Below are 255,597 nucleotides of genomic sequence, written 5' to 3' on the forward strand. Positions count from 1 at the left end.
AGAATATTTGGTACGTAACATTGTGAAAAAAAATAGAAGAATTGAATAAAAAATAATTCGAAAATTACTGTTATATTTATGAAATAATGATTCTTAAACCAAAAATATCATTTAACTGTTAACAGAGTTTCGTCCCTTAGCGTACTGTTAACAGGTGGGGGCATTTTTACCTTTTTCACAGGTAGTAGAAGTACGTATTTTTAATAGAGAATGGCACATTAAGCGCTTAGTGTATTTCGCGACATCGTGGAAACAAGAACGCCTTTTTGAAAACGAAGTGTAGAAGTGTAGACAAGTGGGAAGTATAGAGTGTACTGATAGTAGAGCAGTACGAATCCTTAACAAATAAGGAAATAATTTTATTGCATTAACTTTTTTTCGAGTGTGCAGTAGAAGTGTAGAGCGTAGTGACAGTGGAGTAGAAAATAATTTCATTTCATTATTTAAAATTGACAGGAAAATGACGATGAAATTGACTCATAGCTCGACCTGTATTTATAAAAATTGTGGTATGAGAAGTAGGGACAATATATTAAATGTCAAATTTTATCGTTTACCTGTCACTAAGAGAGATAAATTAATAACGTGGTTAGTAAATAGTGGTTGCGATCATCTGGCAAAGGAATCAGATGCAGAATTAAAGAAATTCCGAATATGTAGCCGACATTTTTCGGAAACTGCAATTTGTCCAAGTGGTAGATTAAAAGCGAGTGCGGAACCAATAATATATGATGTGAAATCCAACGATGATACCCTGGATTCCGTCGGTCAGGAAATATATATTTTAACACAAAAGTTAGGACGTCATGATGTTGCAATTCCAGCTTTGACAAACGAAAATAAGATACTAAAGCGGGCGAATAAAATAAAGAATAAGACGATTGTACGTTTACAAAATAAGCTAAAAATAATGACGGGAGGTTGTTTATCTGATAAAACTCTTCTAAATGCCATACAACGTCGAGTACAAGGCTTTCTACTTACATTTATAACGATGCAATTATTTCACTCGCCGCGATCTTCTTATACCGAAGAAGCGCAGCAATTAGTTAAAAAAATGCATTATACTTCACCAAGTTTGTACGCAAAAATGCGTGAAGAATTTAATTTTATATTACCTAGTAGGTGCATTATTAGCAGCTGGTTTAGCAGTGTAGATTTATGGCCGGGAATTTGTAATATTTTGTTTCGGAAATTGTAAACAAAAGTTGATTGCATGGATAATAATGAACGCAACTGTGTTTTGCATGGATAATAGTGAGCGCCCGGCGGAGGAATCCCCGGTGGAGGCGTGCCCGGCGGAAGAACCCCCGGCGGAGGAACCCCCGGCGGTGGCAAGACCGGCTGTGGCCGATATTAAGGTACCATTATTGTTAAATATGTACAACTGTTAGTGACAAGTGTATAGTGTATGTATGTACTATGTACTTTTCCACATATTCCTTGAAATAGATTTCGTGTGTATGTGTGTTTATGTGTGCAAATTACGAATGTTATAAATGTATTTCATAATAAACCTTTTTATGAATTTTAGAAAACTAAAGAGCAGCAACGGAGGAAGAAAATTCAGAGCTTGAAAAAAATGAAAAAACGATTGAGAAAAATGCCGTCATCAGCCTCAGAATATTCAGGGGGGTATGTATCCCCCCCTCCCACGCAACACTACGCATCACCACCGCGGCCCGCGATATACGCAGTTCCCCCGCCAATGATGCATGTCCCTCAAACGCCAGCAATGTACCACGGCCGGCCAGCCGTAATATATGTCCTCCCGCCAGCCGCAATGTATGCCCTCCCGCCCCAACCAACAATCTATGTCCGCCAACCGGCGCCTTATCAATATTATTAAATGACAAATTTTATTACAATACATTTCTTTTCTTTTCGACACCTGTTACTGATTATATTATTATTATTATTATGACTATATCCTACAGAACCTATGTAATATTTTTTTTATTCATCATTTTTTCTAAATGAGTATTCTTTTACCTTAAAAACACATACCCTAAACTTAGAACTAGAGTTCGTCATTTATTAAAAAAATAATTTCCAATGAACTAAAGAGGGTTATTAAGTTACCTCCTTTAAAATATTTTACGTCTTAAAAAGTATCTCCGAAAGGTTTGTAAAACGAACTTAACTCGAATCACCGAAGAAATAATAATAGCATCGACCAGATAAAATATCATCTCATGTCTCATGATACAGTTCAGCACCGAACCTCGTCGTTGGTAAACTCACTGATTCTGGTTCTGTTTCTTACTGCGGCCGCAATATATTCTAGAGGGCGTAAGAAAACGTCAACTTGTAGGAATAAGTGATTCCTTAGGAGTTAGGATTCCTACTTTATCAATTGATGGAAAACAAGCTCACTACCGCTTTTCATATAGAGTTTTATTAATTGTCAATTATTATAAATTTGTAACTACGCTGTACATTTAACTGGTCCTAATGCACTTGACACGGCTTAGAACGCTCAACAACGCATTTAAATTCTCTGATGAGAACACCCACGAACGGAATACAAAGTTTCTCAAAACACAAAGCTACCGCTTCAAACGTCCCCACGAGAATGGAAAAACTTCCATCCGGAACGGGAAAACGACGCTTTTCCCGGAAGTAGATGTCGCGGTAAATTTATCGGAAGTGTACGCTTCGGCGAGACGGTCGACCATCAGCAGAGGTCGCCACACTACCCCCTTCCGAGTCTCTCGACCCGTTAGGGAGAGCAGACGACACCCTCGAATAGGTCCTTAAGGGTTGCGTTGACTCTTCTAATATTTCTATAAATGCCGGTTTCAACCGTTCCACCGAAACGACCTGGTCCTTTCCTCGTAACTCGATAAGGAAGGTGCGATCGGATATTCTCCGCAATACGCGACATGGGCCCTCGTATGGCTGTTCCAGGGGCCTTCTAACAGCGTCAACGCGCACAAATACATGACTGCACGAATATAAATCTTTAGATACAAAGTGCGATTTGCGTGCGTGATGCACCGTGGGTTTTGGTCGTACTTGTCTCATGGCGTCACGGAATTTACTAATATTAAAACTGTCAAGAGGTTGAACGTCCATAAAAAATTCGCCAAGTAATCTAAGGGGTGCACCATACAATAATTCAGCTGCCGATGCACCTATGTCCTCTTTAAAACTACATCGCAGTCCCAATAACACCGTGGGAAGCACCGCGACCCAGTCCTGTGACTCGTGACACATTATTGCCGCTTTTAGGGACCTATGCCACCGCTCTACCATGCCATTCGACGCTGGATGGTAAGCAGTGGTGCGGATTCTTTTACACCCTACAAGAACCGTTAACGCAGAAAATAGTTGAGCTTCAAATTGAGCTCCCCTGTCGGTTGTGATAGTGGCCGGGGCTCCAAACCTCGCCACCCATGCGGCGTAGAATTCTGAGGCGACGATTTCCGCAGAAATATCTTTGACTGGCACAGCCTTAGGCCACCGGGAAAACCTGTCTATCATCGTTACACAGTATTTATAACCCTTCGCTATGGGCAGAGGTCCTATAATGTCTAAATGTACATGGTCGAATCTACCCTCTGGAACAACCATCTTTTGAGGAACATTGACAGTATGTCTGGCAACCTTACTTCTTTGGCAATTAATACAAGTTCTGGCCCACCGAACTACATCTCTATTCATTTTTGGCCAAACAAATCTACTGCCAATCATCCTCTTCGTAGCTCTACCACTCGGATGCACAAGATTGTGGACGGTATCAAAGATGCGCCTTCTTAACACTGCTGGTATATAAGGCCTGATATTGTCGGTGGATATATCACAATAAACTATAGTTTCGGAACCATCTAATTTAAGCTGTTTCAGGTCTAATGAAGAACCACCCTGCAGAATACGTGTAAGCTCTGTATCTAATTCCTGCTGTTGGGCTATTTCTTGTGTACTCACCACGACTGGCATACTGACAACGTCCAGCCGTGATAGAGCATCAGCCACTGAATTATTTACTCCCGAAATGTGAACTATCCTAGTAGTGAACTGTCCTATATAATCAAGTTGACGTAATTGTCTAGGTGAGGCTTTATCAGATTTCTGTGCAAAAACGTAAGTCAGTGGTTTATGGTCCGTCTGTATGGTAAAGTCACGTCCTTCTAACATGTGTCTAAAATATTTGGTTTCTTTAAAAATTGCTGTTAATTCTCTGTCATACGTACTGTACCTTGACTCTTGGGGTGTAAACTTCTTTGAAAAAAAAACCTAGTGGTTCCCACATTCCTTTAACTTCTTGTTGCAAAACCGCTCCCATAGCAATATCGGAAGCGTCTGTAGCTAACATTAAAGATGCGTTATCGCGTGGATGTACCAGCAGTGCTGCATCCGCCAATGAGCCTTTACACTTATCGAAGGCTTCCTCAGCCTCAGGCGTCCATTGAATAACTCGCTTATCGCGTTTCCTTGCTCCTTCTAAGTATTTATGAAGTGGAGCCTGTATCGCAGCTGCATCCTTAATGAACCTTCGATAAAAATTTAGAATACCCAAAAATCTGCGCAAATCGGCTATTGTCTTTGGCTTATTATAATTTTTAATGGCTTCAACTTTTTCCGGTACAGGCCTGGCTCCCATGGAGTCTATCAGGTACCCCAGGTACTGTACGGAATGTGCCCCAAAAACGCATTTCGACAAATTAATCGATAACCCGTAAGCCTTTAATCTTTCAAAAACACACCTCAGATGCTCCTCGTGTTCAAGCTCATTGGCAGAGGCGATCAAAATATCGTCCACAAAACAGAAAACGAAGTTCAAACCTCTGAGTACATCGTTCATGAATCTTTGAAAACTCTGTGCTGCGTTCTTTAACCCAAACGTCATCACATTAAACTCGTATGGCCCGAATGGCGTGATGATGGCGGTTTTCGCTCGATCCTCTGGATTGATTGGTATCTGGTGATAAGCCCACGTTAAATCTAAAGTAGTAAAAACTGTCGTTCCGTCAAGTCTATGTGCGAAATCCTGCACGTGAGGAATTGGATATTTGTCAGGGACTGTAATGCTGTTTAGACGCCGGTAGTCATCACATAGTCTCCAGCCACCATTCTTTTTTTGGACCATATGTAATGGACTTGCCCACTGACTACTAGAAGGCTGGCAAATCCCTGCTGCAATAAGGTGATCAACTTCGGCTTTTGCTGCCTTTAATTTTTCCGGGGGCAACCTTCGCGCCCTTTCCGCGACCGGTGAGCCCCTGGTTACTATGTGGTGACGTACCTGATGGGCGGGAACTTCCTGTTTTTGTACTGTCCGAGTAATAGCAATAAATTCCTGTAACAGTCGTCTGTACGGGTTGTTTATGTCAACAGTCGTCAGTGAAGTTTGAGTCGCCGTCTGTAAAAAACCAGTAGTTTGTATTTTAGTTAATTCGTCGATCAGTCTCTTATTTCGTAAATCAACCAGAAGACCGAAACGCTTGAGAAAATCAGCACCGATAATAGGCTGTTGAACCTTCGCGACAATGAACTCCCACGTGTACGGACGACGCAATCCGAGGTTCAGAGTCAACCTCCGCGATCCGAATGTACTTATCGGAGTGCCATTCGCCGCATAAATCTTGGAGTCAGTAATGGCGGGTTCTCCTCTTACCGATCTGTGCGGCAATACGGAGATATCCGCCCCTGTATCAATTAAAAAATATAAATTACTATTCCTATCCTTAATAGTGAGACGGCAGTTCTCGTCGCGACCATCCGACGCCATCTCGATCCGGGGTTGCGCAATCAGTTTCCCTGCGTGGCAGGGTTAGCCGAAGCTCCAGTAGGTGGTGGACCTGGCCATCCACAAGGAATGACGCATCGATGGGCCCTCTCAGCGAACCTCCGGTGGTAGAAACAGTAGTTGTTCCCTTCGCGTGAAGTTGACCGACTTCCAGATCGCCCCCTTCCAGGGCTACCGCGTGGCCGCCATCTTGGCTGGGACCTATAGGGTTGGCGGGACTGTCGCGTAGTGAGCGTCTCCACCATCGAGACTAGCTTCTCCACCTTAGTCTCCAGCGCCTCTATCCTGGTGGACGGTGGTGGAATCACAGGGGTTGATGCTTCAATGGCCGCCACCCTCGGCACAGACATCTCTGCAATCTTATCAGCTAGGAGCGCTAGCCGTTGCAGATCCGCCGTATCGCTAATAGCGAGAACAGTTCTCATGCTCTCCGGTAATTGCTCCAAAAAGAGCGTACGCAGAACGTTTTCTCCGACTTGCCCACCAGCCAGATTTCTAAGTCTCTGCAAACAATGCGAGGGTTTCTCGTCCACCACTTCACTTCCTCGCAGCAGCTTCCTCAATTTGGTTTCGTGGGACTCATCAAATGCTTCGATGATCCGTTTCTTTATCTCCTCGTATTTACCACGCGCCGGTGGAGAGGCCAATACGTCCATGACGAAGGGCAGTACGGTGTGGTCCAAATTCGTCACCACGTAACGGTACTTCGTATCGTCGCTGGTTATTCGCGCCAGATCAAAGGTCATCTCCACTGTGATGAACCATGCAGCCGGATTCTCCTTCCAAAACGGCGGTAGCCGTCGTAAGGTAGCTGAGTTGATGGATGCCTCAGGAGCGGGCTCATTTACTGTTTCCTTTCGGTCCGCCATCTTGTCTTGCTGTCCGTCCTCTCGCGTGGGTGAATGTTCTAGCGGCATTCACTGTTTTTTTTTTTTTGCTTTGATTTCACGCGCTTAATAGCGGTTGCACTACGACGATCACGTCGGGGTCACCAATTGTAGGAATAAGTGATTCCTTAGGAGTTAGGATTCCTACTTTATCAATTGATGGAAAACAAGCTCACTACCGCTTTTCATATAGAGTTTTATTAATTGTCAATTATTATAAATTTGTAACTACGCTGTACATTTAACTGGTCCTAATGCACTTGACACGGCTTAGAACGCTCAACAACGCATTTAAATTCTCTGATGAGAACACCCACGAACGGAATACAAAGTTTCTCAAAACACAAAGCTACCGCTTCAAACGTCCCCACGAGAATGGAAAAACTTCCATCCGGAACGGGAAAACGACGCTTTTCCCGGAAGTAGATGTCGCGGTAAATTTATCGGAAGTGTACGCTTCGGCGAGACGGTCGACCATCAGCAGAGGTCGCCACAAACTTTTTTCGCCGCCGCGAACTCCCATAAGGCTGGCAGTCTTTAACAGTATCTCGTCGATGTCTATAGTCACTGCTATACTGCAGTTCACGAGAGAAATGCGAGCGTCGAGGCCGAACTTCGAATTCCGCGTCGGTAAAACAGTCAACGTTTCATCGAAAATTAGGCCGAACAGAAACTGATTTCAGCGCCACCTCAGTTATTGCATCCAACTAACGGCATGCTATTCTACGTCACTTTTCGCATACACCTAAATGACACACGGATGCTACGATAGCTATATTATGTATGTCGCCGCCAAAGTATAAAATACGATATTGCATACATCACCTAGGAAATGTATGAATGACATAACTCCTTCACCCAATATGTTATATATACATTTCTTGTAATATAACATAACCAAGGGAAGAATATTCCTACAAATCGAACGCCTAAAGTTAGTTTTTTTTTAAATAATATGTTCCGATATTGTACTCCGAATTTCTACAAATCTTGCCCTTTCCGACAGAATAGGAGAATACTAATGTATGCACTATTGGAGCATAGGTTTATTAGCGAGGGCGTCAAGGCAATTAGTCCAAATTGTATCATGTTTGGTATCATTTTAATCAAAAAAACGTCACAAATATCTTGGTAAAAGTTTTATAAAAAAAAAATGAAAAATAACAAACTTCAGTCGTTGCATTAGTATTGCCTCACTGATATATCCGATCCCAGATGTGTCCAGATCATATTAAGCCGGGTATTCACCGGTATCAAACGCCCGTATCGTATCACCGTTCCGAACCCTTTTGGATAGGCAGGCGTTGCCTCGTTGCATGCCACGGCGTGATACGGCTCGGACAATAGTTCTTCGTTTCTTGAAATAAACTCCTATAGGCGAGAAGTTTCGATTTGCTGCATGCTGTTTCTTTAGTGTAATTATCCAAACCATATCGTGTTTGGTATCATTTTAATCAGAAAAACGTCACAAATATCTTGGTAGCAGTTTTTACGGAAAAATCTCTGGAAAATTAACATTGTCGTTTTTCAATAATCATACAGGTGATTATTAACATTGCTCTTTTATGTACAGCATATCACCGAAGATAATTGATCTGTTTAAATATATTTAGACGATAAAATTTATCTAAATTAAATTAGATTAAGTTCATAAATAATTTCATCGATTTTGAAATGAATCCAATAATATTGCAAGGTTTCAAATAAATTGAAACCCAAGTGACGGCACGAAACGCTATGTCAAGTGCAAACGCATGAACCTTTCCTTCGATGGAACGGCAAAGAATCGACAAATTTTTCGGATGGGTCCGTTGCCTCCGTTCCTTTGGAACGGCACGCAGCAAAACGAAACTCCTCGCCTGTAGTGGCCCAGTCCTATTGCCTAACCGTTCCTATCAAGAAACGAAGAAATGTTGTCCGAGCCGCAGCACGCCGTTGCATGCAACGAGGCAACGCCTGCCCATTCAAAAGGGTTCGGAACGGTGATACGATACGGGCGTTTGATACCGGTGGATACCCGGCTTTACACTACTCGGCGAGCGAACTTCCTGGCATCTCAAGGAGTATACCCCCCAGTAGTGGGGATGAGTTTTTCGTTTTCATTGAATCTTTACTATTCACTAAAATGCCGGGGCCTATTGATTTTTGAATATATTATAGAAATCGATATTTTAAACAACTTTTTCCTGTACATATAAATGATAGTCCAAAAATCATCGAAATCGGGGAGGACGTATTTGTTCTGCAGTTTTACCAAAAAAAACAATAATAATAGCAACAAAAAATAATGATAGAAATACATAATGATCTCATGACATATGGATTGAAAATCGCTATCGTAGTCGATAGAACGACGCGTGAAAAAGAAATTCACGCGTCAAAGTTCACTAGCCCGACCATGAAATCAGCTGTTCTGCACACGTGTTTCTTCGTCGAGTGACGAAGACCGACACAATAACCCAGGATTGACCCAGGTACGAATTATCTGCTTTCAACATAGCAGGTAAATTTACGAACGAATGGGTAAGTTTCATTGAAATTGTTTTAAAATTTTTATTCATTATTTCATTTCAAACATTTTTATTTGTTATTTAGAATGTTTAAAAATTCCTTTTTTACACAATGACAGGCGACAAGAGATTAGATTCCGTTTTTATTTTAAACAACAACTAAAAATGTTCAACCATTGCAATTATTTTATTGTGCTATGCTAACGAGGTGCCGAGCCGTTCGTTCGCGACCTACGTCAAGCCCCGCTTCGTAGCCGACGCTGCCGTCCCTGAGCCCGCGCGTTATACGCGCTCGGATTGGTCAGTGTTTTTGCTTAATAATTCAAAAAGGAAGCTTCGGACCACTTTTTTGCAAAGGAAAAAGTTGTTCAGAATCACCCCACCTACCACCATCTCAGACCGTGAAAAAGCTTTATGGAACACCCTGTAGTTCTCCAGGTATAAATGGGGTCATTACGAGGTCTGCTGGTATTGCTTTCAGACTAGCGGTATAGATAACCGACCATATTAGTGGAGCGCACGACTCCCCTACCTGAAACAGGGGTACACCGCGTCCTTTTCCAGCTCATTGTGACGCCAAATTTCATTTCTCGTCACTGATGGTAACGTCAAAAAGTGATCGATTTAGCATGTAATGACTGAAAATCGATTTTTTCAACAACTTTTTCGTATACATATAAAGAGCGGTCTCATTTAGTTTCCGAGATATTCGCAGAAAGCTGCCGATACAGATGCATTGAATTCTATCTATAGTTGTTCATTTGTGACAGCATACATACTCGTCAGATTGGTTGCCACTTACCTTCCCTTTAGAAACAAGGGTCGAGCAGGAGTAAAGGTTCCGTTCACAACTACATATACCAGACTCCAAGAAATGTCTATTCAAATTCAATTACAAGTGAATGTTATTGATGTAATAAGTTAGGTTAGGGTATATATCTATATACATCCGGCCGCCGTAAGGCGGTCGGCAACGCTTTTATTTAAATAATATATAATACGCATTTTTAATAGCTTTTGTTCATTTCTTAGAATTTATTTTTATACTTCTTTTGATAATTAATTTATTATTATTTCAGAAAAACATTGCCGGCCGCTATACGGCAGCCGAATTTAAATATACAGCCTTTCCTAACCCATCACATCAATGATATTCATTTCTAATTGAATTGGAATATACATTTCTTGAAGTATGGTGTTGCGTACTTCGCGTGGTCTGAAGGGACTGAAATAACACGCCTGCGTAACGATCACACTTAAAGTTATATTTAACACAGAAAAAGAGTATTTACAATGGTCACAACACGTGATGCGTGGTCAGCGTCTGTACAACTATTTACACTTATTGAACTAATCTTAATCACAATGAAATACACGCGTGGACTGAAACGATCGAAATCGCGTGGGCTGAAAAACTATGAAACTTGTTCGAAATGCGTAGACTGAGATGCACGTGCTTTCGTGTCAAACGATCGAACAAGAAGGACAAGAATCGATCATGGCGTCGATCGTGCCGGTTCAGCGTAGAGAGGGGACCGCGTGGACAAAGTGGGCCCGAGAGGTGCTGCCGCTATCGGTAACGACGCACCAACGAAGTATTTTCGTTGCCAATTTCGCCGTTCGGCGTAGAATTGGGGAATTTCGCCAACATTTCCCCCCGGCCATCAGCGACTGGTCGATGATGTGGTCTGCGTGTCCGAGCTGTCTTGCGAGGGTTAACGAAGAATGGCCAGCTTGGCGATGGGCCGTGTGAGCGTCGTGGTGGCCGTCTTGAGCTCGACGACTCTGGTCAATCCGTCCTTGCCTGGTAGGAGTTTGAGAACCCGTGCCATGGGCCATTTCCCTGGGGGCAAGCGTTCATCAGTGATAAGAACAAGAGTGCCTACCTTGATCTCATTTGATGGATGGTGCCACTTCGAGATTGCCTGGAGTCGTTGAAGGTACTGCGAGGACCAGAGTCTCCAAAATTGGTGGAGGCGCTGTTGTAAAAATTGCCATCTTGACAAGCGATTGACTGCGACTTCTAGAAGCGTGGGCTCTGGCACTGCGTTGATCTGCGTTCCAATCAGGAAATGTCCTGGTGAGAGGGCTGCGATGTCGTCTGGATCGTCGCTGAGTGGTTCCAGTGGCCGCGAGTTGAGGATCGCTTCTATCTGCGTGAGCAATGTTACTGATTCCTCGTACGTCAGTAGAGCGTCCCCAACCGTCCTCATGAGATGAAATTTGAGTGACTTTACAACCGCTTCCCATTTTCCACCCATGTGAGGGGCGGCAGGAGGGTTGAAATGCCACTGAGTTCTGTCCTCAGCGAGCAGTGCTGCGATGTTCTGATTTTCCTGCGTGCTCTGCGTGAACTGCTTCTTTAATTGCGTGTATGCTCCTTGGAAGTTGGTGCCGCAGTCTGAATAGAGAGCGGCTGCGATGCCTCGTCTTGAGGTAAATCTGCGATATGCTGCGATGAAAGCGTCTGTCGAGTAGTCCGAAACAACTTCCAAGTGCACGGCGGAGGTTGCGAAGCACACGAAGACGCAAATCCACCCTTTCTGCGTCTTGGCTCCTCTTCCCTTCCAAGTTTTCAGCGTGAGCGATCCTGCGTAGTCCACCCCTGTGTGGGTGAACGGGCGTGATGGAGTGACCCGACAAAGAGGTAGTTGGCCTATCAGTTGATGGGCACGGATCCCCCTCTGCCGAGCACACTTCACACACCGCAGGATAAGCGTTTTCACTGGAGCTCGTCCACCGATGATCCAGTAGCGTTGTCTGAGAAAGGCAAGAGTGGATTGCGTACCTCCGTGCATGGTCTGACGATGAGCGTGGTCGATGAGAAGCGTTGAGAGTCTCGAATCACGAGGCAAAATTACCGGGAGTTTGCCATCGTGCGAGAGTTCTGAATGTTGGAGGTGTCCGCCTACCCTGGCGATTCCCTGATGGTCGAGGTAAGCGGTGAGCCTCGTGAAAGGATGCGTAGACGGAAGTGTTGTTCCGTTTGCGAGTGCAGCGAGTTCGTCCTTGAAGAAAGTAGACTGCGTGGCCTGAATCCAGTACATGCATCTTGTCATTTGAACAGCTTGTCCACGAATTTAAGGCAGAGGGCGCTGATTCTGAGTAATCTGTTAAAAGAAGAATATTTATAGATTAACTCCCATGAATATTCTTTTACTGCGTTTGCCATGTGGAGTGAGACGACAGCACGAGCTTCTGGGGCGCCCAACTCGTCTGCGTCGACACTGGTCTGCGTAGGCCATGCGTTCTGCGTTTGCGTGAGCCACGGTGGTCCCGTCCACCAAAGCGAGTGCTGCTGTAGCTGGTCTGTCGTCATGCCTCTTGACGCGCAGTCAGCTGGATTCGATGATCCTGGTACATGCCTCCAGTGAAAGTTCTGCGTGATCTCCTGGATTTGGATTACCCTGTTGCGTACGTAATCCTTCCATTTGGAGGGGTGCGTTTTGATCTATGCCAACGTAACTTCTGAGTCCGTCCACATAAATGTCTGAGAAACGGGCATGTTCAAAGTAGCGTGAACATGCCGCATCAGTTTTGAAAGTAGCAGCGCTGCTGTGAGTTCCAACCTCGGGATGGTCAGACGTTTGAGTGGTGTCACTCGCGTTTTCGAGCAGATCAGAGAAGTGTGGGCACCCGTGGACGGTGCGTGGACAACGAGATAGACGACGGCTGCCATTGCGAGGACAGAAGCATCAGAGAAACCATGTAGCTCAACTGTTGACGTGGTCAGTGTGTTGAACCATCGTGGAATGGATAGCCTGGCCAGGCGCGTTAAATCTTCTCTGATGCTAAGCCAGCGATTTGTGATTGTAAGAGGCAGCAGGTCGTCCCAGCCGAGTTCCTGTAACCAGAGCTCTTGTATTAGAATTTTGACTCTAATAACTACAGGCGCAACAAAACCGAGAGGATCAAATAGTTGTGCTACTTCTGAGAGGACGAGGCGTTTCGTGAACTGCGTGCGTTGAGTAGCTGATATGGTTGCGAAATTGAATGCGTCTTCATGCGGTGTCCATTTGATTTCGAGAACTTGCTGGTAGAGTGCCATTTTGCCAACGGAAATCCACCCGCTTGGCAAAGTTGCGTCAGCTGATTTGCAACGTCCTGTAGATGGTCTGCGGTATCTGCGCCACCAAAAATGTCATCGACGTACCTGCCATTTTTGATGGGTTCCACGGTAAGGGGATATTTCGACCCTTCGTCGTCAGTGAGTTGCAAGAGTGTTCTCACGGCCAGATACGGTGCAGCTTTCGTTCCGTACGTGACCGTGGTCAGCTGGTACTGCGTTTCCTGTTGCGTTTCATCAAGCCAGAGTATCTGCTGCAAGCTCCAGTCCTCCGGATGCACCTTGATTTGGCGGTACATCTTCGTGATGTCGGTTGCAAACAGATGTTTGAATCTGCGTATCCAGATGAGCAGATTTGCGATGTTCAGCATAAGGTTCGGACCGGTGTGAAGAAGATCATTTAATGCATGTCCTGAAAAAGTTGGGCTGGAGCCATTGAACACTACTCGCAAAGCGGTGGTCGTGCTGCCCAACTTGAGAACGCCATGGTGCGGAAGAAAGTACTGAAACGGACTGATTATTGAGTCATTGTTCAGTCTTACCATGTAACCAAGCTGCTCATATTCGAGTATGAACTTGGTGTACAGCTGTTTGTACTGAGCATCCTTGCTGAATCGTCTGAGTGTCCTCTGAAGACAGTTGTGCGCCGTCTGGTATGAATTGCCAAGTGCTCGTGGATGGATTTTGAGCGGTAATCGCACGATGTACCTTCCTGAGGAGTCTCGCGAATGCGTGGTCTGGAAATGATCTTCGCACTCTTGCTCTTCTGATGTGAGCAAGGGTGCCGTGTCCTGCGGTGGCTCTTCCTGCGTCCAGAATCGGCTGAGTAACTTACCCAACTGGCGATCGGTGTTACTGACCGTCACCTGATGAGAGGTCCTGCGAATGGTCTGAATGCCCTCGAGGGGCCCGATTACGAGCCAACCGAAGATCGAAAGTTGTGCGATCAATGGTGTTGAAGCGTTCCGCATAATGTTTGGCTTGATGACTTGTCCGTATGCATCGACTCCGAGAATGATGTCCACCGGTCTGGAGACGAGAAATTGAGGATCTGCTAGATTCAATTTCTCCAGATGCGATGGCAGCGTTGAACGAGCTGGCGGTTCAGATGGTAAGCAAGTGGTCACCTTCGTCAGCACATGTGCTTGAATGGTGACTGAGAGTGGTCTGTAATTGGAATGGAGGGTAATATTGAACACTCCATTCGTCTACGAGGTCCTTGCTCCACCAACTCCGTGGACATCCAATGAGGAGCGTTGTCTTCTGAGTCTGAGCTGCGTTACTAATGACTCTGAAATCAACGAGACTTTAGAGCCTGAATCAATCAGAATTCTTACTTGCTGCACTGCGAGGTCAGTGTGCACTCTTGCGAGTGCCGTTGTTAGAAGCGTTGTCCGTGGTCTGCGTGTACTGGTTACGTGGGCTGCGATGGCTGCGGGTGCGTTGACGACTGCACCTTCACTTCAATAAGTGGTCGTTGAAGTGGTTGGCGTGGTCTGCGTAGCGGCTGCTGGAGCCGGTGTGGGCGTGGTCTGCGCTGCTGCTGCTGGAGCAAGGCCAGGTACTAATACCTTGCTAATATCAGCACCATGAAGCATGGTGTGATGTATTTCGTCACAAATCTTGCACCTTTGTGACGTGCGACAACTGCGTAAATTGTGGTGGCCAAGGCAATTCACGCAGAGTGCGTGTGCCTTGACCACGTTGGCGCGGTCGTGCGGGGTCAGCGCCCTGAAGACCAGGCATGCGGATAGAAAATGGTCCTTTTGGCAGAACGCACATGGATACAGTGCGAACTGCGTGGTTCTTGCGTGGCCTGCGGATGCTGCGTGGGCTGGAGCAGCTGGTCGAGCGGCTCCTGCATGGACGGCTGCTCTTGCTGGAGCGGAGCGTTGCTGTGAAGGCTGCGTGGTCCTTGCGGGTGTTGTCGGCGTGGGCTGAGTAGCGCGTGCGGTGCTGAGCTGCTCTAATTGCTCGAGTGTTCTTGCGCGGGCGAGTAGGAACGTGGTCAGTTCCTCCAGCGTAGGATAGTCCTTCTTCGTGGCCAGCGAGGACTCCCAGTGCTCGCGCGTGTCTGCGTCGAGCAGTCTCACGAGGATGGTGAGGAGAAAGCAGTTATGGGCGTCCTCTAAACCAAACGAGCGTAGCGCCTGCTGCGTCTCCTGAATGATATTTACCATCTTCAGGAGAGAGGCCGCTTTCCGCAGCTTCATCGGCTTAAGGTTGGCGAGCCGATCCATGTGAGACTGCACATTTAGCCGCTTGTTGTCGTAGCGGCCATCAAACAGCTGCCACGCCTGATCGAGAGCGCCATCTGTGGTCGGAAGGTGGCTGATTAAATTCGCCGCGTTGCCCGTAACTGCGCCCTTCAAGTACAGGAACTTGTCGTGTGCCGAGAGGTCCGCGCGTTCACTAATTACAGACGCGAAATGGGTCTTGAACTCAGCCCATTTGCTGTAATCTCCCTCGAATTTCGGGAGAGCGATCTCGGGGAGACGTGATCGCCTTGCCGAGGACTGCGTGGGCGCGTCGGTCGTCGAGACCGTCGTGGTCTGCGAGGGCTGAGTGTGCTGCTTGATTTTTTGTTCAAGCTGCGCCAACAGCTTGCGAGCTGACAGCACGACTCCAGCTTCGTTGGAGGAAACCTTTTCCTTGAAGTAGGCGTGGTCGAGTTGCGTGGGCGGCCAGACCTTTGAGAGGGCTGCGTGTTCGTGCTGGAAATCGGCATGAATTTCCAGAATCGTGCTGCGCATGAGCTCCGGTTCTTCGGGCGCGACTTCTGCGGGCGCTTTGCTGAGGGTGATCTGAAGGTCCTCCACCATGGCCAGGAGGGTGTCTAATCGCTCCTATATGCAGTTATGAACGGAGCCTTTACGTTCGCCGACCCTCGTTTCTAAACAGAAGACAAATGACCAGCGGATGACAACCAACACTTATACATGTGCTGTCGTAGGCCCACATCTATAGGCAGAATTCAATATGTTATATCGAAAGTTTTTCGTAAATATCTCGGAAAGTAAGCGAGACCGTCGCTTATATGTTCCGGAAAAAATGGTTCAAAGTATTGGTTGCTATAAAATATATCTAAAAATATTTTGCATTCAAACCGTTATATAATTTTTTATCTGAAAGCATATATTTCATATACAGTAAAAGGTGGTATATGCAAGAGGGATTGTATCTTCGAAATACGTGGTTTCCAAATATTGCTTTGGTTCTTCAATGATAAGTGATAGAACCTCATATGCATAATTACAGCAAAGTACACTTTTATATCTCTGGTATTTTTTGAGCTATAACTAATTGAATATGTTCAGTTTTGTTGTAATTGACGTTCCAACAACCTATTACACTATGGCTTTACATTTTAAAATAATGCTAAAATATTTTTGACCAGCTTTACGAGGCCAATGAAATAATAAAACTGTTGTACTTTTACCAATGTGTTAGCGACGGCTTATTTTTAAGGGTCGTCGAGGGCAATTAACCCGACTCTAGTTTGCTTTCGTACGCTTTATGATGGACACTTGGACTGCGTGAGGTTTTGAAAGAGGGTGAGTGAGACTAAACAGGCCTGGTGATCGAGGATGGCTGATGACCACGTTGGGTCTCTCAGCTATTAGGAATCGAAGGATTGCTTGTTTGAATGGAAACTGTTTACAACAGACAAGCGGCCCAAAGGAAAGTTCTTTCAGAATCGCTTGCAAAAACTGCTCAAGGCCGCAGGGTGAAATTACGATAGGTCTGGGCGTTGTGCTTTCGGAGTTAGAAAAATTGAAGTAGGCAAACGGTTGAGGGAGGCCATATGTATTTTGTCAACGCGTTTCCCCTTCAAGGGAAAGTACCCAATCGAGCGGAGTGTCGTAAACAAAAGAGTATACATACTGCCGAAGACGTCCTCTTTTGGGACAGCAGGATATCATTGTGTACGGTCGTCGTGTACGATTGTGCGAATAAAAGTTGAACATTTTATACGCCCACTATTATTTAGTCACCCGCTCGGTTAGTCTTACAATAATGTACTTTATTATTGTTTGTAGAATACAATAATGTACTTCATATAGTTTGAATTATATTTATTTATTTATTTATTCAGAATATGCTGCGAAACTATTGACTAGAAATTGGGTGCTTTATGATGTTAGGAAAAGCGCGTGATTTACATGAAACCGAATAGTTTCTTCCTATTGAAAATTAAAGTTGTAGCCATAGTTAAATTGAAGTACAAGGAAATCTGTTGAAAGACAGGATTTATTCGAGTAGATGTAGGATACAGTTTTCTTGTTCATTTATTCGTACAAAACATTCTATGACGAGCGCCATGTTTATACTCTTCCCGTTCGATAGGCGTCCAGGTATTATCGCCGAACTCTCCATATCGAACGGGCGTTTAGAAGACTAACTTTACTAGGGCGTCCAGGAGATTCTCTGTACTCTCTCGACCGACAGGCGTCCGGGTATTATTGCCGTACTCTCCGTGCCGGTCGAGCGTCCAGGAACAGGTCTCTCGTACTCTCCCTTCTTCCGGTAGGCGTCCAGGTATTGTCGCCGAACTCTCCTACCGGGATCTCTCTCTCTCTCTCTTCTCCGGCAGGCGTCCAAGTATTGTCGCCGTACTCTCCTGCCGGAGTACCTAACCTGCTGACCAAGAGCGGCCGATGGTCTTACCTCGTCCTTTCTCTCTGTTTAACAGCAGGCGAAATAGACCGAGGCAGTCGCGAGCCCTTAATTTACGTATATCCGCTCGTTGCTATCCGCGGTCGCCGAAATCAACGATCTCGTCGTCAGGAATGAATTTGGCGTTTTCCGCGCTCGCGTTCCGCGTCTCCGCTCGCGCTTCGCGACTTTGCTCGCGCCTCACGTCTTTGCCTCCCCCGATGCTCTATCATCGACTTTCTCGAAATTGTCTGGACGTTTCCAGACTGCGTCGCTTTCGCGAAGCTTCTTTTTACTGGTGTTACAAAGTGATTTACAAACTAACAATAATAATAGAATAAACAACATAGAATCGACTCCTCGGCTGCATGTAAATGATGTGTACGGACGCAGAATCGACACCTCGGCTGGATAAATGTAACCTTTGAAAACACAGAGCCGACACCTCGGTTGCTTTTGATTTCGATCTCTTTGGCTTTTCGCCAACTTGTAACATCAATTTTAGCAAGTAATGAAAATTCAAACTATATTGTAAGAGTCAGGTTAGAATAAAAAGTGAGCGTTTAAAACTAAAACTTAGTCTGCTTTATTCGACTGCTCAAGGCGATGGTCGCTACAAGAATGTCTTTGCTTTTTGCCTGAGGAAGTTGCCTTCGCCAGGATGACCGTTTGTTTATGACACCCCTGCCCTCAAGGAACTTTCCCTTGAGGGGGTAGCGCATTGACGAAACGCATATGGCCTGTCTCGGCCGCTCGTTTACTGTGATTTCCTTACATTCGGCCATACTGACTATGGTCTGTCCTCAGACTTTACATTTAATTTGTCGTTGAATCTAAACCTTAATTGCCAACGTAACACAATACCGTTGTACTGTTTACGATCAACTGTGGACACCGTCGTATCCCTTATCGACTCGGAGCGCACTTTGCACCCTTTTACTCAACATCACCCTACCTGAGATACACGTTGTGCCCGTCTGGTTCGATGTTAACTTTATTAAAGGTACCGTTGCACCTGTACTTGTGTCTGAAGACACGTCGTGTCGTGACGCACGTTGCGTCCTTTCCCTTTTGGGTTGAAGAAAACCCGTTGGTTTCCCATCCTTGTGAAATGAGGGCCTTCACCCTCACGTCAGAGCCGTTGCTCCGATTCGGTGGTGGTCGGACTTTACCTGGTCGCCGGGTAAACTGTCCCCTTTTCACCTCGTTCCCTCGCGTTCGAGGCCGTGCAAACCTAGGCCTTACGCCTTGGGCTTTTCCTTTCCTTTTTCTTTACTTTTCCACGGGTCATCAGACGTCATGGTCGTCCCCTTGAATCGTAATCCACGGTTTGATTCTGTCCGCTGCAACGACTGTTCGTAGTCGTTTTACCCCTTCTCTTAGGTCTTCCACCTCGTAGCGGTCGTTTGGCAGTACCGCTCGAATACGGAACGGCCCCTTGAATTTCGGTAGTAGCTTTCTACTACTTCCTGTTGATGGGTCACTGGTAATCTGTACCAGCACCAACTCGTCCACAGTATACCTGCGAGCCTCCTTCCTCGTCCGGTCATACCGCTCTTTCTGTGCCTTTTGTTCCTTGGAGATATGTTTACTTATATCCCTCCTTAAGGCAGTCAAATCTAACCGGTCCATTTCTTCTTGTACTGCGCTCAATATTACTCCTTCCGCTATTGTCCTTGTGTCACAGCCGATCAGTGCCTTCATCGGTGTGGTGTTAATACTTTTATTGTGCATAGTGTTTATGGCACTCTGCACTTTCTTGACCTGCGTGTCCCAGTCCTGGGGGTCTTGGCCTGCTGCACTTGTTGCGAGAGCGTTAACAATCGTTTTGTTATATCGCTCGCATTGTCCATTTGCTCTTGGCGTTGCCACTGCATTTAATACGTGCTTAATGCCGTATACCTGGCACAATGTGGCGAATCTGCACGATGTGAAGCTCGTTCCACGATCGCTAATTATTCTCGTCGGCACACCGAATAAATACATAAGGTTCAGTAAGACCTTTTCGGTGTGACGCGTCTTCGTATCCTTTACTGGCTCCACGATAGTGAATTTTGTAAAGGCGTCTACCATTACCAGCAAGTATTTATTGCCCCTTCGGCTCGTCTCAGACGGTCCCACGTGATCAATATGTAACGTGTGGAACGGAGTCGGTATTTTTTCTATCGGATTCAACTTGCATTGTTTCTTACCCGCGGTGTGCTTATAATACGCACAGCTCAAACACGCCTTTACGTACTTGTCAACGAAGCGCCGCATACCTGCGAACCAGTAGTTTCGTTGAATCCGTTCTAAGGTCTTTTCTGCACTTAGGTGTCCGGCATCGTCGTGACACAGTCTGCATACCTGTAGCCTCGCGTTCTTCGGAACAACCCAAGCCGTTTTATTGTCTGGCAGGCGACGGTATAACTTATCTTTCTTCAATACATATTCCGTGAAGTAATGTTTTGTCCCCGCCGATCTGTCTTTGTTGGCGAGGACCGTCCGGATGCGTGCTAATTGTTCGTCTTGAATTTGTGCCGCCGTAATCCAATCGGCCTCCGTGACGTCAATGTACGCAACCTCGAGGGTGGTCGGCTGAGAGTTTCGGCTGAGTGCGTCCACATGTGCCATTCTCGACCCTGGCCGATACAGAATTTCAAAAGTAAATTCCTGAACCTCTAACCACCACCGACCTATGCGTGGCAATAAATCTTTTTTTGAGAAGGTCGTCCTTAGCGCGTTGCAGTCCGTTACGACCTTAAATTCTATCCCAAGCAAGTAAACCCTGAAATGGCGTAACGCGAAAACAACTGCCATTGTCTCCAATTCGTATGAATGATAGCATCGCTGATCCGCTGTCGTCTGTTTACTGAAGTATGCAATTACTGCCATATTTCCATCTTCTTGGTGCTGCAGAATCATCGCTCCAACACCTAATGAACTAGCGTCCGTGTGCAGTTCAGTTGGTCTCGTCGGATCAAAAATGCGTAGTACCGGTCGCGTAATTAACTTTTCCTTTACTTGTTGAAAAGCTTCTTCTTGTGACTCTTCCCATTGCCACGGTACATTTTTCCGCGTTAAACGTGTCAACGGCTCCACAAGCGTTGCGAAATTCTTTATGAATTTTCGGAAATAGCTAGCCAGTCCCAGAAATTGGCGTACCTGTTTTACATTTCCGGGCTGTGGCATTTCTTTTACGGCGTCTATCTTCCGTTGACCCGGCCTCACTCCTTTCTCACTTATTTCCCGTCCCAGATAGTCAATGGTCTCCTTGAAAAAAGAACATTTCTCCAACTTAAGCATTAAGCCATGTGTTCGAAAAGCTGTCAAGACTTCCCGAAGCCTAACGATACCCTCTTCAATGGTCTTCGACGGAATTATCACGTCGTCCAGGTAAGGAAATGCCGTCCTTCCTTTCAAAGGGCCAAGGACTTTGTTGATTAACCGTTGGAAAACTGCTGGCGCGTTCGTTAACCCAAAGGGCATCCTTAAGAACTCGTAGTGTCCCTCCGGTGTAATAAACGCAGTCTTTGCTATTGAATTTCGGCGACTGGAACTTGATAATAGCCCGATGCTAAATCCAGGCCCGTGAAATAGCGATTTCCTCCTAACCTATCTATCTGGTCATCGATAAGTGGTAACGGGTACCTGTCTTTTATGGTTATCGCGTTTAATCTACGATAATCTACGCACATTCTGACGTCTTTTCTTCTTCACTAACGTAATCGGACTTGCATACGGTGACTCCGATTCCCTAATTATCTCGTTTTCTAGCAGGTCTGTAATCATGTCGCGAACGATTTTCTTCTCCGGTTCTGCAAGACGGTATGGATGATATGCAATCGGTTCTTCCGTAAAGCATTTGATCTCTATCGCCGTCGTATTCGTTTTTCCGAGATCCCTCATCGACGACGATACGCAATCGCGGAATTCTTCAATTAACGCGACGCATAATTTTCGTCCTTTTTTCCCGATGTTACCCAAATTTAAATTAAAACTCGTTTCCATAACAAAAATATCCATCGCTGAAATTATCTGGGGTTTCTTGCAATTTCTCACATTGTTAAACGTCAAATGCTTTCCCCGTTTTAACATTATGACATGATCTTGTTGAAGAAAGTCTCTTCCAAGTATTACCTCATGCGCTGTATACTCGTCGGGAATAACAAATGAATTTACATTCGCAATTACATTTTGGACCTTCACCGTAATTGGAGCAATTTGATCAATTACTACTGATTGTCCGGCAAATCCTCTAAATACTGTTTCTGGTGTCGGTTCTGATTTTATCAGAAACTTCTTGATAACGGACGAATGGACTACAGTGCATGCACTTCCCGTGTCCACTAAACTTTCTACTTTATGCCCATTAATGCGAACATAAATTTGATAAATATTAGGAGTACTTGCGATATTTTGTACAATATTTACCTCTTTCTGCCGACACTCTTCCTTTTTATGACCCAACCGTTTACAAAGGCTGCACTCCACCTTTGGTTTTCGGCAATCCTTTGCTACGTGGCCCATTTTCCCACAATTAAAGCAGGTAACTGCCCTCGTTTTTGCAGGAACGCTTTCCGTCGCCTTCTGCGACGCCTGTCGATTTGTTGCTCGATCCTGCTTCGCTTTCTTCTCCTCTTTTCCTGGCATATCGCCCATTGCGCGCATAGCCGCGTACAGCTCCTTTGGATCGGCGTGCTTTGCTGATCTTATGGTTCGGGCTATGATTTCGTCTGGTATCCCATAAATTACCATGTCGACAATCTTCTCGTCATTCAGCGCGACATCCAGGCGTCGAATGAGATTAATTTTCTGGAAGCAGTAGTCTCCCAGCGATTGCCCCGGTTTTGCCTCGTACAAGTCGGCTTCGCGCAACAGCTTTGAGAAAGGCATGGCCCTTCGAAATTGTGCCACCAAATGCACTTTAATCGCGGCCCAGGTGGTAACCACTCGCATGCGGGTATCGTACCACTGTCGAGCGTGCCCTCGCAGCCTGGTTGCGATCAACCGCATTACACTTCGATCGTCCCAGTCGAAGCGGTGCGCCAGATCATCAACATGCCTCACCCAGTTTTCAATTGATAAATCTTCCTTCAAGGGATCGTAAACTGGGATGAGGTTCTCGTCACCGGGACGCGCGTGTATCGGCGACCTCCTGCTCGACGCAGTGCTTCTCGTCACCAGACTTTCCTCCGTTCGTTCCTGGCGGGTTGTTTCACGTACACTTCGTGGCCTTGACTCCACTGCTCGCGGACTGCGCGACCTCGTTTCGCGGCTTCGCGGGCTTCGCGATTTCGATTCGTGTCTTCGCGAACTTCGCGATCGTCGACGGCTGTCCCGAGACGTCCTCCGTTTCGCGCTTCGCGACCGTGCACGTGATTCCCGCCGTCGCGACGCGTATGATGGCGCGCGTGATTTCGATCGGCGTAGAAATTCCGTCATTAAATTTTCTAGCCCTTCGAGGCGCTCCTCCAACGATCTCTTCTCAGTGCCGTCGGCTCCGTCACGCTCGCGACTTTGAGATGCACAACTCATTTTCGCTAATGTTTTTACCCTAGAATTGAATGAATATTCAATGTTATTTAAACTACACTTATAAAATACACTTATTCACTATTTGCACAATTTAGTGTTTGTTTCACTCGTTTAGTTTGTACACTGCACTGTCCTTGCACTACACGGTGTACGCGAGTGTCGCAAATTGTGCAACAAACACCGCCAAATCTATACTGATTCGACCACGGTAGATCGCGATAGATCCGATAGATCGCGGTAAATCACGGTAATCCCACTTCTGATATGTAAGAGTCAGGTTAGAATAAAAAGTGAGCGTTTAAAACTAAAACTTATTGTTAGTCTGCTTTATTCGACTGCTCAAGGCGATGGTCGCTACAAGAATGTCTTTGCCTGAGAAAGTTGCCTTCGCCAGGATGACCGTTTGTTTATGACACCCCTGCCCTCAAGGAACTTTCCCTTGAGGGGGTAGCGCATTGACGAAACGCATATGGCCTGTCTCGGCCGCTCGTTTACTGTGATTTCCTTACAATATCGTGTTCGCTATAATTTTAATCAGAAAAATCTCTCTAATGCGCTAGTAAAAGTTTCAATAAGAAAAAGTCAAAAATAAAAAAGTTTTATAATTGAATTCGTATTATATTAGTAACACCGATACGTTTCCGCCCCTCGCTTTGAATCCTTGGACCTCTCGCTCCCTCACTATCTGTCCCTTTCTACGTTCACGCTTGGCTTGTGCCGCATGTAAACACAGAATCGACACCTAGGCTGGAATGCAACCACTGTGTCCCAATCTCGGTTGCATTTATTCAGTCGTGATATCGATTCTGTGTTTACATGCGGAGAGAGCCAAGCGTGAACGTAGAAAGGGACAGATAGTGGAGTAGAGAGAGGTCCAGGGATTCAAAGCGAGGAGCCGAAACGTATCGGTGTTACTAATACGAATTCAATTATAAAACTTTTTTATTTTTGACTTTTTCTCATTGAAACTTTTACTAGCGCATTGGAGAGATTTTTCTAATTAAAATGATACCAAACGTGATACAAGTTGGACTGTATTTACTTGTTACATTGACGATAAAAAGTTTCGGACTAACAAGGGAACATCGGGGACTGATACACTCCGATTTTGATAAAACTTTGCATAAATATTTATTAGACCTGTTTATGAAAATAACTGTAATTCGTTGGTGCCCGTTTTTCACTTTGAGGGAGATATCAACCCTTTTATCCGAACCGCCCTTTCTATATACGTGCTTATAAATCGTAAACAATAGAAGATATCAAAAAATAGTTGAAATAAAAGTTATACCGTTTCTTGAGGTCTATAAAGCTGCGTGTAAAATTTTTTTTTTAAATCATCCTATTTGCAAAATTGAATTCCCCCTCCCCCTCCGTTTTGAAAAACTTTACTTTTTTTTCTATCAATAAAAGCGCCTATTTATTATGAATTCAACAATGTATTATAGTGTATAGTTGTTTTAATTATTCCGATGGAATTTTTGATTTAAGTTTTTTGATTTGTCTGTACTGACCACTAACTCAACTTATACTTGCAACGTTGATAAGATCTTTGATAAGAACCATTTTTCCATTCGTTTTACATGTCATTTTCATAATTGCAAGATTAATTTCATCTTCATATGATGAAGTACATTTATTTTGTAGACTTTCTACAATATAAAGAGTACTTCCGATGTAGTAGTACAATTGAAAAGACGGTTAATCTACATATAAAAATAAGCTGAAAATGTAAAGAGTTTTTGATACAGTAACACTCTCATTCCATACTGTGTTCGTTAAATCCGCTTCTATACATACTCGTATTTCGCTTATTCTGACTTTAATTTTTATTATAATATAATATTATTGTACATGTATATAACAACCAATATTATTCGACATAGCTTTTACAGTAGTAAAATTTTTCAAAAAAGTGTTTGAAACAAATATTTTTTACACCAAGCACAAGGAAGTATAGCTAATTCTCCGCATATATCGCACCGATGAATGTTGTCAACCTGTTTTGTATAACAATAATCGACTGGATTTTCATAGCGTGCCGGACGTTCTTCTATATATTCACTTTTGTACCACGAATGCTTAAACAAATTTTGGAATCTAGGTGAAGACAACTGATATGTACAAGAGATTGGAGTTTTATGATATTATTTGGTTGATGTAAAATAACGTCATGATTCAATAAAATGACCTGATCGGAAAAAGTTTTTATAAAATTTTTCCATATTCGAAAACCAAGAACATCAAGAGGCTGTAGTCTTCCTGTCGTCTTTTTCGGTATCGTCAGAAAAAGTACTTCTTTTCCTTCAGGAACAAGGTCTTGCAAAACATTTGCACAGTGTCCACTCCATGAATCTAGTAGGAGAACGCTTCGGGATCCCACGTTTGTTAAAAATATTTCAGTAAACCAAGTTTTAAAGTGCTCTGAAGTTAATTTGCCAGATTTTGAAACAGAAACATGAACATTTGGAGCATTGAATAAACTTTCTTTTACTCTTGGTCCGAACTGTCCGCTTGATTCCTTTAAAATTATGTAAAGCGGTGAAAGCAATTTTCCATTTGCAGATACAGTAGGTTGTATGGTGTAACTATGAGTGGTTGATGACATGGACTGTACGACAGCTTCAATGGTTTTTGATCTCTTGGCAGCTAGCGTTCGACCAAAATGAAGTTCTAAATTAAAACCACTTTCGTCCGAATTAAATACATTTTCTACACTATAACTATTAATATTCGGTTGCACAACTTGAATAAAATTATCGATAACTGTATGTATTTCTAGAGAATTTTCACGTTCCCGGTAAGATACAAATTTTGTTATTTTACGCGAAACTACTCCATGCAGTTTTTTAAATTTAAATATCTACCACTTTTCTGCTTTAAATGTTGGCAAATCAATGTTTTCTTTTGTTTCTAATGCCCATTTTCGAATATCAATATCATGGACTATGGATCCTCTTTCAAGAGCATCACGAAACATCGAAAGAGTAAAATCCGAATTTTTGAACGTATTTTGGGAATAACATGTTTATCTTTTTAAAAAATATCATACGCCTACAATAAATGGCTTATTATTGCGATTTTATATAAACGCAAATATCTTGTAAAACGTATACAGGTTCTATCAACGTCGCAAGTACCTACTATAAGTCGAGTTAGCGGTCAATACACACAAATCAAACAACTTAAATCAAAAATTCCATCGGAATAATTAAAACAACTATACACTATAATACATTGTTGAATTCATAATAAATAGGCGCTTTTATTGATTGAAAAAAAAGTAAAGTTTTTCAAAACGGAGGGGGAGGGGGAATTCAATTTTGCAAAAAGGATGATTTAAAAAAAAAATTTTACACGCAGCTTTATAGACCTCAAGAAACGGTATAACTTTTATTTCAACTATTTTTTGATATATTTTGTTGTTTACGATTTATAAGCACGTATATAGAAAGGGCGGTTCGGATAAAAGGGTTGATATCTCCCTCAAAGTGAAAAACGGGCACCAACGAATTACAGTTATCTTCATAAACAGGTCTAATAAATATTTATGCAAAGTTTCATTAAAATCGAAGTGTATCAGTCCCCGATGTTCCCTTGTAAGAGAAGAGTAACGAATGAAAAAGACAGAAACTACGATCGTGATAATCAATCGGCAGTCCCTCTTTCACTTGTTGTCCTTTTCTACGTTTGAAACTGTCAGCAAACTTCAAACAAGATAGGAACTGTGATCACCCGATCGGTGAGCGCCAACGGAGGAAATGCCTGCAATGTGTACAATGCTTTTATTGCAGTCAACTTTTAAAAACGTAGGCGAAACATCGATCGTTTGCTAGACGGTCAAGAGGATTACAACGTCAGGGCTAATCGCTTCCAAATGTTGGGAAAAGTCAAGGCCTGAGGGAAATACAGTGGGTCACAAAATTATTCGCTCACCAACCGAATACCTCATTGGATCAAATGACTTGAGGCTTTTTGAAAAGCTATAAAAATTAATTTATTAAGATATGTACTTGTGCTGTTTTAAAAAATTATAGTTTGTCGAAATCGCGGGAAAAAATAACGAAGGGTAATTTTTCAACTTTTTTATATGAATCTATAATGAAAATTTAAAATATGTCTTTCGTACATTCAAATAATTCACATTGACTTGACGACCTCGCTAATAAGCCTCATTTTTTTTTTTTTTTATAGAAGAGGAAATACGTTTACGTACGCCCAAGACATTCCCTTTCGCACTCGGCTAAGGGAAAGCTCGGGCAGTGTGGGACTCATACCACCCGGAAGGGGTGATATACTACCCACTAAAACCTTTTCCCCTGCACTATCTTATTACTACCTTATTCTATCGGGAAGGGCGACAGTCTATTATTTTCAATAATATTCACGAAGTGACATCTCAGCCGCTGTATGTCATGGGAATAGTTTTCTAAGCAAGGGTTTCCACCCAAAACTATAGTAGTGATGTATGCTGCCGCGTATACACTACAACTGTAACAATCCGGTTGCGCCTGAACTCTTTCAAAAAGTATATCCTTTTTGCGAATATAAGGAAATCGTAACGCAATATATTTTTTTTCTTCCTCTACGAGCTTCTCATATGCACTGCCAGGTAAACTATCGTATACATGGAGTTTGCGGCCGTTGAAATAGATACTTCGCCAGTGATCAGAACAGTTACCTCCAATTATTTGTACGCTTTTGTCACTGCGGCAGGGATTGATACATTTTGTAAACTGTAAGTATAGGACACTTTGCGTTTCAAAGGGAGTAGTTTCTCTGACCACACGTAAAAATCGATCTAACGATTCATCGTTTAATTTACTTTGCACAGGTAGTACATTTTTCTTTACGTCAGTTACGGAACAAACAGCACTCTCTAGTATATAGTATCGTACAGCATCATCTATGCAGCTTTCTTCCTGGACTGAATGACTGACAATGACACAGTCGCTAGTTACTGCTTCCACGGTCATATTTGATGCTTCAACACTGTTCTGTATCATGTTTTCATATGTACGCTTTTTTGCGGTTTTTCTACTAGATTTTTGAATAGATGCGTCTTCTTTTGCCCGTAGGATGTATTCTGGATTTCTAATAGGCATGTGTCTATTGTGGCGGCTGTCTAGTATTTCCGGAAGCATGCATTCTTCGTAGAAACGCGTTAGGAAAGGTTCCATATGATTTGTCCAAAACGCGTCGTCTCTATTTACGTGGATTATATGTATGCTTTTAGGTGTCCAGATAGCGAAAATACAGTACTTCCGTTGCGTTATATGCAACTGACCTTGTACTTGGTAGAAATACTGGTGCTTGCTATTCATTTCTTGTATATCTCTCTTATCGAAGATGTTTCGTAAGTGACGTATTGTTTCTATTGCGTCTATCGCTGTCAAATTCTCAGCAGATTGTGGGCATTTCAGTTCCAGTAAACCGTCATCTTCGATAAGTCCATCAGGAGATGCACCCAAGTATGGAATGTCGCGATCAATGAACAATCCACAAGTTCGAATTCTTGTTTTCATTGCGTTCGCTACGTCTTTTTTTGCAATGTGTTCTTTATCGCGGCCGTATTTCATAGCAGCGGTATCGACAGATGGAGGATATAAAATGTTTTTTACCATTGCTGCGTAGGACGTTGTTTGTCTCATGCGACACACTGCTCCAAAATTCGAAGCAGTTAGCATTTCCTCCTTCAAAGTTCTCCATAAATCTGAATCGTTTTGCTCTCTTGTGTTCGTTTCTATTATTGTACGATTTTTTGCATTGTCACCAAGCTTTTCAAAATGTTCCTTGCGAAGTTGAAGCAGCATATCACTCGGAAGATCTGGTCTTTGCGAGTTTGGACCATAATATTTATCCGTTCCTTGCACTGGCTTCAATTTCCTTCTCTTGCCATGGGTCATTCGCAATTCTTTCGTTTTCGCAACTTTTCTCTGTCGCCGTTTCTCCAATCTCTTTACTAGTGGTGGAACGGTTTTACACATGTTCTTATGCATTTCTGTAAGTACTTGTTGCGTATTGTATTGCGTAACAGCTCCTGGAACTCGAGCATTGTAGGAACCTCTTGCACCAAAATTAATACATTTTCCACCAATCTCTTTGCAGATAATTGAATTAAATGTTTCTGCGGGATTGTTTGTCACATTCATTAACAAACTATCCGAATAGCAGCTGAGGAATCGTATGGCTTTCTCGACTTCGATATACAGATCGTACAATTTCAAAGATGGAACGTAATTTTTCTCAGCTATGTTTTCGTCTCGCATACACGTATGGCTGCGGCTATTGCACTCTTTGTGCTCACCAAATATATGGCTAGGAATACTTAAAATGTCCTTCTGAAGTTCTCTAGCTTTGATATGCTGAGGCCCTGTTTCTTGTTTTCGCGCATTGATTGTTAAAACGACAGCTCTACGTATATTTAAGCTATTTTTTTTAATTATATTTCGGTACGCAACAAAGCCACGATCTCTGTGACCCTTCGTTTGCGTTTTTTCAGCAACGTGTCTCAACTTTTTACATAAATTACGAAGTAAGTGATTGGTACACTCAATTTTTTTACAATAGTATGATAGACGTTACTATCACCGTCGGCAGCAACCGTTCTATATATCAAGCCATGCATTTCAATGCTGCATTTGAAACCTTCACCAATAGCATCACTTTCCATGCTACTAGAACTAGCATAACGATCATAGTTTTTATAACATTTGTGATGTTTTGGGGATGTAGCTTTTCGTTCCGCTATATCACATATAGTGCAATATTTATTTCGTATGCCGATAAACAGAACTTTTCCTGTGCGGAAACCTACAATGGCACCAACACCGGAAAGTGAATTATAATTCGTACCATACGATCTCTTCATCTAGCTACCATCCGCTATGACAGTTATGTATGGGATACCGTTGACGACTTCATTGTTTTCAAAAGCTAATCGTCTTTCTTCTTCACCTGCTGCCTGCATGGTATGCATTGCGCTTTTCATAAACTGATCTACAAGTTTTTCACGGTACCTCCGGTACGTCGTTTCAGCCACGCAGGGCATGTTCAGGGCGGCGCATAATTCTTCTAATTGTGCATCGCCTATTCCGACTGTAACAGTCGCGGTTGTCGTGGCCTCATTTACATTCATTATATCTGAATTCATAGGTTCCGATCAAACAGTATCTTCGTAATTGCACATTTGGCACTTGAAGAAAAACTGTGTCAGACACCCTAGCTGGCGGCTACCGATCATTTTCCAATCGCGAAAATGACATTCAATACCTCGCGCATGATTGTCGAACGTTCTATGTATTTCATTCCAAAAGAACTGAACGTCAACAATGCGGCGGCCATCTGGCACATTTTCCGAAATACGTCCCATATCTTCGTGTCCGACGTCTACGACGAGATTGTCGTCGCTGTCGTCCAGGACGTTTTGTACTACAACAGTGGGTCTCACTCTTGTAGAATCGCATTGTACAACGACAGTTTCGTCGTTTTCGCGAAGGACGTTTTGTGATATGCGCCCACAATCTTTATTTGCGAAAAGGACATTTTTCGATTTTGAGATGCGCCCTGCATCATCTTTATTTTCATTTGCGAATAGGACGTTTTTCGATTTTGAGATGCACCCCGCATCTTTATTTTCGAAATATTTGTCTTCGAAAACTGCATCAGCTTGAATCATTGTTGTCGACGATTCCCATTCTTTCCGTCGCGTCGCCTGCAAAGTAAAACGAATGTAGGACAATTCACACAAGTTACTGAAATGTACATATAAATTGTTAGCACTTACAGTTTTCTATAAGCTTTTTTGAGGGAGAGTCTTCTCCTGGTATTTTTTTATTTCCCATTTTTGGTTGTTTATATCACAAATGCTTGGAAATTTTATTAATAATATATATGTATGGCTTCTATGCGAAGACGTCTTATATATGTATATGTATGTCTTCTATGCGAAGATGTCTTATATATATATGTATGTTTTCTATGCGAAGATGCCTTATTGTTAGAAAGAAATAAATAACAACGACAGCCATGGCAACGCTCTAAAAAGAAACGAAACGCCAACACGCTCTCGTTTTCCAATTTCACTGGCGTCGTTGAACTTGCAGCGTGCAGAAGGTTTGGGAGAAAAATGGAAAAAGGCGACAGTAAGTGTTTCTTGTTTTCTTTACTACGCGAGTGTCATTGACAATTATAATAAGGTGACCATTTGTAACAAAAATATTTTTTGCTTTGTCTCATATACAGTGGGTTTATGTGAGCCTATAATGAAAATTTAAAATATGTCTTTCGTAGATTAAAATGAGTTATATGACGATTATTCCAACAATTATTGCAAGAATTCTTGCAGAAACCGTTGCAATAGTCGTCTGTTTCATTGTCTCTTGGACACGCGTCTAGAAAAGGTAATTTTCTAACTTTTTCATTTCAGCCTGTGATGAAAATTTAAAATATGACACTTGTAAAAAATATGTTATGAGGATGCTAAAAATTTAATCGAGATCGGTCAATTTCAGAGAATTGCGACTTCTTACATGAAAAGTCAGGATTTTCAGAAATAAATTACTTGTAACTTCTCAGTGCATTGACCGATCTTGATGAAATTTTTAGCATACACATGACATATTTTTTACAAATGTCATATTTTAAACTTTCATTACAGGCTGAAATAAAAAAGATAGAAAATTGCCTTTTCTAGACGCGTGTCCAAGGGACAATGAAACAGACAACTATTGCAAGGGTTTCTGAAATAATTCTTGTATTAGAATAATCGTCTGTTATATTTGTTGCAGTGAAGTTGGCCACACATACATTCACTAACAAATTCACGCTTTTGTCTTTCGGAGTATCACCCATGTTTAGTTTCTATTTTTATATTATTATATATGTATCCATTTCTATTTCATTATATATTTTTTTTTAGATACTACAGAGTACAAAGAGGAAGATGAGCAACCTCAGCCGGAAATGCTGCTGCAGCAAGTACAACAACTGCGGTTGCGGACGCAGCTGCAGGAACCGCGGCAACCGCAGCCGCAGTCGCAGGAACTGCGGCAACCGCAGCCGGACCTGTTGCTGCAGTTGCAGCAGCAAATACTGGATATAAAAAATAAAATCGAAATGTTGAAACATGATGGATATATCGTAAGTCGTTTTTTTTACGTTCATGTTTGTACCATTTTTGATATTCTTTATTTATATATAATAACATAATTTTTTTTCCACAACAGACGGCACAGGCACAGCGGTCGCCGCTCGTTAACTTGTACGAGCCTGATGAGCCACAGGAACATATAGTAAGTCGTTTTTTTACGTTCCTGTTTCTACGTTACTTCCTTCTTCTATCCACTGCTTATGAATAATAACATAATATTTATTTTTCCAGTCAATCAGGTCCATAGAGCGACTACGAATTCGCCACAGGCGCAGAAGATTAAACAGGCTGCGGCGCCAGAATATACAAGTAGAAGCTCGCGGTCGCGGTCGCCGTCGAGGTCGCGGTCGCCGTCGAGGTCGCGGTCGCAATAGCACAGGACCGACAATTAATTTTAATTATTATTAATTTGTTTCATTTTTTATTTTTTTAAATATATAATATTTAACAAAAATTACGTTATTATCATTTATTCCCATATTCCTTTTCCTGTAGGAAATAAACGGGATTTGTGCCCAAAATACTATAATTTTTATTATTCGCCTTTTCACGTATACCCACCCACAATCGCTCTAGTTCTCTTTCTGCCTATCATTATCTCACATCAATCACTCTCCTCTCGTTCACACTCTTTCTTGGGACATATTATTTTGTAGGAATTCGGGGTACAATATCGGGACATATAAAAAAAATAACTTTAGACATAAGATTTGTACGAATATTCTTCCCTTGGTTATGTTATATTACAAGAAATGTATATATAACATTTGACTGAAGGAGTTAGGTCATTCATATATTTCATAGGTCATGTGTACAGTATCGTATTTTATATTTTAATATAGTTATCGTAGCATCCGTGTCATTTCGGTGTATGCGAAAAGTAACGTAGCATTGCATGCCGTTAGTTGGATGCGATAACTGAGGTGGCGCTGAAATCAGTTTCTGTTCGGCCTAATTTTCGATGAAACGTTGACTGTTTTACCAACGCGGAATTCGGAGCTCGGCCTCGACGCTCGCATCACCTTAAAAATTATTTTATTTCACACTTTTTAGTGAAACGAGCAGTATTTGTAGGATGCAGTAAGATGGTTTACCGTTCATATTGGATAATTACAACAACAATTGTCGGAGCGTCCACTACTAAATATTTATAAAACGTGCCGTCTAAAACTTTCATTAGTCAATGTTTATAAAACGTGCCCGATATGGGCCAACCGAAATTTCGTTCTGAGAAAAAGATAACGTCGAAACGTTTGAGAATAAGGGGCGTCGTTCTCCCTCAATAAAACAGTCGTCAACGGATCACGGTCGCGATCGGTCGAACAGTTTTTTCATTTTTCTACCACGTAGTCGGATTTTAGTAGTGCTTTGCCGCGATTAGTTTTCTACCATGCAATCGGTGTTCAGAGTGCTTTTCCGCAATTACGTTAGTTTTCTACCAAAACCACCAACGCGCCCAGGGCCTTGCCAGTCCCTGAACACAAACCCAAGGTCCTGCCAGCCACAATCAATCACAACAAACGCCCGGGGCCTTGCCGGGTCCACTGATTACAAATCCAAGGCCCCGCCGGCAACCAAAAATCGTCTCCCTGCGCAGGGGATCCAACGGAACCTGGTTACATCTCTTCATACACGGACGTCTCCTCGCGCGGAAGTCTCCAACGGTGTCCTTGCGACTGGATGATCTATCCGCGCAGGAGACTCCTATGGGAGCTGCTTCCCGAAACACCACAACACGCGATTAACTAATTGCTAGAGAACGTCGAACGTTCGTATACACGATATCATCCATATCACACGCGACACACTCACACACACAAATCAAACTTCAAGGGTTTTTTACGCCTTCAGGCTTTTTTCCTTTATTCAAACAACTTCAAGGGTTTTTTACGCCTTCGGGCTTTTTCCCTTGCATTCACAAAATAAACTTTTATTTTAACTCCATACTAATCTCGATTGATTATTTATCAAACTGGCGTCGACAGATCCTAAACATCCTTTCGAAACGTTCGGTAATTACAGTCCTCTCTCAAATCATCACCCTTACCGTTCTCGAGTGTTTAGTAAACTCAAGATCTAAAATCAAAGGGGGAAACGGATTTATAAGAGCTAACATCGAGAGGACGAGCTTTTGTTCGAACCTTGGACGAAGCAAGATCTAATTTCTAACTTCTAAAGATTATACTTAACGAAAAGATTGGAACTGTTCATGTTGAAGAGTTTCGATCGTACAACAATAGTTATTAACAATAATGTTAGAATTCCATAAATGTTTGCAAGTGGGATCATCGTAGAAATATCTCCTATTAGATGTGAAAGGTGTTACGGACAATGTGTTCAACGTGGGCATTTTGTGAAATAACCGGACATTGTGAAGATTGCACATTTTTTTGAGCAATGTATATAATGGGCAGGTATTTCACAAATGGCCCGGACATTTTATATAATACTCACGGTTCGTTGACATTAAACTTATTATTACTATTATTCTTATTAAAACCATACATATACTTGATGTCACGAGAGTCCATAACTGCAAAAACACCAGTTTTCGTTCTTTTCTGCGCATTGTCGCTCTGATTGGCGATACTTTCAGAGGAAGTGGAAAGCGATTGGCGGAGAGCTCGCTGCGTTCCCCCACCATCTTCCAACCTTCGCGTCTTATTGTTAGTTATGGACTCTCGTGACATCAAGTATAGATGTTGTAACCATACATTACGTTACATATTGATACAGTCGGGTCAGTAGGGGCATACCCCTTAAATGACAAAGATTCCCACTCGCCCGAGATGCGTGCGCATCGATCCCCGCGCGGTATCGATCCCTACCTAGGATCGATCGAAGGAGGTCGATGCGGGATCGATGATCAGGCACTCTACGTTCGAACGCGCTAGCGTTAACACGCGAAATACGAGGGTCCGTTGGGCGAGAAACGATACACGAAGAAGAGTCAAACCGACTTAGTACAATCGTCAAACTGCCGATCTACTAACTTCGTGTATGCGCCTCAAACCGAGGAGTCGCGTGCACAAGCTGAGCCGCGGCACTGCTTCAAGGGATACCCGTTCGCGAATAACCAAGGTTTCGTCGTAGTAGTCAATTTACAGAATTAATTCCATCTAAATTCTCAGTTACAGTTATTTTCGTTCACATCAACACCAGTGAAATAAATTCCGTGAAGCGGTGCCGCGACTCAGTTTGTGACTCCTGGGTTTGTGGCGCACAAGATTCATACTCCGCGTTTTGTAAATCCAAAATAGTTTCTTTTCAATATTAATATATTATTAAAGTAACGGCTACTATCCATTAGTGACGGAGATAACGTCAAGATCACAATACCCAGATAGCACCGTACATCCCAGGGACGTCCGTTTCATGTCCAGATTATGTCCGAACGTCCAACGTCCATTTTGAACATCCTTGGGATGTCCACAAAACGTATATTTCGTATGTCCTAGGAACGTCCGTCTTGAAAGTCCTACGGACATAGATGTGACGTATGTCCAAAATAGGGTAGAATGACCCGTACGTCGCCCGCGCGGCGAGAACGACCGAAGTTTGGGGCCTGCTGTTTTATGACAAGGCCTAAACAGAAAACAGATCCCGGGCGCTGACAAACGATTGGCGGAATTTCCAACTTGGGAATATGACGAGCCACCATCGACACTTTTTCGTGAAACGTTGTTGCGACAAGACGTATAGCGAGTCTCCGTACACTTTGAGTGTGAATTTCAAGCGTTGACGATCGTCATATTACGAGTGAATATTAGTATTTCTTACTGGTGTTTATAGTGTGTTGACGAGTTTTTCTGCCATCTCAGGTAAGTGTCACTTTTTTCTTAATTAACTTAATTCCTTAATTTTTCTTAATAATAGGTAATTATGCCTTTTTTGAGACGACAACACATATGTTATTCGTATATGATGCATACCGATTTTTTATTTTTCTTTTGATTTTATTTTTAGAATTGTGCGTACAATTCTATGTATATATATATGAAAAACATGTAGTCGGTATCCATCATATGTTATTTTTTATATTTATTTGTTTCGAATTGAATATATTATTCAACTGAATTTCTGTTGTTTAGACGCAGCACAAACATCAAAAGTCCATACAGTCTTGGCTAAGGAGAGCTGCGGAACGCAACAAGATCATTGTAAAAGATTTGTAGTAGAAATAATAAAATAAATAATAGATATGTAATAAAAATAAAGATTATAAAACAAAGTACAGAAAACGTTTTGTAATTTTAAATGCTCGGAAAACATTCCTTATATGGCTTTCAAGACGTTAATATAGCGTTCTGCAACGTTTTGTAAACGTTCACACAACGTACAGAGAATGTTACTTTCGGACGTTCCGAATACGTTCCTTGTACGCTTTTCAAGACGTTAGTATAGCATTCTGCAACGTTTTGTAAACGTTCACACAACGTACAGAGAATGTTACTTTAGGACGTTCAGAAAACATCCTGAGAATGTACGCACAGGACGTCCCCTGGACGTTCCACTTTTTAACAAGCACCTTCCTAGGATCTTTAAAAGACATAACCAGGACTTATAAGGGACATATGGATGTTAACAGGACATTCTCCGTACGTCCGAAACGTCCAGCATGGACGTTCGATGGACATACATGAAATGTTTTTGTGCTATCTGGGTACTGTGCTCTGCCGAACCCTCCTAGTCGTTCTAAGGGATAGTGCCCAGTTAATTCAATTTGTAACATTTCTCGCCTAACGAAACAAGTCATCTAGTTGATTCTTTCAACTCCTACGTTACAAAATTGTTCAGGATTTGGTTGTGTGGGAGGCGAACACGGCCCCACACGAATGACTGATTCCGGAAACTTCTAAGAGACCACTAACGTGCCTCTGGACGTTTCCTGGACATCACTGCTCGTATGGCGCTTAGTGTGGGTCAGCGATATGGGACTCTATCCCGCAAGGGCAAGACCTCCTATCGTTTTGACAACGACTCTAGCAGACAATGTATATATAACATCTAATAGGAGCTGGAAGAATTATTAAGATCAACGAGCCAGGAGTGGCGTACCGCGTTTTGTAAAGTTAAAATCATCGCGTCTATGGGAAGTAGATAGCGAGCCAGGAGTGGCGTACCGCGTTTTGTAAAGTTAAAATCATCGCGTCTATGGGAAGTAGATAGCGAGCCAGGAGTGGCGTACCGCGTTTTGTAAAGTTAAAATCACCGCGTCTATGCGAAGTAGATAGCGAGCCAGGAGTGGCATACCGCGGTTTGTAAATCGAAAGAATATCGCAGTTATAACAGCGTACTTATTACCTGAGTTGTATCACTGATAATCAGAATATATAAGTAGATTTTACCAGCAAATCATCTCCGTTTCTTATCAGACAACCTCCAAATTCTCCGCAACCCAAAACCAACCTGTGAAGTAGAAAAAGTAAAAAGGAAACAGTTACAATGTGATAGGTTAGGATGAGCCACACACTTAAATCCGGCCGCCGCGGCCGCGGCGCGCCGTAAGGCGGCTGGATTTATATATGTAGCCTAATCTAATCTATTACATCTATGTAACAAGAGCGTTTCGATACATTGACTACCACCCTCTAGGTATTCTGTATAATGATCGCACATTTTATAGATTGACCGAAATTTGTTACGGACATTTTGCACAATGTCATTTCGAACGGGCATTCTGCACAATGCCCGGTCATTTTACAAAATGCCCACGTTAAACACATTGCCCGTTACAAACAGTTTCATCGCGATGTGTTCATTCCTTGCAGAGTAATACCAAGAAATAAGCTTTTTGCTATAACAATAGTTATTAACAATAATAAATTCCATACATTTTTGGAAGCGAGCTCATCGCGGAAATATCTCCTATTAGATTGGAAAGCTTTCATCGCGATCGGTACATTCCTTGAAGGGTAGCGCTAAAAAATAGGAGTTTGCAATAACAATAGTTATTATATATGTACAGATAGGTCTCGATTAGTGCGAATAATAAATCCCAGAAATTGTTCGCATTATTTGAATTCGTACTATTTGAATATTTGAAATATAGGAATTGGTTCTTAGTTAAAGAAAATATACGATTAAAATTTTGAAATATATCTTTCATACGTATATTATGAAATTATAATAGCTTAACATGTTCATTATTTTTTTAAATATTTTAACAGTGTTGATTGCACTTTCTTCTGCTTTTTCATATCTCCGTATATGTGATGATAAACCCGCAGTATTTTATCCAAGTCTCTGTTAACTTGCATGCTTCGATGCATGTCTGGATCGAAAAAAGCCTCACAAACCTTGCATTAACTGAATTTTTGTTCGCATTAAATGCGACCTGGTATCATTTTAAAATTCGCACTAAACCGAATATCGCACTATGTGAACTAGCATTAATCGAGACTTACCTGTATACTGGTTTTTGGTCGACGCGATATGTGTATAGAAACAGAAGAGACAGGCGATTGCATTCTGACCCATACACCGCCAGAGTAGGTGGTAGAATACACGTAGGTATACGTAGAATTCAATGTAGTAGTAACAATAGTTTTTCACGAATATCTCAGAAACTAAAGCTTTCAGTTGATTATGCATAATAAAAAAATTCTTCAGCATCATGCCCTCGACAACATATTAAATGGTCATTGAAATCAACCTATGTTGAAATTAAAAACTTCATGTATTTTGCAATAACAATGAAAAAATGAAAAATGTTTTTTTAACGGGACCAATCGGAAGACATGCTCTACAAGATGCAAAAGGTTTCGTTCCGATTGGTCCATCCATCTCGGAGTAATCGGCGAACAAAGCCAGAAAAAAAAAGTGAACAGTCATGGGGACTGTTGACAGAAGTGAAAACTTAAAACTATGAAATAACAGTGGCTTTTTTTGAAGAAACAAAAATGTTTGATTGGAATTTATATAAATATCGTGTAAATTTTGAACAACCTTTTTCCTATGCATATAACCGCCGCTCGACCTTAGTTTTTGAGATATTTTCGAAAAACTGTCGAAACTAATACATTGAATTCTGCCTGTTTATGTGCGTTCGTGTTACATTTTACGCAATAGTGTGTGATCGTCGCTTTTCTACTGTTTCTGCAGGCAACAGCATGACGACTGATGATCAACATATACCTTGTGTACTTCTGCACTTCAACGTGTCGTAGCTAGATAATACAAAATGAAATTATACGAATATTTAAACATTTTGTATTTGGACTTGTGTGTGCTGGCTGCCCAACGACAGCCGGGAATTTAATATAGCCTAAACTCACCTAATCTAATGTACCTAATTAGTGAATTAGGTTAGGTTAAACTAAAGCGATATTCTGGTCGCCTAATGGCGACCAGACGCACATAGTGCGATTTAAAATCATCAAAATTAGTTAAATTTAATTTTTAAGCCCACCCGTTATATATGAATATATATATTGGTGTCGGTCACCGTGCTGCTGCCTGCAAAAACAATAGAACAGCGGCGATCGCACAGTGACGCGTAAGAAGTACACGGACGCACACGAACAGGCAGAATTCAATGTATTAGTTTCGACAATTTTTGAAAATATCTCGAAAACTAAGGCTGAGCAGCGGTTATGTGTATAGGAAAAAGTTGTTGGAAGTGTTGATTTCTACAACATTTTTAAAAATCATCGAAATCGGAGTTACTGTGCGTAATCTAAATAATTACCGGTTAAATATTAAAAAACTAAAAAATAAATAATATTAAATTTTTAAACACAAATATTGATACTTTCCACGTAGTCAATTTAACTTTACTTAACACAACACATTACCCTTATAGCCCGTGCGCCAGTCTGGTACATACCACTGCAGTAGATCGTCATTTCGAGCATGTCGGTGACGCGAACCCATAAGATTTTCCCCTACCGAAAATCGCTCAACGCGCCTAAAGAAGTTTTCACTTCAAAAATATCTATTAAATCACACAAAAAAAACTATATACACAGTCACTTAGTTTTTTTTTTTTATTATTTAAGCTTACCTAAACCTCTACGTGAGGTTTATACAGCTGTACATAGAATACTTAATTACTAAACCGATTACGATTAACATTTCTTAAGTGGCTAATTGGTACAATAATTGAGAACAGTAGAATCCATGCTTAAATTTTAAGTCCGCATTTTTGAAAAAAGTCGCATACAAACAATAGAGCTTTAATATCAAGAGTAGCGAGTATGCTTTTGATGTCCAATGGGGGATAATGTTTGCATTTCTTAAGCTTATCTAACAATATTTGCCTTTCTGAGTTGTACATAGCGCACTGCCACAAAATATGGTTGAGATGTTGTGTTTCGTAGCCGCAGTCGCAACTAATTCTGTCAGTTATCCCCAAACGTCCTAGAGACGCTACAAGGTTGTAATGATTCGATCTGCAGCGGTTGATTGTAGTTATTACCCTTCTGGATACGTTTAGACTGTAAAACCAAGGTTTCCTTTTATTAGTATGATACAATAGGAAGTACTCCCTACCCTTCTCTAGGCCTTGTTCTTCGTTGATTTTGTTAGTATTAAAGATGGCAGTACTTTTATACTGTTCACTGAAGTCTGTGAAAGGTAGATACATATTACTGTTTGGTTCAAAAAGAGTAGCATTTTTAGCAAGAGAATCAACTTTTTCGTTGCCTCGTATACCCCTATGAGACGGCACTCAAATGAACCTGACATCATAGTTATTATTTTCGTTTAATACATAATATTGTTTCTTTATGTCCGCGATATGTGGACTCATTCTGGAGTAAAATCTATTACTATTGAGAGACATTAGGGCGCTGAGAGAATCGGTCAAAATAAAGTAGTTAAAGGAAGGGTTGCTTGTAACGATATTTAATGCCTCCTTAATTGCAACACATTCTGCCGTAAAAATTGAAGACTCTATAGGAAGGCTTTTTTGAATGGAAATACCTAGTTCTTCAGAGATACAAGCACACCCTACTGACTGGGCTCCCGAAATTTTGCTTGCATCTGTATAGATTGAAATATCTCCCCGCTGTTCTACCATTTCATTTAATTTTACGTTTGGATTTTTAGTCTCACGGAGTACGTTGCCCAGTTCGGTATTAATATCGATAGGATTGGTTAGTATATTATAGTCCATGCTGTAGATATCATAATGAGTACTTGTACGCAGTTTGTTTTCAATTTGTTCCAAGATAGCATATATACAATGTTGAAAAAGCCTCTTTCACTTTCGTATTTTTCTTCTTGTTTTATGGTAAAATTGGTGTAAAAAAGTGCGGGTTACCAAATTGGAATTAGAGAGAACTTTTGTTAGAAATTTGAAGCCTAAGAATTGTGCGCGGTCTCTAATTGTTTGTAGTTTAGACTCTGCTAATATAACATTATTTGGGGTGCTATTTCTGTATCCGAGAGAAAGTCTAATAGCTGATAATTGTATTCTTTCTAATTTCAAGTGTATGTTTTTTTGAGTCGGAAAATAAACAAATGAACCATAATCTATATGTGAACGCACAAAGCTTTTGTATAACGTGAGGAGTGTTTCAGGGTTTGAACCCCACCACGTCCCACATAAAAATTTTATTATGTTAAGGGCTTTAAAGCATTTACTTTGGACATACCTAACATGAGGAATGAAGGTCAATTGGTGGTCAAAAATGATTCCTAGAAACTTAACCGAATGACTAGATCTGATTGTGACGTCGTCAATCCGGATGTCGGTCTCACGTGGGGAGTGTTTATTCCGGTTAAAGTAAATAATAACTGTTTTCTGCGCACAGAGTTCCAGGCCCAAAAATCTGAGACCACTTCTACCCGTATCTATCGATTTTTCAATTAGTTTCTTACACCGACGTAACGGGGAGATTTTTGAGAATATCACTATGTCGTCTGCGAACTGTAACAGAACTAGGCTTTTAGGGAGGTTGTTTGAAATTTCGGAGACATAAAGAATAAATAGCAGGGGACTAATCACCCCGCCCTGAGGTACACCTTTAAAAACAAGCCTAATTTTATCCCCCGTAAGGTCAGTAGAGATGATTCTTTCATATACAAGAAACTTAATAAACGAAATAAGTTTAATTAAGCATCCACTTAAAGCAAGCTTTGATAACAAAATTTCGCAGATTACGTTATCAAATGCTCCCTGAACATCAAGAAATGCGGCAAGGGTACTTTTATTATTTTGAAAACCCTCTTCGACAAATAGAGCTAAGTTGCAGACGTTATCCATGCAAGACTGTCCTTTATGGAAGCCAGTTTGATTTTTCAGGATAAGATTATTATGCTCACACCACCATTGTAAACGGTTTTTGATAAGACTTTCGAAAAGCTTACAGGTACACAGTGAGAGGGTACGACTGCTTCCAGCCAGGTGGATATTTTTTATCTCTATACAGTTCGTTAAAAATATCTAATAAAATTAATCTATACTTTATCGGGAGTTTACTTAACACGAAATAATCAATCCCATCCTGCCCAGGCGCTGATTTAATGTTTCGGACGTCGAGAGCGAGGTTAAATTCGACTAGATCGAAAGGCGCATCAAAAAACTCATTATTTGCACATACGGGGTAGGAAATTTGGGTCAGCAGGCACCCATGGAGGACTGATTTTGTTAAGAGCTATAGTAGCCTGTTTTTCAATTTGTATGTTGCTATCAGATACAGTTGCAGGCTGAGTGTTAATCCATTTATTTTTTAAGATTTTACATTTATTCCAAGTATACGTACTATTGGTCCGGACATTAATTGTTTTAGCAAACGCCCTAAAGCTTGCCTTTTTCTTTAATTTGAAAGTTTTTTTTAATCTAGCTACTGCCCTATTATATGCTATAAGATCCTCCAATTGGTACGTGCGTTCCCATTTTTGGTATGCTTCCTTCCTTTGTTTTTTTAATTGCTCGCATTCCGAGTCCCACCAGGGGACTGGATTTCTGTGATGCACGGGCCGTACAATCTTCTTAACTGGCGTATTAACTTTTAAGGCCTGTGTAATACATTCGATGAACTTATTATATTTTAAAGGTGCTGACAGACTAGTAAAGTCTTGAGACAGAAACTCTGAGTATGAACCTTCAAGAGAACTGAAGACTCCATCCCAATTTGTTTTTGTTGAATAGATTTTAAATGACTTTTTGTGGTATAGGGTTTTCTCTGAATTAACGGTAATAAAGATTGGATAATGATCTGACCCCCAGGTTTCATCATTTACTTCGACTTGTATTTTGTCGGCAAGTGAATTTGAGGATAGTATAAGATCTATATGGGATTTTTTGGCCCTATAAAAATCTATGTGAGACAATGTATCTGTATTATGCATGACAAGGTCAGAACCTTCGAGAGCCCTCAGCAATCTTTCATCATTCGCATCGGTTTGTGAGCAATTCCACGTGGTATGATGTGCGTTAAAATCACCCACAACCAAACGATCAGCACCAGACTGCGAAGCACATCTGACAATCTGATCCCATTTATCTTGCGAGAGGTTACACCCAGGAGTTCTGTAACAAGCTATCAAATTAAAGGCCGGATATACATTAGTTATTTTTAGGCCGTCCATTTCCACACTCTCATCTGGCACGTCCAAATTAGTAATTTCAGTGAAGGATAAATTTTTACGCAATAAGATTAGAATACCACCCCCGCGGGAATGGCTTCTGTCCTTACGAAAACAGTTAAATCCAGCGAAATCTATACCAGTTTCTTTTTTAAGCCATGATTCGACACATACAAATATATCGATATTGTCCAAAATGGGAATTAACTCTTCTTTATGTTTGTTAATACTTCTGGCGTTCCAAAATAATATTCTCAATTTGTTGCGAGAGTTTCCTTGATAAGATGTGGAGGAATTTTGTGTTTGCATAGGAGCAGATTGAAGAAAAAGGTTCATTCTTCCGTTGAGGAGAGCTCTTCGCTGGTAACGCTTATATCGACTGGGTTATCAAGCTTTTTAACGATACGTGTAATACGACTTTTAAGAGATCTTCCCTCGAGATGCTCGTAAACCCCTTTTAACAAGTTAGTGATCGATGATAGCTCCTCTGAATATTTTAGTGCTATTTGGGCAGTATCTGGATTCCCATATGTTTCTGTAAGAAACTGAGCGAGGCTAGCAAACTCACTTGCAGGGGTTATTGCTTTACTTTCAAAATAGCGTTGTGCTTGCTGTAGTTTTTGACCTATATCTATCGGAGCTTCTTGCGTTTTGATTCTTTTCTTCTTTGGTTCTTTATTTCCCACTTTATTAGCTGTGGCTGACATAATTTTATCACCTTTCCTTTCATTCATGGATGAACTGCCTGCTGTGTCGGTAATGTCGTCCGAAACAGTTGAGGTGGATAAAGGACGTTTTGCGTAGCAAGTTTTCGGAATTACGAAACTGTTCTCTTCTGTCGTTACTTGGGAAGGTTGATTATCCCCGATAATTAATTGATCCCTGTCTTTTGTTGAGAGATCATTGATTACTGATGGTGGTGCCGGCTTGTCACTGGATTGCGTATTGTTGATCACTGTCGGTTGGTTATTAACTTCCACATTTTTGCAATGTTTGGCTAAGTGACCTTCCTCTATGCATAGAAAGCAGGTAAGCTTCTCAGCGGAAATGTAGATCCAGTAAACGGTTTTTTCATGCTCAATTTCTATTGAGTTAGGTAGTTTACAAACTTCGTCATTTTCCACATATAACTGTCTTCTAAACCTGAGGACGTGTGTGAAGCCAGCATCATTCCATCCTGCTCTGATGTAAGAGATTTGAGATTTAGGAAAGACGTTATATTCGGCTAATTTACTTTCAATGACATTATTTGGAATAACAGGGTGTACATTAGAAAGTATAATCCGTTTCGCTTTAGAAATTAGCGGCCGCAATTCTAGTCTGTGAGTGTTTATAACGACGTATTTCTGTGATTCTACAAGGTTATCGGCTATTTCTTGGGAACTTAGATATAAACATACTCTGCGATGAGATATTCTCGATATGTACAGTATATTTTGTAGTCCAATTAGTTGAGCAATAGCGACTGCATATTCTTTAACAGTGATACCTTCTACCGAATCAGTGACGATAGCTTGTTCCTTTTTCGGGCAAACTGATTGCTGAGCAACTTTGGCGTACGAAGCTCTGTGGTTACTTGCCGTTGGTTGAGACATTACTGGAATACTTTGAGACTGAATGTTCCTGATACCAGAAACATTCATGTTTGGAAAACGCAATTATCACTTATGAGATACAGTACACTGTATCTCTCTTTTGAGGCTCCACTTATTCACACACGATATCTATATAACTCTGTACGTTTCGAAAACTACGCAAAGTAATACTCGAGCTCCCGTGTTGATAAACACGTCTTACCGTGACGACGGCTCGAAGCAGACCAGCAGTCACTTAGTTTATAACGTAACTGGGCCCATAACCTTTTGGATTATGGAATTAGTTTAATAAAACTCAGCAATTCTATTAAACACAATATTTATTTTAAAAGCTTGGAAGAACGTTTTTACTGTGCTGTGAACGAGCAAAGAATGAAACCTTCTGAAAATGCACGCAGAAAACTAGCGCCCACTTTCAGAAAGAAAAATAACGGCCCCGGGCCTTCAATGTGTTTATTGCCCCAGACCCTTAGGTCTGGTACGGCTTGAAATCTATCGACTCTGGTGACAGAGCTAGGCCTTTGTCTGATGGTCAGTGTCCCTCAACATAGAGATTCGTTTTTGTATACACATTATAATATTATTCCAACAATATGTTAATCATGGAATACGCTCTCTTAACGAAAGTAACTGATTTTCAGGAATTCGAAAATACCATTAGATCCGCAATAAAAAGATGAAATATATCTCTACCTACAAGAGTAACGAGCTTTTTATATGTTTGTTCTGGTAAACCTGAGAGTTGTTCCAAGTTGTTCTTGTCATTTGCAGCTCAAATATGTAATTTAATGATCAGGTAACAATAAATGATAGCTACAAAGATAAAAAAATGATTTTAGCACTTTTTGATATTTTTTACTGTATCTTTGTAAAAACATATTTTAGAACAATTAGAACAATCCAGAACAGCAACAGAAATTGGATTTTTAAAAAAATGGGGAGCCGCTAAAAAAACTGTTTTTGCGTGTTTCGTCTTGTTTTTTGGTTTTTGGTCTCATAACTCTGGAACAATATAGACCAAACATAGAACAACCTGGACCAACTAAAAAAACATTTAAAATTAAAAAATGGGGGGCTAACTTTATACACATCTGAGAATAACAGATTTATGACCACGAACATGAAATCCATATCAAACAACGAATAAAAGTGTTTGGTCAATTCGATTTGTTCATTTTACATGAACAACGATTCATTACTATATTCGTTGTTTATGAGCAACCAATAATTCGATACTATTATTTTTGAAGTGAAAACTTCTTTAGGCGCGTTGAGCGATTTTCGGTAGGGGAAAATCTTATGGGTTCGCGTCACCGACATGCTCGAAATGACGATCTACTGCAGTGGTATGTACCAGACTGGCGCACGGGCTATAAGGGTAAGGTGTTGTGTTAAGTAAAGTTAAATTGACTACGTGGAAAGTATCAATATTTGTGTTTAAAAATTTAATATTATTTATTTTTTAGTTTTTTAATATTTAACCGGTAATTATTTAGATTACGCACAGTAACTCCGATTTCGATGATTTTTAAAAATGTTGTAGAAATCAACACTTCCAACAACTTTTTCCTATACATATAACCGCCGCTCAGCCTTAGTTTTCGAGATATTTTCAAAAAATTGTCGAAACTAATACATTGAATTCTGCCTGTTCGTGTGCGTCCGTGTACTTCTTACGCGTCACTGTGCGATCGCCGCTGTTCTATTGTTTTTGCAGGCAGCAGCACGGTGACCGACACCAATATATATATTCATATATAACGGATGGGCTTAAAAATTAAATTTAACTAATTTTGATGATTTTAAATGGCACTATGTGCGTCTGGTCGCCATTAGGCGACCAGAATATCGCTTTAGTTTAACCTAACCGAATTCACTAATTAGGTACATTAGATTAGGTGAGTTTAGGCTATATTAAATTCCCGGCTGTCGTTGGGCAGCCAGCACACACAAGTCCAAATATAAAATGTTTAAATATTCGTATAATTTCATTTTGTATTATCTAACTACGACACGTTGAAATGCAGAAGTACACAAGGTATATGTTGATCATCAGTAGTCATGCTGTTGCCTGCAGAAACAGTAGAAAAGCGACGATCACACACTATTGCGTAAAATGTAACACGAACGCACATAAACAGGCAGAATTCAATGTATTAGTTTCGACAGTTTTTCGAAAATATCTCAAAAACTAAGGTCGAGCAGCGGTTATATGTATAGGAAAAAGTTGTTCAAAATTTACACGATATTTATATAAATTCCAATCAAACATTTTTGTTTCTTATTTTAGTTACCATAAGCCTATTGTATCCTTTTTAGAATAAAAATGTATATAATTGTTGCTCGTAGTGCCGATAGATGTGAGAACCAGACTAATGTTAATAATCGTAATTTACAAATTATGAAATTTTAATTTTTGATACTACAATTAATTTGAAAATTCAAAAAAAGCCACTGTTATTTCATAGTTTTAAGTTTTCACTTCTGTCGACAATCCCCATGACTGTTCACTTTTTTTTTTTCTTTTTTTAATTCATTATTGGATACAATCACGATACCGACGTGGTGCCGATGTACTTGATCACGACCACGGTTCGAACGTAGAGCTTACCCAACACTTCAGTTGTTCAGCCCTTGCTCTACGCGCGCTCTGATTGGCCAGTTTTGGTAAAGGGAAAAGTTGTTCAGGATCACCCCAGCAACCCCTCATTTCCCGGTGTTACAGGAGTTAAGAGACATCCTGTAAAAGTAACTCGAAGTGGTTTGCTACCTGTAATTTTTTCTCAGCTGTTGGATCTACTTTTTCTCATAGACAGCTGTACTATTTGTTATACGCTTCCTCAATTTTAACAGAGAAAACTTACATAATATTTTATACATTTAAAGAATTACAAAACATAAATATTAATACGATATTTTGCAACGTATGTTATGATTATCAACAATTAATATTTATGCTAAAAAAAGATATTTTCTTTTGTTAAAGTAGGGGAGACCGGGGACAAAAGTAACATTTTTCATTTTTGGCTTTATTACCAGTGAGTGTTAAGAGTGAATTTGAAAACAGTTATACCTACATGTAGTCCATATACAGGGTGATCCTCTCGCCAGGGGACACAAACGAACTGGCGACAATGAATCCCTTAACCACACCATGAAGACACACAGAGTCGTCTCACACCGGGTAGGTCCTTGCTGGCACGTGACAATACGGACCTTTTTATGGTGCGGTCAAGGGGTCCATTATCGCCAGTGTTCCTTTGTGTCCCCTAGTGAGAGGATCACCCTGTATTCCTCTATAAATGCACACTGGTTCAAGTTCCATGTAGCAATGTATTAGACAGCAATAAACGTTGTCCATTGACATGAAAAGTATTACTTTCGTCCTGGATACCAGATATCAATATAGCCTCTAAATAAATTATACATATAACATTATAGGAACTTTGTTAATTTGTTATCAAAACTTATCCCAAAGACAAGTTTTAACTTCTAACAGCTTACATAAAACACGGTTATAAAGTCTACAAACAACTTATGAAATACAATTATGGCACAAATAAGTCTGCTCACCTTCAGTACAGTCTTCATGAGACCAACCCTTACATTTCATGCACTAAAACGTGTTACTTTCGTCCCCGAGACAACGTGTTACTTTTGTCCCCAACCACGTTTTTTAAGTTTGAAAATTAATAATTTGGAACGTATATCGACAGTATCTAAATCAAAGGTCTGGTTAGCTTAATGCACTATTTAAGAATACATAGACACCTGTTTGCCTCAGAATCTCGGCATTGCCTATCGTTTATTACAAAAAACTTGAAAGGAGAAAAACTTACTTGGTAGCTATCAAATCACAAAGATTAGGTTAACAAAAGCAGTTCAGGCGGTAACTCGGCGTCAACTGACTATAAAGGGAGGGGGTATGACTGTGCCTCCCGCTATAGTGATAAATCTTCCTAAGGACATTACATGTAGACTGAGGGGGGGTTGTTACTTTCATAACGTGTTACTTTTGTCCCCGGTCTTCCCTACTTACTTAAGCCTGGGGTCTTGGCAATTCAATGTTCTTTCAATTCGAGGATCACTTTTAAATTCCGTCTGTCGACCTCTATGTAAATTAAAGTTCTCAACGAGTTCTAATAAATGCAAATTGTAGTATGGGAATTTGGAACGGTAGCTATCTTGAGAGGAAAGAGGGTGTCATGTAAAATTTATCTTTCGACAATTTAACTATTACATTCTATTATCTATTTTACTAGATACACGATGAACCGGTTTCGAACATTTCTCACCTTGATACAGTTCCTTTTATCTTAACCTGTTAACCGGGTATGACGAGTTAACTCGTCATTCGTCTGATCAACTTGCAGTAGATAATAATTTTTCAAAAGATCTTCGTTTTTAAATGTGTTGGTGTATGTAAATGTATTTGCATCTATTTTGAGCAAGACAAAAAATTATTCAATTAATACGTAATACAGTTTTCCATGCAATTAGCATACAATCAGGTGTTGTTCCATTCGACATCATTTAATTTTTTCTACCTAACACTACTTTAGAGCTATATTTTAGCTCATTGTGTGGGGCACCCTGTATAAATAATAACTATTACAGAGTGCCGGATTAGGGGAAGGTCTAGGAACGGGCTGTAGTTCCCAGCTCTACTTTGCAGGGGCCCCCTTACAAGTTTTCCATTTATTATGGAGGAGATTGCTCCTTTTGCACCTTCTCTGGATCCGTCACTGTCACAATGTCGTCGTAGCAATCATTGACTCTGTATGCGGAGATTATTACAAACCCTCTTTCAATATACAGTCTTGATCCGTAATAAGCAACAGTTTTCCGGCTCGAAATAAGCAAATCTCTATCCTCACCTTTTCATTTAAAGTCGCCCGCAAAGTGAGAGGTCCGAAAAATGAGTGAGAGGTCAGTGAAAGCGAGAAACTGATATTTTGGGCAATAAATTGTCACGCTTGACTGAACAGTGACATCGGTTAATAGAAGAAGGATGAAATATATATATACAGTGTGTCCAAGCTTAAATGTGATAATTCAATTACGCCGTAACTATTAATGATACAAAAAATTGTTGATATGGAAATTACAGGGTAAAATGCGGCCTATGTTTTGGCGGAAGTAAAAAATGTTTTGCATTATTAGTTTAAGAGATATGATGGTCAAGTTTCGTTTTTTAAATGGAACCATGTATTTTTTTTTAGATCGTGTTATAGTGCTTCTCAAGACGAATTCATTAAGCTTTAATGTATACACCCGATTTTAATTAGTTTTCAAGATATAACGTTTACAAATTTCCTGATTTTCAGTAGATACGTCTCGATTTGAGTGGCAAGTCGTAACAGTGGCCCTATTGTTGCGGTAAGTGTCACAACGGTTATTCTTTGGGTCTGCCGTTCCTAGCGTAGATCCCCGCTGTGAGACTTACCGCAACAATAGGGCCGATTTTACGACTTGCCACTCAAATCGAGACGAATCTACTGAAAATTGGGAAATTTGTAAACTATATCCTGAAAACTAATTAAAATCGGGTGTATACATTAAAGCTTAATGAATTCGTCTTGAGAAGCACTATAACACGATCTAAAAAAAAATACATGGTTCCATTTAAAAAACGAAACGACCATCATATCTCTTAAACTAATAATGCAAAACATTTTTTACTTCCGCCAAAACGTAAGCCCCATTTTACCCTGTAATTTCCATATCAACAATTTTTTGTATCATTAATAGTTACGGCGTAATTGAATTATCACATTTAAGCTGGGACACACTGTATAATGCTTTCTCAGTCTGGTATATTTGCCTCGAAATAAGCGAAATATTGCGAGAATGAGAGAGCATGCTATATTCTATTCTTGTTTAAAAAATAACACTGCTGCTCGGCCGATCACTTTATGATTTACCGCTACCTCGAATCTCTCACTCGTTTCTCGTGTTCTCTATCGTCCCGTTTCGAGAACAAAGTCAAGCCGAATAGCATACCATAATAATCAACTGGCCAGACCCAAACGTGTTGCTTATTTCGAGGTGAAACTGTACATATGCATATATCATACGATTGTGTTAAAAGTGGACATAACGATATCTTTAAAATTTTAAATATTTATTTTTCAATATTAGAAGATATTTAATGAAAACATAAACTACGGATTTAATTTTACACGTTTTAAAATCAATTTTATTTATTTAATTAAATTTTATAATTTTAATTACAATTAAAAGCAAAGCCTGAAATTTTTCCAAAAAACTTCGACGCTACACGAACGAATTAAAATATCCTTTTTACGAAATATTAATTATGAATTATGCACGACACGATCGTGCTTGTAATTTATTAGTGACAATTAAAAGTTCGACTGAAGGAGGAAACATGACAGATATTATAAATGATCATCGTCACGTATAAATAAACGATGGTGTAAATTTCCCAACAAGTGAGAAAAAAAGAAACATCATAATTCTAATATATGAAGACTTTATTACTGACCTTGGAGGTTCATCGTCACCGCAGTGAAGGAACCGACAAGGTCCTTAAGAAATACCGAGTATCGCTGATAGAGGTTAGGTCCACTGGGATTTGCATGTGAATAAAAGTGCGAAGAAGGATATTAATTTTGAACGGTGTGAAAGATCGTCTAGAACGACGTACAAATAATACATACTTTGATTCTTCAACAAGCAATGCCAACCACCGATATTTTTAATATAACTATACTTCCGTGTATGCAAACAATTCTGATCTTTTATTTCAATCAAATCCTTTAGGCTGCTTACGAACTGGTATCACATGCAACTTGGTGTAGCGAATAAATGAACAAATAAAACCTTATATAGGAGTTTTTATCATACTATAGCGTATAAAATAAAAGGAGAGTAATTTAACATTAAAAAATTATAAAATACATAAGAGAAGTATATAGTTTTGTTTTTATTTTAATAAATAAATTAAAATAAATAGAAGAAAAAGGACCAGTCAATGATTACAAGGTTCAGATGTGGGAATGAAGAAAGAGGCAACAGATACTGCAAAAAGAAAGAGGACAACGTCTGTAGAATGTGTGGATTAGGAGAGGAGACAATAGAACACTTGTTAGAAGAATGTAGGGAAGTAGAAAGGGATAATGATTTAACAAGGTGGAATATTTTGCAGGGTCAAGAGCAGGGGAAAAAGTGGATGAGGAAAATAATTCGAAGAAGGAAGGAGATAGGCCAGGGACAGAAGACCTGAAACTCACGGATATTATTGTATTAAACTTAATGTACATCTTTATATGTATATATAATTCTACTGTGCGTGTGTATGTGACTGAACTCCTCCTAAACGGCTGGACCGATTTTGATGACATTTTTTGTGTGTGTTCAAGTGGATTCGAGAATGGTTTAGATTCACAATTCGGTCCACTACAAAATGTTTTTTTAATTAATTTTTTATTTATAAGTTGTTGTTGATCTTGGAATGTTTTACATTGGATTCGGCAGACAGCGCTGCAATCGCGGTGTCGAATATTCAAAAATATTTTATTTTACTTCCAGTTCATCAAAACGGTACAGATTGTTACAACTTATTCAAAAAAGTTTGAAATTTTCGGATTTAAGACGTGTGTACAGGATAACGTCTGTCGGGTCCGCTAGTATCTTATAAAATATTGTAGGCGCACTCACGTGCCAAACCCCCTTTCAAAGCCGAAAGGCAAGAAATAAAGCTATCTATCTACCTAAATAGAAGAAAAGAAATTGTAAATATAAAAATATGGAGAATATTCTAAAAATAATAATTGAGAATGCTGTGAGAATATGATAATTTTCGTATGTAAATAGAGAATATTTGATAAAGTATTAACTTCTTTTTTAAGTAGTATAAGTCTATTTTTCATTATTTCAGAATATTTAATATTTAAGTTTGTTTCTTGCTTTTAAGATGCTAAATATAAATAATTTTATCATGTGATCATTTTTATAAATATTTCCTAAATAAAACAGTATTGCATATGGACTTATATGACTCTTAAAACTAAAAAATTGTAAAAATATGATAGATAGCAAAGTTTGAATTTATAAAAGATTTTCCTAAAATGTAGTTCTAAAATAATGATAGGAACAATAAAGATATGTACTATTCACTATAAAAAGATGTTCATATGATACACGTTTTTTTATAACTTTAATAAAAAAGCAGTTTAAACAAAATAAGGGTACTGCCATAAAGATAGATAATATTGATAATTTTTTTAGGCTACCTACTTTTTGCATTAAAGGACAAAAATAAATTTAAATGAACAGTTTTTTTAATTTATAGTATATTCAATTATAATATCTTATATACCTTTTTAAGATAGGGTGAAGATTAAAATATGTCATCGCTACTTAAAAAGATTTATTTATTTATTTATTTATCTAAATTTTTCTCGTTCATGAGGATATTTTATTAAAAATAAAATGATTATAAATATATAAGAATAATCTGTAGCTAAAACTATACGTAGCTTTACCTCATCTTTTTTTTTTTAATTAGACATATGTCATTTTCAAAATAAAAGATTTTTGTAAAATAACGTGTATCGTCAATGTTCGTTTTATTATATTATTTTTAAAATTTATTATTCCGATTGAAGTATGCGTAAATCAGTAGATCAAAGGCTTACTTGTAACATCCACGATGTCTCTTTCATGATATAATTCCGAATGTCATTTCATACAATATTTATTTTATTTTTATTCGATCTTATGAATGAATCCGTTGAATGTAGGAAATAAATTCAATTATTCATTTCCATATAACGTTTCAACTAATATGTTGGTTCTCTTCAGGTACTTCTATAATATTAATAATTAGTAGATTACATTATTGCATTGTATAAAGTATTATGTTTGTATGTGTGTCTTTTCAATAATATAATATAAAGGAAAGAGTTGTCATATAACATACAATGATCATGGTAACTACAAAATTAAAATGACTTCACAGTTAACAAATGTATCGGAAATTTAATTTTAATTAATATAAATACTGTACATTATGTGGAAATTTTGTTTATGTTATAATGTTAAAAAACACACCTGCGGACGTAATACTTCATTCGACGTAATAATATAATTCAATAATTAGCAAGTGCCATCAAAGTCTGAAAAGGACCAGCATGTATGGTTCTGTGAAAATGAATAATTTAATTTACATATATAATAAAAATTAAATAATTACTAAATGTAATAGTAACCTCTAAAATTCAAAATTATTGAGATTAGTTAAGTTTAATTTTTAAGTTTACCAACAATTATTTAGAGGTTTTAAAGTAGAATATTTTATTCTGTAGATAGTAAAAGAAAAAAGACTAATATTTACATCCGTGTGTAGGGATTAGAGATAAAGCTGTATTAGACTATAAACTTAAAAAAATAAAAACATAAAAAACAAACCATAGTACTCACAGAAGCTTACGCATCATGAATAATCCTCTTTTAATTACTTTGTCTATAACAGATACAACATATCGAACTACAATTCTTTTCTCGTCGCTGAAAAGGAAAATACGTACATAATTATTTACTAAAGTACTAAATAATCATTAATCACATCGTTCTATGTTATTATTTAATAAGGATCTTTTTAACCGTTATTCAATGTCGGTGATGTCTGAATTTCCATGGAAACACTCGTATTAGATACTTGAAATTATTAAAAAAGTAAATAAGTTTTATTGTTAACCCTTGAACAGGATCCTGGGAGCATCGTGACCCAAACTTATAAAATATATGCAAGGATATTAATCTAAAGTTAAATGTATAATTTTTAAACGAAAGAGTTTCATGTATTGAAACAATAATTTTTAAAGGAGCAACGTAAAATTTAGAAAATGATAATAATATGAAGTACAAAATTATATACAAATTAGAACTTTCTCCATGGTCCGCCGTCCGAGGGTTAAAAATAAAAATACTAAATTGACGTAAGAATCCATCACCCCTATTATTTGAAATCCTTAATTAATTTTAATTAGAAATAATCATATTCGAAATTTTGCAATGATGGATAATAAATATCATGAAATATAAAAATAAAGGTATGTACTATCTAATGAAACCTTCAACAGCTTCAGTACGACAATCCACACGTGAAACTTTTCTATGCCATAAAGAATATTCGAAAGGACTTTCGATTATGAATCAATGAACGTCATTTATTACCATCATTCAAACATTCTCTCTATTCGATGACCGTCCAGCAATACGTGACAATTGTCCAGTGTATCGTGGGAGCCTTCTAGGAATCGAACTGGCAAATCTCGACTTCCTGTTACCCAAAGTCCACGGTTATCAGTGACCGTCCCCGATCGCTTCCGCATCGAGCGGAAACATCGAACGGGTGGGGTTCTTCAGGTGTGTATAAAGCCAGGAAGAACTGGCTGATTTTCGTCAGTGGAATCGCTTCGGACCCTAGCGTGAATTTCCTTTTCTTTCCTGAAAATTTATCCACCATGAACAGTCTGATCATTCTCTCGTTTGCATTCGTCTTTTTGTTATCTTCAACGTCTGCATGGCCGTTTCGTCGAAGAGACGTGTTAGACAATTCGGTGAACAGTCCTGACGGTGTGATCGCTCATCTTCAGCATTTTGGACCGATGCTTTATCGGTTTCCCGATAACGAAACTGGGACGATCGTAGCGAGCTGGCACGAGGGCTGGGACAGAAATCCGGAGGAATTGGGAAACTATGCGGAGGGTGATATCCTTTTTCCGCCGCAGCTCGAAAAAAATGGCCTGAAAGCGGAGTCCGCTAGATGGCCTGGCGGTGTTGTGCCTTATATGATTAGTCCTTATTTCGGTAAGTGATTTTTATACGCTCACTTTTATTGATATTGTTTGTCTTAAGAAAACCAAGTCTTATATGTAACAATTCATTTTTAATTGTTATTTTTTTTAATAACATGTTTATCAAATCAAAATCACTTCTTTAATATTAATCTTAAAGGCATAAGTGAAAACACATAATTTTTTGAAAACTTTTAGATGAGAAAAGTAATACATACATTTTTATTATTTTCTAATTGGTAAACTCGTTAAGCTCTTCCTTGGTCTTTCTACGGTTTTGTGTTAAATATTGATGAACAATCAACGGCTCAGAAAAAGAATAGTATTAGTATTATGCTGTTCTGCTAAGGCTAATAATTGATGTACCTGCAATTTTTACAAATTTCGTGTTGTGAGCAATTCAGATACTAAATTGTATTTTTTTATTTATCTCTAAAGCAGAAAGCTGTATCTATTGTGTACATTCATATAATTGCGTACAAAAGTTTTATGGATCTGTGTTGGTTAGTTGCTGTGATTAGGCAAATAAAAGTATCTTACATATGCGTATGTGAGCCAATCCGTGTCAATCTATGCTGATCTATACCGATCTATGCCGATCCGTGCCGATCAGTTAGGTTACGAGGGCAGTATATGTAACAATATTATAAGGTAGAAAATTTAGAGTTAAAATTTGAAAATGTATATCATCAATAATTAGAGTTTAAATGCTTCTTACTATATGTCCATTTTTATTGTGACGATCTACGTACAATATCAATAGTACATATATTGCCAACTTTAACGGTAATGATAATAATAAATTGGCGGCTTTAATAGCGGGTGTTCAATTATTTTCTTTGACAAATTTTGAAGCAACTTAACCACTATAGAACTTCAAGTCAGTTTGATAGTTTCAGAAATATTATTGATTTTTGAAAATGAAGAGTATTCTTTTTTTTATTTATATATAAAGTGTATAAATTAATTTGATGCCTTTAGTATTACGCCTTTTTTATCACTATTTCAAATTTGAATATTTCCCCGCGCTTCTGTGTATTTGAAAAGTGACACAAGGATATGACAACGATAATGATTACTGCAATAACTGGAAAAACCATGACTTTTTACGAATAAATTTTCAGTTAAAAAAAAAATAAACAGAAATAGAATTAATTTGTACATGAAATACTTTACTTATACGACGAACGATCAAAGACAATGTGCAATTTTTCATGGTCGAATGGAATTACAGATACTCAAAAGCGAAACTTGATTTTCGACGCCATGAATGACTATCACAAATATACTTGCATCAAGTTCAAACCCTATACTGGTGAGGAGAACGATTATATTAGAATCACTGCTGGAAATAGCGGCTGCTGGAGCAGCGTAGGAAGAATCGGTGGACAGCAGGACGTAAATCTTCAAGTTCCAGGCTGTTTGGTGAAAAAGGGTACAGTGATACACGAATTGATGCATGCAATAGGGTTTTTGCACGAGCAGAGTAGATTCGAGAGGGACGAATACGTGACGATCCAGTGGCAAAATATTTTGAATGGTAAGTACACTTGATAGAGTTTTTAAATACAGTATTAGTTGAAAATTTAAGATCATTTTTGATTATTTTAATAATTATGTTGTCATCTTGAAGATATGCGTATGACATATTTTTTGGTACCTATCTATAACTTTTGAAATTTTACATTCTTTTTTATATTAATAGAAGGATATTAATAAAATTATTGTTAATTACTAATGACTAATTTAATTATTAATTTTCAAATTGTAATTAGCATCTGATAGATTAAATAAACATAAAGTAAAGAATAATGGCGTAAAAAGCTAAAAATTAAAGTGCCAATTAATACTAATTAAGCATAAATAATGATAACATTACTTTTCCAATCTTACGTCTTTTTCTACGACTAATAGAAGTCTATTTGTACAATTGTATTTGAGAGGTCCATTCAAAGTTTATTGCAAAATTACTAAATTTCAATCAGTATCTGATAAAATGAATGAAAGTAGGCTCAAGAGAAATGCTTTAAATATTTAAACATCATAATCCTGAATATGTAACAGAGGTCAAAATGTTGATATTAATATTAACAAAGTGCAAGTACCAATAATATTATTAATTATATTTCTATCACTATTAATACAATTATTATAATTAATAATATAATCTATCCATGGTTCGCCGTTCGAGGGTTAAAGACGTCAGTCATTCGTAATCCTCATCTATGTCCTAGATTATTCTATGTTCTCATTTCATATATTTCTTTTTTTTCTATTTAGGACATACTGGAAATTTTGAAAAAGCCTCAAAACAGACCACTGACGCGTTCGGTGTTGGCTATGATTATGGCAGCGTGATGCATTATTCTGCAAACGCGTTTTCCAAGAACGGTCAACCCACCATAATGCCCAAAGTAAGTAAATATGTAATATATCAAGTTAATATTATCAAGGTCTATGTCCTTTCATATGATAATTTTTATAGATGGTTTTGCAATTTAAAAAGATCTCGTAAATTTCAAGAATTATTAATGAGCATGTGACGCGATCAGTATCATGTTACCTACTGTTATTCCTTTTACCATTTTAAAGGAAATTTACCTTCGAAATCATGTTTTTAATAAGCTAACATTTTTATCAAAACAACTCATTGATTTTCTTCAAGTTTATTAGAATATACAGGGTGTGTTATAATATGTAGTCATAACTTCAGTAGTTAATTTAATAGGTACAAACAAAATAAAATTTATACAATCATTTGCCTTTTCTGAACTTGCTTACGAATTATAACAGTTCCAGTCTTATATTATTTTTTTATGACAAAAAAAGAATGGAAAGAATGGGAAACAATTCTTCTAAAAACTTGGTTATTATTATTAGTGTAACTAGGCAGGGGCGAGAGTGGATTTGGCCATCTCAACATTCTAAGATTCTAAGGTTTTAAAATTATTTAATTTTCTCTTAAACTTTTGTAAAACGCAAGATGTCAAACACTTGACATTGTTAATAAAGTTAAAGGATCTGGCCCACTCCAGAAAAATTTTGTCATTCTGGAATGTTGGAATTCTGAAATTTGGAAATTATGGAATTGTGAAATTTTATAATTTTATAATTATGGAATGATGAGTGAGCCAGTTCACATTTTTGGAAGCCCACGCCTAATCTGCCCTGTACCTAATTACATCAGTGATCAGATCAATTCATAAATTCGTTCGCAGCTAATAGATTAAGGAACATTATAAAATTCAATAAATACACATTTATTCAAACAATTGTATATTAATTAATAATGTTTTGCTATCTGGTAAGTAATTCTTGTTAAGTAATGGGATCTGTATGTAACCCTTGAAGAGCGGAGCTTGGGTTAATCATGACCCAAATTTACAAAATAAATACAAGGATATGAACTTAAAGTTAGTTCTCTCCATAGCTCTCTCCATGATCCGCCGTTCGAGGGTTAAGAATGAATTAATAAGATATGCACGAATTTATGGACTGACCTGATAAAACCAAAGTGGGTCACTTGTCAGTACAATACTTACAGTAAAGGATATTTTATGAGATTGCGTTCTACACCCACGTTAGCATGTCCAATGGTTGTCCGTAGGAAACTGGCGGCCTTCTAAGTTTTATTGGCGAAATATTCCAGGGTGCGAACAAAGGTCAGCTGGGACAAAGAGAAGGCTTCAGCAAGAGGGACATTCAAAAGATCCGGAAGATGTACAAATGTGGCAAACGTAGAAGAAACAGTTACTGATTTTTGGAAAGTTGAACGATTACTTGATGGAAACTTTGACGTCCTCTAGCTTCTACAGGAAAGATGAAAGTGGAGAATCTAGTCCTTTAATTAAGCTTTACCTCGTCTTTAAACTCTGTATTCATGAAAGTGGTACGAATTTAGAAACGGTCATGGCAAATCAATATCGACAAGGAGAGGAATGTAAATTTAGAGAAACGTGGGTGCTTGTAACATTGGTGAATGTATATAAATAATTGTAGTATTAAATATTACTTGTATTTAATGGTTTAATATTGTAATAAATGCATACCATGAAATTCCATTGCATACCATTATTTATGTCCATAGATTTAACTACTTGAAATTTGTAAGAAATGTTTAGTAGATGTTATTCTTGCCATTGACGTAACTAAGGAGGGACGAGGATGGGCCTGGTCCCCCTAAAAGTCTGGACTGACCTCTCCCCAGAAGTGTGGATCTTTAATACTTGAAAATTTTTAGATTCCAAAATTCCAGAACTTATAAACTTCAAAATTCCAAAATTTTAGATTTTCTACATATAAGAATTCCAAAATTACAATTCTCCAAAATTTCAAAATTCTGAAATTTCAAAATATCAGAATTCCAAAATTACAGATCTTCAAAAATTTAACGATTCCAAAATTCCAAATTTCTAAAGTTCAAAAATTTCAAAATATCGGAACACTAGAATTTCAAAATTTCAGATTTCCAAAATTCCAGGGAAATTTTTAAGGGACAAATTTTTAAGGGACCTGTCCCACTCCAGAAGAAAGCCAATGACTTTTGCCCAAATTAAGATTTTTTTCGGTACATATACGTAAAATTCAAAAATTGCTAATTAAACACTCGATCATTTTTCATGCAAAAAATTAAACTTTTTCTAAGCAACTCTACCATTTCTTTCTTTCTCAATATTTTTTAGTTCGTAGGTATAGCCTTCCTCATATAGATTCAGAAACTTTATGATTTTTCTATTTCATACAATTGCAACGACTAGTTTCATAGGAATCATGGGCAAGAAATTATTTTATAAAACATGTTACACATGTTTTAGGCTAAACATCTGCTCGAATATATTCGAGTAGTTCGAATTTTTCATGTAGCTCGCTTTTATATCAAACAGTTCGACGATTTCGAGTAGCTCGGCAAATTCAAGCGATCGACTCGGCTCGAACAATCGAAGCGAGTTCAGCTCGGCTTGTAAATTACGAGTACTCGCACACCTCTACCTGTGACAATCCTAGCGTATCATCAACAACCGTCTGCAATTTTACATACACTAAACCAGATTATATGTACATCAGATTATACTAATCTGATAACTTGCACTTGCATAAAACCTTAGGCAGACTAATGATTGTGTAGCTGCAGCAATGGGTAACCCATAATTATTATGTTTCCTCAGGTACCGTTCAATTTTGGGTAATATACCGTGTAAAACAGATGTGTTAGAGAATCTGAACCGTCTCTTGAATTCCGATTCCTCATAAAATTCAAACGGATTATTTGCATCGCGAATATACTGTTTCGGCATTCGCGATGCTTCTGAACTTTCAAAATCAATATCTTCGATATCTTCAATTTCATAGATATCAATTGAATCCATTTATTTTATTCTGAAACACACAATTAACCCTGGAGTGGTCGCGTTCCTAAATGTTTCTTGATTGGTCGCGTGGTTGACAGGTGTCACCCACCCTTGTTTCTTTCTCTTTTTTAATTATCCATGTATTTTTTTTACCTAAGGAAGTTTAATATAAAATAATTTTTAACAAAAAATACAACCGACTTCGAAATGTACTAAAAAGTATGAAATAATTTCTACTTCATTTATACAAATACCCAACAGCTATTAATAAAACCTATTTACTCCTTAAATCGTATACTAAATACATTTCAACCTTTTCGGAGGCGGCGCAAAATTAAAAACTTTCTTCTACTAGGAAGATCGTAGTTCAGGCGTCAGCAACCTATCAAATCGTTATTAGCATCATCGTATATTCGGGTATTATTAATTTTGCGCCGCCTCCAAAAAGGTTGAAATGTATTTAGTATACGATTTAACGAGTAAATAGGTTTTATTAATAGCTGTTGGGTATTTGTATAAATGAAGTAGAAATTATTTCATAATTTTTAGTGCATTTCGAAGTCGGTTGTATTTTTTATTAAAAATTATTTTATTTCACACTTTTTAGTGGAACAAGCAGTATTTGTAGGATGCTTATTGGTTAATTGATTTCTTATTGGTTAATTGCAATAACGATAGTTTTCAACGCTAACAAGTTCCATACATTTTTGCAAGTGGGATCATCGCGGAAATATCTCTTATTAAATGCGAAAGGTTTCATCGCGATCGGTACATGCCTTGCAGACTATACATATGTAATATAGAAACAGTAGAAAATCGGCGACTGCATGCTCACTCATACACCGGTAGAGACACGTAGGCATACGTAGAATTCAATGTAGTAGTAACAATAGTTTTCCACGAATATCTCGGAAACTAAAGCTTTCCGTTAATTAAGCATAAGGAAAAAGTTGTTTAGAATCATGCCTCCGACAACATATTAAAAGATCATTGAAATCGTCCTATCTTGAGATTAAAAACTTCATGTATTTTGCAATAACAATGAAAAAATGAAACATTTTTTCTTAATGGGACCAATCGGAAGACATACCCTACAAGATGCAAAAGGTTTCGTTCCGATTGGTCCAACCATGTCGGTGAACACACACAGAAAAAAAAAAAAACATATTGATCGAATTGAGTAACCTCCTCCTTTTTGAAGTCGGTTAAAAAATAATATATGGGTTAATAAAAGGAAACAATTAATAAATATAATTTTATTAAAAAACATTACACTAAAAAATATAAAATAAAAAAATTGGAAACAATTATGACAAACACTTTTTAAGTGCTCAGTGCATATCCACTTATTGCATTTAGCACACCATTTCCCAATGGTTTTATCTCTTTGGCGTCCACAACCATAGCAACGACCGCGGGGGCCTTCTTGTCCAGTTGTTGATGGTGCATCTGTTTGCTGAATGCCTAATAGTACCCTAGCCCTTCGCCTCAGTTCAATCGGGATTTGTGCTATGGTTTCACGGTATTGAATTTGAGGTTCTACCATATGACAAGCCAAATCAAGTAAAGCTTCATTTCTTGGTATTTTATTGTTAGTATTGCATCTTAAAATTATTGCTGCATTTAAAGGCGTAGACACGGGTAATGCAGCGAGGTGATAGTACCGGCAAAAATGGGCCTAAAAAGGGGCTCTGATGAACTAGGATTCAAGTTCAGACACTCATGGAAAGGTACTGACATGCTCAGCGTGTAGCTTAGGGGTGGGAGGGAGTTCTAAGAAAATGACTGCAGGTGGGTGACATATGTCAACCACGCGCCCACTCCAGGGTTAAACACCTCTTAACCTTAAAATATCCGCTTTTACTAAAAGACAACCCGATGCGACATACCTTTTTCACCAAATAAGATCTTTTTAAGTCCACGTTCGACTCGACTTGACGAAAACGGCCTTTCTGACGTCATATAAAATCTTATTTGAGCAAGATCTTTATTAAGCAAATGCTTAAGATTCGACTCCCAAGTTTGTCTTAAATCGCGACTATGCATCTAGAGGGTGTCTTAAGCATTTGCTTAAGATATAAGTCTCGACTATGAATACCACCCTAGGTGACTCTAGGGGCTTTATTTCCCCACCCGCTTATTACTACTACTACTACTATTACTATACCAATACTCCACAGCTATTAATAAAACCTATTTAATCGTTAAATAGTATACTAAATACATTTCAATCTTTTCGGAGGCGGCGCAAAATTAAAAATACCCGAATAAACAATGCTGCGAATAACGATTTGATTGCGATATGGCGAACTTGGTAATTAATAAATCGTAAGAAAAAATACAGAACCTTATAGATACGGCTGAAAACATTTGTAATTGTAACGACTGTATCAGAAGTTGGCAGCACTTCTGATGTGCATACATGTAGCTAATGCACAATGGGTATGTTGATTCCCGTTGAATATTGTTTACTTGAAATTATCAAATGGGTCATTTGTCATAGGTCGCCGAAGCGACGCCTGAACTAGGATCTTCCTAATAGAAGAAAAGCTTTTAATTTTGTCTCGCCTCCGAAAAGGTTGAAATGTATTTAGTATACTATTTAACGATTAAATAGGTTTTATTAATAGGTGTGGAGTATTGCTATAAATGAAATAGAAATTATTTTATACCTCTTAGCGCATTTTGTTAATGCAGCAAGAGGTTTTATTAATAATTGTCGTAGTTGTATAAACAAAATATAAATTATTTTACACTTTCTAGAGCATCTCGAAGTCGGTTGTATTTTTTCTTCTAAATTTTTTTCATTTTCTATAGATTCAATTGATTTAAAACTTATTCTTCTAATATATGACATCTTTTTATTTAAAAATTATACATGTTAATTTTAGATTAATAGCCTTGTGTATGTTTTATAATTTTTGATCTCGATTGACCCAGGCTCCTTTGTTCAAGAGTTAATGAAACTCAGAATCATTTTTTATCGTTCTTTTGTTAATTATTCAATTTAATTTTAATTAAACTCATAATATTGGAGAGCAGCTTGACAAGCAACGTGTTAATAAAGTAACAATTCGATTTATTTTGAAATAAAAGAAAGAAAAACGACAAGTAACAAGTGTACAAATAAAATGTTACTTACGTGTCGTTCGTATAAAAGTTCTGTAATCGTCCAGATGGCCTTCTGGCTTAACATTTCAGGGCTGAACCGCATTCCAACTGGGTCAGACCAATCGATTCAATGAATGAAAATAACTGAAAGATATTTATATTAAATGCAATGAATACAAGCAAAAGTAGCTACGGATATTCTGAAAGAATGTTAAGTATGTACAAATGTGATTAATAATTTAAACTTTAAACAACCCAATATTAATGTTTCTAATACTTTTGGTATGCAACTCATCTTAGACTCTTCAAAGTCTATTTTTCAAGATTTTTCAAGTCGTCAATCACTGTCCAACGTACTTCATACCTTTCTTTATTTTAGTCCGGGATCTCGCACTAGAACTGACTAACGTAAGGGTGTTATCGTGACGAATCGAGTGCAAAGTGGTGTTTTACATTAATTGCAAGTGTGCACGGCTGCATTGGTGGATGTATTGTATATGGTTTTTCTTGAGAGTACTGTGTATGAAAGTATGGGAAGTGCTTGTCTTGAGACTGGAACTGTCGGGGTATCTGCAGTTTTTAGGTATTACGAGGTGAGAATACAGGACTAAGCAGGAGCTTGTAACATTTGAAACATCTTTGTCCCTTATGATTCCAAACCGTTTACACTACATGAGATCATCATGCGTCAGCCGCCACGATGACAAACATACTCCGATAACACACCGATACTTTGTACTGTCGTCGAATCAACGGAGACGGTTTGGTAGTTTAGTAAATACTTTATTTGTTGAGACAAAGTTTGATACAACTGTTATATCGACGTTACGACCGGTAGAAAGACAGTGAACTACTGACCACGAGACCTGCGGAGAGTCCCATTTTATAGTGGGATTTCAAAGGAAAAATGAGGGTAGGGGTATTCTGTGGGATGGATTTGGTGATGCAGCATTTGGGAAGGATTCGGAAACATAAATATACGTAACAGGGACAACTGGTCACGTACACGCCCGGAAAATGGAAAAGGGTTGGATACATAAATATTGGGAAGACCCATGCGAAAAGGGCCAGCTGCCAGTCAGAGATATGATTGGGAAAGGATAATGGTAAAGGTCTGAAAACATAAATAGTGACCACATCTGTTTGTCTTGGGACCGCAGATTGGATCAGCATCAAGAGGGAGACAGTACGATAGTACCCCGATGACACGCCCATACATTGTACCTAGCTGATACACCGATGCTTGTACCCCTCAAAGTTGACGAAACCGAAGATATAAAAAGGAATCAGTAGGACTCAATAAAGGAGAATATTGTCGACCATTAAAGTGTGCACGTCTTTTCATTTACCTTCTTACTAACGAGTATCTACGGATACCGTTTGTCAGGGATTCATCAAGTTTAGTTACATTTTTCCCGTAACGAGCTTATCTTGCGTTAAGTAAGCAGTCTGCGCGTGGGAATGGCTGATAATTAAGTTTGCTACAGATAATTATAAAATATGAAAGTTCTCATTCAACATTCTTATATGAAATATGATGTTGTAATATTACTTTGAAATTTATTAATTTATTGCTAACAGAAAATGTAACTTACGTAACGTTCACAATTATTGTAGTATGTATTGGGTTTTTATTGTTTCAATCAAATAATAATTTCACGAAATTTCAAATTTATTTAACCAGTCATAATTATGTAGCGAGAAATTTCTTTTTTTTGGGAATAAAGTATCTTGGAAAAGAAATATTTTAAGATTTTTCTATTAAAATTAATAATCATTTATAAATTAATCTAGTAAAGATTTAAATATTATACTGTAACATTTATTTATTGGAAAATTTAGTAAGACTTCGGAATAGTACCACACTTGGATTTCGTTCAAACTGTAGGTAAAGAGTGTTTAGGGTAACTAACTACAATATGAAGTCTCAACGTGTGGAAATGCCAATGTGTGAAGTTGTGGTATATCGAGTTTTCTAGCTTCCTTAAGCGAATTTATAGTTTAAATTGAAAAAAAAACCTAACCCAACCCTTTTCTCTCACGTGGAGGAAATCTTCGAAAAGACACCTCCAGCCCCCCTGGGGAGGAGCCGAGGGTAGTGCTGGATTTTTACCGGCTAAAACCCCCACGGTGACCTACATTGGGCGTTAGGAAGGGCCCCGGGACCCAACCACCCATGGCGCGTTGGCGCCCCTTACTCGGGGGAGGGTCTAGCTTTGGCCCTCCCTCTACGTGCCAAACTCCGCCGCCATCAGGAGCCACACTCGATGACGGCACTCCTCGGGCCGCGTGCAATAGGGACCGAGGCCCCAGCCCCGGCCCCCTGCGGCCTGCGGCCCCGCATAAGCTTCGCGGGGCCGCGCGATCGGTGTTGGGGAAGGAGCGGCCGCCCCTCCCCGGTAGCCCCGGCCACCCGACCTAACCTAACCTTATTTTTCTTTTATTAGTTGGGTTAGGTTAAGTTAGTTTTTTCTTTTGAAGAGAATTCCCAGAAAAGGTGAGAAAGATCGGTTTTCGCGATTTTCTATATCTCGGCACGTTAAAGTTTCCGCACGTTGACACTTTATATTTACGTTACCACTAACCTAACACATAAATGTATGAAGTTTGAACACAATTGAAGTGTGGTACTATTCCCGAGATAAGCCGAAAATTTAAATTGCAATTGAGAAATTAGTATTGTTTAAACTAATATTGCAATTATTCTAAGCTTTTCGCATTTTGATTGAACATTTTTATACTTTATTATATTTTCTCATTTATTCATTTTTTTATTTTTTATAGAAAATTACATTTTGCTTATGAATTGTTAAACTGGATTGATAATGATTAGATTAATTAATAATTAAAAATGTTTGGGAATAAGCTATATATGTGTAAATTAGTTCTCTTCAAGTTTAATATACGTTACAATCCCAATTTATAAACCCTTTGTTACATTAATTCTTAACAGAAATTAAGTTATTGCTATGTATAAAAAGTTCTATAGAAGGCTATATACAAAAATTTGGATCTAGCACCCTAAACATAAGAAGCAGGAATTCCTTTATTAATATGAAGCATGATTTAGAAACAAAATGATATAATTTTTGGCTGTGTTTCCGAATGGCCCCACCAAAATTAAGAACTCAGGTTCGGTATATAACCTAAATTGACTACAAGAACCCGATTAAAGGTGGTTTCAGAGCTGGATGTCTTACCGTTTTCGAGATACCGTGGTAAGGTTACGTTAGGTTAGATTAGGTTAGGTTCTGTGTGTGAGGAGGTAATCACCCTGAAGGAGGAGACGCCGTCGGGGGAGGTCCCTCGACGGCACCGTTAGCTGAGGAGGACGGGGCGGTGGGCCCTGATAACTCTGCCCATCGGTCCCAGCAGGATGAGGGGGGAGCTTTGAGGGAAGATGCAGTGGGGGGATAGGACGGGGGGAATGGGCTTGCCCCTCTCCCCCATCGCAGATAGGCGGCTCCAAGGTGGAGTCGCTGGGCCGCAGGTGGGCGGAGCTGGGGCCACGGTCGCTATTACACGCGACCCGAGGAGTGGCCGGCGTCGGCGGAGTTGGCACGCAGGGGGAGGGTCAAAGGCTGGACCCTCCCCTGGGATGGGGCGTGGAAACGCCATGGGTAGGGGGGTTCCCGTTCCTGTTCGTCAATGGTCCTGGGGCTCTGCTTCAAGCCCAGTGTAGGTCACCGTTTGGGTTTTAGCAGGTGAGAATCCTGCATTACCCCCGGCCCCTCTCCAGGGGGGCTGGGAGTGTCTTGTAGAAGATTTCTCCCATGAAGATTTCTTCATGAAAAAAAAAGGTTAGGTTCTGTGTATGCGCAGTATCGAATAGCATATGTTCAGTATCGAATAGCGCATACCTAGTCCCAAAATTGTACAAAAATTGCTTACCATGTTATCTAAAAAACGGTATGACATCCAGCTCTGAAACCAATTTCAATCGGTGGTGACCGACCGAGCGATGTCTGTCACTGCGTCGCGAATGAATGCCGACAGATTTCACGCGTCCTTCCGAGGTTGTAAGTCTTGGAAAAGCCTGATGACTAGCAGTCCGTCACGACGCGTTGTTTTGCCAAATTAATTTTGAAACAATAGTTGAAAATTACGATTACAATGGTCCGATATTTCTTGGTCATGAACGTTGACCGAATGAAACGTATGACTCCGAAAAAAGAGCATAAGTGTCCGTCGCGTTCGAATGTCGCCGTTTTTAACGTCTCGATTTTTTCTCGTTTAGCGGGGAGCCTGCGTTGATTGGCTTTTTCCGAAAAGCTGACTTTCCAATCAGCATGTCCCCTGAGTACCGAGTTCGCCCTTCCTTACGCCTATAGCGCAATTTCGTTCAGGAGAGGGTGGAATGATACCTGAAGTATCGAAGGACCTCGAAAGTTCGACAACGCCGGGGTTTTTCCATCCAGGTTGGACTTCGAAGGCTCCGTATCGTTAGACGACCGCTGTCGAATTACCCTTTGGAAAGATTCAATTTATGACGAGATTTAGTCATTGGGACCGAAACGAAAATAAAACTAACTCCATTGTTAAAAAAAAAGGAAACTACTATTGCCGGCAATATTACAAAGTTTACTCAAAAATAGCTGTACCGTCGCGAAACCGTCATAAACTAACTTTCGAAATCCTCGTACCGCGTGTTCCTCGGAACGGAACAATCGATTTCTGGTAGTCAATTTAGGTTATATACCGAAGCTGAATTCTCACTTTTGGTGGGGTCCTTCGGAAACTTATCCTGTTTTTTAATTATTAAGTTTCATAGAATTTACTATATAATTAAGAAATATGAATAATAACATAAATATGAATTCAAATTTTCCTGCATAAACGTTTATACGTAAGTGGTGGGCAGCTACAGACTTATACATACATATATGCGGGGCCTTTTCCCTACATTGTCACTCTCTTCGCGAGCGCCTATGGCTTACGGAGAAAGATGGAAGCCTGAGAGGGGTAACCTACGAATAGAGCTAGGAAACTAAGAAAGCCTACGGGTGGCGGTTAGGAATGCCCTTCTTTTCAGTCATCAGAAAGGAAATACAAATGTACTGTTATGTACTGTGCAACCCCCCCCCCCCCCCCCCCTCCCTCCAAGGATTGCCTGGCCGTGTGGGACTCGTATGCTCACCAAAAAATCGTAGCAATACCATACTCATTAAAACCCTGTTCCTCGGGATACCTACTATGCTCTATACTGTACATACATTAAATAAAGCAAAAAAATATAGTTTTATGAAATATTATTTTACATAAAATTTACTGTATTTAGTATTCTTAATTTAGTATTTTCATTTATTCTTTAAAAATACTGAGAATGAAATTAACAAAATATTACTTATAAGAAAATTTCTACACAAGCACATTCACCTTATCTATCTTTTTATATAATGAGATCTCAGTACATACTAAAATTAGTATGTGTCGTCTATGACTTTCAATTGTAACAGCTCATTTATTCAGTTTTTTTAAATTTTCTTTTTTGAAGCGTGACACGTTTGCGAAAGTGTGACCATGCAAATGTAATAAGCAATAAATTCGTTACACAATTTTACAGGAGAACGCGTCACGGTCGATTTAGCCGCATCACTATTAGTCATGAGAAACACTGTCATAGTTTCATCAAAGTGTTATTAACAATGAAGCAACTACAGACTTTGCTTTTTGTTCATTTTTTATGCTGCTTCATGTAAATTTTTGTAAATTCTCACTTGTAAATTTTGAAGCAATTCAATCATTGTAGAGTTTATAAAATAATTTTTAACAAAAACTACAACCGACTTCGAAATGCACTAAAAAGTATGAAATAATTTCTACTTCATTTATACAAATACCCAACAGCTATTAATAAAACCTATTTACTCGTTAAATAATATACTAAATACATTTCAACCTTTTCGGAGGCGGCGCAAAATTAAAAACTTTTCTTCTACTAGGAAGATTCAGGCGTCGACAACCTATCTAATCATTAGTGGCAGCATCGTATATTCGGGTATTTTTAATTTTGCGCTGCCTCCGAAAAGGTTGAAATGTATTTAGTATACTATTTAACGAGTAAATAGGTTTTATTAATAGCTGTTGGGTATTTGTATAAATGAAGTAGAAATTATTTCATACTTTTTAGTGCATTTCGAAGTCGATTGTAGTTTTTGTTAAAAATTATTTTATTTCACACTTTTTAGTGGAACGAGCAGTATTTGTAGGATGCCGTAAGGTCGTTTACCGTTCTTATTGGTTAACTGCAATAACCATAGTTTTTAACAATAACAAGTTCCATACAAGTTATCACAATAGTTATTAACAATAACAAATTGCATAAATTTTTGCAAGTGAGATATCGCGGAAATATCTCCTATTAGATGTGAAAGGTTTCTTCGCAATCGGTACATGCCTTGCAGAGTACACATGTATATAAGAAACAGTAGAGAATCGGCGACTGCATGCTGACTCATACACCGCACAGTGGTCCAGGAACCCGCTTTCCGTGGCCAAAATTAAAACGTCTCTAAATCGACTTTTGACCAAATATAATCAATATAAATATACCAAATATAATTAAGAGAACTAAAATACAACTAAACAAATACAAAAATATAATTTAAAAAAAATTTTTTTATTGTAATTCAGGACTCATAACGATATTCGAATATTTTTTAATAATGAGATATTTTCCCAACCATTCATGATTCTTTTCTTTAAACTTTTGTAGTATACTATACGAATTTGCCCACTTTGTATATAAATTGCAACTAAATTTACGCACTGTTTCCTGAATAGATTTTCTGTACCCTTCAGGAAAATTAGTTTCCTCCATTTTATTAAAAATATATGCAGAAACAGCACCTACTCTTTTTTTTATTAAGTTCACTTCTCCAACCATTAAAAAACTCTTCATATTTGAACGAATATTCGTCTACAAAAATAAGAATATTTAACTCTTTCTGAACGAAACTGTTAAGTGCGAGAAAGAAATAAAACATACTTAAGGACATTTCGGACACTACTGCATATAGTCTTACAAATACTTATAACAAATTAAAATTAAAACTAAAAAATCCGTTTAATATGCATAACTATAATAAAGTTATACTAAATTTACACTTTTTATCACCGATGTTTCGCCTAGCACGTTGACTAAAAGACTATGGCGATGAAGCTGAAACACGTCTCCAAATGATTATTATCTCGTGTTTATAAGAATAAATACTAACAAGAGATAAGAGTCTCGCAAAGAAAACGTTTCGTATTATGTACTCTAGACAGAAGTCACTTCGACCCGAGCGATACGTATGCTGCCGCGGTGGCCGCAACGTCATTTATTGAAATTCGTATAACTTTAAAAGTTGAGGAAGGTTGAACCTAAAATTTATATAATTCTTTAAAGAAATGTTTAAGCTTTCTTATAAAACAAATCTGGTAGCTAGCACTTTTAAGCATTTTTTTAAAACCATCCGCAAAGTTTCAATTGTTGAAAACATTGCACTATTTATACATAAGTTAAAGAACACTTCCGACGCAATTGAATAATCAAAATAGAACTACTAATATGCATAAAGTTGTTCTCAAAAACTATTATTTGATGATCTATAATAAATACTTACAAAAATTAGTTTCACTTCGAATTTCGGAATTTTGACTTCAGCGTGTTGTACACGGTTACACAATCGTCCAAAATGAAAATGATTTTGGGTTTCCTAGTTTTAAAGTGTTCTTAGTTAGTAGGAAAAAAAATTTTTTCAAAACTTTAAACTTGAAAAATTGAATTTTGGCCACGAAAAACAGGTTTCTGGACCACTGTGCACCGGTAGAGACACGTAGGCATACGTAGAATTCAATGTAGTAGTAACAATAGTTTTTCACGAATATCTCGGAAACTATAAAACTTTCCGTAAAAAGTTTTTTAGAATCATGTCCGCGACAACATATTAAAAGGTCATTGAAATCGTCCAATCTTGACATTAAAAACTTCCTGTATTTTGCAATAACAATGAAAAAATGACAATTTTTTTTCAATGGGACCAACTGGAAGACATACCCTACAAGATGCAAAAGGTCTCGTTCCGATTGGTCCATCCATCTCGGAGTAATCGGTGAACACACATAAAAAAAAAAAATATACGTACTGATCGAATTGGGTAACCTCCTCCTTTTCGAAGTCGGTTAAAAATCTGTCTGATATTTATTTGAAGCGGAGAACTTCTAAAATTTTTGGAAAATTATAAAAATTGCATATTATGAACGAAATACAGGTTTGAAGGTGTTGAAAGTTTCAAAATATTATCAGCTCCCAAAAATGAAGACTACACTAAATCCAGATTCTAAAAAAAAGAAGGGTGACTATTATCTGTCTGTCCGCCTGTTTTTTTCTTTTTCTTGTAGGCTTTTCATGTTGGGCTACAATGTCATTCAAATAGTTCAAAATTATTTATACACATAATCATATAAAATATTGACAGATTATGATAGATATTGATAATATAATTCATGTCTGTTCTATAACTTATGAAAATAGAGTCCTTTTTGATACGCAACATTTCTAATAAAAATTTTTTGTATAAATTTGTCCGAATGCTTAAAATTCTTATTAGGTATACAAATTAATTCGGTACCTTTAGCATTACGCTTTTTTAATTACTATATTCGATTTGAAAATTTTCCGCGCTTCTGTGTATTTGAAAAGTAGCTCAAGAATATAATAACAATAACAATTTCTTCAATAATCAAAGTTACTGCGACTTCTTAAAAATAAATCTTCAATGAAAAAAAAAAGAAAAGATACAGAATTAATTTGTACACTTAATATATAATCTGATATTTTAAAATATATTAAACATATATGGTAATACCTAGATGAATATATTCTTTGAAGGTTAATAAAGTTTAATAATTTGAAGATAAATACACAAATATAAAATAGATATTTTCATGTAAGTACTCAAAATATAAATTTTATAATATTTTGAAATGATACAATTTTATTAATCATCAAGATGTCAAGGATACATGCACTCTAAGGTAATATGATGTCACCTTGTCAACCATACCTCCAACCATCAATAGTTCTCGATAAATATCGTCTTTTTGTTACCTTAAATCGAAAGACTCTTATCATAGAGTGTCCCTGATTGCTTCCGCACGGAAGCGTCAATTCAATGGACACATCTGTCACACCCATTTTCGCAACTTATATAGACAAGAACCTCGATGATTTTTTTGCCAGTCTTATAACATTCGTTCTAAGAATAAAATTACGATTTATTATTCGTCACGTAGTACACGGTATTAAATTTAACTCGCTTCGAAACTATTCTTGAGGACATGTATAAAACGTCACTCAGCGTATTATTGATATTTCCTTTCATAAGTTTGACGTCCACGCGTCTGTTTCGACAACCAGAAGCTATAAATAGCGAGATCCATGACATTAATAACTCGAACGGTCATCTCGGACACCTTGAAGATTTTTTGTACGGTCTACCTGATAGCAAGACTGGAAGAAGAGTGGCAGAATGGCACGAGAATATGGCTAGCAACCCGGAAGAGTTGGGCTCCTATGTAGAAGGTGACATTTTGTTCCCGATGGGAACCGGAAGGAATGGCTTAAGAGCGAGCTCCGCCACATGGCCCAATGGTGTTGTTCCTTATATTATTAGTCCATATTTTGGTGAGTTGTCAAGATAAATCGCCATATTAATTTCAAAAATTGTATTAATTTGAAAACGTTTCTCGATTCAAAGTTTAGTACTTTTAAACTCCGTGCCCTATAATATCGAGTCACCGTCGTGACGCAACTTACACTTCAAATGTGTGAAAGGCTGGTATTTTTAATACAGTCGAATTTTAAGTTTAATTCTAATTCTAATTTGCCCAGTCAAAGATCGTTGAACGCCATGCATGCATGATATTCAAATTTTCTTTATTTGTTTGAAAATACAAGCAATAACTAGGTAGAAAAAATCATAGGAAAATGAGTTAATTTCGAAAGACAAATTTATTAATTTATTAGTTTCACAAAATAAAACGGAGAGAAAAGCGAGGACGTCACAAACATTATATTCTGAAATTTATCTTGGGATTTAAAGCTAGGAATAAATAAAGGTTATACATTGAGTTATTTAAGACACGTATTATATTATAAAATATGATTCCACACACCTCTCCATATTTTCTTTCAACTAGAGTCGTTCATCGATTTAAAAACTAAAAATATGAATAAATAAGATAGTATTATGTATTATATAATTTTTAGACAAAAATTGACATAATAATTGTTATTACATCATCATCATAGATAATGACTTCATTATCAGATTCCATCTTTGATATTACCATTCCAACAACTAGAACAACTGAACACTAACTTGAATAAGTGAATATTAATCAATTACAATTGAGAAATGTACTAAAAATGAAGTTGATTAATTTTACTTCAAAACAGTTTAGCTAACTTCTTGCAATATAATGTACGTACAGGGCCAGTCCAAGGAATTTTGTCACCCTGTGCAATAATATACAGTAAAACCTCTATAAGTCGTCACCCGGATAAGTCGTCACTCCGGATAAATCGTCATTTTAAAATTTACATGGTTTTTACCCCGCTTAGGTCGTCAAAATTTCTCGGTCCCTTGAGTGACGACTTTTACTGTATTTTACCCGAAAGAAAATTCTTACAATGACATTTTAATGAATTTTAAATAGTCGTATTTATTAATAAAAAGTTAATGAAAAGTAATCATAAACTACATATTTTGTAGAAACAGGGAAAGAGAGAGATGATTAAAAGGAAGAAAGAAAATAATTGTGATCCAGTAATCCACTAAATATTTTCAAAAAATATATTTAGATTGATAATATTATCAACAAAAATAATATATTGGAGGAAAATACTTTGAAGAAACAATTCCAAAAAAATTTAGATTTATTTCATACTTTTTAAAATAATTTATTACATTTGAATTTTGTATAGCTTATACCAATTATACAGGCACAAAAAACTTGTCACCCCGTGCAAATGAACGTGTTGCACCATCGATTGTACCGGCCGTGTGGACATGTTATGGTATAAAAGAGTAAAAATAAGTAAAATTTGTTGAATGGTCAAATTTTAATTCTCTAGACTCTAAAGTTTAGGTTCTCTATCATCCCTTCTGGGTTATTTTATTATTCGTATATTTAAAAAAGGAAGGTTTATCAGTTTTCTGTTGAGTACATCCAAAAGAAATCTAATGTGTTCTATAATTTAAAAAATGATGTTTCAAAAGTATTTTTTATCTTAGTTAACCAATTAATTATTGTGTATATGCATATTTATATCCCAAATAGAAATTTTAAGATTCATAAAAGTTACCCAGCAAGAGTAATCATCGATTAATATGATAAAAGAAATACTCGTTTCAAATGGTTAAAAATTTTGTATAAAAACTTTTCTTTCATTAAAAGAGCCAGAAAGACCGCATCGCTATTTTTTAAAATGAAATGGTACATAAATAAAATCTTATTACAGAATTTTTAACATATATCCTCTTCTCACACACTCTTATCAATATTTCAGTCAAGACTCACCTTTATCAGTTTCTTATCAGTTTTTACTCGTACAAGGTTGTCTTAATAAACTCTTAGGAGGCCAAGGTTGTTTCGATTGAAATGTTTAAGGTTATTTCAATGCTATTTGAAGAATTCAGGGTAACATGTATTATACTTTATACATTGTTTTCAGTGAATAATCTTATCATATAGGTTATTTTACGCCAAATTGTTCGCATTGGAGTATCTACTTAAGTGAGGGCCAGGGTGGGGCTCTCCTCACAAAATTTGGACTGGTCTCGTTCCAAAAATGTGGACCTTCACCATTCTAAAATTTTAAGATTCCAAAATTCCAACATTTTAAAATTTCATTATTTTAGATTTCCCACATTTCAAAATTTCAAAATTTCAGAATTTTAAAATTACATATCTTCAAAATTTCATAATACGCAAGTTCCAAAATTTCAACCTTTCTAAATTCCAGAATTCCAAATTCTAAAATCTTCAAAATTAAAAAATTTAAGATTTTCAGGACACGAAAATTAAAAATTTTCTGAGGTATCTGGTCTACCCTAGAGGAAAGTCGAAGTTACACTAATCCTTTTAACATCGATCTCACACTAAATATAGACCTTAGGAGATTGCAATTTTTCTTTATTTTGATAACCACAGGCTACGCTCATAAATATCTATATAACCAACTATTTATTCACTTGAGTTCATCTTCATTTGACTTTAACTTAGAAAGATTGATCTATTGTAATATACATATAATCTTTTTTAGTTCCAGAAATTGATTTTAAAATGTTGAAACTTAAAACAAATTTTTCTTTTAAAACTAGAAAGAATCTAGCCATGTACTATATATTCCTTGAACTTTTGCCTACAAGAAAGTCCTTGAGAAATTGTTTATAATTCCAAGAATTGCAAAATCAATTTTTCAATTAAAAAGTATCAGTATAATAGGTCAAAATATCTAAATTAAACTAAAATGAAAAGATGAACTGCGTCCCTCATTTAATTTTTGAAATAAAAATTCGCAAATATAGGTTGTTTTCATAAAAATGGTAAAAATTATAAAATTCAGTGATCTCTATTTTATCAACAAGTTAAAACTCCACATTTTATTTCACATTCATTGCATCATATTTCATTGCGAACAAAATCCTTGAGATTGATGAATAACGGACTTGGTGTGGAATGACCCGTATGCATGCAGCAACATACAATTGCAGCGCCAATGCAATTAAGTATTATTGTTAAATTTAAACAATTTAATTTTTGTTTTTAGATTCATTTATTAAATTTGCTCCAATTTTATGAAACTAATTAAATTGGAAAAGAAAACATCTTTTGAGAATCATAGAGTTCATGTTCGTAGCTTTGAAGTATGATAAACAAAGGATCATTTTCAGTTGGAAACGTTTTACAAGCACCGAGAAACGAGAGTTAATTATATGCCTGTGATGCAATTATTTCTCTTCCTCTATGTTGGAATGAACGAGTGTTGCAGGGAAGATTCAATTTGTGACGTTTTAATTAGATTCCACGTTTCTAGACGTATGTTGGTTGTTCTGAAATTGTTTAATTAAAAAAAGTCACAGAACCGTGAATATTTTACTGTCAACATGCAAATGTTTGTTCCCAAATATCAAGTACAATCGGTCAAAAAATCTTTCAGTACATGGTATTAAAATTTATTTAACGTTGTATGATTTTAACAAAGAAGGCAGTATATTATTATTTAATACCATGACTGAACAGAAGGTTTTAGAACCTTTCTGAATCTCTATTCTGAATTCTAAGACTTTAAAATTCCGGAATTCTAAGATTCTATGGTTTTTAAATTCTGATGTTTAAAAGGTTTAGAAACTCCGAAATTTTTAAATACAAAAATTAAAGAACTCAAAATTCAAAACCTTAAAAGTTCAAAAATTTAAAGGTTCCAAAATTGTAAAATTCCAAACCTCTGTAGTTCAAAAATTTTGAAATTCAATAGTTAATTGCAAACATTTAAAACTTCAAAAATCCCAAAATTGTAAAGTTTAAAAATTTCAAAACTTCCAAGTGCTAAAATCCTAGAATTCCAAAATTCAAGTTTCAGAATTACAAAGTTTAGGCGTTCCAAAATTAAAAAATTCAAAAGTTGCAAAATCCCAAAATACAAAATTTGTACAATTCCAAAACTGCAAAGTTTAAGAATCACAAAATTCAAAAGTTTCCAAATTTATAAATTCAAATGTTCAAAAATCTGTAAATTTAATAATTCGTCAGATTGTTAGAAATAAATATTTGACCCAAAATGCAATAGTAACACTTCTGTCAAAGCAAAGGAACATGATCCATCTAGATCCTAATCCTAGCTACGCCAATGCAATTAGCCATCATTATTCCTACAGAAAGTTCACATAATAGAAAATGATCAAACAAGTCACGAATTGTTTTTGTAGACGCTGATCAACGGAGAGTGATCTACGAGGCAATGAACGATTACCATAAGTATACGTGCATTAGGTTCAAGCCATACCACGGCGTGGAGACCGATTACATCAGGATCACGGCTGGTAACAGCGGTTGTTGGAGCAGTGTGGGAAGAATTGGTAGTTGGCAAAACGTGAATCTTCAAGTTCCTGGCTGTGTAACAAGAAAAGGCACTGTGATCCACGAACTGATGCACGCTATAGGCTTTTTGCACGAACAGAGCAGATTCGAGAGAGATCAGTTCGTCTCTATCCAATGGAATAATATTCTAAATGGTGAGTTTTGCTGAGATTTAGGTTGAGTAATAGAATACTTCCATCAGATTTGAATTTTTGGCCCTTCTTCGACTTTATTATTTATAAAATCAGTTTCAAGTTGAAATACAATGATTAGAAAAGGCACATGATGTTAAACCAAAGATTTTAATAGGCCTTGTAATAGACAACTTGTTTGCTAAAAGCAAACGTAAGGCTATTCTACACAAAATGATCATACTTTATATTATTATACACAAATTTTGGAATTTTTAGAAATTTTATAGGCTTGTAAAACTTGTCTGAAAAAGGTTAATCCAATTTGATGATTGCTTTTTAATCATTAAAAATTCCCATTGATGCCGAGAAAAAGTATTAGTTTACCAGATGAGTCCTCTTCTTCATAATTTTTGGACTCAATAAGTTTTCAGATAAAATAAGGATTAGTTTCTACTATGATTTTTTTAACTCAGTTAAAAAACCACCGCTCAGGCGGCGGACCATGGAGAGAGCCTTAATTCTTTAATCTAGTATTTCATATTATTTTCATTTTCTAAATTTCACACTGTACCTTCAAAAATTATTTTTCCGACATATGAAACTCTTTCGTTTAAAAATGATACATTTAACTTTAGGTTAATATCCTTGTATATATTTTGTAAGTTCGGGCCTCTATCCGGACTCCACTGTTCAAGGTATATTTCCTGCTTAAAGAAATAATTGATATCTTTTTTAGGCCATGACAGCAATTTCCAGAAAGCTTCGAAACAAACTACAGATGACTTTGGCATTGGTTATGATTATAATAGCGTGATGCATTATTCGTCACACGCATTTTCAAAAAATGGGAAACCGACTATAATACCCAGAGTAAGTATATTAATTTACCATACTTTATAAAATTTCTTGCAAACTATCTGTAGCAAAAAGTGCACTTACTACAAAATAATAAATCATAAACATACACTACCGTTCAAAAATTTCGTAACATCTATTACAATGTGATACTAAATTATGTTGTAAATAATAATATTACTTAAAATTAGAGAAAAATAACACATTTATACACATATTATTGTGCTAATCAGGATCGTGTTTACCCCTAGACCAAATAGGCACGTGCCTAGGGCCCGATGAAAAGAAGGGTCCCCATAGAGGTATTTGTCATTACTGCATGAAATAAATAAATCTGCTGGCTATAACTTTGAAATTTAATTGAAAGATATACATAAGAAGGCCCCAAAAAGTACTAGATGCAGCCTTAATATTAATGTTATTTAGTTGTATCATATCGTTCATGTTTTTAGTATATGATTAAATTTTTGTATTGTGCGTTTAAACTTACGAATGGTAGTGCATATTGTTTATAAATATTGACAGAGTTGCACTAAACTATTACTTTATTAATGTTTATATAAATGAATACAATAATATGTGAAATTAACTTATAAACTAACATTATAAATAAAATGATTATTGAAAGAAAGTAATTGTGGGTACAGACATGCAACAGAACACAGTAACGTATCACCGTCGCGTAACACACTGAGCAACATTTGTCGTTGCGCGACGATGTTACGTTGTGGACGTACACAGAATCTCGTGGCGTATCATCAGCGCGTAGCATTATGCCGTCCCATCAGTTCATGGTTTGTGTGCACGTCCAAACTTGCATAGATGGGGTGTATCGTGAATGCGTAACATTTCTTTGATGTGACGGTGAAAACCCGACAATTGATGGGACGTTGCGATGTTACGATGTTACGCTGATACGCTGTTACGGTGTGGCGTCCACACTTGATACACGACGGAGTTACCTTAAGCTGGGTATCCACCAGTATCAAACGCCCGTATCGTATCACCGTTCCGAACCCTTCTGAATAGGCAGACGTTGCCTCGTTGCATGCAACGGCATGCTGCGGCGCGGACAACATTTCTTCGTTTCTTGATATAAACGGTTCGGCAATAGGACTGGGCCACTACAGGCGAGGAGTCTCGTTTTGCTGCGTGGCGTTCCAAAGGAACGGAGGCAACGTATCCATCCGAAAAATTTGTCGATTCTTTGCTGTTGCATCGAAGGAAAGGTTCATGCGTTGTCACTTGACATAGCGTTTCGTGCCGTCACTTGGGTTTCAATTTATTTGAAATCTTGCGGTATTATTGGATTCATTTCAAAAGCGATTAAATTATTTATGAATTTAACCTAATTTAATTTAGACAAATTTTATCGTCTAAATATATTTAAACAGATCAATTATCTTCGGTGCTACGCTGTACATAAAAGAGCAATGTTAATAATCACCTGTGTGATTATTGAAAAAGGACAATGTTAATTTTCCAGAGATTTTTCCGTTGCCGAGTATCGAAAGTTCTATTGGTCTGTGATACGGAGGCGAAGGAACGGGCCGATCCGAAAATTGTCGGTTTCTTGTCGTTCAAAGGATTGGTTCGGAAACCACTTGAAACGTAAAAACAACATACCCAGGCGGAGGCCCGAAATGCTATGTCAAGTGGAAACATGACACTTGAGGCACGAGATAATATGATTTGGAATTGGATACATCAGTGAGATAATACTAATGCAACGACTGAACTTTGTTATTTTTCATTTTTTTCTTAAAAAACTGTTACCAAGATATTTGTGACGTTTTTCTGATTAAAATCATACCAAACACGATATGGTTGGATAATTACACTAAAGAAACAGCATGCAGCAAATCGAAACTTCTCGCCTATAGGAGTTTATTTCAAGACACGAAGAACTATTGTCCGAGCCGTATCACGCCGTGGCATGCAACGAGGCAACGCCTGCCTATTCAAAAGGGTTCGGAACGGTGATACGATACGGGCGTTTGATACCGGTGGATACCCGGCTTTACTGTGTTCTGTTGCATGTCTGTACCCACCTTAACGTGGACATGTGTGCCATACCGTTCTTTATCGCCATGACAGAGTAACCAACCATCCAAAAAAAAAGAAAAAGGGTGGCCAACTTTATAATAATACATGGCCTGTCGGTATCTCGTGCCAAAGTGCCAACAAATATAAATCTGTTATTTTGACGATGTTTGGTATATTTCGATATATGTATACTCGCCATCAAGTCACGCTTCCCTAGTTAAAATGGTGATGCCTCGGATTCTCGCCCTTCTCCTTAGGTATTCCCGAAGATTATAACAATGTAGGGAAGGGTTCCATCTGCTATACAGATCTGTGGCCTTCCATTACATTTACATGCATACGAACATTAACGCGGGCGAATTTGAATTGATATTTATGTTATTATTTATAATTCTCAGGAATATACCAAATGTTATAGTATTTAATAATTAGAAATTATATTATTTTCGTTTAAATTATTTTATTAATAATTATTTTATTAATATTGTCTAAATTATTTTTAATATTAAGATCGTCAAAATTAAGATTTTAAGAATTCATTTTCCGTAGAGAAGACTGATTTGATAGCGAGTGTACTGCATAGAACATAAAAATTAAAATTATTTCTTCAAAAATCAACGTATATTTCGACAAAATCACTTTAATAATTCCTACCATTATGTTAAGAAACGAAGTATTTTCATTGTTATGTTAATTGAAAATTGCGAGAGGTGCAAAGATATCAGCATATTAAAAATAATTTCTTATCGATCGTATTTTTCAATGTTTCAGACGTCAAATGATTATTTCAGCGAAGTTGATAAATATTTTCAGGATAATGTTAGGATCAAACTGGGTCAACGTGAAGGTTTCAGCAAGGGAGACATTCAGAAAATCAGGAGAATGTATAAATGCAACCGCTATGGTTGATTTCACCTCCGATTTCAATTAATCCTTGAAATTCTGTTACTTGAGACACTTAAAACCATCGAAATGTAAATAACATTTTTATTTCTTTCTTTCTTACAATATTACTGATTCAAAAATTTTTTTAAATGTCATTTGCACTCCTTTGGTTCAAAGTGTTTTATTTATGATTAATAGATTTTTTCAAAAGTTCACCTGAACTGATTTATTAAAACCATCACGATAATAATAAGCTGAACATGTATTAAAAATTTGAAAAATTTAAATTAATAGATTTTGATTTTAATATTTCTTACAAAAGATTGTTGGAAGAAATTAATTTCAATTTATGAATTTTTAGAAATATATTGTGCTTTAATATATCAAATAATTTGTAAGTTATGTTTCCGGTTGGAAAGGCCGTGGCCTACAGGTGGGAAATACTTTGAAGTCATAAAAGATTTATTAGAATGTGTAATGATAATACAATGCAATCACTGCGTATTAGGAACATTGTCGAATCTACTAAACTCAGCACAAAAAATCTGTGTGGGTAACCCTAGAAATGTTGGGTCAGCTAAGCAGTGCTGCCTCCCCTCCTTCCGGATCCGAGCCGCTGATCGCTATTGGTTGACGATCCTCTACATTTCCAATATTAAAAAATGGCTCCACATTATAATAATGAATGGTTAATCTAGTCCTAGGTATTATAATTTATCGTTTTATATCAGAATGTAAGAACGAAATAAAGGATTATCTGTTTTATTATTTATAACTGGGTATATTTCATCGTGAAATATTCTATTTATTTTTGTCTGTTTTCTTTACATTACATCCAGATAATTACTAATCATTAATTAAATTTTATTAGGATCAAAATAACATAATAATTTTTTATGTTGTAATTTTAGAAATTAAAATATCTTTTTGTTTTTTAATATTAACTACATTTTATTAGTTCTTTTTTTCATTTTAAGAAAATCAATTTTCAATAATACAGAGAAAGTATCAGACATCTCTATGTTCTTCCTCAACAAAGTAATCATATCTATTACAATATTTATATTTGATATTTTTGTTGAATTATATACAATAGTTCCTAATTTATTTGTCTAAATAAAATGGGCTCAAAACCGAGGTAGCTTTACAACGTAGAATAATTGATTTTCCAACTTTGAATTAAACAATTTTCCATTTGTTCAAAAAAATTTCAAGAATCCTTATACAGGGTGTCTCGCCTAATTTAACCAACTCAATTGATTTTAACTAATGGATGAATCGAACACTTGTTGTCACAGATAATATGATGTTGAAAAACATTCAAGATTATAATATTTAATTATTTTAATGTAAGTTTTCAACGTAAACTTCAGCATTTTTATCTATAACCCTATCAATTTTATGTCTATCTCTTAGTTGGTATTGTGACGAATCCAAAATAAATTATAGGATTATGTATAAAAAACGTCTTAACCCAAAAGGTCCTTCGACATCGTGTTATCCAAATTCATAAGTAGGAGGGGTTTCAAAAAGGAGTTTAAACATTCTAATGAACTTGTAGAAAAGCTACTCCCCTTCCCCTCGACTTCGATAATTTTTAAATATGTTATAGAAATCAACATTTTAAACAACTTTTTCCTATATATATAACCGCCGTTCGGCCTTAGTTTTCGAGATATTTTCGAAAAACTGTCCAAACTAATACATTCAATTCTGCCTGTTCGTATGCGTCCGATGATCAATATACATATATATACCTTGTGAACTTCTATATTGATAATTTCAACGTACTGTAGCTATGCCGGCAGCCGGGAATTTAATATAACCTAACCAAACCTAATTTAATGTACCTAATCAGTGAATTAGGTTAGGTTAGACTAAAGTAATATTTTGGTCGCCTGACGGTGACCAGACACACACACAGATTCAAAATCATTACAATTAGTTAAATTGAACTTTTAAGCCCACTCGATATTGGTGTCGGTCGCAAAAATGAAGGGAAATCGAGGAGACATCGGTACCCATACGAAACCGATATTTACGTGAATTTGACTTGACTTTTGATCGAAAAAAAAATTTTGTTTGAAGTTTAAAATTAGAAATTTTATTAGGAATATTTTGTTCTCAAATTATAAAACGTATCTGAGTAAACACCTTGCATAACGGGGTCAAAGAGTAAGTATAACAAGAGGCGACATTCTGACAAAGGAACTACTTGTAGAGAGAGACAAAGTAATACAACCCATTAAAATGTCCATGTTTGGTACCAGTTTCACTTATTTTTAAGAATTTCCCTTTGTAATATTTATTAAAGTTATTTAATCGATTAAGAATTTATTATACAATACATTGAAATATAGTAATAAAGATTTTAAAACGTGTGTAAAGAAAGATAGGAAACTTTACATCGTATTGAATTTTTAAATATTGGAATGTTCTTCAAATATATTATCCAAAACCTTTCCTCATCTTATTGTACAATTATGTAATTTATGTTTAAATATATTTTCTAATACTATCGTTTTATTATGTTTCTTATTTGCCCACTTTTCAATTATGTAAAATTAGTGTAAATTCTTCGATTAATAATATACAGAAAAATTGACAATGCAAAAAGGTTTCTAATTATTTATTAAAGACTGATATGAAATGAAGGTATTATGTGCATCCAATTCATTCAAACTTCCCACTCGTTGATACAACCCATTTAAAGGGATAACGAATCGATGACTTCAAAGGTGCCAGCGGGAGTATCGCTTCTTGTTATACCTGCACTTTGACGGGGTCTCAAAATCTTTTAGTATGTTCACTGCTGTTGTGCGAACAGACGACGGATGCTAGATGTTGCCGATCGACGCCAGTGATGCATAGTTGTGGGATTTTTTTTTCACTAGGAGACTGCGTGCACATGCGTAAGCAATATTACATATAGCGAAACTTTCATGCATGCAATGTACATATACTCTTTCATTCCTTTCTTCGTTTTCACCAAGAAAATTCATCAGGTGATGTCTCTAGTCGTAGTGTCACTTACGCATACGCACATAGCCTATTATTAAAAAAAAATTCCACGACTGTGCATCAGAGACTCTGATCGGAGTTGATCGGCAATGTTCGGCATCCGTCGTCTGTTTGCATGGCGGCAGCGAATGTGTTAAAAAATGTTGAGACCTCCTTTAATGCACAACACGAGTTTTCAGATACTTTTGATTATCTGACAATAAAGATTTTTTTTCACTAGGAGTCTGCGTGCGCATGCATAAGTAACATATAAATAGGAAAACTTTCATGCGTGTAATGTATACAGCTATGAAATCATCTGATGTTCCTAGTTGTATCACGCATACGCACGCTGCTTCCTAGTGAGAAAGAATCCCATACAAACCCGTGCCGGCAACGAGCAGGCATGGGCACTAACGACCAAGACGGGTATGAGCGTTCTTCGGTGCACGCATGAGTCGAACGAGCTGTAGAAGAAGGAGGCGACGCCGCTCACTGCATAGTCGTAACCGTTAGCGTGCCCGCCCGCCGAGCAAAGTTTGTTCATGCCTGGTTCAGAGCTTAGGGCAGGTATGGGCGAACTTTGCTCGGACGGGCATGCACACGATCGTCCGTGAGTATGCAGCGAGCCAGCGTCCTTTTTCTCCTCTAGTTCGTTCGACGTACGCGTATATCGAAGAGCGCCCGTGCACGTTTTACTATTTAGTGCCCATGTCTGGTTTAGGGTTTCTAAAAGTCCTAGCTCTTGATACTATTCACGATAAAAAAGATTTGAATTTGTCTACTAATTATAAAAAAAATTGAATTGGTTAAGTTAGGTGAGACATCCTGTATCCTCGATATGTATTTTATAGGAATTATTCACTTCAATTTTTATATTTTCTACGATGATCGAATGCGCACAGCGCTACCTTAGCTCTCTTTGTTAAAATAGTGAAAGAAATTTGTAATTAAATTCATCACACAATTGCTCATCGAAGCATAAAACAGATGATGATATCCAAAATGTTTAAATCATTAAAAAATCTACATTTAACATTTCCAATTATTATCATTTAAAGTATCAAAAAATCACTTCTATTTCATAAATGCTGGTCTAAAATTTCAAAATATTCAATAGTTTAAATTAAATATTCCATTGTGGTCAATTATGTAAATCTCTTTCAGCGGATGGAGATCTTTGATCTCAGAAAATACTTTTATTGGTAAACCGATCTTTATCAGCCGATCCAGGTCCTTTTAATAAAATCAGCAACTCGCTCGCCAATCATAATAGCAGGCGCGTTAGTGTTACCGGAAACGACTCTGGGCATAATACTGGTATCTGCCACTCTTACACCTCTAACTCCCGTGACCCTTAATTGATTATCTACCACAGCTAATGGGTCGTCTGGTGGACCCATCTTGCAGGAACCGGCTTGGTGATTTTCTGGTGCTGTATCGTGTTTCACGGCACATTCCCAGTAAGCGTCACAACCAAATTTCAAGTGCTCGCAATTTTTCACCGGTGTTCGATCCAGCTGGAAACCGTATCTGTAAAATGGAAATAAAAAATGGCAATGTTATTAAACAAATTTTTTTTAACAAGTAAATTAGGTGTAGGAATTGTTGCACTACATTGTATCTATTACGTTTTGGGCCATTATGGAATGGTTAATTTTGGTACATATCAGCGCTTCTCAACCTTTTCATAAATACGTTTCATAAATACCTCCGAAATTAAAAATCAAAAATTTCAGTACCATTGTTTCTTCCAGTACGCGTCCGCGACGAGACTAGCGAATGAATGAATGCTTTTATGGTCAAGGTGACCGTTGGTGCCTGGGACCGACAATTGGACTGCGCAGACACGTGCATCACACAGGGTCCGTCTAAGACCCGGAAGAGAAGAAGGTTTGGGCCTTTTGTTTAGGCAGTGGAAATGAATGTTCTGAGTTTATGGTTTGGAACCTTCTAAGCCCTGGGTGGTAATTTCTTTAATACGTGATGAACTACCACTCCGGCCAGCTTAGGGTAGGTTTTTAAGAGTCATGTTAAATACGACCGATCGTGTTTTCTGAATTAGTGCAATAAACTGTGAAAGCTGCCATGCCGCGTAACAACCATTAAGAAAAGTATGTTCTGTAAATACATAAGTATGTATTTGAGAGAGATCATACACTTAATTACAGTGTTTTAATATATTTCGTTTTGATTTCTAATACAATAAATGCACACAAAAAAGTAAATTAAAATGTACAATATCGAGCAAAGTATATGTATAGAGAAAGATATGTTTAGAGAAAGTATGTAGGCATCAGTTTAGTATATGGGCTGGCCCCCACCAGGAGGGTGGGGTATATAGTCGGATAGCTTGGAAGATGAGGATCACAAATATGGTGGTTCCAGGTGTCAAAGTCTTGAAGGGGCGGAGATATAGGGGTTGAAAGTTGTGATGAACTCGAATTTCACTTGGACGTCCGATTATACATCCGCAGTTCTGTGTTCGTCCGCAAGTGACCATCGCTTTTCTACTGTTTCTGGCCCGGTTATCGACCTTATAACAGGTGAGCTTAAAATCATTAAAAAAAATTTTTTTTCATTTTTTTAATTGAGTGCACCACAAGGAGGTTGTTGCGTATTGATGTAGATGGAATATAATTTTTTTCGTTACTTATTTGTCCACATTCGGTTAGGTTAGGCCACATAAATATTCCGGCCGCCTGACGGCGGCCGGCCACGCAAGTTCAATGTCAAAATTATTGAAATTAGTTAACTTTGATTTTAAGCCCACCCGTTATATGATCGATAACCGGGCCAGAAACAGTAGAAAAGTGATGGTCACTTGCGGACGAACACAGAACTGCGGATGTATACTCGGACGTCTAAGTGAAATTCGAGTTCATCACAACTTTCAACCCCTATATCTCCGCCGCTTCAAGAGTTTGACACCTGTAATCACCATATTTGTGATTCTCATCCTCCAAGCTATCCGACTGTATAACTCCCTCCCCTGGTGGGGCCAGCCCATATACTAAATCGGAGCCGTTTTACCGAGCAGTGTATGTTTAAGTAAGATTCGATTGTGTATTGAAATGATGGAAAATATTTCTAACAGTTTTTAACACTAGAACTACCGACGGTTGATGTACACTAATCTTTAAGTTGGAAATAATGTAGAAAATTAAATAGATAAAGGATGAAATATAATGTAATATATGTATACACCCATTCTTTATCTCGATAATAGCCAGCCTTGCAGAAATACCTCGATAAAATTTATAAATTAAAATAAGAAACTTGAAATCAGTTATTTTGGCTGGTTTGGTAGTTCTGGTATTGAAGTAATAAAGTTTCAATGCACATCATGATATTAGAATTGTTTATAAATATAAGTATTGACAGTAGTATAGGCTGCTACGAGATAAGACTAGTAAGTCAAGTTTAACTTAAATGTATTATGCTCGATAAAATTTTGAGGTCGATTTTCTCAAAGCATCGGATAAAAAGATTTTATTCTTTCCTTTCGACTTATTTTTTCTCATAGAATCGCCCTATACCCAATTGTATTCACCCCTCTGATTTCCCTAGCAGCACGATTGACAATCCTTCATTCCATTGTGTTCTAAATATATTTTACACAAAATGCAATATTTTATTTTAAATAAGTTTCTAAAATAGCCAAAAATCTGACAATTATTATTAACTGTAAGAGTTGAAAAATACAATTTTTAAATTAAAATTAAGAAAATTATGCAACGTACAAACAATTAAATTATTTTATACAATTAACGTACATGATCATAAATCTGTACAATAAATTAATTAAAAAAAAAATGGAAAACAGTCATGGGGACTGTCGACAGAAGTGAAAACTTAAAACTATGAAATAACAGTGGCTTTTTTTGAATTTTCAAATTAATTGTAGTATCAAAAATTAAAATTTCATAATTTGTAAATTAAGATCATTAACATTAGTCTGGTTCTCACATCTATCGGCACTACGAGCAACACATTTTTATTCTAAAAAGGATACAATTGGCTTATGGCAACTAAAATAAGAAACAAAAATGTTTGATTGAAATTTATATAAATATCGTGTTTTGAACAACTTTTTCTTATACATATAACCGCCGCTCGACCTTAGTTTTTGAGATATTTTCGAAAAACTGTCGAAACTAATGCATTGAATTCTGCCTGTTCATGTGCGTCCGTGTTACATCTTACGCATTAGTGTGCGATCGTCGCTTTTCTACTGTTTCTGCAGGCAACAGCATGCTCAGTACGCGATCGCGGTAGAGGATACCGTTATGTAACGCGGATTCCACCACCGGAAGATGCGCACCGGAAGATTCCTTACAACCTTTTACCTTTGCAAGGAGAATAATTTTATACTGAGACTAAGCTAAGTCGATAAAAGTAAATATATTTCTGATGGTTGTTGGACAAGTGTTTATGTGTTTGTGAGAGCTAATACCTCAGAGGTATGTCAAAACTGAACTGTGAAGCTATGTCGGAGCGTATTGATAGAATCGTGTAAACTGACTTTAAGAATGCTGACGAACTGATCAGATCTGATGATCAACGAGATGTGACTTCTAGTCTCCGTGTCTCGTTCCAAGTTTTGTATTCTCCCTCTCCTGGGTCTTACGAACGGTCAGCAAGGAGCCGCAGAAAGGTAGTCCAATGAGGGAGGTGTTGACGAAAAGTGGCCAATTAGCAAACGTTTGGAGTTTGACTAATGGCCATAGGCTGAACGGTTTAACAAATCACCTCGCTGGACATTTCCCATGTAAGCTAGCCGAAAACCCATCGGCTGCGATGCATGTGGGAGTCTTAGGGTGCGTGTTTGCACAGAACCGGCGATATCTCCCAGGCAGGAGCGACTGATGGCTCAGGTATAGGCTGTTTGCCAGATGCGAGCGATTGAGGGCTCAGGTATAGCTGTGTGTACAGATGTGAGCGACTGAGGGCTCTGGTATAGCTGTGTGTACAGATGCGAGCGACTGAGGGCTCTGATGGTCTTGGTGACCGGTGCTACCTGAGTAGTCCGTTTAAGACACGGAAGAGGAAGTTATAGTTTATATAAAGTGAATGGCAAGACCTCGTAAAAGATTGTAAACTACTCGCTGTGAGCATTTGTGAACAATGCGAATGCCAAATAAACGTTCTGACTTTACAGGCCTTGTCCTGTAGAAGGTCTGTTTTCTGTTGGACCTTTTGAAGCTTCATGGTGATTGATTCGGTACGTGACAAAATACTACTCCGACCAGCTTAGAAAGGTTTCTAGCAATTAGACAATGTGCTATTGAACATGACTGACCGTGCTTCTAAATTGATGTAGTAAATTCATCGGTTCATGAATTTACCGTTGTTACCATTTTTACCAGGTACGTAGAAGGCAAAACGGACGATGTCCGATGATGTAAGATTGTTAAAAGTATAAGACTGGTATTATAGATCCGCGAGCGGTATACTATGCCGCGTAACACAGCATGACGACTGATGATCAACATATATCTTGTGTACTTCTGCACTTCAACGTGTCGTAGCTAAATAATACAAAATAAAATTATACGAATATTTAAACATTTTTTATTTGGACTTGTGTGTGCTGGCTGCCTAACGGCAGCCGGGAATTTGATATAGCCTAACCTGACCTAATCTAATCTACCTAATCAGTGAATTAGGTTAGGTTAGACTAAAGCGATATTCTGGTCGCCGTTAGGCGATTGGTGGCGGATTATAAGGTGGCGTCTAAATCGCGATAGTGCGATTTAAAATCATTAAAATTAGTTAAATTTAATTTTTAAGCCCACCGATTATATATGAATATACATATACATATATTGGTGTCGGTCACCGTGCTACGCACACGAACAGGCAGAATGCATTGTATTAGTTTCGACAGATTTTCGAAAATATCTCGAAAACTAAGGCCGAGCGGCGGTTATATGTATAGGAAAAAGTTGTTCAAAATGTTGATTTCTACAACATTTTTAAAAATCATCGAAATCGGTGTTACTGCCCGTATTCTAAATAATTACCGGTTAAATATTAAAAAACTAAAAAATAAATAATATCAAATTTTTAAACACAAATATTGATACTTTCCACGTAATCAATTTAACTTTACTTAAGGGGGTAGACACGGGTAATGCAGCGAGGTGACATTACCGGTAAAAATGGGCCTATTAATGAGTTTACGGGAATCGGTTATTTGTTCTTATATGAGAACACTTAGGGCTGGGTGAGGGCTCATTCGAAAGAGGAAGGTCCAATGCAGGGGGCTCAACCGATGGTTTAACGAGATTGTGTTGATATCTAATAATATGAGTGTCCAAAGTAGAGGAAAAATCGAGAAAATACGCCCACTGAATCCAAGTATATTTTAGGTAACTATAAGAGTTTTGTGACTAAAACGATTTGTTGAGCCCCTTCATTGAACCTTCCTGTTTCGAATGAGCCCTTATTCAGCTCAAGATCTTCTCATATAAGGACGAATAACCGTTTCCCGTAAAAGCATTCCCAAAGACGAGTTCCGCCATTATCTGGATATTACAGAGCAAGTCACGTAACAAATATAGTTCAGCTAGTAGTTATAAGGTGGCGTCTAAGTAGAAAGGCTGTCGATTTGGAATCGTAGTCAGAATCAAGCGTTAGCTTGATTACGTCACTCGAACTGTGCTGCGAAGGCAAGCGAAAAAGGCAACATCGCCCGAACGCTGAGTGAGACGCACTACAGTCATGCTGTCCTTCTCTCATTCTGAATGTTGAGATTGCCCCTTTTCGCTAAGATTTGACTGCCGCCCGCCTGATTTTTCACAGCGCCCCATAACAAACCTCATCCCATTCAACCTATATCGTGTTTGGTATCATTTTAATCAGAAAAATTTCACCAATGTGCTAGTAAAAGTTTCAGTAAAAAAAGTCAAAAATAAAAAAGTTTTATAATTGAATTAGTGTTAGTCACACCGATGCGTTTCGGCTCTTTCGTTTGAACATTGGACTCTCTCTCTCTCCTCCACTGTCTGTCCCTTTTTACGTTCAAGCTTGGTTGGTCGTCGCATGTAATCCGAGATTCGACACCTCGGCTGGGTGTATGCAACGTCTGTTTCCCTGGCTCTGTTGCATCTATTCAGTTTTTACTGGATAGACGCAAGGTCCCTCCATTTATTAGTTCTAATAGTACCATAGTACTTTTTTATGCAGAATGTTTCAAGGAGTTGACACAAGTAAAAAAAAATGCAATTCCACTTAAATAAAAAATGGATTTGCATTTTTTGAGTGCATCGTTGCATTCACGAAGAAAATGAAATCACAGAAAAATAGACATTGTCATACCATTGAACTTTTACATAAACAGCTTTTTCCTATCTCTTACCAAATTCAAGATATAACCCGTCCCAATTGTATGACGTATCCTGTATACTTTTATTAATTAAAAAACATTTATTTAAAAAAGTTAATAACCTTTTCTAAAAATAATTCTCAGATTGCACGTTCCTTTGGTTCTTCAGAGCAGGCATATATTTTTCAGCAGCGAGAAGTGCTACGGTGTGCTATGTAAAATCCACGTGTTTGGTCAGTCAGAATTTATCGGAACGGGACAATTCTATCATTTGGGTTGAAAGAAAGATAGCATGATCACGGTACATCTCACTCTAAACACGTGCCAATGTTTCGCTTTCGTTCTTTAGGCGGACCGTCGCTATACCTCTGGCGAGATGAGCGTTTGAATGTGTTTGTAAAAATACTTGAGGCGCTGTTGCCTTCCTAGATCGTAAAGTGGCTCCTACAGGCCCAACGAAAAAACTGCTCTAATACCGACGTCCCGAATCGGAGAGGTCACGTGCCGTGTCTACCCCCTTAACACAACATGTTACCCTTATAGCGCGTGCGCCAGTCTGGTACCAGAGCAGTAGATCGTCATTTCGAGCATGTCGGTGACGCGAACCCATAAGATTTTCCCCTATCGAGAATTGCTCAACGCGCCTAAAGAAGCTTTCACTTAAAAAAAGAAGTAAACAAAATTCTAATCACGAGTAGCATTGATATTGTATTAATTTCGTAAGATACCAAGTAAATAGTTTAAATTAGAAAATGAAACGATCACAGTCCGAGTAATCATAATTTATTATAGCGTGACGTATAAGACCGTTTCATTTCACCATTGAACGTGTTAAAAATGTTCAATATGAAGAAATGAATAGCCTCCGGTGTAAATTACATTTATATAGAAAGTATATCATACCTGTTGAGAGCCTGGGTTTCAGACAACTTGATACCAAATTTAATAGCTTCGACGAGGCCAGCAACATCATCAGGGTGGCTCAGATACTTCGGATAAATCATTGGCTTCGAAAGAGGATCGTTATTTCGTAGACGAATATAACCACGACTCTTCGGGTGCAGATACGTTGGAATGATATAAATTGTTCGATTTGTACCCTTCATTTCACCGACCATACCCGTTTCTGCGCAGTCAGCCAGGTAACCACCGAAGATCAATTGTACGTCTGGATGGTCCTCTTTAGGGTTCGCGTATTTCGTGTTTATCATAGCGGTTACCTCCGAAATGCCTGTTAAATGATCAAAAAGGTGAATTTTCATGTCGTATAAGGAATATGTACACTCGCGATCAAATCAAGTTTCCCAAGGGAAAATGGCGATATAGAGGAAACAAGAATTCTCAAAATCTTAATTTTGATGATAATGTTACTAAAAATAATTTAGGAAATAGAATAATATAATGTTTAATTACTAATTGTGGTGAACTTGTAGATGAGGTGCTCCCGCTCCGATTTTGATGATGTATAAATATGTTGTAAAATTCGATATTTTAAACAACTTTTTTCCTTGAGCTACAGAGACATCCTCTCGCTACGCTACCCGAAAGGAAGTGCCGCCACAATAGAATGTACAGGGTGATTCTCTCGCTACGCAAGACAAATGCCTGCTGTTCCGTTTCTTGTCTTCGTCTCAGCCATAAACACACACAAAGCAGTCTTGGGTCCGGCGATATGGCCCCTGGGTCTCTTTACCCGCAAAAACAACAGGGTTCAATTGTGCGATACGGCTTTTGTCTTGCGTAGCGAGAGAATCACACTGTAGAAGTCGACATCCCATTTCTGTCATCACTTATTTGACGGAGGTGACCTCTGCAGCGAAGACGGTTGTGTGCGTGAAAATGTGTTAAGAAAATATTCTGTTTTCCGCAGCATTTAAATGGACTTCTTCTGCTCATTACACACATTTTCCGCATACAGCCGTCTTCACTGCAGGGGTCAAGCAAGCGATGACAGAAATGGGATGTCGACTTCTACATTCTATTGTGGCGGCACTTCCTTTCGGGTAGCGTAGCGAGAGAATCACCCTGTATATGTTTAGTTGTCTGTGTGTCTGCAAGCGACCCTCGTTTCTCTAGTGTTTCTGTCAACAGCACCACATGGCCCGACTACCTTTCAAATAACGGGCGAGCTTAAAATTAAATTTAACTAATTTCAATAATTTTGACATCGGACTTGTGTGGCGGGTTGCCTAAAAGCGGCCGGAATATAAATATAGTCTAACCTAACCTAATCTGGACATGTAAGTAACAATATTTTATTTTTCTATTACTTATACGTGTAGGTTAGGTTAGGTTAGAATATATTAATATTCCGCCCGCCTTTGGGCGGCCAGTCACGAGGGTCAAATGTTATAATTTGATCTTTTAGCTCACCCGTTGTATGATTAAGAGCCGGACCACACGCTGTTGCTTACAGAAACGATAGGCAAGAGAGCCGACGTACACATGGCCACGAGCGCATACGTATAGGCACAATTCGCTGTAGTAGTAACAATATTCTTTCGTGAATATCTCGCAAACTAATCGAGTCCGACATATAGCTTAGAGGAAAAAAGTTGCTTAAAATGACGAATTCTACAACATATTTAAAAATCATCAAAATCTGAGAAGGAGTACCTCATCTACAAGTTTACCCTAATTATTATTAAATTAAGAAGAGCTTACGAATCCGTTACCCGAACGAAGAAACGTAACAAGAAATGTAAACCACAGCTGATCGGAGCTCGTGAACTCTCCTAATTGTGTCAACCTCGAACGGATGAACGCTGCGTGTGTGCGTGTGGGCGTGAGCGTCAACGACGCTTTGTTTGACGTATGCTCGAAAAGAACGTTAGTACCTGCGGAACGATCAGCGTTAGGCGCGGTTCAAATCACTGATATACAGGGTGATTCTCTCGGCGCGCAACACAATAGTCGTGCCGCACAATGGAACCCCTGCTATTCCGTTTCTTGTCTTCGTCTCAGCCATAAACACACACAGAGCAGTTTTGGGTCCGGCGATATGGCCCTTGGGTCTTTTTACCCGCAAACACAGCAGGGTTCCATTGTGCGGAGCGGCTATTGTGTTGCGCGCCGAGAGAATCACCCTGTATATACTATGGATTGGAGATGCTTGAAGCGATTTGAAGGCGCTGATGCGCCACCATCGTTCGACCGGTGTACTTTACTTCCGACGATTTCCATATGTATATATGTAATACGTTTTTGCTTACATTTTATTATTTTAACATGTTAAATAGCTTTTACATTGTAAAATACTTTTAATATTCTTTTATATATGAAGCATGCTTTATATAAAAATATTACAAATTTAACAAAAATTAAGATTCTTTATTTCATAGATTTATTTCCTACAATCTGTTACCACTGATGCAAGTATGGCCTAATATTCATGAATTTTGAGAAAATACGACTGACATGGACTTATGTGCATTCCAAAGATCACTTCTCTAAGAGTGGGATATATTTATATGTATAGTTGTAATATTAATAAATTAATAAAGATTAATATTTTAATATTATTATGATTTCAATTTCATTTAATGCTTCTCTTAAAACGTAAGAAATGCATACATACATCTCCTTTATCTCAAACAATGAAGTAAACGACAAAACTGTTTGCAAATATTTCAAATTTACTTTTTGTGAACTTCATTAATTATTACTTCAGTTTGTTTAATATTACATTTAAAAAATTAATTCATTATTTTCATGAATTTCATTTGCTCTGATTAACTTTTCTGAATTTCAACCATCATACAAGCAATTCGTATTATATAATTGTAATACATTGTATGTTCTTTTAGTCTCTTTTAAACCACATTTTTCAAGCTTCGCGCTATTTCCTTTGATACATCGGTCGAACGGTGGCGGCTAAAGTCTGCTTCAATGCGCTTCAACCGCTGTATGGCTGGCTTATGGGAATCTCGTATCCATAGTATACATATCAGTGGTTCAAATTCGAAGGAGGCCTAGAACATTCCACCGGGACGAATACAAAAGGACGCGTCTGGGAGAGAACGGTTGAGAATAACGCGAACCACGAAACGAGACACGGATGATACGATTTGGCGACTTACGAATTTTAGCGACTTACAGTTTACGACTTACGGACTACGATCACGATAACGACTACGATACGGCTTTGAACACAGACACGACGCGACGCGGAAAACGACTTTCGGACTTTCTTGTATCTCACTGTACTTTGTGTTTTTTGTGTTTCGTTTGGAATTGTAATTTCGTCGGTTTTCGAATAATGGGTTCATACAAAATATTCTATTCCTACATAAATAAATATCAATTAAAATTTTCTCGCACAAACGTTTACACTCAAATAATAGGATTAGACTCTTATGTATATCTATGGGGTCTCTTCCCTACATTGTCATTTTCCTTAGGGATGCTGATTAGGAAGGGCGAGAACCCAAAACATTACCATTTTTGATGAGGAAGCCTGATTTGATTGCAAATGTAAGTAGCTGAAAATATAAAATAATTTGTAGAGATAAAAACGATGCATTTGTGGTATTTTAATAATCTAATTGGAATTATTTATTTAATTACATTAATTCATTTTGACTATATAATGTAAAAAGAGAGATTAAAGAAATTTTTTGAGATGATTGAAATAATAGAATACAGTCATTTTGAATTTGGTTAAGTGTTGTCAATGTTATAGGAAATATAACAATATATTTATATTTGAAAATGCAAATTGAATTTTCCATGTAACAAGGATAAATTTGTGATGCATTTATACTTTTATTAGAATTGATTTAGATTTATTTTTAGTGTAATTCATTGATAATTAAAATAACGGAAAAATTGATAAAAAGTTGAATGTTTTCTAATTTACATAATAGTTGTTACAAATTAGATTACGCATTTCCGATGCTATGTTGATAAGGAATATAATTCATTGTTCTATAAATTTTGTATTAAAAAATATAAATGTTCATATAATTTGTAAAGTTATTTTTAGCAAACCTTAAACTTCAAACTGATACATCATAAGTGCTATTTTGTGGTAATTTTAAGTCATCACATTCATTAGTGTAACTGGGTAGATGCCAGAGTGAGCCCCATCGTTTAGATTAGTCCGCTCATCATTTAAAAATTTCAGATTTAAAAAGTTCAAAAATTCCAGAATCTTAAACTTTCAAAATTCTAAAATTTCTAAGGAACTTGGTCGACGTCAGAAAAAAATTAATGATCAAATTGTGGTAGAATTTATGTTTCAAAATTGGTGTTTGAAAGTTGTTAGCAATTAGCCATTGTACAATATATCAAGGATACTAATTAATAAATTATGCAATCATTGCACGGTATTTTTACATTATCAAATTATATCAGTCTAAATCCATTGTTTGATGTATAATCATCTAATAGTTTTAGCTGGAGTTTCAAAGCATTCCACGTCGATCGTCACAATCCTGCAAGTCTGTTAAACTTTACAAGGGTCTATAGAAATCAAACTAGCTGAAATTCAGAGTTACTTCATTATGTGAAAATTTTCCATAGCGTAATTAGAGTTCTAGAAAGGACTTCCAATTCGCTATGAGATCTGAGAAGAATCTTTGACATAGTTGCTTGTAACAAATACCGGAACCATGTTCTAATAGAGTTGCGAATTAAACGCTAATTGGATTGATTTCTGTGGCAAATTGCATCATTCCTCTCACGAGATAATTAATTGATCAAGTGACTGGTATTGCCCGCCTAAAAAGCATGATTGATTTCGTGTTTCATACCAGTAAATGGTGTTGGATGGAAAGAAGAAAATTTCTAGAATTCTAGAGTATTTTTTTAATTTGTGGCAGTATTGCATTTTTAGATTTCTTCCCTAGATTCTTAGTTTTTTAAATAAATTTAAAAATATCTGGAAAAACTTACATCTCATTGGTAACGCTTTTATTTTGATCATTATTTAATCTCTGAACAGCGATAGCAGGGTTAATTGTGACCCTCACTCATAACACTTGTACACCTTTATATGTATATTGGAAAAATATAAAATTTTGAAGATGTGAATCAAAAGGAATTTTAAATAAAATTTGATCTCAAAATTCAGAATTTTATAATAAATTGATTAATATTAAATTTTAATATTCTTCCAATTTAACTTTAATTAATTTATGTTATATCTTCCAAACTAAAGTTAAAATTACAGGACACTCGTTTCAATGACATTTTTATCATTCAAAAATCTTCAACCAATTATATCATCAAAATAAGATCCTAATGAAAATGTTTTGAGAAGTATTAAGTACAGTCACTATACAATTCTGTACAAATGTTTAAGGAGTTATTTTATCTATTTGTAACCCGCATCAACTACAATGGTTTATCTTATATAAAAAAAAAAAAAGTAGACATTTTTTTTAATTATAAGTTAACTAGTCACATTAGAATTTGCATAGACCGGGTATGTACTGATTTTAGGAACCGACAAATAATAAAAAAATGCATGGGTCTAAGACGTAGTTTCACTGACTAGTCCATCAGCAGACCTAGAATGAAATGCTTTTTCTTTCTTCTTCATCTCTCTTCCGCAGTAACTGCCATAAATCGATCGAACGAGGGTAAACAGACCGATCGGAAACAAGATTGCATCACCGGCAATCGAGAAACGCGAACGAGATCATTGTGCAATTCGCTTTCACCGATCCACTGCATTGAGGATGCATCTGTATTGATCATTTCGAATGCAACTTGCACAAGTGGATGAATTCGTTCTTTTTGTCCTCTACTTTCTCTATTTTTCGATGCCCGTTGCATTCAGTGGATTCCTTTTTAACAGAAATGTTTTGTTGATTGCGTTATCAATGTACCTTTATGTGTAACGTGATTTTTTATTGAACATCGTATAAGAATGATAAATCTGTTTCTTTTGAGTTGCCGCACAGAGTATTATAAAAAGAAAGGGAGTCATTTGAGATTGAATTTACATTACAAAAAACGCAGAAGTGAATTTTAATTGATATTTTCAGATTACATGAATTTTCCTGTTAATTTCTTCCAAATAGAGTTGCCCTTAAAAATTATGGGTTCGCGACGGAACTCAGATTATTGAAAATATTCAATTAAAAATAAATAACAGATATTTTGTACTTGATATATTTATTGTAAAATTTAACGATAAATTTAGCATCGTGTGTTGGTCGCAATTTTGGAAGTACTTACATATAGCGTAGGGCTCAGGACAAGTGCCCCATTTGCCCGGTGTTAGAGGCGGCCCTACTTTCAAAGAAAATGTAGGAGAGGGGAGAAGAAGGCGTTTCGTTTCGGGATTTTCTGTCAGACTCGTCAGTGGGGCTGATAACAGACGATCCCTGCCCCAAACAGATCATTGTATAAAGAAGCCTTGTGGCGTTTAAGGGCACAGACTCCTCCACATAATTCGGAAGGATCGCTGTTTCCGAATATACATATTTCTATTGGATCGTTTTTAAAAAACCGAAAATCATTTGTAGCATCACCAACATATCTATCTATTTATGTAGTTTATCTATTTACTCTATGTTTGACTGGAACAGCGGTTGTGTTTAAAAATGAGCTGGCTCTATGACAATATAACCAGCAGAGCCCACCTTCCTTTCCTTTGCAATTTTCTGTACTGCTGGTAAATGCTAGGCGACAAGAGAAAACAACCATTTTCTTTTTCGCACGACATACCGGGTACAGGCCCCAGGTAGACGCTCGGCGGCCTAAGGTCGAACCGACCAACAGCATTAATTTTTTAAAACATCAAATTCTTTATTTTTCATCGTATCGGTATGAAAGTGGTACCAATGGATTGCTGGTGTTCTCCCGATTAAAATGATACCTTATATCACGTAAACCGGACTACTTTTAACGAAATTGGCTTTTAACTATGCATTTAGATTTTTCACGTAATTTGGTTAATTATTGTCCAATTTATGTCGCGTTTGGGTTCATTTTGATCGCAAAAACATAAGGAATGGATTGACGTCGCTTCCGCAAAGATCTGATAAACAATGCGGAAGTTGGTATTTCTATAAGAGAAAATCATTTCCTTTTTCGGGCGGCATACCTGGTACAGGCACGGCTAGAAACACAAAAATTTGGACCCGAAGTTGCACGGAAAGTTGTACAACTTAGTCGCATAATCTGAACGCGGCCTAAAACCCGCTTTGCCGTTCCCAAGTTTGCACTTATACCGCCGGTATTTAAGGGCGCACTTCCCAACCAAGTGGCGCTGGGTAGGTGAGCGGGTATGGAAGGCCCAACACTTGACTCATTGTCGGCGTGTAAGGAATTTTGGTCTAGGACGCTTCTACTTTAACAAACTAACCCTGAGTGGGTTAGCAACTATACCCACCAGGCGCTTCGCGTCCACAGCCAAAGCCCCGTTTGCCACCGGAATAGTCGGTGTCCGGACCACACCACGCCCTGTCCCAGACACCTATCATTACCGCAATTCGGAACTTCTACAGTGTGTCATGTAACGTATTTTCACCCTCCTAGATGGTGGTAGGGGGGGGTGATTCCGAACAACTGTTTCCTTTGCGAAAAAGTGGTTTCAAGCTTCCTTTTTGAATTATTAAGCAAAAACACTGACCAATCCGAGCGCGTATAACGCGCGGGCTCAGGGACGGCAGCGTCGGCTACGAAGCGGGGCTTGACGTAGGTCGCGAACGAACGGCTCGGCACCCCGTTAGCATAGCACAATAAAAAAATTGAACTAGTTAAACACTTTTTGTTGTTGTTCAAAACGAATACGGAATCTAATCTCTTGTCGCCTGTCATTATGTAAAAAAGGAAATTTTAAACATTCTAAATAACAAATAAAAATGTTTGAAATGAAATAATGAATAAAAATTTTAAAACAATTTCAATGAAACTTACCCATTCGTTCGTAAAAATCGACCCCGAAAGGGGCTACGCGAGTGCAATACCTAAGTGCAATTAACGAGGCGAGTTCACTAGCCCAACCGTAAAATCAGCTGTTCTGCACACGTGTTTCTTCGTCGAGTGATGAAGACCGACACAATAACCCAGGATTGACCCAGGTAGGAATTATTTGCTTTCAACATAGCAGGTAAATTTACGAACGAATGGGTAAGTTTCATTGAAATTGTTTTAAAATTTGTATTCATTATTTCATTTCAAACAATTTTGTTTGTTATTTAGAATGTTTAAAATTTCCTTTTTTACATAATGACAGGCGACAAGAGATTAGATTCCGTATTCGTTTTGAACAACAACAAAAAGTGTTTAACTAGTTCAATTTTTTTATTGTGCTATGCTAACGGGGTGCCGAGCCGTTCGTTCGCGACCTATGTCAAGCCCCGCTTCGTAGCCGACGCTGCCGTCCCTGAGCCCGCGCGTTATACGCGCTCGGATTGGTCAGCGTTTTTGCTTAATAATTCAAAAAGGAAGCTTCAAACCACTTTTTCGCAAAGGAAAAAGTTGTTCAGAATCACCCCCCCTACCACCATCTAGGAGAGTGAAAATACGTTACATGACACCCTGTATATTCAAACTGCATGCCGGGCGACCGGTTGCGAGAACACTGTCACCGGTCATCTCGCCGCTATCTAGCGGTCTCCGGCCCGAGTTAAAGGCGTCCGAGGAGACGAAACCCTCTCTCTCCCCCTCCACTAAACGCCTACAAAAAATTACTTTCAATCAGACGCTCTGTTCTTTTCGGAAGTATCACAATTTCAAAAGATGTTTATGCATCGTGTGATCCCTTATGCCGACTACATTTACTGTGTAACAAACTATAATATATACCTTGTTTCCTTTGTGTATTGCATCCAGGTATGTCCATCCACATTTAAAATATAATTTAATGCAGTGTTTCTCAACCTTTTTGAGTCCTGACTCCCTTTTATATAAATAGATATTTTAGAATATTAATAAAATGTAGCATTGTAATTGTATTAAAATAATGATTATGTGATAAGATTATCAAAAAAAATAACCGCGCTTCTCCTGCCCTTTTCACGACTTCAGGTTAGAAACCACTAATTTAAAATGTTTAAAATATTCGTACACAAATAACTTTTGTCAAACTCTGAAGATAGGCTTCGTTGCTGTCCGATTTGGCTTTATTATTAAGGTTTGTACAATGTAATTAAATTACTAACGGGATTTTCGGAATCCATAATTTTTAATTCAAAAACAAAAAATGAAGTTGCTTACGAATGGGAAAGTGTAACGTAACAAGTTTAGTTGCGATTATTGGCTACACTAATATCAGGGAAGAATTGGGTTGACGCGTAAGTCTGTATCGTTTTGTTATCCTTTTCGATCCTGGTGGGATATGTATACATGTATATGTTTATACAATATATATTTGCGATCAAATTAGGCTTTCTCAGAAAAAATGCCCCTGTGGCTCCCTACGTTAGCCATACGTAGGTTCGTCGTCGTATCTACTTCCTTAGGCTCCCAGTGTTAATAACAGTACTGGTTAAGTCATTAACAATACCATAACCGAAATTAAGCCCAGGCTACGCAGCCGCCCCCTTCGGCTCGTAACAAAACATACATTATTTTTCTTCTAAATTATTTTTAATAATAATATTGTCAAAATTAAGATTTTGAGAATTCCTATTTCGCCTATATCGCTATTTGCCCTAGAACAGCCTTTGATCGCAAGTGTAAGCCACAGTGAATGTTTCTGACCTTCTATGAGATAATCTGTGTCATATGTGTACATTATTTTATATTTTGCTTCCGTTTATTTACCTATATACTACTATGTTTGATTATTGTCATAATTAATACCAACGCGCAGGATAATTTTTATTTAGACAATTAAGAAACAAAATTCAAATAGCAAAATGTCGGGTTAAGGTGTTTAATCTATTAAAACGATTTATTTTCCTTTGGAAGAAACTAAAGGTTATCTTTCTTTTGGATATTTAACATTCTACAGTGATGATTCAATAGGTAATAAAACTTTTTACGTTACAATGTGAATGTACAGTGTAAATAGTATTTTACTTGAAAATTATTATATTATTATTATATGGAAAGCCCGACAATTGTATAGGATCACCCTGTATATTGTTCTTATTGTTAGTGAGTATCATATGCTTTTCATTTTTTTAAACACTATAGGTGTTAGGCAGTGATAACTTTAAATATTAATTATTATTGCTTTGTAATTTAAAACTAAGACTTGGAAATAATTATCCATGTATTATATATTATCCATGGAAATAATTCTGAAATTTTAGAATCTTAAGATTTTTGAATGGTGAAGGTTCACATTTTTTGAGAGCAGTCCAGACTTTTAGGGTGGCCGAGCCCCCTCTCGCCCCCATCTAGTTACGTCAATGGCAAGGTGATAATTTAATTTCGTACTCTTCTAACACCATGTGTAATTGCTTATCAATTGCAACTCTGAATATTGAAATGTGAACGAATGTAAACGTGAGTGTCGATTGACTACGCAACGATCAATTAGTAAGTAAAATAAACTATTTCTAATAAGAACCAGTGAAGGGTGAAGGACATGCTGTGAAAATTTTGTGCGAAACTTGTTACAATTTTAAATTAATTCTCAATAAACTTTTTCCTGTAAAATTCTATATAGTAACACAGTTCGTTCAACTTTCATCGCGGGGGTGTTCTTTTTTCATAATTCTTTGTGTATATAATATTTACATAAATGAATATTTTGACAACTTGTGATCAGGACAAAATTAAAATTTTTGGGGCCCAGGGCTATCCAACCATCGAGGGATCCTTTAGTTGATAGACTTGACTCAAAAATTGAAATTTATTCTAAATAAAATTAAATAACATTTGATTCTAAAGAAATAAAGCAACCATACAAAAATTTCATTCAATGCCATTTGACATAATAAATGAAACTTATACTAACATAATAATAAAACTTATAATGAATGAAACTCCCTAAACCTTCACCTTAATTCGGCGCTGCTTGTAATCATGTACACTTTATAACACGGTTCAACAGCTATTTGGACTCAAAAACAGGTGCACAATACAGACAAAAGATAGTTAGAAAACAAATATCTTCCAAATTGCATTAATTTTTCTTGAAGATAGTGCAAATGTTACCAGGTTATATTATGAGAAATTGAGTTTACACAGAAAACATCCCCCAACGCCGAATTAATGGAAAATGTAAGCGACGGTACTGCCTTAGATCCCAAGGGACTTTGTTATAAACCTTTCATTTACTATGTCGAAAAAAATTTAATGAAACTTTGTTTACTGTTACCCTTTTTTTTACAATTAAATGATATCTAATTTTATATAAAATAAATTTCGATTTTTGAGCCAATGTTTATCAACCGAGGGTAGAACTGGTTAAACCGACGGTCCAACACGTGCATTTGCATGGGACGGCAAAGTTTTGGGGGTGGTGAAATTAGTCCAAATTACACGAAATTCAAACATAATAAATCATAAAAAATTAGTAAAATAAATCTAAAAGGTTTTTGAACTGTTTCTTAGGGATAAATACTTTCCTCCAATAAATTATTTTTGTTGATAATATAATAAACTTAAGTACATTTTTATCCGACTTCGAAAAGGAGGAGGATACTCAATTCGATGAGTATATTTTTTTTTTTTTTTTTTTTTTTTTTTCTGGCTTTGTTCACCGATTACGCCGAGACGGATGGACCAATCGGAACGAAACCTTTTGCATCTTGTAGGATATGTCTTCCGATTGGTCCCGTTGAAAAAACATTTTGCATTTTTTCATTCCGAACGCTTTTTATTGCAAAAAAACGTGCTATTTCATGTACGTGCGGTATACGTTCGCAGATTACTCCGAGGCGAATGGACCAATCGGAATGAAACTTTATGCGTCTTGTACAGTACAACTCCCCATTGGTCCCGTAAAACAAATATTTTGCATTTTTTTATTCCCAACGACTTTTTTTTCTAAATGTACGTTCACTGATTACTCCGAGACGGATGGACCAATCGGAATGAAATCTTTTGCGTCTTGTAGGATATGTTTTCCCATTGGTCCCGTTGTAAAAACATTTCGCATTTTTTTATTCCGAACGGTTTTCATTATTGCAAAATAAAAACGGGAAGTTTGTAATCTCAACATAAAATGACTTCAATGATCCTTTAATATATTGTCGGGAGCATGATTCTGAACAACTTTTTCATTATGCATAATTAACGGAAACCTTTAGTTTTCGAGATATTCGTGAAAAACTATTGTTATTTTTTCTGCCTTTGTTCGCCGATTATTCCGAGACGGATGGACCAATTGGAACGAAACCTTTTGCGTCTTCTAAAGTATGTCCCCCGATTGGTCCCGTTAAAAAAACATTCTATATTTTTTCATTCCGAACGGTTTTTATTGCAAAAAACGTACTATTTCATGTACGTGCGGTGTATGTTCATCGATTATTCTGATATGGATGGATCAATTGGAATGAAACTTTTTGCATCTTGTACAGTACAATTCCCCATTGGTCCCGTAAAAAAAATATTTTGCATTTTTTTATTTCTAACGACCTTTTTTTGTAAATGTGCGTTCGCTGATTACTCCGAGACGGATGGACCAATCGGAATGAAATCTTTTGCGTCTTGTAGGATATGTCTTCCGATTGTTCCCATTATAAAAACATTTCGCATTTTTTTATTTCGAACGGTTTTCATTATTGCAAAATACGTTCTGGTTCAAGGAATGCACCGATTGCGATGAAAGATTTCACATTTCGTAGATCATTCCACGATGATTCCATTTCCCAAAATTTATTTAACTTCTTATTGTTAATAACTATTGTTATTATAATAAAAAGCCTATTCTTTAGGGTTACCCTCCAAGGAATATACCGATCGCGATTTTTCAAACTTGTCCCTGCAAGTAAACTTCGAATACTGCTCGTTCCACTAAAAAGTGTGAAATAAAATAATTTTTAACAAAAAAAAAAATCCGACTTCAAAATGCACTAAAAAGTATAAAATAATTTCCATTTCATTTATATCTGTATTCCACAGCTATTAATACAATCTACTTAATCATTAAATAGGATACTAAATATATTTCAAAGTTTTCGGAGGCGGCGCAAAATTAAAAATACCCGAACAAACGGTGCTGCCAATAACGATTTGATTGTGGTATGGCAAACTTGGTAATTAATAAGTCGTAAGAGCAAAATTATAGGTCCGGTTGAAAACATTTGTAATTGTAACGATTGTATGAGAAATTGTCAGCACTCCTGATGGACATGCACTATACTGCAGTTTACAAGAGACCATACTTAACTCGTGCCGCTCACTAGGTCTAGAGAGATTTTTAATGACGTGTGTTATTCCCCTCTCCAGCTTGCTTCTTATTATACCTTGCGATCATATAAATGGTGGGCAGAAATATATGACGTACGATAATTGAAAAGCGGTGATGATATTGTAAAGTTTCACGATGCAATGAAAATTCTATTATTTTCCGGAAAAAAATGATGTGAACGCAAAGTTAGAAGCAAGCTGTAAAGGGGAATCACACGCACTATTAAAAATTTCCCTAGACCTCAGTAGGTCACTAGCTGCGCGACTTAAGTGCGGTCACTCGTGAACTGCAGTATAGTTAATTCGTAATGGGTATATTGATTCCCACTGAATATTGTTTACTTGAAATTATCAAATGGGTCATTTGTCACTGGTTGCCGACACCTGAACTAGGATCTTCCCAGTAGAGGAAAAGTTTTTAATTTTGCGCCGCCTCCGAAAACTTTGAAATATATTTAGTATCCTATTTAATGATTAAGTAGATTGTATTAATAGCTGTGGAATACAGATATAAATGAAATGGAAATTATTTTATACTTTTTAGTGCATTTTGAAGTCGGATTTTTTTTTTTGTTAAAAATTATTTTATCGAAACTATTCAAGGGAATACTATATCACAATCATTTTCTTTCTTTCTTTGAACCATCTCTCTCTCTCTCTTTTTACAAAATAGATAGTTTATTTTTCATCAACTTATGAATATTTATTAGCCAATACCACTGTTTAGAATTTATTAAGACATCATAGTAATAGTTTGATGGGGGGGGGGCTCCTGGGACCAGTCCTAACCAAGTGGGCTCTCAATGGGTTGATAACCCTGGGGCCTTGAAAATGTTATTCCAGTCGTTCAATAACACTTCAACCTTATATTTTCAATTAGTTTTAAATTATAAAGCAATAATAATTAATATTTAAAGTAATCACTGTTTAACACATACAATGATTAATCAAAACCAACAAAATATATAGTACTCTCTAAGAATAATATACAAGGTCAAAAAACAATCATTATTCATGTTCAGTTTTACTTTTGTACAAAGAATAGCTTTTTTAATAGTTCTACTATGATTTGTTATTTCCTTACCTGTGCCAGACATCAGACCATCTCGGAAGAGAAGGTACTCCATAGCGGTGGCCCAATTGAGGGGAGTCGTGTCAGTATCGTTAATTGTGAAGGCCAACGTGTAGGCGACGTGATTGTGAAGATTTTTACCGACACCAGGCAGATCGTGTATAACCGGAATACCAACGGCATTCAATTCTTCTCGCGGACCTATACCGCTATTCAGAAGTATCTGCGGTGAATTTACGGCGCCTGATGGAACAATAAAGAAACATTACAATTATGCAAATAAAGCTGCCATCTGAATGGAGAAATAGAGAATATTCTTATTGTGAAATCTTAGGTCGATAAAAGAATAGGATCAGCTTCTTTTCTTAATTGTCTTGCTATCGTTTGAATAGATTAATATAAAATGATACGTGATGTGCTTTTTTAACCGACTTCGAAAAGGAGGAGGATACTCAATTCGATCAGTATATATATATATTTTTTTTTTTTTCTGGCTTTGTTCACCGATTACTCCGAGATAGATGGACCAATCGGAATGAAATCTTTTGCATCTTGTAGGATATGTCTTCCGATTGGTCCCGTTATAAAAACATTTCGAATTTTTTTATTCCGAACGGTTTTTATTGCAAAAAAACGGGAAGTTTCTAATCTCAACATAGAATGACTTCAATGATCCTTTAATATATTGTCGGGGGCATGATTCTGAACAACTTTTTCATTATGCATAATTAACGGAAAGTTTTATAGTTTCCGAGATATTCGTGAAAAACTATTGTTACTACTGCATTGAATTCTACGTATGCCTACGTGTCTCTACCGGTGTATGAGTCAGCATGCAGTCGCCGATTCTCTACTGTTTCTTATATACATGTGTACTCTGCAAGGCATGTACCGATTGCGATGAAACCTTTCACATCTAATAGGAGATATTTCCGCGATATCTCACTTGCAAAAATTTATGCAATTTGTTATTGTTAATAACTATTGTGATAACTTGTATGGAACTTGTTAGCGTTAAAAACTATCGTTATTGCAATTAACCAATAAGAACGGTAAACCACCTTACGGCATCCTACAAATACTGCTCGTTCCACTAAAAAGTGTGAAATAAAATAATTTTTAACAAAAAATACAACCGACTTCGAAATGCACTAAAAAGTATGAAATAATTTTTACTTCATTTATACAAATACCCAACAGCTATTAATAAAACCTATTTACTCGTTAAATAGTATACTAAATACATTTCAACCTTTTCGGAGGCGGCGTAAAATTAAAAACTTTTCTTCTACTAGGAAGATTCAGGCGTCGATAACCTATCAAATCATTATTGGCAGCATCGTATATTCGGGTATTTTTAATTTTGCGCCGCCTCCGAAAAGGTTGAAATGTATTTAGTATACTATTTAACGAGTAAATAGGTTTTATTAATAGCTGTTGGATATTTGTATAAATGAAGTAGAAATTATTTCATACTTTTTAGTGCATTTCGAAGTCGGTTGTATTTTTTGTTAAAAATTATTTTATTTAATATTTAAAGTGCCACTATAGTATTGTAAAAAGTTTAACCAATTAGTAATTTTACTTTAGAAAATGTTGTATAATGTTTTTATTACACAGGGTGTTTCATACCGCTGGCTCATGTTAGTTCTCTTAAATCTCTTAATTAATTAATGGAGCATCATTCGATGTGCGTGTCGGATTCGGAAGTGGAGGTATGTCAAAGATTTCAAGGTCATCCTCATGTTTGTGAATAGAATTGTACATTTTTAAATGTCGTTTGATGCATTAACTACGTAATACTAAAAAGTATTAACGTATTTGAGCCAAAAATTGATTACTTCAAAAGTTATCTTGGGGAGAAACCACTAGACTCTCCCTGTCTCTCCCTAAGATATCTCTTTAATTAACCAATTTCTTACAAAAGTGTGTTAATATTCATTGAAGAGGATTAGAAAACGCTTCAATTGATATATAACAAAGTATAAAATTCCAACAAAATTTCGTAAAAAGTAAAATGTTAATATGTAATGTTATACTTTGTTATACGTCAAGTGAAGCAGTTTTTAATCGTCTACAAAAAAGCTTTCAGGCACTTTGGTCACAAATTGATTAGTTCAAGAGAGACGGGGGAGCCTAACGGTCTCTGCCTAAAATATCTTTTAAAATATCAAATTCTTGATCCAAGCGCCTCATTAATGCCGAGCACCTTTCGATTAACGTATAGAAAAGTATGTAGTTCCATTTAAAAAATTAAGGATGATCTTGGAATTTTTTGAACAACTTCACTTCAGGAAACAACACACGCATCAGGTGATGCTCCATTCGACCCCATTTAATTTTCCCTACTGAAATTGTTTTCTATTTTCTATCATTTTAAAAACAAGTTGGGTCAAGTGCAGGAAATACCCTGTATTTAGCTTTTTGTGTTGGTCTATTTTCAGTTATTAAATTTGAAACTGATTGAACATATTTAGGCTAAATTAAGCAATAAAAAAAACTATTAAAAAATTTGAGAAATTCATTCAAAACAGATCTAGGGTGAAAGACCAGGTACTAAAAACTCTAATTTTATCATGATGTACCTAGAAAATTGCGAACTACACAGCATTAATATAATATTAGGTCCACATTTTATAAGTACGTATTAAGTATGTATAATTTTGTAACATTGTATTTTGTATTTTTGTACATTTTCTTGATAATAGAGTTAATAAATAAAAAAAAAAGTTCATTTTGAATTCAAATCCTGCAGTCTTAGTTACAATATTTTATGGGTGATTAATTGTATGAAAAATAAATAAAATTTGGAAATCATTTAAAATCTTTTATTTGGGTAATTAATTCCTTTTTATTATTTTTGTTATTTCTTATTGCATAAATAATTATTTTAAATTGAATTCAAAATTAATAGTTATAAACTATAATTTTTATTTGAACAAAAATTAATGGAAAAAAATTATTTTCTTTTTAAAATTCAAGAATTTCACTTCATGGATGTTTAAAGAATTTTATTTTACATCACCGATATTGAACCTATTAGAAAAACTTCCTTAATTGCTATGTTCGTTAACCAAAATACAAAGAACTTACTGTTAAGCAAAACAAATTTGTTACTAACAGCAAATCAAAATGAAATTGTTATGGCTTTGTAAAAAACTGTAAACTCAAAATTTAAAATAACAATTAGAATCTAGATTTAAACTTAAATTTAAGTACTACGTTTCATCATGTTTGCATTATTGTATATTATGGATGTTTGTCTAGTAGAAACAATCCTCGAATGAGGTTTCAAATGTTTAAAAGAAAAAAAAAGAAAATAAAATTGTGGAGATTTATCCTGGAAAGGAAAATCTAAATATGATTAATGTTGATTTGTGACAGCTGCTATTCCTTCTATTATAATTATTTCCAGCCCTTTTATGGAGTTATTATCGTTACAATAAACATTTCTTTTACTACTACAATCTTTTACTTCCTGTCCTCTGAAGGACACGCAATTCCAATTATTCGCGCAAGAATTGATGTACAATTATTTGAATGAATCATGACTTCCAGATGAATATTTATTTATTACTGAAAGAAAAAATTTCTAATTACACTATTACATAATTTGAAAATATTGAAAAACTGTAATCGTAATATTGATAATTTTGGTGTATATTATCGAACTTTCAAATATATTCAACATACTTTTTGAATGTTGTGAAATTCATAAAACAGAATTTGTTATCAAACGTTAATTTCTTAGCAGGATGATTTTGTGGTTTTAGTCAGTTTGTATAAAAGTCAAACAGTGAATTGAATACCCATATTATAGTTATAGAGATTGAGGATATGGACTAAACTAATTAGGATCTTAGAGTTGGTAACATGTTAAGTAATGATCTTTTTTCTTTATTGAAATAGTGTTTCTTTTGAATTTCCTTTTTCGATTACTAAGCGACAGTTGATTGATGGTTACCATTTTTTGTATTAAGAAATAAAGGCAAGAATAATTGTTACTCACTGTAATGTAAATAACTTTTTTCTTTATCTGTTGCAAATCAAAAGGCAGATTTCGAAACAAAGAAAAATTGAAATAATTTTATAACATAAAAGTACTGCAGAATACTACTTAAGCCATATCAGTATGAAAATCACTACATCAAGGATCAACAAGAGTAACAGGAGCCAAGTAAAAGTGAAACACGGAAAAGTAATTCACGTTTCTCGGATACAGTTATGAGAGAAATGTATAATAACGATGATATTCATACTTAGGATAAATGTACTCAGCGATGTACAGAGCGCTTTTGGGAAAAACTGTGAAAAGAATTTTCTTCTACAAAAATGTATTTTTTATAAGGTCGAACACTGAAATATCAACTTCCGAAGCGCGTATTTCGCTTTTGAACAGCTGACAGCTGAGCAGGTAGCCCATTCTCTAGTGTCCGGGATCAGCGTCCGACCAGAGACACGCGAAAAGACAAGGATGCACATCTGCCTAGTTTTGAGGACGACGAGCCATTTATAGGTTTAAATTACTAGACAGATGTACATCCTTGTCTTTTCACGTTTCTCTTTGTCCGGCCACTGACCCAGAATTTGTTTACTTCTCAGCTGTTCGAAAGCGAAATACGCGCTTCGGAAATTGATATTACAATTTTTAATTACTTATATCTCAAAAACGAAGCTGCAGGTTCATAATCACCGTTCGAATGTAATTAATAACCAACACCCTCGCGATTCAGCTCGCGCTTTATGCGCGCCCTAATTGGGCAGTATTTTTCGTTAATAATCCAAAAATGAATCTTCAACCAACATTTTGGTAAAAGAAAAAGTTGTTCGGGGTCACTCCAGCAACCGCCCATTCCCGGAAATATCGGGAGTTACGGGACACCCTGTATACGTTTTGTAAGTTCAAGGGCTAAGAGGTTTTTTTTGGAGTCGTTGATATGAAGTATAATATATGGTCATTAAACAAATAAAAATTGATATAAAAATAATTACCTCCGCTCACGACCACTTCCTTAGCCACAGAAACACGATGAACCTTTCCATCATGAACGAATTCCACACCCACTGCCCTTTTATTATTATCGAAAAGGATTCTGGTGGCTGTTGAATTCAGCATTACATGTAAATTTCGACGGTTCCTGGCAGGGCGTAGAAATGCTCGAGCTGTTGAAAGTCTTGAACCATTCCTCGAAGTTGTTTGGGCTATGGCGAATCCTGCGTGAGTCCTTCCATTGAGGTCCGCGGTACCATATCCTATAAATAATCAATGTAACGATTCTTATTAATGTAAGTTCGTAGAATTTAATTATTTAGCAAATTAGGAGAATTATCTCTTATTATTTGGACATTTCTATAATAATGAGAGCCCATTGGCGTAACGTGGACCTTTTCCTGGGGTAGGTCAGATCCTTTAGAAAATTAAAATTTGGAATTTTGAAATATATTAATTTTTACGATCCGGAATTTTGGAATTGTGAAATTTTGAAATTCTGAAATTTTGATATTTTTAAATTTTTAAATTTTGGAACTTTTTAAAAGAATACTAACGGTCCACATTTTTAGGGTGCCCAGGCCCATCCTGGCCCCTGTTTATTGTTAGTTACACTAATGGGAAAGCCTGGAAATAATTCTTCGTTAATTTAAATAACATTTTGCGTAAACGTAATTGTAATTATAATTTTAGCTGCAAATACCTAGCTAATTTTAAAGAAAAGAATTTCAATAAATAGTTCTACAGAAAAATAATTTTGTTTTATGCGTAATTCGATGGGTAATTATAAAATTTCATATTTTACATAATGGAACATAACAATATTATTCTTAAATTTTATTTTAAATTTCAAGCTTCGTTAAAAAAGTTAAATGAAAACAAGCTTGATTTCGAGTTACGTAAAGAGATAATGACCTCGTTAGTTTCAGTTTTCAATGACAGCAACAATAATTTACCTTTTGTTATCATTCAAATTCTTTTTTCTGCATTGGAATTCAGAATACATAGATTTTGCTAGAAAAGCAAATCGTAACAAGATCGTACCTGTTCATCCAGGATCAAATTACAATTAGTAATTCTCGAATAATTCAGCAACGACGGAAAGCTACTGGTGAAAATAATGTCGTAATTAGGTAAGTATTATAGTAGCCGTAAGCAACGATCGCGTAACACATTGCTCGATGGACGTCGTCGAAACGGGTCATTAGACTCGCACAAGTAATAACAACGAAATACAGAAGAAACAAGTTCTTCGTGATCATGTAATAACAAGTTTCAGGACACTTAAGTAGATCGTCGCGTTGTTATCCCTTTTTTAACCGACTTCGAAAAGGAGGAGGTTACTCAATTCGATCAGTATGTATTTTTTTTTTTTTGCGTATTCACCGATTACTCCGAGATGGATGGACCAATCGGAACGAAACCTTTTACATCTTGTAGGGTATGTCTTCCGATTGGTCCCATTGAAAAAAAATTTTCATTTTTTCATTGTTATTGCAAAATACAGGAAGTTTTTGATGTCATGATTGGACAATTTCAATGACCTTTCGATATGTTGTCGGGGACATGATTCTGAACAACTTTTTCATTATGCATAATTAACGAAAAGTTTTAGTTTCCGAGATATTTGTGAAAAACTATTGTTACTACTACATTGAATTCTAGCATGCAGTCGCCAATTCTCTACTGTTTCTATATGCATATGTATACTCTGCAAGGCATCTACCGATCGCGATGAAACATTTCACATTTAATAAGAGATATTTCCGCGATGATCCCACTTGCAAAAATGTATGGAACTTGTTAGCGTTAAAAACTATCGTTATTGCAATTAACCAATAAGAACGGTAAACCACCTTACGACATTCTACAAATACTGCTCGTTCCACTAAAAAGTGTGAAATAAAATAATTTTTCAACAAAAAATACAACCGACTTCGAAATGTACTAAAAAGTATGAAATAATTTCTACTTCATTTATACAAATAACCAACAGCTATTAATAAAACCTATTTACTCGTTAAATCGTATACTAAATACATTTCAACCTTTTCGGAGGCGGCGCAAAATTAATAATACCCGAATATACGATGCTGCCAATAACGATTTGATAGGTTGCTGACGCCTGAACTAGGATTTTCCTAGTAGAAGAAAGTTTTTAATTTTGCGCCGCCTCCGAAAAGGTTGAAATGTATTTAGTATACGATTTAACGAGTAAATAGGTTTTATTAATAGCTGTTTGTTATTTGTATAAATGAAGTAGAAATTATTTCATACTTTTTAGTGCATTTCGAAGTCGGTTGTATTTTTTGTTAAAAGTTATTTATACATTACCGTTTCCATAAACATTTCTCGGAGGAATTACTTTTTGACAGGCAGTGAAATTCAATAAATTTAAAAATAATAAATACAGTGTATTTAATTCCTTAGGTACAGTATCGAGTATGGTAGGCTTTCCCAGGGTAACTTGCGACGTCCTGGGGGACGCCCGCCCCCCTCGATTCCATAGGTGACCCTGAGGAGAATAATGTAGGGGAGAGGGTCCCATATACAGGGTGGTTCCAGAATCGTAGTACAAATGGAGTCAGGCTGATTTTATGGCTCTAAATACGACAAAAATCAAGAATAACGAAATACATGGGAGGCTTCGTTTTCGAGAAAGGCGCATTTCAAAATCAGTTTAGGTACACGTGTACCTAATTAATAACACTGTCCAACAGTGAATTGACGTCCTGATTTCCACTAGGCGATTTTTATAGTGTTTTGTACGCTGATTATGAATCAAACCGGTTGCGAACCTGCAAACCGGTTTGCTCTTATACGTACAGTTTTTGAGAAATTTAATTTCGAAAAAGAAACATATTTTTCAGATTTAAACAAATTTTCTGACGTAACCATAACAGATACTAAAATTTTGTTTACACAATAAGATTTTGTAGACTTTCTTGAATATAACGATATTTACCTTTAATACATTATAAATCTTTAAGTATGTTTAAATAATCATTGAACGCGGAGGAACCCCGATTTGGCCCTCAATTTTTTAGGATACTTTTCTATTTATCTGAAAAGGTAGACGTCCAGCATAAAATCGAATTATACCACGCGATAAAGCAGACTTTCATCTTGAAAAAACACTCGGAGAAAGTTGCAATGTTGGTTTTTTTTTATAAGCAAAGTAGCAGAAAGCTTCGCGGGAAACGAAGTATGTACATACCTACTACTGGCAGTGGTGTTTCGCGTCAGGACAGTTACTCGGCGCGGCGGCGTCCCGCCTATACATTGTATAATCGCGATGCAGTTGCTTTTAAGCGCGCAATTATACTAGTTTATTTCAATGAGAAATTTATTATTATTATTATTATTATTTGTTGCTATACTATTAGTATATTTGTTAGCTATGAACTGTTTTATATATTTTTAAAATGTTTGTCTGATATTTTGTGTAAAAAAATTATTAGTTTATTAAAAATATTCATTTAATGGTACTTATATATAATATAATTTATTCTTAGCATGAACATCTTGTGTTCATCGAGCTAAATTAAAATGTTCTCACAGTCGTAGTTTGTGATCCTGCCTTTTCTATTTATATTGTAAAGTTATTGATAAATAACAAATATACCAATAGTACAGCAATAAATAATAATAATAATAACAATAATAATAATAAATTTCACATTGAAGTAAGCTATAATTGCGCGCTTAAAGCAACTGAATGGCGGTAATATGTACATACTTATGTACAGGTGAGACGTCGAGCAACCCTCCTCACGCGGAGCACAACTGTCGGTATTTTAACTTTTTGCGAGTGTTGTTTCAAGATAAAACTCTGCTTTCAGATAAATTGAAAAATATCCTAAAAAATGGATGCCAGATCGGGGTCCCTCCGCGCTCAATGATTTCTTAAACATACTTAAACATTTATAATGTATTAAAGATGGATACCGGTGTATGTAGCTTTCTATTTTGCTGGGCATCGGAACGTGAAAAAAAAGTTAAAATTTGTTGGACAGTGTAACCGATGTTACGTATTATTTTTCATTTTTTTTTTTATTTTGATCTCTGAGAAAACGTGAAAAAAATAGTTTATTCTGAAGACATTGTAAGTCTTGAACATTTAAAACGACTACTCAAAATAAAATTTACTTTATAAAGAGTATAACTTTGCATACGAGAAAATGGTCAACATTTTCAACAACATCTTGCTTAAAAACTGTAAATTAAGCTCAACGAACAATACAGTGGTTAGCCTATTATCTTTATTTATTACGTGTAATGTGTAAAAACAGTCACAATAGCGTTCTACAGTGAAATCCGTAACACGGGTTATGAATTCAGTCAGACGCGTACTTAAAATGATTTTCAAATGCAATTTTCTCGAAAACGAGGCTTCCACGTAATTTTCTTATTCTTGATTTTCAAGCAATTTGATATTCTTGATTCAGCAATATTCTTGATTTTAAGCAATAGAATCACCCTGACGTCGTTAGTATCATGAATTTCGGACCTCCCTGTATAATACAGGTCCCATGTAAGTACATCTATAGGTCTAGGGTCTACTAGCACTTGCGCATTGAATGTAAAATGAATAAAATGAGGTCCTATAGTGCTCCCGTATTTAATATTTTTCAAATCATTTAATAATTTTTAGTTAATTGAGTAATTAAAATTGAATAAATGTACGTAATATACATATATACGAAGAAGGAAATAAAATGTACATACCGAGTTCTTTTCCAGCTTCGAGGATAGCGTAACTTAAAGGTGGATGATAAGGGAACTGAGTGACTGTAAGCGGTCCACCAACACCATGATAACCATAATCCATAGTGTTTGCTTGAAGATTGTCTTCGCTTCTGATGAAATATGGAAGGACATCTTGATAAGACCATCCTATATTACCAAGCCTAGCCCAGTCGTCGTAATCCTTTCGTGAGCCTCTCATGTACATCATTCCATTCATAACGCTCGTTCCACCCAGCACCTGAATAATATTTATATACAAATTTTATTACATTATTACATATGACAAGTAAATAGCATATAATTTTTTTAATGGAAGAGTTTTATATCATGGAAGAATAATTTTTAAAAGACAGCGTAAAATTTACGAAAGGAAATTAATGTGATATAAAAAATTAAATTAAAATTGGGGGTCTCCAAGGTCCGCCGTTCAAGGGTTAATTTCCTTTTTATTAGGTACACTTTGCTCCACACGGTTTTTACATTTTATGTATTCTGAATATTTTATAAAATATTGTAATTGTTTATTATAATAGAACACACGAGTTTGTAGATGTAGATAATTAACTGCTAGTATTTTCAATTTCTTTTTTCAGAGACATAAATTTGAAAATTTCTTAAAATTTGAATCAGAATTTATGATGTTGATTTTGTTTTGTCTGATGACATTTTTTTCTACCTCTTTTTAAATTTATTTTTATCACTGTTAATTTAAATAACAAAACACACAAAATATATACCTTTCCCCTGGGCCAGTAGCATTTTCTATCATCTTTATTCAAACACGCTCCTTCTTCACTTTCAGTATTATACTGCCAGTCAATGTCAGTTCCAATGAAATTAAAGAAAAACGAGGGTATTTGAGTTCCAGTAGGTTCATCTAAGCCAGCTTCTAATAGTAACACTGAAAACCTTGGTTCTTCTGATAACCTTGCTGCTGCTGTCGCTCCTGCACTCCCTCCTCCTATTACCACGAAGTCGTACCTAATCATAAATGCAAAGAACAATAATTTTAACACTTTATGTGTTGTATTCACTTCTATTTTAATTTTGGGTGACAGAAAATTTTTATAAAAATATGTCATCTATTTTATAGTAAGAACGATCTCACTTAACTAATTACAAATAATTTTGTTAATTAGCAGCTAACAGCTTCTTTAACAGAAAAAGATAAATATTACAAAAACAATATATTAGATTCATTATCACTCGAAGGAATTTTCTGTGATTTTAACTTGGCACTTGAAAAATTAATTTCAATTTTTATAGATGAAAAATGACGGAAAGAATTTATTAATAAATAAGATAAAAAAAATGTGCATTGGCATAACTAGATAGAGGTCAAGGTAGGTCTGGCTCCTTCCCTCGAAAATATGGATCTTTACTATCCTATAAAATTCTAAAATTACAAAATGTCCAAAGGATCTGCCCCCCCCCCCCCCCCCCCCCCCCCAGAAGAAGGACCAAATTATGCCAATAGAAATGTACAGCAGAATTGAGAACTGATAATTCCTTTTAAAACAGAGGAATTGAAGTGACAAAAACCGTAAATGTCAACTTCTCTGCAATAGAAAGAAACTTCTAGTTTCTCTAGCTAATAAAGAAAAGATAGGATTTAATAACACTTTGTCCATTTTTAGATGAAGAAAAAGTACATTTTAACCAAAACTTATACAGTTAATAATGACAGTAGAATTAATAATCTTCATTTTAGGATTTAATTACAAAATTCTTTGTGATTGCATTCATGTTTAACTTTATATTTTATAATATGTTGATGTAATTGTTTTTATTTTTCATATGGAGGGTTCTGAGGAGGATACTAAACAGTGTACAGAAAATATAGTATACAAATAAATCAATTTAAAGTTTATAGCATTCAAGTAATAAACGATGTAAGTGTCAAAATGAACAAACATGTGTTTCTTGCTTCTATTTTCACTTTAAACACCTACATATGTATATCGTACACTATCAAGTTCAAAAATACTGGATAATAAGGACAAAAAAATCTCAAATAGTGTAACAGTGTGCATATTTCGAAACCATTCATTAGATATGCAACTATTTAATACAAGCATGTTGCGAATTAGAAACTGGGTTAGAGAAGTCCTAGGTAAAGGCAAGCGAAAGGTGGATTTCTCAGGAGTTCGTTGGGGAAGCTCACACCAAGTGGTAATGGTATTTTGAATGCCACGAGGTGCATACAACCGTATGCACTCTGTGAAATGTACACTTGCCTCGTTGAGGGACGACAACTTACTTTTATGTGCTGAAATATGAGCCTGAACGGCGAGTGTCTTTTATCGCGAGTTTCGTCAACTGCATATTTAACACGGCGGAACTGATGAAACTTTTAATAGCTGTCCCATAAAGATGAATATCATTGTGTTTCGATCTTTTTTACTTTAATTTATCGACTTGAATTCCTTGAAATTAACAAATTGGCCGCCATGGAGGTTATTGGTGATTGATGTCTTAAATTTTGTACATTCGAATAATTAATAATAAAAAAAGGAATACTTTAAGGTTTCAAATTTTAACTTTTCAATTTACTACCTTACATTGTTACTATAATAATAGTTCTATTTAAAGTAATATTTTCCTTTTACTGGGGGTATGCGGGTACCCAAAAATTCGGGTACTCGAACCCCGAGTTTAGGTTAGATAATGACCGAGTTCAGGACCGATTCGATTCGACTCACTCAGTTTCGCTCGGGATTCGGAAAGGTTGTCCGGTACATACAGTTCGGGTACCCATCATCTCAGGACCCGAATATCCTGAAAGTGTTTTCATATGTTATCGTGTATAATCGGAGATAATTGAGTTTCGGATTTCAAGTTGAGCTCAGGTTCCGAAGAGAGTTTGAATCCTGAGTTGCTCAGGGCCCTGAAATTACGAGTATCCGAACAAATTTTTAGAGTCCTGCTCGAACACAAAAAAAGTTTCCAGCCAGATCCCAACCCGAATTTTCGAGTACCCGTACATTCTTATCTTTTCCTTATTCAAGTATGGTTAACTTTCTGTGCCAGTCCCCGATGATCTCCATGCTAATTACCGTGTTAAGTGACGAATAATTAAATTAATGACTCGTACATGAGGTGTATGATTTTCAGTCAAAGTGCATCGTAACAAAAGGTTTAATAGCCGATGCGGTTGCTTCAGACTGCATCCGGCATAAGTGTAAGTGCAGATGCACCAGCCTGATGTGATGCAACGGCAGAGAATTATTGGAACAATGGAACATGGGCTATTACGCGTGGATACACACACGCAACAATTTCACGGATAAGGCATGCATGGATGCTCACTTTCCAAGAGAAGCAACGGAACACTTTTTTACGACGACGTTGTTATGTGAACCGTGTCCGCGACAATTAAGACCATGTTTAGCGACGATGTCGTTCTAGAAGGCGAACGGGTCGTTGCTCAAGGAAGTTTATTGGTTCGCTGAGATTCTTCCGGTATTTCCGACACGTTTCGTTGCTTCGGCGACGTTTTTAGAAGATTATGCGCTCGAATAGGGAACAGGAAGAATTTATCGAACATGTGCGGAAGAATCGAAGATCAGATGGAAAATTGAGATGGGTTTTAAACGCGGATTGTTTAGAATTTTTTTCAAAGAAAGAGGTTTAATCGTATCACGTGACGAGTTGCCGCCTCCTGATGCCTTACGAATTTAAGATAATCGAAGAAAACGATGCTCGTAAGAACGAAGCGCGTGATGTTGTGCCAAATGCCATGATCGCCGGGAAATACGTGAAGTCAAATCACGGAAGAAAGAATCAGAACAAAGCAGCGGACAATAAAAGTGACGATAGCTCGAAAGTGAAGTGCTTTCGATGTAAGAAATTCGGTCACCTAGTATCTGACAAGTAAACCTACCCAAGTGTTACACTCCGATTTTGATGAGCTTTGAATATTTTGTAGTCTAGGTCAAAATAAGAAACACGTATTTTTTTATACGTGCCCATACGGCCATTAAAGGGGTGAAACACCCTCTTGAAAAAAATCAGTTTTTATATTTCTGAGCTAATACCGCCGAAATGGTAAAAAATATTAAAAAAAGTTTCAAACAAAAGATTTATTATGTTTAATGTACTTTATAACAGTGTACTCCGATTTTTTTTAAATATCATTTTTTTCAAAATTCTCACCCCCTCCCTCAATTTAAAAAATTTTTTAAATTTATCTTATAGCAAAGCGGATAGTATATTTAATGACAAATTCAAACATATATGATAGAGTTGTATTCCAAAAACAAATTTTTCTGAAATAAGCTAAATTATATACCTCTATATCACTATGCGTGAATTCCATTCGTGCGCTCGGTCTAGCCGCGGTCTCCTAGCACGAGTCAAAGGAAACGGGAACATAAACAAGTGACTTCGGCGAGTGTGTACCAGGCCCTCTAAGCTCCACTCTTGTGATTTTTATGCAAATTTTAGGTTTACGCCTCACTACCAGGAGGCGCTGATGTCACTTCTCTACATGCATAGCTTGTATCACTGATTTTAACACACAACTAAAGATATCGTGACGTCATGTTCCCGCGAAATTTGTCGCCGCGTTTTTCAATTGTTTCAAAATTTAAAGAGACAAAAGAAATATGGCGCACATGGTTGCACATGGTGTGATGGTGGCAGCGTAGGTGATTGAATTTCCAGGTTCGTGAATTCCGTTATTATAATTATTACTATTATTATTACTATTGCTATTATTATTATGACTATTATGATTATTGAAAAAGATATTTTTTAAAGTTTTTTCTAGGTGTTTAGGTTTGTCAATAACTTCTGCTGATGAGATGCAGTAACAGGAGGAGAAGCTAGAAATTAAGTAAGTACAGAATGTTTTAAAATTGTTACTGAAAACATAACTGTTTACATTGCTATTTTAGTAATATATTTAATTTTAATTATTAAAATGTATCTTTAAAGAAAGAGGAAGAAACTATGCATCATCAGAGGGTGTATTAACGAAAACAGCAGGATGTTCTCCTTCCCCTTAGAGAGAAAGGATAAGAAGAGGATGGCACAGTGGGTGGAAGTATGTGACAACCCAAAGAAATTCTGAGTGATCTGTAGTAGATACTTTAAAGAAAAATACTTCATGAGGAAAAGATTAACAACATCAGCAGTTCCAACACTGAACTTACTTGGTAATTACTCTTATGTATACTTTTTATAGCATATGTAAATAATTGTTAATGAAAATATTTATTACAGTGTCAGAGACTACCTCTATTAAAATAGAGCAACAAGACACCTGCATGCAAATGAAAAGAAGAAAAAGAGGAAAATTGTAAGTGTTCAGTTTACATATACAATATATGTATAAAACCATTAACATGGTATTAATACACTAAGCATATATAATAATACTTTTTACATGAAGTGTATGTATAATATTATATAATTTTGTTGTTATAGTTAAACCTGACTGCACCAGAGGAGTGGAGAACGTGATTTTCGATTGCATGTTATTGTATATTATTATTGATATATATATATTTATTATATTTTAGGAAAAATTTAATATATTTCCATTACTATACATATATTGTTGTAATATTTTCCTTTCCTTTATTTTTATTTTTCAAAGTTTTGAATAAGTAAGACCATGCACACGTATGTAGGGACCATGTGCTTGTGTGTGTACCTCACCGATATCATTTATATGTGTTTGTAGCGACACCAGCGATCCTGGTAGTGAGGCGTAACACTAATTTTAGTTACAGCATTAAATACGGGAGTTTGGAGGGCCTGGTGTGTACTGCCATGTCCATGAATCCAAGAAATATTTTGAATTTACTATGTAAAACTTTTGATCAACCACAGATCAAAAACATAATAATACAAAAAGCAAATAAAAAGATTATATATTTAATGAAATTTAAAAGTACACATATGTATGTATAAAATATACATGTAAAGTACATATGTATATATGTATAAAAGACATAGGATCATAAGTTTAGAACATATTTATGTAAGAAAAAGACATTTAAAAAATAAACGTAGTAATAGCTACTGATAACGAGATACGGATACGAATGGAACGGGCGTATAGTGATATAGAAGTATATTTAGCTTATTTCAGAAAAATTTGTTTTTGGAATACAACTCTATCATATATGTTTGAATTTGTCATTAAATATACTATCCGCTTTGCTATAAGATAAATTAAAAAAATTTTTTAAATTGAGGGAGGGGGTGAGAATTTTGAAAAAATCGGAGTATACTGTTATAAAGTACATTAAACATAATAAATCTTTTGTTTGAAACGTTTTTTTATATTTTTTACCATTTCGGCGGTATTAGCTCAGAAATATAAAAACTGATTTTTTTCAAGAGGGTGTTTCACCCCTTTAATGGCCGTATGGGCACGTATAAAAAAATACGTGTTTCTTATTTTGACCTAGACTACAAAATATTCAAAGCTCATCAAAATCGGAGTGTAACACTTGGGTAGGTTTACTTGTGAGTATCAATTCGTTAGATTCGCCACGCTCAAGCGGTCTCCCTCTCTCGCTTTAACGCGTGCGCAATATAACATAGACGTTTCTAGTGTCTTTTAAAATTAATACTATTTTCCTTAACAAATTGAAGAAAGCGCGGGATGCGTGGCGTCTTATTGTATTCCGGTTTTACTGCGTAGAAAGGCGATACGAATGTAAATCCAAAAATACAGTATTAATATATAAAGAGATCCATAGTTTTGTTCAATCAAAATTCAACAGTGACGAATCGCATAACCTAGTCTGGTAGAAGTTTTTCGATTGAATTTCTAGATGAAGTTACGTTAATTGCAAAAAAATCTAAGTGTATACAAAAGGAGTTTGCTATGCAACACATGCGATTTACGGGATCATGTGCAGAAAAACCAGATGTATAGCGATGCGGGTGAAAAATTTGCAAAGATCTAACTGTTCTCATTGCTGCATAGAAATTTATCAGCTCGAGAAGTTGTGGGCAATAGATAATACCTTTGATAAGTTTAAATAGGAAAAGTAGATCTGCTGCGGTCCTTCGAGATTCGAGCGACTTGAGATTGAGTTCGATCATCATTGGGTTGTAATCGTGATCTGTAAACGCTATTGCCTTACCTGACTTAAAGGCCGCGTATCTGAGAAACTTATGTTGCACTCTCTCAATTAATTGCACATATTTAATTTGATTGGGCGACCAGATTACCGAGACATATTTCATCTGTGGTCTCACTAATGTGCAGTATAACAGTCAGATAGTGCGGGAGTTCGTGAAATTTACTGTACACCGCTTTACAAAACTTAAGGTTTTATAGGCACCGCTAACAATGCGTTTATAATGAGCAAAAAAGTCCAAAAGCGGTGTGTAGTAAACGCCCAAGTTCCGAATCTCCGTCACTAGAGATAAGGTTGTGTTGCCAAGTTTGTAGTCGAACTCAATCTCACAAAGCCTCCGCGATGATCTCATTGAATAACATTTGTCAAAGTTTAGGAACATGCAATTAATTTTACACCAATGTTCAAGGTTTCGGAGATCGTTTTGCAAGAGAATAGAATCATAGCTACAAGTAATCTCCTGAAATATTTTTAGATCATCGGCAAATAACAAAAACTTGTTATACCGAAATACTGTGGTTATATCATTGATAAATAAGTTAAAGAGTAGAGGCCCCAGATGCGATCCTTGAGGAATACCTGATATAGCATCAATTGGGAAAGAGTACTGGTTTACCACACGAACAATCTGCTTACGGTCACTCAAATAACTTGCAATCCATGACAGCAAAGGATTACAGAAACCTAATGAGGATAGCTTCGATAAGAGAATACTATGAGATACAGTGTCGAAAGCTTTGTTGGAATCAGTATAGAAGGTATCTACTTCACTATTTCGATCAAAGCAGGTAGATACAAATTGACAGTAAGTAGCGATGTTTGTTAAGGTAGATGATGCACGCATAAATCCATGTTGTTCGCTGCAAATCAAATTTGTGATAGAAGGAGTAAGATGATCAATAATTAAACTTTCGAATAACTTTAGAATAACGTCAATAATGTAAATTGGTCGATCATTTCTAATATTGGCCGAGTCACCAGATTTAAAAATAGGCGTGATTAGACTTGTTTTCCAGGCTCTCGGAAATGACCCGCTTGATAACGAGATATTAAGAATGATCCATAATGCACGCGATAAGATGTAGCTGCAAGATTTAAAGAGAATTGGAGGAATCCCGTCAATTCTCGGATGCTTGGAAGTTTGTAGCTCATTAAGTTTAGTAAAAATATCACTTATATTAATATTTAAAGTAGAAATATGAGTGCACTGGTCATAATTGAAATCAGTCGAAACGTGAGTCTGACAATGAGAAACACAGACTGATCCGAAGTACGATGCGAAAAGATTTGCAATCGATTGAGCGTCGTTTGCCCTAACATTGTTAAAATACGTGTCGGTGGGAAGGCTGAAGGTCCTGCGTTGACTGTTTACATAACTCCAAAAAGGCTTAATATTATTGCAGGTGTGCATTAATCTTTCAGTGTTGCGTATATATGACCCATGACAATTTTCAGACAAGGTTTGCACTCCACACGAAGTTTGGAGAAAAGAAGGTAATCTTCGTACAAATTGGTTTGTTTATAAACTCGGTGAGCACGTTTTTTCTTGCGAATAAGCCTAACAGGTTGTGGGGAAAACCATTTGGGAAATGTAGAATACCTAACATGAGTTTTGGGTATGTAAAGATCTATTGCGTAGTATAAATGATAGTATAAAGTGTGGACTGCATCATCAAAATTTAGATCCTTCCGAGCATCATCCCAAGCAATGGAATTTAAGTAGCTGCATACTCCAGTGTAGTTGCCTCGATTGAAGTTATATCTATAAGTTACTATATATCTATAATGAGCAAGGCAGGGTGATATAGGTCGCAATGAAGTAAAGGGCTGTCTGATAAGATAATTTCAGCTAGGTTGTCATTGGTAAAGCACAAGTCAAGGGAGGACCCACAATGATTATAAATTTGATTTTTTTGGGCTAATTGTAAGCCAAAAAGGTTTAAGTTATCGATTAAATATTCAAGGGATGTCGCTACACTTTGACTAGCGCCAGGATCAATATTGATCGAACGATATTGACCGTTCCACGTAACGTGAGGCAAGTTATAACACGCTATTTCTCGTTGCAGATCCTGTATGTGTATCTTGGTACGAAGTCCTCTTACATTTTGATAATACACTATTGGGCTGAGTCGGCGTTTTTTGGATTACGAGTAACGGAGACAATTCTAGGAACACCACGAATGTAATGGATTGTCTTAGAAGCATCATTCATCTCACGCAATTCTGTTCTTAAATTATTCAAGAACGCACGCTGTTTCACCGTTTGATCTTGCTTGATACTGGCCAGCCCCTGATATTTTGATTTGTTCTTCAAGATAAATAGAGGTATCTCCGAAGATTTAAAAGTGACACAAATCGATCTGGGTTTGTCGCCGGAAAAATTTCTGCCAATCCGCTTAATGTGTAGGTCAGCGTTGTATGTTTCCGGTTGAATCTCACGAAAAATGGCTTTACAGATCGATATATCAGAGGTGGAATTCTTCTCAAGAACGTTGAAAATAATGAGATTATGTGATCTTCTGTTCCTTTCCATTATTTTTTCAATGATATTTTCTTCTAAGTTGTTTATGGTTACTTTTAAATCGTTTACTTTGGTGTTAATATTACCCAAAGTGCAATTTAAAATCTCAAAACTTGATTGAAGAACCTTTAGCTCGTTTTCAAGCTTGTCCAATCTGGAGTCTAAAATTGCACTGATTTTATCAAGAAGAGAATCGTTGCCATTGTCTATTGGAGACACTATTGGGGTAACAGTGGTTGTCAGTTCCTTGCAATCCAGAAGTTTGCCTGGTTGCCATGGATGCGAACAGCCCAAGTAAACATGATGTTCCCCGGTGTGACGATATTCCGCATTGTTTAGTATCGGAGTAAGAGAGAGCCGGCGATCCCTAAATCCAACCGTCGCGTCGCCCCGTGTTTACGTTGAGTCGTGCGCTCTCTTTCCAGCATGCGAACACCGGAAACTCTTTCTCTCGGCATTCTGGAAAGATCGGGAGACACCGCGACGCCGTTAATTCTAATCGAATTAGCTAAGCCGCTTATTGGGTATTGTTGATGATCGGAACAAGTGGTGAAAGCTAATTGGGTCATGACGTCACAATATCCGTAACGGCTTACATTAGCCGAATTCTGGAGATCGCTAAGCTCTCGCGATTCATTACTTAACCACCCGTGTTACCGATCGCCCGCGCAGCAAATTGAAGGTTCCGAATTACCAAAGACCGCGTCCTTACACCGTCGCTTTATCGATGTTTTATCGCGTCGGTATCTCGTGTTCCCGGTCAGATTCGTCTATCTCGTATTGTGTGTTAACCGTTCGTGTGCGTACCGTGTGTGATCGTGATTGCTCGTATGTGGTGTGCGTCCCGGTGTGTTCATGTACAATAAACGTAGAAAAACTGAAACCTGTGGTACAGTCATTCTCGGACCTTACCCTCATTTCCCGGCTAGTGAACACGCATGATGAGCAACAGACTGGATTTAGAACTGAACTAGAACATCCCTTACGTGTATTTCTTCGCAGGTGCCATAATTTCAGTTTCAAAAGTGACAAAGTCCACTGACTGTTAGAAGAAGGATAGTCACTGAACGGCTCTTGTTCCACTCGTTCAAAAACGTAATCACCAACACACCAACACACAGAGGTGCGATATAAATATTATTAAATTTTATTTAGGATAAATCTTAATTTTTGAGCCAAGTTTGTCAACCGAGCGGGCCCTCGAAGATTCGATAGTCCCGGCTTCTATACTTGCCGTCACCAGTGTCCATAACTGCGAAAAGACCAGTTTTTCGTTCTTTCGTATGCATCGTCGCTCTGATTGGCTATACTCCCACTTCCCTACACTTGCGCATAGCGCTGCACCCACGCCAAACAGCATAATTTGGAGCGTATAACGGGTATAACGATTTTTTACTCATGTGTATCATTCTGTATTCTTCCTATTCAACCGTACTATTGTGTCACCCGGTATATTAAACTCGATTAGCGGAGTGGGAGTTTCGAGGCTCGCTAAGTTCTCCCACCATCTTCCAATCTGCGCGGTTTAGTTTTGAACTCTGGTGACGGCAAGTATAGACATCTTAATTCGTCCTAGTCATACAGTGAAAGTAATGTATAATGTAAAAAATAATATGTATTTAAAGCACAGTATAAAATTTTTAACTCCCATCGAAGAAAAAATTAATATTATTGATTTCTTTTTTTACCGTTTTAAAACAAATTGCAATTTCCTCGACTTGTAGATAATTTAAAGAGAAATAAATTATGTATTTTGTAATCTTACCTGGAGTTAACACTGGCAGGTGGTAGAGGTCTGTTGCACGGGTCCTCGAGGTCGCATTGGCTACGAAGAAACACTTCTAGAAGACCCATGAAGAGCATAAAAGATGAACCACCACATGTTGATGCTAAAGTCGGACCAGTCGACGGGGTTAATGGGCAATTGCAGCTCATCTGGAGCATTAATAAAAAAACTCAGGAAGTTAAAACTTTATGGTACTTTCAAAATACATATAATATAATAGGAAAGTTAAATTGTTAAAGTTTAATCAAACTGCCGTTGATTGGCAAAAATAAAACAGAGTAAAATCAAATAAATTAAACAAAGGTGGAAGTTGAGCTGTTTCAACGTTGGTTGGGAACCGAATGAAATTGTAATTTTTAAAGTTTATTTTTATATGCTTTTATGTTTAGTATTTTATTGTTTTAGAAATCATATTTCGATAAGACTGTGTATTAAGGTTTTATTTTCTAGTTATTTTTATATTTGGCTAATCTCGGGAATAGTCCCACACTCCTATTGTGTTCAAATTTCATACATATATGTATAAGGGTAGGGATGACGTAAATATAAAGTGTAAACGTTGGGAAAGTTCCACGTGCCAAGATATAGAAAATCGCGAAAACAGATCTTTTTCACTTGGGGGGGGGGGGGATTCTCTTCAAGAAGATGGCGCTTAAACCTTTTGAATTGAAGAAAAAGAAACATAACCTAACCCTAACCCTAGCCCTAACCCTAACCTAACCTAACCATCGCGAAAAATGATAAGAGTGGGGCGAAGGATGAGCAGACGTTAGTGAGTGGAACGTCGAGTTAAGGGAGCAAAGGGAGCTATCTAACACTGGGAAATCCACCTTTCATTTCCTCACCTTCACGTGCTGTCGGCTGATTTCGCTGAGAAAGGGTAAAAAGAAAAGTTAGCTTAGGTTAGGTTAGGTTAAGTTCAGAAAGGAGGGCGATGGGGGTGCCCATACAAAAAGGCGATGGGCAAGCTTAGGCCCTGCGCGCCCCCAGTCACGGAGAGCCTCGACCCCCAGTTTTTGGGGCAGGTAGTCGACACTTTGTTCCCACGAGAGAGGGAACACACCCGCCCCCCGCCGGACTACGAGGAGGTGGTTTGGTCCGACGAACTGGGGGTCACGGAGGAGGAGCTGGCCGGTGCGATTAAACGCATGGGGGCCCGAAACATTGCTCCGGGTCCCGACGGCGTCCCCGGCCGTGCCTGGGTGAAGTCTCTACGCGTCCTCGGTTCGAGACTGAGACGCCTCTTCAGCGCCTGCATTAAAGAAGGAGTTTTTCCACAACAGTGGAAGACAGGGCGGCTAGTCCTTATCCGGAAGGATGGGCGACCCGCCGACAGTCCCTCGGCCTACCGGCCCATCGTGCTATTGGACGAGGTGGGGAAGTTGTTCGAGCGGATCCTGGTATCCCGCCTCGTCCAGCACCTGTCCCAGGAGGGTCCCGACTTGGCCGATTCGCAATATTGCTTCAGACGGGGGCGCACCACAATCCACGCAATCCAGTCGATGCGATCCCGCTGCGACTCGGCCACGTCCCGGGGCAGAGTGGCGTTGGGCGTTAGTGTAGAGATCGTCAACGCCTTCAACACCCTGCCTCACGGGACGATAAGGGGGGCGCTGATACGCCTCAAGGCGCCCCCTTACATGAGGAGGAGTGTCGGTGACTACCTCCGGGACAAGAAGATAGTGTACAGGGGCCGGGATGGCCAGATGCACGAGGGGGACGTGGACTGTGGCGTGCCCCAGGGTTCTGCGAAAGGTCCCACACTTTGGAACCTGGGGTACGACCCGGTCTTGCGGGTCGAGCTCCCAACCGGTGTGAGTCTCACATGCTTCGCGGATGATACGCAAGTGTTGGTCGTCGGTCGGGGGTGGAAAAGGACTAGCCGCCTCACCGATATTGGCGTCGCTGCTGTTGCCGCGGGGATCCAGCGGCTGGGGCTTCAGCTAGCTCCCCACAAAACCGAGGCGATGTGGTTTTACTCGCCTCGGCGTGGGGTTGCGCCACCGCCTTAGTCGGTGGTCCGTGTGAGTGGAGTCGACGTCCAGGTGGGGAAGGGCCACAGGTACTTGGGCCTCCACTTGGACAGCCACTGGCGCTTCGAGGAGCACTTCAGTCGTCTGGCCCCCCGACTAGACAGGGCAAGCAACGCGATTGCCCGTCTATTGCCCAATATCGGGGGGCCCACCGAGAAGGTTCGCCGTCTCTACGTGGGGATCGTGTGGAGCATGGCCCTTTATGGTGCGCCCATATGGGCGAACGCCCTGATGGATTTCGGGCGCAGCCAGCAACTGCTGCGCCGGGCTGAGAGGAGGATAGTCATCAGGGTGATTAGAGGTTACCGCGCGATCCGCTACGAGGCGGCAATGACCCTGGCGGGAGTTGTCCCCTTCAAGTTCCAGGCGGAGGGTGAAGCCAAAGTCTTCTGGCGTCTGCGTGCCCTTCGTCTGGACGGGACCCCGCCAGAAGAGATGACCGAAGCTGTCACTAGGATTAGGCGCCAGGCCCGGCAGAGAGCCCTGGGTCGGTGGCGACGCGACCTCGTCGAGAGCGGCGCCACCGCCCAGCGCGTAGCCGGGGCGGTCCTGCCAGTGCTCAAGAAAAGGAGGGCCCGCGGCCACGGAAGGCTCACGTTTAGGATCACACAGGTGCTCACCGGACACGGTTGTTTCGGTGAGTTCCTGCACTGGATCCAGAAGGAGGAAACGGCAGCGTGCCATCACTGCGGGGCGGGGCGGGGCGGGACACCGCGCAACATACCCTGGAGCACTGTCCAGCGTTTGCGCGGGTCCGTCACGCCCTGCGGTGTGAAGTTGGGGGTGATCTCTCGCCGGCGGCACTTGTCAAAGAGATGCTCGCCGGCGAGAATCAGTGGAGGGCGGTGACGGATTACTGCGAGTCGGTCATCGCCCTGAAGGAGGAAGCAGAGCGGGGTCGGGAGAGAGCTGATGCGGCCGGCAAAAGAAGGCGGGAGCGTCGTCGGGGAAGACCCCCTGACAGCGTCAGCTGAGGGAGATGGGGCGGTGGGCCGTGAAGATGTTACATACCAGGCCCACCGTCCCCAACGAGGAGAAGAGGATGGGAGGAGCACCTGCTCCCCCTGAAGAGGATTTTAGGGGGGGATACTCGTCTCCCCCCGTAAGAGGAGGACCGGGGAGGGGCACCCGCCCATCCCTCAACACCGATCGCGCGGCCGCGCAAGGTTTATGCGGAACCGCTGGTGCGCAGGGGGCCGGGGCTGGAGCCTCGGTCCCTATTGCACGTGGCCCGAGGAGTGCCGTCATCGGGTGTGGCCCCCGATGGCGGCGGAGTTTGGCACGTAGGGGGAGGGCCAAAGCTGGACCCTTCCCCGAGCAAGGGGTGCCAACGCGCCATGGGTGGGGGGATCCCGGTATGTTTGCAAGAGGTCCCGGGGCCCCCTCCTAGCGCCCAGTGTAGGTCACCGTGGGGGTTTTAGTCGGCAAAATTCCGGCACTACCCTCGGCTCCTCCCCAGGGGGGCTGGGGGCGTCTTTCGAAGATTTCCCCCACGTGAAAAAAAAAGGTTAGGTTCGGAGTTGGAGGGTTATTTAAAGTAATTAGAAGAACGCAATGAAGTGAAAATTATGCAGTATCGCCTACAATCACTGGAACTTAATCCAATTGAAAAGTTGTAAGATGAAATGGACAGGATAGTTAGGACCAAGTGTCCAAAAAGTGCGAAACAGCTGTGGACAATGTTAAAAACAAATTGGGGAAAAATTAAGAAAGAAACATTACACAAACTTGTCGCAAAATTGCAGCGAGTAGTATATAAGCAGTTTATAGACCAGAAACAGTATTTAAATAAGTCTATATCATTTAGTGGTGAAAATTGTATATAGGTATTATGCATCTTATACCTTTTATAGAAATCAAATGTTCGACAAATATAATTTTTATTAAAAAATACAATAATTACGTTATTGTAGTATAAATATAGCACCTCTTATGGGCAAGGGTGTATATGTATAGCGGTGTACAGAGTACGATTTTGCAATTTGAATTTTAAATCCTTATAAAAACTGTTTTTTTTTTTAAATGTTGTTTACAATTTTTTTTCTAAAAGTGCTCTATAAGTCAATGGGTATATTTCTCTCAAGTATGAATATCATAATTATTATGCGTTTCTCTGAATATCGTGTCCCAAAAACGAGAATTACTTTTGCATGCTTCCCTGCTACTTCGCTAGAGGTGCCATTCACTCTTGTTGGCCCTTAAGGTTACAAATTATCTATAAGAAACAATTATTGGAAATAGGTGGTGAAACAAAATAAAAATTAGAAAATACTTTTAAATAAAAACTTTATTTAAGCACTTGGAAGGGCACGTCCGTACAGCTCGGAAGAAACAGTCAGACTAAGAAAGGTCAGTGACGAAGAATTCGTCACGTACCCATAGACTCTATCGGTCCTATTCATTGTCTAAATAAGCCAAGAAGGAACACAGCTGCACCCTCTTGACTTGTGTCTCGAAAAAGAAACGCAATACGCACGTCGATGGTTTTTGTAAACGGAAAGAAAGAAAAACTTTCTCTTCTTGAAAGATAAAAACCAACAACAATCTCCTTTTCACAATTATATTCTTTTAAATGAATAGTTAAATACATACTGCTTTTATAATCTGCTTCTGAATATCATCAATTTTTTAATATTTTTCATACTATAAAGTTTAATAATTAATTCTATCTGGTTTAAAAAGAAAACAAACAGACTGCAATATTTCGTAACCAAATTACAAACATAACAGTGTCCTTACATATTTGCAAGATTTTTACAACTTTCACGTCGTTTGCAGAGCATATAATTACTAGATTCAACTTCATCATGATATGTAATTATATTATGTAAGATATTTTTACATTTTGTTTAGAATAAACATAAAAACAGGCGAAAAAATACAAACTAAATTACGATCGTAACAACAGTCTTATACAAAGTGTTTCATGCAAATGGACTAAATTTAAGAAGGTTTAAAATGGTATAAAATAAAAAAACTGTCATTAGGAAAAATTAAGTGGTCTTGAATATGATGCATGTGTTAAATGCAGATTAAAAATGTCAAGATCAGTTTCGCTTTTTAAATGAAATTGTATATTTTGTTAAATGTCACTCGATGCAATTTGTTATTCTGTATCAAACGATATTAAAGTATTAGGGAGAAAAATTGATTATTTCAAAAGATATTTTAAGGAGAGATTAAGGCTTTGATGTAACAATAAAAATTATTAATTTAAAAAAGATTTAAATAATAATTCTGTATTACAAATTTACTAAACCTTTAAATTAGTAACAAATTAAGTTTATAATTGTTTTAAAAGTTATATTACGTAGGCTTTCGCTAAAATATCTTTCCAAATAATCAATTTTCGACCCAAGTATTTTAATACGTATTTGTAACGTCAAATAAAATCCGTTCAATAACATTTTTTCAAATGAAACTTAGTATTTTTGTTTATATAAATCGATTCTTTGAAATATTCTACATAAAATGATATTAACCTTTCAACAGCAGAATCTGGATCAATTGCGATTCATACTTACAAAACATATCCAAGGATATTAATCGAAAATTAAATATATAATTTTTAAACGAAAGAATTTCATATATTGGAAGAATAATTTTTAGAGAGACCGTGTAAGACTTAAAAAATGAAAATGAAAATATGAAATACAAAATTCAATTAAAATTGTGGCTCCCTGTATGGTCCCCCGTTCTAGGGTTAAGGTACAATATTAACGAAATCAATAATTCATAGGATATTATCAAATTCTTATTTGGTGTTTTAAAATGCACGATTTTTTATACTGCCTTTTGAACAACTTAATCTTTTCAACTTGCATTATTTTTTTTACATTGTGCGGAAACTTCTTTTGCTAAGAGTATATGATAAGCTTATAAAATATTGCAACGAATGTTAAAAAATGATGTAATTGTTATTTTAATAAATTAAAGAAATAATCTGTAGAAATAAACTTATTGATCTAACCTACTACCAACAATAGCGTCATATCGACTTTCCTTTTTCTAGATTCGTAATTAATCATCAGCAGTGTGAACAAACATCAACGCGTGTATGTACTTCAATACCGTTACGTTCACTGACCGAGAACCGCACGGCGCGGCGTCTCTCCGTCGATTACGAAAGTCTCATGTAATTTTGCAGCTTCATTTTTTGCAAGTTCTTTTTTTATCTAGACGTCCTGTCGGACTTCAACATGCAATAATTGCAGCGGTTGCCAGCTGTCGAGTTTGAGACACAAATCCTGTCGTGTCGAAACTTTCTGAAGGAATGAATTTCGTGCCCTCGACCTGAGAATCGTTCGCTTATCAGCATGCGACACTCGCACCTGCCGCGCCTGCTGCAACGGCTCAATGCATTTCTAACCTCGCTTATTTCCGTAAGCCGTAATTTGATGATTTAATGAGGTGTTTGGAAGGAATAGTGGTCGGAGGATTAGAAAAAATGTGTGTAAGAATATTGGTAGCTGTATTAGTGAGGAATACTGTTCTCCGCTCACAAGAAGTCTCACGGGATGGCACAGGGGCAAGAGGAGGTATTACGCACACATCAACTAACTCCCTAGTTTTACACGATCTTAAGTAGTGACATGACTGCTTTAACCAATCATACGTTACTACCGAGAGTGTGTGTGAGCTGAGGTGAGGCGCGGCCAATTAGATTGCGATATTTTCATAGAACCTTCTGTGATCGGTGGGGACAGTAGTAAGTATTAAACGTTTTTTAGCAAAAACTCGAAAGTGGCATTAACAGGGACGGTCGGGTTATTAGAAATTTGAGAAAATTCCCGGTGGGTCAGTGAGGATTTTGGAGTTGTTCTACGTAGAATTTAACTTTCATAGGTACTAAAAAACAATGGGAATAAAAATTATAGTTGTAAATAATATTGTAAATAATAAACATACAATATGCCAAATAATTTCGTAATGAAAACACAACACGTTTTAAGGATATTATAAATATAATATTCTATTGAGAACTAACGAACTAAAAACCTATTTCTTTTTAACTGTCGAAACAGTAGTGCAACTACAGGGGAGTCATAAGGGTCAGCTGACCCCTACTAAGAAATTAAAAACTTGTTTCTTCCAGAAAATTTTAGATAACGATAATAAAAATGAAGGAAATTAAACTTAATATTACCATGATGATAATATTACTTTATTTAGGTTATGGTGTTAGTTGGCTTGTTCAGTATTGTTAGATAACACTGGAGTCTAAGAAAGTAGACACGGAGGCGAACCTACTTACGTATGGCTAACATAGGGAGTCTCAGGTCAAGTGTAGCTCGAAGGGGACTTGAACACCTGACCTTGCAGAGTTTCTTCATTGCAGAGACTTTCCGCAAGCGAACCATATTGACGCGTACTGAACCCTTTCTTGACTTTAATTAGATCCGATGTGCCTTCGCTGCCAACCTTTTTATCCTCAAAAATTACAGTAAAAGAAGTGGTGGGGATGGACGTTACGAGGTTCCGAGGGATCGCGCCTAAATATTCTAGAAGACAAACTATACCAAGTGTACGCATTTGATTCCAAATAAGGAAATTTACGAAGACGGGAACGTAACACTAATAACGTATGAAAAAATTTGTTTGACCCCCCTGTCGGACAGTTATGGCTACATATTGTCTTGAGATGTTTATTGGATATATTTACCTACGTCTCCAATGAAATTAACAGTCTATTTTTAATTAAATTTATTCGCTGCAGGAGGACTGGTCATACCAGTCTCTCGGTAAAAATATAAATCCGTCTTCGCCCTTGGTTAATAATATCTTATGCTTAGCAAATTTTTTTCTTCGTTTGTATGTTGTATATTTTTATTTATTCTTATATTAATTATATAAATTATTTTTGTGTACTCTTATATTTTTCTTTTTGTAATATTTATTGTATCTGACGTTCTATTAATTTTGTATTTCATGTTATTTTTATTTTAAAAATTTTACACGGCACCTTTAAAAATTATTTTTCCAATGTATCAGATTCTTTCGTTCAAACATTATACGTTCAACCTTAGGGTAATATCCTTGTATATATTTTATAAGTTTGGGTCACGATTGACTCAGACTCTACTGTTCAACAATTAATCACTGTCATTTTTTGTATCAATGATTTTTCCTCTTCTATATTTGAATAAATGTTACCTACTATTATTATTATTATTATTATTAAAAAGTTAGTTACACGTCAAAAGCGCCTATAGCCAGTAGCGCAACTATGGGGGATCAAAAAGGTTAGTGTTAATTCATCATGTTTAGTTTAACGCGAGGTTGGGTAGCTTAATGGTAATTGGTATTAACTCTCAAATGAATAAACAAATTATAAGAGTTGATATATATATTGTCTTTAATCCTGGTATACATGTGACTCGGAAGATAGAATTTATTCGAAATTTTAATGTATTTTGGACTCGTCAGATTTATTAATCTGTTCGACGACTCTGTTTGACGACTAAAGTTGTTCTGCCGTTTTTAACGAATGCTTTCAAACAAGAAACCTTGAACGAGGGAGGTGCGAAAAAATGAAAAGGGGGGAAAATTTGAGGTATGTAAGACAGTGTCCAGTGGAAGGGACAAAATTCAGAGGGCCCTAGCACTTGGCCTTTTCTCGACCCACAGGTACGCGGGTGACGTCGACAGCAATTTGCGTTTTTCTAGATCTTCGATACGCAGAACCGTTGGTCGTAATTCGGTCGAGCGTTTTATGGCGGACTTAGCGACGTCGATTTCGAGTAATATAATAATAAAGTAATTTAAATGTTCGCCGATGGTATATGTATTGTAACTAACTTAAAAGGAAAGATATAACGATAAATTTTGCCGAAAATTCTGGAAGCAACGATTATGTTCTATTGTTATGACTATTGCTGATTTAACAGTTAATTTACGCTCTAATAAGAAAATAAAAGTTTTTTTTGTTTTAGATAAGCGGCGGAATATTTTCGAAATTTTCAAAAAATGTTGTCACGAATAAATAGAACTGAAAAAAATAGATTTAATAAAGTATATTGCCACTCTTTTTATTATCGGTTCAGTGAATTCCTCTCCACTCGGAATTTCACACACGTGTCAAGTATCGTAAGGTTGGAGTCTTCTTTTCATATTGCCGATTTCAAGTATGTATTGTATGTTCTGCACCTACAGTTCCCTAACTGGTGATAAAACGAGAGTTTAGTGCATCATCATGATATTAATACGGTACGAACAAAGATTTCTTTGACCCCTTATTGGACAATTATAATCGCGCTATTGAATATAGCAGAAGACAAATTAACTTGTCGAACTTCTATAGGCGTCAATAGCAATGGAAGGGTTAACTAAGATTACTTCATTTATCATATCTGTCAATGACCTGACTTTTGAATTATATTTTCGCGATACAACCACCTTGAAACCAGAGTCTTATTGAGTTTTGCTATTGCCGTAACTTAATCTGGTACGGCTTGCATGATCCTTGAGTCGTGTGTCATGGTTCTCCTAATAACTAGGTAGTTTCTACGTAGTTTCTGCAATGTAAACATAAGTACTTCTGATGTGAAGGGACGCAGATATTGGTATATGCTTTGAATATTCAATTTCCTGTTTACATTAATTATTGGGTTTATTGTAAAGTTCTGTTCGTTCACATAACTGAATTAATACATTGAATTAGTAAGCAATATATTAAGCTGTTGCATGTTAAATGACTGATTTTGAAACATCAGAACTCTGATGAAATTAAGTACCACAAAATAGAACTTATGATATGTTAATTCAAAGGTTAAAGTTTGCTGAATATGGCTAAATAAACATTTTATAATATGAACCAATATAATATGAAATGATATAACAATAACTGGTTATTAGAAAGTCGTCTTGTTAATTACTGTGTATAATATTCAGTAAGATGGTCATTTAACAATCAACAATTTATTTTGTATTAAGAATATTTTTGAACGTTTTATTTGGTCATTTTTGACAATCTTTAAGGTTTAAATTGATATACTTTAAGGGCACAGACTCCTTGTGTCATGACCTGTATGCGTGCACTTACACAATCAACGGAAAGCATGCACGTATACGCCATGTGTGAGAGAGACACTCGATTTCGTAGATTCCATTTTTCGTCTCGATAATTGCATAAATGAAATTTTCGCGGGTACACCACACACGGGTAGACTTCGCTACAGGTTGGTCAGGTCCGCTTTAACGCTAATAAACACCATACGTTGAGAAAAATGGAATTTTCGAAACTGTACGATTGAGACAGACGCTGTTGTAAGCAAACAACATGGCTGCCGAATGCTGCGTTCGGCTACATTTTAGCGAATATTGGACGATTTAATCGTTTTTTTACTGATAACAGAGCTGACCAACTTTCCTTGAACTAGCACAATATCACTGAAATTCGATTTTTCACAATTTATCACTTCTGGAAGACGTAAAATGGAATCTACGATTTGCACGCATCAGACGTCAAATAGACATAAGAATAATTCACTGATTCTCCGTCAGAGGCATTGATGGTATATTTGACTACGTTATCATCAGGGTCGATAAAAGCACAAGTCAGTCGATAAATGTAAATTCGATAAATCAGACGATAAATGTAAGGCATAGTTGCCGTAACGTATTAAGACTTCTGTCACGCTGTTGCCACATCTGTTACAATTGTAACAGGCTCGAGCCGATTTTGATTCCTGCCAGACATAGAAAAGAATAGTGCGCTCGAGAGAAAGAGATCCGAGAATGAAACAATACATATACTAATGTGTGCAACCATAAAACTTTTTTATTCATATTTATAATCATGTTTTTTTATCAATGAAATTGCAGATAGAATACTTGAAATGATATGCCAGAAAAATGAATTATAAAACTTGCACCATATACAGTGAAAACTTGATAAATGTAACTATTGCCGGTCCACTTCACAACTGTTATAGAATAGGAGAATCATTTTTCGAATTTAATTGTCTAGTCAATAAACACTGATTAGAAACAGTCAGTAGCTAAAGACGAAAGAGAAACTGAAACTGGGATTTATTGCCTTCATTTAAATGCCCCATGTCAATGTGACCATACTAATGCACAGAATAAAGTTTTTTATTTTGTCCTTTTTATTAATAAAAATTTCACTATCATGTGGAGAAGATTTTTCTGATTAAAATGAAGCTAAACACAATATAAATCGGTCAACATTTAGTAGCATAATTTTGGGTTAAATGTTATGCTTGCAAGTCTTTCTCTCCTTGTTTATCCTTCTTGCGTTATCCTTTTCTATGTTCGGAAACATCAAAGAACGCCGGATTCGTGATGCTGGTAGGGGTAGAATGAATGAAATAATACACATAACGTAAGTACGCGACCATGAAACTTATAGGAATGAAAACTACATAACATAATAATTTCAAGAAGGGAATAAGAAATAAAGAAATGTAATGATTTATAATGTTTATTTATACATATATATATTTGTACTATATGTTAACAATAATAGGCCGCCCGCCGCCGCCACCTCCTACCGAACCTCTTTCCTCTTCTACCTCCACGGCGGTCACCGTATAGCATTTTTTTGCTTACTTTTTTCATCTGAAATATAATAATGAATTTTAATATAATTCTGTCACACAAACTAGGACACCCTGTATATGCAGGTACAATTATATTAAAATTCATTATTATATTTCAGATGAAAAAAATTTCAATAATACGTGGCTGGAGTGGCTGTCATGGTAACCGACGATGTAGACGTCGCGGAGAAAGAAGAGGCATTGTTTATATTTATTGATTATATTTCAATCAATAAATATTGTATATTATAGATCAATTTACATGTTCCTATAAGTTTTATAGTCGTTTACGTTATGTGTATTACAGAGTCTCGTCGAATCTGTCGTAGCGTGTGACTATATTTCCGCCGATCGGCCCTACGTTGTTTCATTCATGATACTCCTTCTCTTTCTTTCGCGCTCTCCTTTTCTATGTCCGCCAGGAATCAAAATCTCGCTCGGCTCAAGCAAATTCATTTTGCTAGATGGTCACAGATGCGGCAACACCGCGTTAGAACTCTCAAATGATGTGATTTGGCAACTATGCCACCTCACTTTCGTTTCTTATTCTGCATAATGACGTTAGATGTCACACCGTCAAATGTCGAATTTCTCAATTATGTATTTTCACGATTGCCCGATTCTTTCTAATGGCGCTTACATCGATTCGGAGGGGGCCTCGAAGGAGTCTGTGCCCTTAAGTGCTTGTAAAGAAATGCAACATTCAGACGTCTAGACAACGTCGCCTGCCATTGTCTTTGAGAGTCCTAAACGTGGGATCGTCATTCAAGGGTTGCGTCGTTGGAGGAGAACATCGTTTTTTGGGACAACGAGGTGGCATTCGATTGGGCGGTAGTGTGCGAGTCGCACGCATCGAAGTTCTAGGCATCCATTTTGCGTCGTAAAATAAAGTCTTGACCAATATCTCGTGCGTTTATGCGTTTTGCTCTCTATTCCGCGTAACCGCTCTTTGTCCATTCTTACATGCTATATTGTGATACTTTTGTCTTCCGATTCGATTTGATCTTATAAGTTCTGAAATTAATTATTGTTTACTGTAACTGGCAGCCAGTCATTTTATATTCAGAATATTAATAAACTGGTTATGCATTCACTTTCAATACTTTTATGTCATTAAATATTAATAAACTTGCATTATTCCATCGCTGGAGCTCGTAAAGGGTGCAATCCGCTGTTATTTATAACACATTAATTATTATAGTTGAATATGAAACTGATGTCTCTAATTTAGTAATTTGTAGTTTGCATCATATTTAAAATTGAAAAATTAACAACTAAAATATATTATTCATACATTGGCGTAATTTAGGCCTTGTCTAGGATGGGCCAAATTTCTTAGAAATTTTGAAATTTTAGAAGTTTAGAAATTTGAAATTTTTGGAATTTAACATTTCTGAATTCTGGAATTCTTGACTTTAGAAAACGCTCGTTTATTCAACAAAAATTATCGATGAAATATTCTCTTATTTTTGATTCTCAAGTTTCAAGTCGAGAGGATGCAACTGTGTTCTTTATACTCAGTTGTGTTTAGACTAACAAGGGAACATATCGAAGCTGCACACGCAGATTTTGATGGAAATTGTATGAGATATAGTTCTCAGTTCTCAGTTTTTTATCGGCGATTGTCGATGTTAAGGGGGTGAAAACAGGCCTCAAAGTTGGGGGATGAAAATATATTTTTTGGAATATCTCTGAAACCAGGGGGTGCAAGAAAGAATTTTTTTTTAATTGTATGTTTTTGAATGACGAATTCAATCACACAAGAAATTTTGGAAAGAAGGCATTTGTTTTAATAATATCTTAAAATTTTGAATTTTTTCTATAACTTTCCTTGTTAAATGTCAATCGATTTTCATGAAAGTTTACATATGTGAACTATGGTTCATAGTCCTCGATATCCCCAGGTGACAATGATATCGGCTCCTCCGTTAAGTCGTCAAACATTAACTCATGCTCTACCTGTATATCAGTAAATGCTGATTCTTTGGCTCTATTAATAAAGTCCATAATACTTTTTGCTGCCTCAACCTCTCTCCCGTTTGTGGGTGTTTCTTTCTTCTTGTCATAATTGTATAATTCCATCAAAATGCTTACAATGTTAATTGAATTGATATTTATATTTAAAAATTAATCTGAAAATAAATGTTGTAGTTAATATAAGTAATAATTAACGATACCGTCTATCTACGTTAACTAGATGATTGTTCCTGCATCAATAATGTTGTAGAAGAGCAACGACCGTAGTACACAGATAGCTTTGAACAGAATCAAATATGTAGAACTTCAATCGAAATGCAGAAGGAATAATGCTGTTCTTCACAGAATTAGTATATTTATAGACTTTGTATTTTTCTAGGTGGAGTGGGGCAGTGCACTTTATATTTCTCCCTCTCCAACCGTAAAATCCAATCAGAATCCTCAAAAATGTACACTTCGTTTTCAGCACTGTTTAAAAGGCTGGGGCAAACTTGCAGGTGGTTTATTTCACACCAGCTCTTTTCAGAGCTACCATATACTTAAAACGAGGAAAACTTGAGTTTCAATTATTTAATGATCCTAGATTTGGTTATGATTTAGACCCCATGGTATTTTTACTGTAGGCCTTACGGCCGTAAATAAGTTAAAGCGGCATGGGCCATAAAAGTCTCCGTTCCTCAGAGCGCTGATCAGTGGCGTGTTAAACTTATACCTGCGGTACCTTCTTTGGTTATTAAAGGAACACTTGAGGACATATAACGACATTATTAGTCAAAGCAGTTTAAAAATTAATTACACTTTCTACAAAACAAGTTTTACACAATACTTCTTTTTATACGAAGCGGGAGAAAATTGTGCATATAATAATTACTGTTATAAGAAAAAAAATTCCAGAAACACGTGTCGCCTATTTCGATCCATAGTTCACATATGTAAACTTTCATAAAAATCGATTGATATTTAATAAGAAAAGTTATAGAAAACATTCAACACAGAAAGCCTGAAATTTTGCTATTCTGAAATTCTGAAACTTTTGAATTCTATGATATTTTAAAATTTTTTAATTCTAAAATGTAGGAAATTTGAAATTTTTTAATTCCGAAAGAAAATACATATATCGTGAAGATATTTTGTTAATACGTAGTATTTGTCTACAAAATTTTTATTTCATTTTCAGTTTTCCAATTTTAATAAATTTGTATAGATAGTAAATAAAAGTTTATAAAATCGATCTTGATTACATTAATTAGCAGTTAATTAGACGAATACGTAATTATAAATTCTAATGATGAATAGGTTATGTTTACTCTTAATTATACGAAGCTGCATGTGCAATTATATAAGAAATTCGAGCGCGGTGTTAAAGATTTTCCCGATGGAAAGTTAATTCGTACTCTCCTAATCGTTGGAAAACAGAATTGTATCAGCATCTGTTATAATGTATGTACATCGTGGTAACTAAGATGAGGAAGAGTCTCACACTTTCTTTGGTGATCTTTGTGACAAAGAATGATCCCTGACTATGAATTATGCATGCTTTGACGTGTTGTAATACATTATAAAACGCTATTAAATAAGCATCTTGTTTCTTTTTCATTGGAAACAACATTCGTTTTGCAACAGTATTTTGTATCATTTATTCTGTATCAGTAATAATATTATTTCTCATACAATTTTGTAATTATTGTTGCGACAGCGAGAAGCTATCGCTTTATCGATACACCAACTACCCCGCGAGAAGCTGTCGACGTATCATGACAAGAAGCTTATATTCCTTGTTTCGAGCGGAAACACATTACCGGTTGTTTTAGGTCTCTTGAACAACCGCGCGATATTCAAATATTGAGAAGGTTTCGAAAAGGCGTCGTGAACGGACCTACAAAATTGTATTCTCTAATTACTTTGTATTTTAAATGTACAGTTTCGTTTGGTTCATTATCGTTATTATTGAAATGGAAACTACAAGCACCACTTCCCGGCGTAACATTATTATATATTCATCTCATAATATTGTCATTAATAATCACATAAATGCAGTTTATGCATTGTGAAATCTCTTTAGTACAAAGACCACTTTTAATGTTTTTATCTTTTACAATTTAAAATTTTAATCTTCCATTAGGTATTTCCCTGTAAAAGTTTCCTTGTCTTATAAATAAATGTAACCTTTATAAATCCATTATATATGTGGGCGTTGAGTGTAGAGGGGGTGAGAGGGTTTCGTCTCCTCGGACGCCTTTAGTTCGGGCCGGGGACCGCTGGGTGGCGGCGAGAAATCGGTGACAGTGTTCTCGCAAGCAGTCGCCCGGCATGCAGTTCAAATATACAGGGTGATCCTCTTGCTACGGGACACAAAGGAACACTGGCGACAATGGACCCCTTGACCACACCATAAAGAGGTCCGTATTGTCACGTGCCAGCGGGGACCTATCCGGGCCGAGACGATTCTGTGTGTCTTCATGGTGCGATCAAGGGATTCATTGTCGCCAGTTCCTTTGTGTCCCCTAGCGAAAGGATCACCCTGTATAGAAGTTCTGTATTATGATAGGTGTCTGGGGCAGGGATCGTCTGTTTTGTCTAGCGATCCCGAAACGAAAACGCCTTTCTTTTTCCGCCGGCATCTTACATATATCTATTATATATTTAAAACTAATACAAGAGTTCAGTTCATTTTAAAGGATCGAGCTGGTGTTAAACAAAGAAACACCAGTCTTTTCTTCCATAACCTATTCTTAGAGATGTGCGAATATTTGAGATTTCGAAATCGGGTCGCGTTGGGAAAAATCAGACGAGATCGGGTCGGGTCAGAAAAAATCGGACGGAATTGGATCATCAAGTCGGGAAAAATTGGGCTAAATCGAATGAACTTCCGAAACTATAGCATCTACCGAGTTTCGAAAGTATCCTGTCACATACCACGTAAATTGTATTCAGAGGCCGGAACTTTCCGTACATAGGTACAACATTATTATTAATATCGGAATCTCGTAATCTATATTATACAACATGAAAACATACGCGTAATTAAAAAATGAATAAATAAGTACATACTTTCGAGACCCAACGGAAACTATACTTTTAGGAGCTTGCAACATCTCGGCCTGTCTCGCTTAATTTTGCCCGACTCGACCTGACTCGAACTTCGGGTATCTCTGATTTTTGAGAACCCGCAAATGTTCTCAAACATTAAATAAATGCAATGAGCGATCAAATTATTACACTTACAATAGCAAAAACAAGTTCTCTGTGTGTTTGATAAAAAAGATATAAAGTCATCAACTTATGCAACTGTTTCTCTAATCGTTTGATCATCTACTGTAACATTTAATAGAATATTAGAGGCATACTTTTAACTAATAATTAGTATAGTTAATATCAATTCATTCAATGAACTATAAAAAATATAAATTATTTAATAATAATTCATAATTGAAAAAATTTGCTCTTTAATTTATTAAAAATTAAAGATAGTGAAACAAGTTTAGGTCATAGAGAAGAAATAAAAAAAATATCAATTTCTGATAGATGGTATAGGAAACATTAGCATAAATAGATCTACAGATCTACATTCACAATAGATTCGTAATAGCAGAAGTCCTTCAGAAGAAAAATTGTGCAATATGATTTATCCATCGTATCGACCTTAAAAATCGTAATAATTTATATACAATTTCCTTAACAAGCTACTTTGCGTAACTCGTAAGCAGCTAGCCATTGGGAGCAATTTTTAACTTGTCTATTAAACGGGAATACACCTTTTACGTTTGCCATGAAAAAGTCTCCATTACCTTTACCCCTCTAATCATTCGTTCCGCGATTTACGCTTTATTTTATAGCGGTGTAATCGCAGAATATCGGATATCGGGCACCGTTAAAGGGGAAACATGCTGAATGTGAAAAATTTTAATATCAAAGGCAACAAAAAAATTGAACTGGTACCAATTTCCTTTTTCAAAGGACGTGTGATTTATTTAATTTATTAGGTACCATTTTTTTTTCTTTTTGTAAAACAGAGCGAGGTAAGGAGTCGATACCTTTTTGGCGAGTTAAACAAATTTTTTATACGATACAAAAAATAAAAAAGAAGTTGAAATATTCTTGGTAAGAATTCTAAAAAAAAAAAGTAAAAACTGAATCAATAAAACTTTTTTATGATACAAAAGGTAAGTAAGAGATTGAAATTTGTTTCATGAAAATTTATCAGAAGTATCAGTTTATTACAGTCTTGGTATAATACAAAATTTTCATCATTATTTATAAATTTCAAATTGAAAAGAAATTATCCTAAAACTTTACAACTTGTATACAATATTTTGAACAGAATTAATTAAAAAGCTGACTCAATTAAAAATTTGTTCCGATATAAAAAATGAATAAAAAATTGAAATATTTGTAAAACTTTCCAACACGGAGATATATAATATAATTGTTTAAGAGTTTAACAGTAAAAAGAGATCATCTTAAATAATAGATTAGGGAACCTCAGGAATATTCAATTATCGAACCTCAATCAATCACGAAAATCCACCGTTACATTTTTTTTCCCTATCTGGCTAAGACACGAGCAACTAATAGACCTGCCAGTGGAACAGGAAAAAATAATGAACCGTTATTTTTACTCGCAGGTAAAGAGAATGCGAGGCAAGTAGTACAATGAACCTTGTGGGAACATTTCAAGGGAAAGGTAGAATGATTCCGCGATTTTTAATGCCAAGGCATACTGATACACACGTCTACTGTCGTAAACAATCTGAACCTATCCGTGGTCAAATTTATAATTTTCTTTCTTTATTGGTTCTTTTATGAAGTAATGATTTGACTGTGGACCTTTATACAAAATTACTATTTTTAAAAATCATATTGCCTTTCCAGATAATTGATGGTATTATTTTAATTTCCCCATTTTGCATATTTTACAGACGTTGAACAATTTATTTTGTTTCCTACATATACATATATTGTATGCTCAGATGCATAAACTTTATTATATTTTTCATGTTTCTATTTTACGGCTAGTATATTATAAGAGGTAGGTATAAATAGAACCACATTAAGACTTCTTGGGCCCAGGGACTATCAAATCTTCGAGGACCCCCTTAATAGATAATCTTTGTTCAAAAATTGAAATTTATTTTAAAAATTAACTCATAATGTATTTCGTGCTTAAATTGTTTCGAGGGGTATGATTTTCTCGGAAACTAATAAAAACAGGTAACAATAATATATTTAAACAAACTATTTGCCAAAATCCTTGTCATAATTTTAATCTAGACTATTTAAATATACTTTTTGTCAGACTTTTTTAAAAGCTATAACCTACCGAACATTGGACACGAAATACCCACGTTTACATATGAAGGATATTGAAAATACGTGTATACATTAAGGGTTAAATAACATTTAATCGTATAGAAAAAGGGCAATAGTGAAGAAAAAGAAGCATTTCTTTTAATATTCTTTGACGTAGTAAATTAAAGACTTAGAAGGTGAGCTTTGGGATGAAACCCCCTTAGACCTCGCTTTAATTCGGCGATGAATACTTTAACCCTCGGACGGCGGACCATAGAGAGGGTCCAATATTATTTTTTCAATACATATATAAAATTCTTTCGTTTAATTATATATTTAACTTAAGGATAATATCTTTGTATATGTTTATATTTTGTATGTTTGGATCTTGATTGACCCAGATTCCGCTCTTCAAGGGTTGAAATACATTTAAAAACATAGGATTGTTAACAATACAACAAAGTAGTAAGCTAAAGGACATCTTATTTATCTAATAAAAATTTTATTTTGTTGGTATACGTATTATTTTTATACTGAAACAAATTATTTAATTTGAGTTTAAATTAAAATATATATTTCGAATTACATAACAACTCTATAAATATTAATGTAAAACAAAATAAAAAAGCAAACAATTATGCTTGCAATATTTTGTATCACAAAGTTGAATCTTATTGTGTTCCAAATCTAGAACATAGTTGTAAACATGTTAATATAATAAAAGAAAATAATCGGCCAAGTTTTTTGCATTTTATCTAATACCGTATTTTCTGAATGTTCCTTTAGATTCACTCCGCTTCTGTGAACCTGTTTATCTAGATTCTAGATTTAACTGTTCCGATTCCATTGATACTTTCTCGCTCAAAAGAATTTTTAAACCGTTGAATGTTAATTCTCTGATTTTTTATGAGATTCAAGGAAGTCTTGATGAGTTTACCGTCAATTTTGTATCCTAGAGAAGGTCAAACAGAAGTTTGTCTTGCAACTTGACAAGATAAGTTAAAATATGCAAAATTTTATATTTATATTGTCGATATTTATGCATTTCTTAATAATAAATTAGAAAAATGTATTGTTCTTATCTTAATGGATTTATTAGATATTCTTGAATAAATTGTTTTTTAATTATTCATTTACTTTATGTATGTAGGAAATATTTTAAAACACGTGTGTTGAGTGTAATATGTTTAACCAAATGGAATAAAGTGTTGATAAATATAAAATTTTTAAAAGAACAGATTTAATAAAAATGTAAATCAGGATTATTTGTAGTTTGGAAATAATGCGTTTATTAAAAGGTTTTGATGGTATAAAAAGAAGAAAAATAATAACAACTATCAAATATGAAAAAGAAGACTGTGCAATTTTTCAAAGATATCGGCTTTTATCATAATAGTAATTTGATTTGTAATTAATTTTTACAGTTGATGCAAGATTAAAATCTTATGTAAAATAAAATGGAATCATATTAATATTTTTCATATGCAAGATAAATTAATTTCTTTGTTCATTGTTTACTACATATGGGAAAGAAAAATATGTAGGCGTTTAGTGGAGGGGGAGAGGGTTTTGTCTCCCCGGACGCCTTTGGTTCGGGCCGGGGGTCGTTAGGTGACGGCGAGATGACTGTTCTCGCTGGCGGTCGCCCGGCATGCAGTTCCGTACAAGAGGTCCGTACACACACACGCACATATACAGAGTCGTCTCGGCGCGGGTAGGTCCCCGCTGGCACGTGACAATGCGGACCTCTTCATGGTGCGGTCAAGGGGTTCATTGTTGCCAGTGTTCCTTTGTGTCCGGCTGCGAGAAAATGACCCTGTATAGGAGTTCCGAATTGCGGTATGATATGTGTCTGGGGCAGCGATCACCTGTTGTCAGCTCCACTGATGAGTCTGACAGACGATCCCGAAACGAAACGCCTTTTTCTCACCTCTGCGTGACGGTCCGTTGTTCTTCTGACGCGTTTACGATTTTATGATTTATGATTTATGATTTAGATTGATTTGATGGTGATTCGCTTCTCGGGTTTGTTTCCTTGTGATTTCTGTGTGCGTGACCGAGAACGGTCACATTTGTCAGGATTGGCCGAACTGTAGGCGTGTTTAGTGAAGGGGGAAAACGGTTTCGTCCCCCCGGACGTCTTTGGTTCGGGCTGGGGACCGCTAGGTGGCGGCGAGATGATCGGTGGATTAGTGTTCTCGCCGGCGGTCGCCTGGCATGTAGTTCGAATATATAGGAGTTCCGAATTATGGTATGATGGGTGTCTGGGGCAGGGATCGTCTGTTGTCAGCCCCACTGACAAGTCTGGCAGACGATCCCGAGATGAAATGCCTTTTTCTCCCCTCTCCTAAAAATAATTCTTATTTTCTTTGATTCTATTAACAAATTCAGATTGATTTTTAAATACTTTTTAAAATTTCAGAAGAATCTATCTTAGAAAAGATTTTGGGATTCAGAAACATTTTTCCATTAAAAATTTGAGAATCCTTGATATCTAGATTTTTAAATTAATCGTACAATTTTCTTTGCATGTTGGTGGAATTTTTAAAACCCTTTTCAACGATATTTAATATTAATTCTATAATTACGGTCGACTATCCAATTTTCAATCACTTATACTTTAAAATGATAATAGATCTTTCGATTTAGTGTACTGTGCAGGATCAACAATTTTCGGGTTATGCAATCTACTTTTGGAACATCCGAAATGTAAGGGAAAATATCAGATATTATGTCTTGTATTTTCTCGTTACCTTTGGAGTGTTTCAAAATGTTCTTTATGGCAAAATAAATTGTAAACTATTCGAAATTAGATATTCTGTTTCTTTTATAACAAAGAACTCTTAATTAATTTTGTTAACAATATTTGCGAACCATTTATATGGTCATTGTCATTAAACCTTAAGCTTTAAATTGATATGTCATGAATGTTATTTTGTAGCATTGATATGGTAATCACCGTTTACTATAATCAGCAACCAGCCATTGTATATTGAAACGTTACAATAATAAGAAATTCATATCATTGCTTGGAAATGATAGTGACACAACTAAAAAAATTTGAAATTAGGTTTTGTTACATACAAAGTCTCCATTATGTTTCTATGTTTATCATATAAAAAGGTACATTTATAATTCCATTGCTTCTTTATAAGGTCTGTATTTAGTATTTTTTTAAATATAAATTTTAAAACGCCTCTCTTCTACAGTTCACATTGTTTATGTTGTGCCCCTATCCTTGTCATGCAACGATACCTTGTATAATTATTTGCATCAAATTGGTATTTGCCATAAGTGTTACTTTTATGCCATTAAATTTTAACAGATAGTTTCAAAATAACTATGTTTCAAAATTCGTCATTTGATTTGCAACAGCTTATCCACTACTTACATGACCGAATTAAGACTTTTTGAACTCAGGGCTACGAAATCTTCAAAATCCTCCTTAATTCGTTCAAATTTCCACCAAATCCCCCAAATAGCTTCATTCAAAAATTGAAATTTATTGTAAATAAAATTAAATAAAATTTAATCTTAAAAGAAAACAATGATCTATAAATAACGCAATATCGAAATATAATTAAAATAATTTTATTCATAGAATTCTATTTATAATGAGAAATTTTAAGTGTAGTTTTTCGGTTCCGAAAATTTTCTTTGCATCCTTATTATTTTGTCGTACAAACGCTTTGTGTTGGGCTAGTAGCAAATGGGTTAAAATAAATATTTTCATAAAGCAATTCCTCCAACGTTAAATGTAAATTTTTGCCGAAATCAGAAAAATGTTATTAAACATTTAAAGTCAGTTTTATGGCTGCAGTGGCGGAGCTAGCAAAATGTATAAAAGTAGAGGAGAGGACATGAATATGGGATAGCCATTGTTTTTTAGATGTAGAGAGTCTCAGAATAGTCATAAGTAGAAAAATTAAACAGAAATTTAGGGGATTTCATGCGTAATGAGCTGTATAAATAAAAAATTTTATACACTTCATAGAACTTCTGTCTTTTCACTTACTCTAATTGATGGCAAATTCGGGTTAATAGAAATTCGGATAGTAATATGAGGGAGTGTTACTTTTGAGAAAAATAAAGCTATAAAATCAAGATAGGACATCAATAATGATAAATTAAACATAACAGAACGTCAAATATAATAAGATAACGACGCGTTAATTTCATTTTGCCAATAAGTGGTATGATAGGCAGTAATTCCACAATCTGTCTTTACAATCTTTAGAAAATCTTTTATCGCAAAATATGCACATTTTATATGTTCATATGTTTATTACATTATTTAGTAATAAATTTAAAAATGTAATAGAATTAAAATGCTACGAATCAAGTATCTTATATTTCTACCAATTTATCATTTCACTGTATATTATCACTTATCATAATTAAAACACAAATATTTAAAATATCCTTTGATATACTAATACTATGAGTATTATAGTATAACTTAGCTGTTTTACTTCTTTAAAATTCATCAAATAAACCAAAGTAAATTTCACTTTAAGAAGCACGCATAGAAATTTTCTACTATTACGACCGAAAGCTATAACATTTGTTAATTAAAACAATGATATCTCTCAAGAATGATTCTTATGGGAGAGTATTTTACTTGTCGTAATACTTGATATATAATAATCACTGTTAAAATTGTCAATGCTGCGTACGAGTTAAAACTTTGGTATCTCATATTTCTACCCTATCTCATATTCGTACCTTTTTCTCTACATAAGTACACCTCTTTTATATCTATTATCGCCTCCTCTCTGAATCTGTTATCACTTTATTAAAAAATCAAAGGATTAATGTTCATTTTGTGATCGTGGCATATTTAAGAGTTTTGATTTTTTCAGATCAACATCAAGACACAACATTATATTAATTTTCTAGTTTGGTGGTGAAACTGTTAAACCGTTGATTGCAATGTTGGTCGGAAGAGTTATAAAACCGCCAACCAGTGAAACGTGAATTTTACCCGACTATCGTGTTTCAAGGGAACAGGAGGAGCAACACTTTTAGAGAGTTCTTTTTCTGTTCTCGAATGACTCCGGGAATTGTCGATGCGAAAGTCCTCACAAAAATTGTTTACGAGAACTTTCAGGTTTGGATCTCATAATTATTCCACGAAACGACTAACATGCCTACATGGGAAATTACATGTTGCTTCATAAGTCATTCAATCTCAGCTTAAAAAAGAATAAGTAAAAGTTGATGAATTTAAAAAAGTTGATTTCTTAAACCTTACAAGATATGTACACTTTTCAAATACTTTATTTAAAATAAAAATTAATAATATAAAATAATTGGCAATGCTGAAAACAGTATTCGTTGTTATTTTTTATTTAATACAATCTTCAAATCAATTTACACTAGAATAATCAAATCATGTAAAATTAAATTACAGGAATTTTTGTGAGATTCAAAAAATATTTGTTTCATTCGTTACGCACTGTAAAAATTGTATTCAAAAATTCCGACGAGTAACAAAGTTACAACAGTGACGGTCGCCCTCTTCTTCTACGATCAATATAATATATACCAAGATTTTCTCTATTGCTAAACAGTGAGGAGTTTCTCTGAAATCTGACGTGGTTGATATTTTCATTTTCGGTCAAAAATGGTGAGTCCGGAAATGGACTTCCGAAAATGGAAGTCGAAAAATAGATTCTCAGAAAGATCTTTCAATGCTGATTTCCTAAGTGGTATACTTTTTATTCTAAGACGAAGCATTTTCCTTAAACTTTTTTGTTATTCGTCATTTTAACCAACTTCCGGTCCAGTCCGGAAGTCGAGTTACTCGACATTTTGAAGCCATTTTTATGCTGATTCTAAATATCACTTTCGGTTTTATGTCATTTCCAGTCAGAACCGGAAGTTCAAATCCTTTAAACGCACCGTTTCAAACCATGAGGAACGTAATACCGAAAACCATTTCCGTTTATTTCCTATCGTTTCTGTTCCACAGAAAGACAGACAGATGGACACACTAGAAAACCTATAGGAGAGAAACTCCAAAAATATTATCTCACATTCTGAAAAGCTTCTTAGATATATACCTAAAGGGATATTAAAATATAAATTCTAAGTAAGAATGTCTTCGCTAACAATGTCTTCTCTTATGACAGAATTGCAAAAACGTTATTAAGTTTATGAATTTAAAAATTTCAAAAACGAAAATTTTAAAACTTTAGAATTTTGAAATTTATTAATTTCAGAATTAAAATATTGCATTCCGAGAATTTTAGAATTTGATGGAACTTGGATGAATATTGGATTTAAAAAAAATCAAGAATTTGTGAATTTTTATAATCTTGTAATTGAAACATTTTGGAATCTTAGATTAAGGAGGAGGCCGGTTGATATTTTTGCTGGGGGGGAGGGTCTCTAATCATATAACTTTAATAATCTTTTTAGATAATCTACCGTGTATCACCTTTCTAATAAAGAAAGAATGATATCAATTCTTAAAGTAATTATTCTTGAATAAACTTTTGAAAATATCCTTCTTGTGTACTTCACAATGTCAAAGACATAATTGACAAAATAGTTATATATACCAAATTTAGTTTATTGTTTTCTATAAAACTAGGTGTACAATAATTATTGGCTCTAATGTTAAAAATCAAAAGAAGATACTCTACACTTCTAAATTAATGTATAATACATCAATAGATACCTAAAATTGCAAAATATTTTGAAGTAATTAAAATTGACATTATGCGATCTTATTTACTATCTCGTAACGTATTGTACAAGATATATTATACTTGTTCTTGCCGTCCTTTTGTTGTTACACAATTTATGTCGCTTCCTGAGCCGAAGCTATTGTTCAACGAAAACCGTGAAAGACCGGAACTTGTAATTATGACTAACACGTCTGGCGATGGTCTGTTTTGAAGAACAAAAAAAGTTGCTGTTTTTCTCATTACTTATTCATTTCTCAGAATGTAAATTATCTGGTAATAAACATGTTAAGTAATAAAAAAACATTGCTCGAAATATATACAGCTATTGATTTTCGTTGTTATTAATTTTGCTTTGTTATAGGGGTATATGATTAAATCATGCAGTTCAATCTAATTATTCAAATTTACCTAATTATAATATAATTATAGTGTGAAATTAATCTAATTATTCAAATTTTATAATCAATATTGTTTTCAGTGGTACATTCTATGTAATTTTTATTAACGTCGTCTTTTATATTATTAATATCAATTTTTTGAATTTCGTTTCGTTCTGGTATGAGTGCAATTTTTATTATTATTATTTCTTTTTTGAGAGAGAGGAATCGTTATTATCAATTGTAATTATTAATTGTGACATATTAATTGTTCCCAATTAATTCTCTCAAACGAGAAACAAATAAAAATTGGATACAAATTTGAGACTCGGAAAATTTAACAAAAAATTCACAAAAATAGACATCTTTTCCTTCTTATCGCTCCTTTTACTAAAAATTATTATATATGAAAATACTAACTTTTCTCTTTTTGAACTAAATATTACATAATACAATATAGTATCATAATAGAAATAAGGTACCAAATTTTTTTCAGATCCGCATTCCAAGTCCTTCATTTATTCAAAAATAATGATTTTTTAATCTCTTTTGGTCCCAAAAATTGTCTCCTTTTCGGGTTATCGCTCTATCAACTTGTTTTCAATAGGTTGATTGATGCAATGGAAATCACCATGTGCAGTCGGACGCGCTTTAATAAAAACTGTCGAGTCAACCGTGATCCAAACGTACACAACGTATACAGTGATACATTACGTCAAACTAGACATTTAACCTTCTAAATGCAAGATCTTTATATATTGTAAAAATAATGTCTGAAGAAATAGTTTAACCATTAAATTGTGATTCTGGGTTAAACCCAAACTTACAAAACATATATCAGGAGATTAACCTAAAGTTAAATGAATAATTTTCAAATGAGAGAGTTTCATATATTGGAAGAATAATTTTTAGAGCAACAGTATAAGATTTACAAGATGAAAGTAATACGAAATAAAAATGAAGTAACGTCTATATCTAATTTTTATTTTTATCTCAATGCGCTGTTTTACAAAAATTTTATTTTTTCACTTAAATTTCTCGTTTACTACCTTCCACTAGTATTATCGTATAACTTAACAATATACTATTAGCAATTTTTTAACTCGTAAAAGATCCGAAAAGATATTAATTATAAAATTGAAATATTCCGAATTCGGATATTTAATATATTTTAAATTGTACAGTTATATTTTTGACGATTTGTGTTTTTTTGTGAATATCTACTTGCCTTAAAAGTTGGAAATGACCTAAGCAAGTAGTTTCCATTTTATGAAACTTCAAATAAACTGAGGGAATATATCTAAATTACCGCTTGCATAATAAATTTTGTTAGTACAGAATTATTGACTTAAGGGGTAAATATTTCTTTCACAAATGACCTCCATGGCACTCATGTTAACGCATGGAATTTGAAAGAAATGTTTCAAAAGTGACTTACCTTTGTAAGGTCGTTGTCCTTGTTATCCTTTCAAGAATGTTTCGCACTATTGACACCGAGGATCCTTGGCCCGTTCACGTTCACGATACGCTAGGAACAGGATCGTTGCTTACGGTACCACGATCAACACCAGACTGACCCGATACCATTCTCCATTGCAGTTGTAATATTCGAAAACCACCACCACTTTCTTACCTTCCCTTCTTCCAAGTAGCGACTTATGGAAATGATCCGAGCGACTGTCGTTTCTTGCCGCTCTATACAAGGTGTCCTAGTATTAATCCTTACGCACTAAAGTATTTTTTTAACACTAGAATTATCAAAGGGGTTAAAATGATTGATTTCCAGTTTCTTATTTTAAATTATAAATTTTATCGAGGTGTTTTTGTTGAAATGTATGTTGGCTGTTATCGAGCTAAAGAATGAATGTATATATTAAATTATGCTTCATTTTTTATATATTGAATAATCTACATTATTTTCAACTTAAAAATAAGTGTGCATCAAACGTCGGTAGTTCTAGTCTTAAACAAAAATTATCAAGGGGGCATTTGGCGTCCATTTTTAAGAAATAACTGTATTTAGCAAATTAATGTAGCATCGAATGACAAATGTAGCTGAGAAAACATATATATGTTACGGACAATGTGTTTAATGTGGGCATTTTGTAAAATGACCGGGTACTATATATGTAGAATGTTCGCTCGAAAAGACATTGTGCAAAATGCCCGTAATAAGTTTCGGTTAATCTATCAAATATCCGGTCATTATACAGAATGCCTAGAGGATGATGGCCAATGTATTGACACGCTTTGATAAGGAAATTAACACTTTCCTGAAATAATAGTGTTGTTTAAATAATAACAAACGCGTTGCCGGCTACCGTAAGGCGGCCGGATATAATTTAACTTAACCTTAATACATCAATAATATTCACTTCTAATTGAGTTTTAATGGACATTTCTACCTTAATTTTTACAAATCTTTGGACGAATTTTGTTAAAGTTATGGACTTTTATCACATTCGCCATTATGAGTTGGGAATTATATAAACTCGCCGGTTAATTTGATAAATATTCAATAATTTATCACATTTACCAAATTTAGTGGTGATTATATATAATAACCGACAATTATACATAATCATCAGTTTATTACATTTACCGTAACACCAGTGCAATAAACTCGAAAGGCCTATACATATATTTGGTTCCGTATAGAAAATTTAAGTTCAATAATTAAAAGATTAGTTCTAGTGCCAGATGTGCAAAATATAAAGGAATTATTTTAGACTACATCTGCTGGCCTTATGAGGATACCAAGTTTAGGTCGTAACAGGCAGAGTGCAAGCGATAATAAATGAAGATAAAAGAATGTCAACTATGGATTCAACACACTGTCCAACGAACCGTGAACATTATATAAAATATCCGGGCCATTTGTGAAATACCTGCCCATTATATAATACATTGCTCAAAAAATTGGGCATTTTATAAAGTGCCCGGTCATTTTAGAAAATGCCCACGTTAAACATATTGCATACATGTTCAGATACATTGCAACAGATACATGTTCATTTATTACTTACAACTGAAATATAAATACTATTAGGTATCACTGTAATGTTGACAAATAAGATAAAATTCAGAAAAAGGTACCATTTCTCGATGTCGATGCCTAGGTTTATTGTGACCCAAACTTATAAAATATATACAAAGATATTAAACAGTATACAATTTAAAAAGTAAAAATAATATGAAATATAAAATAAAATTAAAATTGGGGCTCTCTTCATGGTCTGCCGTCCGAGGATTAAAGAGTTATCAATAAAGGAAGTTTGAAAAATATAAGTATTATCGTCGGTCTCGAAAGACGTTGTATTTGAGAACGATGTTGTATCCTTCTTGTAGATCCTAATAGTCTTGTTAGGTTATTGTTTGTTGAAATTGTTGATAAAGACAAATACAAGATTTACAAAAGTATACAACGTTGTCTTCAACTATTAGGTTTCCCGATATCAATATTAATACTTATATTTTTCATTGTTTATTAAAAAGTTATGAAGTAACAAACGATTGTCAAGTAAAACCTTCACAACACTACTCAGGATGATGATCTTGACAATATATTGAAAAATCACTGAAATCTGAGGATGGTATCTTTTTATAAATAATTACTGCAAAACAATTTGTGTTTCAATACTACATTTATCAAACGTTACTCGCTTTCAATTACACGTGTATTTTATGTTGAGTGCAGTTTTTTTCCACATGTGCATCGCGGATGTATATCTTTTACACAGATTGCAAACGACGGTAGTTATACTTATCTTGTTATATTTTTTCTTTTTTTAAGCTGCTTGTTAGTACACGGAAATAACATCTACTTGTAAGAAAAACGATTTAAAACAAGGTAGATGATGATTTGCTTTATGCTATAGAAGCCATAGATATATTACTTCAACTATAATATTAATAAATTTAAAAAGAAACACATTCATATATTGTAAATATTTGTATATGTACACTTGTGTTATAAATTTTTAAAGCTTCTAAACAACCAATGTTGAAAACAATTTTTCTTTTTTCTTTTCTAAACATTTTCTTTTAATTATCACACATAAGTATATGAGCATTATTTTAAATATTACTAAAATTGCAACATATTTATATCATTTACATAAAATTGCATAAAATTCTATGTCTATTTTACACGCGCACTTAACACATCATAGATTTCATAGAAATTGCAATTACACGCTCGTTTAATCTTCCTTCCGTTTTATGTTATACGTTATCTTGAATTAAAATATGTGAATAATTAGTCATCACTTTGATGTTAATTATACACCTACAGAGATACATTATCATTCACCAGAACTCTTTGTTTTAACATTGCCAACATTTTCTGAAATTATAAGTGGTTTAACCCTATCATCACTGAATATGTTTTTAATATATTTTTAAAAATTTTTTACATTTTCTAATGAAATAATGTCTAAAATGAATGAATATGTGCATTCTATACTTTGAATATATCCTACTATCCTGAACATGTCCTGAAACAATGTGTCCCAATAGTAAAATAATAAGAATGTTGTAATGGAATAATCTTTATTATATTTTACGTTTGATACAACAAAAAACATGCTTTGCATAGTGGAATGAGGTCAAGATTACTGGAACACTCAAATAATACGCGGTTTTGGGACCGTAAACGATATTTGCTTTGGGACATATATGTCCCGACAGTGGTGAAAGGGTTAAGCAGAAACTAAAATAACTACATATACTCACTTATTACCTGCCTTGGATAGATTTTAAATACAAAAATGTGGAGTTAATAGAAAAAAAGTTATACCACATGATGCTTTTTGTTTAAAGAGCAATTTTAAGTGATATCAGCCCTTCTTTCTTTTTTATACAAGTATTTAAAATATGTGAATGCGAAAAACGAAAGTAGATGCTCATTGCCTTTACTTCATAAAAGTAATTTAACTTTTTGGAAGAAAGTTTTACGAATAACCTCTTGAATAATACTTACCAAAAATATTAAAAGTCAGGCGCTGTTACTTAACCATTATGTATCTATAAGTTTCGGTAGCATTAGATCGGTGGAATATAGTTAAAAGGAAATTGATATCACACTTCTTCATAAAGCATAAAAGGGCTGCACGTAGGTAACATTCAATATAATTTGGTTTATAAACAATTATACAATTTTTCAATTTAAATTATACAAGAGAATCTGCCGAATTCGCACACTTGGTTTTTCATGAAACCGGAGATAATCTTTAGAGAAATATTTAATACTTTAGTACCAATTTTCTACATTGAAGCGGTGATAACAACTCTCAAAGTTGAGAGTTAAAAATACATTTGTAGAACAATTCAGACACTAAAGACTACAAAATAGATATTTGTATTATTTCTTCTGTGAACAATTGTTAGTGTAAAAATAATATAAGTAAAAAGAAAACGTGAGAAAACAAAGAGAAGAGGAAAAGGGTAGGAAAAGAAACATTCCTCGATACAGGAGAGATCAAATTTTCAAAAAGCTATCTTTTGTAATGAACTTTCTAAAACTAAACGAACTAAAACTATTTGTTGTTTGAATCGAGAAACTATTTATTCAAAATAAATAACTTGTCATTTGTATTATTCTTCCACTGGGGCCCTCAATTATCAGTAATAATGGAAATAATTATTCATAAGCTATTCACTCGTAGCAGTGATCTTCTCTTTGAAATTTAATGACAAGCAGATCTGAAAGAAAGTGATTTCAGTGTTCACGGCTATGTAACATGGGAAACTTAATGACAGAGAATTAATGATGGGATAGAGATACATATATTCCTCGTCTAGCATAAACTTCCTTGTTTTCATCCTTCATTTTGACTCATGTTTTTGGAGATATTAATGCTTCAACTATTACTACTGTTCAACGAAAATATATTAAATATTAATATTTACGTTCAAAATTTGCTATTGTAACGTCCCAGCGGTAACATAGTTCAAGAATAAATCGTAATATTAAATTAAATTGATAATTATTGTATTATAGTAATCCTTTATAGAATTAGATGGCGTGCGCGCTTGCGTTAAGAGTAGGGGTGCTCGGGAATCACGTACCGGAAGTCCAAAATTCGCGAAATTCCTGAAAGAATTCTATATAGAAAAAAGCGCTTTGTCAGTAGAATTTGACTATAAATAGAGGTGTGCCACGCGGAGAAAATCAGTCTGGTTTCGACCACGTTCAGATCGACTTCGGTGAAGTGCAGCTACCACTCTAGCAATAGAGGAAAGGCTAAAGTTGCTCAGCACTGAATCGCCTAGGCAGGGATATAGCGACAGAGTAACCCGCGCTAAATAAAATCTCTATTTTATTACAGACACTCTACTCATGGTTCGCGACGTGTTCACTACATGTTGGTTTAGAGTTCGCTATCAAGCGTAAAGAGCTAGCGAGGAGCGGAGCTCCTTGAATACGACCTATACTACACATAGCTCTGGCTTGCCCAGAAACCGATTGCGACCTGTAGAGAGGTCTGTTCGTGTCTGAGGGAACAGTACAAGTTGCTGTCTTTGATAACTTCTGATACCTAGAGTAATTGGTTGTTATCCAGAGTGTTGGCTGTACCTATAGTCTAAGCCGCGTACTAATTTCTACTAATAACTACATTTTCTATTATATTTTCATTTAGGGCGAATTCATTATATTTTCTTTGTATTTTTCATCTAGCCCGGACTCATTGTAATATTAATCATCTTGTTTTCTTTTATATTTCTCCTTAGGGCTTAATTATTGTAAAAGAGACTAAGTAATTAATATCTTGCTAATTAACCAAACTTTTCAATCTTTAATAAATTAATCATATAAAGGGTATTAACGTTGGATTTCACTCCTTAACCGCACATCACACGAACCTATAATCGCTATAACTATATACGAGTCATCTTCTGAGGGAACCGCTCTCCGTTTACGTCGGTGCAGTGACGTACCTATTCTAGGACGTTACACTATTAACAATAATAGCTATTATTGTAAAGTTCTATTCATTTACATTTTGTAACTTTATTATATTTAAAATATTTAAATTGTTACTGTCATAAATCATATTTATGTATTTTATAGATCAGTTTAGTAATTTTTACGATAGAGGAAGTTGCGGTTCCTCCTTTTACTAAAAGAGGATAGAAAGAGGAATAAGTAAAAACACAATTTTATCGTATTTTTTTTTATGTAATTGTAGGTATCATTTATTTAAATCTTAATAAATAATAAGTTTTCGTGTTTACTGTAATAAAATATATAAAAATATCTATCTCGTTTAGTAATATAATTTGTGACGGTTTCGTCCCGCCGGTGTGTGCCGACTCATTAACTGTTCTTCATAATTTGTTCCCTCCTCGAATGTTCAAAATCGACACAGTGACCCAGTGGGAATTATCTGTTTTCAGCATAGCAGGTTAATTTAGGAACGAATGGGTAAGTTTCATTTAAATTGTTTTTAAATTTTTATTAATTATTCCATTTCAAACATTTTTATTTGTTGTTTAGAATATTTAGAAGTTCCTTTTTTACATAATGACAGGCGACAAGAGATTAGATTCCGTATTTATTTTAAACCACAACTAAAAATGTTCAACCACTTCAATTTTTTTATTGTGCTATGCCAATGGGGCGGTGAGCCGTTCGTTCGCGACCTACGTCAAACCCCGCTTTCGTAGCCGATGCCGATGCTGCCGTCCCTGAGCCCGCGCGCTATACGCGCTCGGATTGGTCACTGTTTTTGTTTAATAATTCAAAAAGGAAGCTTCAAACCACTTTTTCGCAAAGGAAAAAGTTGTTCAGAATCACCCCATCTACCACCATCTCAGAGGGTGAAAATACGTTACGGAACACCCTGTATATGAAGGCCGCGAAACCACAGGTCCCTGCGTACCCGCAACCGTATCACCGCCGGCATGTGCCACTAGCGATAACACCGTCGCCAGATGGCGACCGCGCGAATCGCGAACCCGCGAGGCAAGCGGCCTCGCGGCCAGATATATACCGCGACGCGAGCCGGGTAACATCAGATCGGCACTCTTAGCAGATCCCACTGATGAGCCACAGTGACACCGATCCTCTACGTATTTTTGGAACTCGACCGTCCGCCCCAGAAGTGACATCGAACTCCGTAAGCCTGATCTCCCACTACACACGCTGACTCGAACCGTAATCGTGTCGGACCGAATCGCCGAATCGCTCTGCACCGCGACCGTTAGTCTCTAAGCCATAGCGTTAAGCCGTAATATTTAAGCTGTTAGTCGTAAGCTGTATTAGATTGTAAGGATACACCTAGGGCCGTAGACTAAGTACCTTGTGTAGCAATAAACCCGACTTTTACACACACACACTCGCCTCACTCATTCTCGAGACCCCGGCCAACCGACTGAGTCGGCACACGCCGGCGGGACGAAACCGTCACATTGGCGCCCGAACAAGGACCGCTCCAGTAGAAACGAATGAGTAAGGTGAGTTGGGTCTATGTCCTCCGAAAGCCCGACCTAGTGAAGATAGCCGACGACTGGGGACTAGCCTTCAGCGGGACCATCGACGAACTCCGGATCCGAGTCGCTGATCACCACCGGGCGATGACGTCAAGGAAACTTGCCGGCACCAAAGGTGCAGTACCAGCCGCAGCCACGCCAGCCAACCCGTCACTAAACCTGTCTGGGACAGCCTGCGGAAGAGCGGCGTCTCTTTCGACGGCCGAGTCGCAGACGACTTCCTGGACCGATTGGAAAGCCTACGGGAGGGATTGGCCCTCTCTCGAGACCGCCTGCTCTGGGGCCTATCCGCCCTTCTCCGAGGCCGCCCTTCTAGTACCTCAACCGGCGCCATGCTTGGTCCGACTGGCACACCTTCGAGAAGGAGTTCTAAGAGCAGTACCTACCCGGCCAGGAGCCCGAGGACCTGCTGGAACGCATCATCCGCCGGGGACAATCACCTGGGGAACCGGCCCGAGAACCGGCTACATCGCAGCGCTCGAGGCCCTCATGCGCCGCCACGGCAGCCTTACGGAGCCGGAGCAGCTGAACCGGCTACACCGAAACCTCCGCCCGGAGTACCGCCTGTACATACAGAAAGGCGACGTCCGCACCCGCTCGGACCTGTTCCGGCTGATAACGGACATCGAGGAGATAGATCGACAGAAGAAGCAGCAGTTACCGGCCGGGAAGCCCAGCCGGGCCCCCCGACACCAGGCAGCCGGAACGGGGAATAGCAGCTATGACCGGGAAACCTGCTGCTGGAGACGTGGCCAGCGCGACCACCTCAGGTTCGAGTGCCGCCTCCCCGGCCGACTGTTCTGCAGCTACTGCGGGACGGCCGATATAATGACAACCGACTGCCGCTGCCATCCGGCGGGAAACCAGCCCTGGTCCGGCCCACAACGCGCAGCCCGGCCACGATCCGACCAGACGCCCACCGCCGAGAAGTAAACAACGACGGCCGCATCCATCTATAGTTCCTCGTCCACGGGCGGCGCACAGTGGGACAAAACGGCTTTTGGCGATCAACATTCTATAACTTCGGTTCTATTAGAAATATTTTAATAAAATTTTGGGAAGTTTTTGCCTACATTATGGTACTTAAGTAGTATCAATATAAATCATATTGAACTACAGGGTGTCAAGATATTCACGTACAAACTTTATGAACCCTTTGTTTTCACTAAAAGGTGGTAAACATATTGTTTCGTGAATGAAAAGATATAATCCGAAAAAAGGGCAACGGCTTAAATCTACGAAAACGTTTATAGAAGGTAATTGATGGCCGACAGGTCCAAATAATCATTATTGCCGCGGAGCAGTTCCGACTTTCTTAGAATATTGAAAGTTTGCTTACAACAATAAAAAAAAGTAGGTTGGTTTATGATATGGTGATTGTGCACAACTGGTACTTAATAGGATAGCTGGCAGACGTTTGAAGATTATCGCGGTCGTTAAATTACAATCACTGTACAGGGGTAGGAAAGTTAATATTGGCCCATTGACTATTTAACTGTGGGATTTAATTTTGAAAATTTTTCACGGGATATGTTATAAAAATCAAGCAATGACGAGTATACACGTCGAACGCAAGGCAAATACTCCTATCATAATTTTTACGAAAAAGTTAAAGAAAAACAAGAAAGGATCACATTTTTATTGAACATTGAACGCTTTTATTGAACCGAAATAAAGTTTTGGATGACGAATATACACGTTGCAACGATTAATAATAATGGTTAATAAGGCGGTTAACTGGTTAATAATCGTATCTGTTACTGCTTTTCCATCTTCGCGCATAGCGGCCAAGATGCGTGTAATTTCATTCAATCGCCATTTTCTTGAAAAAGTGCAAAAACGTGCACCCAATTTTTTCAGAAGCTGATAGAGGAAGGTTCACTTTTTACTGCAGTAATAATTAAACATGTGGCAAGCTGTGGCATTTTTTAAAAATCAAACTAAAAGTTGAGATTTTAGTTAAATGTACTTCGTTTCAATCAGATCCTATTATTTAAAAAGTTGTTAACATTTTAACTTACTTAATGCACTGAATAGAATCTATACTATCCTAATAAACTTTATCATTCATTTGAATTGTATCTTTCCGAGTAAAATTCATTAGAATCGTACATTGAAGTTACAGGTACATAATATTATCAGCGTTTCGTTTTGACGAATTTCTACTGACTTTGAATACGAACCACGACAAAACGGAAGCAAATATGAAAAAACGGATTACACTACGTTAAACTACAGTTTATTCTCTATCGATGTATGTAATTAGTTTTTCAATTTTCGAATTCACGATAATCGAATTTTGATCGCTGAAAGACGTTTTGTCCCACTGTGTGGCGATATCGCGCCCTCGTTGACACCAGAGCTACCCGCTCATACATGATGAGCGACCTAGCCGAACTATGCCGAAGGAGCGGAGTCCCCTGGTGATCCAGCCAGCAGACACTGCGTGTCGCCGACGGAGCCGAGGCCGTCACCGACGGCGAAATCGTGGTACGGACCGCCATCAACGGTCAACCAGTCCGACACCGCTACGGGGTGTTGTCCACCCTCAGCCAAACCATCCTGCTGGGGATGGACATACTGGGCCGAATGAAGACCAGCATCCGAATCAGGCCGTGGCAATAGGATTGCCCCGACGAGGCCGAAATCATCGAGCCAACCAGACCAGCCGAATACACGCTGGCCCTGCAGCAGCTCCTAGACGTGGAGCTCCCGAAGTTACAGCACCTACGACCCACCACCACATGGGCCACTCACCGGCTCCGCGTAAAAGAGGGGGCAGAACCGACGAAGCACCGCTACACGTCTCGGAACCCGGCCATGCAGGACATCATTGAACAAGAGGTGGACAGGATGCTCGCTAACGGCATCATCGAGCTGTCCCGAAGCCCCTGGATCTCGCCGGTGGTACTGGTACGCAAAAAGAACGGAGCGTACCGGTTCTCCGTAGACTACCGCCAGGTCAACCGGCTGACAGAGAAGGACGCCTACCCGCTGCCGCAAGTCCAGGACACGCTGGACAAATTACGCGAGGCCCGGTTCATCTCAACGCTCGATCTCGCCAACGGGTACTGGCAGGTCCCTCTGGACACCGTCAGCCGGCCAATCACCGCTTTCACCGTCCCCGGGAGGGGACTCTTCCAGTTCCGAGTCATGTCGTTCGGGATCCACTCCGCACCGAGTATCTCACAACGGCTACTGGACGAAGTAGTCGGCCTCAGCTTGGCGCCCTGGTGCTTCGCCTACCTCGACGACATCATCGTGCTGGGACGCACCTTCGAGGAAATCCCTCGCCAACCTCCGAGAGGTCTTCCGACGGCTCCACGCCGCCAACCTCCGGCTCAACCTGGAGAAATGCTGCTTCGGACGGACCGAGCTGAAATATCTCGGCCACGTAGTCACCAGCCAGGGGGTCAGGACAGACCCAGACAAGGTCCAGGCCATCAAAGGCATCCCGGCGCCGAGGAATACGAAGGAACTTCGCCATTTCTTAGGAACCGCCTCGTGATACCGCTGATTCATCCCGCGGTTCGCCGACCTCGCGGCACCGCTGAACCGCCTGTTACAAAAACGCGCCCGCTGGCTGCTTTTCAACATGGCTGCTTGACTATTGCGCTGTCCTTATCACTTCATACAGAAGAAACAAGGATCGTTCGGAGTTTCTCAATTTCTCCGTTCGAGGCCTCCAAGGTCAATTCGGACTTGGGCTGTCACTTCCATGCAGTGTTGCGAGATATTTGGCGACAAAGGGGACGATTGTGACATCACGTTTTAATTCTTACCTCTAGCGGCGGACGACAATGGTGTAGATTATGTAAACTTCACAGTGTAAAACATGTAAGTATACTCGTGATCAAGTCAGGCTTCCCTGAGGAAAATAACGATATAGGAGAAGCAGGAATTCTGAAAATTCTGATCTTGGTGATGATGTAGAAACAAAGTAATATGATTTTCAATGATTAAATGTTATAAAATTTAATAGCGATATTATGAATTCAAATTCTCCCGTGTAAAATATACAAATGGTGAGAGGCCAGAAATCTATTATATTGGGTCCTCTTCCCTAGATCATCATTCTCCAGCTCGCCCCCTACGGTGGGACATGGAAGTATAGTGGAGGAGAAGCCTGATTGAATAGCGAATGTACATATTATCATTAACTAAAATCATGTACTCACGTGTCCCTTTTCTGTATCTCTGAAAATCTTAATACTGTTCCTATAAGATGAAATTTTATAAGATTTGCAAGTTTAATTTCATAAAATCTAAAAATTTCTTTAACTTGCAACCCATTTTCAGAAGACTATAAAAATTGCAAAATTTTTTTAAATTAACGTCAAACACGCAATTTTTATTCAATTCGCAACTGTTAATTTTGCAAACATCAAAAGTTTCATCAATTTGTACTTTTTCTTAAATATAAATCTTCAATTGTCGAGGAACTAAAAAAATTCTTGAAATTCAATATAAAAAAGAATTTTTGCAATCTGATACAAAGCAATATCAATTAATATTCATAAAATTATACAAACCAATTTATAATATATTTGTTAAGAAAGTTGTAAATATCAACGTCATTGATTTGAATCAATCCCATTTTACGTAATCAACGACAGATTCTCGATTATTTTCGTCAATATAATCTCTTCCATTAGTTTCGAGCTCGTAATCTTCGTCGTCAATGTCACCAGCATTGCTAATACCGTAACTCGGTGGACTGTAATGTGATCGAATTCTAGGTTCCTCGTTCGCATAAATTAGCCCAGTTGTCCTCGAACCGTTTTGCAGCTGTTGAAATTGAAAGACTGGTTTATCTTGGTTCGTACTCGCTTAAAAAATAAGCAGTTATAACATGTTTGCTATCTAAGTTACATATTATATGTACAGTACGCCCAAATTCCAATGTGCCTTTTTCTTTATTAATTTGTTATATTTGTGCTGTCTAGTAGTGAATATAATGATCGCAAAGATAAATCTATTGATAACGTTTGACATAAAGTTTTGGAAAGCTATATTGATTCCATCAGTATTAATCCACATTAAAATTATGTAGTATCATTGTTTTTTCTTTTTTTTTTTTATTAAGCATTTGAAACCTCATACTAGGTTTATTTCTGCTGTACATAATTTTATATTTGCAAACCAAATTTTACATTTTGCGATAACTAATTTTAACTCGTTGAAGATGGAGGAAACACGGGGTTATACAAACACACATTAACTTAAATCGAATGAGAAAACAATTGAACCATAGGATCGAAACTTAAGTAACTAAATGTACAGATTAATTTTTTAAAAGCGAGAAGATGCAGAGGCAGGCTCTAATATCCGGCTTCGCAATAAGCATTTCTATGCTAAGTGGTAGACTGTAGGAGAGTTTTTTCAAGGATACAATTAATTTACTCCTTTGAGGATCGTATAGTTGGCACTGCCATATTATATGATTTAAATTTTCGCTGGCAGGGTTACATTTGGATATGGGATCGTTTATGAAATTGATACGAGCTAGAGACTCGGCCAGATTGTAATGATTTGACCTACATCTATTAATGGTAACAATAAACTCTCGAGAATGTAGTATTATAGTAGACTCTTGTTACATTGCTGCGGATGGGACTGCAGCCGTGTGTAGAGGTGGAAACTTTTTTTGAATATGAGGGGAAAATAAAAATAAACAAATGTATTATTTTCACAGGCTGTAATGGTGGAAGAGTAGCACTATACAGGGTGTTCCGTAACTTGTGTAACTCTCGGAAACGGGGGGTTGCTCGGGTGATTCTGAACAACATTTTCCTTTACCAAAATGTCGTTTGAAGTTTCGTTTTTGAGTTATTAAAGAAAAACACTGGCCAATCAGAGCGCGCGCCAGGCGCGCGCTGAGCCGCAGGAGCGTCAGCTTTCAACGGCGCTCGGTCGTGGTCGTAAACAAATGCATTGGCACAGCGTAGGTGTCAAGGGAAGAGTGCGATAAATGTTACATCGTCTTTGTTGTTCATGAATAACGAATGATTTTACATTGTTATTGATTTAAGACGATGTAACATTTGTCGCACTCTTCCCTTGATACCTACGCTGTGCCAATGCATTTGTTCACGACCACGACCGAGCGCCGTTAAAATCCAACGCTCCCGTGGCTCAGCGCGCGCTCTGATTGGCCAGTGTTTTTCTTTAATAACTCAAAAACGAAGCTTCAAACGACATTTTGGTAAAGGAAAATGTTGTTCAGAATCACCCGAGCAACCCTCCGTTTCCGAGAGTTACACAAGTTACGGAACACCCTGTATACTATGTTTGAAAATCCGTGTGAGTGTCAAATTGCTCACATGGCAATATAACGAGAGTCTACTCTATATTGATTTTGTTCAGGAAATATTTGAACACAGATTCAGAAATATAATCAAATTTTTAGGACCAATAAATATAACACTATTTTGTATCTCCAAATCAATTAAAGGTGAAAAGCACTTCTTTTCTTTTTAATTCTTATACGTATTTCTATTTCTATTTTTGTTCTTTTCTTTTAAATTCTACTTTAATATCTTTTAATTAAAAATTTTGATTTAATATTTGAAGCTCCTGGTGTAGGTATTTAAAATTTTACTTCTTTTCTACTTTTTAACTATTATATTTACCTAACCCTGTAACACGTACAGAATATTAAATATTCATTTCTGTATTTAAAGCTCTGATTTACATAGGTATTAATAATTTTATTTTTGTCTTAATTTTATAATTATTTAATCAAATTGAATCAATAGACCCCTATGGTAATGTGTTGAGAATATTAAGCATTAATTTTTTTATTTATAGCTCTAATTTTGTATTTTGAATTGTTAGTATACTCGTATAAGTATTCACGATTTTATTTTACTTTTCTTAATATTTAGACAAACACGCGTCAATGATTCTGATCAGAAGAGTATTAAATGTCAACAGGAGTGACGGCCTGAGCCCGAATTGATTTTGCAGATCTCATGCGAGAAAGCTAAGCGACTGAGAAAGCGGCTCAACTTTAGCGGCTTCGTAGTTCGAAGACTTTGAAGCAAAGAAGCAATATTTTCTTAAAATTCTTTTTCAAAAATATTCTTTGTACAATTATTCAGCGTTGTACAAAGCCCGATTTTGAAAATTGGCTTTCAAAATCTTATAAAAAGTACGTTTCTATAAAAGAAAATTTTGTTTACATTTTTTCCCAAAAAGCGTCATGTACTGCGTTAGATATACCTCTCCCAAGTATGAATATGATAACTATTAGTCGCTTCTCTTATAATTGTGTCCGTAAAATGTGAATTACTGTTCAGTGTTTCATTTCTACGTCGCATGAGGTGTTACCGTCAGTCCTGTTAATCCTTGACTCATATCACAAAAAAAAAGACAAAAAGGGAATACAAAAGAAGTGTAACAATTTCATTTGCCGGAAATACGAACCTTTCTGTTATTTTTCTCCGTTGAATCCCTTTTTATTTCATTTTGAATGGAGTCATCAAGATTTTCATTTTTCAAAGACTGAGATTCGTAACTAACATTCAAGTTATACGACTTCTCATCAACAACGACTTTTTTCTGTGACATTACACGAGGTATTAATTTGTTAGAGATTTTAGTTATAATTCGAGGATTATTATCCTTTACAAAAGATTGCTTCATTGAAGTTGCTTCCAGATTCGGTTCCATGTTGATAGGAGAAATATTCTCTTCATTCATGGCATCCATTAAACTTTGTATATAAGGTAGTAGAGTTTCCTTATTTAACTTGAGAAACAGATTTAGATCCACTTCATCGTTGTTCTCATTGATATTTTGTTTTAATATTGATTCTGGTGAATTAACGTGAGTTAATTTTTCCGAGTAATTATAAGTCGAAATGTTACCTGGAATAAACATTACTTTCATCAATTTTGTTATTATAAATTTTTATTATATATAGTCCATATTTTTAGAGAAAATATGTAACGTTTTCGACCCAATTTGTTTTTATAGTAGACCGTCGTTATATTGCCGACGGGGCAGTAGGGACGGAAAATTTTTCAAGTTTTCAAACTGTCAGTGAAGGAAGTAAAGGAGATTAAATTGCATCATTTGTTCATGCTATAATGGAAGTCGAAGAATAGCATTAGCTTGCTTGAAAACTTATGTGAAAATCGAATCCCTCACGTGCCAATATAGCAAGAGTCCAGGTTTGTTTATTGCCTAAATAAGGATTATCCTACACGTTGCTATGTTGTTCAGTTTCACAGGCGTTTGTCAAAGATTGTAGTATGTAGCCAAATAAATTAAAAAAAAAGAATAGTAATTCAATCAACATTTTAATGTTACGCGATGCAAGGGCTCAGAACCTCGTAACATCCGTCCCCACCACCTTTTTAATTCTAATTTTTGGTTATAAAAAGGTTGGCGGCGAAGGCACCTCGGATCCAGTTAAAGTCTAGAAAGGGTTCAGTATGCATCAGTACGATTCGCTTACGGAAAATCTCTGCAGCGGGGAAACCCTGTAAGGTTCATTTTGGTGAACTTGTAGAAGAGCTACTCCCCCTCCGATTTTGATGATTTTTAAATATGTTGTAAAGTTCGTCACTATGTTGTAAACTTTTTTCCTTTAAGCTATATGTCGAACTCGATTAGTTTGCGAGATATTCGCGAAAGAATATTGTTACTACTACAGCGAATTCTGCCTATACGTATGCATCCGTGGCCATGTGTGCGCCGGCTCTCTTGCTTATCGTTTCTGTAAACAACAGCGTGTGGTTCGGCTCCTAATCATACAACGGATGAGCTGAAAAATCAAATTATAACATCTGATTCGCGTGGCTGGCCGCCCAAAGGCGGCCGAAATATTAGTATTTCTAGCCTAACCATACCTACACGTATAAGTAGTAGAAAAATAAAATATTGTTACTTACATGTCCAGATTAGGTTAGGTTAGACTATATTAATATTCCGGCCGCCTTTAGGCAGCCGGCCACACAAGTCCGATGTCAAAATTATTGAAATTAGTTAAGTTTAATTTTAAGCTCACCCGTTATATGAACGGTAGTCGAGACATGTGGTGCTGTTGGCAGAAACACTAGAGAAGCGGGGGTCGCTTGCCGACGCACACACAGCCGCGGACGCATACGTGCAGGCGAAAGTACATGCATACTCATAGTTTTTCGTGAATATCTCGCAAACTAATCGAGTCCGACATATAGCTTAGAGGAAAAAAGTTGCTTAAAATATCGAGTTTTACAACATATTTAAAAATCATCAAAAGCGGAGAGGGAGTAGCTCTTCTACAAGTTCACCAAACTAAATTTCTATTTTCGAATCAAGTTTATTAACCAATGGGGCCTCGAATGGTTTGGTAGTCCCGAGCTTAAAAAATCTTAATTCGGTCCCGGTTGTCGAAATGAATGTACGAAGTAATTAGGAGAAACAATTGTAAGCCAAGTCTTCTTCTGTGGCCGTGAGATTGAAAGATATACATACGAATATTCTACATTTTTCAATTTTAGCATACAAACGATAATATTTTAATTAATGAAATAAATAAACAAGTTGATACATTATGAATTAATATCTGTGAACTCTTTTATATAATAATTTTTCATGGAATGCATAGTTAAAGAGTTATGAGAATATGGCATTTCATCTGCTTCATTCTGTATAAAAATGATGAATCTATCAATAAACAATTGCAATTGTTTTTGCAAATGTCGCTTATTTTACTGTAATTATTATAATCGTTGTATCTTTGATGACACTACAAAACAGAAGATGAAATTGTTTCTTCAAGCTTCTAAACTTAGCAAGGCCACTGTAATTTGTTTTCTAAAGAAGAATTATACTTAATTGTTTATGAAATATTACATAATGGTTTTACGATGTAATGTTTGTAGTAAAATAGAGTTCTTCGAAGACGTTGTTGGTATTGAGAAACATCGGATACCTTATTGAAACAAAATTATTTTCTTGGTATTAATATTTCTTATTAATGTTACTTTAGATTATAAAAAATTTTTTTTAACGTCTTTTTGACTGAAAGTTCATATTTTCTTCTTATTTCTACCCATGTATGTACCCATAGTAGATTTCTTCTGCGTAAAAGGCCAAGGCGTGGGCTGCCGGTCTTCCCCTTAGACGTTTCCGAAGAAAGTCACGATGTATAAGTAGGGAACACTATAATTTGACCACCACTATTTACGTATAAACGTTTACGCGGGAAAATTTGATTTGATATACATTCTCTTCTTCATATTTTTTAATTAAACACTAAATTTTATAATATTCAATAATTAAAAATTATGTTTTTTTTTTCTAAATCAATTTCAATATCAATATCACTCAAACTAAAATTTTAAGAATTCGTGTTTCCCTTGCAATTTTTTTCTAGGAAAATCTACTTTGTTCGATACTGTACATATTCAATGGGATTGACATTAAGACTTTTCGTAAAATTTTTTCGTAATTCGTAACAGCATGGAAAGTATTATATACGTAACATTAAACTTCGTACTAAAAAATGCATAGTGGTTAATTTATTTAACCTACTCATTGTCAGTGTAATAAAACTGTTTAACCCTTGAGTGGTGAGATGGGATCTGCCATACCCCAATTATTGTATTTATACAACTAATTATTGAATAAAAATACAATTATTCTACAAATGTAAATACCTAAGCAACAAATAAACAATATTTTATAAAAGAAAATTAAACAGATATTTGATTCTCGTTTCTTTAAAAATTTAATTGCTCCCCAAAAACCAATTCACCAGATACGGGTTAACCAGATAAACTAAACAACAAATTAAAAATTTCATATAATTGATATTTTTAATTATTTTAACATCTTGATGGCTGTATCTTTTGCAAAATTGTTTACTTTTTCAATTTTAGACCATTTCTCATAATTAATAAAAATTACTGTGTAGGGAGAGAAAAAGGCGTTTCGTCTCGAGTTCGTCTGCCAGACTCGTCAGCGGGGCTGACGACAGACGATCCCTGCCCCAGACGCCTGTAGCCCCGCTTTTTGGAATTCCTATAAATGCGAATCGCATGCTGGAGGACCGCCAGCGAGAACAGACTCAATCTCGCTGCCACCTGGCGGTCGTCGATCCGAGGCTAAGGGCGTCCGGGGAGACTCGCCGGCTTCTCCTTCTACTAAACGCCCACAACTGATAGAAAATTATATTTGAGAACTTCGTTTATCATACATTGCGAAATTATTCATTTTCAAATTGAATTTTGTATCCAATAAAATTGATAAGAATAAGGCGACGAATAGTATTATAGTGCAAAAACTTAAACTTTAAAACCACGAATGCGTGATGGCGGTTATTAAAATATTAAAAGAGAAAATATTGTAGAAAAATATACAGGTTGTTCCGTAACGCATTTTCACCCTCTGAGATGGTGGTAGATGGGATGATTCTGAACAATTTTTTCTTTTGCAAAAAAGTGGTTTGAAGCTTCCTTTTTGAATTATTAAGCAAAAACACTGACCAATCCGAGCGCGTATAGCGCGCGAGCCTCTCTCGGTTACTCTTGGTTAATGAGAATAGCAGATTTATGACCACGAACCATCACCTATTTCTGAATCTACATTCGACCCTTTGAAGTCACCGAACATAGAAAAGGACAAAAAGCGAAACAGACCTCACAACATTCAAGCTGGCAGTCCCATTTGAAGTTGGAAAGGAAGACGAATAACGTCGTGAAAACGTTACGAAGTAGTGCGGAATATTACATGTCTTTCATTTGTGTCCAGTGCAATAGTAACGTGACAGTAAATAAAAATGTTTCTTTACCTGAAAGAAAATTCTGTGAAAGGTGATAGTGACCATGTGGTTGAGTGGGTTCAATGATCTCGTCTGGAGATCAGCTGTTCTTCATAATTTATTCCCTCCTCGAATGTTCAAGATCGACACAGTGACCCAGTGGGAATTATCTGTTTTCAGCATAGCAGGTTAATTTAGGAACGAATGGATAAGTTTCATTTAAATTGTTTTTAAATTTTTATTAATTATTCCATTTCAAACATTTTTATTTGTTGTTTAGAATGTTTAGAATTTCCTTTTTTACATTATGACAGGCGACAAGAAATTAGATTCCGTATTTGTTTTAAACAACAACTAAAAATGTTCAACGAGTTCAATTTTTTTATTGTACTATGCCAACGGGGTGCCGACGCTGCCGTCCCTGAGCTCGTGCGCTATACGCGCTCGGATTGGTCAGTGTTTTTGCTTAATAATTCAAAAAGGAAGCTTCAAACCACTTTTTTGCAAAGGAAAAAGTTGTTCAGAATCACCCCATCTACCACCATCTCAGAGGGTGAAAATGCGTTACGGAACAACCTGTATAATTGCACGAACATGTGCAGTCTAGTAATACCATTGTTATATAATTTAAGATTGTTGTTTTGCTGGAAATGGTAATCGTTATCTAAATGCAGTTTAGCAGCATTAGATGACAAGTGATTGCGTAAAATATCAAAATACTACATTCCACTGTCTTGTATAGCCGTAAACATGCATGACTAGTAATTAATCTATAGAATTCTTTTCGATCCACTGTACGTGGTCAATTAAAAGAATTGCTTGGTCAAACCGGGTTTTCTAGTTATCATGGTCGTCAGAAATCGTTGTCCAGAACATTTTTGCACTTCGATTTCATGAACGATTAACAACCACTTCTACATTTAAATCGTTAAACTAATGATCTTAAATTCTTTAATTGATAGCCTGAGGCAAGTAAAAGTCGAAAGCAGAACGTTAAATCGCATTCGTAATGATTATCTTTTATTTGTCTCCAAATTGTAACAAAATTAACATGTTCCTGAAGGAATACCATTATCGTACACTTTTATATAATCTTTATATATATATTTCTTCTGTGCGTGTGTATGTGACTGAACTTCTCCTAAACGGCTGGACCGATTTTGATGAAATTTTTTGTGTGTTCAAGTGGATTCGAGAATGGATTAGATTCACAATTCGGTCCACTACAAAATGTTCTTTTAATTAATTTTTTATTTATAAGTTGTTGTTGATCTTGGAATGTTTTACATTGTGTAGCGTCGAAACTTAAACTTTTTGTCTGAGCTCCGTGATTCATGTAAAAGGAAAAATATTATGGTAAATAAATGAACAAATAATTAAACACAATTTTTGGGGGCATACCCCGAGGTAAAAAAGACTTTGCGGCCAAAAAATCTCGATAAAATAGTATATTTATTGATAATTCGTTTGTGTGGTGTGTGTCTTATTTTGTCTGATTATTCTTCACGTAATCAGATCGGATCGTACATGATCGCGTATTGTCTACATATATGGCGACGTGGAGTCGCCGTAAGCAGTACCGTTTGACGGTAGCGTTTATCATGTATTTGTTAAGAATTGTTTTGTTGAAAGACTGTACCGATTAACGGCAGGGAGTGCGTAATTGATGACGATATGGAATCGTCATCGGCTTGACCGATACACGGAAGCTAGTTTTTGTTATTGTATAATCAGGGCGGTTACATGGAGCAACCAACCCGACCGAGTCGTCGTCACGACCGCGGATAGTTTTGCATTGCGCCAATGTATAGTGTATAATCAGGGTGGTTACAGGGAGTAACCAACCCTACCAAGTCGTCGTCACGACCGCTGTTGGTTTGTGTATGTGTTTGGGCTGTCAAATGCCGCTTTTGTGATTACGTACTTTTGTAATCTGATAGAACTACGTTTTTGAACGATAAAACTCTCTAATCCAATGAACACCGTACAAATGTAAAAAATTACACTGTGGACTCTGCACTTTTGAGAATCAGGAAGAACTAGACCCAGCTACCCCTTCCCCACAGCGTGGGCGACGTCAATTTTTTCTTTGACGCGCACATTGGATCTGGCAGACAGCGCTGCGATCGCGGTGTCGAATATTCAAAAATATTTTATTTTACTTCCAGTTTGTCCCGATAATTGATAAGTCGAATTGTGGTAACTATAATGGTATACGTGATGACGTCAGGTATTGTAATAACTTTTTTTATAAAAATTTTCATCAAAACGGTACAGATTGTTACAACTTATTCAAAAAAGTTTGAAATTTTCGGATTTAAGACGTGTGTACAGTACAACGTCTATCGGGTCCGCTAGTATCCTATAGTTTACTGGAAGATTGAGTTAGACATTTTTTTATTATATGAAGTTACAGATAAATTGTTGGTATTGAAATAAAACCGCCATAGATCTTTTAAGTTGGTAACACCCTTTATTTTATTCTGTTTTTTTTTTCCCCGATAAAAGCCGCCATTGTGTGCATGGATCCTTTTTTTTTGATGTTAAAGATATCGATTGTGATCGACCAAAACGAAAGGTCAGTTATTAAGTTCGGTTCGATATATATATACTTCATTCACTTGTAATTCATGTATAAATATACGCAAATATATTATTAAACTAAAGGTGTTTATCATTGAATGAAATCAAGACCACGTGTAGTTTAATAGGTTATGGGCCCAGCCCACGTGGGAAAAGAGAAACGCACGTGGTGAAAAGAAAAGAATAAACAAAATAAAGGTGAACTATAATAAAAATGGCTGACGTAAAGTTCCTGATCACAAAGTTAAATAATAGTAATTATCAAATATGGAAGGAAAAAGTACAATTACTACTCATGCGTGAAAAAGTGTGGCACACAGTGGAAAGAGAGGCACCAGCTGAACATGGTACTAAGTGGATAGAAGAAGACATGCATGCAAGATCCACAATTGGTTTATTAGTGGAGGATGACCAAATGAGGCATGTAAAGAAATCAAATAGTGCAAAGGAAGCGTGCGAATCTTTAAGAAGGTACCATGAAAAGGCATCTCTATCAAACATAGTCTATACACTAAAGAAGCTGTGTCGCTCAAGGCTAGCAGAAAATGAAGACATGGAAGCTCATGTCAACGGAATGCTGAATCTAGTAGATGAATTGGAAGCCCGAGGGGAGTCGATCAAAGAGAAGATGGTGATTGCTTTAATCCTAGGAAGCTTACCAGATTCATACATTGGTTACGGCATTGGAAACAAGGCCAGAAGGAGACCTAACCTTGGAGCTAATTAAGGGAAAGCTACTAGAGGAGGACCAAAGGCGAAAGATTTCCAAAATGGATACAAAAGCTACAGAGAATATGGCGTTAAAGGTTCATCAAAAGGGAGCTAAAGGTGAGGCAGTAAGCACTCCACGAAACAAATCAAAAGAGGGTGTATCTTGCTATTTTTGTAAGAAATCTGGACACTTGAAGAAGGAGTGTTATAAATATAAAAAGTGGAAGTCAAATAAAGAAAAGGCGAACCAAGCAGTCGAAAAAGAATCTTCAGATTATTGCTTCATGATCAAGAATGAAAATGAGAATGTAAATAAAGGGGACAAGTGGTACCTGGATTCAGGAGCCACAAGTCACATGAGTAAAGATAAAGATTTCTTTACGGAAATAAGAGAGACCACAGGAAGCAAGGTGATGGTAGCGAATGGACACTACGAAGAAGTAAAGGGAATAGGAGAAGGGATTCTATTATGTAATGAAGAAGATGGGAGTGTAGTGCCAATCAAGATCAAGGATGTTCTCTTTGTTCCTACATTATCAGATAATTTACTTTCTGTAAAGAGGTTAATGACAAAAGGGTTTGATGTAAAATTCCAAAAGAAAGGATGTGCGATAGAAATGAAGGGACAGATTGTAACCACTGTGAGATCAGATAGTGATCTATACTATCTTCAGACACAAAGTAAGGCTCTACTCACTAAGGATGGACATAATGAACACTGCATATATAATTGGCATAAAAGATTGGGTCATAGAGATCCTCAAGCTATTAAAGTGATGTCAATCAGGAATTTAGCAGACAATATGAAGATAATTAATTGTAATACTATGGAAACTTGTGAAGTATGTCTAAAAGGTAATATGAGTAGGCTACCATTCCCAAAAAGGTCAAATAATAGAAGAAAGGAAATACTGGATCTCATACACACAGATTTATGCGGCCCAATGCAAACCATGACTCCGGGTAAGAAGAAATATTTTCTTACATTTATTGACGATCATAGTAGATATACTCATATATATTTTTTAAATAATAAAGGAGAAGTTGCCGAGATGACTGTTGAATTTATTGAATTAATGAAAACGAAATTCAATAGAAAGCCTAAGTGTTTCAGGTCAGACAGAGGTAAGGAGTATATAAACGATAGGCTGGTGACGATATTAAAGAAAGAAGGAATTCAGATGCAGTACACAGTAGCTTACACTCCAGAGCAGAATGGGGTGGCGGAGCGAAAAAACAGGTCACTCATGGAAATGGGTAGATGTTTACTTGTTGAAGCAGGATTACCGAATAAGTATTGGGCAGAAGCAGTGAATACTGCGAATTACCTCCAGAATAGAATATATTCCAAGTCCATAGATGACATTCCCATTACTTTATGGAGTGGCATAAAACCAGATATGTGCAATATGCACCCGTTTGGAATGCGAGTATACGCACACATTCCAAAAGAATTAAGGAGAAAACTAGACCCTAAGGTTCAAGAGTTGAAATTTATTGGATATTGTGAGGACACGAAAGGGTTTAGACTACTGGATCCAAGCAAGGATAAAGTAACAATTAGTAGGGATGTAAGATTTGTTCGTGATGATGAAGAAGTTGTTGCGGGTGAGTTGAGACATGATACATTGGAAGAAAGGTCGGACGACTCACAAGCAGATTCGAGCGGAGAGGAATCAGCAGATGAAGATGAATCCTCCACCCATGGTACGGAAATCGAACCAAATGCAGACACAGGAAATCCCGCGAAGAGAGGGCCAGGGAGGCCACGAATGGTAAGAACGGGATCCAGGGGAAGCCCACGAAAAGAATACTGTACGGTACCTGTTAAAGAGGAAGAAATGGAGAAGGCATCATTTGCAGAAGTTTCAGTTAATGAAGCAGTCTCAGGTCCTTCAGCCGAGGACTGGAGGATTGCTATCGAAGATGAGGTAAAGTCTATCCTACATCACGATGTATGTGAAATTGTTGATCGGCCGGAAGGAGTAAATGTGGTGGGTAGCAAAATAGTCCTGACAAACAAAATGAATTCGGATGACACCCTTAACCGTCGTAAAGCACGGATAGTTGCAAGAGGATTTAGCCAACGACCAGGCTTTGATTACGATCAAACTTTTGCCCCTGTAGCTAGGTTGAGTTCTATCCGATTTGCAATAGCTTTGGCTGTCAGGTTAAAGATGAAGATCCATCAATTGGATATTGCTACAACGTACCTTAACAGTCCTTTAGATGTGCCGATCTATATGGAGGTGCCAATACAGTTTCGGGAGGCTCTAACAAGAATAGGAGAATCTAAGACTGAGGAAAGCAGCATACGAAGCAAGGCAAGACGAATGTCTAATTTGCTCAAATTTAAAAGCAAGATATGGAAATTGAAGAGAGCGGTTTATGGCTTGAAGCAGGCAGGACGACAATGGAACAATACGATAGATAAGTATTTAAAGGAATTAGATTTAAAGCCGTCGACTGCTGACCCGTGTGCATATTATAAGGGAGATGTAGAGAATTTATTGTTAATTATAGTATATGTAGATGATCTACTAGTCGTTTCGAGATCTCCTAGTGAAATAAGTAATTTTGTCACAAAGCTATCTCAAAAATTTAAAGTAAAGGATTTAGGGGAAGCCAAATATTGCCTAGGAATAGAGATAATCAGGGACAATAATAATCTCACATTAAGCCAAAGAGGATATGTAAATGAGCTGTTGATTAGATACAACATGAATGATGCGAAACCTGTCAGTAATCCTATGGAACCAGGATTGAAGTTTAGTGAGGAAAAGCGATCCGGAAAAGAACTACCATTTCGAGAATTATTAGGTAGCCTTATGTATTTAGCAATGGGCACACGACCCGATATAGCTTATGCCGTAAGTCATCTTAGTCAATATAACAATAGCTTCGGAAATATCCACTGGAAAGCTGCAAAGCGGATTTTACGTTACTTAAAGGGTACAATCAATTATGGGTTAACATATATATATGATAAGGACCCGATTAAGGGATATGTGGATGCAGACTGGGGAGGTTGTACAAAAGATAGACATTCCTATACTGGATTTGTTTTTATGTTAAGCGGGGCACCTATTTCCTGGGAATCTCGGAAGCAGCGAACGGTAGCATTGTCGTCGACAGAAGCCGAATATATGGGCCTCTCAGAGGCATCCAAAGTAGCTATGTACTGGGTAAAGTTCCTACGTGAAATAAATTTCGAGGAAATAGCACATATAACGCTATTCAATGACAATTTAGGAGCCCAGAAGTTAACGGAAAATCATATGTATCATAGAAGAACCAAGCATATTGATATTCGACATCACTTTATACGCGAGGTGATTAATCAAGGCTTGATTCTCATAAAGTATTTGTGTACAGAATGCATGGTAGCAGACATACTAACAAAGGCTCTGCCAACGACAAAGCACATGCAATGTATTAAGTTATTAGGATTAACCATTTAATTTGTTTTTTTTTTTTGCGTAGACGTCAGTTTTATTTCAAAGGGGAAGTGTTGGTATTGAAATAAAACCGCCATAGATCTTTTAAGTTGGTAACACCCTTTTTATTTTATTGTGTTGTTATTCCCCGATAAAAGCCGCCATTGTGTGCATGGATCCTTTTTTTTTGATGTTAAAGATATCGATTGTGATCGACCAAAACGAAAGGTCAGTTATTAAGTTCGGTTCGATATATATACATATACTTCATTCACTTGTAATTCATGTATAAATATACGCAAATATATTATTAAACTAAAGGTGTTTATCATTGAATGAAATCCAGACCACGTGTAGTTTAATATAAATATCGTTATTAATGATGTGTTTATAGAAAAAACTAATACAATTAACATATTTGTGATTCCTTACTATTTGTGTAACCATAATGTAAGTACATGTGGTATATTTTTATATGAAAGACAAGAGCGCTACCAGGGAGATCAACGGGGTCAGCGGACTCTTTATTAAGAAATTAAAAACCTTCTTCTTTTAAACAAATTCTGGAATATTTTTGAAAATTTCCAAAAACATTATGGAGAGTAAACAAAAATGAAGAAAATTAGACTTGGTGATAAAGAATCTCGCTATATTGCCACTATATTACCACCAGAGAGTGGTCGTCTAACGGTACTTGGCTTTCGAGGATCAACCTGGACGGAAAAACCTCGGCGTTGCCGAACTTTCGAGGTCCTCCCGTACATCACTTCACCCTTTTCTGGACGAAATCGCGCTAAGGGCATAAGGAAGGGCGGGCTCGATACCCAAGGGACACGCTGTTTGGCAAATTAGCATTTCGTGTGAAAACCAATAATGAAAATCGTGTGAAAGCCGCTAGACGGGAAAAATCGAGAAGGTGAGAACGCCACCGCAGCGTCTCTCCTACTATATAAAAACAGCGACATTCGAACGCAATGTTGTCGTTAGATTCTTTTGATCAGATTCATTCGATCAGCGACTATGTTCCAACTCATACACTACAATCGGTCAAGCATTTGTGACTGAGAAATCCTGGAAAATTCAGATATTGCAACTTTGAACTATTATTTGACAATTAATTTGGCGAAACAACGCGTTGCGACGTACTGCTAGCCATCGAGGCTATTCTGAAATTTACAACCTCGGAAGGAGGAGTGGACGCAGGGGACGAACATCGCTCGGTCCGTCACCATATATCGTTGGTTGCGCAAGTTCTCTACCTGGACACACGTGTCAAGCGCCGCGTCGCATGGAAGAACCTCTTTTTATATTGCCAATTCTAAGAATGTATTTTCCTCTCCTACAGCCCCGTATGATCTCGATAACTAATAAGGTACATAAAAAGTGTCACAAATATAAGTCGTATCTCCGACCACTAGAAGGTAATTTTTTCAAATAAAAATGTCACAAATCAGGGTTGGTATTATAAAGTTATAAAGATAATAAAAAACAGTAAAGTAAATTTTAAGGATATACCTACTTTGAACTGGATAAAAGATGCTATTGATGTGATTTTCCGAAAATCAGTGATTTACTTAAAATTTAATTTAAATTTTGAAAAAGTCTTTGATACCATGGTGTTTTTTGATACTGATAATTGAAGGGTATTTTTCTAACAATGAAGTTATAAGGGTGTTTATTATTCAACCTAATTTGAAATATAAGCGATGATGTTTGTATACAACGAATATTTAATAAAATTTTCAAATCGCGAGGAAGAAAATTGGTTATGCGTCACCGACTAAAGTTTTAAAATATTAACCTTCGTATGGAGATTAATCTCATACTGTAATAGGATGCCTGTGTCCCTAAAAAGGCGAACAAAATTTTTCTACATACGAAACCCGTACACGTCTAATGGTTGTAAATATTTTATTGTCACTGCTGGAATCGTAAATTCAGCTAATTCTTTATTTTCCGGTGTAGCGTCCTCAGTTTGATATTAGGAAACCAAACTTCTTTTAACCAAATTTTAAAACGTTCTTTTGTCAGCATTCCAGATCTTGACGTTGTAGCCAAAATGTTTGTGGCTTTGAACATGGTCTGTTGTACCCCAGATCCAAACTCTCCAAATCCTTCTTTCAACATTACGAAAAAAGAAAATAGTAGTTTTCCGTTTGTAGATATTGTGGGTTATATGGTGTAACTTCTACCTTCTTTGTACCTCTCAATGCCAAAGTTCGTTCAGAACGTAATTCAAGGTTGAAACCACTTTGATCCGAATTATACCCTATTACATTATGAGATAATATTTAAAAACTTCAGTCTTTGACTCATAACCAATTTTCTTTGCCACGATTTGAAAATTTTATTAAATATTCGTTGCGTGAACGTCCAGGTCAAGAGCGTGAATAGCGTCTCCTCCGTACAGGGGCCCGTGTAGCGGTAGCTGATGGTTCGGAATTGTTGGGAGAGAATAAATCAGATTAGATTTTTGCTTACTTAGTTTATTCAAATTTGATAATCACTGCACAACGCGACCAGCTACTCGTAACAAAGTACAAAAGAGAGTGAGCGTCGGGCGTCCAAATTCGAACGTGCGCATCCATACAAACTAAGCTTACCAACTACATATAATAAAAGTAACTAAAAGAACTAACTGGACTAACTAAACTAAGATAACCTAGATGGTGCATGAAGAGTCTGCCTCATCGCTAGCCTCCCCGTGAGCGGAGAGGCGTCGCTCACGCGTGGAAGACCCCCTGTGGCGTTACAAGTACCGGCGCCTCTTGATCTCGGCTCACGTGGAGCACCTCGTCAATGGAACCCCTCTTCCACCGCGGTCATCTCAGGCCCTCAACGGACTCCTCTGGGAGATAAAAGAATCGCTAGATGCCCTTAAGGGCCTTGGTGTCCCCGTTGAGCACTGGGACGTCATCCTCGTTCATGTCCTCGTTCGCCGCTTGGACCCCCTCACCCGAGAAGCCTGGGAGAATCATCTGGGTCACCGAGATGAGCAGCACATGGGAAGATCTCCAATAGTTCCTCGTCGGACGGGCTCGGGCACGGGAAAATTTGGAACTCATCCGTGATGAAGGTCAGCTTCCACAGGATACTTCGAGGATGATGGCCGCCTCCGGACGCCAACACGCTACCTCTTGGCCCCCTCCAGGCGCCACACGTGTTACCTTACGGCCACCAGCCGCTTCTGGTCCTTCGAGCTGGATGTGCACTGTCGAACGTGCGGCAACAAACATCACTCTCTCATCCACCTCCCGAGTCACCTTATTGTCGACCGTCCAAGGGACAGCGGGTGGCCAGGAATCCCCTCGGACACACCGGTGGCCACGGTCCACCATGCCGCAGCTGACACCTCCGCCAGGGACTCCCCAGTAAACGAGCAGGGATCACTGGCAATTATGCCAGAACCGTGGGACGTGGGACAAATTTTTACCCCCTCTACGTCGTCCCAGTGACTCCCCTAGTTCAGTTGTTTCATCTAACACAAGCGTGTTGTCCCACATGTCCGTGTGAGCTCTGCGGGTTCGGCTGCTCTCGTCATTTCTACGTTATCGGTTCGATGCTCAAGCCGCTAAAGCACGCGGCAGCAGCATAGACGAATCGATAAAATAATATAATTTCGTCCATGGCACTATGATAGAAGTGAGAAACCAGGAGATTCAGTTCGAATCCCGATTATACGGTTTCAGTTCTGATTCTTAATGCATTAACATTTTTTTAATGTATAAAAATACATTTTTAATACATTAATACTATGAAATACATTAACTTGGGAAGCAGTTAAAAAAAGGAGTTGAACTGCTTCCTTTATTGATATTTTTTTTAATATTTAAGTTTTATATATATACATATGTATGTACGTACATATGATAAAAGTGATACAAAAGTGATTTCTTCAATTAGATATTACTGTTATTCTATTTATTACAATACGTAAATGCGAAGACATGCGAGGAAAATTGGTTAGGATAGAATGTAAGGATATAAAGAAATTTCAATCTTTTACGGTTTGTTAGTTTTATTTTTTATTCGTTACAACTATTATCATTTTATTCTGTGAATAGTCATTAAAATGAAAGACAGAAAAATACAGTTTGATTTTCTAGTTAATTTGTACTACATATTTCATCAGGTTTCCGGTAACTGTTGCAGCTAGTCCACGCTTATACGATGTTGAATATTTTACCTTTCTATAATATAGGAAACAAATAAAAATATAGTTTAGTAATTGTTATAATACAGTATCAACTGTTAACCTTATTAAAAACTTATCTTATTTTGCGTAATTATTCTCCATTTTCGCTTCCTTGCTTTGTAATGACGAATGACTGATTTTTTTTTCAATGAAACATTTACTAGTGTATTTGTGAGATTTTTTGATTAAAACAAGATCAAACATGGTATAATTTGAATTATAATTTTTATTTACCTATTTATATCTAAATAAGTAAAAATAATGCAAATTATATGGTGTTTGGTCTTATTTTAATCAGAAGAACCTTACAATTACATTGGTAAAAGTTTCATTTAGCAAAAATGAAAAATAAAAAAGTTACTGTTGAATTAATATTGTCTCACTCAAATGTTTTTTCTCGGACCTCTTTCTCTTTCACTATTTGTCTTTTTCTACGTTCGCCAGCATTGAAGAACTCACTCGAACTGTGTCGTTCTGCCAGCGTCACACACTTTCAGGAGAATCAGGAAAATCCAGCATAATAACACATTCTATGCTGAAAGAATATACTAACTTATCTGTCTAAAAAAATGTTAATAAATCTGGCAACAGATTTATTTTCGGACTGTTTTTCTTAAGTAATCAGAATTTCACCATTCTGTTGTACAGGTCGTGTGTAGCAGTTTGTAGCAAACTCAACATATTTTCGATATTATGTAGAATACACAACCGATCGAAAAATATTAAAAATCAAGAATATTTTGTATCGTATTTTACAATTTAATGGCGATTGAAATGAAACAAATGACTAACAATGAATAGTATAATAAAGGTGATCGCTGTTCATCTATTTCCTTTCTACTATGTATTTCTTCCACAAGAGACGGTTTCCTAACAATTTACAGTACAGTAAAACCTGGACATATGCAAGAGAAATTGAGACCCAAACATTGCATATATCCCAGCGAGGTGTCTAACCTCGGGTTGCACGCGACGCCAGCCAAGCGTGAACGTAGAAACGGACAGGCAGTAGAGGAGAGAGAGAGGTCCAATGATCAAAGGAAAGAGCCGAAAGATATCGGTGTGACTAATACTAATTCAGTTATAAAACATTTTTGTTTTTTACGTTTTTTAAATGAAATTTTCACTAGCACATTGGCCAGATTTTTCTTGTTACGTTGCGCGGCGCGCCGCGCAACGTAAAAGATATATAATTGAAAATACTGATAATAACGGATAGATGCTATGCGATGAGAAAGGTCTCGCTGCCACCAGTTCTGACCGCGTATGACGCGTTAACGTCCTCTACGGTCAGAACAAATTAAAAGACAGAAATTAAGATAGAATTTATTCCCGTTGGGTTCGTCAGTGTTCTGGGTCCCGTACGGGTCTCTCCTTGAAACGTTGTCTTGGCGTGCGTGGATTTTGAAACGTAAATTGATATAGGAATGGTAATCGAAAAGAAATGTTAATACTGTTTAGTGTGCAAGAAAATAATATAATTCAAAACTATTGAAGCTACGACAAAATCGCTTTGTAATTCGGTATTGGTTCGTTGAAAATCGCTGGTAGTCTGGAACACCAAGAGAGATGAGAGAATTGTGTCACACTAGCACTTGTCGCGCACCCGCTTGCCGTTTATTGCAAATAAGAATTAAACAAGACGTTACACAAGACGATTACAATTTTCAAAAAAAATAGAATAATTAACGCGAATGAATTTAATACGAAAGTTACGCGATCAATGGATTAAAAAAAGAAAGAGAAAAGATCGAATTTTGATAGTATGAAAATGGCTTAACGTGCGCGTCTCTGAGTCCTTGCAATGTATTCGGAATTGCACCCTCGCGACACTCTGCCTACGATTAGGTCTTGCCGTGCAGTTAAATTACACGAAGTACAAAAGCAACTCTATCTCTAGACGCACGGGCTCCCGTCACGACTTACGATTGTTCGACGAAGAGTGATCAGAATCGATCGCGATCCTGGCCGGAAGGGCCCGCCGCGAGGACGAAGTCCTGCGTAGGGACATTTCGACAAATCATAGCGCGTGACGACAGCGTCGCGTGCGTCGCTATTGGCTAATGGCGCGTGCTAGCTAAATTCCTCTAGATTATACTTTCTTTCTCTTCTGGTGTTCCATCTCTGTCTAATGGCTTTCGGTGTTTCTACGCCGTAGAATTTCTGGAATGTTCTATTCTCGTCGATAATTCCGATATTAGATATAAAACGATGCGATTATCAACTAATAGTTTAAATCAGAGTTATTGAACGATAAATATTCGGATAATTATAAACATGAATCATATCTGTGGTACTATTATGTATAAATAATGGACCGACTTTCACGAGGTAGATGATTGATTCGCAACACGAATTGCGCTGGTACGCTCGTTGTAAAACATTCGGTGTTTGAATGCAGTCTTCAATTATTCAATATATAGTCTTTACCTATTAAGTCGAATATTCATTATTACATTTGTAACGTAGTTAGTTTGAGAACGTTCTTGCTATTCGAAAATTACCGTTGGGTCTTGGTTTCAGGCAAATTCTCGGAATTCGATACAAAGACTTTTATTGCCCCGTTCGACCCTTCGCCCCTAAACAGTCCTCGAACGCTTACTAACGCTTGCTTGCGGGGGTTCTCATTCCTCACTCTATCTTTCAAACAAATATTCAAATCGCTAGTTGATCTCGCGTTTCCATTCCAGCAATCAATTCATGCATACGATCGGGTTAGGGACCGACTGGCGCCCACGCGTGAAAAAGAGGAAAGTATCGGTTGTAATTTAAGAGTTAAATTGATCTTTACGCTTTTGCGCAGTTAACCTGAGGAGACCCCTACAATGCGAAGCACTGGCTAACTGCGCAGCGAACGCTGTTTATGATACCTCTCCTCGGTCGAACCGAGTTTTTTTCTATCTCGAAATCTGTTATGTACTACGCAGTTGAGCACGGCGATAGTTTCAAGGAGGGGTAATAAACTAGAGAAAAGAATAGAGAAATGGTAAAGAGAATAAAAGATATAAAAGACAAAAATAGGATAATTATAAGCTCAAACTCTTCCCTGTGCTTTTCCCACATGAAGAGTCTCTTACAACGCGAAAGCTTGATGGGAAAGCACAGAGTCGAGGAGAAAATTAAAACGATGAAGTAGTGATTCACCCTCCTCACGCCCCTTACATGAGGAGACTCCTACAACCCGAAGGCTTGATAAGCAACGTGAGGCGGACAAATTTGTGAAAATTTTCCGGACGTGACATTCTGATAAAAATGATACCAAACACGATATAGTTTCAGTTGTAATTACTTGCTAAAATTGATGTTAAATGTAGACGAAAAGCCAGAGAGATCGAATCAAAACATTGCATATATCCAAACAAGGTGTCGAAATTTGACCGGACGTCTTGCATATACAGTAAAACCTGGATAAATGCAACGAAAGAATGCTTGGATAAGTGCAACATCGCTATCCCCTCCACTTGGGGGGATCCCCCTAAGCCGAACCGAGCCGCTCGGCGAGGAAACCGTGTAATATGATCCGACCGTAATATCGATGTGACTAATACTAATTGAACGATAAAACTTTTTTATTTTTAACTTTTTCTTAATTAAACTTCTACTAACGCATTTGTGAGATTTTTCTGATTAAAATGACACCAAACACGATATAGTTTGAATTATATTTATAAACAATAGTAATCGAATAAACAACATAGAATTGACACCACAACTGAACATAAATGATATCGGCTGAATACAAAACATGTGTACGGACACAGAGTCGGCATGTCGGCTGAATAGAAAACATGTGTACAGACGCAGAATCGACACCTCGCTTGGATAAATGCAACATTAAATACCCAGAATCGACACCTCGCTTGGATAAATGCAACATTAAATGCCCAGAATCGACACCTTGCTTGGATAAATGCAACATTAAATGCCCAGAATCGCCACCGTGCTTGGATAAATGAAACCTTTGAAACCAGAGCCAACACCGCGACTGGTTTTGATGTCGATCTCTGTTGCTTTTTGCCAACCTTTAACATCAATTTTAGCAAGTAATTATAATTGAAACTATATCGTGTTTGGTACCATTGTAATCAGAAAAATTTCACCGATGCGTTAGTAAAAGTTTCAATAAAAAAAAGTCAAAAATAAAAAAGTTTTATACTTCAATTAGTATTAGTCACACCGATACGTTTCGGCTCTTTCCTTTGATCATCGGACCTCTCTCTTTCCACCACTGTCTGTCTCTTTCTACGTTCACGCTTGGCTGGTCGTCGCGTGTAATCCGAGATTCGACACCTCGCTTGGATAAATGCAACCACTTGGTCCCAATGTTGGTTGCATATATCCAGGTTTTATTGTACTGTAAATTGTTAGGAAACCGTCTCTTGTGGAAGAAATACATAGTAGAAAGGAAATAGATGAACAGCGATCACCTTTCGCGATGATCTAAAATATCTACATAATATCGAAAATATGTTGAGTTTGCTACAAACTGCTACACACGATCTGTACAGCAGAATGGTGAAATTCTGATTACTTAAGAAAAACAGTCCGAAAATAAATCTGTTGCCAGATTTATTAACATTTTTTTAGACAGATAAGTTAGTATATTCTTTCAGCATAGAATGTGTTATTATGCTGGATTTTCCTGATTCTCCTGAAAGTGTGTGACGCTGGCAGAACGACACAGTTCGAGTGAGTTCTTCAATGCTGGCGAACGTAGAAAAAGACAAATAGTGAAAGAGAAAGAGGTCCGAGAGAAAACATTTGAGTGAGACAATATTAATTCAACAGTAACTTTTTTATTTTTCATTTTTGCTAAATGAAACTTTTACCAATGTAATTGTAAGGTTCTTCTGATTAAAATAAGACCAAACACCATATAATTTGCATTATTTTTACTTATTTAGATATAAATAGGTAAATAAAAATTATAATTCAAATTATACCATGTTTGATCTTGTTTTAATCAAAAAATCTCACAAATACACTAGTAAATGTTTCATTGAAAAAAAAATCAGTCATTCGTCATTACAAAGCAAGGAAGCGAAAATGGAGAATAATTACGCAAAATAAGATAAGTTTTTAATAAGGTTAACAGTTGATACTGTATTATAACAATTACTAAACTATATTTTTATTTGTTTCCTATATTATAGAAAGGTAAAATATTCAACATCGTATAAGCGTGGACTAGCTGCAACAGTTACCGGAAACCTGATGAAATATGTAGTACAAATTAACTAGAAAATCAAACTGTATTTTTCTGTCTTTCATTTTAATGACTATTCACAGAATAAAATGATAATAGTTGTAACGAATAAAAAATAAAACTAACAAACCGTAAAAGATTGAAATTTCTTTATATCCTTACATTCTATCCTAACCAATTTTCCTCGCATGTCTTCGCATTTACGTATTGTAATAAATAGAATAACAGTAATATCTAATTGAAGAAATCACTTTTGTATCACTTTTATCATATGTACGTACATACATATGTATATATATAAAACTTAAATATTAAAAAAAATATCAATAAAGGAAGCAGTTCAACTCCTTTTTTTAACTGCTTCCCAAGTTAATGTATTTCATAGTATTAATGTATTAAAAATGTATTTTTATACATTAAAAAAATGTTAATGCATTAAGAATCAGAACTGAAACCGTATAATCGGGATTCGAACTGAATCTCCTGGTTTCTCACTTCTATCATAGTGCCATGGACGAAATTATATTATTTTATCGATTCGTCTATGCTGCTGCCGCGTGCTTTAGCGGCTTGAGCATCGAACCGATAACGTAGAAATGACGAGAGCAGCCGAACCCGCAGAGCTCACACGGACATGTGGGACAACACGCTTGTGTTAGATGAAACAACTGAACTAGGGGAGTCACTGGGACGACGTAGAGGGGGTAAAAATTTGTCCCACGTCCCACGGTTCTGGCATCACTGCCAGTGATCCCTGCTCGTTTACTGGGGAGTCCCTGGCGGAGGTGTCAGCTGCGGCATGGTGGACCGTGGCCACCGGTGTGTCCGAGGGGATTCCTGGCCACCCGCTGTCCCTTGGACGGTCGACAATAAGGTGACTCGAGAGGTGGATGAGAGAGTGATGTTTGTTGCCGCACGTTCGACAGTGCACATCCAGCTCGAAGGACCAGAAGCGGCTGGTGGCCGTAAGGTAACACGTGTGGCGCCTGGAGGGGGCCAAGAGGTAGCGTGTTGGCGTCCGGAGGCGGCCATCATCCTCGAAGTATCCTGTGGAAGCTGACCTTCATCACGGATGAGTTCCAAATTTTCCCGTGCCCGAGCCCGTCCGACGAGGAACTATTGGAGATCTTCCCATGTGCTGCTCATCTCGGTGACCCAGATGATTCTCCCAGGCTTCTCGGGTGAGGGGGTCCAAGCGGCGAACGAGGACATGAACGAGGATGACGTCCCAGTGCTCAACGGGGACACCAAGGCCCTTAAGGGCATCTAGCGATTCTTTTATCTCCCAGAGGAGTCCGTTGAGGGCCTGAGATGACCGCGGTGGAAGAGGGGTTCCATTGACGAGGTGCTCCACGTGAGCCGAGATCAAGAGGCGCCGGTACTTGTAACGCCACAGGGGGTCTTCCACGCGTGAGCGACGCCTCTCCGCTCACGGGGAGGCTAGCGATGAGGCAGACTCTTCATGCACCATCTAGGTTATCTTAGTTTAGTTAGTCCAGTTAGTTCTTTTAGTTACTTTTATTATATGTAGTTGGTAAGCTTAGTTTGTAATTCGAATTTTGACGCCCGACGCTCACTCTCTTTTGTACTTTGTTACGAGTAGCTGGTCGCGTTGTGCAGTGATTATCAAATTCTAAATTATCAATAGCAACTCCTCTTGCCGGAGATGGTCAGGGTTGACCATGCTTCGCCCGTAGCCCTCGCTACGATTTTCGGATAGGTAGTCCTCGGACCCCTCGTCGTCAGATCACCTCATGGAGAGAAGATGGCTCTCCACGGAGTGGCTGATCATAAACTCCACGAGCTCCTCACTAAGTTTTGGATTCAAGAAGAGGTCCTTTCCAATCCGTCTCAGGCACTCACTCCTGAAGAACAGGAATGAGAAGCGCACTTCGCTCTCACCCACTCTTGTGATTCCCCGGGGCGGTACGTGGTTCGCCTCCCCCTCTTGAGCCCACGAACTCACCTCAGCAACTTCTGCAACACAGCACTTCGAGGTTTTCGACGGATTCAACGCCGATGCGCGGCGAACGGAATTCGGCCGCCTCTACAAAGAGTTAATTCAGGAGTATGAAGATCGCGGCCACATGCAACCAGCCTCGGAGATCTCTTCGCGCACCTCCACGATTTATTACCTCCCACACCACCGGGGTTTTGACCTCCATGGGGTCGCAGCAGAAGTTACGGGTTGTATTCAACGAGTCCAGCTCAACCTCCTCGGGAATGTCCCTCAATGACCTCATACACACGGGTGCAACACTGCAATTGGACATCTGAATATGTTCCGGCAGGTGTCCGTACATCCGGACGATTGGAATCTTCAGCGTATTCTTTGGAGGGATCCTCATGGGAAGACGGTCAGCTATCAGCTGACCACCGTGACACACGGCACTCGGTCCACTCCATTTCTGGCTGCCAGAGCTCTTCTGCAGCTCGTTCGGGACGAAGGTCACCTGTACCCTCTCGCGGAACCCCCACTCCTCAAGGGGCGCTACGTTGATGACACCCTCGGGGGAGGTAACACATCCGAGAAGGCGGAAGCAGTAGCGCACAGCTCACCCAGCTCTGCATGCCGGGCAGCGCCCTCTTCAGAAATGGACCAGCAATTGTCCGGATCTCCTGCAGGCCATCTTTGGGGAAACGGGCACCTCCCGTTCTTTCTTGGCCTTTTCAGACCTCAGCACCAAGATCCTGGGACTAGCGTGGCAGCCTCCTTCGGATCACTTCAGGTTCTTCACTTCTCCAACCTACAGAGAGGCAGTGACGAAACGGATCATCCTCTCCGTGGTCGCACGCCTGTTCGACCCGCTTGGCCTCCTCGTCCCCCTCACCATTAAGACGAAGATTGTCCTCCAAGAGCTGTGGTTTGAGCGACTGAGGTGGGACGAACTGCTCCCTCCCGCATGGACTCTCCGCTGGACCACCGTCAGAATTGAGCTCCAGGACCTCGAAGATCTCCACATCCCTCAGTGGCTCAACCTCACCTCGAAAGTCCGAGTTGAGATACACGGTTTTTCGGCCGCCTCCCAACACGCATTGGCCGCTGTCGTGTATCTGGGGATCTCATCCTCCTCCTCTCTGATGAGACTTTCTCTGGTCTGCACCAAGACAGAGAAAACTTGCGAGATACGTACGAGATACTCTCGAGCTCTCCTCCGCACCAGTGTATCTCTGGATGGACTCTGCAGTAACGCTGACCTGGATCAGTCATCATCCCTCCAAGTGGAAAGAGTTTGTACGAAATCGAGTCGGGGCAATTCAAGACGTGGTACCAGGCGCCAGATGGAAGTTCATCTCAAGACGGGACAATCCAGCGGACTGTGCATCCCGGGGCTTAACCCCCAGCCAACGGAAGAACCATATGTTGTGGTGGACGGGACCGGATTGGTTAAGGACACCTCCTCATGAGTGGCCTGTTGTAGAACCAACGCCTCATCCTGACGCAAAGTTGGAAGAACGACTTCAAGTGGCGCACGTCGCTTTAGTGAGGGAAGCGCTTCGACCCGCTTCTCGTACACCTGATTGAGAGATACTCCTCCCTCACTCGGCTCCTCAGGATTGTAGCTGTGTGCCATCAGGTAGTGGCCCGCCTCTGCCGAGTACCGAACTCTTCCTTGTCCACTCCTCTTTCTCCAGAAGACCTGACGGCAGTAGACCGCCCTTATCGGGGCCACTCAAGGGTTTCACTTCGCCTCAGAGTTGTGGACTCTCCTCGCAGGTGCACTCCTCCCGAGGTCACATCCCTTCTCTCGATTGACCGCCTTCGTAGATCGGGATGGCATTCTCCGAGTTGGTGGCCGTCTGTAGCATGCGCTTCTGGATCCTGACGCCCGGCATCCGACAATCCTCCCGAGGGAATCAGCTCTAGTGTGTCTCCTCGTCAAGGACGTTCACCAACGGACGCTACATGGTGGAACGTAGGTAACCTCCGGCAATCCTACTGGATTCTAGGCGGTCGTACGCAGGTTCGGGCACACATCCTCCGGTGCGTGAGGTGCGCACCCTTCTGAGGTCTTCGGACAGCTCAATTAATGGGCCAGTTGCCTCCGGCTCGAGTCACTCCATCCAGACCCTTCCTCAACACTGGTGTTGTCTATGCGGGACCGGTGCTCCTCCGAACATGGAAAGGGAGAGAGGCAAAAACTTTCAAACTTTCAACTCTTCGTCTGATTTGTCACCGACGCAGTCCACCTCGAACTGGTGTCGGACTACTTCCCTGATGGCTTCCTCGCTGCTTACCGGCGATTCATTGGCTGCCGTGGCATCTGCCAGACGCGCTTCAGCGACTGCGGCACCAACTTCCAGGGCGCCGCAGCCGAACTACGACGATTGTTCGCCTCCGCCTCGAAGGAACTCCACGAACGGCTAGCCAACGACGGGACGAAATGGGAATTCAACCCTCCGGCAGCGCCTTATTTTGAGGGAAAATAGGAGGTGGCGGTCCGCTCTGTCAAGCATCACCTCCGTCGGACCATCGGGGACACACTCCTCACTTTTAACAAGCTCACCACCCTGTTAACTCAGGTTGAAGCCATTCTCAATTCTCGACCCCTCTGCCCCCTCCCGGAGGATCCGGAAGACTACTCCGCCTTGACACCTGGGCACTTCCTCATCGGCGAAGCCCTCTATCCGTTCCTGAACCGTCACTCACCTCAGTGGCTACTTCCAGATTGTCTCGCTGGCAGCTCATCCAACAGAAGGTGCAGCACTCCTGGTCTTGGTGGGCAGCTGAGTGTCTTCATCATTACCACACCATCTCAAAGTGGTATCATCCCTCGTACGAGCTCAAGGTGGGCTCGCTGGTACTCCTCACAGATGAGCCGTTGCCTCCGTCGAAGTGGCCTCTCGTCAGGTTGCTTCAACTTGATCCAGGAAAGGACGGGCTAACCAGAGTGGTCACCCTCAAGGCGGCCACCTCCACCCTACAGCACTCCATCACCAAGCTAGCGGTGCTACCGGCTCAAGACGACTACCATGAGGGCTCCTCTTCTCAAGGTTCGACGACGGGGTTGTCGAAGGCGGGCGGGTAATGTTGCGTGAACACCCAGGTCAAGAGCGTGAATAGGGTCTCCTCCGTACTATAGCCCATCCGGAAGGTGTCGCCGCCTCGCGTTCTTTTTCGGTTACTGCGGCCCTCTTGCGAACGACGCGTACCGAGTAGCCATATTGCGTCTTGCACACGGTCACGTTAACATCGCGCTGCTTACGTTTGTGAATTTCTGGCGTTTTTTCGGATAACTATGTACTAACGTAAGTCGGACTCGTTAATTCTAGTGCTCCTCGCTTTCTCTTATAACCGAGAACGGTTTTGTGCTTCGCTGAAGAGATTCCCTCGCGAATACGCAACGAACTTTGAATTTTGGGAATCCTCGCCGACGCCCCGTATTCTCAGGCGTATAACGGACGCCTCGCGTAACGACAGGAAAGTTCGAGGACGCTTCCGTGAGCTCATCTCACGTCATAGGGTCCCTCATTTACGTGTACGATAAATTATATGTGAAAAAAGGAGTGATGGCCGAACTAGATTTTGTGTACTATTTTGACCGAGCGAACTGTCTCGCAAGGTGTGATGGCCATCCTCGTGATAATTGCGGTATACCTCTTGTGTGTTTTTAATAAACCTGTCACTGGTCAAATTTTCGACCAGCTCGTGTATTGTGTACTTTATTGTTCGTGTTCGAACCCGGTTAGAACCCCTCACTTCCCTCTGAACATTCTTCCCTTCATTGTATAAAAGCGGATACATATCATCGAGACGAACTTCTCCAAATAATAAATCACGATGCCACGTATGTAGTGATGTAGCTGTTATTACTTGCGCTTGATGCTGAAAGCTGCTATATTTGAAACATATCTTTGAAGAGCATCACTATTATCATGACTGTATTCCTTAAATTATTTAAATTACCCGGTGTATATTAAAATTATCAATTTAATCCATCTACTCAGGAGTACGTACATATAGCTTTAACTTTATTATATTATGCGATATAAATTTAATAAAATTAGTCATTGTATGTTGTAAAAGCAGTTGTGTTTCACTTATGCGGATAAATAACATCGGCGTTTGGTACATCGTCTGGTATATTGTCTGGTATGATGAAAGTATTGTGTTAGCGGGCGTACGCGACAGAAATAAATAATAAAAATTTGCAAAACCGTAGAAGGCAAATCTATCATATTATATATCAATGGATTCAGAAAAAGATTTCGGTTCTTTTTTGTCATTTCACAAATTTGAATAGGTTGTAAAGTAATGTTATAAAATTTTCTCTGTTAATAAACAAATTGTAGTTTGAACAATCTGTTAACACCATATTATTGTGCATAAAAAACAATAAAATCCATCCGTAAAAAGCTTTGAAAAGCTTAAAAAACTTCTATGGTTTTTGAGATAGTAGTTTCAGGTCGAAACTTTGAGAGGTTGTTTAACCCCTTAAAGTAGCATCTTAGCTATATAAAAAAGTACGCGTACCTTATTTTTACTTGCTTAATAAACGTACGATATTTAATCAAGATCGGAAGGGGACACTTCCGTGCCTTTTCTTGTGAGTCTCGGGGCTGCCCCCCACGCGTGCCCCACGCCGGTCGGCTTTCCGGCGTGAGCACGTGTTGGAGACATACACCGCGAGAGATTCGATGGGACTCACAATGTATATACATACATATTTTCATCAAAACTAATTACGTATTCCTAGCACACCGTTTTTCACGCATTTGATTTGTTAGTAGTCGCTTTGTAGTGGTGGCATTTGTTAAGTTTTCGTTTCCTAGAATTATCCCCTACAGTCCCGAACGTGAAAAGTTATCAAGAGTCTCTATAGTGTAAAAAGCTTACCTAATGTATTTAAAAGGATGTTTGATGTAAAATTATGTGAAAAGTTGCCACTTCTATCCTTATAACTAGAAAATTCTGATCTTCCTTTAGAATTTTGGTTATTAAACGTATCTTTATGATCAGCATTTTCATTTAAATTGTTATGGTATTCTTCATTTTGTATAATTTCGGTAGGTGTCTGAAAAGAAATCTTTAATTGCAAAATATTGAGTTTGAATTTATATCGAAATTCTTAATCAAATAACATAAATCAGATATTTAATTCGTATTTTCAAACAATTATGTTAGATCCAGTGCCGGATCAAGGAGAGGGTCCTTACTAAATATTCTATTAACTATGTCAAAAAATATGGAATGGAATCTTTTGTACTATTATCTTTTTCCTCTGCGATCAAATGTTGTTTAATTTCACTTGGAATAAATTCTACTTTCTGAATTAAGTTTATCAACAAAGGGGACTCTCAAATGTTTCATAGCCCCTGACCCAGAAATCTTAATCCGGTCCTGACTTGATCAGTATAATTTTCTTACATTAAATTTAACAAAAATTGTCATAGAAAGGAATATAATTTTTTTCTCAACTTATTTACACCTCTTTTTATCAGACTTTATATAACTTACGTTTTGTTCATATCTTTCAATAGATTTGTCATTGAAATTTTGTGGCACATTTTTAATCGAAGAAAATTGCAAAGACTTCATCAATTCTTCCAGTGCATTAGTAGGAATTTCATCAAAATATTGAGCTTCATCCGTCAATTTTATATTAGGGTTTTCATTATTATACGTTTCTTTTAGACGTGATTTTTGTTCAGAATCTTCATATAATTTAGTTCTCAGTGGTGGTGATTTTTCCTCAACAAATGACAAATTTTTTTGTGGCTCTGGAACATTCTTAAAAAATAAAAATACAATTTTGAGTTTCCTCTAAAATGGAAAGAGAAGATAAACAAAAAAATCTTTAACGTTAAAATTAATTTAAAGCTAAATAACTTTTAAACTGGGGATGACGAATTAAGGGCACAGACTCCTTCGAGGCCTCCTCCGAATCGATGTAAGCGCCATTAGAAAGAATCAGGTAATCGTGAAAATACATAATTGAGAAATTCGACATTTGACGGTGTGACATCTAACGTCATTGTGCAGAATAAGAAACGAAAGTGAGGTGGCATAGTTGCCAAATCACATCATTTGAGAGTTCTAACGCGGTGTTGCCGCATCTGTGACCATCTAGCAAAATGAATTTGCTCGAGCCGAGCGAGATTTTGATTCCTGGCGGACATAGAAAAGGAGAGCGCGAAAGAAAGAGAAGGAGTATCATGAATGAAACAACGTAGGGCCGATCGGCGGAAATATAGTCACACGCTACGACAGATTCGGTGAGACTCTGTAATACACATAACGTACGCGACTATAAAACTTATAGGAACATGTAAATTGATCTATAATATACAATATTTATTGATTGAAATATAATCAATAAATATAAACAATGCCTCTTCTTTCTCCGCGATGTCTACATCGTCGGTTACCATGACAGCCACTCCAACCACATGTTATTGAAATTTTTTTCATCTGATATATAATAATGAATTTTAATATAATTGTACCTGCATATACAGGGTGTCTCAGTCTAAGTGTGACAGAATTATATTAAAATTCATTATTCATTTCTTTATTTCTTATTCCCTTCTTGAAATTATTATGTCAGGTAGTTTTCATTCCTATAAGTCTTATGATCGCGTACTTACGTTATGTGTATTATTTATCGACTGATTTGTGTTTTATCGACCCTGATGATAACGTGGTCAAATATACCATCAATGCCTCTGACGGAGAATCAGTGAACTATTCTTATGTCTATTTCACGTCTGATGCGTGCAAATCGTAGATTCCATTTTACGTCTTCCAGAAGTGATAAATTGTGAAAAATCGAATTTCAATGATATTGTGCTAGTTCAAGGAAGGTTGGTCTGCTCTGTTATCAGTGAAAAAACGATTAAATCGTCCAATATTCGCTAAAATGTAGCCGAACGCAGCATTCGACAGCCATATTGTTTGCTTACAACAGCGTCTGTCTCAATCGTACAGTTTCGAAAATTCCAGTTTTCTCAACGTATGGTGTGTAGCGTCGAAACTCAAACTTTTTGTCTGAGTTCCGTAGTTCATGTAAAAGGAAAGACGTTATGGTAAATAAATGCACAAATAATTAAACACAATTTTTGGGGGCATACCCCGAGGTAAAAAAGACCTTGCGGCCAAAAAACCTCGATAAAATAGTATATTTATTGATAATTTGTTTGTATCAATGTGAGGTGTGTGTCTTATGTGTGTAGTTGGATTTGGCTGATTATTCTTCACGTAATCAGATCGGATCGTACATGATCGCATATTGTTTGTATGGCGACGTGGAGTTGCCGTAAGCAGTACCGTTCGACGGTAGCGTTTAATATGTATTTGTTGAGAATTGATTTTGTTGAAAGTCTGTGCCGATTAACGGCAGGGAGTGCGTGATGGATGACGATATGGAATCGTCATCGGCTTGACCGATGTACGGAAGCAAAGTGTATTGATGACGACATGGAGTCGTCGTCGGCTGGACCGATGGACGGCCGCTTTTGTATTGTTAGCAGTAAAATGCTGGTTTGCAGTTACGTACCTTTATGTATATGATAACTGCTTCTTTGAAAAACGATGAAAAACTCACTAATTTAATGCTCACTGAATAAATGCAGAATCTTACACTGCGTACTGTGTTCTTTGAAAATCAGGAAGAACTGTGTAGGGCCCTCGAGCGGTACGCTCGACCGCCCTAGACCCAGCTACCCCTACCCCACAGCGTGGGCGACGCACAGCGACGTCAATTTTTCCCTTGACGCGCACCCGTCCCAGGGCATTGCAACGGCCTGATCAGCCGCGCGATATTTAAAAATAATTGGGATCGGTTCCGACCCAACATGGTGTTTATTAGCGTTAAAGCGGACCAGATCGACCTGTAGCGAAGTCTACCCGTGTGTGCTGTACCCGCGAAAATTTCATTTATGCAATTATCGAGACGAAAAATGGAATCTACGAAATCGAGTGTCTCTCTCACACAAGGCGAATACGTGCATGCTTTCCGTTGATTGTGTAAGTGCACGCATACAGGTCATGGCACAAGGAGTCTGTGCCCTTAACTCGTCATACTACATTTGTGGAGGCTTGGACCAAAAACGTTTTTTCCAAATTAGCTCCCCAGTTAAAAGTTTAAATTTTGTAATATACAGGCTTTTGACTACAGATGGGTATCCCTTCAGAGGGTGGTAGCTGAGATGATTCTGAACAACTTCTCTCTTTACTAAAATGCTCGCTAAAGCTTAGTTTTTGAATTATTAATTAAAAACAGCGACTAATCAGAGTCGCATTGCATGCAAGCTATTGTAAGCCGCGGAAGTGTTGGCTACGAGAACTGGCCTCGACCGTGGCCGCAAATAAACTACTAGGTACTATGTCAAGTACGGTCCGTAGCGGACACTCCCGCTGCTGTGTCTACGCGCTATGGTGCTCTGTTTGTTCGGTGGTTTTCACTATTAATTTAATAACTAAGCCTTAACGAGTATTCAGGTAAGAGATAAAGTTGTTCAGAATAACCCCAGCTACCACCCCCTGAAAGGATGTTTACCCGTATTTATAATTAGTTTATTTATAATATATTAATTATACTAATTATATAGTTATACTATTATGTTATACTATTATAACTTATAGTATTATACTATTATACTAATTATATTAATTATATAGTTTATTAATTATACAGTGTCCCAAAAAGAATGAGAATCCCTTGGAAGAGTTATTGCTAAGGTGATTGTGAACAATTTTTTTCTTCGCCAAACTGTTGTTAAGGCTTCATTTTTGAATTATTAACGAAAAACACTGTCCATTTAGAGCGTACGAAGTGCGCAGGCTGAACCGCGAGAGCATTGACTATTGATTACGTTTGAACGATGGTCTTGAACAAGCGTGGCAACACCACATGGGCACAATCTGCAGTTTTGCTTTCGAGATATCAGCAATTGAAAATTGGAATATAACTTTCAAAGCGCGTATTTCGCTTTCGAACAGCTGACAGCTGAGCAGGTAGCCCATTCTCTAGTGCCTAGGGTCAGCGTCCGGCGAAAGAGACACATGATAAGACAAGAATGCACATTTGCCTCGTCTTGAGGACAACGACCCATTTATAGTTTTAAAGTACTAGACAGATGTGCATCCTTGTCTTTTTACGTCTCTCTTTGTCTGGACACTGACCTAGGATCTACTCAATTATCGGCTGCCCGAAAGCGAAACACATGCTTCGGAGGTTGATATTCCAATTTTAAATTGCTTATATTAGGTCATTAAGTATGAAATGTCCGATTACCTAAAGTACCAAGTTCGACATTTAATATCTCTGTTGTTTCACTTTGATCGTTTTTTGTTTTTTTTTTCTTCTGGGGAGGTAAGTACGTCTTTAATCTTTCAGACGCACATTTCGGTTTGTGATTATCTGTCGAACTACTTTTTGCAGATTAAATTCTGTAAACCATGGATAAGTAAAAAATTCGCGTTATTTTCGAATATGAATTCCGTCGTGGAACTAATGCAGCGCAAACAACTCGAAGTGTCAACGAAGTGTTTGGCAAAGATGTGGCTAATGAACGCACAGTACGTCGATGGTTTAAGAAATTCCAATCTGGCGATTTTGATCTTCAAAATGAACCACGCGGGCGACCTGAAAGCAAGGATAATGATGAGCTGGAAAGCTGTAGTGGAAGCGGATACATCTCAAACTACGCTGGTATTAGCAACAAAGTTTGATGTTAGTATTCCAACAATATTAAACCACTTCAAACAAATCGGTAAGGTTAAGCGCGGAAGAAAATCGGATATTTCATACTTAATGACCTAACATCTTGAAAATGAAGCCGCAGCTTGTGTCGATATGGTGTCCCCTCGTTTGTTCATGACCACCGTTCGAACGTAATCAGCCAACACTCTTGCGGCTCATTTTGGCGGAGGAAAAAGTTTAGAATCACCTCGCAATCATCCCTCCAAAGGATTATCTTCTTTCTGGGACACCCTCCAAATAATATTTATAATAGATTTTGAATTTTGTAATTTATTTGTATTATTCCATAAAAAGGAACACTCACGAAAAGATAACCAGCTTCTTTAGACACTTTTTCGTTCTGCAAACTTTTCCCATTTTGATTTTGGGAATCATCATGATAACGAGAATCCTGGTCGTTGAACGTAGAACTTTCTACGACTTTCATGTTTCCCGCGGGAAACACAAAATAGGGTTGTTCATACATGTTTTTATTCTTTGGTAATAAAGAAGATAAATCTTGTTTCCCTGTATGCAGAGGGTACTTGTAAATGTGATCGAAAAAAGGGGAGCGATTGGATTGCTTCAGATTGTTCAGAAGAGCAGCCTCCAAAATTTTGTTTGAAACAAGAAGTTTTTCTATAATGTTTGTTAACTTTTTTTCGCCTAGAAAAGAATTTATCTCTTCTTTTTTTGTGTTTGAAACTTGTGAAGGAGTGTTCTGTAATAAATAATTTTGAACATTTTAATAATTTACTTTTGAATTATTTTTTATTAACTTATGAAATTGTTTACCTAACTTTTGTTTGATAAATTCTCAAATACTTTATTTTTGAAAGGATTTTAAATTAATACTGTTTTTGGAGATTACATCAATTTTCAATATTTCAAAACAAAATGTGGTGTGCATGTAGCTAATAAGATTATCTGTTGTATTTCGAATTATTCTTTTTTAGTGTTTTAATTTTCAAGGATTTTATTGATTAAGAAATGCAGTAAAGTTTTATTTAAAATGTTATTTTCTTTTCGAAAACGGTATACTTAATTTTATTCATATGTTAATGTTTAAAAATTAATATTGAAATACCGAAACAAATACCTAAATATTTAATAAAATTCCATCCATTTTTAAAGCAATGGGACCATTTCAATCATACAAATATTTCAACTATGTTCATATTACACGCGTATATGGAAATCAACCTATTGATTAAATTTACTTTCATACAGCTTTAACAATTTTTCAAAATAATCTGTAATGTACTCCATTTTTAATACAAAATAAACCAAACAAAATATAATAATTTCTATTCAATAAATTCTTCTCTCACAGTGGCAAAGATGAACTCCCTGAAGAATTTAAGATTTAATTTGCTTTTTGAAAAATGTGAGATGATTTAAATAATTGTTGCAACAAAAATATTATAATAATATAATTGTATGAATTGTATTCATACATCCGTTATACATTGTAAAAAGAAAGAAGAATGCCCCTTAAATGCTGACAGTAGTAGTATTGCTTCTATTATATTTACAGATCTATTTTTTTTAAATACTGGGAGAATTTGTTTGTGCATGTAATTAAAAGAATTCTCGTTTGAAAACTGACGACATTTTTAACCCTCGTGATAGATAGTGGTCCACTGACAACAACAATTTAAAATTTTATATTTTCTAAGCCCTGCACTATTTGTAAAGTGGAAATTTTGGGAATGGGTTTTTCTTAAGGCGTAAGCATCCACTAAAAAGGGATTTTTCGAAATTCGACTTTTAAGGGGATCTTAAAGGGGGTTGAAATATCATACTACTTCAGAAATGATTAGCATTTAGAACTATTTTTTAAATCTATTAGAAGCATGTAAAACGAAATTTCGATTTTAACTATTTGTAGGAGATGGAAACAGGGGGGGTAGATAGAGGAAAAGGTATGAACATGGGATAGGGTAGAAATATAAGATACCAAGGTTTTAACTCGTCAATTTTAACAATGATTATACATATATTAAGTATTACGACGAGTAAAATATTCTCTCATAAGAATTATTCTTGATAGATATCTGTATCTATATTTTGATTAACAAATGTTATAGCTTTTGGTCGTAATAGAAAGTTTCTACGCGTGCTTCTTAAAGTGACTTTGGTTTATTTTGTGAATTTTAAAAAAGTAAAACGGCTAAGTTATACTATAATAATCATTGTATTAGTATATCAAAGGATATTTGAAATATTTGTGTTTTGATTGCGATAAATAATAATAGACAGTGAAATGATAAATTGGTAGAAATATGAGATACTTAATTCGTATCGTTTTAATTCTATTACATTTTTAAATTTACTACTAAATAATGTAATAAACATATGAACATATAAAATCTGCATATTTTGTGATAAAAAATTTTCTGAAGATTGTAAAAGCGAATTGTGGATTTAATTCCTATCATACCACTTATTGAGAAAATGAAATAGATGCATCGCTTAATTATGGTTGTCTTATTATATTTGACGTTTAATTATGTTTAATTTATCATTATTGATGTTCTGTCTTATCGTTAGTGTTATGGCTTTATTTTTCACAAAAGGAATTTGCAAATTTGTGTCTCGTATTACTATCCGAATTTCTATTAGTCCGAATTTGCCATCAATTAGAATAAGTGAAAAAACAGAAGTTTTGTAAAATCTATAATATTTATATTTATATAGCTCATTCCGTATGAAATCCTTTTTTCTGTTTAATTTTCTACTTATGACTATTCTAAGATTTTCTACATCTAAATAAAAAATGAAATGGGTATCCCATGGTCGTGTCCTCTCCTCTAATCAAAAAGGTACACCCGCGATCAAATCAGGCTTCTCTATGCTAAATGGCGATATAGGGAAAGCAGGAATTTTTTCAAAATTTTAATTTTAACTATCAATATTAGAAGTGATTTAGAATCGAAATAATATAATTTTTAATTATTACATATTATAAAATTTAATATAGAAGTGAATATGAATAATAACATACATATCGATTCAAAGTTTCCCGCGTAAACGTTTATACGCACGTAATAGGAGGCTACAGACCTATGTAGTACTATGCAGAGATCGTAAGTTGCCGTCGAATCAAATTCGTTGTCCTGCCTCCAGTCATACGTATTATTATTTTTATTGGCCGAGACCCTCACATTCCCAAATCTATCGCGTAACGAACATCACTAAGGACAAACATTGAAACAGAATGAGATGAAGCGATAGCGAGCGATGATTCGACCGTATTGATGTAGACGTAGATTCGAGGTTTACATTATTCAGAAAACAGGAGAGTTTTTACACTTTCCGTAATATAATTTCCATAAATTTTGCATAATAACAACTGTTGTCAAGAACAAGTTTTATAAAAAATCCATTAATGTCCAGAAAAAATCTCATGTTTATGTAGTTCAATATATCCCCCGCGAATATGGAAATTGTACGTCTATGCAGTGTAATCGCTGACACCTCAAGATGAGGGATCCTGAAAGCAATTAGGTGGAGCCAGCGGCTCAGTCCCCTTGCCCCTGTTCAGTTTGTTGGTGCTCGTCGACTTACGATCTCTACATACTACTTATATCGGGCCCTATTCCCGATACTTGTGTACTGTACTTCGTTACTTTTCCCAGAACCATTGACGGGGAGGGATAGGTGCCGGGAACCCGAGGCATCACCATTTTCGCTGGAAAAGCCTGATTTGATGGCGAATATACCCCTATATCAAAAGTCGCATGAATCAGGAATGCAACATTCGGACAATGGGCCTTTCAGAGGAAACGAAGATTATTTAAGAAAAGGAAAAAGTAAATACATTAATAAAAAGACCGCGCGATGCATAAATATTATAATAAATTAGTCTATTAGCCAGTAATTAGAAAATTCAAAATTTTCAAAATATTACGTTTAAAATAAATGGAAACCGTTCGTAAAGAAAGCAAGTAAATGTCTTATTGTTAGTTTCTCAGTATCAAAAATAAAAAAGGAAAAAAGACATCGAATTAATTTGCACACTAATAAGTGCGTTAGATATGATGAAGAAACAGTAGCAATTTTTGTTACTCTCTCAGACTTTCAATTAAAATTGCATGCTTTTTACCACCGTATCAGGATATTGATTTCCCATCAGGACAGATGGTCGCTGGTCCTGTGGTCGCTGCCCTCTTGGAAATATAGGTTTCTCGCCGTCGAGTTTGTCGACATGCGATGCTCGTAGCCATTTTCGAAATTCTTCTCCTCTCGAGGACAAAATTTCCTCGAGCCAACGGCGGTACGTTCCAGGACCCAATATATCCTTGACAGATTGAAGCCAATCTTGAAATTGCTGAAAATAACAGGTCATATGGAGTTTTTATTGGAAATTCAGCTATTTGCCTTTCAGCGAAAAAATTTAATATCCTTGACGAAGGAAGCAAATCATGGTCACATGAAAAATTTGTCACTGTCCCGTTTTTGTTGCTTTATCTTCAGAAAGTGAATTCTGGATCATTTAGGGCACAACTACAAACTGTTTATTATAATAATATAATAATAACATAATATTTATTCAAATATAAGGGAAGAAGACCTTTTGATAAAAATTTCTTTGTATAAAGAAAGAATAATTGCATATTCAATTTTATAATAATTACATTTTTTCATTTAATTGTTATATTAGTATAATTTAACCCTTCGTTACACTATATTGTAAATCTGTTATATAACATTCTTGTATCACATGTCTTTTGTGATTATACATTTTATTTTACATTATGTAGAGAATTTGCAATATTATAAAATCTGTATTTAAATAAATTTTGAAAATAGAAAAACATTGTTCACTGTTTAAAGCTGTTTCTTTTCAGAATTATAAAAAAAATTGTGTAATGAAAGGTTTAAAAGCTAAACACGTTCAGTAAAATAAGACCTCATTTGTGGACATGTACCTACACTTGCAATCAAATCAGGCTTCCCTAGGGAAAATAGCGATATAGGGGAAGTAGGAATCCTCAAAACCTTCATTTTGACGACGGTAATATTAAAAGTGATTTAAAAATAAAATAACATAATTTTAATGATAAAATATTATAAAATTTAGTGTCCAACTGAAAAGTGGGAATAAAATCGTACATATTAATTCAAATTTTCCCGCGCAAACGTTTATACGTCAGTGGTGAGAGACCACAGATATACAGAGAATGTCTTAGAAAGGGTGATAATTTTTTGGATGGGTGGTTGCTGAGATGATCTTGAATAACTTTTTCCTCCGCTAAAATGTTAGTTAAAGCTTAATTTTTGAGTTATTAACGAAAAACACTGTTCAATAGAAACGCGGGCTGAACCGCGAGAATATTGACTATTGATTATATTCGAACGGTGGTCGCGATACCATATCGGCACAATCTGCGGTTTCGTTTTCGAGATATAAGTAATTAAAAATTAGAATATCTACTTTCGAAGAGTGTTTTCGCTTTCCACCAGTTGACAACTGGGCAGATTCAGGCTTAGTGTCCGACAAAGAGCGTGTCTCTTGGGCTCCAGAGACAAAGAGACACGCAAAAAAGCCAAGGATACGCATTTACCTAGTCCTAAGGTTAACGATCCATTTACAGTTTTGAAAGAGTAATAATATGTAAATACGTCCTTGTCTTTTCACCGGTCTCTTTGTCCAGATATCGATCAAGAACACTAGGAAATGGGGTACCTGCTCAGCTGTCGGCTGTTCGAACGCGAAACATGCACTTTGGAAGTTGATATTCCAAATTTCAATTGTTCATGTCCCTAAAACAAACCCGCAGATTGTGCCGATGCGATATAGTGCCGCCGCACTTGTTCCATGATCACGGTATAAACGCAATCAGTAGACAACACTGGCGGTTCAGCTCCCGCTTATCAACGCTCTAATTGGGCAGTGTTTTTCGTCAATAACTCAGAAATGAATTCTTAACCAACATTTTGGCAAAGGAAAACGTTGTTTAGAATTACCTCAGCAACCAACCATCTATGGGATTATTGCTGTTTTTGGGACACCCTATATACAGTCACTCTCACAAGGAACCATACCGAACTGTCCGTCTCCGATTTCAATGAAACTCAGTAGATATATTAAGCAGGTGAAAATAAGAGACACGTATTTTGTTATACCGGCCCAATCGCAAGTTAAGGGGGTAAAATCACCCCTTGAAATTTCAGCAAAAATATGGTATCTTGAAAACTACCACAGATATAAGAAAACTTCTTAAGGAAAAGATTCATGGTTTCTTGAGGTAAAACAAAAGGTGGTTACAGATTTTGTAAAAAGTGCTTTGTATATAACAAAAAAATTTATTGTTACATTATTTTAAGAGATACAAAAATTTACATTATGACAAAAAAGAATCGACATTTTTTTCTGAATTCATTGATATATGATAGATTTGCCTCTTAGGGTTTTGTAAATTTTCATACAATACACAGAACGCTCGAATCCGCCGGGATACCAAAGGCTGGCATTGAGACATGCAAACATTACGATAACAAAATTATTATCATGTACTTAACATATGTATCTTTATACGCACATATCTGTGCGGTAAAGAACTACCCATTATATACGCAAATAACAAATAATTGTTGAAATCACTTGTGTTGAAGATTAATTAATTTTAATTAATGTAATTTAAGCTGCGTTCTGTAAATATCTAAATATTGTACGGGCATAAAATATCAATTCGTGATATCAATTGTAATACGATTGAATTTCAAAATAACATTTTAAGAGTGGCTATATGTATAGAAAACAGGCCTCCTCATTTTGACAATCCAGTAGATTTTTATTTCGGTGCAAATTCAGCACCGACATGTGACATTTGTGGAAATGCTGCTATTATTACTTGTGCGTGGTGTAAAAAAACATTTTGCTTTCAACATTTTTTACGGAATACCATTTCTGTGAAACCTATGTTCCGTAAATTCACAGTCTTCATACTATTAATATTGTATTTTTTATATCATAATTGGGATAAATAATTCACTAACAAATAGTACACACGCAAAGTATATTTAATCTTCATTCGAAATGAAACGATATCAATTGTTAAATTTGACGAAATCATCCTTGTCTGATAGCGATCATATACACACATAAAAGTAAAGGAACTGGTAGCCTTCTCGAATTTAATGTCTACGAGTTCTTTAATTTTTACATCAATTTTGTTATTAACGTATATTAATTTCCAAGCAACAAATTACTTCCTAATAATAACATCTTGCAATGCATACTAATGTACTTAAGATTACTGTTGTAAATTTTAATTGATCTTGCTATGATTAATAAATGCGTATCTCACAGAAATAGCCGCCCGTATGCCTATACATGTATAGCTCGTGTGGCTGTATCTCGGCGGATTCGAACGTTCTGCGTATTATATGAAAATTTACAAAACTTTAGGAGGCAAATCTATCATATTATATATCAATGAATTCAGAAAAAAATGTAGATTCTTTTTTGTTATAATGTAAATTTTTGTATCTCTTAAAATAATGTAACAATAAATTTTTTCGTTATAAACAAAGCACTTTTTACAAAATCATTTGTAAAAAAATCAATTTACAAAGTGATGTTACCCCCTTAACTTGCGATTGGGCCGCTATAAAAAAATACGTGTCTCTTATTTTCACCTGCTTAATATATCCACTGAGTTTCATTGAAAACGGAGACGGACAGTTCGTTATGGTTCTTTTGAAAATCATCTACCCGCAACGGGGCATATATTAGTCTAAATAAAACAATAAATACAAATAAAATACAATGATTGCACACATTAAATTATTCTACATAAATAACCACATAATATAATCTAAAAGCGAAACATTTTGTTGAATAATTCACAGTGACATTCGTTCACCTACATCAACGTTTGATAAATTGCAATAGTTATTTGATTTTGTAATTTTTAATAAGCGATTCTTATAGATTTTTGTGCGCTGAATCCGAAACTCTAAACCATTTTTATTTAATTTATATAATTTTCGAGATAATCATTCTTAAACACAAATTGCAAATATTCAACTTTGGAAATGATTTATGCTTTTACAATAGCAGATATTCAGGTTCTTTTTTCACGCAATAATTCTGTGGAGTCTACCGAACAAAATGATATAAATTATTACTACATTATTGTTAGTATAAGACAATCAAAATTCAAATAATAGCGCCAATATATGTAGTGAAGATAGTCTCGCGCGTACGTACTTCCGGTGATTAGATGTAGAACAAAGAGAGTATGAAGAGTTATTAGAAAAAGCGTTAAGTACAGAGAGAGTTTATCATTTAATATTTAGTTTGATTATATCATTATAAAAGGTTCAATTTATGTTACATTTTGTTATAGTAAAAGCTCTAAGAATAAAACATTATAAAAAAGGTCATAAATAGTGAGTGTAAATTAAGCTTCTCCGCAACCCACTGTGCAACAATTATAAACATGTAAATATGTTTAAATAACAATGGAACTGGAAGAGACGGCTAAATCGCACGAACGTCTGCTGATTTTTTTTTATTATATTTCAAAAACTAACTATCTAGGAGAAAATCTAATCATATCACTCGATAGAGAAACATTTTTGTTAAATATAACATTAAAGCAAGGTGTAAAAATTAGGTTTCTACTTTAAGATTTAAGTCTAATGATTTGGCATGGAAGGAAGGAACATAATCGTAAAACGTACGCGACAAACTGGTCGACCGTCAGCATTGAGAACTACTGCTGTCACCGCTAGAACACCATAGCTAATAGATATCTAATAGATGGCGTTATAGCGGTGTAGTTATACAGTTATAGTAGTTACTTATGTAGAATTCTATCGAAATAATATTAATAAAATGCGTTACTACTTCTTACGACTGTATTCAATTTATTCTACGAATACCAATATTTGTTGAAAGGGTAAGAGGAACTTCAGAAAATACGCGGACCTCTTTTATTTGTGTAATGTATACAGCTACGGCATCCCGTGATGCCTGTAGCTCTAGTGTCACACACGCATGCGCACGCACCCCCCTAGTGAGAAAAAAGTGCTGATAGAGCACCACTGAAGGGTTCCCCTTCGCTATATTCTGATTTTCCCCGGGGATGCCTATGGAGATATGTACATACACTGAGTCCCATCGAAGTTGTCGCAGTGAAGTTGGCTACAAATTCACTAACGCATTCATGCCGCGTCGGTGAGTGAATGCGTGGCCAACTTCACTGCGACAACTTCGATGGGACTCAGTGTACACTGAGTTGCATTGAACTTGTCGCAGTGAAGTTGGCTCCAGATTTACTGACACATTCACGCCGCGTCGGTGAGACGATGGGCGAGATCGACTCACCGACGCGGCGTGAATGTGTTAGTGAATTTGTAGGCAACTTCACTGCGACAAGTTCAATGCAACTCAGTGTACATGGGACAAGGTGATCCGTTCGCAGCCGGACACTAAGGAACTGGCGACCCTTGACCACACCATGAAGACACACAGAGTCGTCTCGGCCCGGGTAGGTTCCTGCTGGCACGTGACAATGCGAACTTCTTTCATTGACGCCAGCGTTCCTTGATGTCCGGCTGTAAGAGGATCACCCTGTATATTTGGTTACCAGTGTAGCACAAAAGTTTCACAAAAAATTGGACTAGTCCTAGGTTTTTGATACAATAGATAGAATATTGTTTTCTATAAATTACTGTAATTTACAATGTATCATAATTGATATGAGAGATAGTTTTATTATAATATATACAATTTGAAAATTTTTAACTTTGAAAGGGCATATATTTTTTTTTTATACAGATAAAATTGGTTTATTATGATAAAACCCGTAAATTGAATAAATATTATTAACAGAATATCAGTATGTAGAATATACAATAATACATTGTTAATGAAATGTAAATGTGTTAGTTAACTGCATTAATATCATTAATGTTATTAGGTATTATCATGATGATCATTTAATACTACATATTTAATGTTACTAAATATTTGTTATATTATTAATTGTTTACTTGGTTCGAGTTGAATGTATTGTTATTACTACACGACGGGTGTATATACAAATATGTATATGTTTTTATAAAATATTTTCTTTCTTCAACTGATTCAAAGTATTATTCTAAATTTGTATATTGTATATATTTTAGAGGTTTTAAGCAATTTATTTCATTTTTTGTACATACCATATAATTTACACGTTATTTCTGCAAACTCCAGTATGCTATCAATGCATAAACATCTGCAGTGTAGTAATTATTATGAAGTAGTTTTTCAATATTGGTTTTTATACCTTGAAATCTTTGTGTCCTTCAGCGTTTTTGACCCAAAGTTCGATGGCATCTAATTCGGTTCTTGATTTTAAATGGCTTAACCATGGATGTGGAATTCTATGTGGAGCTCAGCATTCAAGCGAAAAATAGTAGTTTATTAATACGATATCTCTTTTGTAATCTTTGAAATTAAAAAAAATTTTTTACTCACTTGATCTTTTCGTTATTTTCTTGACTATTATTCCAAGATACCTGAAAAAATATTCATTGCTTATTTTTTATACAATGAAAACATACAGGGTGCGACCAAATAGCATGTAAAGCAGATGGGATGCGATTCATCGTGAAAAAATAAGTAAGAAACAAAATAAAATTTTTTGTTCGAAATGTAATTTTCAAGATAATCGAGTTGGAATATTCATTATGGACGCATACAATTAGGGCTAAGAATAAGGAGATGAAAATGTATTATCTTCGTAGACTATAATAGTAAAAGAGTTGCACTAATATGTTTGAAAATGCGTCTGAAGATCACATTGCTCAGATGGCAATATAACGAGAGTCTAATGTACAATGCCGATCTTGCTTGTAAACGATGCTTACGCAATATGTACGCTGAGTCCCATCGAAGTTGTCGCAGTGAAGTTGGCCACGCATTCACTCACCGAAGCGGCGTGAAGCGTTAATGAATTTGTAGCCAACTTCACTGCGACAACTTCGATGGGACTCAGTGTACATGAATATTCACCTTGGATATTCAATTGAACCTATGATCCCTGGAGTATTAATACTTTGCATGGAAAGTCGTATCTTATTGTTAGCCGTAATGGAAATTGAAACTCCATTAAAACTAAGCTTCGGACGAACTAATCTTATTCTATATTTTTTTCTTATTTTTTTTCCGATGAATCATTTCCTATGTGCTTAACGTGTTATTCAACCTCATTCTACATATGTAACTTTAAATTAATTTTTTGATCAATTTTTAATTTCTATGCTCATTTCTCAGTATCTGAAATCAAAGTTTTCTATTAATTCGTTATATTTTGCAATACCGCAGTGTTCTTTCATGTCAATCAGTCCAAGACATCTATTCAAAATTGTATGTGATTCATTATTCGTTTAAATTCAGTAATTTATGTTAATATTGAAAAATATATTTTTTTCATCACGATGCTTCATTCAATTCAAAGTTAAACTATTGTATCATTATAATGTATTATAATGAATATCGAAATTTCGATTATAACGAAAGGGTAACGGATCATGCTCGAATTAAAAAGAGTAAGATACAATTAGACAAAGGAAGAAATGCACGTGCTCCTTTTGCACCACCGATTAGCGAATGCCGGCTCCTCACGCAACAACTTCGCAGATGAGCAGTAACGCAGTGTACACAATTTCGGACTAGGCCCACTCTGGTCTTCTCCCAAAGCTTTAAGTTGCGACACTCTTCGACGTGCAATCGTGAAGTGTGTGTCGGGTAGGTCCGTGGACTGTTTGAGACGAGTTTTGTTGTAGTTTGTTAAAATGATAAATTAGGACATGAGACTCTATCTTCATGTACAAAAATCCTTAATTCAATTCATTGTTACTTTTTTACTTCATTACTGTTTCATTTTATTTCAATTTTGTTTTCTTCTATTAAAATTAGTGTTTATATACATAAATAATAACGTAGCTTTAGTTTAACAGATTTTACCATAGTTCGGGTTTTTCAAAGTTTTAAACAGTGTAGTGTTCTTCCTTTTCTTCAGATACCTGGCATTTTGACGGTTAAGCTATACAATAGAGCTTCAATGCCATTTCAAAATATTTTGGTGAGTTATTTTTCTTTACTCTTCCAGTTATATTCAATCTTTTGGTAAGTAATTTTCAGTAATTAGTAATTGACTGTAGATTTTCCCTAATTGGAAACTTCTATATAAATATATATTAAACTTACATCCGCTAACGTCCTGAGTTCACGCGCACGCACCACCCGATTTTTATTTCACTTAAATAATAATATACCTTGGATTCTATTTTAGAAGATACGTGATCCTTTTCGTTGTTCAAAGATCTTCTCGAAAAGGATGAAGAATAATTTGATGGCTCTTCATGACAGGTTCTTTGAATAGTACAGTCGCTTAATTTGCAGTTTCCTGTAATTTTTGCCGAACACTTCTGCATTCTTGGACATATCCAGCCGCGACAGTGCGCATTCGTTATTTCGTTCTCTGAAAATTTGCAAAATGAGCTCATTATTCTATAAAAAATCCATTTATTAGATTGCCATACAGTAGATTCTCTTTATATTACTGTATATTGTACGGTAGATTTCGAAGATAGCATTTATTTCGTATCAATTAGAAGTACAATATCTGATGAAACTGATTACAAAAATATCATGCAAAAGTTTTTAATATTAGGGAATTAATCAATTTACAGAATATTTAATTTTCAATCGGCTTTTGTTACGTACAGTTTTATTAAATGGAATAAGTAATTTTAGTATGAAACAATTACAAAGTTCGATTAAAAACTCAGTAAACATATCAAGAGCGAAATGCAGAGGTTATCAGTTGTAGAGAGCATAAAAATATCACAACTTTGAAATTTTATTAAAAAATAAATTTAAATTTCACTCTACATTGTTTCGTAATAGTTCATTATACAACTTTTTATTTGATACTTTCAATTCAGTAACAAATTTTTATTACCAGGTAGATTATTGTTATAGATAAAATGTTCGATTTGTTGATAAAGTTTTCAACAGCTATAACTTCATTAAAATCAAAATATGTTTCAAGAAATTTGTATTTTTTTATAACGAAAAACTACTTAAAATTATACATATATACAAGTTTATCTTTGGTAATAGATACGCAAGTGTGTGTGTGATTATTTTCAACAAATCTTCAGGTTCAAATCAATATAGGATAAGTGTAATTTCATGGTATTTTTATGTTATCAAATCGTACTAGACTTTTTATAAATTCAGGGTAAGCCAATTAAAACTACTACCTGAAATAACTCGTTGCTTGTTGACTTTATAAAAACTTGTTTGAAGTGAAGTCAAAAAATCAAAATGTATTCATCTGATCAGGCTTCTTAAATACATATAATGCAATAAATTTTGCTCCAAGCGTTTTCTGACCCCTGGACGGCGGACCATGGATAGAACCATGGATAAATTATTTTATACAGTACAGCAGTTCTTACTAATTCATCTTGTATATTAAGATTGGTGAATAATAATTTTAATGTTATAAATCTTAAATAGCTTTTTCCATTGACTTTCGAATGAAATTTTCTAAACCACTTGATGAATATTCAAACGCAGGCTGTACATACATAGCAATTTTCAAAAAAGTTTGTAATTGCTGAAATTTTACCTGTTGTTGTCACGCAATCTGGGGTATGTTTACACGGTGGTTTCAAACAGGTATTTTCTGGTCTTCTTAAGAAGCAGTCAAATTCAGAGGGACAGCCCAAAATTCGACATTTACCGAACCAAAGGTGCACTTCTGCAAAAATAATTTTCAATTTTTATTTGGTACAAACACAAGAATACTAATTTGAATCCAATTGAAATATTAATTGTTATTTAATCCTTTAACTGTTTCTATACTATAGAAATATAATGGACATTGGATTAATTGTAATAAATTTAAATTTGAAAAATGAGAAAGTATAGATGTTACCTGCAACTAAAGGATATGTACAGAGGTTTAATTAGATGATAGAAGAAAATTGTTGTATTAATAAAAAATACCAAGATAAGAAAAGAACCTTTATTCTTCGCACAGCTTCTCAGTAATTTACATGGAGGATTAACACAGAATGATTCTCGAAGAATGCAATGACTTCCTTGAGAGCATTTGAAACCAGCACAGGAAGCAGGACCTTCGTGATATTCCTTCTGGGATACGCATCTTGCAATTTGTTGGCCGCACCTTGCTAAATGAAAAATTAATTGATTATAAATAATTTGAAATAATTTACGAGCCACAAAATTTTAATAGTATTCATTATAATAGTTATTCATAACAGCTCAGGTAATTAACGCGGTAATGCAACTTTTACAAGTAATCGCGAGAAATGTATACACGATTAAACACCTGTACAATAATCATGATAAAAATTCAAATAAATACACCTGACATCTATAAAAAAGTAATAAAAGTTCTATAAGAAAAAGACGCCAACTATTACACGTACCAGTTTAAAAAAGACAAAAGCTATAAAGTAGTAGTGAAAGGTTTACATCCAAAGACAAATACAGACGATATAGCACACGAACTTGAAAAATTAAGAACAATAAACAACATAGTACAGCACACCATAAAAATACCACTTCCGTTATTTTTTATTAAACTGGAGCCCAATGATAACAACAAGGATATATTCCTAATCAATAGACTACTAAACACCATAATTTACTTCGAGCTACCAAGAGCAAAGCATGAAATTCCGCAAAGCATTAGATACCAGTCTGCGTTAAATGTGCAAAGGATCACCTCACTTCAAACTGCCCGTCCAAAGGAAGAGAATAGAGAACCTAAAGTGCATTAACTGACAGGGCAATCATCCATGTCGAATCGCGCAAATTCTACCGAACAAATTGCCCTTTACAACATACCATCGACAAAACATCAAATTACTTTAATATTCAAAGACCTTGTCGATAAACTTGTCATAAAACACTCGACCAAATTAACCTTACAATCTCGGGACCGACGCACAGTGGGACAAAACGGCTTTCGGCGATCAAAATTCTGTAACTTCGGTTCTATTGGAAATATTTTAATGAAATTTTGGGAAGTTTTTGCCTACATTATTATACTTAAGTTGTATCAATATAAATCATATTGAAGTACAGGGTGTCAAAATATTCACGTATAAAGTGTAGCGCGTTCAATACCCTTCACTTGTTAGACATATATTATGTTGTTTAACAAAAATTTGATTCAAAACTGTTAATAACTGTAAGAAAAACGGATTTAATAATTTAAAAATGACAAGACATATGTTATTATATTATGTTTATTCATTATGAGAAATGAAATTAATGTTGTATACCGAATCATTCTTTATCGTACTTAAATAGCCCGGCTTTCTCATCATATTATCATATACCGAATTATTCACTATTGTACTTAGATAGTTCGGCTTTCTCATCGTATTATAAGTCAACCTTTAACAACAAACATCCCAAGTCTTTCTTTCTACTCCTAATGATTCAACCGAACCAGTTATCTTCAAACCTTGACCTCATGACCGATCACTGGACTCTCAATAACTCCAACCTTCCTATTTTTCCTATTTCTCTTATTTTCCCGATTATATAAAATACCCAGCACTTTTCCCTCCGGGTCAGATTTTTCCGAACCGTCTTAGAAACTAGAGTCTACTTCTGTCACGACGAATATTCGCTTGTATTTCATTTTGTGATTAAAATAAATATCGCAAGCAGAATACAACATTAATTCATTAGTATCCACGAAATACGTAGTTTACTGAAGAGAAGTGTCAGTATTTTATAAACTGTATTTGACAATGCTAGACGGAAAAGTGGCAAGATATGCAAAAAAGTAATCCACGTATCAGTTTATATACAGCCGCAGTTATATACATAATATATATAATAAACTCATCATCTCGTGGGGGTACATTTTCGCTGCATCTTTTTTCCCTCTAACTCTTCGAAACGATGAAATGTAGTGGTCCGAAGATACTAGCAACATTGTAATCAAATTCTGGTTCTCCTCTTTTTGGGAAATTTTTCGAATGTTGTGATTGGCACAACTGGTACTTAATAGAATGGCTGACAGATGCTGGAAGATTATCGCGATCGTTAAATTACAATAACTGTGGAAGGGATCGGCAAGTTAATATCGACATACTGACTATTTAACTGTGGGATATAGTTTTGAAAATCTCTCACGGGACGTGTGATTAAAATCAAGCAATCAGGAGTATACACGTCGAACGCAGGACAAATGCTCCTATTGGAAAACTCAGTTTTGTACCGATTTTTAACGATTTATTTCTGAAGCTTGGAATAACGTCTGAACTATACGAATGACACACAAGAAGTGAAGTCAAGAGAAGGCAACGCAGTGGAAAATGTTTACAAAAAGAGAAACTTCATTTAAAAAGGACATATGCACCGTGTTTATAACCCCGGCCCCATAGCATTGTAGCGACTTCGTCGCTACCATGCCCTTGCAGAAATGTATTGCCTTTTTGAAGGAGAGACTTGGACGAGTCTGGTTAAGGTCGGGTCAAACATTTGGTGACCACTTGCAGAGGCCTGGGTTTTTCCTGGCGAACAATGAGCGCGGACATTGGCCACATCGGTGGAAAGTTTTCCCGCGTAGTTTTACGCGCCGTTTTCGGTATGTGGCGTGCTAGTTGTCCTTGTCGTTTTGACTGGATATACATATGACCCCGGTTTGTGCGAGGACTTCACTTGGGCCTCGATTGTACAGGACGAAAGTCACGGTCGTCTCCGGATATATTCTTGTACTTGAAATCTTGTGATTTAGAAATAAATTCTTTCGCTGATAATTTTGAGAGTGTGGATGTCTTTCCTTATTTATTTATCATCCCACAGCATAAACAGTTAGGTTTCTCGACCCGATGCCATCCGATCGGTTTTTCTTTTACTAATATACTTCTCAATGCACGATTCATTTTTGCTAGAATATTATTTAAATGAAACAATCTAACAGTTCTTATCATAATTTTTACGAAAAAAGTATAAAAAAACAAGGAAGAATTACGTTTTTATTGAATATTGAACAGTTTTATTGAACCGAAATAAAGTTTTGGATGATGAATATACACGTCGAATGCAGTTAATTGGTTAACAATCGTATCTCGTACTGCTTTTCCACAATCGTGCACAGCGGCCAATATGGGTGTAATTTAATTCAAACGCCATTTTCTTGAAAAGTTGCGCGAAGTTGCACCCAATGTTTTCTGATTCTGATAGAGGAAGGTTCACCCTTTCCTACAGTAATAATTAAACCCGTCTCAAGTTGTTGCGACTTTTTAAAATCCTGCACAAAGTCAACATTTTAGTTAAATGTACTTCGTTTCAATCAGATCCTATTATTTACAAAATTGTTAACATTTTAACTTACTTTATGCACTGAATAGAATCTATACTAATCTAGTAAACTTTATAATTCATTTGAATTTCATCTTTCCGAGTAAAGTTCTGTAAAATCGTACATTAAAATTACGGGTAATATCATTAGCGTTTTGCTTTGACGAATTTCTACTGACTTTGAATACGGACCACAGCAAAACGGAAGGAAATATGAAAAAACGGATTGCACTACGTTAAACATCAGTTTGTCCTCTATCCATGTACATGAACAGTTTTTCAATTTTGGAATTCACGAAAATCGACTTTTGATCGCCAAAAGCCGTTTCGTCCTACTGAGCAACGATCTCTCGCACTCCCTGGTATGTACATATTAGGAAAAACACAGGTACAGTCACTCTCAGTGAAAATCGTCCACCCGCAACGGGGTGTATATTAGTCTAAATAAAACAATAAATACAAATAAAATACAATGATTGCGCACATTAAATTATTCTACATAAATAACTACTATAACTATATAACTACACCGCTATAACGCCATCTATTAGATATCTATTAGCTGTGGCGTTATAGCGGTGACAGTAATGCTGACGGTCGACCTGTTTGTCGCGTACGTTTTGCGATTATGTTCCTTCCGTCTATGCCAAATTATTAGACTTGAATCTTAAAGTAGAAACCTAATTTTTATACCTTGCATTAATGTTATACCTTACAGAGATGTTTCTGTATCGTGTGATATGATTAGATTTTCTCCTAGATTGTTAGTTTTTGAAATATATTGTAATAAAAAATACGATATCAGCAGACGTTCGTGCGATTTAGGCTTCTCTTCCACTTCCATTATTATTTAAACATATTTACATGTTTATAATGTAGTAACAATTTATACACTGCTCAAACGAAATATGGCATAGAAAAATTTTAGGCAAAAATTGGCCAACTTTGGCTGACGGTAACTCAGCGAAAAATCATAGTAAAATTATATTCTTTTTTTTGAATTTAAGCTTGAAATCTCTACTTTAAGATACTATAGTTTGATTTTAGATGTGATGCATCCCTTTCACTGTAACACCTTAAATGTGGGGGTATGTTTGTTATGTTGAAAATTACAAAGTTTGACGGAATGCATGGACGTGCCACATTTTTTTTCAGGGATACTATTTGCGGAAACATAAAGTACAAACCTTCCTCATTAATTTCTAAAAAAGAGAAAAGTCGCTGCCATTTTTTTTTGCAAAGATACACCATTTTAAAGTAACCCTTGCGTTTATGGCATATACCGCCGGCATTGGCATTACCCGATGTGCACCACGCGGAGGTGGCCGGTCGGATTTTGCACATCATATGGCCCTGAAAAGAGCTGTTTTTTTGGTGTGTGTGTTTAAATTTTAATAACGCGTGTTTCCTCCACGTTGTTGAATTACTGTTTGCAGCCGATTCCTCATGTTAATGCAAGTCCTAATTTCTTCCTGTGGAATGTCATTCCAAATTTGTAATACGACTTGTAACAAGTTTTGGAGATTAACAGGTTGTCTTACTAAATTTCTCAACCTACGACCCATTATGTCCAATACGTGTTTTATAGGGTTAAAATCTGGACTTACTACAAGATGTAATAAATACGCGAGTAATGCCTGCGGTATGCGGCCGTGCGTTATCCTGCATAAGGATGAAATTTCTTCCTATGCGACGACAGCACATGAGGTCGCAAAATTAAACTGCTTCCACATCCTGCAGTAAGTCCAGATTTGAATCCCATAGAACACGTAAGGGACATAATGGGTCGTAGGCAACCTCCGCGTGGTGCACATCGGGAAATGCCAATGCCGGGGGTATATGCTAAAAATGCAAGGGTTACTTTAAAATGGTGTATCTTTGCAAAAAAAAATGGCAGCGACTTTTCTCTTTTTTAGAAATTAATGAGGAAGGTTTGTACTTTATGTTTCTGCAAACAGTATCCCTGAAAAAAAATGTGGCACGTCCATGCATTCCGTCAAACTTTGTAATTTTCGACATAACAAACATGCACTCACATTTAAGGTGTTACAATGGAAGGGATGCATCACATCTAAAATCGAACTATAGTATCTTAAAGTAGAGATTTCAAGCTTAAATTCAAAAAAAAGAACATAATTTTACTATGATTTTTCGCTGAGTTACCGTCAGCCAAAGTTGGCCAATGTTTGCCTAAAATTTTTCTATGCCATATTTCGTTTGAGCAGTGTATCATTTTATTCGGTAGATTCCACAGAATTATTGCGTGAAAAAAGAATCTGAATATCTACTATTGTAAAAGCATAAATCATTTCCAAAGTTGAATATTTGCAATTTGTGTTTAAGATTGATTATCTCGAAAACTATAAAAGTTAGATGAAAATGGTTTACAGATTCAGATTCAGCACGCAAAAATCTATAAGAATCGCTTATTAAAAATTACAAAATCCAATAACTATTGCAATTTATCAAATGTTGTTGTAGGTGGACGATTTTCACTGTGAGATTCATTTCGGACATGATTCTATTTGCAATGTTATATCTCGATTATTATTCAACAGAATCTTTTGCTTTTAGATTATGTTATGTAGTTTATTTATGTAGAATAATTGAATATGCCATTCATTGTATTTTATTCGTATTTATTGTTTTATTTAGACTAATATACGCCCCGTTGCGGATGGACGATTTTCACTAAGAGAGATTGTACCTGGGCCCTTTACTTTTGCCCCTTCCACAAGACATCTTTTGCGCACCCACGGCTTCTACCTTGTACGCTCTTAGCCAATTTAGACCCTCGAATTCCTACAAAAATTGTCTCCTTATCCACTTTTCGCTCCTCCCTCTTTTCGCTCTTCTTAAAATTCATTTTCGCAATTAACAGAATTACTTGAAATATCGTATCGAACGGACGAGTTCGAAAATCTACAACTTCTACACATTACCGAACAATCATCATCTTCCGAGTTACACTTACATCGATGTCAAATATACTATATGTAAACCGCTACAATTGCATTAAATCGTTTGGGAATTAATACCAGTTCTTAATCTTTCAAACCGCATGCTACACCAGTCGTGAGGAATTAACAATCCGGCTAATTACAAAGAATGTCCCCGCAGAAAATAGCTACAGCAAAAAATGTTGCCTTTGAGACAAAAAGAACTTTCAAATAATCCAAGCACTTCGGACAACAACATAAAGTTTAAAATCGCTACTATTAACCAATTAAAAAACAAAAATAAAACATATGCGGAAGCAACCTCCAATCAATCCTTTACACAAGTAGACCTTCCAACGCAAACACGTTACACAAATTCAAGGCCCACCCACATCAATCCTGGCAATGCAGATTTGAACGAAATGAAACAATTGTTCATACAATCATCAAAGAATACGGAAATGCTAATAAACATATTCAATAAACAAACAAACTTAACAAAACAACAATCACAACAAATCTGAAAAATGTTAGAAATTTCATCAACAATCGTGCTAAAGAAATCCCAAAATGAAGCCTAAAATCACAATCACAATTTGTAATGTTAACGGCCTCCTACTGAGGATACAAGAAATGAAAAAGTTTCTAACAACCCACGACATAAATGCAATGCTTTTATCTGGGACACACTTAACTGTCAAACACTAAATTAAAATTCTAAAGTATACAATATACGGCATAAAATATCCAACAGGCCGTGCTCACGGAGGTACTGCAATAATAATTAAAAATAGTGTCAAACGCCATCTCTATAGTATAATAAATCATCCCTACCTACTTATCAGCAACATCTGTCACAGACATGGCGGATAATCAGAAGATAAACCTTGTTGCAGTTGACAATCCACCTCAATTGAAAGTTACGAAAGAACAATACAAGGACTTTTTCAAATCGTTAGGTATGTGGTTCATAGCCGGAGGCGACTACAACGCCAAACAAACATTATGGGGATCAAAAACAACCATCCCCAGAGGTAGAACTTTCGATCAAGTAGTGTACGAACACTCCTTTCAGATCCCAACGACGAAACACCCGACCTACTCGATTTCGCCATAAGCAAAGGAATCAATAATAGACAACTAATAGCACAGTCGTGTCTAGACCAAAGCTCTGATCACTCACCAGTCATCATAAAATATACGCAAAAACCAGCTGAAATCCAAAAACCTGACATGCTATACATTTATTTCGTACGCTAGAGCGTTTACAAAAATGAGCGTGAACGTAGATTCGCTGTTGGAGTAAAGAGGAGGTGGTGCCGAAAACTAGTGGAGCTGAAATTATTTTTTATAAGTGGGAATTTGCATCCCTTCCCAACGGTCATCCGAAATTACCAACTCGAATTACCCTCGAGTGACCCACGCAGGGGGTATGAGAGGTCCTATTAATGACCGTAGCGAGTAATAAAACCAAGAAGCACCTCGACTTTCTACGAATATCTGGGTTATTTAAAAATTATGACTCGGCTTTAAAACTTGCTATAACGTGTTGATAGATAATAAAACTGAAATTTTTTGCAAGTAACGGTTCCTTGGGCATGTATTTCTGCTACGGCAATTGGCGATGCAAAAATGTTCGCTACGCGACCAAACCATTATAAGACTCATCTAGACGTATGGCATTGAACTGTGGGATACAGCAGCTAATAGTCATGTCAAAAAAATGGAATCAATCCAGTTTATAATACTTCGCACAGTTGTGAGTGCTTCATGGTATATTTATAATGAAAACCTTTCGAAAAGCCTTGGGAATCAAACCAATTGAAGAAAAAATAGAACATTTTGCAAAGCAAATATAAAGCTAGATTGGACAAAGCATCCGAATAATCTGGCTAACATATCCAGATGATTTGACCCTTAGGAAATAATATAATCCGGAGGGGCAGTATCTACATACTATTAAGTCAAAATGCAAAAATAATTTACCAAATGTGCACACAAACAAATTATAAATTTAACATGGGGTTTAAAAAAAAAATTGTAAGTTTTGTAATGATTCCATTAGTATAATCTTTTCTGTCAATAATACTGGCTGCAATTGAAACAAAGCTAAATAAATAAAAAAATGATACAAGACAGTGGATAGAATTACACCTATTTAATAACGATAAAATACAAAAATTCATCTCATAGCAAGGTTTCTTAAATCAAAATTGTTCAAATTATTTTGACAAAATTGTTGCTTTATAATTTATTATTTAACGGTGTTACGTTCCAAACGGAAATTTTTACACATTCACCTTGTCCCCCCCCCATCATCGAATTGTCCTCCGTATTAACGGGCGCATTTGTTAGCAGTACCATCATCGAATTGTCCTCCGTATTAACGGGCGCATTTGTTGGTGCTGGATCCTGTCAGCTGTCCTTTCCGCCTTTTCGAAAATTGTCCCCTTCATTTTGGGATTGCGGTCATCGGCGATTGTCAAGGCGAAAGCCATGTTGTCCCCCCCCCCCCCTGTCCTCTTTTTGATGGGCCTGCTCCCGTCATCTTGATCCGTCGTACCCTTGACCTTGGTTGGAGGTGCGAACGGAAACCATGAACATCGATGGCTTGTTTTACATTCTGGACCTCCCCTGTTTGAACGCAAAAACGATCTTTGATATTTCGAGATAGTTTATCTTTTCCAGACATAATTCCGATTGTTAGCGTAACAAATTCCTTCCTCGAAATCAGCGTGGTCCCACGGCTCAAAATCACGTGTCGTCCTTGGTACTGAATATCGCCGGATGTAAACCCGAAACATCATTCGTGTGGTCCGATAATCCTGACCACTCTAGAACGTTCCTTATCGGTTCCGCGAAGATGATCGAAATTCCTTATACATACATTATAATAATCCGAATTTTCTACTAATTCACTAAACACTGTAATATTGTATTTCCTCCACGCCGGTCAGTCCAATTTAAATTTTTATTTAGCATTCGTTCAAATTCAGTAATCTGTAATAATTTTGGAAAGCATGTTTCCTTCCTATAACGTTAAGATCAAAACAATTTTGTAAAATTTATTATATTTTAATGAATAACGAAATCTTTAGTATGACAGGAAGAGTAAAGGAATATGCGCGAATTAGAAAGAGAAAGATTAAAACAGAGAGAGGAACGCACATATCCCTGCTGCACCACCGATAAGCGAACCCCGCCTCCTTACGCATCGACACCGCCGCCTAATTCGTTAGGCGCACAACAACGCAATGTAAACAATTTCGGACGAGGCCCGCTCTGGTCTTCTCCGAGAGGTGCAGATTGTGACACTCTTCGACGTACAATCGCGAGCAGCGTGTCGGCGGGTCCGCGGAGCAATATTGAGACGAGTTTTGTACTTAGCTTGAAAAGTGACAAGTGAGGCAAAAGACTCAACTTCGCGTATAAAAAATCCTTAATTCAGTTTATTTTACTTTTTAATTATTCTATATTGTTTTATTTTAAATTTGGTTTTGTTTTTCATTGTAGTAAAACATTAATAATAACGTAGATTTAAATTTGGAATAGTCCGAGTGTTAAAACTTCGAACGGTGCAATAGTTCAAGGTGTGTGCGTTCTACTCTCCTTCCTCCAGAAATCTGACAACAGGAAAATAGCAGCAATAGAATTTGGATCATTATACGGAATTTTTCCCCATAATCCGGTGAGTCGTTTCCATTACTCTTCCGGTCGTTTTATGAATATTTTATCAAGGAATTTCCAGTAGTCAAAATTGACGTAGTCAATTTTGATTGTAAGAGTCTTCTTCAATTGGAAATTCCTAATTCTAAATTGTATTTCATCACATGTACTTGTCTATTTCCGGCCAATAGTTGTGTGTCTCAAATCTAAATTGTTCACCAATTAAAGCTGCATTTTCTTATATTTAATCGCATTATTATATTTCATTATATTTTAATATTTTACATCTATTATTATTATATTTCAATATTTTATATAAGCCTGGAGATACTCCAAGATGGTGTTCATCGCGAAACCAGGAAAGAACAACTACGACCTTGCCAAGTCGTACAGACCCATCAGCCTCACCTCCTTCTTGCTTAAAACGCTGGAGAGGCTGGTTGATAGGTACATCACAGACGAGGTATTGGCTAGCAAACCGCTGCACCCCTCTCAACACGCCTACCAAAACGGCAAATCCACCGAGACGGCACTTCACAACCTGGTAGGATCTATCGAAGGTGCACTGTCGAACAGTGAATCTGCTGTCTGCATCTTCCTCGACATCGAGGGGGCGTTTGACAACACCCCTCACGATGCTATACAGGAAGCCGCGACGAGATACAATATTAAGGACTCCGTCGTAAGATGGATCCACAATATGCTGACGAACAGAACAGTCACAACAAGCCTGGGAGAGGAGACGGTGAGGGCCGACGTCGCGAGGGGCTGCCCGCAGGGAGGAGTCCTGTCCCCCCTGCTGTGGACCCTCGTGGCTGACGAACTCATACGTATACTCACCACAGAAGGCTTCGAGGTTCAGGGTTACGCCGACGACCTTACGATCACGGTCAGAGGCAGACACCCGCTGGATCTAGCGAGGACGTTGCAAAAGGCGATCACACTTGTAGAATCCTGGTGTCGATCACACTCGCTCTCGGTAAATCCGAGCAAAACGGAGTTAGTCCTATTTATAAGGAGACGACACTTTTATTTTAAGGCTCCTCACCTGTTTGGGACGCAACTACAACTCACAGATGAGGTTAAATATCTTGGTGTAACACTAGATAAAAAACTCACCTGGAAGAACCATGTAAACAAGCAAATCCAGAAAGCAATTAACACCTACTGGGCCTGCCGCAGAATGTTTGGCCCCACATGGGGACTCCAACCAAGGATGATCAGGTGGATATACCAGGCCATCCTTGAATCTATTATAACACACACCTCAATTGTGTGGTGGTCCTCCATGAAGAGGGGAGCACACAGAAGGACAATAGAAAGAATATACCGAATAGCGTTGCTGGGGATAACAGGTGCGCTCCACACCACGCCCACCATGGCAATGGGTGCGCTGCTCGATATCAAGCCACCCCATCTAGTAGTGATGGTAACGGCCTGGAGAGCGGCCATCCGCCTGTATCAGGCTGAAGAATGGTACCCGGCGAGCGGTGGGCACACTGAGATCTTAAGGGCTCGGGGATCGGAGCTAATTCTGACCCACGGTGGAGACCGCTGCAAGACGGAGTACCTCTTCAGACGGGAATACGACTTAATCATCCCAGAAAAGGAGAAATGGCTGGAAGACCCTAACGGCATCCTGACTCCGGGGGGACTGGTCTGGTTCACAGACGGCTCCAAGACCGGATCTGTCACCGGAGCCGGGGTAGCGGGGGAGAGCCCAAGGGTCGAAATGACCCACAAGCTGGGCCACCACGTTACGGTCTTCCAAGCAGAATTGTTTGCCATCTGGACCTGCGCCAAATACAATTTGGGAAGGGCCCACTCAGGAAAACACATCTATATTTGCAGTGACAGCCTGGCCGCGCTAAGAGCCCTCCACAAAGTGGAAGTTGGGTCGAAGCTAGTCAGGGACTGTGCACTGACATTGAGACAGCTATCTCTGAACAACAGAGTTGAGCTGCTATGGGTACCAGTTCACGCTGGTATCCCAGGAAATGAGAGGGCTAACGAACTGGCACGACTGGGGGCGATAAGCTCCCAGCCATGCCATGAGTACCCCATTGGCGTCTCAACCTATGCGTTGAAAGGCCTGGCTAAGGACTGATTGAACCAGGAATTCACCAGGCTCTGGCATAACGCTAACGGCATGAGACACACGAGGGCCCTACTTGAGGGACCGTCACAAAAGTTGGGGGACACCTTAACCCACCTGGACAGGGCGCAACTGCGCATGCTCGTGGGCCTAGTGACAGGACACTGGTACACGAGGAAACACCTCGCGCGCATGGGACTCATAGAAGAGTCGACATGCCCGAGGTGTGAGGAGGAGGACGAAACACCTCTCTACGTACTTCTAAGATGCAGGGAGCTGGGGGCCCTGAGAGGATCAATCCTGGGGACCTCGGAACCCGCATCATTAAGCATTTCGGCTGGCCTGGTGCCGGTGCTTCTTAATTTTGCAATAGAAGCCCAGCTGCCAAGGCACAGCCAGTAAGGAGGCTGCCTAGCGGCCCGGGTACAATGGTCCCCAAGGATTGAGTGCCCGGCTAGCCTCAACTAGCAATTAATAATAATATAATAATAATAATATTTTATATACTTCATAATATTTCAATATTTTATATACTCTTCACATTCCAATATTTTATATATTTTATACCTTTCAATATTATATGTATTCCATTATATTTTAACATTTTTATTTTATAATATACCATCTGATTCATTTTAATCAAATCTAATTTTCTTTGACATAACCTTTTATTAGCCTCCTTCATAAATCCTATTATATTAGCGATCTGATGAAAGGGCCCGTATGGGACTAGCGTATCTCCGAACTCACAAATATTTAATAAATTTTCCGGCTTTACGGCGTCACACGCGCGTTACGTTATCGATAGTTGCATTGCTCGACTAACACACTACCACATTTCATACTCTGACACTCATACATCAGTTGACACTTCCACACAGTAGCGTCACAATCACACGCGCGCGCGCCGCACGTAACAACGGTATCTTTTACAAAGGTGAAATATTTTGTATAAAATATAGAGGAAAGAAAATAAGAGTATTCAGCATTTTAAATAATGTTTATAATATTCAGGTGCATGTTTTCTACTTGTATATAAGATTATATTCGTATAATATTCATACGTATTTTAATATCTATACTTACTCTCATCCCAACGACATCGCCGAACCTTTAAAGTGCACACGTATCCATTGGTGCAACGTACAGTATCGCAAGTAGAAGGTCCTTTCAACGATTCTTAAAACACACACTTTTTATGTATTAGATTGCTGTATAGTGGAGATTATACATTTACATATAAGATACATTGTAATATTTTCTAAGCTATGCAATATACAATACATACAGGGTGTCCGCGCTAAAGTGTGACAGACGTTTTATTTCGTTACTATTGATGGTATGAAAAATTGTTTATATGGAAATTACATGGTACAAGGGGGCCCATGTTTTGGCGTGAACGAAAATTTATTTACATTATTAGTTTAAAAGATATGATGGTCAAGTTTCGTTTTTTAAATGGAACTACATATTTTTTTTCAGATCATGTGATAGTGCTTTTGAAGACGAATTCATTAAGCTTTAATGTATACACCCGATTTTAATTAGTTTTCAAGATATAACGTTTACAAATTTCCCGATTTTCAGTAGATGCGTCTCGTTTTGAGTGACAAGTCGTAAAAGCGGCCCTATTGTAGCGGTCAGTGCCTCAGCGAGGGTCTACGATAGGAACGGCAGACCCAAAGTTTAAGAAACCGCAACAATAGGGCCGCTTTTACGACTTGCCACTCAAACCGAGAGGTATCTACTGAAAATCGGGAAATTTGTAAACGTTATTTCTTGAAAACTAATTAAAATCGGGTGTATACATTAAAGCTTAATGAATTCGTCTTGAAAAACACTATCACATGATCTGAAAAAAAATATATAGTTCCATTTAAAAAACGAAACTTGACCATCATATCTTTTAAACTAATAATGTAAATAAATTTTCGTTCACGCCAAAACATGGGCCCCCTTGTACCGTGCAATTTCCATATAAACAATTTTTCATACCATCAATAGTAACGAAATAAAACGTCTGTCACACTTTAGCGCGATATTTCTGAAAAGCTTATAAGTGCGCCGAAATTATATTTTCATAATTACTTTAATTAGAATAAATTTTCCTACTATTTATGTTCTATGACATTTTTTGATCAGATGCGTAGTTTTCGAGGGGGCCCCGAAGATTTGATAGGTCCTGCCCATAGAAATCTTAATCTGGTCTTGGTTTTTATTTATTCTAAAAATTCAACAAATTTTACGGAACTTTCGTGTAAATGATATTTTGTAACAACATAATAGTTATCAATTTTTGCGCATTAAATTAATCTAGAGAAAAAATTACTTTAATTACTTTATTAAATTATCCAGGAATATCAATTATTCAGGAATTTCATTTCTCCCTTGTGCATAATGAAATATAATTTCTATACTCTAATTAAAGATAATAAGTAATAACTTGAAGTAAAATCAAACATAGCATTTAATTAGAGTTCATTCATTAAAAACATACGAAATTATATTATATATCTGATTACGTTCTTTGTGTATTTTAATTCACGATATAATTTAATTTCAGCGATAGAAGGTGGAACTGTACAGATTTTACTATTTACCTGTTCGAGATTTCGCGCAATATAGCATACCAGGACACGGAGGATCTCTGCAGCGGAACTTCCGGTGCACGCAGACGTCATTTTCGTTACAATGTAAATATGCACACAGGTTCCCTATATTAAACAATACAGCATGTTAATTTATGTATATTTTTCAAAACTGTGTTTCAAAATTGTATTATCTTTCCATAACTATACATAATAAAATCTAAATTAATTTAATTCTTTAATTTTCTCTTACAATTAGTTGTAATATTTTAAAAAAAATTAATATCTACATATGTAAATCCTTCGAAATACAAGCTGAATAGTTCACACTGTGAATTAATTAAAACGTTAACTGCTATTATGGTTCTTAATGGATAGTTAAATCAAATTCCATAAATGTTACCGTAGAATACGTAATATTATCGGTTTTCTTTATTGAATAAGTAGTACACAAGATGTTAAGAATTAATATTTCAGTTATTAATAACAGCTATGATAAGACTATTAAGAGTCAAATTATTCAATTATATCAATTGTATCTATCAAAATAAAAATAGTTAATTTTCAAGTTGCAGTTAGTGTTCAGTTTGCTACTGTAGATTATTATTAATATTATAAATATGATAGTAATGATATTAATAATAGTAATTTATAATAGTAATAGTAATAGTAATGGTGGGAGGACTTCTCCTCAGTACCGGATAGCACCAAGTATGTATCGGACATTGGCTATATCTAAAAGAACTGAAATGCGAGAAATTGGTTTTAACCGTGAAAACAAAGCAAAGGATAAAACAAACAACGCGCAGCATTCGCTCGCTTCTATCGCATGTCTACAGGCAATAAAATCAGTCGATCGTTGGCATTCGATATTAAAATGTTGTGAATAAAAGACATCTGACAAGTAAACTTACGGAAGTATCAGACTCCGATTTTCCTGAAATTTGGATATGTTATAATACATGAAAAACTAAGGGACACGTATTTTTTTTTATCGGCGGAAAAACACATTCAGGGAGTGAAACGACCCTTCGAAAATGGGGGGTAAAATGGAAAAATTGCGATATCTTTGAGACCAGTGAAGCGATTTTGATGATTTTTGGTATGAAAGTATCTTTCGATAGAAGACGAAAATCGGCCTAGGTATGTTGGACGAGGAGTGAAAATTAGGGGGTGAACTACCCCTAAACTGACCAATTTCTTGCTGCAAAAAATCAGTTTCGATCTGATCGAAGTAAAATCTGTTAAAACTTCAAGAGGAAAGCAAATTATGGAACACATATTTTTTTTTTATATATATAAATATTTGGGGGGTAAACAACTCCTAAATTGCCGCGCTCGTATGGCATTGCGCATGAAACACCTTGTGAAACTATATTTTTTAACTGTTCGATCTTTTTAATATATTGGTTTTTTAAATCTCTGAATTCGAATCTGAAATCAGATTTTCAAAATTCAATATGGCGGATTGTTTAGCTACATTGTTTAAACAATTTTGTTATAAGCAATTAATATTTGTAACATATTTAATTCACTTCACAGAAGTGACTTGTTCCGTTCTTAGATGAAAAGTCGCGATTTTCGAAAATTTTAATTACTTATAACTTCTTAGTCCATCGACTGATCTCGATGAAATTTTCAGCACAAAACATAACTTATTTGAATTTACCAAAGACATATTTTAAATTTTCATTATAGGCTCACATAAAAAAGTTGAGAAATTACCCTTTACTATTTTTTTTTTACGATTTCAAAAAATTGTAATTTTTTAAAACGACAAAGGCACATATCTTATTGTTAATAAATTAATTTGTAAAGCTTCTCGAGAAATCTGAAGTCAGTTGGTTCAATTTTAAACAAGGTATTCTGTTTGAAACGGTGGACGAATACTTTTGCGGCAGGGTGTACCTATCGTCTAAAGAAATAGCAAATAGTTTAGTCGAAAAATCAATAATGCTTGGCAATAACAGAATATCCATAAGACCATTAATAACTCGCGCACGAAGAATAATTCTATCCAATGTTTACCCGATTATACCGCGCATAAACATAGAAAGAATCTACAAAGAATTAAAAGCAAGGCTCGAATCGAATACATCCTTTATTGAAGCCGGAATAAACAAGCTCGGATTTTCTCATATTTTGAGTTTCTGCAGGCAAGTTTACGTTCAACCAGATGAGCTCAACAAAGTGCCGGAAACTTTTCAAATAGAGTATCACATCATGAAATACTGGAATTTTATAACATTTGATTTACCAACCTGTTTTATTTGCAAGAAAGAAGGCCACTTAACGAAACAATGTACCGCAACTCAAAATAATCCAATATCTGATCAACATTCCCAAGATTTTGGAATGCGAGAACCGCTAACCGATAATCCCCAACCAAAACATACAGAGTCCAAATAGGCAACGTACTACAGAATGATTTAAAAATACGGCTCGCAGACATTTTAAGGCCTAATCAAAAAAATTTTACATCGGGAACAAGAGACCACTGACAATTACAACTGAATCATTTACTGAAAAACTAGGCGAACTTATAGATGAGCTACTCCCCCTCCGATTTTGATGATTTTTAAATATGTTGTAAAATTCAATATTTTAAGCAATTTTTTTCCTCTAAGCTATACGTCGGACTCGATTAGTTTGCGAAATATTCGCGAAAAACTATGAGTACTATTATATTGAATTTCGTCTGCTGTGTGTGCGTCGGCAAGCGACCCTCGCTTCTCTGGTGTTTCTGTCACCAGCACCACACGGGCCGATTACCCACTGATATGTATACTATGGATACGAGATTCCCATAAGCCAGCTGTACAGCGGTTGAAGCGAATTGAAGGAGACTTTATTCGCCAACGCCGCCAACGTTCGACCGATGTATTAAAGGAAATAGCCTATCAGTGGTAAGATTTTGAGTACCGCCACCGACGAAAGACTGTCGAAAGACGAGACAGCCTCTCGACGCGGGTACCACTAGTGATCGCGGGGTAAGGGGAAGTAAAGTACACCGGTCGAACGATGGTGGCGCATCACACCAAAACCACCTTAAAATCGCTTCAAGCATCTCCAATCCACAGTATACATATCAGTGCGATTACCATTCATATACAGTATAGTCTGGATATACAGAGTGTCCCAGAACTGGGGTAGGAGCCGAAGAGGGATGATTGGTGAGATCATTCTAAACAGCTTTTTTCTTTGCCAAAATGTTGGTTAAGGCTTCGTTTGCGAGTTATTAACGAAAAACACTGGCCAATCAGAGCACACTGTTAGCGCGGGCCGAACCACGAGAGTGTTGGGTATGCTCTGTGCGGTCGTGATCAAGTGCAGCGGCACTGTGTCGATGTAATAGGATTCATTGGGCAGAAGTTTCATCGAATAATGAATAAAAAAAGAAAAGAACAATAGTATTGAATTATTAATTGCTCATGAACAACGAATAAAGTAATGAATTGTTGTTCATGTAGAATGAATAAAGTAATGAATTGTTGTTCATGTAGAATGAATAAATCGAATTGATTCAACATTTTCATTAGTTGTACGATAGGAATTAAAAAAAAAATACACGATTTGGAAATAAAAAAAGTTTCCACATAATAAAAAAAGGATTGAAATGGAATAACTAATAAACGTGTTAAATTGGAAAACATTCAAAAATAATGTAAATAAAAGTTACCCATTCGTCGCAATGAAAATGGTTTGCTGTCACTGGGTCATTGTGCCGATCCTGAACATTCGAGAAGGGAACACGTTACGAAGAACAGCTAATCTCCAGACGAGATCATTGAACTCACTCAACTGCACAGTCACTATCAGTCTTCACAGAATTTCACTACATGATCCAAAAGGATCCAATTCTTTCAACTAAATAAACGTTTATATTCACTGTCACGTCGCTATTGCACTGAGCACAAATGAAAAACATCAAATATTCCGCACTACGACGTAACGTTTTCACGTTACTGGTCTTCCTTTCCAACTTCAAATGAGACTGTTAGGTTGAGCCTCTGCAAGGTTTCTTTTCGCTCTTTATCCTTTTCTACGTTCGACTATATTCAAAGGGTCGACACTTGCTTGCTCTCGGTTACCGAGAATAACAGATTTAACGAAAAACAGACTTCGCAGACGCTGAGGCTAGCAGTCCCATTTGAAGTTGGAAAGGAAGACCAGTAACGTCGTGAAAACGTTACGTCGTCGTAGTGGAGAGGTGTGCCGTGTCTACCCCCAAGCGAACAACTAGTAGTCGAGGCAGCCGTCCCTGAGCCCGCGCGCTATGCGCTCTCTGATTGGCCAGTGTTTTTCCTTAATAATTCAAAAATGAAGCTTCAAACAACATTTTCGCGAAGGAAAATGTTGTTCAGAATCATCCCAGCTACCACCTCCTTAAAGGACTAACACTTTTTCTGGGACATTCTGTACGATAATTGATGATTAAAACAGCCATACCTCACTGTGGGGATCTAAAAGTACGAATTTAAGAGGCAAACTTATAGAAGGAATACTGTGGAATGAAGATATTGTGTTAATAAATAACGGAGGATACAACCATTTCAATCAAGCAACAGGAGGGGAAGAAAGCGTAATCGACCTGACAATCGCATCATGCTCAATAGTAGATAAATTAGAATGGGAAGTGTCAAACGATCTTTATGATCGTTTATCCCATGGTGATCACTATCCCATTACAATTTTCTTATGACATCAAAATAGCCACTACATAAACAATCACCCTACATGGAATCTAAAAAGGCAGACTGGATAAAATTCCAAGAAAAAATAAAATATAAGATAGATAAAATTCAAGAACTTAGTATCGATAATAAAGATAAAGTAGACGAAATACTATTCCCCTATTACAAACTAAAACCAAAACGCAAGTTCTGTGGTGGAACAATGAAAATATGAAGAAGCTTTAAAAAACAACAAACATGTCTTTAACGTATATAAAAAAACATAAAACGTTCGAAAAGAAGATCGAATACAGTAAACTAAAAGCTACGTGCAGAAAAACCTTCAAGGAAAACCAAAAAAGGTCTTGGATAAACTTCACTGCCGAATTTCATACACAAATCCAGTCAAATAAAAAAATGCGAAGAAAGTTGGATTGTAGCAAACCAAACACCAAATCACAAGAGTTACAGTAACATTTCACTGCAAAAAATTTAAACAATACTTAGCCAATACAAAAATTCAAGTCCCGACCCCGACAAAATTCCTAATGCCTTTCTTGAAAAATTACTGGCCAAAGGAAAAATATTTATTCACAAATTTTTTAACACGATCTGGCCAGGTGGTGTTTTCGCCAAATAATGATCAGAACCAATAGTAATACCAATACCGAAACTGGGAAAAGATAGAAATATACCAAAAAGTTACAAACCGATAGCCCTAACGTGCACCGTATGCAAGTTATCAACAAAAGTATCAACGAAAGGCTAAAAACCCACCCATAGCTGAAGAATGTTCTGACATCCGAACAAAGCGGTTTTAGGCTTGGTCGATCGACATTAGATCACTTAACAATGTTCGAAGCGCATATGTACGCTTCATTTATGAAAGACCTGCACTCACAGTTATCATAAGTCTTGATATTGAAAAAACATATGAAATAATTTGGAGAGAAAGAGTTATCAACATCTTAATAGAAAATAACTCCAAAGAAAAAATATTACAGTTCACTAAGAATTTCTTAAAACAAAAATTTATCCAGGCAAGGTGAACGGTACCTTCTCACCTCTGATTGAAATCCAAAACGGAATCCCATAGGAATCAGTCCTGAGTGTGGCTCTGTTTTTTCTGGCTATTAATGATATTACCAAAACAATAGAAGACCCTGTTAAGTGTAACTTATTCGCCGATGATTTCACTTCAGGTAGCAGTGGAAAAAACCTATCATTTACTCAAGAAATTTTACAACACAGTTTAGCAACGACACACAATTGGTCAACAAAATCAGGTTTTAAATTCTCAAATAACAAATCGGAATTCATAATATTAAGCAGGAAAGGAAATACAAAGACTAATAATGCGATAAAATTTTATATAAACAACAATGCGATAAATGAAACGAAAGAACTAAAGGACTTAGGATTAATTTTTTACAAAAAAATGAGCTGGAAACCCCATATCTTCAAACTAACAAACGACTACACCAAAAGGTTAAATATCTTAAAGACATTAGCAGCAAAAAATTGAGGGGCGGATTGTAATATTCTGTTGAACACATATAAATTAGACTATGCTTTGATAATCTCTGATTATCAAAACAGCTAATAAATTAAATTCTGTTCAAAATGCAGCCATAAAAATAGCACTAGGAGCATTTCGAACAAGCCCAATCTCAAGTTTCATGACAGAAGCTAATATAACACCGTTAGAATCCCGTAGAGAAAAACTAGCCCTAAAGTATTATATTTATGTAAAATTACTGCCTCAAAAAGTAACTCAGTAAAAAAAAAACGCTTCTGAAGCATGAACTCAAAAACCCCAATACCAAATGATATTAAATGAACTAACATGTTTCTTCCAAAAATAAAAATGAAAAAATTGCAAACACCAGCCGAAGTAATCTTTAAAACAATGAATAAAGCAGACCGAGATAATTGAAGAAACATCACCCTCATTCACACTTATATTAAAAGAAACGAGGACAAATCAAACATGGGCCTAGTACTGACAAAGAACAAAAAAATGAAGTACATTTTTTCTAAAAATCTTTCAATGGAATTATGTAAAATCTACACTATCCTTCTAGCCTTAGAAAATTTAACGGAGGAACCAGATACGCTTTTCAAAATATCGATAGAAAATCCAAATATAATTAAAGAAATAATTAACCCATACAATACCAGCTCCTTAATAATAAATCTACAATACGAAATAAGCAGGCGCCCAAACCTTACACTACAAGAAGAAGAGATGTCACCAGAGGAACTACTTCAGTTACAAGATGGACTAGAAGAAATATAAGAAATCATGGTCATTGAAATACCACACGAGGACGTCCAAAAGAATATTGCAAGTAAAATTATTACCAAATGGAATCAAGATTGGAATCAAACCAAGCAAACCCAACTTCATGATATAAGGAGCAATATCTTCTTGCCCAATCCAGCGGCCGCATTACCTAGAAGAACTCAAATCTTGTTTACTAGACTACTAAGGATAGGACATACAAGATTAACACTTAATTCCAATGTGATTTGTACTCAGTATTTAAGTATAATTCTCAGTACTTAATTACTCCGATTCGCCGAAATGTGAAAGTTGTAATACAAAACTGCCTATTAAACACTGCCTACAGGAATGTCGTAACTACAAAGAAATAAGGACAAAAGAAAAATTACCAATAAACATGAAACAATGCTTAAAATATACAGAAGGAATAAAAGGATTTTTGGAGACGATCGGAGTACTAAGAATTATATAACAATTATATAACTTATAAAATAAATACAAATAAGCAAGTATTAAACACAAGAGGATACAATAATATCAATCCATAAATATACTGTATACACATCTAGATAATAATTGTAACAATATTAGTGAGTCCTACGTAGAGCATACTAAATAAGTACTGTAATTATGTATTGAATCAGATTACAGTCGCTAATGGCGATCAAGCTGATGCGACTTTAAATAAATAAATAAAAGAATAAAAAAAAATATGTTTCCTTTCTTAATCACTAAAGAATATTTTAACGGAGAATACGGCAGGAGAATGTGCTTACGCTTTTCTTTGTGGTCTTCAAGACGAACTTTCGTGATCAACAGCAATAGCAGGAATAATATAAAGCTTTTTAAGTTAACGTGCTTCCGTCCCATACCGATAGGAATATGATGCCAGACAATACTGGATTACGAGTGCACCTGAGGCAATGTAGTTGACATAATTGATACAAACCGTATTCTTATACCACTGTGTAATTGGAGCTGGTGAAAGACAGTCTGCCAGAAGAGTATACCTCATTCTTTTAATCCCTTGGGTACTGATTTAATTGGAAGACATTTTCCACGTGTATCCTATTTCGTTTTTTTTTTTTACATATCTTGTGGTTACCACCTACATACATAAAAAGGTATGTCAACAGATTTCATTAAAAAATTAATTTATTATTTTCATAAAATGAATGGCATAGTCTGGGAGATTATTCCAAGTCATTAAAAGAGAGACTACAAAAACTTAGAAAATATTAGGTGTACAAATTAATTCGGTGCCTTTTCTGTTTTTACTTGAAAATTTATTTTTGAAAAGTTATGATAACCCTAACTTTTCAAATTCATAAAAGCGCAGGAAAATATTAAAATATAAAATAATAACTAAGGAAGTGTAAACCTAAAGCTACTTGAAGGTGATCGTGCTTTTTCTGTTTCATGTTAAAAAGCGATATGTAACACCAGAATTCTGTTACTTAATTTTACATTTCCACTAATTATCCAATCATTTTCAACCTAAGACAGCTAGCTTACGAAAACTGTGGTATTGAACTCTACAAAAGCACTAAATTACCTATTAGACAAGTTTAACTGCATATGATGCAATAACGTTTTTCTAAAGCAATGGAACGAAGTGATTATAGTACCAATCCCTGAGCCGGACAAAAACAAATATCAAATTGGAAGTTATAGACCTGTCGCTTTAACGTGTTGTCCATATAAATTAATGAAACCAATTAAATATACTTAAATAAGCGACTCACAAGGAATAATTCCGAACCCAGAAAAATTTCGGCCGTTTATCGTTTTTTTCTTTTTCTCCGCAACCGTTAAAAATATCCAAACACTTCATAAAAAAATGTTGTTTGTCATAATGTATAGTGTTTTTTTATGTTGAAACAAAAAGTTGTTTAAACAATTGCAAAAAGTTGTAAACGAAAAAATTTAAAAACTATTGAGAAGTTCTAAAACTTGTTATGATAAAATAATATTTAACAAAAAATACAACCAACTTCGAGATGCGCTAAAAAGTGTAAAATAATTTATATTTTATTTATACATCAACGTAACAACTATATTTATACAACTACATGAATTTTGCACCGCCTCCGAAAAGGTTGAATTGTATTTAGTATACTATTTAACGATTACATAGGTTTTATTAATAGCTGTGGAGTATTGATACAAATAAAAAGAAATTATTTTATACTTTTTAGCACATTTTGTTAATGCAGGTTTTATTAATAATTGTCACGTAGTTGTATAAATATAGTTGTCACGTAGATGTATAAATAAAATATATATTATTTTACACTTTTTAGCGCATCTCGAAGTCGGTTGTATTTTTTGTTAAAAATTATTATTTTATTTCACACTTTTTAGTGGAACGAGCAGTATTTGTAAGATACCGTATGGTGGTTTTGCGTTTTCATTGGTTAACTAATAACCATAAACCAAAAAAAAAATATATTGATCGAATTTAGATGGTTAATAAAAAATTTTTGCTAGTGACCCAGATAGCACAGAAACATCGTTAAAACATCTTAAAGATATCTGTTCCAGATATTGAGGATATCTTACGAATATCTGAAAAGTCCTGCGAATGCCTGAAATACGTCTCGTAAATATCCTATTTTAGAAAACAGGATGTCTTAAAGATGTCGTACAAACGTCACAGAGATGTCGTTAAAATATCTCCTACTAAATGTAAAAAGGTTTCATCGCGAACGGTGCATCCCTTGCAAAGTAACACCAAGGAATAGGGTTTTTGCTATAACAATAGTTATTAACAATAACGAATCGCATAAATTTTTGCAAGTGGGATCATCGTGGAAATATCTCCTACTAAATGTGAAAGATTCTATTGCGATCAGTACATTCCTTGCAGAGTAACACCAACGAATAAGTTTTTGCTATATCAATAGTTATTAACAACAAATTCTCTCACCACGCATACGAACATTAACAAAAAGAACGCTTCTCTCAGGCATACCATCATTCATACTCATTATCCCTAGCATTCACTCTCATCAATAAAGCCAACCTCTGAAACTATACTAACAAGAGTAGGAATCGGCCATACCAATTTTTCCCACGTATATCTGATGAAAAAAGAAGATTCTCCAATGTGTAACAGTTCCCAGATAGCACACGATGTCTTAAAGACATCCATTTTACGACTATTTTAGGTCTGAACGTCTTACGACCTTACCTGGACATCTTTACGATATTTTGTCCCGAACGTCGTTAAGACATCTGAAATTCATGTCTTTAAGGTATCTTTACAGGGTACGAAACGAACGTTGTAAAGACATCTGAAATTCATGTCTTTAAGGCACTGAAATTCATGTCTTTATAACGTACGAAACGAACGTATTAATTATTCGAACGCATTGTTAAATGGAACGAATGCTAAATGTATTTATAACTGTGACTGGTCAGTACGTGTTGTTCAGGTAGCCCTGAAGAATTTTTATATGAATGTGACATAGTTTCATAAGAAGGGTAATATTGTAATGTGTAAACGCGTTTTTTTCTTAATTCCATTACGATTCCTAATACAATTTTCAATCATGTGGGAGTGTAGCTGAAGAAATATACAATATTTAACCAATTGCCTTCGCCTCTTAAGATAGAGAAAAGCAGGATTCGCTGTGCTTATCCGGCTAGACCCTTTTGGACAATGTTTTGATTATTTCGTTGTTATTATTTTTTAATATACATATTTTCATTACTTTCTGAAAATCTTTCCTAGAATATTGATTCTTTTAATAATTTAGATTCCGTTTCTGTTTATAATGTTTCCAATGTTGATTTTTGTATAATTGAACATGTACAAATTCTTATTTTAGCTGCTGCTGAAACGGCAAACCTTGCCGATAATAAAAGGACAACGGAGGTGTCAATCCAAACTTGGTTAAGAAGAGCTTTCGATAGAAAAAATGTAATTGCGAAACAATTTTGAATGAATACTTTGTATATTTTGAATAAAATATTATTATACTAAAAACGATTGTATTTTAATTAAACAGCCCTTAATAATAAAAGAAATTAAACAGCATTTATAAGACATCTGTAGGGTATATGTAAGATATCTTTAGGACATTCATAAGATATCTTTAGGGCATTCATAAGACATCTTTAAAACGTCTGTAAAGCATCTGTCGGATATCGGTACGACATCTTTAAGACATCCCGTTTTCTAACATAGGCTGTTAACAGGACGTACATATTTCAGGCATTCTCAGGACTTTTCAGATATTCGTAAGATATCCTCAATATCTGGAACAGACATCTTTAAGATGTTTTAACGACATCTCTGTGACGTTTGTACGACATCTTTAAGACATCCTGTTTTCTAACATAGCATATTTACAGGACGTATTTCAGGCATTCGCAGGACTTTTTAGATATTCGTAAGATATCCTCAATATCTGGAACAGATATCTTTAAGATGTTTTAACGATGTTTCTGTGCTATCTGGGTTGTAACTTAAGAAATTCGATTCACCACATCATATCGTGCCTGGTGTATGAAAACGAAAGATTATTTCAAGTAAATGATAATACCAAAGAACTTACATACTAGAACCGTCGAATCATGTAAAATCTTCTCAGTTTCTTGAAACATGTAAATCTTTTCCACCTAATTTAAATTTTGGTCCAGTGTGGTATAATCGAGTCTGATGCTTACCTTCGGCATACTTTGTGTCTGTGTTCCATGCTTTCGTCTGCTTGTGCCTATGTCTGCAGTGGTAATGAACCTTAATGTTTTTCGAATAAGAACAAAATGAGTTCTTCAATGTGAACTTGCGTAGTTGCTAGTGACCCATTCGGGTTGATACAACTATAAAATTATAAAAATATATACATATATATATTTAATTATTAAATGACGGTGAGCTCGAAATACAAATATTGTTTTTAAATTTGCTGTTGCTTAATTAATTTCTGGTAGAATAATGATAAAGGAAATTAATTGCGCTATAGTCTTCAACTGTAAGTGTACAAGTTATTCTGAGAAAATAAATAACGTTATAAAAAAAGTATAATTAATAGTAGAGCAAAAAGGACTGAAAAAGAGTTGGATACAATATATAGAAACACATTGTTTGAAGAAAGATAAAATTCTAATAGATATACGTACAGATGAAATTCAATGGAATAGTAGTTCCATTTTTACGTGAATATTTCTGAAACTAAGCCAGTCTCACATATTTGTAAAGCAAAAAAGTTGCTTAGAATGTCGGATCTTATAACATATTCAAAAATCATCAAAATAGAAGGAGAGCGCCTTTTCTACGTGTTCACCAATATTCGTATTCAGCACGTCAGGACGAGTAGAATGATGTATGACAGGTGTAAAAGGGCAGGAGGTTAAAGTTCAGTATAATCCAACCGAACATAACCGAACCGAATCCAATATTTAACTAATTAGTTAACTTGTTACGGCCAATCACGCGTCAAAATTCAAAAACTGACCGCTGGATTTTTATGCTCCATCCCTTATGTATTCTGCTTGCTGGATACCGTGCTGTGCTTATGTAGAAAGAACAAATAAGTAGCGACCTTATATTGAAGCATATACCACCATGGACTCCTCCTCCAAGTATAATATATACAAAATTCATTGTAATAGTAGCAGTAGTTTTTTGCGAATACCTTGGAACAGGAAATATCTATACGAAGTATGTTCAAAATATTGAGTTTTACAACATATTTAAATTTCATCGAAATCGATAAGAGGGTGGCTTCTCTACAAGTTCACCAAACATGCTTTTTAATATTAATATAAAGTGCTGATTTCAAACAACTGACAACTCGTATGTAATTTTGAATCGCTGTTTTGGAACTGACTGGCCTTGGTTTTCATTTATTACAAGAAGTAAACAAATTTTGGAATATTCCGTTTTAATCCACTACTTTTTAAACCACCACCATTTTCGTGTAAATGTTATTTTGCAACAGCAAAACAGCAAATCAATTTTTGCACATTAAATTAATCTAGGGAAAACATTACTTTAATTACTTTATTAAATTATCCAGGAATATCAATTATTCAGGAATTTCATTTCTCCCTTGTGCATAATGAAATATAATTTCTGTACTCTAATTAAAGATAATAAGTAATAACTTGAAGTAAAATCAAACATAACATTTAATTAGAGTTCATTCATTAAAAACAAACGAAATTATATTATACATCTGATTACGTTCTTTGTGTATTTTAATTCACGATATGTAATTTAATTTCAGCGATAGAAGGTAGAACTGTACAGATTGTACTATTTACCTGTTCGAAATTTCGCGCAATATAGCATACCAGGACATGGAGGATCTCTGCAGCGGAACTTGCGGTGCACGCAGACGTCATTTTCGTTACAATGTAAATATGCACACAGGTTCCCTATATTAAACAATACAGCATGTTAATTTATGTATATTTTTCAAAACTGTGTTTCAAAATTATATTATCTTTCCATAACTATACATAATAAAATCTAAATTAATTTAATTCTTTAATATCTACATAGATACATTCTTCTAAAGTCAAACTGAATATTTTACTTAGTGGAATGTTAATTGTCATACTGACCCTTAATGCTTACTTAAATCAAATTTCATAAATGGTACTGTAAAATATTATTATGCCGGGTCTACACTGGGTAGAAATGTTCACGAACAGTTCTCGAGCTGTTTGCGAACAGTTCGCGAACAGAATTCACACCTAAGCTCAGACATAGTTCGTGAACAGCTCGCAAACGGAACGCCAAGATTATCGCCAACAAGAAATTTACCCAATGTTTCAGATGCCAGGCTTTTGGGCACTCCGCCACTAACTGTAATTTTCCTCAGGCCTGCGTCAAATGCGCAGGAAAACATAATTCCTCCACCTGTGACAAAACCTTGAATGAACCAACAAAATGCGTCAACTTCAGCGGCACTCATACGGCTAACTATTCAAAATGCTCGGTCCTGAACAAGTATCTTCAAGCGTGGGAGGTTAAATCGACTCTGCCTCATGGTCCTTCGATTTATAATCAGTCAGTACCTACCCACTCTAATCAAAGTTATCTTCGGGTAACTCTCCCCTTCTTCATCATTCTGCCAACCGGGCCCATTCTTATGCTGCGGTTGCATCTGGCCAAAATCCTAAACCAACCATGCATCGTTCCGTCATCGATGATCCAAATGGAACAAATATTGGATCCATCTTGGAACTCAAAGAGGCGATGGGCGAATTGAACTCGCTGCTTGACATCAGTTCAATTCCTGAAATTGTCAAATCACTAGTACAGGCGCTCCGCGGCTGTAATACTCAATTTGAGAGGTTTCAGGCTATCTGGTCGGTATTTTAGAAACTTGGTTAGCAATATTCCCCAAAATTATTCTATGGAATGCACGCTCGCTGCAAAGGCGACGCAACGAATTCCTACATATGATTGCCTCGACCCAGGCCGAAATCGTCCTGATCACGAAAACTTGATTAAAGCCTGACTTGGATTTTTTAATTCCCGGGTATTCTGTAATAAGACAGGAATCTCCTCTTGCGTCTGGCCGAGCCCATGGCGGAGTTGCCATAATCATTCATAACGCCCTGGAATTTTTTGCCATTAATTGTCCCTCTACTTCTTCTAACCTTATATCTTGCTTCATCAAACTTACCAATCCTAAACTTTTCTTAGGGGTAGTATACTCTCCCCCAACTAACATGATCTCTCGTTCCGACCTAGATTAACTGGTTCAAATGGGATCCCCATTCTTGATTGGCGGCGATTGGAATGCCAAACACTCTCTTTGGAACAATTATGTCAATAACGCTAACGGTAAAACCGTTTTTAACCACATGATCAGATCCGACTATAGAATCATCCATCCCGACGCGTTCACCAGGATTTCCACTCACAGTAGATCTTCGGTTATTGCCCTCAGAACTTCTCTTATACAACTCTAGATCAGCTAAGTTCTGACCATGCTCCGGTTGACCTTTCTGTTTCTGGTTCAACATGGCCTGCTGGTTTCGACAGAGCCACGGATTGGAAACTGTACAATCTGCTAACCTCGAATTTCAAAACTGTCTTCAATCGAGTGTCGATTGATAAAGTCGTAATGCTCGTCAATAGATTTTTAAATTTTAAATTAAAGTATTTTATCGTTTTATTGTTGGTATCCATAAATAATAATGAATAATAATGAAAGAGAAATACTAATATTAGAAAAAATCAAACATTATAGGTATAAAAATTGAATATACATTGAACCCCACTATTGGTGTTGATTACGCGTAGCTGCGGCACTGACTAGCCGAGGAGAGCGAGTTATGGCCGTCTGGCGGCAAAACGCCGTGCTCGCGTCATCGGCAGATATTTTTTCGATTTACTCGAATTGCATACTACTCCAACACTTACCTCACATAGTTTCTTCTTCGGAAATGTTTACAGAATTCGGTACTGTATAGAGAATTCGCGCTAGATGAAGAACTTTTCTTAAAAATAAAAAAGTAATACGTAGAAAATGCGTGCATCGGCTGTTTTTAAAACTTTCATCGACATTTACATCTATTCAGAATCACGTAATATAATAACTATAATACATTCGGTAAACTCTCCTCTATCTTTTAAGACCAATGCGAATGTTCTAGCGTTTTCAGTTTCCGCATAATAATTAATTTTCCCCTTAAAACACATGTTTTTACAGAAACTCGTGTTTTTCGAAAACTGAGGGTGATGGAGCAATTCGGTTTTCGGATTCGTGTTCAGGACGAGGAGCTCTACAACGCTCACCCAATGGCTATTGGAAAACAGAAATAAAGTTTAAAGTTGGACAGTGTAATAGATGAATTTGCTCGTTTGCAAATGAATCTTGAGTCGAGTTGTGATGAAAAGTCTTTATTAGTTGTTTGTGTTTGAAGAGTTCGTGTTTATTTATTGAAATCTGATCGTGTGCTGGTGTTCGGTTTGAAAATTTCCATCGAGATCACCTCGGAAGTCAAGATTTGGAAGGGGGTGAGCCATGCGATTGGTTGAGGGTTTTACATAGTGACTGCCCTGACGCCAACGGTGGTCACCCCTGGCTAGGTAATCGTTGACGCGCGGGAATTTCCGTGTGCCCCGGAAAAACCCGTAGCAGACCATAAACTGAGGAAGCACTCTGACCTGAGAACTGGTGATTGAAAATAACGGAATCGAAGATTAACATGCTGGTCTCAAGGCAATAGACTTGGGTCGTCGCGAAAATATTTTTGAAAGAAAAACTGGTCAATGGCTTCATAAACTTATTGCCGCTAAGAGTCGGTTTATGACGTATAATTTAGCTTTGTTGAATCGTGCCAAGGCGATTCAATAACCTCGGTTCCTTGAATCTCCGACTTCATAAAAGAGCTAATTTCTAACTATCAAGTAGACAACCATGAAAACCCTTTGGTCAGTCTTACTGGGACATAGCTGAAGGATAATATTCCCTACAAAAACAAAGGTTCGATTCCCGATGCAGATGACATAGTCCTGGACAATACATGCTACTGCTAGGCGATGATTCTCTTAGTCCTGCCGACTGCCCGCTTTCTGAAAATTTTTCCACTATCATTATAGCTATACATGTGAAACTACTACTAAGATCGGCAATACCATATTCCTAATTTCTCGGTAAATTAGTCTTCGCTAATAGGGACAACTCACGGGGAATGCCGTCCGGTACAGTATCGCCGACCTTTCCTCTACTCCTCGTTAAATTAAAAAAAAAAAAAAAAAATTGTAGGCAATATTGTAGGCAATTTTAAAAGTGGTTTTTTCGAAAAATAAAAGTGATTCAGTAGGATTTTTCATAGGTATTTATCAGTGAAACTTTTGTCTAAAATTTCAAATTTCAGAATGGTGTCTAAGGAACATTAATTACTCAGTTATAGTATAAAGTTTGATATTGTAACGTGGTGACAACCGCCCCCCCCCCCCGTTACAATCGCTGCGCTTCCCCACTCACACGCCCACCTAACAATAACCCGTAATCCTTCCCTCACCCTACCACTTTTTCCCTGCCCACCGGTGTCGGACCGATGGAGGCGACAGACTGACCCACAACGAGGACCACCCTCAACAGGAGCTTCGAGGCCGGCGACAGACCCACCCCTCCAGCAAACACGGAGCAACGTGGGACTCCCAAGAAATTCCGACGAAGCGACCCAAAGGAGTACAAAACGTCCACCCGGAGCCATCTGTCGCCGAGCCCGAAGACCTCAGCCCACCCGTCACCGCAGGAAGTCCGTCAGCCCCATCGACCCCGATCACCGGTGTATCGAAGATCGGTAATCGATCCATCCCGGGCCGGAAGAGGCCCCCTTCCACACCCCATCCCCTCCCTAAAATATCTCGCGACGGTCTCAGCGGCGACGACGAGCCGGCAATGAGCCTAAAGCCGGGTATCCACCAGTATCAAACGCTCGTATCGTATCACCGTTCCGGACCCTTTTGAATAGGCAGACGTTGCCTCGTTGCATGCAACGGCATGCTGCGGCGCGGACAACATTTCTTCGTTTCTTGATATAAACGGTTAGGCAATAGGACTGGGCCACTACAGGCGAGGAGTTTCGTTTCGCTGCGTGGCGTTCCAAAGGAACGGAAGCAACGGATCCATCCGAAAAATTTGTCGATTCTTTGCTGTTGTATCGAAGGAAAGGTTCATGCGTTGGCACTTGACATAGCGTTTCGTGCCGTCACTTGGGTTTCAATTTATTTGAAATCTTGCGGTATTATTGGATTCATTTCAAAAGCGATGAAATTATTTATGAATTTAATCTAATTTAATTTAGATAAATTTTATCGTCTAAATATATTTAAACAGATCAATTATCTTCGGTGCTACGCTGTACATAAAAGAGCAATGTTAATAATCACCTGTGTGATTATTGAAAAAGGACAATGTTAATTTTCCAGAGATTTTTCCGTTGCCGAGTATCGAAAGTTCTATTGGTCTGTGATACGGAGGCGAAGGAACGGGCCGATCCGAAAATTGTCGGTTTCTTGTCGTTCAAAGGATTGGTTCGGAAACCACTTGAAACTGTTACCAAGATATTTGTGACGTTTTTCTGATTAAAATGATACCAAACACGATATGGTTTGGATAATTACACTAAAGAAACAGCATGCAGCAAATCGAAACTTCTCGCCTATAGGAGTTTATTTCAAGACACGAAGAACTATTGTCCGAGCCGTAGCACGCCGTGGCATGCAACGAGGCAACGTCTGCCTATTCAAAAGGGTTCGGAACGGTGATACGATACGGGCGTTTGATACTGGTGGATGCCCGGCTTAAGGCTACCGTGAGATTCAAAGATATACATATTGAGCGATTTGAGAGTGATAAGCGTTTAGCGAGTTAGAGAGAGAGTTGTGAGTGGTGAGTGTGAGGTGTTTTGGATAAGCCCTTCCGATTTTAAGATTATCTTGTATTGTTTGAGTTTGGCAACGGCTACCACTTCTCGTTTCGACCCCTGTATTTTTTTGAGAACCCATCCCGACCCTGCAGCCTCCCTTCCCCCACTGCGACGACAGCCGCGGATCGGCGTCGCGCATCGCGGGTCCCCACCGCGGCGGCATCCCCACTCCCGTGCGATGAGACTATAAGTAGGACCGATCGATGCGATGATCGATGAGTTGCCTCGGGGCTTCGGCCCCGAGGGGACCTCCTAGGAGGTCCGGACCGGAGCACCAGAGCTCTCGACGCCATGGGTTTCCTGGCGAAGAGATCTCTGGCCAACGGGCCGTAGCATTGCACTACGCTACGACCCGGCAGCTCCTATAGGTCCAGCGGCCGTAGGCGCCTAGCCTTGTCAGTCCCGTGGTTGACCCGGGGTGACCAAGCTAGTGCGCGTTCACAATCTCTGCTGGTGCTTCCGCGGGGATTCCGAACGCTAGTCTACACGGCATCGTATTCTGCCTTTGGCAGCCGATTCCGTCCAGCTTCGCGGCGCTACCCAGGCTGGCCAGGATTGGTCGTCGTCTCGTTCGCTGCTCGGTTCTACCTCAGCGTACGAGAAGACGAGCCGCGTGAGGCAAACGGGCAACAACTCCACCGCAGCGCGAAACACCGCAGCGCGATTGAATAAAATACCGTCGGCCCAATCGGGTCTTTCCTTTCCCGACTGTTGCGTTCGCTTCCTCGGCACTCGATAGTGCCTCGTCGCTTTCGCTGAATTGTTCGCGTTCGCGCTCCGCGTATACCAGCGTGCGTCCGTTTAGCTTGTAAGAGCGTTAGGTATAAGTTCCGCGGGATTTCTGTGACGGACCGGGTTCCGACCGTAGTACGTAAGATCTGTACATTAGTTTTAAGGAAAGCGGCTCCACTCGTCTAACCACCAGACCATCTTCTGATTGTAGTACCCGAGGCAGGAGGGTACCGCCCAACCACCAGCTCGGCGAGGTTAGCCGCCGATGTCCTGTAGTCGACCCGTAGCAGTACTTATTAAATAAATGCATATTTTTCTACATAACACTGCCTCGTTATTTACCGACCTGTTCCCTTGCGAACCCTGGCACGGGGAAACCGACCGCGGTGCGCAACGCCGTGCGCACCGAACCGACCGACCCCGTTACATGGCGCCCGAACAGTTCGGAATCAGGACGGTGGAGCCACTAGAATTAAGACTTAGTATATAAGGAACGAGCAAACGGACTCCGCATCAGAAGCTTATGAGCAACCAAAGCGAACACACAGCGAAGAACGAGAATCCAGAACGAGAACACCAGCCGAGAGAAATCCAGCTAGAAGACCAGACCAGACCAGACCAGAGGGTTATACCACGGACGGCCTACCTTCCGACTTTGCCGACTAAATCAACAAGACAACTGCGAACAGTCAATCCAGCCAGATCCAGTGGCTGTTAACAGTTGTTCGAATCGATTCCGAGAAAGCAAACCGACATGGCCGGCATCGCCTGGGTATACCGCCTGAAGAAAGACCAGGTAGTCAGCGAGCTACGCAGACTGCAGCAACCAACGCTGGGAACATGGGTCCAGCTACGAACGCGTCTGGTAGACTACGTCCGAGAACACCAGGACGAGTTTCCAGACAAGCCGAACGACGAGCCGGGATACAAAGAGGAAGTCGACTGTACCCGAGACTACGAAGAGTTCCACGCGGAAATGGCCCGTGAGTGGCTCCGAACACACCTAGGAAGCCGCCAAACCGCGGCCACATCTACACCGAACCGCGGGGAGAATACAAACGCCGAGATGACGGCGTCTCCAGGAGGGCCATCCACTCCACCGGAACCAGCCGCCAGACACCACGAAGACCGGTCAAAGACGATGGAAATAATGAGGAAATGGAACTGCCAGTTCGACGGGCGAGACCCGTACTCGTTCCTGGTGCAGCTAGAAGAACTACAGGCTGCGTACGGCCTTACCGACCACCAGATGCGTACCGGCTTCACCCAACTGTTACGAGGGCAAGCCCAAATATGGTACAGAAATACAGCGAACAAAGTTTGCTCGTGGCCGGAACTCCAGGAGCAATTACGAAAATTCTTCGTACCAGCCGGAGAGAAGAGGCGATTGGACCAGCAAATCGCCGCCCGCAAACAAGGTCCAGACGAACCAATAAGGACCTTTATTAACGAAATAACGACGTTAATGCGCCGCAGAGGAGAGTACACCGAGGAGGAACTCCTCGATGCTATCTTCTACAACCTGAAACCGGACCTACAGCTCTATATTAACCGTTTCGAGCTCAAGGACATCAGTTACCTGATAACCCGAGCGGAAAACGTGGCCGAGCTCATCGCCACACAACGAGCCAGCATGCCAAAGGCCGAAGAAAGACGCGCTACAAAAACGAGCGAACCAACCGCGGGACCCTCCAACCAACCCCGCGGCAGTAAAAGCGCGGCCAATTATAGTCGAGAAACGCACTGCTGGCGTTGTGGGCAATCAGGGCACGACCGATTTAAATGCCCGAACTCGGCTGTCCGATTCTGCTCCTACTGCGGCAAAGTAGGTGAAATGACGAGAACCTGCCTATGTCCGAGGCAGGAAAACGCCAGAGGGGCCGGAAAACCCCGGCCCCAGTAAACCGGCTGACCAGCCCAGAAGATCCAGACCTGCGCGATAACACCACGCGAAGAAAGAAGAAGAAGAAACCGAAGGAGAAGAAGAACCAGCCAGAAGAGGATCAGAACATCATCCACTGCAAGATCACCGAGGATCAACGGCCAACGGCCGTGGCAAACGACCGAATAATTATTACCGTTCGAGTAGGCAAAAGTAACGTAGAAGCCTTACTCGATACAGGGGCCGCCGCGTCGTACATTAGCGACGAGACGGCCGAAGCTTGCAAACAGGCCGGATGGGAAAAAGAAGACCACCAGTTATCCTCCTCCTTAGCCAATGGCCAAGAAATGAAAATCTATGCCAGCTATAGGGGGCAGGGACTTTACAACGGCATGCGTAGGAAACATCAATTCTACGTCATGCCAAATTTAGCCTATCCTATGCTAATCGGCATGGACCTCTTACGCAGGCTTGGTCTGCAAGTATGGCTAGGAGAAAAACGCGTGGACAGGACAGACAACCAAAACCAGCCGACAAGTACACCTGTACAATGCACGGTAAAAGCGCCAATTGGCCTAGCACAGCTCACTCCAGCCGACCAGGAGCAGCTAGACCAATTCCTGGGGCGCGAAAAAAGAGCATTCGAGGGGATACGAGGGCTCACCCCGTTAATCGAGCACGAGATCCGGCTCGAGGAAGCAACACCGATAAAACAGCGGTACCGATCACGCAACCCGGCCATGCAGAAACTGATCGACGAGGAAGTCGAAAAGATGCTTGAAGACGGAGTAATTCAACCATCCAGCAGCCCATGGAGCTCACCCATCGTCATGGTGAAGAAGAAAGATGGGAAATACCGTTTCTGCGTGGACTTCCGGAAACTTAACCAGGTCACGCGTAAAGACGCATATCCACTGCCGCACGTCAACGCGACACTGGATAAATTACGTGGAGCAAGATATCTCTCCACGATTGACCTGAAAAACGGTTATTGGCAAGTTCCGTTGTCACCAGAAAGCAGGCCACTAACCGCATTCACCGTACCAGGACGAGGACTGATGGAATTCGTCGTCATGCCATTCGGACTTCACTCGGCACCGTCAACGTTCCAGAGACTCCTGGACCGAGTAATTCCGCCAGAAATGGCACCGCACGCCTTCGCTTACTTAGACGACATCGTCGTAGTAACTTCCACGTTCGAGGAACACCTACGGGTCCTGACCGAGGTCTTCCGGCGACTTCGGGCGGCGAAACTACGCCCGAATTGGGAAAAGTGCCACATGGCACGAAACAGTCTGAAATATCTTGGACACATCGTGGACAACGAAGGCCTGCGAACCGATCCGGAAAAAGAATCCGCCGTGGCTGAACTACTAGCGCCGGCGAATATCAAAGACCTGAGGAGATTTTTAGGCCTCCTATCCTGGTACAGACGTTTTGTACCGGACGTCTCAAAAGAGGCGGCCCCGCTGACGTCCCTCCTCCGCAAAGATGTGCGTTGGTCATGGGGTGAAAAACAACAGCGAGCATTCGACGAGCTGAAGAAACGACTCGTCGATTCACCAGTCCTGGCAATGCCGGACTGGAACAAAACGTTCGTACTCCAGACAGACGCGAGCACGGAAGGCTTGGGAGCCGTGCTCACGCAAGAAGACGACCAGGGCGAACGAGTCATCGCCTACGCCAGCCGGACGTTAAACAACGCCGAGAAAAATTACTCGGCCACCGAACTCAAGTGCCTGGCGGTAAAATGGGGCATCTGGAAGATGCGCCATTACCTAGAGGGATACCACTTCATCGTGGTCACTGACCACCAATCTCTCAAGTGGCTGGAGAAAATCGACAGTCCGTCAGGTCGACTAGCTCGATGGGCGTTGGAACTCGGCCAATGGGACTTCGAAATCCGCTACCGACGGGGACCAGAAAATACAGTCGCCGATGCGCTTTCACGGCGGCCGCAACCAGTCTGCGGCGTACAATCACCGACGCAAGGCAACTGGTACAACAAAAAGTACCAGGAGGTGAAAGAGCACCCTGACGACAACCCGGAATTCAGGATCGAAAAGGGAAACCTCTACAAGAACATCCTTCACACGCTGGACTTCAACGAGATCGAACCGGACCAACAGTGGAAGATCTG

The 255,597-nt window shown here is 37.3% G+C and overlaps 10 protein-coding genes and 1 long non-coding RNA gene across 12 annotated transcripts; 4 read left to right on the plus strand and 7 right to left on the minus strand.

Moving 5' to 3' along the window:
- Window positions 1-5,754: 5,754 nt before the first annotated feature.
- Window positions 5,755-6,621, minus strand: LOC123987888. The gene has a single exon (XM_046286200.1). It carries the CDS (start codon window positions 6,619-6,621, stop codon window positions 5,755-5,757), a length of 867 nt encoding a protein of 288 aa, XP_046142156.1.
- A 3,659-nt stretch (window positions 6,622-10,280) lies between these two features.
- LOC114881325 lies at window positions 10,281-12,468 on the minus strand. The gene is made up of 3 exons (XM_029198070.2): window positions 12,310-12,468; window positions 11,036-12,181; window positions 10,281-10,388 (listed from the first exon to the last, which is right to left on the minus strand). The coding sequence occupies exons 1-3, from the start codon at window positions 12,466-12,468 to the stop codon at window positions 10,281-10,283; spliced, it is 1,413 nt and encodes a 470-aa protein (XP_029053903.2).
- Window positions 12,469-13,073: 605 nt separating this feature from the next.
- Window positions 13,074-14,458, minus strand: LOC114881324. The gene is made up of 2 exons (XM_029198069.2): window positions 14,448-14,458; window positions 13,074-14,382 (listed from the first exon to the last, which is right to left on the minus strand). Exons 1-2 carry the CDS (start codon window positions 14,456-14,458, stop codon window positions 13,074-13,076), a joined length of 1,320 nt encoding a protein of 439 aa, XP_029053902.2.
- A 220-nt stretch (window positions 14,459-14,678) lies between these two features.
- Window positions 14,679-16,037, minus strand: LOC114881322. The gene has a single exon (XM_029198067.2). The coding sequence runs from the start codon at window positions 16,035-16,037 to the stop codon at window positions 14,679-14,681; it is 1,359 nt and encodes a 452-aa protein (XP_029053900.2).
- Window positions 16,038-21,528: 5,491 nt separating this feature from the next.
- LOC123987889 lies at window positions 21,529-23,388 on the minus strand. Its single transcript, XM_046286201.1, has one exon. The coding sequence runs from the start codon at window positions 23,386-23,388 to the stop codon at window positions 21,529-21,531; it is 1,860 nt and encodes a 619-aa protein (XP_046142157.1).
- An 8,128-nt stretch (window positions 23,389-31,516) lies between these two features.
- On the plus strand, window positions 31,517-32,947 carry LOC114882269. The gene is made up of 4 exons (XM_046286202.1): window positions 31,517-31,532; window positions 32,309-32,529; window positions 32,616-32,681; window positions 32,771-32,947. Exons 1-4 carry the CDS (start codon window positions 31,517-31,519, stop codon window positions 32,945-32,947), a joined length of 480 nt encoding a protein of 159 aa, XP_046142158.1.
- A 23,215-nt stretch (window positions 32,948-56,162) lies between these two features.
- On the plus strand, window positions 56,163-60,375 carry LOC114880797 (zinc metalloproteinase nas-4-like). Its single transcript, XM_029197193.2, has 4 exons — window positions 56,163-56,508; window positions 57,730-58,035; window positions 58,776-58,909; window positions 60,103-60,375. The coding sequence occupies exons 1-4, from the start codon at window positions 56,163-56,165 to the stop codon at window positions 60,250-60,252; spliced, it is 936 nt and encodes a 311-aa protein (XP_029053026.1). The 3' UTR covers window positions 60,253-60,375.
- Window positions 60,376-74,278: 13,903 nt separating this feature from the next.
- Window positions 74,279-83,922, plus strand: LOC114880799 (zinc metalloproteinase nas-13-like). The gene is made up of 4 exons (XM_029197195.2): window positions 74,279-74,624; window positions 78,934-79,239; window positions 79,955-80,088; window positions 82,891-83,922. The coding sequence occupies exons 1-4, from the start codon at window positions 74,279-74,281 to the stop codon at window positions 83,026-83,028; spliced, it is 924 nt and encodes a 307-aa protein (XP_029053028.2). The 3' UTR covers window positions 83,029-83,922.
- A 1-nt stretch (window position 83,923) lies between these two features.
- Window positions 83,924-157,319, minus strand: LOC114880798 (glucose dehydrogenase [FAD, quinone]). Its single transcript, XM_046286105.1, has 8 exons — window positions 157,193-157,319; window positions 129,803-129,972; window positions 119,148-119,391; window positions 118,390-118,648; window positions 113,664-113,924; window positions 108,684-108,914; window positions 94,238-94,565; window positions 83,924-87,537 (listed from the first exon to the last, which is right to left on the minus strand). The coding sequence occupies exons 2-8, from the start codon at window positions 129,970-129,972 to the stop codon at window positions 87,225-87,227; spliced, it is 1,806 nt and encodes a 601-aa protein (XP_046142061.1). The 5' UTR covers window positions 157,193-157,319; the 3' UTR covers window positions 83,924-87,224.
- LOC123987863 lies at window positions 122,851-123,676 on the plus strand. Of its 2 annotated transcripts, XR_006829501.1 has the most exons (4): window positions 122,851-123,075; window positions 123,172-123,247; window positions 123,349-123,569; window positions 123,637-123,676. It is a non-coding gene; the product is annotated as an uncharacterized LOC123987863 (long non-coding RNA). The 2 variants fall into 2 exon arrangements; XR_006829500.1 differs by having other exon boundaries at window positions 123,349-123,655.
- Window positions 157,320-168,749: 11,430 nt separating the features above from the next.
- LOC114880650 lies at window positions 168,750-232,585 on the minus strand. The gene is made up of 13 exons (XM_046286014.1): window positions 232,487-232,585; window positions 230,973-231,065; window positions 217,862-218,029; window positions 217,465-217,596; window positions 216,101-216,306; window positions 214,299-214,339; window positions 214,108-214,204; window positions 207,927-208,151; window positions 204,144-204,539; window positions 199,594-199,866; window positions 198,973-199,150; window positions 171,676-172,118; window positions 168,750-169,035 (listed from the first exon to the last, which is right to left on the minus strand). The coding sequence occupies exons 1-13, from the start codon at window positions 232,512-232,514 to the stop codon at window positions 168,835-168,837; spliced, it is 2,481 nt and encodes an 826-aa protein (XP_046141970.1). The 5' UTR covers window positions 232,515-232,585; the 3' UTR covers window positions 168,750-168,834.
- Window positions 232,586-255,597: the final 23,012 nt, after the last annotated feature.

Source organism: Osmia bicornis, chromosome 6 (assembly GCF_907164935.1).
Source record: "Osmia bicornis bicornis chromosome 6, iOsmBic2.1, whole genome shotgun sequence".
NCBI classification, from domain to species: domain Eukaryota; kingdom Metazoa; phylum Arthropoda; class Insecta; order Hymenoptera; family Megachilidae; genus Osmia; species Osmia bicornis.

Excerpts from the sequence above, each read along its gene's own strand:
- LOC123987888 (XM_046286200.1), bottom strand. The coding sequence starts at position 6,621 with ATGGCGGACCGAAAGGAAACAGTAAATGAGCCCGCTCCTGAGGCATCC.
- LOC114881325 (XM_029198070.2), bottom strand. The coding sequence starts at position 12,468 with ATGACGACAGACCAGCTACAGCAGCACTCGCTTTGGTGGACGGGACCA. Across the intron at positions 12,182-12,309 it reads CACTCCACATGGCAAACGCA|GCCACGCAGTCTACTTTCTT; the intron begins GTAAAAGAATAT and ends TACTGGATTCAG. Across the intron at positions 10,389-11,035 it reads ATCCATCAAATGAGATCAAG|GCGTGTTATTTCAGTCCCTT; the intron begins GTAGGCACTCTT and ends ATCGTTACGCAG.
- LOC114881322 (XM_029198067.2), bottom strand. The coding sequence starts at position 16,037 with ATGGTGGAGGACCTTCAGATCACCCTCAGCAAAGCGCCCGCAGAAGTC.
- LOC123987889 (XM_046286201.1), bottom strand. The coding sequence starts at position 23,388 with ATGAGTTGTGCATCTCAAAGTCGCGAGCGTGACGGAGCCGACGGCACT.
- LOC114882269 (XM_046286202.1), top strand. Across the intron at positions 32,530-32,615 it reads TGAAACATGATGGATATATC|ACGGCACAGGCACAGCGGTC; the intron begins GTAAGTCGTTTT and ends TTTCCACAACAG. Across the intron at positions 32,682-32,770 it reads ATGAGCCACAGGAACATATA|TCAATCAGGTCCATAGAGCG; the intron begins GTAAGTCGTTTT and ends TTATTTTTCCAG.
- LOC114880797 (XM_029197193.2), top strand. The coding sequence starts at position 56,163 with ATGAACAGTCTGATCATTCTCTCGTTTGCATTCGTCTTTTTGTTATCT. Across the intron at positions 56,509-57,729 it reads TATGATTAGTCCTTATTTCG|ATACTCAAAAGCGAAACTTG; the intron begins GTAAGTGATTTT and ends ATGGAATTACAG. Across the intron at positions 58,910-60,102 it reads AACCCACCATAATGCCCAAA|GAAACTGGCGGCCTTCTAAG; the intron begins GTAAGTAAATAT and ends GGTTGTCCGTAG.
- LOC114880799 (XM_029197195.2), top strand. The coding sequence starts at position 74,279 with ATGTATAAAACGTCACTCAGCGTATTATTGATATTTCCTTTCATAAGT. Across the intron at positions 74,625-78,933 it reads TATTATTAGTCCATATTTTG|ACGCTGATCAACGGAGAGTG; the intron begins GTGAGTTGTCAA and ends TTGTTTTTGTAG. Across the intron at positions 80,089-82,890 it reads AACCGACTATAATACCCAGA|ACGTCAAATGATTATTTCAG; the intron begins GTAAGTATATTA and ends TCAATGTTTCAG.
- LOC114880798 (XM_046286105.1), bottom strand. The coding sequence starts at position 129,972 with ATGAGCTGCAATTGCCCATTAACCCCGTCGACTGGTCCGACTTTAGCA. Across the intron at positions 118,649-119,147 it reads GCTACTGGCCCAGGGGAAAG|GTGCTGGGTGGAACGAGCGT; the intron begins GTATATATTTTG and ends AATATTATTCAG. Across the intron at positions 87,538-94,237 it reads GAAACCCAGGCTCTCAACAG|ATACGGTTTCCAGCTGGATC; the intron begins GTATGATATACT and ends TCCATTTTACAG.
- LOC114880650 (XM_046286014.1), bottom strand. The coding sequence starts at position 232,514 with ATGCTATATTGCGCGAAATCTCGAACAG. Across the intron at positions 214,205-214,298 it reads GAAAATAACGAAAAGATCAA|AATTCCACATCCATGGTTAA; the intron begins GTGAGTAAAAAA and ends AGCTCCACATAG. Across the intron at positions 172,119-198,972 it reads CATCCTTTTAAATACATTAG|GTAACATTTCGACTTATAAT; the intron begins GTAAGCTTTTTA and ends TGTTTATTCCAG.